The following is a 275,205-nucleotide window of genomic DNA, read 5'->3' as shown; positions in this document are numbered from 1 at the left end:
GTGTGAGACTGGGGGGCTAGGGGCGGGGCCCGGGACCATGAGGGGTGGGGCAGGGGGATGGAGCAGGGGGCGAGGGGGGACCTGTGGATGATGCTGTGGGGTCTGGGGACCTTGGGGTGGGGGGTCGGGGGGCTGGGGGGGGCGTCTGGGGAAGGGATCTGGGGACTGTGAAGTGGGGGCCGGGGTGGGGCCTGGGGGCTGTGGGATGGGGGCTGGAAAGGGGTCTGGGGGTTGTGGGGTGGGGGTGGGGGGCCAGGGCCAGAGGTCTGGGGACCAAGGGGTGGGGGCAGGGCGGGGCCCGAGTCTGGGGGCCGTGGGGTGGGGCTGGGGCCAGGGGCCAGGGTGGGGGGCTGAGCAGGGGCTGCTCGTCTCCCACTCCACTCATGCCAGGCCCTTGAGGGAAGGCACCCCAGAAGACGGACTGTGTGAGGTTGTGGTTTCTAGTCCGTGTGGATGAGCTCCTCAAACCTTGGAATTTAAGTGAGGAAACCCAGAAAGGCGTCCTTTGTGGTGTTAATAGATGACTTTTGGGTGCCCCCCCCCCCAGCCTGGGGAGCCCGCCCTGGGATTGGAGGGCTGGAGCTGCTCCAGCCCCGCCCCTGACCTCAGGGAGCCCAGGATCCCCTCAGTCCCCGCCCAGTTGGTGAGCCTCACCGGGTGCTGGGGGACACAGTGAAGCCCGCACCCCTTCCCTGCATGGCTCCCCGTGCGCATCGCCGTCGGCTCCTCCTGTGTTAGATCCTCCTGGGGCTGTCAGGAGTTCTGTGAGCGCTCTAGCAAATGAGCCAACCCCGCGGGGGGCACAGGAGCCCCTGACCTGCAGCTGGGTGGTTGGTGTGAAGCGCAGGTGACAAGGTGGACCTGCAGGTGGCCCCTGAAGTGGGAGCGTCCTTGGGACGGAGCCCTCAACCTGCGGCTCGGATGCCGCCTCCGCTCAAATGCCCTGTGAGAGTTGAGCTGAGTCGCAGGGCATCCTGCAGCGTCCCGAGCCCTGCCTGGAGGAGGGGCTCCCACCCCAACACCCACGACCCGGATTTGGGTTAGAACCCCACAAATGGTGAGCAAGGTAACTGCTCAACGCATAAGTAATTCTTAAAAAAATAATGTCTAATTTTATGAAGCTCAAAAACACAGAGCTGAAGTAATAGGCCCTAAGTCCAGAGAGAAGGATTACAATGATCTGAGTCCTCGTGTTATTTGCAAAGGTGTTCAGGGTGCCGGGGTGGCTCGGCCGGCTCAGCACCCGACTCTGGATCTTGGCTGGTCCTGGTGTCTGGGTGGTGAGGTGGAGCCGCGTGGGGCCTGCTGAGGGTTCTCTCTCCCTCTGTCCCTCCCCCCACTCATGCCCCCCTTCCTAAGTAAGTAAATAAATAAATAAAGGCCTTTGAAGCCGAATGATGATAGAAACGACATGTACGGAAAGTTGGGGGCTGTTCTGAAGCAACACTTTGAGGGGAATTTGTAGCCCGAAGACCTATATTAGATGCTGAAAGCTGAAGGTTACTGTCATAGCACCCGCTTGGGGAATCATTTTTGTTCGTAATAAACCCGAAGACGAAGGGAGGGGATGACAAGGACGAGAGCGGGAGCGAAGAGAGGCGAGCCGCTGGAGGGGCCCACCAGCCCGGGGGGGCGGGTGAGGGTCCTGCAGGAGGAGGCCCCCACCCCCGGGGCGCAGGGTCAAGAGGGGACCCAGCTGCAGACCCATCAGAAGCCCAAAGGGTGATAAGAGAATATTCTGAGCAATTTCTTTCCGATACATTTGAAAGCGTAGTAGAGGTGCTGCCCTCACAGTAGGCAACGCACTAGGAGAAGCGAGTGAAGAAGTGCAAAGCCTGCATGCGAGTGTGAGGAAGCGGGCACGAAGGCCCAGCTGGGGGTGAGGTGGTGGCGGCGGGGAGGGGGCATCCCTGGTCTGAGGGGCCTGCAGGGAGGGGCGCTGGAGGCGGGTGTGGGCGAGACACTGGACCCCGCAGGGGAGGAGCAGGATCAGGGGAGAGCGGGCTCTGGTCTGTCCCAGGGGAGGGAGAGGTAGACGGGTGCAGAGAGAAGCGGAGAAGCGGGCGTCGCCCTCCTTGTGCCAAGTCCGCGTCAGGGCCTGGTGTGCACGCAAACTCCACCTCCGCTGGCACTTCATTTTTTATTATTTTTAAAAGATTTTATATATTTATTCACGAGAGACACAGAGAGGCAGAGAAACAGGAGACAGGGAGAAGCAGGCTCCATGCAGGGAGCCCAACACAGCAGGACTCAATCCGACCCCAGGATCACGCCTGGGCTGAAGGGCATTAAATCACTGGGTCACCCGGCTTGCCCCGTGGCACTTTAAAACCAACACGCCGGGTGGCTCACGGTTGGCGTCTGCCTTCAGGCCCGGGCGTGACCCGGGGTCCCGGATCGAGCTGCGGCCCGAGCCTCTCTCCTCTGCCTGTGCCTCTGCGTCTCTCTGGCGTCTCACACAATAAAATAACACATCTTAAAAACAAAACCACCCGGAGGCCGCGGTAACGATCTTGTCGACTGGGTCTCACTCTGTGCTTTGCTTCCAGTCCCACGGGACACGACTCGTGTCCCGCCAGTACTCCATTACCTGCAGAACCACAGCAGCCAGGCACCTCATATACATCTGGAGGGGGGCCGGCACTCACATATCCTCCCAGGGGTCCTGCGGGCCGTTAGGATGCCCCAACATCACCGCCCTCTGCCTCAGGCCAGCCCTGGCCGGTCACTCTGTGACGCCCTGTCCCCACTGAGCTCCGCCCGCTGTGTCCCCCCGCCCCAGGAGCCCCCCCACTCCAACTGTCTCTGGGAGCCTGGCGGCTCACTGCCCCCCGGCATCTGCACCCCGAGCCTGGACCACAGCCTAGTAGCCTTGTCCCCGCTCCCTGTCCCGCCCGCTCCGCCCACTGCACTGTCCTCCCCTGGTCCGCCAGCCGCCCCACCGCCTTGGCACATTCTGGGCAAGCAGGTTGCTCTGCACACCCTCCCAGCACGGTCTGGTGGGGCTCCCTTTCCGGGACCCCCTCAGCTGCCGGGGAGTAGATCCCATGCGCATGCTGGGGTTTTGGGGTGGCCCCTGAGGGGGGACTGACCCCGACACCAACCCTTGACGCAGGACACATGGTGACTCTAGAGAGACTCAGAGCTGAGGGTGGGGTGATGCCAGGGATGTCCGGCAGCCACGGGCGGGGTCTGTGGGATTGACGGGGGTCAGGGCCGGGACCAGCCGTGTGACCTAGCCACACCTCTGTCCTGGTGACGTTTCGGGCCCCAGGGTGACCCCGGAGGTCCCAGGTGGGACCTGAGAGCACAGCCTCCCTCTCCAGGGCAGGTGGGCCCCTGCAGCCCCCTGGGTGCCCACCTGCCACCCCACCGGCCTCGGGGCTCAGCCTGGTCCCCCTCCTCCAGGGAGCCTGGGGGTGGGTCCCGTCTCTGCTCTGGCTCTCGGGCACCATCCCCAGGCCATGTCCCCTCGTCCCCTCCGGGGGAGCCGCCCTCCTCCACCGCGACTCCACCCCTCCTCTTTCTGTCCTGCCACCTGCTGCCCCCAAGCCCATCCCGTCTGCCTGGGAGCTGAAGGGGTGCCTTTTGGAGGGACTGGGGTGGAGTCTGTGAGCTGCCTCCCCTCTGAGGGTCGGGGCCCCTGAGCTGGGAAGGTTCTGGGGGGAGAAGAGGTGGGCACGGCCGGTAGCAGAGGAACGCCAGGCCCCCAGAGGTCACAGGCCGCGGCACCGTCCGGAGCCCTGAACCCCAGGGCCTCCTGGCGACGGAGACGGGGGTGTGGCTGGTGGGGTGCGGCGCCCTGCCTCCTCCCGACTCCCCTTCCTGGGCAGGGTCCAGATGGTGTTCCCAGAGAGCCATACTGCGTCCAGCAACACCGCCTCTGCCTTCCTGGGACAGCTGGGGACGCCTGCGCCCTGCGGCTGGTCTGAGCAGGTGCCAGGCTGCCCCCGCTCCCGGGACGCCCAGGGGTGCCTGAAAGCCCACCCTCCCTTCCTGGGGGGGGCCCTGCTCTCCCGTCTTCTGAGGTTTGGGGGGAGGGGTCTGAACTGCATGGTCCTAAGATCCCAGATGCGTAAATGGAAGTTTCTAGAAGAGTAAGTCGCAGAGTCCGTGACTGTGACTTCTTTACTCTTTGTCCCCAGGGGCCCCCAGGACCTGGCGGCTCGGGGCGGTGGGGGGGAGACCCTTGGGGCAGGCGAGGGCTGGCTGGGTGGGAGGGAAGGTTCTGGAGCCGCACAGCTGGGAGGCTGACGCGAGCAGTGACTATCTCGGCTTCCGGCTCCGCTAGAGCCTTATTTGGAGGCAGTTCCGAGTGGGGCAGTGACTGGCACATTCCTGAGCTATTCAGAGACACCTTCCCCTCCGGCTTATTTTTAGATCCTGAAAAATACTTGGGAGCCCGCGGCTCCCACGCCTCAAGAGGCTGCAGGCCCCCAGACCACCTTCCCCTCCGGCTTATTTTTAGATCCTGAAAAATACTTGGGGAGCCCGCGGCTCCCCACGCCTCAAGAGGCTGCAGGCCCCCAGACTGCTGGCCCTGGAGGGATGTCGGTCACCCTGTCCTGCCGCCGCAGTGCCAGGGGAGAAACCGAGACCCAGGGGGCGGGGCCGGCCCTGGCCAAGGCCTTCTGCCCCCAGCCAGCCCCTCTGTGGGCCCCTCCGTGGGCTTGGAGCAGCCCGGCCAGTCCACGGGCCCCCGGTGCAGGGAGAGGCACACGGAGGGGGGAGACCCCAACTCCCCAGCGGGGCTGAGAGCTCCCTTGGCCACCGCAGCAGGTGGCGGCGGAGCCATAACACAGGGGGAGGCCGGTGCGGCCTGGCGCTCCCCCGGCCTGGGGGTGAAGACGCCTCAGGTTGAGGAGCTCAGACCCCTAGAGGAGCCAGGACCCCGGGTTTCACAGCTTTAGAGCCGGCAGCCCGCTAAGCTCCCAGGACAGTGGGGTGGCCAGCAGGCTGGCGGGTGGCCTCCCGGCTCCGTCCGTGGGATCCCGGCCGCCTGGTCACCTCAGGGCAGCCGAATAGGTACCTCTGTCCCCAGACACGGCTCCAGGGTCAGCAGGGGGACCCAGGGAACTGGGGGTGGGGCAGCGGGGCAGCAAGGGCCCTCTCAGCTGGTGGAAGGTTCTAGAACAAGTCCCGGAGCATGAGGCACCCTGTGGATTGGCTTCTCTGTGGAGGTGGGCGCCCCGTGGGATGTGGGGCCTGGGAGGTGATGGGTCCTTCGTCCCGAATGAGGCCAGGAGAGGCGGAGGACGCTGCGGCGCGGCCCCACCGGGTGCCGTTGGGGGAGGTAAGCCCGAGGACCGTCTGCTGCCGGGCCGGGAGCCGCCCACGCTGCGGCAGCCAGAGGCTGGTCGGGAAGAGGGGCTTCCTGAGAGGTGGTGGTGAAGGCTTTTCCAGGAAGGGTGCCCACCTGCCTCCGCGCAGGGGTTCAGGGACCGCTGGCTGCCTGCCCCTCCTGGCCCTGCCCCCGGGGGACTCAGGCCCAGTCCTCATCCTCCTGTGCCCTCCTTTCCACCCCTGTCCATCCGCCCTCCAGGTGCTCCTCCCTTCCTCGGTGGGCGTGGGGACAGGTGGCCTGGTCACGTCCCCCTTGGCCTCCCGGAGCCCCGCCGACGGCACTGACATCGCCCCCCTCCATCAGCACCCCGAGCTCCGAGCCCCGGCTCCAGCCATGAAACCCTCCTCACAGCTTTGGTTGCATGCGCTCCTGCCGCCACGGTGACCCCTGCACGGTCGCCCCATCCTTGGGGCACGGTGGTACCGCAGGCGGCAGGGGAGGGTGGCCCAGGAGGATGGCACATGTAGGGGCAATGAGGACACAGAGGTCCAGGGAAAGAAGTGGCTGGTGGAGGGAACAGCAGGGGGAGGCCCAGGGTGCCCTGAGGGGCGCGCCAGGGATTAGGGCCTGGGAGCAGGACTCACCACCTGGGACGCCCACCCCCCGCAGCATCACTCTCGCCCCCGAGTCTCCGTTTCCTCATCAGGACCAGGTCCAGTGCCCAGAGCACTGCAGTGTGAACAGCAGGATGACCGGGGGGTGGGGCACTTCGAGAGCAGCTCCCAACACCTGCTGGCCTCCGGCCCGAAGCCCTGCCCGCACGGGGCCCCGCAGAAGGGGGGTGCACGCTGACCCACGCTAGGCTGAATTGGGGGGAACCTCCCTGACAGGTTCCTGCACTCGGGGCGAGCGGGAGGAGTCACCGTGCAGGTGGCCGAGGGGCGTTGGGCGCCGTGAAGGAGGGGCCCCTGGGGGACAGAGGCCGCGGCCTCTCCTGGAAAGACACAGCCCTCTCGGAGGGACCGAGGGACTGAGGGTGGAGGGCAGCCGGAGCCTGCTGGCGGCTGACTGTGACCCCCACCCCGACCCCGCCATCCCTGTGGCAGCAGGTGGCTTGGGTCCACCTTGGTTTTTGGGTTCCTTTCAGGGTTTTATGTTGTTGCAGATGTGAGCAGGGGGTCAGGTCACTGGCCAGATCCTGCCCGGGTCACTCCACAAGGCCAGTGGTGAGCCCTGTGCAAGGAGGGGAGGGGCTGGGGGAGGGGTCAGGACTTTCTGCACCTGCACCCTGTTCCCAGGGGCCTTCCAGCCTCCTTCCTCATCTCTGGGGAATGAGGGGCCGGCACAGGCCCCCCTGTCGCCTGCACCCTCCTGAGGGCCAGGCTTGGAGTCTAGGCTTGAATGAGCCTCAGCTGCTCCCAAATCTCACCCAGGAAAGTGGGCTTTAGAAGTGTCCAGGCCCACGGCTGCGAGGCGGGCTCCGGGGTCCCCGTGGGCCGTGCCCCCCTGCTGTCCGCTCCACGTCCCGCACCCAAGCCTGCTCACCAGGGGCCCCAATCCAATCCCCAGGTGGTGGGGACCAGTGGTGGGCCGGGCGCCGCGGGAACCCGTGCGGGCAGCCCCCCCCCTTTTCAGTGGTCTTGGCATTTGTCTCCATCTTGAAGGGCGTGGGAGGGAGGGAGGGGCCGTAACCTCCGGGCGGGCACCGGGGCGTGCAAACAGCCCACCTGCACACCCCTCCTCGGCCTGGACCTCTGGCATCCCACCTGCTGGGGAGGAGCCTGGCTCACCGCCCCGCCCCCTGGCAGCGCCCGGGCTCCAGCACGGGCTCAGGCTGCCCCCTGCTGGCAACGCAGAGGAGAGGCAGGACCCTGCATTTCCGCTCACCAGCGGGCGGTGGGGGGCGCATCTCAGAAACCGGGCGAGCTGTGGGCCAGGGGCCCGGCGGGAAGGGGGGAGGCAGGGCAGGGTGGAGAGGGGCGCATGGCTCTGGGCGTGTCCACGTCTGCCCCTCACACCTGCCCTGGGGCCACGGGGGACGAGCCTGACGCAGATGGCGGGGCTCCTGGCAGGGTCCTGGTGGGGTCCTGGCGGGTCCTGGTGGGGTCCTGACGGGTCCTGGTGGGGTCCTGGACACACCAAGGCCAGCTGGAAGGAGGCCCCTCCCTCCCTCTGGCGCAGACTGCTCTTCCAGCAACAGCTCAGGGCACGGACAAGTCGCACGCCAACCCTGTGGGCCTGTGGCGGGGGAGCGAAGGAGCCCGGGGTCCCCTTCGGAGCCCCCACAGCACCCTAGGGCCACAGGACTGCGGGGCCCGGGGCCCAGGCCCACACATCAGGGCTCCCGACCCCAGAGAGGGCACGGCGGGGTGCAGCGCAGGCACCCACCAGGCTTCCCCAGCCCCGCCAACCCTGGGAGAAGGACCGCTCAGCTCCAGCCACCCCAGCTGGCCGGGGCCGGGGCCTGCAGGAGGCGCACAGAGGAAGGACGCACAGACGGGACCTGGGTTTTTAATTCTTTTTATTGAAGAAAAGAAAAGGAGAGAAAAAATAGATTCCCCACCCCTGCTTCTTCCCGGAGTGGGCTTCTAGTCCTGCCCCTGGGGTCGGCACAGGTGGGAGAGAGGGCTGTGCTCTCCACCTGGGTCTGGGGAGGGGCCCCGGGCCCTGGAAGTGGGGGCGCTGGCTGCTTCCCAGGGGGTTGGGGTGTCTAAAAAATGGTGCCAGGCCAGCTGGGCCAAGCAGGCTGGTCCTCTGCTGCGGCAGCTCGGGCAGGCAGACCGGGGGTGCTGGCCGCCCCCGGCCCGGCCACTGTCCGCCCGCCCGCCCGCCGGCGCTGCGCTCGGGGAGGGCAGAGTCTGCGGCACCCTTGGGCCTCTGGAGCCCTGGGCCCACCCGGGCCGCCGGTGCCTCCTGTCCCGTCTGGCTCTGGTCCCAGCACTGCGGGCGCTCCCGGGCCGCCGTCCGAGCGCCCTGAGGCCGGGACGCGGGCCTGGCCCGCAGCCCGAGAGCATGTCTGTGCCCGTCCTGTGGCGGGGGCAGGCGGAGCAGCATCCCTCCTCGTGGCCCGGTGCGTGGCCGCCGCCCACCTGCTCAGACCTCAGTCTGGAGGTCGATGATGTCCTGGCCCACCAGCGGGATCGTGGCGCCCGACTTCTCCCACTCCACGCTCCGCAGCTCCAGTGGGGACGGTGGCAGCGGCTCCAGTTCCTTCTTCACCCACGCAGGCGTCCCGTGGGCTTTCCGGAGGCTCTCCCACGGCCGCTTGTTGGGTGTCTGCTGCTTTTCTGGCTGCTGGCCAGTGGGCGGGGGACGGAGGGAGGCCGCGAGGGAGGCCACAGAGCAAAATCAGGCGGGGAGCGGGGAGACAATGCAGACGAGGATCAGAACAGAGAGGGAGGGGCCTGGGGGGGCAGGGAGACCCCCAGGGCCAGGCAGGAGCAGGGCGACCCGCTGTGGGTCGGCATCGGGGGGGACGGCCTGCAGTGAAGGCGCTGCCCCGCACCCCCCCTTGGCCGTCGCCTTCCTGGGAGGCAGCCTGACCTGCGCCAGCGCACAGCCTACCCCTCCCGCCGGGCCCCTCCAGGGTCTAGCCTGGGCCGGGTCAGGGTCAGGCCGGCCTTCAAGAAAGGTCGAAGAAGAGAATGCACACGAGGGTGGGAGGAGGAAGGGCTGGAGAGGACCCCCCAAGGGCTCCCCCTGAGCCCCCCGCCCACCGCAAAGGCCCGCCCTGCCCCCCAGACCTTGCTGTCGGGGCCTAGCGCCTCCTTGTCCTTCTCCGAGTGCTGCAGCTTGCGGTTCAGGTCCTGGAACATGTCCTGGTGCCGCTTCCGCGTGTGCATGATTTTCTGCGTGGCGGGAGGGGCGGCGAAGCCTGAGTCGGGAAGGGAGCTGCCCCGCTGGTGGGGGTCTCCTCCCCAGCCCCTCCCTTCCCCCTCGGGGAGGGGGTTCCCGGCACCCCTGGCCCTGCTGTTGCGGGGAGGGCACACCAGGACCCACCTCGAAGTCCAGTTCCGCGTACCGAGATTTCCGCCGCTGTGGGGAGAAGGGTTTGTGTGCATTTGCAAGTGGCTCCCTACAGCCTCCTGGGCCACAGGTCTAGGCCTCTCCTTGCCCGGGGGGCGGGGGGGGACACCAGGGACCCCCGCCTCACTCCACACCTAGTCTTGGGGCCTTGGCCAAGCCCTGGGGGACATGCCTCCCTGAAGCTGCGGCTCTCAGAGCCCAGGCCCCTTGCAGGCCACCCTCTACCCTAGATGGTGGGTCCCTGGCGTTAGGCTCCGGCGGGACAGGGTCGGCCGGAGCGGGGCCGGAAATAGGAGCCCGGGGCCCTGGGCAGTGGTGACAGTCACGGGGGGCTCCGTTCCTCATGAGAACCTAGGGCTTGGGTATTCCAGGTCCAGGTCGGGGGGACGGAGGAGCCTGCAGAAGAAGCTTCCTCACCCTCTGTCCCAGCTTGGGGGAGCCCGACTGTCCCCAGGGCCACCTCCTGCCTCTAGGCTGTGCCAGCGCTGGGCAAGGGTATGTGGCCTAGCCCGCCCGGGACATGCTCCTGGGGACCAGGAGAGTTGGACGGCTGGGGACCCACAGAGACAGGGAACCGGGGCGGGGGAGGCGGAGCATGGCCTGGGGACAGGGGTCCCTGAGGGCACAAGGCATTGCTCCCCACAATCCCATCTCTGAGCCCCGTGTGGCACAGATCGAGTGGAGCTTAGGGTCACTTCTAGGCTTCAGGTTGGTCTAAGGATGGACCTGCTGCCCTGACCCCCCAGCCACGGAAGGGGCCAGGGGCAGCGTGGGGAGCAGCGTCCTGGGGGAGCCCCTCCAGCAGCCAGCTCCCCCAGCAGAGGCTGGTCCTCCTTCTCATCAGGGACTCCTTCCCGCAGCGGGGAGCCAGGACGCCCCCAGCCTTCCCAGGCCTGGACTTGCCAACGCCGTCCCAAACCAACAGGGCCCCCTGCCCCCGGGGGGGCCCCAGGCTGCCCTCACCTCCAGGGAGCTCACGGACAAGGTGGAGACATTCTCGTTCCTGGTCCCGGTCCCCGAGCTGGGCCCTGGGTGGGCAGCAGGCTCCCCGGGCTCCGCCAGGCTGGGGGGCGCTGGCTCCAGGGTGGGGGGCGGGGGCGGGGGCGGTGGGGGAGGCGGGGGCTGGGCAGGGGGCGCCTCCGGGGGTGCCCCGCCCGGGGGCTGGCGGGTGGGCGGGCTGCGGGCGGGCAGGCCCGGGTCAGGTGCCATGTTGAGGTGGATGAGGCGGGTCTGGGGCATCTGGTCGATGTGGATGCTGTGCTTGGGCTCCTCCGGGGGCTTGGGCCGCAGCGTGGCCGTGGCCGTCGGCAGGATTACGTAGCTGGTGTCCAGGGCCTTCTCCTGGGCCCGGCTCAGCTCCGAGTCCAGCTTCTTGAAGATGTCCCCGTCGCCGGCAAAGGAGGACTTGGGTGCCCTGTCTTTCTTGAGGGTCAGCGAGTGGTTGGGGAAGTCAGGCAGGGGGCCGCCCGGGCAGCGGGGCGAGCCGTGCAGGCGCAGCTTGGACACGTTGGCCGGCAGGCTGTTGAAGTTGGTGGGGGGCGCCTTGGCGTGGGCGAGCTTCAGCTTCTCCTCCTCGGGCAGCGACGGCCGCTTGAGCGTGCCCGTGATGGTGGCCGTGCGGCACGCTGCGATGTCCTTGTTCAGAACTGTGGGTGGGAGGCGAGGGGGTCAGGGAGGCCTCGGCGGGACCCGGCCAGTCCCGATTGGGCCCCCGGCAGGCCACCGCCCCGGCCGCAGACAGCGGGGACCCACCGCGTGGGGCTCGGTGCTGCGGCAGCGGGGCTTCCTTTGCCTTTTCTAACAAGGCTGGAACACGGGGTGCTCCTGTCTGCCCCCGCAGATAAGAGGACGAATGACCGCCACTCACACGCTGCACACTGCCCTTCCCAGCAGCTGGGGGCCCTGATGGCCCGGAGCCAGCCCACGCTCCCTGCAAGTGCAAGGACGCGGCTCCTCGCCGTGGGCGGGACGGCCTGCCCCTGGGGCGCAGGGCCCTGGACGCCTGGCACCCCGCCCTGTGCAGCTGCAGCGGCCCCCGCTTGCCCACCACCCGCCTCACTCCTACCAGTCAATTCGGCCTCACTGGACTGTGGGGAGCACACAGCTGCCAGGCCCGGCTGCGCCCCCTCGTTGCCTTCCACAGGCACCTGCTGTGACCGCGAGCCCTCTCCTCACCGCTGGGGGGACGGGCACCCAGCCACGCCCTTGCCCAGCACCCGAACACCAGCACAGCCACCCCGCGGGCACACGCCCCACGGCACACACACCACAGCACACCCCCCACCAAGCACACACCCCATGGCATACACCCCCGAGCACACGCGCCCCCCCAGCGCATGCCCCACGGGCACACCCCCGAGCGGTCACTCTCCAGTCCCTGACCCTGTCCCTCCTCTGACGGCTACGGGCTGAGCTTCGCCCCCCCCCCCCCGACACTGACCTGCGCCCAGGTCTGCAGCCCGCCCCCACTCCGGGTGGCCGGCCGGGGACCCCCCACCTTCCCTTCCCCAGGCTCTCCCACTGAGCTCTCTCCATCCACCCAAGAGTGGGAAGCCCCAAGGACCCTGTAGTGCACTTCCCCTGCCTAAACCCAGCCACGGGGAGACTCTTGGCCCCCCATGCAGAGCCCTCAGGCCCCTGGCCCCCAGCTGGCGTGCCCCCCCCCCCCCGGCCCCCACAACGCCTGCCTGTGAGGCCTCCTCCTCAGCAACCCCCGCCCCACCCCCAGCCACTAGCTGCTTGAGAGGCCGCAGGCCCGGCTGGGCCAGATTACAGGGAAGAAGTTACCCAGTACCACCACTCTGGGCCGCCGCCTCCAGAGGCCCTCGCGTCTTGGGGTCACCCCTCAGGAAGTTGCCTGGACTGTGTAAGACCAAGATGGGAGATGGGAGACCATCCTGTCCGGCTCCCATTCACCCCAACCAGAGGTGCTCTCCTCCAGGAAGCCCTCCTGGGTCCACCTGGCAGCAGCTGACACTCCCAACCTGGGCTGTCCCTACAGAAGATGCTCCCCAAATATCTGACAGATGCAGGGCAGCGTGGCCAGCTGATTCCCCGGCTCCGGGAGACCGCCTGGAACTGCCTCACGCACAGGCTCACGGAACCACGACCCCCGACGGGCTTCCTGTCATCAGGCAATTGGGTCCCATCTCCACCTGCTTCCAGGAAACCCGGCGCCAGCCTAGGATTCAGGGTCCGTCCTCCCTGCTCTGCCCCCACCCTCTCTGCCGTCCCTCCCTTTCCCGGCACTTCCACGGGTGGCTGGGGACAAGGACACGCAGACGACACAGCACAGGGCCCCAGGGAGGGCAGGCCCCCTCCTCAGTGCAGGGCCGTGGCAGGCACAGCAAGACGCGGACAGATGAGTGGACAGACACACAGAGAAAAGGAAAACAAGCAAGTGGACCCAGGCCAGGGCCACCTGTCGCTCTCACCTGGCAGTCGCTCACCTGATCTACAGGCCAGATCCACATCCTTCTCAAAGTCCGTCTGCAAGAGAGAGGCGGGGCGGGGTGAGGGCCCGTGAGGGGCGGGCAGGGCCGGGCGGGGGCTGACCTGGAAGGGGTGTGTGCGTGCACGCTACTAGGGCTCAGGGGGCCGAGCTCAGGTGGCCGGGGGCTCCTTCGTTCAAGGGAACCCTGGCCGGCGGCCCCACCCCTTGTGCTCTCGTCGTACGTGTGCACACACGTGTGCGTGCACGTAAGCTCCTTCCAGGGCGTTTGTGGGTTAGCTGGGAGGCCGGAGTCTGGTCCCACTGCTGCTCCCTCACGCTCCTGCCCCCCGGCCCAATTCCCCCGCCCCAGGCCCCAGGACCCCAGTACAGGGAGCTCTCTGCTCTGTCCCTCACATCACCTCAGCCGGGCAGGGCACACACAGGGTCTCAGGCCAGAGCCCTGTGCTGCCCGGGCCGCCCCCTGCTGGCGTCACCTGCTGTCCTCCCCACGGCCTCGGGGACGAGGAAACGGAGGCCAGAGGGGCAGTACGGGGTTCAGACACGGATGCCCGGTGCCAGGCCAGCTGTCCCTCGAGCAGTGGCTGAGGTCCCTGCCAGAGCACCTGCCCTGTCCCAGCCTAGGATTGGGGGCAGGCGTGTGGGCAGGGGCACGTGGGCAAGGCCGGCCCCTCCTCAGAGAGCCCGTGGGTGGGGGAACCCGCAGGCCGGGAGGGCTGGGTCCTCATCTCAAGCCTCATCCGCCTGCACTGGCAGAGGTTGGCGGGTGGGAAGACTCAAAGTCTGAGGTCAGAGGTCAGAGGTCAGGCCAGGAGCAGTGCCTGGGGGTCTAGGACCCCTGCCCTGGCCCCTGAGGATCCAAGTAGCCTCCCCAGGTCTGCCGGCCGGCGTCTGCCGAGGCCCTGCCTGTGATCCAGTGATGCTCACAACCACTAGGCTCCCTGAGGAGCCCCGAGAACGAGCCCCTCCTGCCTGCCAGGCTCACTGCATGCCAGGGGGCAGCCGGCGGGCGACAGTGCCGAGAATTCACCCAGGGCGCTCCCCGGACATGGACAGGAGGCCTGATGGTGGGGGTGGGGGTCTGGGAGGCCTCCCTGGAGGTGGCATCTTAGCAGACCCCTGTGAGGTGGGCAGCAGGGGGGGAGGGCGTGCAGTGCCCAGGGCTGAGCGGCCTGCGTGATGCTGGAGGCCCAAGGGGACCTGGCCGGGGACAGGGCCACGGCAGGGTGGAGGGTGGTGGACGCCCCGGAGGAGGGAGGCTGAGTGGGGCCAAGTCCCATCCTGGCCAGGCTGCAGGGCGGTGAGGGGGCACGGGAGGTGCAGAGACTGGGGGCGGCAGCAGCCAAGGCCCCCAGAGGCTGGCAGCTGGCCAGAGGGCACTGTGGTCCCGGGAGCGGGGACGCGCCGATGCCAGCCCAGCCAGACTACTGCCATCTGAGTGCTGCCCCCCAGAGCCCGGGCCGGGATGTCACCTTGGTGAGCCTCAGTGTCCCCAGCCTCAGACTGGGCTCGCAGCTCTTCCCCAGGGGCTGCTGGCGCCTAGAGCAGCTCTGAGCCCTACCATGAGCTGGGCATGGCCGTTCTGGAAGGAGCCCCCCGAGTCCCCGTTGCCCTCCTCCTGGCGGTCCACCACGCGGCACTTCACGGCGTCCTGGACCTGGGGAGAGAGGAGAGCGGTGCACAGCAGCCCCAGGCGGCGTGCGTCCTGGCGGGGGGGCGGGGGCGAGCACGGGGTGGCGTCCCTGCGTCCCTGTGAGGGCCCTGCGCGCCCAGGCCCAGCCTCCCGTCCCCTCCGACGTTCTCTCCGTGGCCTCTGTGGCCATGGAAGTTCAGAATCCTGGGGGCTCCCACCCCCTGGGAACGTGCTGCAGCCCTGCCGACTGGAGTCTGATAGTGAAGACCGCCGTCAGGCTGCACAGGGCCCTGGAGTCCCCCAGCACCTGGGGGTGGGATGGCATGTGAGGGCACCCTCGTAGAGGGGGTCTCAGCCCTGATGGCCATGGGCTCGAGGATGGGAGTGATGGTGGTTCCGTGCCAGTGGCCACCAAGCAGGGGGCACAGGGCCTGTGGTGGAGGGGTGCAGGGGTGCAGCTGGTCGGTGTGAGCCAGGAGCAAAGCCCCCGCCTCCCTGGACACCGGGTGGGATGGGGTGGGGGAGGGCAGCAGGGGGGCAGCGTCCGCCCTCAAGGAGCTGACCCTTCACGGCCACGATGTGCACAAAGGGTAAGTGAAGGCACAGGGGCAGTGAGAGCATGGAGGGCTTCCGGGGGGAGGAGGGTGCGTCGGCGTTCCCGGCTCCCAGACTTGTGGGCCTGGGCCCCTCACTGCAGCCGCACAGCTGGTCAGGGGCCACTGACGCCCGCCCAGGCCCTGGGCCTCCTCGCGCAGGTGCGGCTCCCTCCCGGCTGACCCGCCTGGTGGACACCTAGGTCCCTCCCGGTGCCCAGGGGACACGCGCCGCTGTCCAGCCCACCACAGAGCAGGAAGAGCGGTCTCCCGGAGCGCCTCGTGGCCCCTCCTCCAGGAAGCCCATCCGGCCAGCCTGCCCCTCTGCTCCCCGGGAGACCCCGACCACCGCCTTCCTAGCCCACCTGCCAGATGTTCCACGCCCACGGCACTGGCCGGCGGCTGCATCGCCTCTGCCCCCCACCCACCCCAGCCTGTCTTCCTCAGCGTGGCCCCGAAGCCCTCCCTGCAGAGGCCCAAGGACGGAGGCCCCGTCCCCACGGTCCCCTGGTGGCGCAGCTCCTCAGCACAGACCCCACACGTGGGCCCTGCAGGGTTGCCAACGGCTGGTGGGCACCCCGGACCCTCCTGGGACTCCCCGAGCGGCCCTGCTGCAGACATCCCCGCCCCCCAGCCCGCGGCCCTGATCAGCGTCTTCCCCGGCACCTCCCATTCTGGGCCAGGTGAGCCTGTTTCTAGGAGGTTCCGAGGGGCAGGGGAGGTCATTGCACGCTTCTGCCCACCCGCTCCCACCCCTTCAGCCTCCGTGGCTGTCCTGGTCCTGTCCAGCCTCACGACGGCCCCTCTTCCGTCCACGTCAAGATGCACGTTTGCCCACACTGCGGCTCCCCCCCCCCCCCAGATGGAGCCCCTTCACGGTGGCTGCGGGGCAGGCGGGGCAGGGGGAAGGGCCTGTCTTGCTCCCTCCCGGGGCCCCGAGGACCCAGGACGCGAGTCTCTGCTGTCCTCAGGGCTGCTGGAGTGTCCCGTGGCTCTCAGTCCTGAAGGCCCCGGGGGGGACAGAGCCCGCCTCCGGGTCTGAGCCAGCAAGGGGTGCAGGGGGGCATTCTGGGGAAGAAGGCTCAGCAGGGAGCCGTGCTCCCCACCTCCCCGCCTCCCTGGCCTGTGGGCGCGGCCCCGCCTTCCAGAGAGGTGAGGCCGGAGCCGAGCCCCCCGCCCCCCGCGGAGGGCTGGGGGCGGGCGCCCACCTCTCTGCGCAGGATGCAGTGCACCATCACTATGACGAAGCCCTCCAGCGAGTCGAAGACGGCGAACAGGATCTGGAAGAGGGCGGAGCGGCGGTCGGTGACAGCGAGCACAGCTGACATCCAGGTGAGCGCCAGCAGCGGCAGCACCACGCAGGAGCTCCACAGCGAGGCCCTGGGGACAGCGCGCCCCGTCAGGGCTGCCCCGCCCGCCCCTCCCCTCCCCTCCTCCCCCGCCTCCAGCCCCTCTGGGAGCAGCCCTCTGCCCCAACCCGCCCCGCCCCGCGGCCTGAGCCAGGTCCGGGGGCTGCGCGCAGCATGAGGGGCGCCCCCTGGGAGACCCGGGTCCCTCACATCCAGGAGGCCCCAGGAGGGGAGGCCCACTGGAGGCAGGAGCTGGGGCTGAGGCCGAGGCCGCTGCAGGTTCCAGCTCCCGGGGGTCCTCAGGCTGCCCCCCAGGGTGCAGGGCCCCAACTACAAGGTGGCCACGGAGGGGGCGCTTGGCCAGCCCTCTGAGCTCTGGACTGAGAAGCAGGGAGCTGCTCCGGGAGGAGAGACGACACACAGACACACAGACACACAGACGGGGCCAGACAGCGAGGGTGGGGGGCAGAGACGAGACCAGAGACCCACAGGCTCCTCACCCTCGGGGCGGCCCCTGCCCTCTGCGAGCCGGCACCTCCGGGCACTACCGGGCACCACTGCGGCCGCTCTGTGCCCGTCTGCCCCCGACAGGTGCACCGCAGGGGTGTGGGAAACGCGCCTGACCCCCACCCCCCATCCCCCACCATCGTGACTTCCAGGGCTCTGCTCCGTGGGCAGGTGGCCAGGGGTGGGGGCCAAAGTCGGGACCACCCGCTCCCCCCCTTACAGGACACCCCTTGCCAAAAGGATGAGCAGAGCGGGTGCGGCAGGAGAAGTGGGGGGTGGGCAGGGGCAGCAGCGGGGAGCTGGGGGCACGGGGGCTGGAAGACCCGAATGGAGTCCAACCTGGAGAGGGACCCCAGATCCGCAGGACCTCGGCCAGGGGGCAGGGGCTCTCCCCAGCGCCCTCTCTGTCCTGGGTGGTGGGCACACAGGAGACAGGCCCGCCTCCCCCTCCGTCCCCCTCCACCCCCTCCATCCCCCTCTGTCCCCTCCTCGCCCTTCACCCCACCCCCTCCCCGTTCCAGGACCCAGCGCCCCATCCGGGCCCCAGCCCCGAGTCGTCCCCAGGACTGCTCCCTGGCCAGCTGTCTGAGGCTCAAGCCGGAGCCACGCATTGCCTCGAAGCCTTCAAACCTCTCGTCTCCTGGCTAGCAGCCCCCTCCCCTTCCCTCCCCTCCAGGGTGGGTGACCCGCCCAGGCCAACCCTGGGTGCTGGGGGGCGAGCTGCGCGCAGGCCCCAGCCGGAGTACGGGCGCCCAGACCTGCCCCCGTGCCCGGTGCCGAGCCCGAAGACGTGGGCTCTCCATGGCTCCGTGCACTGCCCGGCTGTCCTCTGTCTGCCCGGCTCTGAACCCACGCGTCTCCCCCACGGCGGGTGGGGCTCCCTCATGCTCCCCTCCCCTCCAGAGCAGACCCAGGAGGGCAGGGCACAGCCCCCCCAGGGAAGTCTTCCTGCTGCGCCTCATCTCCCTGGGGCCTGAGGTTTGCACCTACGGCCGGAGGCAGGCGGCGGGCAGGTGGCCGGGGCTTGGGGACCTGAAGTCCTCGAATTCCTGCAGCCCAGGCCCCGCGGGGTGGTGCAGAGGCCCCGTGGACGTGGCTGCGCTGGTGCAGGCCAGGTGATGGTGAGGAGGAGAGGCGCTGGCAGGAGGCCCCCCAGAAAGTCCGATGCCCGGCGGTGGTGCAGGGCCACGAGCCGGGATCCGGGTGGGGAGGGCCTCGGCCTCCAGCCTGCCCCGTGACCTCTCAGGGACCGTCCCCCACGGCTCTGGTGACGGCCCGTCTACGGCAGAGGCTGGCGAGAAGCAAACTGCGCATTCCCAGGGCCTCGGGCCTCCCATAGGTTCCTGCCTCTATGGCCCATCCTGCCTTGAACCTGAAGCCGGCACAGCGCAGGGGTGTCCACACACCACACACGCTCACACGTGGGCCCGTGCACACCCATGAGCTCACACGTGCACACAGAGTGCGTCCCCGCCCCCAGCACCACCGCACGCCGGTGACCGCCCAGCGGAGCATGTTGTCACGCTGCCCCGTCTGTCCGGGCGGCACCTGCCGGCGGGTTGGCCTCGTCCCAGGCCCTGGAGGGCGGGGAGGGGCGGGCTAGGGGATGACCCAGCGGGCAGGGGACACAATAGCACAGAAAAAGCTTCAAACACACACCATGTGCTGCCCCCTCCAGGGAGTGAGGGCCGGGCTGCACGTGCTGCGGGTCTGAGTGTGCGGGTGTGGGTGTGCATGTGCATGTGGGGAGCCTGGCTCTGTGCACGGCCACATGGTCGCATGCAGGGGTGCTAGGGGGCCAGGGAGCCCGCTGCACACCCAGGAAGGGGCCCCGGGAGGCAGCGGCCACATGGACACCCCGGCTCTAGCATCTGCCTGACGGCTCCGACCCACCGTGCCAGCCACTCACGCAGCCTGGACCTGGGTCCACTGGGCGTAAAACCGGGAGCAGGACAAGGGGGCCTCCTCGAGGGCTATGGTAGGAGCAAGTGAAACAGCGCCCGGCTCGTGCGGCTCCACGGCTCTGACCTGGTGCGCGGCCCCAGAACGCGAGTGAGTGACCTTGGGTCGCAGGGGTGGGGGCGGGGCTCCCCGGGGACCATGCCCCGGGAGTGGGGCACCCCGGCCCTCAGACGGCAAGGCCAGCCTCTGAGCCGCCGCGGGCACACCAGGGTCGCACACCTCCTCGGAAGCAGCGCAGGCTCTGACCGTGACTACAAACCACAAAGGACCCAGGGGACAGCGTCCTGACGTGACGGTAGCAGGAGGAGGACGAGGGAGACGGACACAGACACAGAGACCCAGGACGGGCACAGGAGGGCAGACGCCAGCCAGGGCACGGCAGAGGGGAGGAGGGGAGGGCTCAGAGGGCCGGGCAGGATGACAGGAGGGCTCGGTCTCCACCTACGTGGGCCCCGTCCAGGACCTCAGGGCCCCCTGTCCCAGCCACACACGGCCTTCGCCCTCCAGCAGCGCCATGTGCCCTCTGGCCATGCGCCGCCCTCTCGGGTCAGCCTCCCCGGCAGTGGGAACACCCCACCTGTCCCCGGATTATCCTCCCTGGCCAGGTCACACCCTCGCTTGGGGTCACCGGACCCCGCAGCAGGGAAGGGGCAGGCCAGGGGCTCCCTCCCACCAGCCCCGTGGTCCCTGCTGGGGGCTTCCCTGTCTCTGAGGACCTGCCACAGGCCAGACGGAGAAACTGAGGCGCAGGGCGAGGCCGGGGCTGGCCGTGAGCCTACGCGGACCTCTGCACCCCAGTCTTCCCGCCTGCTCTGGGGCCTGGCGGGGAGGGGGTGGGCTCTGGGTCCTTCGACTCAGGGCAGGTGAGGCCCTCGGCGGGCCCAGCCCTACCCTGCCCGCTCCTTCAGCTTCTTGTCCGTGATGCCATCTTTGGACACGAGCTTGTTGAACACCAGGATCCCGATGACCATGTTCACCTGCCAGGCAGAGAGGCACAGGGCGTGGGGCGCGGTACAGCCCGCGGGGCTCGGGGCGCCGGGCTCCAGGTCCTCACCGGGCCCCGCGGTGCTCCCGCCCACAGCACGGGGACTGGGACCCCACTCCCCAGGCGGGGAGGCGAGGCTCCAGGGGGCAGGGAGAGCCACCGGGACCGGCTGCCCGGCCCCTCAGCACCCTCTCCTGGGCCTGGCCAGCTGCCCCAGAGCCCCCGCTGGTAGTGGGGTTCTCCTGCCACAAGAGCCCACCCAGGGTGGGGTGCTCCAGTCCAAGCCCCCACGTGACCCTCCCACACGGCCTGCTCCACGAGGACTCACGGCAGGGTGCACACGGGGGGCCAGGAGGAGCCAGCTGGGGCCCAGAGGCTGATGCGGGGGGCTCTCCCCTTGGGCTGGGGCCCGGGGTGGTCTGCACTGAACGGCCCATGACCACGGAGGTCAGCAGCAGAGGTCAGAGGTCAGGCTGCCCCCGCCACGCACCCCCAGGGTGCCCACCTGCTCCAACCCCAGAGAGACCTCAGGGGATCCAGCTGCCGTCCGCACCCAGGCCTACCCTGCGGTCTTCCCAGCCCCTCACTCCTTACATCCCTCCTGCCACAGGGAGCTCACCCCTCACTAGGGCCTGACCTGAGGGCAGTCTCGGGGACATCTCCCTGTCCTGGCTCTACCCGGGCCACGCTGCCCCTGCGCCCTCCGCCACAGCATCCTTCCCGACCCCTCCTGCTGGGCACCCGCGCCCTAGGAAGTGCCTCTTGGTATTCAAGTCCCGCAAGCAATCACCCCGCGAGGGCCCAGCTGCGCGACCTTGGGGTTCCTCTCTCCTCCTCTCCTGGGTGGGGAGGCTGTTTCTTTGCTCCCTGAATGCCCTCCCTGGGGCTCCCAGGCTGCAGGGGCGGCCTGACGGAGGTGTGAGGCCTGGCCCCAGCCCCCTGGGACCCAGGGGAACCCGGAGGCCGACTCCCCGCAGCCCCGCCGCCCACACTGCGCCAGTCGGACCCTGCCTTCCATCCTCGTGCACACGGAACGTTCCCGGGCACGTTCCCAGGCTCGGGCACCCGCGCTGGCAGGCCTGACCGGGGTGGAGGCGTCTTTCCTGGGTGACCTCATTTTCTGACAAGGCCAGGGCAGAGAGGGAGGGGACAGCAGCCGGCGCTGCCCCTCCCACAGCGGGCTCCGCGCGGTCTTTACCTGGGTGTCCCCATGTTACTGCAGGGGCCCCGGGGGGGGGGGGGCAGATCAGGACAGTGCACCTGGGAGGGGATGCGGGGGAGGGGGCTCCTGCCTCGCCATCTGGGCCTCCCTGCCTCCCGGGCCGCCTGTCTTTACAATGGGAGCTGGCCTGGCCTCTGAAGTGCCGCATTGACATGCAGGGCACGGAGGCCTCTCCCTTCGAGGAATAAAGGAGGCTGCTGCCCAACGCCTCCGCGCCCCCAGCCGGCACCCCGTGCCCATGCCCAGGCCCCAAGTGCTGCGGCCCTGCCTGGGGGGGCAGGAGAGCATGGCCCCCCTGCCATGCCCAGCTCCCCCTGCCCGGCCCTAACTTGGGGACGACAATCCTGGGGACCACCTGGCCCCGCTCCGCATCCCCCAGAGGCATAAGGGAAGGCAGAGTGAGGAGGAGCTGCTTCCTTCTCTGGAGGGGACAGCGGGGGCAGCAAGGGACAAGCCCTGGCCCCCGGCCTCAGGCTCTGCTGGCGGCTCTGCTCGTCACCCAGGCCTAGCAGGCACTCCCCGCTGCCCACTCGACCCCCACCCGTCACTCACCCTGCGAACCCACACGGATCTCCCTCCCGGCCGGTACGCAGCCAGTGCCCGATAAGCACACAAGCTGTGCTCAGGGGAACAAAGGCCAGCGCCGCAGCCCAGTCTCTGCACCCCTGTACCCTGAGGGCAGGTCGGGTGCGAGGTGACCCTGAGGGTGATGGGTCCCGCCCCAGGCCCCAGCCTGGACCACGGGGAGGGGTCAGTACCAGCACAACAGCCGCGGCCGGTCCCACGAAGGCATACAGCAGTCCCCCCTCCAGGGAGAGCCAGCAGCTGGGGAGGGAGACAGGCTGGTCAGTGGCCAGACGGGACGTCCCCCCCCAGGAAGGCGCAGCAGGAGCTCGGTGGTCAGCAGGGCCTCCTGCACGCTGCACATCCGCTCCGGCCTCCAGGCCCTCAGGAGCCCCCGGCCCGGTCTGCGGAGTGACAAGTGGGCACACGGCGGCCGCCCAGGTGGCCCAGGCGGCCCAGGAGAGGGTGTCCTGACCGCCCCGGGCTGGCCCCAACTCTCCTCCTAGACCCTCCCCACTTCACACACAGACTCTTCTTCCTGACCGATGCCACAATCCCGGGTCGGGTCCCTGACCTGCCCACTCACCCCGGGCCCCATGTCCTGGGCACCCAGTCCTCGGCTCGCACGTCTGGCCCCTCCTCATGCCACACGGGGTCACCGGCCCCACGCTTCCCCAAATCTCCTGGACCCCACAGGAACCCTGGGCCAGTGAAGACACCGCCTCCTTCCCGGGGCATTTCCTCCACCCTACACTGTCTGAACTCCTCTTCGGCCTTCAGAACCCCTAGTCTTTCCCCGTTCCAGCCCTGACCCCCTCAGCTCTGTGGCCGTGTCCACCGTTACCTCCAGGCACTCACCCTACTGGGAGTTCCAGTAACTGGATCCTCACCCATGTCCACTGCCCCTGCTGCCCAGCCACGGCCTGCCCCCCAACCCTGGGGCTCCACAGGGCGCCAGCCTGCCCAGCCTGTCTCAGGCCTCCCCTTGCCTCTGGCTCCCCAATTCTTCCCCGTGCCTGAGGCCGCAGAACCCTCCAGGCCTGGTTCCTCTCCCTCCACCCTGGAAGCCACATGGCTTAGGATAACCCCAAGCTTCCTGGCTTGGCGTTCAAGGCCCCCGGACATGCCTGGCCCAGCTGACCCCTCAGGGCCTCACTGGCTTCACCTGTGAAACAGGCCCCTTACCACCCGCCTTGCCCTCCTCGGGGCCACATGGCCCCCAGGTCACCGTTGTCATACAGGGGTGGACACTCTGGTGCAGAGAGGGCACTGAGGCTAACAACCTGTCCATGGACACCTGAGAGGGGGTGAGAAGCTCTGCTGGCCCTGTGCCTCTGTCTCCATCCTGCTGCCCACCTGCTGCCTGCGAGGAGCCGGCCGCTCCGGCCCTGGGGCCCCCGCCCTCCCAGCCTCGGCTCTGTCCTCTGATTCGGGCACCAGCCAGCTGTCACCTCTAGGGCAGTGGGAGGGTCTGGGGGAGCCGAGCGGCCTCCACCCCATCCCCACCCCGCCCCGACTCACTAGTTCATGGTGCTGTACCCTTTGGCCTTGGTGAATCCCACAGAAATGGCCACGACCAGCGCAGGGAGCCCTGGGGGAGGAGCAGAAAGAAAGCGCGTCGGTGCCCGGTGCCCGCTGTCCAGCTCCGGCCGCCCGCCGCCTTCTCCCGGCCCCGCGGGTGGGCCGAGGTGGGGGCAGAGCTGCCAGCCCCTGAGCATGAGAGAGGGGACGGGGGAGGGGGGACCCGGGGAGGGCCCATGGGCCTGGGGGCCTGGCGGCAGGTCAGCACACCAAACGCAGGACGCCGTGCCGTGCTCGAATTTCAGATAAAAAAGAGACCATTTTTATTGTGTGTCCCAAACGTTGAGCGGGGCACGCTTAAAAATAACTCATTATCTGAAATTTAAATAGAACTTGGCTTCACATTTTATCTGGCAACGTTAGGGAGGCTGGGGGGAGGGGAGGGGAGGGGCCACAGGGGGTAGGGGAAGGGCCTCAAGGGGGTGGGGGACCACAAAGGGGGAGGGGAGGAGCCTCAAGGGGGTGGGAGGCCACAAAGGGGGAAGGGAGGTGCCTCAAGGGAGATGGGGGGCCACAAGGGGGGAGGGGCCTCAAGGGAGATGGGGGCCACAAAGGGGGAGGGGAGGAGCATCAAGGGAGATGGGGGCCATAAAGGGGGAGGGGAGGAGCCTCAAGGGGGTGGGAGGCCACAAAGGGGGAAGGGAGGGGCCTCAAGGGAGATGGGGGCCACAAGGGGGGAGGGGAGGGGCCTCAAGGGAGATGGGGGCCACAAAGGGGGAGGGGAGGAGCCTCAAGGGGGAGGGGGGCCACAAAGGGGGAGGGGAGGGGCCTCAAGGAGGAGGGGGGCCATAAGGGGGCAGAGGAGGGGGGCACAGGGACAGGGGAGGACGAAGGGGCAGGGACAAGCAGGCCCAGGACAATGGGCAGAGGGGTGGGGTGGGGAGGTGGCCCACCGCCCGCCTGCCCGCGCTGCTCACCCCAGCCCAGGCAGAGAAAGCGCTTGCGGATGAGGCGGTTCCTGAGGCGGCCGGTCACGGCCATGTAGGACTGCCAGGCCTCGGTGAGCACCCAGCAGAAGGACGACAGGAAGAAGAAGTGCAGGAAGGCAGCCACCAGCGTGCACACCACCTGGGCAGGGCGGGCGGGCAGGTGGGAGGCTCAGGGGGCAGGTGCCCGCTAACCGTTCCCACGCCTGCCCCGAGGGAGGGGCCCGCTGCGGCCGGGAGGCGCCAGGCCCAGGGTCCCTGGGGCTCAGGCCAGCACTGAAGGCCTGAGCTGAAGGCTCACCTGGTCCACTGCCTCGAGCTGGCCTGTTGAGCACCCAGGCTCCCTGTGCTCCCAGGGGCTGTGTGGCCCCCTCCGCCAGGGACAGAGGCCCCCCTGCCCCGCCTTCCTCAGCCATTGGGAGACACGGCACCTGCTCATAGGAGCCCGTCTGCTCAGCAGGTGGTGAACTCGACACCCGGGGAGGGCAGGTCGCCCCCAAGGCCACATGGCAGGGCAGACAAGGGGACACAGCCTGGGCCAGTCCAGCTGGAGACTGCAGACACCAGGGCCCCGTGCCCTGGCCAGCTGGAGAGCGAGGACTCCATGTGACTCCAGCACTCCCCGCCCTAAGCTTTCCTGGGATCCTTTTGGGGTCATCCCCCCCACCCCGTCCTGCACGGGAGGGCACAGACCGTATACCTTATTGCGGGTCTGGGTCTGCCCGATGAGGATGAGGGCGTTGGAGGAGATGATGGACAAGCAAAAGTTGATGAGGATGACAGAGCGCTCCGAGCGGATGTACCTACGGGAGAGAGCAGGCTCATCCTCACAGGAACCCGGATCCTGCGGCCATATCAACACTACGGCACTACCTCCTCCCCGGACACGGTGCTGCTACCACCACTGTCACCTCCACCATCGCCATCTCCTCACCACCATCGCCTCCACCGTCACCATTGCCATCAACACCACCAACACCACACCCAGCACTGCCATCGCCTCCACCATCACCATCGCCTCCACCATCACCATTGTCACCATCACCACCATCATCACCATCACCATCACCACTATCTCCTCCACCATCACCATCACCACCAACACCACACAAAGCACCACCACCATTGCCTCCACCATCACCATCGTCACCATCCATCACTACACCTCCTCCACCATCATCACCATCACTATCACTACCTCCATCACCACCACCACCACCACACCCAGCACCACCACCATCACCTCCACCATCACCATCGTCACCACCACCACCACCACCATCGCCTCCACCATCACCATCGTCACCATCACCACACCTCCTCCACCATCACCCCCACCCCCACCCCCACCCCCACTTCCGCTCTACCACATATGATTCTGGCACACAGATGCCAGGGAAGGCCACGGGAACCACTGGCACAGCTGCCCGCTCCTGCTAGGGAGGGCTCATCCTTAGAATTGCTTCTTCTTTTTGTGCAAGATCCCCTCTTGTGTTTGGATCCTGGGGACACAGCTCATTTCCGGGGTCTCACTGTCTGGGGGCTCCTGGTTCCACCCCAGCTGTCCCCCTGCAGCCCTTCCCACCCTGTGCGATCCTGGCTCTGAGGCAGGAAGACAAAGCGTTCTGAGGCTGGGCTGCAGAGCCCACGCCCGCAGCGGCTCAGCCACATCCTGGCTGTGTGACACCGGGCAAGTGGCCCAGCCCCTCTGTGCCTCGGTCTCCCATCCGCGAGACGGCCGGAGGGGAGAGCGCCTGCCGCTCAGGGCTGTGGCTGAGATCGCAGGAGCAGGAGGCAGGAGGCAGGAGGCGTTAGCCGCCATCACCTCTGCTGCCCGTTTCCCAGTGGCCTTGGGGGCTGCGACCCAGGCGGGGGGTGAGCACAGGGTCCAGGGCTGCACCTTAGGAGCCATGACATGGCCTGATGTGCCTGGGCGGGTCACTGTCCCTCTGTGGGTCCCCATTTCCTCGTGGGGACCGCGGGGGTGGGGTCCTGACTGCCGCTAACAGGGGCAGTGACGCGGCCAGCAGAGCTGGGGAAGGAGGTGCTCTGCAAACCATGGGCAGAGCCCTCAGAGCTGCAGCAGGCGGGGCTGGAGGGGCCAGGCCAGCGGGCTAACAGGCCAGGGGGGCTTCGGGACAGCGGTCCCCTCCCGCCTGGCTAGGAGGGGCCCTGGTGCAGGCTGAACCCACGTGGTTCAGTGGTTCAGGGTCAGCTCCTGCCCTCGGGCAGGATGAGGAGGGGGCCCGGGGAGCACAGGCCGCCCTTCCCCATTGACCCATTGATCTCTCCCTGTGGGCCTCACGAAGACAGACAGGCAGCTGCGGGGTGGGTGACCTTGACTCAGACTCCCTGTCCTATACTTCTGTTCAGCGGGGCTTGAAGCAGGGCGCTGGGTGGGGAGGAGAGACCCCCCCCCCCGCCGCAGGCACACACCTGCCCTCACACACCCGAGCCTACCCTGCTGCGCGGGGGGCTCCACCTGCCGTACGGGCCCCCACCCCAGGACCAGGGACCGCCGGGGGTGCCCAGGGGCCCTGGGAGGAGGCCCTGTGCCTGGGGGAGGGGGGTGGGGGGCAAGGGTGCGAGCAGAAGTTCTCACCCTGGAACATGACCCTGGGCTCAGAGAAGCCTGGGGCCTTGCACATCCACATGGTGGGACACAGAACTGGGGGCTCCGAGGTCCCAGGGCTGGGTGCTTGGCTGGGGGGTGGGCTGCCGGGCATCAGCCAGGAGTGCACTGGGAGGTAGGAGGACGCGTGGCCGCCCCATGCGCTCGTGGGGGTGGGTGGAGCAGAAGGGTGCCCCCAACCAGCACATCAGTGTCATCTGGTGGGGGGGAGCGGGCAGGGGGGCTAGCGGGAGGGAGGGGACTGAGGACAGAGGGTAACGGCGGAGGAGGGGAGGGGGTGGGCAGGGGAAATTGGGGCAGCCGTGACTTCCAGGGGGTGGGGGGGGTGGCGCTTTTGACCCGGAAGGGGGCTCCGCACCAGCCCACCGCCGCGGCGCTCTCACAGAGAAGGGACGAGCCCTGACCCCAGCCACCTCGCGCCTGGGACCCACTGGGGCCCCCACCCCGGGCCCCTGCCCACACGCTCGGGCCCCACCTCCACACGGAGACGTAGATGATGATCAGCATGAGCAGGGTGAGGGAAGACACGCCGCAGCCCACGATGAGCGTCACGGACGGCACGATCACCTTCTCCATGTTCTGAGGAGTCCAGGGCGGAGAGTGTGGAGTGAGGGGCCGGGCAGGTGCGGACCGAGGCCCCGGGCGGCGGGCCCCAGCTCACTCCGTGCGGCCCAGATGCTGGGCGATGCCGGCCCCGAGCCTTCCCTCTCCACCTCCAGCACCCCCACGTGTGCCCCCTGCGCCCTGGGCCCCTGGTCTGGGCTGTCCCCAGTGAGTTCTCGTCCCTGGCTGGGGGGGGTCTGTCCTCCACCATCACAGCCACCTGCCAGGCCTGGCGATGAAGGCTCTGCCCATGCTTCACAGACTCCCCCATTCCAGAGGGGCACACAGACAGATCCCGGGGGCCCTGGGCCCTCACGACAGCCCCCCCAGGCTGCGTGCCCCGGAACAGCAGCCGAGAGCGGAACAGCAGGCTTCCTGGCCGGGCCTCGGCACCAGCTGCATCCCAGCAGCATCCGAGGACAGCGTCCAGCCTCCGCTGCCTCACCCGTCCCACCCCCAACACCTGCCGCCCCACACCCCACCAGGCGCGCCTGCCCACACTCCTCTCCCCATCCCTCTGGCTCTGCGAGGCCCACTGCTCTGCACTCCCACACCCCTCCAGGCCCAGTTCCCACGGCGCTGCTCCAAGCCTCAGCCAGAGAAGTCTGTAAAATGCCACCAGAGGTCACATCGCCCTGCCTGGGGACCCCTGCCTGTCCAACCCCATCATTGCCTGGATGCTCCAAGAGCCCCGGGGCCTGGGCTGCCCCCTTCTCCCTCTACCTCATGACACTGTCTCTCATCGTGGGCCCTCCCCGTTCCCACCAGCCAGTCCCTCTGCCCAGGACACCCTCCCTAGCCGCCACGTGGTGCCCTTCGAGGGGCCTTGGGCTGCACGACGGGCCCGCTGCCCCCCACGTGCCACCCCGAGTGCCCGGCTGGTCCCCACTTCTGTGTGCTTCCCGCGCTCACCCTCGTGTCACTGCCTGACCCGCGCGCTCCACACCGAGGGCCCCTGGGCCCCTGGGTCCCCTCCTGCAGCAGGCAGGGCACGCCGGCACACGGTGCTGCGCATGGCAGGTGGCCAGCGGGTATTTGTGGAGGACTGAGCGGGGCTCCTCCGCGTGAGGAAGCCCCTCCCCAGCCTGCTGCCTCTGGGCTTGAGGAGGCAGCGTCCTGGGGGACAGGGGGTTCTCGGGGGCTCCCCACCCTCAAGGGACCACTCCTGTCCCTGCTCAAGTCTGCCGCGGCCAACACCCTTCGGAGCAGCTCCGCGGCCCCTGCAGATCCCGGGGGCTGTCCACGCAGCCTGTTCACCTCCCTGGCTCCCCGGCCCAGCCTTCTGGCCCCGGGCTGGCACCTTTGGCGTCCCGCGTGCCCCTAAGGGGGTGCTCCCCGAGGGGAGGTGCGGTGCCTGCCCTGTGCTGTGCCCTGCACCCGCCTGCAGGCCGCTCCGGGGCCTGGACTGCCCCACCCCGCCCTGGAAACACCACCTCCTGCCCCCCAGGCCCTGCGGGTGTCGCTCAGGCCCAGCCTGGGGGGTGACTGCCCGGTGTCCTTGGGCCGCCCGGACACCCCGCCCCTGTGCAGGCTGGACAAACGGACAAGGGAAGCCAGGCTCCGGGAAGAGGCACACGTCGGCCAAGGTCAGCTGAGCGGTCAGCGGTCCCGGGGGCGGCTCCAGCACAGGGGCCCCCGGCCGCGGCCTGCACCCTTGAACTTGCCGGCAACCTCGAAACCCGGCTGGCACGCGTGTCACGGGTGGCCAAGCAAGTGGCTCGCACCCGCTCCATGGCTGGCCCTGGCCCCGACCTCCGTGGCCACCTGCCTCCGTCCGCCCTCATTAGGCCTGGCAGCCACACGCCTGCCAGCTTGCCCACCTGCCCGCCCACTCTCCTCCTCTCCACCTGGCTCATCTGTCACTCCCGACAGCCCCGGCCTCGCGGCTTCTAGGTGATGCGGGGAGGGAGGAAGGGCTGAACGAGCGGACGGGGGTGTCAACATCTCTAGCTCTTGTTGGAGGGTTGGTGTGGAGACTTCCAGGGCAAGACATCAGCCCCAACCCAAGCGGAAAGAGAGAGAAGACAGAAGCCAGCCGGCCTCCTGCCGGAGACCGGGTCCCTGGCCAAGTGCGGAGCCACCCCAGGGCCTTTGCACATGCTGCTCTCGCTGCCCAGCGCTCTTCCTCTGACCTTCACGTGGCTGGCTCTTCTCTCACTGAAGAGGCCCCCAGCCCGCAGCGGCCCCCCCGAGTGTGCAATCTGAAGCAGCCCCTCATCCTGACGCTCGCCAGATACCGCCCCCCACACCCAGGGAGTCTCCCTTTGGCTGTCCACACGGTCATCGCGCTTTCTTCCACAGAGCCCCCTGGGTTCAATCTCCTTAACCCTCTGCCCGTCTGACCCACCTCCACGCACACGTCCCTCCCTCAGCACCGTCTCTGCTGCCCTGCTCCTGCTCCACGGCTCCCACGCAAGCCAGCCCCGGCCCACTGAGGCTGGGGTCCAGCCGCATGCCGAGCCGGGACCCGGAGCAGCTGGGCACACGCCCCGGCACATCGCGGCGACCCTGGGCAGCGGCACCGACCGTGCTTCACGGGGCCAGCGAGTGCTGTGCTGCGTGTGGTGCTGCGACACCTCCCGGGTTTGGTCCCTGCTGTGGCTCAGAGGCTCGGGCTTCGCCCCCTCACAGACGTGACTCAGCTGCGGAGACGTGACTCCTCCGCCCCCCACGGTCAGCTCACTCCCGCGGTGCTGGTGGCAGAGGGGGGCCCCCCCCAGCTTCTCTGCCCCCAACTGCGACCTCGGCCTCCTGGCTCCTGGGGCGCGACCGCAGCACCCCCCTCCACCAACTCTCGGCCCCTGTGCTGGCTCCGACCTCCTGCAGCCACCCCGTACCCCAGGATCCCCGGGTCCCACGTGCTCGGACCCAAATCCCCACCCTCCCCAGCCGGGGCGGCACCCCATCTCGCCCCAGGCCTGGCCACCACCTGCCGGTGGGGTTATCCTGCCCTCACCGCCACTGGGACCCCTCCAAGGCCCAGTCCCACCACCGTTCCCTGCTATCCCCCCCTGCCACCCCACTCCCCGCTGCCTTCGGGATGCGGCTCCACTGTCCCTGGCCTTCCGGCAGTGCCCGCGCCCCTGCCCTGCCCTCAGAGCCCCACCTGTCTCCTGCCCTCCTCACCTCCACTGGCGTGACCATCCGTCCTCTCCACGAAGCTCAGCTGGTGAACTCCTATTCACCCCTCAGGACCCCGCTCCACACCTCCTCCTCATGCCGCCCCCAGGGAGGGAAGGAAGCTGCGGCTGTGCCCCCAGAGCATCTGTCCCCGCGGCCTGGGCTTCGCAGGCCTGTGCGGACACATGTCTGTCTTCCCCGTCACACCCCGTGCTCCTCTAGGGTAGGACTGAGGTCTGGCACAGGCCCCGGCCCAGCCCCTCATGAGTGTTAGTGCAGACGACGGGCTGCATGACAGCTACGTCCCCCTCATGCCCCTCCCACCCAGCGCCTCTGGGTCAGCTGTCCCTGGGGCCAGAGCGGGCCGGGACAGGAGCTCCCAGGGCAGGGGACAGAGCCCACCCTGGCCCCCCTGGCACTCAGGCTCCGAGCTCATGCCCGCGCCCACGGCGGGGTCCTACCATCAGGCAGGGCCCCCGGCTACACCGTCTCATGGACCAGGAGCCCAAGGCCCACGGCGGCGGGGCAGCTGGCCCTCAGCCCCTTGGCCACGGGGTGACCCTGGGCACCGCGCGCTGCTCTACTGCAGCCTCAGCTCCCTTGGGGCATGGGTGGGCCCCGACACACGCTGACACCAGGGGTCCCCAACCACAGCTGCCAACCCCCTGCCAAACAGAACTGCCAGCTCCCACAGACCGGCGGAGCCCTCACCCGCCCACCCCGGCACAGGGGCCCAAACGCTTGGCCCTGGCGGCTGCGGGCGCAGGCCAGCCTTCCAGAGAGGCCCTGGGCCCCAAGCCTCCCGCTCCCGGTCTCACCAGCATCGGTCGGCCTCCCCCTCACCGAAGCCGGCCTCCGTGCCAGAGCTTACCCGGGGCTCGGGCCCCGGCCGTGGACGGCACTGCCTGCAGCCTGCGCTGGCCCCTCGGGTGGCCCACCCCGCAGAGCCACCCCGAGGGACACACGACCGCTCTGTCCTACAGGGGAGGGGGCAGGAGGCTGGAGTTGCTGGGTGTAAGGGACAAGCCTGCGTTTTGACACTAACCCTACACCGGGACACTCCCCTGTCCGGTCCTTCCTCCTCCCGCTCCGAGGGATGAGCGGCCACCTAGGGACCGAGGCTGGGCCCTGCCCTGCTTGCTCTGGCCTCGTAGGGACTCAGGAAGCCCCCAGCCCCACTGGAGGCTCCCCTGTGCACAAGAAGCCTGCTGCTTTAGCACCGCCGGCCACCTACGCAGAGAGCCGCCTCTTACAGGGAGCCCCCAGGATGGCCTTGCTGCTGCCTTCAGGCTCTCCCTCAGAACCAACACCACCAACACGCTGTCGCAGGGACAGCAGGATGAGGAGAGGGCACCGAGGTCAGGGCCGAGAGCACAGACCCCCATCCAGCCAGACTTGCCCCGAGACCTTGAGCAAGGCACCCTCCTCTGGCCTCAGTCTCCCTGCCCGCCAAGGGGAGGTTTAAGTAGCAATGACCTCTAAGGTCCTGTGGAGCTCTGCCCCCACGGGGGACCCTGGCTGACGACCTGCCCTCCCTCCCCCTGTCCCGCTGGACAAAGGGGCTGTGGGCAGGATGTTCTCAGGCCTGGAGCCATCTTCCACGACAAACCCAGGGTTCCCTGAAGGCACAGCTGTGCTGCCCCCTTTGATGACAGCACCTGCCCCGAACGCCCAGGAGAGCCACGTCCCCCTCCCCGGTCCGGGCTCCGCATGTGCTGCTCAATGATCCTTGCACCCGGGCCTGGCTCAGGGTCTCAGTGGGCGAAAACCCTGGCCTCTTCCCTCCTCGGGGGCCTTGGGGGCTGGAGGGGGCTCCCCAGGACAGCCCATCAGCCCCCGTGGGCCAGCCCAGCACCCAGGGCCCCAGCCAGGGAGCTGGCCCCAGATGCCGTCACCATAGAAACCAGCAGCCCCCACAAGAATCTCGGGAACAGAAAGGAGGCCCCTGAGATGATGGGGCCCTCCCCGGCAGGGCTGTGGGCCTGGGCCAGATCCAGCCTCCCTCAGCCCCCCTCAGCCCCCCCCAGGATCCTGACCTGGGGTCACAGCCGCCTCCGAAGACCAGAGTCCACTGAGGAGGGTGGGGAAGGTCTCCCACAAGGTGGCAGCTCCTTCCTCTCCCTCTGCCCGGCAGGCCAGAGCCTGGTCCCCCAGCCGGGGGCGCAGCACCCACCAAGTGCCGCGCTGTGCCAGCTCCGCCGGGCCAAGCCCTCCCCGGCCCCAAAAGCCTGGGCCTGGCCTGCCGGCTCCCCTGAGACCGGCGCCCTCCGAGGTCCCAGGCTCCCAAGGAGAGTGGGGGAGACTCGCGTCGGTCCCGGGGAGGGGGAAGGGGGGAGGGGGGCAGGGGGCGGGGGTGCCCGGCCCCTCATCGCCAGCCGCTGCCAAGTCCCCGCTGCCCCCGCCTGCCCCTCCCCTGCCCCTGCGCCCCCCCTGCCCCTCCCGGCGTGGGGCCAGGCCACGGGCGACAGGCGGGCGGGGGGGCCGGGCGGGTGGGTCCTGGGTCCCGGGTCCGGGTCCGTCCCCCTCCCCCCGCGCCGCCCTCGCCGGAAGCGCCCGCCCCTCCCCCTCCCCTCCCCGCCCCCCCCCCCGCCCCCGCGTCCCGGCCGGGGTCTCACCGCGTCGGCGCTGAGCTGGGCTAAGATGGCGAAGGTGGAGAGCCGGTCACAGAGGCAGCGCGTCCGGAGGGCGTCGAGGGGCACCGTGCGGCAGCCGCGCCACGACCAGGGCCCGAGCTGCGGGGGGGCGGGGGCGGACGGCCTGGGGGCGGGACACACGGGGCGGGCGGGGGACAGCGCGGCGTGAGCGGCGGCGGCGGCGGCCCGGCCCTGCGCCCCCCGCGCCCCCCGCGCCCCGCGCCCCCCGCGCGCCCCGCGCGCCCCGCGCCCCGCGCCCCATGGCCGCCGCCGGCCCGCGGAGCGCGTCTCGGGAGCCCGCGGAGCGAGCCCTGGCCCCGCGCCCGCCCCGCCCCCTCCCCCGCCGAGCCCGAGCCCGAGCCCGAGCCCGAGCCCGAGCCCGAGCCCGAGCCCGAGCGAGCCCAGGAGCCCGCGGGCGGGGCGGGCGGGGGCGCGCCGGGAGGGGCCGGAGCCCCGAGCCCCGAGCCCCGAGCCCCGAGCCCCGAGCCCGAGCCCCGCGGTGACCTTGGGGCCGCCCCGCCCCGCCCCGCCCCGCAGCCACCCGAGGCCCACCCACGGGGCGCCCCTCCACTTCCACGGGGCCGGGGCGGGCACCCCGGGGCACCCCCCAGCCAGGCCAGCCCGCCCGCCCAGGAACTCGGGGGTGTCGGGCCACCCACAGCGGCCGGCCCGGGCAGGCTCACCCGCTGGCCCGGCCGCCCGGGGTCCAGGAGGGCGCCCCTGGGTAGGCGCAGATGGAAGGCCCGCAGGTCAGGACCCGCACCCGCACCCGCACCCGCAGGCCTCCTGGAACCAGGCCGCAGCCGGCGCCTGCTCCCAGGACGCGGGGGAAATCAAGGGGCGCTGCAGCCAGGGGCTGCCCGGGGCCTGCCCTACACTCCCCTGCAGCTTCAGGGCCTCTCAGCGCCAGCACCACGGAGCTGTCCAGGGCCTCAGCCGGACTGTCCCCACCCGGGCCCTTCGGGGTGCCTGCAGGCGGGGGGGGGGCCCAGCTCCCTGCCCAGTGCGCTCCCCAGGGGAGCCCCGACCCGGCGCACAGACACAGACCCGGACAGGGCCGCGCCGCTCAACCCTTGGGTTTGCAAACGGCCAGCCATGGTCACCCCGCCCCCCCCCCCCCGCCCACCCTGTCACCTCAGGAAGTTACCTATCCTCACCCCTAGCTCCAGTTTCCTGAGCTCTAAAATGGGGAGGACAGTCCAGAGGACGCAGTGGGCGCACCCCCGCGAGGCGCCCGGCACAGCGCTTGCGTGTCTGTGTGCGCCTGCAGGAGGGTTTAGGATCACCAGCCGCTGGGATCTGAGAGCCCCACGGTGGTTCTGTTCAATTGGAGATGTTACACAATCCCCTTCTGAGCTTCAGGCCCCCGGGGAGAAGGGATGTATTCCAGGCCGAGCCTTGCTCTGATTCCCCTCTCTCGGGGGGGCAGGGGGGACAGACCTGCCCCTTCCTACAGAGGAGGACCCGCCCGAGGGGCTAGCCCAGTTCCCAGGGGCCGTACGGCAGAGTTTGAAGGCCCGGAGCTAGCCCCAGGCTCTGTGGGGTGCATGGGGTTCCATGGCCCTGGAGGCACCCCCAAGCCCGCGCTCCAGCCCGTGTGCCCTGTCTCCGGGGTCTCCGGAGTACAGTGAGAAGACAGGGAATCCCTCTCACAGGCTCTGTGGCCTGAGCCCAAAGGGCCCAGGATTGGGGAGCTCAAAGCTCATCCATTTTAGGGGCCTTCCTTAAAACAAATGCAAAGTAGCCAAGGGCCACAGAGGGGCACAGGGTACAGCCAAAGTCAAAGCCTAGCAAGGCCCCGGCAGAGGCCCTCCTCCTCCTCTTCCCTCCTCCGGGGAAGGAAAGAACACTGACCACCAAGCAGAAGCAGGACCTGGACAATGGAAGGGATGCAAAGGGACTGCGGGGTCCCGGAGACCCCAGAGCTCCCAGGGACACCCAGGCCCAGCCTGGGCCTCCCCTTGTCCTTGGTCAGAGGTTTAGCAGGGCCTCGCTGGGCTGCCCTGGCGCTGCCCCCTCATGCTCTTCCCTCGCCCCCCAGCCCTGCTGCCGCCCACTGTGCCCCTGCCCGGCCCCCGCTGCATGTGAGGCCGCAGCCCTGCCTGCCCGAGCCACTGACCGCACGCCGCGCCAGCCAGCACAGCACAGGCCAGCAGACGCCAAACACCGCCCGCTCCGGGGAGGAGTCCTGCAGGCCGCTGCTGTCTGCAGGCAGGGCACCCCTCTCTTAGCTGCCCACCGGCCCAGGGCGTCAGCCCCGCCGCTGCTCCTGAGAACAGGAGTTCGTGGCCAGCCAGGCCTGGGTTCAAATCACAGCTGTGCTTCTCAGGATGCAGGCAGGGACACTGCCTCCGCTCTCCTCCTTTGAACGAAGCTGCAGCGGGGGGGTGGTGGTGGCATCCGGAACCCAGCTGTCCGGCTGGGGAGGACAGGGAGGGGACGGCACCCCGAGGCCCGGGCTGAGGGGAGCCGGGCTGGCTGGGGCCAGCAGCCTGGCAGGTTCCCAGCCTGTGCTGGCGGGTCTGCAGGGCGCCAGGCTGAGCGCTGCAGGCCACCTCCTGGGACAATGCCAGCGCAGGCTGGTGGCTGGCCCTGCGGGGCTCCCGACGAGGACGCTAATCAGCTTATCGGCCTCCCAGAGGAGGGGTCGGGCAAGGGGCCGCTGCCCACGTTGCCCGCCCTGCAGCCTCAGGCCTGAAGGGCACAGGGAAGCATCGCCCCGTTCCCCAGGTCCCAAGAACCGGCTGCGGGGGTGGGCAGGCAGCTGGGGCCGCTCTGGCAGGTGCCCAGACCTGCACGGCGGGTGTGGGGGCGCGTCGCGACCCGGGTGGGGACTGCAGTGCGGGAGCCCTGGGCTCCCCTGTCCCTGACTCCTGCTCGCTAGGGCCCAGCAGACCTCCAGGCCTGTGTCGGGGAGCGTGGTCGGGCCTGGCACACAGCCCGGCCACCCCCTCCTTGCTCCTCCCACACCTCAGTCACCGGCTTCCTGTGCCTTTTATCACTGAAGCTCTGCAACAGCCCCTGCGCCCCCCGCGTAGGTGCAGCCCCCCTAGGTCAGCACGCTGCTCAGAGCCGGTGCTCTCACTCAGGGCTACGCGGCAGGCGGCAGCAGGGCCAGGACGACAAGTTTTACCCATGTGACACCCGCTCCAGGCACCACTGTGAACCGCTGGATTCTGAAGACGGACCTCGAATGACCCTCCCCTTGAGGGTAACCTGACACCCAGAGCAGAGAGGGGCACCTGCCCCAGCTGCCCGCCCCAGGCCCGGAAGAGAGCTCCGCCAAGGCAGGGTGCTCAGGTGGTTAGCCCAGCAAGATAGGCGGGTAGGCGGTCCCTGACCCCATCTTCAGCACCCGTGACCTGGGAAAGGCCAGGGAATCTGTCCTCCTTTCAGCAAAACCTCCAGGACGCATCCCCTGACACCCCGACGCCTGGAAGTCCTTCCCATATCTGACTGAAATCCTTCCTGCTCCGGAGACACCTGCTCCCATCTCCACACCACAGGCAGGTCACTCCCTCTCGCACACGACAACGGCATTGGGAGACCATTCGCTGCCTCCTGTCTGAGCTTCAGAAACGTGGAGTATCTGGGTCATGGAGCCAACCCCCCACCTCCCAGAGCCCAGGCCGCGGGAATCTGGGTCAGTGACACCTGCTCCTCCTCCCCTCCAGGTCCAGGGCGAGGGAAGGAGCTGGGCCGTGGCAGCTCCCAGGGCCAGGAGGGCAGGGGGACCCAGCGGTCAGAGCGGGAGCCCCTCCCTGCCTGAGCTCCCCCCCACCCAGGCCCTTCAGACCAGGGTTCCCAGGGCAGAGCCATGCCTCCCCCCTCAGGGCACCTGACGTGCTGGAGGCCAGGCTGGTCCTGCCTCCGCGGCCTCCGTGGCCACGGCCAGCTCCCGGGTCCCGCAGAGAGGCCACCCTGACCCACAGCCTCTGTATCTGGGGTCCCTGCTCACGGCCTCAGGGTCCCCTCCCGCACTGTCCTCTGGGAGGGCAGGCCCAGGCCCAGCGCGCTCGCCTTGCTGCTGGCACAGCCCTGGGGGCACCAGCCAGGACCTGGCAGCCAGCCCCTCCGCCCTCCAAACCTCCGCTGCCCCACGCTCCCCCCCACACCGGCCCGCAGGCCCCACCTGCCTCCTTGCATGAGGCCCTGGGGGTCTGACCGCTGCCCCGCTCCATGGCACTACCCTGGGGGGACCCCAGGGGCCAGTGGCTGCTGCCCCCCTGGTCTCACCGGTCGGCCCCGCAGCCCAGGGCCACCGCTGCACCGGGCCAGCCATGCTGTCCTCTGCCCAAACCTCCCACGGCCCCCTCCTCGCTGAGGGGCCCGTCCACCCCCTGATCGGACCGCAACACTCTGCCCTTCAGGGGCTCCCCTGTGGCCGCGTTCAGGCTGCAGGCCCGGCTCCCGGCACAAGCCCCCGCCTAGTCCCACACTGAGCATGCAGCGTGGGGCCATCGCCTTGCCCCCGCGTCCCCGCGTCCCCGCATCCCCACTCAGGGAGGAGAGGCCGCTGCCATGAGCCTGGTCCCAGCTTGGCTCCTCTCCAGGGTGCGTCCGAGACCCTGGGGGGAGGCTCGCCCGGGGCCCCCCCTGCCTCCTGGCCGGTCCCGGCCTAACAAGGAGGGACGGGGCAGCAAGGCCTGCTCCCCGCTTGGGCAGATCCCATCCTGGTCCCTGGGAGCTGAGCCGCCTTCCCCGTGAAGCGGGCCCCAATCCTCAGCCAGCACGCCGTCAGGGAGACGCAGGGACACGGCGCCCAGGGGCCTGGCACGCTCACGGTACAAGAGGGGAGGGGGACACGGAGGGCGTGCTGAGAGCCGCCCCCCGCGTCCACGTCCACCCACCGAACCAGGGCATTTGCCGCATTCATGCCTCCTGCCGGCCCACGACTCGGGTCTATTACGAGACTATAACCGTCAGGGTCTCCTGGGGTTTGATGGGCTAATTCACACTGGAGTGTGAATGACTCATAGGTAGCCTCCCACACAACAGAAAAAAGCTGGAGTGGGCACAGCACACCCCACAGGGGACGCGGCAGTGGGCAGGGGCTTCCAGAAGCGCCTCGAGGCCTTTCAGCCTGGCCTCCACTTGTGCTTCCCGCGCCAAGCACCCGAGGCCTGGGCCCTGCTAAGTGGAGCTTCATCCATCAGAAGGCCCACCTCCCGCCTCTGCCACTGACCTCGGAGCCACAGGTCGGGGCCTGTGCTCGGTCTCCTCCCCCAGGGAGCCTGCCTGGATGGCCCGTGAATTCCTGAGCGCTGCACCTGACCCTCCATCTGGTCCTGGCCTGCTTCCGTGCCGGGACCCCTCCCTGGGGTCCTACCTCACCCGGCAGCGCCTCAAGACTCCCACCCCCAGGCCCCGCTGGACCTGCCTGCGCACGCCAGCCCAGTCGGAACCAGCGGCGACCCAGCACGCAGGCGCCATCTCCGTCAGGCCTTGATCCTGGCCGGTGCCTCTGACCGCACGCCCTCCCGTCCCCCCGTCCCCCGGCTGACTCTGCTGGTCCTTCGGGGTTGCCCAGGGCCCCTGCCATGCTGGGGAGAGCCCACGGGCTCAGGTCTGGGGGCGGGACCTGTGGTCCTGAGGGACCCCGATGTCTGTGCCCCGTGGACCTGGGCACGGATGCCCGACCTGGGTCTCGCTGAGCAAGCTGCCGGGTGAGCCCTGGGCCCCTGAGGCCTGTGTTCCTGCCCAGGGCCCCCCTCCTTGCCCGCCACTCTTTGCCCCCACCTGGGCCCCCCTTCTTCACCCCCACCCAGTGACCCCTCCTCACCCCCACCTGGGCCCCCCTCCTGCCCCCACCCGCGCACCAGCCACCCTGCGATTCACGGCTTCAGCCGCAGGCCCGTCCCCACCTGGAAACCTGGCTGGCCCTGTGGTGTGGCTCTGTTCTCTCCCCCTCCACCCGCCCTGGGCAGACGGTCGCCTGGACAGGGTGGGACCCCGGGCTCCCCAGCCCTGCAAGGAGGTGACCTGGCCTGAGAGGGCCGGGTCCTGCTGACCCTGCTGCCCCTCCTGACCCTCCCAGCTCAGAGACCTGCACCCTGGGATCCCGCCTGAGCCTGTCACCTCCCACGCCCTCACGCTCCAACCACGGGGGTGCTCCCTTGCCCACCCGGAGGCCCCTCCCCGGCCAGCCTCTGCCGGGCCCCGTGCTGAGTGTCCCCAAACCTGCCCACTGTGGCGGCCGGCCCAGCCTCGCCACCTCCCAGATTGCCGCGGCCTCGCCAGCCTCCCTCCCCTCTCCCCTCGCCCTTCTTCTCAGTCTGGGTGACATCTGACCCTGTCCGCCTCACCGCCTGGGCCACGGGCGTGTCCTGGTTCTCACGGGGAGGGGCCTGCAGGTCCCCTGGGAGCTCAGCCATCCCCGCGCTGCCCTCAGTGCCACCACCATCTCCACCCACACAGCTACCCCCAAAACCACCAAGGTCAACACAGTCGCTACCGTCGACGCCCCCAATACCGCATTCGCTGCCATCACTGCCACCCTCGCCACCGCCACCGCCACGATGTGATCGGCAACACCACCGTCATCGCCACGTTGCCGCCACACTACTCCGTCACCATCACGGCCGCTCTCAGAAGCACCCTCAGCCGCACATCCATGCTCGGTCACAGGACTGCCGCCACTGCCGTCACCACTCAGTCACACTGTCACCGTCACTGTCCACACGGCTCCTGCCATCGCCACCGTCCACTCCGTCACGGCGCCAACACCACCATCACTACCACCACTGCCCCACGCTCGCTGTGCCGCCACGGTCACCGGCATCACCGCCACATCCGTCACAGCCTAACGGTGGCTGCATCACCGCCTCGGAACCAGCACCGTGACCGTCGCCGAGATTCACGCTGGCTGCCAACCCTGCTACCAGCTCTCACCAGCGAGGCTTCCTCGGCGCCTGCCGCATCCGGGCCACTGTGTAGACGGAACCCATCTTGTCAGAGGCCCCACCATCCCTGTCTGTGCATGACGGCATGCGGGTGGCCTGCCATACCTTCCCCGCGCCCGTCACGCCCCCACCGTCCAGGCGTCTCGCAGTTCACCTGGTGATCGGTGACCTCCAGGTCATCCCACTTCCTGCTTCCAGGGGCCTCTGCACTGAGGCCGAGGGAGGAGGTACAGCCACGGTCCCCGCGGCCTCACTGACACCCCCGGGAGTCCCTCGGTGTCTGGCGTCAGCGACTTACAGGTGGGCGGCACTGGCCCCGGGGCCACAGCGGGGGTGCGGGGCCGCCCGGGGCGCGGGGTGAAGACCGGGTGGCCTCAGAGCGAGCAGTCGCACAGCCCGGGAGAGCGAGGCCAGTGCCCTCGGGAGGAGGATGCCCGCGCGCCTGCAAGTCCAGCCCGGGGACCCCTGCCTCAGCCCCTTTGCCCGAGCCGCTCTTGGACCCACAGGGCCTCCACTGCCCGCCCCCGGGTGGGCTCCCACTGGGCACCAGGAAGCCCCCTCCGCGGCCCTCTCCACGCCGGCAGGTGCCTCCCCACTGGGCACAGTGTGTGCCCAGGAGGGGTCTCCCCGCAGGCTTCCCGGAGGAGGGGCGAGGAAGCTGCCTATGGGCCGAGCATTTCCTGCTCCACGGCCTGTACTTGACATGCAGCAGCCCCATTTGACACATGTGGAAACTGAGTCCCAAGGAGATGAAGGGTGCGCCCCCAATAACCCCACTGGTCAGGAGTGGGACCGAGACTCGAGGCCAGGCCCACTGCAGGTGGGACCCCTGCGCCCCCCACCTGCCCAGCTACAGCACAGGGCAGGCCCGGGGCAGCCCCTCTAGACACAGGGGTGTGGCTTCAGAGAGGCCCTGAGCGGTGACACTGCTAGGACAGTGCGGGCAGGGGGCCGGGGCCCAAGGGGTGGGCCTGGGAGGCGGCAGGACGGGGCCAGGCCGTCCCTGCAGGAACAGAGGTGAGCACAGCCCGGGGCAGCGGGCAGCCCCCAGTGCTGACCCCTCCTCCTGGGGCCCAGGGCTCCTGGGAGCCCTCTCCGCGTTGCCGGGCACCAGTATGAGTGCAGACTTGGGGCGCGGTGCCCCCGGGGGGGCAGACAATGGGTTAACAGAACCCCTGCGGGGGGGGCACCCTAAAGCAGCTCTGCTGGCCAGGCCCAGGCCCCTCCCAGAGTGCCCTGCTGTGTCCCCCTGCACTCCGGGGCACACCCCCCGTCACTTCCCGGTGCTGCCCAGCATCCTAGTGCCCAGCACTGGGGTCCCTGTGGGTTTACCTCCTCCTCCCTGAGGGCAGCTCTGGCCTCCCCTCCCCGAGCCAGAGCCCAGCACAGGCTGGTGCTGCAGGGTCTGTGGGGTGGGGGTGCTGCTGGGGGGCCAGGGGTGCTGATGGCAACGGCCCCGCCCGGCCCCGAGCCCCTCGTCCAAGGCCTCTGGCCACTCAGCCACATGACCAGGGACAACAGAGTGGACTCAATTTGTCCCCCCCCACTGGCAGGCATGCCCTGACACCAAGCCCCAGGGCCCACTCTGGCGGATCTGTGAGCTCAGGGGCCTCCCCTCCCTGACTGGCCACCCGGCCCGTCACCCTCGAGTCTCTGTGGACGCTCCGCTCACAGGGCCAGATCCCCAGCCACAGGACAGACGCAGGGGCAGCCAGTCACGGCTGGACACAGAGCGGAGGGAGGCTCGTGTGCCCTGACGCTCCGTCTAGGAAAGGCCCCCACCCCAAGATGTGCCCTCCACAGCAGCACGCCCAGGCCTGGTGCACATCTGACCCCCCCAACGGGGCCAGACTCCACCCCGATCCTCTGCCAAAGCTCCCTCTCCGACAGGCCTCGCCGTGTCCATCACAGGCCAGGAGCAAGTGGCTGCTTTTTCTAGCAGAACAAGAGGAAAGCGGGGAGAGGGGCAGGGCAGGGTGGGCGGCTGGGGCCAGTCCCGCTCTTCACCACGGCCTGGGGAGCGTGGTGGGGGCCGGGGGCTGGGTGACACCCTCGCAGACTGGGTGGTGGTGGGCCCTCATTTGGTCCAGTGTACAGTCAAGGAAACTGAGGCCAGGGCTTGCCCGTCCAGTGTGAGCAGAGCCAGGGATTCCCGAGCTGGAGCGAGGAGCCGTCCTGACCAGCCGAGTGTGGCTTGAGGACCCAACAGACCCTGGCCCTTGGGACACAGGCCCAAGCAGGCACCCCAGGGGGACAACTCGAAGCCATGTCCAGGGCAGGCTCAGCTTCTTTGGCCTCTGCCCTCCCCGGGGGCCACTGACCTGTATGTGAGGGCGCAGAGGGGGTGGGCTCATCCTGGTGGACATCCTGCTGGGCAGGTGGCATGGGGACACCCTGATGGCAGGACACTGCCACCAAGGTCACACCACACTGGGTGCTAGGTTCGGGTGAGATGTGCTTAGGCACTGAGTGGGTAAATCCCCAGCCCCCGAGGATGGGAACGCGGTCCCAGTGGGGCCCATTCCAGCGGCCTTGTCACCTCCCGTGGGTTCACTGTGTGTCTCCATCAGCGGAAGCGCGTGGACAGTGGATGGGACCCAGGCCCTGCCCCGGGAGGGGCACACAGGAGGACACATGGCCTCCTGGCTAGCTGGCGTCAGAGCTGGGCAGTAGTGGATGGGAGCGTGGGTGTAGGATCGCGGCCGGGACGGGAATGTGGGTGTAGGATCGTGGCCGAGAAGGCCTCCGGGCCAGGTGGTGACTGGGGCTGCAGCACAACTGGGCGCAGGGGCCACACAGGGCCAACAGGCTAATTGTCCCGCTGCCCTGAGGATGATGGCAGCCGGGGGGCCACGGGGTGGTGGGCAGTGGCTGGGGGCGCCGGGCTGTCAGCCAGGGAGCGGTGGGGGGTGCCCACGGCCCCACCCCGGGTTCAGAGCACGGCAGCCGTCGCGGGCCATGACCTTGTGGCCTTGTCTGTGCCCTCCAGCTCCCAGCCCTGCGAGGAGACAGGCGGGTGGGCTCAGCAGCCCCTGCAGGAGAGGGCAGGTCCCCTGGGGGCTCTGGCACCACCTTGCCCCCAAGGGCAAAGCCTCAGAGCAGGGGTAGGGGCTGCGGAGGGGGTGGTCTCCTGTCCCCTCCCCCTCCCTTCCGCCCTCCTCCGTCCCCAGCAGAAACCAGCCTTCCTGGGAGACTCAGCTGGGAAGCAGCCCACAGGGACCTAGGACCCTGCCAACTCTCCCTTCCGCTCCCCTCCCCTCGGCCTGCTCCTCGCTGCCCTCTCCAAGGAAACCAAGGGTGGGGGCGAGGCTCTTAAAGGGACCGGGCACAAGGGCAGGGGCCCGCGGAGGGGCCGGCCGGGGTCTGCAGCAGGGACCTGAGGGCGACCCCGCTGGCCGCTCGGCATCCTGGGCCGGTCTCCCTGCACACGGGGGGGGGAGGGGGGGGGGAATCTGCAGAGCCCGGCGGGGTCAGGCTGCAAGGAGGGAGCCCCACGGAGTGTGCAGGCCGCCACCCTCTCCACCAGCCCAGCGTCCGCCCGGCAGGGTGTCGGGGCCCAGAGCCACCAGTAAGGGAAGCCCCCACCCGGCGCCCCGACCCTGCCCCTCCCGGCCCTCACAGGCCTGGCCCCCAGCAGACACCCCCGAGCGCCGGCTGGGCAGGAGGAGCACTGCGGGGAGTGCCTGCCCCCCGCCTGCTCACCACACGGGCCCGGCGGCCCTACGTGCCGGCCGCAGAGCGGACGGTCCGGTCCCGGATCCCACCAGCTCCGACTTTCATGCTCTAACTGAGCAGCTGCCTGAGGGGGAGGCCAGGAGCCGGCTTCTCAGGACCACGGGACCGAGGCCCGGGATGTGCTCTGGGCCCTCATCAGCTCTGTCACCCATCCTCCACGCGTCCTCCCGTCCTCCTGAACGGCTGGGAGCTTGGCAGGGACCCCCCACCCGCCAGCACTCCCACTCCCCCCTCACTGCCAGGGCCAGGCTGCCGGAGGCTGCGGGGGAGGGGTGCCGAGCCATGCTGTCAGCTGGGGTTCCGGAGCCCGAGATCCGGGTCTTTGGCTGGGAGGGGGGCACCCGCCACATAACTTGGGCTTCCGGGGCAGGGGGCTCCAGGGAGCTGTCAGGGCCCAGTGTTTACAGAGATGTCAAGTGTGGGTGTCAAGGCTCTGTGTGGAAATGTGTGTGTATAACTGGGGGCGAGGCAGGTGGAGGGTCTGTGCTGTGGGTGGAAGCCTCTGACTCATTTTTTTCTAAGATGAGCATGTCACATGGTCAACTGTCGCAAGTATCTACAAGAGGAGGTGGCCCTGCAAGCATATGACACACGTATGACATATGTGAACACACACAACGGGTTCCAGATGAGACACACAGTCAGGGTCCAGAGTATGACCAGGGTCAAGGTTCAGACTGTGACCAGGGTCAGGGCCCAGATTGTGACCAGGGTCAGGGATCAAAGAGTGACCAGGGTTAGGGCTCAGTGTGTGATCAGGGTCAGGGTCAGTGTGTGACCAGGGCCCAATAGTGACCAGGGTCAGGGATCAGAGAGTGACTGGGATTAGGGCTCAGAGAGTAACCGGAACCAGGGCCCAGAGCATGACCAGGGTCAGGGCCCAGAGTGTGACCGGAATCAGGGCCCAGAGAGTGACTGGGTCCAGGGCCCAGAAAGTCACCAGGACCAGGGCCCAGAGTGTGACCGGGGTTAGGGTTCAGGGTGTGACCAGGGTCAGGGCTGAGAGTGTGACCGGGTCAGGGCCCAGTGTGACCAGGATCAGGGCTCAGTGTGTGACCAGGGTCAGGGGTCAGTGGTGACCAGGGTCAGGGCCCAGAGTGAACAAGGTCAGGGCTGAAAGTGTGACCATGGTCAGGGCTCAGGTTGTGAATGGGACCAGGGCCCAGAGTGTGACCAGGGTCAGGGATCAGAGTATAACCAGGGTTAGGGCTCAGTGTGTGATTAGGGTCAGGGTCAGTATGTGACCAGGGTCCAGATAGTGACCAGGGTTGGGGATCAGAGAGTGACCAGGATTAGGGCCCAGAGAGTGACCAAGACCAGGGCTCAGAGTGTGACCAGGATCAGGGCTCAGTGTGCGACCAGGGTCAGGGCTCAGTGTGTGACCAGGGTCTGGGCTCAGGGTGTGACCTGGGTCAGGGGTTAGGGCTGAGAGTGTGACCAGGGTCAGGGGTCAGTGGTGACCAGGGTCAGGGCTGAGAGCATGACCAGGGTCAGGGCCCAGAGTGTGACCAGGTCAGGGGTCAGAGAGTGATCAGGGTTAGGGCTCAGGGTGTGATTAGGGTCAGGGTCAGTGTGTGACCAGGGTCAGGGCTCAGAGAGTGACCAGGACCAGGGCCCTATTGTGACCAGGGTCAGGGATCAGAGAGTGACCAGGGTAGGGCTCAGAATGTGACCAGGACCAGGGCCCTATTGTGACCAGGGTCAGGGATCAGAGAGTGACCAGGGTAGGGCTCAGAATGTGACCAGGATCAGGGCCCAGAGTGTGACCAAGGTCAGGGCTCAGGGAGTGACCAGGGTCAAGGTTATGTGTGATTAGGGTTAGGTTCAGCTTGTGACTGGGGCCAGAGAGTGACCAGGGTCAGGGCTCGGTGTTTGATGAAGGTCGGGGCTTGTGTGACCAAGGTTAGGGCTACAAGGCTCAGAGTGTAACTAGGGGCAGGGTTCAGGATTCAGTGTGTGACCAGGATCAAAGCTCAGTATTTGATGAAGGTCAGGGGTCAGCATCTGACCCGGGTCAGGGCTCAGAGAGTGACGAGGGTCTGGGCTTAGAATGACCAAGGGCAGGGCTCAGTGTGTGAGGGGTCAGGCTCAGGGCTCAGAAAGTGATGAGAGTCAGGGCTCAGGGTGTGACCAGGGTCAGGGCTCAGAGAGTGACCACAGTAAGTGCTCAGAGTATCCAAAGTCAAGGCTCACCAGGGCTCATTATGTGACCAGGGGTCAGGGCTCAAGTGACCAAGGTCAGGCCCAGAGTGACCAAGGTCAGGGCTCAGCAGGTGACTTGCGTGAAGGCTAAGTCTGTTATCAGGACAGGGCTCAGTTAGGGATCACGTCATGGAAGGAAAATCACTATTTCTCATCAGATGGCCACTGGCTCCCTGTCCCCAAGCCCCCCAATCCTGAACATGTGCGACACTCTTTCTCATGCCGCCCTGCACACACAGGTCCATGCCAGCAGACTCAGTTCCTAGGTCACAGCTGGAAGCCGACTTGGGGCCCTTGCCCTGGACCCTATGTCAGGTCATCTAGGAACCCCTGGGCTCCTCTGAGCCCACGCATGGGATGAGGAGCACCCCAGCTGGCCATGGAAGGGGAAGGTGCCCAGCGCAGACCAGGGGTGGGGTGTGCGGGGGTGGAGCCAGCCCTCTCCAGCACAGCCCCCCTCCCCCGTGGGTCCCAGGCTGCCCAGTCCTGGGTCAGATGCTGAGTCACAGGCCCCTCCAGGAGGCTCGGCTTTCTCAGAGGTGACAGACGCAGTGCAGCCGGGCTCCCAGGGCCACGCCCAGGACCAGACGGGGAGCTCGTGTGCGAACGCTGACTGGGGCACACCTCAAACGTGGCACAGCTACTGGCACCTCCCTTCTGTCCTCGGGGCCTGGGCCCCCAGGCTCAGAAACCTTCACAATGCCAGGCATCCGGGGTGACCGGGGGCGGGTGGGCCTCGCCGGGACAGTGCGCAGGCTCCCACACCCGAGAGAGGAAGGGCAGGTGGAGCTCAGGGCCAGAGGTGGCCCCAGGATGGGAGGCTGATGCCCCCAGAGGGCGCGTCCGTCCCCGGCCACACGGGGCTCCGGGGACGGTGGCCTGGCCGCACTCTGGGCTGGCCAGAGCTCCCACAGCCCGCGGCCCAGGGATGCCAAGGGGGATGAATCCCACGTCTCTGGAAGGCAGTTTGCTTCCAAGAGCCTGGGAGCGTCCTGGGACCGGACGTCAAGGGGACCACGGCAACGTGGTGCGGCTGTGGGAGCCAGGACGCTGGTGCCGGTCAGGAGAGTGGGAGGCCCCTCCAGTAGGCACGAACCGTGTGGCCCGGGGGCTGCAGCAGCCTTTGAACCTCCCCCCCTGGGGAGGGGATGGAGGCCGCGGCGAAGGGCTGGACCGATGGACCGGAGGCCACTGCGCAACCTGCCGCCTGGGAACGCAAAGCTCTGAGGGCCGGCTGGGGCGCTGTGAGCGAGGGCCTGCTTTCTTGCTTTTTCTTTCATCTTTCTGTTCAGACGCCCCATTTTACACCAAGGGGTTGTGCCGCTCGGAAAACCCAGAGAAAAGCACAGGACAATGACCGTAGCCGCGGGCCCCTTGCCGGGGCTGCAGGCCGCCAGCCCTCCCCCAGGCCCTACCTCACACCCCAGGCCCGGAGCAGGACAGGCCCGCCGAACCTGCCGACCGGCCCCGCAGGGCCTCGGCACAGGGCCCTGGTACCACCCGCCCCTTTCCAGAATGCTGGTCTCCAGACACTCACATGCACGGTGCGACGTCAGGCCTTTGCTCAAACCTTATCTCCTCAGAGGGGCTCCCACGAACCTGCTTTAAAAGGGACTTCACCCCACCTGCCACCAGATCCATCTGGTCCCACTTCTTGGCAAGTGGCATGACCTGACAGTTTCATAGGAGCCTATAGGTTCCTGCTTTACTGCCCCTCCTCACTGGACAGGACAAGGTTGAGGATAAAACCTGATAGACAAGTGCCTTGTCTGTGGTTGGTAATCCCTGGAGGATGGATGGGTGGATGGAGGTGGTGGATGGATAGTTGGGGATGGATGGGGGTGAGGGATGGGTACATGGATGGGGACGGATGGATGGATGGGGTGGATGGATGGGGTAGATGGATGGATGGGGTGGATGCATGATGGATGGATGGATGGATGGATGGGTGGATGGGTGGATGGGTGGATGGGTGGGTGGGTGGATGGATGATGGATGGGTAGATGGGGCAAATGGATGGATGGATGGGGTGGATAGACGGGTGGATGGATGGATGGATGGATGGATGGGTAGATGATGATCTCATTCCAACAACTTCCAGAGTTCCTATACCGCAGCCTACAACTGGCCCCATCCCGCCTGTTCCCCAGCCACCTGCTCTTCCAGCCACACCTCACATTCCACCTGTCCCGTCCAAGTTCCACATTTTGGCTCAAGGTGTGCTTCCATCTCAATCCCCCCCTCCGCCAGGCACACCAGTCCCCCTGCAAGGTCAGCCGCTGTGGGAGCCCTCCTGAACCCCCAGGACACACACTCAACACTGCACTGCCCAGACCACAAGGGTGCTGCAAGGACCCCCAGGCCGGGGCCAGACTATGCAGACTCACACTTCCAGCCAGCCCGGGGAAGGGGTGCCGGGAGGCGTACGGGATGCTGACGCCTGCACTGAGAGAGACGGGTTGTGACAGGGATGCCCACCCGCCTGGCCCCCCGACCCCTGCAGTGGGGAAGGCCTAGCTCCCACCAGGCTCACCTGACCCACCAGGATCCAGCGCCAACCTCTTTCCCGCCCTATGTCCCCCAATTCTGACCCTCCTCTGGAGGCTGCTCCCACTTTGGGGCCTTTACACAACTCTTTCCTGGGAAGGGTGGGAGGCGGGCTGGGTGGGCTTCAAGTGGCCTCAGAGCCGGAGCTGGGCAGGGAGGCAGCGTGTGAGACACGGATGGAAGGGAGGACATGGCCTCGAGTCCGACTCTGTCGCCCTCCCCTGTGGGCCAGCCTCCCCCGAGCCCACCCTGGAGGCCAGAGGCCACGAAGTCCGCGGGAACTTACACATCTGACTCGTCCCACAGGATACAGGTCTGGTTGGTGGTGCCCTGGGAGAGAGCGGGGAGGAGTCAGGGTCACAGGGCCACCCCACCGGCCCGCGCGAGGGTCACTGCCAGGGGCCACCCACAGGCGTGCTAGGTGGACATTCTGACTCTGCTGTGGCCCCCGGAGATGGGGTCTGAGGAGGAGGAAACGGGCCCAGGGTGGCCAAGGAACGGGCCCCTTGAGGTCCCCAGCTGCGTGGCCTCGAGGAGCCCCCGACCCCTCCCTGAGTGGGGCTGGAGCCCACGACTCTCCACCAAGCCTGCCGCTCACACGTGAGGGGGAGCCCAGGCACAGAGAGGGACGGCAACTTGCCCAGGGCCACACGGTGGGAAGGAGCAGGACCAGTTCCTGCCACGACCCTGGCCTGGGGTTCGGGGCCTGGCGCCCTCTGTCCCGGCTGGGTGACGGCCTGGGCTCCCAGCTTGGCCTCCTGGCCGTCAGCTGCTCCAAGGGCACGTGCACCCCGGCTCCGGTGAGCGGTGGGAGCCCCAGGGAGCAGGGCTTGGCGGGGCTGTGCGGCCGGGGCAGACTCCCGTCAGGAGGGGCCACAGCGCCGGTGCGGCTGCAGACGCGGGTTGAGGTTGGCCTCCCACGTCGCCCGGCCGTGAGCCAAACCTCCCCGAGCCTGTCTCAGGGACACGAGCTAACGGGACACCCCAGGCGGCCGTGGGACCGGGTGGCATCAGGGGCAGGAATCAAGCCCGCACAGCCGCACACGGAGGGCACTCACGTTGTACACGTGGGCAAACTCAATCTCCAAGGGCGTGAGCAGGGAGCGGGGCGGGGGCTTCACGGTCACGGAGATGACCTTGGAGTTGAGCACGGTCGTGTTCCTGGGGCAGAGCCGGCAGGTCGTGTCAGGGCCGCGTAGGGGTTCCCCTGGTCCTGGTCCCCCTCCAGGCCCTGACCCTAGCCCCGGCGCCAACCCTGACCCTGACCCTGACCCCGACACCGACCCCGGCCCCGACCCTGACCTCGACCCCAGCCCTGGCCCTAACCCCAACCCTGACCTCGACCCCAGCCCCAGCCCCAGCCCTGATCCTGACTCTGACCCCAACACCGAGCCCGGCCCCGACCCTGACCCCAGCCCTGGCCTCGCCCTGACCCCAGCCTAGTTCCCGACCCTAACTCTGACCTTGACCCTGACCCCGACACCGACCCCAGCCCCGACCCTGACCTCGACCCTGACCTCGACCCCAGCCCCGGCCCTGATCCTGACTCTGACCCCAACACCGACCTTGGCCCGGACCTAGACCCTGACCCCAACACTGACCCCGGCTCTGACCCTGACCCCAGCCCTGGCCTCACCCCAGCCTACTTCCCGACCCTAACCCTGACCCTGACCCCGGCCCTGACCCTGACCCCGACCCCAGCCCCTGACTTCAACCCCAACCCTGACCTTGACCCCGGCCCTGACCCCAACCCTGACCTCGACCCCGGCCCTGACCCTAACACCAACCCCAGCCTCGAGCCCGGCCCTGGCCCCTCCCGCAGGCCCCCGTGCACCCCGTCTCCCGCCGCCTCCCACCTCTGCAGGGCCAGGAAGCTGCCCAGGTTCCTGTAGAGCACGGTGCCCACCACGAACACAGACGAGTCGTCCGCCTCTGGAAGAGGGCACTGCCGTCAGCCTCTCCCGCCGCCTCAGCCGCGGCCTTGCTCCAGCAAGGGAAGCACACAGCCCGGGGGGGGGCTCCTGGGTCACGTCCGCCCCCGTCACGCACACAGCACAGCCGTCAGAGCTGGCATCGCTACCTGGGGCCCCCGAAGTGACCCCCGGGGGCCGGGCAGGGTGCGCTTCTCTTCTTTGGAGCCAGCGTTGGCTCCCGTGTGCTTCCGGGTGGACCCCTTCCCTCCCCGCGGTGACCGGGCCTGTTGGTGCACTCGGCAAAGGCTGCCCAGGAGCCTCCCAAAGCCGGAAGGGCAGGGAGGGCTTCCTGGAGGAGGGGGTGACCTCAGGAACACTGAGAAGAAATGAGTGCAGCGCTGGCCCTTGAGGCCGCAGGTCGGACTCCAGAAGGAAGCCCTTGGGTGCTGGGCCCTCAGACCCCAGGGCCTGAGTCTCCCGCAGGGGCCCCTCACCTGCCAGCCCCGTGGAGAAGACGCTCTTGGACACGGTGACCCTGTCCTCCGGCACCTTGGCCCAGTCGCCCGTGGCCCGCCAGCCCTTCATGGGGAAGCTGATGTCTGTGGCTCCGCTGGCTGGGAGCTTATGGATGCTAAGGACTGGGGCAGAGGGGGCGGCCCAGAGACAGCAGGGACAGACAGACAGACACACAGACAGCCGTTGAGCAACCGGAGCCTCGGTCCCGGGGCCTCACCTCTCACAGGGGCCAGCCCGGCCACTGTGAAGACCCAGGCCGTCCCCCACAGGGCCGCAGGTGGCTTCTGCACTCCGGTCCCTGTCCCCTGGGCCCCCTTCCTCCCCGGGCTGCTGGAGCCCAGGCCCCGCCTCACAGGGCATCCCCGGGCTCTAGCGCAGGATGGGGGGGGGGGCTCCCGCTATCTCCCTGGCCCCCTCCCCCGGCCTACCCATGTCCCTTCTCCCAGCACCCCGTGGCCTGCCCTCGTAGGTGTCGGGGGACCACAGCCTCCCCGGAGGTGCCCAGCTACCCCTGGCCTTCGCCCACCTTCTGCCCCGACAAAAGCCCACCCCAGCCAGTTCCCACCTCATCCCTGCCTTTGCTGTCACGGGGCCCCCTGCCCGTGCACCCTTGCCCCTCCGTGACCCTGTGGGGCCCACTCCGGGGACCAGGGCACCTTCCCCACAGGAGACCTAGGACAGAGATGGGGCCCAGTGGATGGGATATGGGCCTGTGGGCCGCGTCGGTGTGTGGACCTATGGGGCGTGTGGGTACACGAAGTGTGCGTGGACGTGAAGGGGGGTGTGGGTGTGGGGTATGTAGAGGATGTGAGGCAAGGGCATGCGGGTGTGTAGGCATATGGGGGCGGGGTGTGGGTGGGATGTGGGCTGACGACCGGTGAATACGTTAGCTGCAGGTGTCTGGCAGGATAGGCCGGGTGGTTGACCTCCCAGGCCCCGGGGCATTTGGAGCTGTCTGTGTCCCCAGGGGCGAGCACTGGTCGCTGTCCCGTCTGAGAGACTGGAGGGTGCGTCTACACTGGGTAGAGCCAGAGACCCTCTGACGAGACCCTTGGGGTTGGAGGCACAGAAGGGCCGGCTGCACGGTCCCGAGCAGCGAGGACACTGGGGGTGCAAGTAGGGGCTGGCTCTGGCCCAGGACTCGGGCTGAGACACCCCACAGTCCTCCTGTGGGGTCCCGATGGGCCGTGGTCATCATGGAGCAGGGGCCGCGTCTGCATGAGGCCGTGAGGAGAGCCGTGGAGGGTGTCTAGCCGCTGCCTGTTCCCGTGGATGAGGAAACTGAGGCAGGAGGGCAGCCCAGGGCTGAGGAGAGGGCCGGGCGGGGGCTCACCCAGGTTGTCTGTGACCTGGTACGCGTCCCGCAGGTCTTTCATGCGGAAGCCGATGACGCCCACGAAGTCCTCCACCAGCCGGAAGAGCTCCTTGGCGTTGGGACCCATCTGGGGACGGGGTGGGGGTAGGGCAGGGAGCCTCAGAGCCGTGGGGACCGCAGAGTGAACTGAGGGTGTCATCGAAGGCCCCTGCACCCGGCCTGGGACACGGCCTCCCAGCTTCTGCTCCTGCACCTGCGGCCCCCCCATCCAGGGTCCTGACACCCATCCCTGGGCACTGAGGAGCTCCGGACCCACCCTGGGAACCAGGCTTGGACCTCAGAGTGTCTGCTGACATTTTGTGGAGCACAACCTTGAGCCCTGAGGGGCTGCTGTGCTCGTGGGCAGGGGCCCAGCCTGGAAACAAGGGTGGGGTCTCTGTGTATCCCCAGTCCTTACACTGACTGCTGTCCCGGGGTCAGGAATGGTGGCAGGTTCCAGGTCAGTCCAGGAGGAAGGGGGGCTGACCATGTCCCCGTGACTGACACGTGCCACGTCGCCAACACCTCTGCCCACTCCTGCCCCTGAGCCCACTGAGCTCTGGTGGGTGGGGAGCCAGAAGCCCAAAGTCACACCAGCTCAGAGGTCCCGCTGGGGTTCGAGCCCTGGGCCCCCCCAGGCTGGCCTGGGCCCCAGGGAGGAAACAGACATGCCTGTGCCCGCCCTGCTGCTCTGACCACGGGGCCCAGACTGGTGTCCATACCAGCTGGGCCTCCTCCCACTTGTCCCGGTTCTCTTCTGCCAGCAGGTTGCTGATAATCTGTACAAAGTTCTAGAAAGAAGAGGAAGAAAGGCCAGTAAGCAGAGGAGGCAGCAGAATTAGGGCTCAGTGTGCGACCAGGGTCAGGGCTCTGAGGCTGGAGCCAGGGACCCCCATTCCCCTTCCCAGGCGCCCTCCCGGGGCTGCCCCCTGGGAGCCCACCTGCGCGTCCCCAGGGGTGGGGCTGTAGTACGCCCTCCGGAAGATCTCAGTCATGTTCCTCAAGACATCGATGGTGGAGAGGAGGTCCCCACTGTAGCTGGTCCCGTCCTGGGAGATCTCCACCAGCGTCTGGATGACCTCGGAGACCCCCTCCCCGGGCAGCCCACGCTGAGCCTTCGCCAGGTGCTCCCGGGTCTGGGGGAGACGGAGGGGGTTGGGTGCCACGATTCTGCAGGACACGTACCCCCAGGCTTGGGCCTCCTGCAGCCCCCGGCCAGGGGCCATAGCTGACTCGTGCCCACAGGCCGTGCCATGGGACACCAGCCACAGGGCTGGGTCTGTGGCTAAAGGGCAGTGGTGGGTGCCGGGCAGGGCGGGACACCCCAGAGCCTGCTCTCACCATCATCTGGATGTTCCGATAGTCGATGGAGACACAGCGGATGTAGGTGGGGGGCTCCCAGTAGGCGATGCCTTCCTCGTCCAGCTCACAGCGCCGCAGGATGAGGCCTGGGGAGACCGCGGGCCACGTCTGCCTCCAGCGCGGGAATCCCACTCCCCGATCCTAGACTCCAGCCCCTCCAGCCCCCAGCGTGCCCAGGGGCCTTCCCTGGTTCTTTCCTTCCACACGTTTAGCGGCAGCTCCTGTGGGTCAGCTGCTGGGCCAGGGACACAGGACCCGACTGCGTGGAGGGGGAGGCCTCGGCCAAGTTGGGGGCCTCTCCCGCAGCCCCTCTGGACACAGAGGCCCTGCAGAGCCAACAGCCTGGGCCCTGCCCAGCTCCACCCGCAGAACAGCGGGGGCCTCAGCTGGCCTGGGTGTCCTGGGACACTGACGGGCACTGGGCGTCAGCTGGGGCACGGAACATCCTCCCAGGGAGCAGCCACCAGGGGAGCGGGCACAGCTGCACACACACACGACAGTGATGACCACAAGGAGCTGCCACTCGACAGGAGCCACCGGGTGGGAACGGGCACCCGTTCCATATCGTGGACCAGGATCACAGGGAGGGACGATCCGGTCACATGTGCAGGCAAAAGGCTGGAGGTCACGCCATCACGTGACCCGTGTTTTCTTTGCTTCTCTGGATTTGCAAGGTGCTCCCAGGAATGTGCAAACAAACGGGGGTGGGGCTCGGATACACCCCCCACCACTCTCCCCGACCTGCGTGTACTGCCCCACCCTTTCCTTCGGACACCCCGTCGGGAGAGCCCCCAATGCCCTCCTTTTGCAGAGTGAAAATGGAGGCTCAGAGAGATCGAGCCCCTTCCTGAACGTCACACAGTAAACCAAGGTACACAAAGCGCTGGCATCCCCTCAATCAGGGGGACAAAGAAGACCCAGCCCTTCCCCTAGGAGCACATCCTGCTTCTCCACAGCCCCCCAAAACCCTCCGCAGGGTGCATGGGGATTAAGGCTGCTGGCACTCAGAGTCAGCTCCCCCCTCAGGGCCACCAAGCCCAGGGCAAGTGCACTAACTTCCTTGTGAGTCAGTTTCCCTCCTATAACTGGACATCCCACGCAACGGGCTCTGTGCAGAAGCTGGCTCTTGGTGAGCGCTCGGACACCGTGAGTGGCTGGCCGCGTGGGTCCCGGCCGTGCTGCCCTGGCTTCAGCGGCATGAGCTGACCGCTCTTTGGGGCCGGGCCCGGAGGGCATCTCGGTGCCTCCCTGTGAGGATGGGACGGGAGCCCATGCCACCTGCCTCCCCCCCAGCCCTCACCTGTGGCATTGCGGGGACACCGGACTGCGGCCACCTCTCCTGCTGGAGTCTCCTTCCAGACCACTGTGCCAAAGTTGTCCTCATCACAGATCTCGTGGGGCTCTGTGGGGGGCCAGAGGCAGCAGGTGCGGCAGGGTATGGGAAGGGGGGCCGTGAGCTGGGGGCAGGCTCGAGGGCCCTCTGGGAAACCCGCTGTCCCGAGGCAGAGCCATTCCCAGCCAGGCTAAGCCCCAGGCCCGCCCAGCAGCTCAGAGCCCTGGGGACAGGACAGAGGACACTCACCGGGACACCGCTGGGCGCTGCACTGCCGATACTCGTCCTGTGGGCCCTGGCAGGCTGCTCCCCCGAAGAAGGGACCGGAGCACACACGTTCCCGGCGCTGTGTGCCGCCCCCGCACGTGACACTGCAGCCGCCCCACGACGCCCAGGCCTGCCACTTCCCATCCACTGCGGGGTGCGGCCAGGCACGGACAGGTCCGGGAGCCACAGGATGAAGAGACACAGCAGGCCAGCCCAGCAGGGGGATGGAGCAGCAGGGAGCCATGAGGAGAGAAGAAATGGAGAGCGGGGAGCAGAACCAGAGCTCAGCTCGGTGCAAAGAAAACCAGTGCCTCCCGGGCTGGGTCCCTGCGACCACCCCGGTTTTCCCACTGACACACCCCCCATGCCCGCCGGGTCCTCCACCCACAGGCCCCGGGGCATGCTCCTGACCTGGGCACTGCTGGAGGAAGCAGTCTCGAGTCTCCACCCAGTGGCCCTGGCATTCGGCGCCCCCATAGGAAGGCCCGTTGCACTCCCGGGTGCGCTGCTGCCGGCCCTGGGAGCAGCTGGCGGAGCACGTGCTCCAGCTTGACCACTCATTCCAATTTCCATCCACTGCCCGGCCCGGGGGAGAAAGGGGACGGGAAGCCAGCGTGAATACCCAGGGCCTCACGCCCAGCCTGGGCCATAGGTGTGAAGGCCTCCGGGGGCCCAGCAGCCCACCACACGGGCCGGGCCACAGGCGAGCCCCGGGATCTCGCCACCCAACACCGCGACGGGGACAGGAGCCTGGGTCACCAGTGTGGATGCCCCAGGGGCCCTGCCACACCACCATGAGGCCCAGGATGTGGGTACGACCACTGGGGGCAGCTCCCCCACACCCATGACCCATGAGTGAGAAGGCCCGAGGGTCCCGGACCTCTAGGCACCCCAGCAAGTCGGCCCTGGACTCCTGGGGCCCTTCCCCTCTCCTTCCTTCGCCTGTGCATCCCCTGGGCCAGCTCCCTCCCTCTCACCTACCAGGACACAAGGCGATGTTGCAAAACTTAGTTTGCTTCTCAGGGCCCTCACAGGGGTTGCCTCCAAACTGGGGGGGCCTGCAGGTGCGCGTGCGGTCTCGGAAGCCACGGCCGCAGGTGCTGGAGCAGAGGCTCCAAGGTGACCACTCATCCCAGGCACCGTGCACTGCAGAGGGGACCGGGGAGCGTGGCTGGGCTCAGCAACCCTGGGAGGCTGCCCCCCCCACCCCCCTGCCCTGCCCCCTCACCTGGACACACAGCCGAGTTATTGCACAGCCGCTGCTCACGCAGGGGCCCGCTGCACTGCGTGCTGTAGGACGAGGACACGCAGAAGCGGGTGCGGGTCTGCCAGCCTTCGCCGCAGGTGCTGGAGCACACACTCCACGGGGACCACTCCTCGGCCGCGGGGTCACCTGCGGGTGCAGACCGACAGCATTGCTGGCCTGCCTCTGTGCTCACAGCCCCCGATGAGGGCTGCCTGCCACCAGGCTCCTAAGCTCCAGGGGTTCGAACCCGGGCTGATCTGCGGGACTTGCCATTTCCCCTACAAGGCTGAGAGGGCCCTTGGGTGACCTTGTGCCGCCGTTGGGTCCCTGGGGTCTAGCCCCACACAGGGCCCTCGCCTCGCACCAATCCCTAAACAGTCTGCTTGGAGACAGGCGCCTGGCACCTCAGAGGTTGATCTAATGCTAAGTCATTAAGGTTATTACGTAGAATCAGCAGCAATTAATACAACGATATTTACCCAAAGACCTCGTCCCCTGAAACCAACCTTCCCCTGTAGTGTTCTAGGACAATCGGGGGCAGGTCCCCCCTGCCCACCCCCGCTCACCTGTCTGTGGGGACGGGAACCCAAAGTGCTGCAGCTCATCGCCCAGCTCCTCGCGCCGCCGGGCGTCTGTGGACCGCAGGGACTGGCTCCGGGAGCTGGTGCGGCCGGCGGCTGTGGGACGGGCTCGGGTCAGCGTCCAGGCCGCTGCCTGCAGCAGCTCCCTGGAATTCTGGAGGGGCGCTCTGGGCCCTGTGTCCCTCAGTCCCCGGCCAGAGCGGGGCCAGGCGGCCGACCCGGGCCATGCGGCCCCACTGGACAGCTGGGAGACCCAGAACGGGGCCACTCTGGCCTGATGCCAGCCCCCTGCAGGTCACCTCGTGCCTCCCCCCACCCCCGGGCCCCTTCCTGCTCTCCTCCGCCTGAGTCCACAGGCACGGCCCACAGGACGGCTCCTCTCAGTGGCAGCTGCCCTCTCCTGCTCAGCCACCCACCAGCGCTCCGGCCTCCCAAGCCTGGCCTCCCGACACCCCAGAGCCCTCCTCAGGTTCTTGAGAGCCGCTGCTCTTCCCAGGAAGGTTCGTGGGGGAATAAACCACCTGAAGGATGACAGTCTCATTACAACTTGTTTTAAAATTATGGAAGCGGCTAAAATATGCATAAGGACGTTAAAGCCTTATTAGAGAAATTCATTCTGGAGTCAGGTTCAGGCCGAGGCCAGCAGGTCTGGCCAGGGCTCCCCGCGGGGGGTTGGAAGGGGCAAACCCACAATGGGCCCTAGTGAGCCCCCCAGGATGCCCAACCCGGCAGGGGAGGGGAAAGCTTAACCCCGGGCGGGACGGGGCGGGGCGGGTTCCACCCTCCTCCTGGGTCCGACCTCACCTACCCGCCCTCGGCCACCTGGACCTGGCCTCGCCCCGCCCCTGGCCCCGCCCCGCAGCAGGCTCCCCTCCCACCTGACCCTGCCCTCGAGGCTTCCCGCCTACCCGGTCCCACCCCAGCCCCGCCCAGGGCTCCGCCCTCCCCTGTGGCACCGCCCCCTCCCCTCCCCCGCCCCGGGCTCCTCCCATGTGGCCCCGCCCCTGGCTCCTCCCTCCCCTGTGGCCCCTCCCCTCCTTGGCCCCGCCCTGGGCCTCCTCCCTCCCCTGTGCCCCCGCCCCCACCCCGCCTTGCCCCCGCCCTGGGCTCCTCCCTCCCCTGTGGCCCCGCCCCCACCCCGCCTTGGCCCCGCCCTGGGCCCCCTCCCTCCCCTGTGACCCCGCCCCCACCCGCCTTGGCCCCGCCCTGGGCTCCTCCCTCCTCTGTGGCCCCGCCCCCTTGGCCCCGCCCGGGCCCCTCCCTCTCCATTGGCCCCGCCCCTCCCGTCCTTGGCTCCGCCCCTGTGGCCCCGCCCCGGCCCCCTCCGTCCTCCCGGCGCCCCCCCACCTTCCCGCCCGTGCCCCGCGCACTCACGGCCGCAGGCCTTGCGGTTGCACAGGCGGCCCTCCTCCAGCACCCCCTCGCAGCCGCCCTCGGCGCCGGGAGCCGGCAGGCAGGTGCGCGTCCGCGTCTGCAGGCCTCCCCCGCAGTCCCGCGTGCACTCGCCCCACAGGGACCACAGCTTCCAGCCTCCTGGGAGGAATCAGAGGGCGGGGCTCAGGGCCAGGGGCGGGCCAAAGGGCGGGGGTCTTTCAGGGACTGACCCGGGGGAGTCTCCCCGGCAGGGACTTAGGGCGCAGGTCCCGCCCCCGCCAGCCCTCCCGGGAGACCGCCACGCACGCTCGGGAGGGCGCACTGGGAGACGAGTGCAGGCCTGGACAGGTCCGCAGAGGCCGGCAGGGCCAGGAGGGGCAGAGGTGCTGGGGCAGGGCCTGCCTTGGGGGCCTGGTGCCTACCCCACTCCTCCCGGGTGTCCCACCAGGTGCCAGGCCACGATGCTCTCCAGCTGTGGAGGCCCTCTACGGGGACCTGTGCCAAGATCTCTACTGGCTTTGAACCCCGGGGCCCCAGTGAAGGGGCTGGACCCAGAGCTGGAACCCCAGGGGTGTCCAGAGTGAATGAATGAAGGGAAGACAGCCCCGCTGCCGCGGCATGGCTGCCTCTCGGAAGTCTGTGGGGTAGGCACCAGGGCAGGGGCCCTCACTCCTGAACACAGCCGCAGCCCCTGGGGGACCCCTCCCCGTGGTCCCCCGTCCAGTGTTCTCTGAGTCCCCCGCCTCCTGGCCACGATTCCCTCACTGCACGCAGGGACGCCACTGGAGACCAAGGCTCCACACCTGGTGGCCGCACTGGGGTCGAAGGCCCCCACACCCCTCCATCCACCTCTTTCAGGTCCTGAAATGAGTCTCCTCCATCCGGGTCCTGTCGCCCCCCCCCCCCCCAATGCAGACCTAATATCCCTGAGGGTCTGAGCCCCTGGGTGGCCCGAGTCCACACAGGGCACTGAGGGGCCGCCGAGGGGCCAGTCACAGGGAGGCTGTGCATCCTGGGCCGGAGTGTGGGGGCCGCATCCATGGGCTGGGGAAGGCAGCTTCTGTCCCAAGGCCGTGCTCAAGGGGCCCGGGCCACTCTGCTGCCTGGGCTTTGGCCGCTGCCATCCGTGTGTCCTGGGGGTCACCGGGGCCCCTACGCTCCCATGAAGCAGGATGGGAACACACTTCACCGAGCACCTGCTCTGGGCAAGCACCCCGACCTCGCTCCCACTTACGAGGTGGCCAGGAAACAGTGGGGTGCATCGCCCAGGCCCAGCACTGGAACCTGCCCTGGGCTCGCCCGAGGCTGAAGCAGGCAGCGGTGCAGGCCAAGGGCAGGTCACCCCTGGCCTGTCGGCAGGACCCCGGGTGCCTCTCGGAGTTTGGCTTTTGTCTGTGGCGTGGGGAAGTAAGCCCCACCACATGGGGAATGAGGGCTGCGGAGACCCCCGAGGGTACCCAGAACCGGCGCTGAGCCCAAAGGCCAGGATCACGTGGCGCCCCCACCCCACCCCCGCCATGGGATGGTCAAGTCCCTCCCGCCTGGCCCCTGCCTCTCATCTGAGGACCGGGGAGCTACTGCCCATACTGATGGTGTGAAGATAAACGGCAAGAAGGGGTTCGGAGATGATGGGTGTGGGCAGTCAGTGGGGTCAGGGCGGCCCCCAGAGCACCCACTCTGATTTGTCAGGGGCGCGGTGTCCAGGTGACTCCTGTCCGGCCCCCATCTAATCTGCGGATGGCCCCGTGGGAGGGCCAGTGCCCCCCATTGCCTGCAGGCCTGTGCTGGGAAGCCACCAGCAGGGGGAGCCAGGGGCGGGCACAGGGGAGGCTTGGCGGCAGGCGGCACCCACCCTGGGCCGGGGGGAGGGGGCAGGGCACCTCTGCCAAGGACACACGGTGCCCCCCCTCCCAGTGGGCTGGTGCCAGGCGGACGGGGCGGCAGGTCGGCAGGGAACCCGCGGAGGGGCTGGCTCGGACCTCAGTGGCCGCCCCTCTGGGTGGGCTCGGACCCTGCTCTCAGGGCGCCCAGATGTGCTGTGGGGCCTGGGAAGGGCCTGCCAGGGCCACACGGGGTGGAGCAGGGCTGCATTTTGCGTGGTTCTTCGCTCTGGGGGGGTCTGGTTTGAGCCCCTCCTGTGCCTCAGTCAGACGCCCTCATGGGTCACTCTGTTCCCACAAGAGACACCTTGTGGCTCCCCCGTTCATAGGAGAAGACCAAGGCCCACTGAAATGGGGTGCCCGTGCCCCCCGGCTCGGAACAGGCCAAAGGGGAAGGGACCCAGGATGTCGGACCCTCCAGGAAGGGCTGCTCCTCCCCCAGCCACCAAGGCCAGCTCCCCCAGGGGACGCCCTGTGCAGGGGAACCCCGTCCCTGCCCCGCCCCCACCAGAGGGGGGCCTACTCTGGGACAGGTGCTCAGCACAAGGAGCCTTGAATCCCAGCCCGCCCAGACAGCCACTTTCACCCCATTTACAGCAGAGGAAACTGAGACTCACAGAGCGGTGGTCAGGACGGCCAGGGGCTGGGGCGAGGCCCCCCTGAGGGTCTGCCTGAGGAGCAGGAGCCCCGGAGGTGCACGAGCCAGGCTCTCTAGGGCTGAGCGGGACCATACACATGGATGATCCCACAGAAATGCCACTTCATCCTAAACCACCAACATCCCATAAGGACTCCAGAGAGGCGGCTGGGTGCAGGAGCATGGGAGCAGACCGGGGGGCCCCGGGAGAGGGGTGGGGAGCCCCTGCTGTGGCCTCCACAGGCACACGGGCCAGGCCAGGTGGGCGGCTAGGGCAGGTGGCAGACTTCGGGCCTGGACCCCAGGGGCAGGAGGGGGGGCAGGTGCAGATGGGGAGACCGTTACCTCCCGCCGACAAGGAGGAGCGAGCGCCCCGTTACAAGCCCCCCTCCAGGGGAGAGCTGCCTGCCAGGACTGCCCACAAGCCCCAGCCGGGGCTCCAGGCCCCACTGGTGTCGCCCGCGGAGGCCGTCCCAGCTCGTCACGCGGACCCGGAGGGCCCGAGGGGGCCGGAGTCCAGGGAGGCGGGCCGGAGACGGGTCGGGGGGCACGTCCCGCCAGTCCTTCCTGGCTGCCCCAGCCCAGCCCCCACAAGGAAGCCTGAGTGACGTGGAAGCTGGCGGTGGGTGGGAGAGAGGGTGTCCAAGCCAGGCTAATTGGAGGATGCCACTCGGTTCCCATGGCAACTGCTGCAGAGCTCAGAGTTTCAGGATAGACTCAGGTTAGGCCTCAGCTGCCAGCACACCCACTATTTCAGGGCTGGTTACCTTGGTGACCCAGGTGGTGGGGGGGTGAGGAGGAGGGGGCGAGGCAGGAGAGGCTGGGGAGTGGGGCCACGGGCCCAGAGGACGGGCTGGCCCCCGGGGGCGGGTCTCGCCCTGCACCAGGATCCTCGGGATCCTCGTGAGACTCAGCTGGGGCCCGGGCGCGGGATCCCTGCTCCCCTCACGCCCCGAGGCCGGGTCCCCGTCACACACTGTCCCCAACCTTGGCCGCGCTCAGGCCACTGACCCACACTCAGGGGATGCTATTCTTGTTACTGTTTTTATTTTTAACGTGTGTCCCCGCACACGGCTGCCACCGGCTAGATGGATCGCCCCGAGCGGAGGGGTACCCCGGGAAGCGCCCCGGGCCTCGGTGCCCAGCAGGCTTCCCGGGGCAGCGGACAGTGGGCCCGGCTGGGGGGCCGGCCCTCCGGGCGGAAAGAAGCGCATTCTTTCCCGCACTCAATGCCCCTCTGTCTCGGCGCCTCATTTCCATCTCATTAACGGATGAATGGAGCCGATTAATGGCCGCTGGGGGCGAGGGCCCCTTCCCGCCCGGCGCCCCCGCCTGGAGGCTGTGCTGCCCCCAGTCTGCGCCACCAGCCCCCACCCGGCTCCCCGCTGCCTGCGGGCTCCCTGCAGAGGAGGAGGGCCGCGCACTTCCCGGCGCCTCCGGCAGAGGTCTCCCCAGCCCCGCAGGTGGGGGCGGCCCCGGTCCTCGTGTCCTCGTGTCCTCGCCACCGGATCCCCAGGGACCCGCGGCAGGTCCAGCACCCCCAAGAACACCCCTGCCCCCCCAAGCTGGGCCTGTCTAGAGGCCCCCAGGCTCCTCCTCTCCCACCTTCTCAGGGATGTGCCAAGGGGGACGCTGGGGACAAGTCGGCTCCCTGATGCCCCCCCAACCCTACGCCTGTCCACAGACCCTCACCCCATGGCCCTGCACGCGCTGGTCCTCCACCGGGGCCCACGGCTCCCGCTCTCAGGCCCGGGGGGCCAGCGGCCCACTCAGCCGCAGCAGGTGCCGTGGGACCCGCTGCCCGCAGGCCCCGTCTCGGGTAGGACAGGGAGGACAGGGACAGCTCTTGCAAGCGCCCGCGCTAGCGGCTCCATCTCCGTCAGCTTCACGCAGACCCGAGGACCGGGTCGTCCGGTCCCCTCTTCACAAAAGGGAAACGAGGCTGACCTAGGTGGCTGGCTTGGCCTCATCTGCGGGGCTACACGCTTTCTTGCTGCTGCTCATCCTCGTCAGGCAGGTATTTCCCGCCCTGGGAAGGGTGTCCTGCCCCAGCTCTGCCCTTTGGTGACCTGGACGCATCGTTTCCCCACCTTGGGCCTCAGTGGTTCCACTGACATCCCTCCTCACCGTCTTTCCCGGATGTGGAGCCCAAACAGTGCCATAGTGTGTGTGCTGCAGCCCTGGCCGCTGGGCGGAGGGAGCGTAGGGCGCACTCTGACCTGCGTGGGAATTGCCCTGAGGCTTCCACGTGCGCATCATTTTCATGGGGTCACATCCTGCTATTTTCTCTGGGATGGGCATTGTCTACAATGAGCCCGAAACCTTGTTTTCTGGATTTTTATAATCGAGTCCTTGTACAAAAAGAGCAGCATCCCAGGCCGGGATGATAAGCCTAAGTCCCTGGCAGGAAGGCTCTGACACCCTCCTACGCCCCCTCCCATTCCCCGTCACCCCCAAACTCCAGAGGCACGGCTCTTCCACCTGAATTCCCATCTTCCCTCCACATTCCAAGCCCAGCCTCTGTCTGGGTCCCGTGGACTCCAGAGAGGGGCTCCGGCCACTTCCTCCTGAGGGAAGTTGGGGGAAGGCCTCCGAAGCCCTGCAGGGGCCTGTGTGTCAGGCAGGGGCACCCCGCGGAGTGGGGACCATCCTGCAGCCAGGGCTGCGCCTCGGGCAGGGCTGGCTCCTCGCCCCACATCACCGCCTTGTCCCCCTGGAGGCCACTCCCGCTGCGGCCCTGCACCCCCACCCATGCAGGCACGTGATGCCAGCGGCACACGCACACACCAGGACACGGACACACGCGGGGACACGCGCGCACACTCGCTTGCTCCCGGCCCCCTGGATGCGGCTTTTTCATTATCTTATGTGTCGCTTCTGCAATAAAATTCTTTAATTAAAACATGAATATTTAAAACAACCCTTGAGAGAAATGGCCCCGTCTCACCAGAGGCAGAAAAACGCAGAGACACTGTGGGAAAGAGGGGGATAAGACGCAGGAGCTGGCCCTAAGAGACCCCACAAGACCCCGAGAGACCCCAAGAGAACCCGAGAGAGCCCACGAGACCCTGAGAGACCCCAAGAGAGCCCGAGAGACCCCAAGAGACCCCGAGAGAGCCCCGAGGGGCCCCGAGAGACCCCCGAGAGACCCCAAGAGGGCCCGAGAGAACCCATGAGACCCCGAGAGACCCCAAGAGAGCCCGAGAGACCCCAAGAGAGCCCTAAGAGACCTCAAGAGACCCCGTGAGACCCCAAGGGAGCCTGAGAGACCCCACGAGACCCTGCAAGACCCCGAGAGACCCCAAGAGAGCCCGAGAGACCCTGAGAGAGCCCGGAGAGGTCCAGCCAGGCGGCCAGGCAGGCAGGCAGGGGACAGCTGCTGTGGCCTGAGGAGTGCTCGCTGGGTCGGAGGCGTGACGCGGCCATGTGGCGCTTGGACAGGCCGGGCAGGGGGAGGGCCGAAAGTGGGCCACGGGCTGGCCAGGCCTCCTGCTCACTCCCGGCTCCGCCACGCGCGGCCTTCCCGGGTGCAGATGGAGGGACGTGCAGGCCCCAGCCTCCCCCGGCCGGCGTGAGGGGGCGAAGCTCCCGGGGCACCTGGCTCCGCGACGAGCTCTGGGGTCTGCAGGTGCCTGCCAGGCTCGGCCACGTGTCTCCTGACGGTCCACGTGCCACCCGCACGCGTGCACACGAGAGCAAGCTTCCCGGCAGAGCTTGTCCTGGGAGACGCCCGCAGCCAGACCCCCAGGGAGCAGGGCCAGCTCCGCTGGCGGCCCGCCCCCCGCCGGCTGTGTGACCCGGGCTGTGGCCCCAACCTCTCCGTGCCTTGCCCCAGCGCACAGGCACTCATCCAGGGCCCGCTGCGGGCCAGGCGCGGGCGGGGGGCGACGTCGGGGAGCAGGGCAGGAGCTCTGCCCGGGGGTGCTTACAGCCCAGCAGAGACACAGCAGGGCACGGACCCAACAAAATCGGGAAATTATCCGCGTGTTCACGGGTGATACGTGCAGCGTACGGGGGTGCAGAGCGGGACTCGGACTGCTGCCATGTCACACAGCGCGGTCAGAATTGGTTGAGAAGGTGGTGTCTGAGCAAGGACCTGAGAGAGGGAGCCCTGCGGTATCTGGGGAAGAGTGTTCCGGGCAGCAGCTGGTGCAAAGGCCCTGGGGCAGGAGGGCTCGGGGACCCCTCCCAGGGGCTGCATTCATTCATATGCGCTGCTTCAGACACAGAGAAAGCCCTCGGGACGTGGCTGCTGTCAAAACTACTAGGATCACTTCACTCCCAAGGTCCCAGAAGCATCTGGGCCTTCTGGGTGCAGGGACGTGAACTGAGCTGTGGGCTGCGTCTGGGCCGGGTGACCGCGGGCTGGCCGGCCTTGCCCAGGGCAGGTGACCCCCTCTGCACGGCGGCCAGGCCCAGCCCACACACCCCACAACTGTCCTCCCACCGACCGCCAGCCCCGGCCACGGGCCCCGTTGCTGCTGCATTGTGCCTGAGGCGCTGAAGTTGGCCCTGCCCAGAGCCCTGGTCAGAACACGCATGCCTGAACATGTGTACGTGCCACGGGTGCTCGCTTGCACACGCTCACGCTCCAGCACACTGTACACACACTGTACTGCACACGTGCACATGCACACACCAGCTGCGCATGCGTATGTAACCTGCACGCACACGCACATGTGCAGGCTCAATATCCTGCACGCACATGCCACGCAATATCCTGAATGGCCTTGCACGCATGTACACGCCATGCACACGCAAGCACGCACCGATGCGAGGCACACGCAAGCACACAGACACGAATTCACCTGTGTGCACACACCGGTATCCAGGGATGCACAAATATGCAGCATGCACACGACACAGGCCCTCACCCACGCACTGCACAGGGCACACGTACTTGCACACGTGCACACATGTGGGTGAACGCAAGTGCACTCACACACCCCTTCCCGTCCCCTTCTGAGCACCACCGCCAACAGGCCCTGCGTTGGGATCCCCGTGCGAGGAGCCCTGCAGGCCCAGCCCCGTGCCGGGTGCCCTCGTCCTGCCGCCGCCTCCCCGCCCGGCCCGCTGGCTCCCACCTGACCACCAACACAGGCTGTGCGATGTCATCGCTGCCGTTGTTTTTGCTTAGAATCACTTCCACGTGGTCTTTATCCCTCACGCAATCAAGGAAAGATTGTTCTTGCTCTTTCCCTTTTAAAGATAAGGGCCCGAGGGGCCGACGGAGCGGCTGGGACTGGGCCAGGGCTCCCCGCGAGGGCAGGTCAGGCTGACCTGGTCCTGTCCTGCTGCTGCAGACCCAGAGCGCTCCGCTCCAAGGATGGTCCACCTGGGGGACCCCTGGGCATCCCACACTGAAGCCCCACTCTGACCTCTGGATCTTCCTCCCGGCTCCTGGCTAGAATTGGGGGTGGCCTAGCCAGCTCCTCCCCCGTGTCCCGCATGCCCCCCAGCCCTCCTCCTCCCGCTCGCCCGGCCAGCTTCAGCTCCCTCCTGGCCGCTGTCCCGTCCCCAGGTCCCCTCTGAGCCCCCGTGCCCTTCTGCATTGACAGTCCAGGGACCCTCAGCGCCTGTCAATCACTCCTCTGCTTAGAGGCCCAGGATGCAGTACGGAGCAGCTCGCACGGGACCTGGGGCCTCGAACCCGATGTCCCTCACTCGACGTCCCTCATCGCAGACAAAGAAACCAGGGCCCAGGGGTGAATGACCTCTGGGGAGTGACAGAGCAAGACTAAAGGGCCACGCCAGGGCCGCCCGCCCTGCTCCGTCCTCCTACCTGACCTCCCACACCAGCCACTGCCCCGCGCTCGGCTCCTCCTCGTCCCCTGGGACCACTTCCATCCTGCACGCCTGGGAAGCTGCCCAGCCAAGGTCACGGTGACCTGCATCTTGCCCAGCCCAAAGGTCAGCACTCCCAGCCCCACACCTAGCAGCCAGGGGGACACCGGGACCTCCAATGTCCCCCGGGCACTTCTGCGGGTCTCCCACTTGCCCCCCCTTTCCCCTGCTCCTCTCCAGCCACACGCACAGCTTCCCGGAGGCTCCGGGACCTACAGCCCAGGCCCATGACTGCGGCGTGTCCAGCTGGCTTCCTCTCTAACCCCTTGGGGCTTCTTTTCTGCCTTTAAAGACTTTGTTCTGAGCAGTCCATTGACCTCATTGGCTGAGAGCCCTGGACAATGTCACCTGGCCCCACAGGTGGGCAACCAGGCCCGGCCCCAGGATGCCCGGCGCCTGTACTCCCTGCCGGCCTTGCACATCGCTCAACGGTCGGAGAAGAGCCGAGCCCGGCTGCACTGCCCCCCACCCCCGGCTCCGGCCCAGCTCCAGCCTCCCAATTCTCCCATGAAACCCCAGGGTGCCTCCACCCCAAGCCCACCGAGCCCTGCTGATGCCCCGTCCCCCCAGCCGTGTTCTCCTGCACGGGCTCCCCGCTCCCCAAGAAGAAGCCAAAGTGCCCCGAAGGCAGACAACCGACCACACAAGACCCCCAGCCCCTCGACTGGGACACCCGGCACATGTCCACCTCTGGCCTCTGCCCTGCCGTTGCCCAGGCCGGCAACGCCCTTGACGCCCCTGGGGCTCCCTGCACCCCTCCCAGAATCGTGCACACGGCCCCTTGGTCCAGGTGACCCCCGACCTCCAGGTGAAACAGCAGCCGAGCCCACCGGGGACCTTGCCCTGCGTTGTTTCCCGAGGTGCCCTCCGTCCCGCTCTCAGCACCTTCCTCTCCCCCCCAGAAGGCAGCCTGGGACATGGGGCTCTGGCGCTGCCTTTCATTGAGCGTCCCCAGTGCCCAGAACACCTCGCAGGCGCTCGGTGACCAGCTGCCGGACACGCGATTGCTGCGGCCGAACCACACGCAGCCCCCAAATTCCCGCTCCGACCACATCTCCAAACTGCGGGCTCGGGCTCGCTTCTCCTCTGCGTCCCAGAGGCCCGCACACCCCGCCACGGCCCACGGCAGCCCGCTGCCCCCTAGCACGTCTGCCTGAAAGATGGAGGGAATTCCCCAGCCGGGAATTAAGACTCGGTGGTCCTGGGAGAAGTCCATCGTCCATTCCTTCGCTCCCGGGCACCAGGCACATGGCCCTGGGGCCTCAGCGCACCTGCTCACAGCAACCTTATCTGTGCATTTGGCTTCCCTGGGGGCAGGTGACCGACCAGCCCCGCAGAGATGACCCCTGCCACCCGCCCTCCGCCCCAAGAGCCAGCCAGGGGTCCTCTCCCAGCGGTCACTCACCTGCTGCGCCATCCCCGCCCCGGTCCTGGGTCAGGCTGGTGAGGCAGTTCTCGGGGCCACCAGCCACGCCGTCCCTCAGGCAGACGTCCCCTCGGGGGGCCAGGGAGCCAGAGGCGGGGTCGCCAGTGTCCCCGCCCAGGCAGGCACAGGGGGTCTGCATGATGCCGCAGGGGTGTGAGCTGCGGCTGCCCGCCAGACAGGCGTCCAGCCAGCGGCACAGCATCTGGCAGGCGGCCCGGCTGGGGTTGCGGTTGCCCACGACCAGGTACTCCACGGAGAAGTCGTCGCTGGGGCCCGGGGACCCCCCCTGCAGCCGGGCGCCTCGGTCGGGGGGCGGCTGCTGGCGCAGCATCTGCAGGAACTGCTTGCCGGCCTGCAGGAAGGCCAGGGGCGCTGAGGGGTCACAGAGCTGCAGCACCTCATCGAAGCTTTCCACGCCCAGGTAGGTGCGCGTGGACTCCAGGAAGGAGTCGAACTGGTAGGTGCGGACGCGGCCGGGGCCGCCGCAAGGTGCGGGCGCCTTGGCCACTTTCATGTAGAGCGTGTAGCGCCGGGGGTCGGGGTTGCGCAGGGTCCAGGAGCAGCGGGAGGCGTTGGCGGGGAACACGGCGGCGGCAGAGAAGTAGCCGAAGAACTTGCCCTGCACCAGCGTGGCGCACTGCTCGGCCCCGGGCCCCGCGTCCGCCCCCACGGCCGCCCGCGCCCGGCGCCCCAGCAGCAGCAGCAGCAGCAGCAGCGGCGGGCAGAGGATCCGGAGGGGGCCCGGGGCGGCGGCCTGGCCCCTCATCCTAGCTCGCGGGGCCGCCGGGGTTCCGCGGGCTGGGCAGGCAGGCGCGGGCCAGGCCTTGACATGCCAGGGTCCGGCGACGGCAGGGCCGGGCGGGGGGCAGGAGCCGGGGGCGGGGGCTCCGAGCGGGGGCAGGAGGAGGGCAAAACTTCGACCTCGAGGGCGGCTGTGGCTCCTAACGTGCAGGGTCCCGACGCCGGCCTGCGGCCTCCAGCAACAGCTGCAAGAAGAGCAGAGGGGGGCGGTGTGAGCCCCTGGGAGACCGGGACGCGGGGCCCGCTGGGGGCTGCCCACTGCCCACCCTGGGCTTCGGGGGGGCATGGGCCCTGGCGTCGCTCCCAGGCACCTGCTCCGTCCACCTGTCTGCCCCCCGCCGGTGTGTCCACCTGCAGGAGCAGGGGCAGGGGCAGGGGCGGGGGCCCTCCTCCTCCGGCCAGGCCTGAGCAGGGAGTGGTGGGCAGAACCGGCCCAAGGGCCAGAGCTGTGGGGACCTGCTCTGGACCCATCGGGCTGAGCAGCCTGGCGTGGCTCCCGCGGCTCTGGGCCTGCCTGTTCCTGTACAGCTGCCGTTTGCCTGTGGGGCCCCTGTGGCTCCCTCTGGCTCTTCAGTGGCCCTGGCTCTCTCCTGGGCCATCTCCCTCATGGGCCTTCATCCTCTCTGCCCTTCCTCCTCCTCCTCATCCCCAGTCTTCCAGGGAAGCATCCACAGGGGAAGGGAAGGGGGGGCACGGAGGGGAGAGGTCACTGTGTCCGTCCCCTGGGGGCAGGAGCGCCCAGCCCTCCCCGGTGCCTCCTCACTGCAGGAGCAGCTCGGGCCGTGGCCGCGGCTGTGACACTGTGTACGGGTCACGGCCGCATCTCAGGGCCTCCCTCCCTTCTTCCTGCCCTGGGGCCCAGTGGCCCCGGGGCCCTGCAGCTCCGGGCAGGGAGGGCTGGGGACCGAGTCACCCAGGCCACATACGTCCAGGCTTCAGCCAACACCCTTGCCTCACCCCTTCTCTGCCAGGCCGGCTCTGTGACCGCCCGACTACATGATGGGGAGACCAAGGCTAAGTGACTTGCAGAAGTGACAGTGAGGGGTAGGAGAACCCACCCTGGGACCTTGTGCCTCAGTGGCCCGGGATCCCCTCCCTGCCCTGGGAGAGGGTGCTGGCCTGGCGCTGGGGGAACGGAAGGCAGTCCCCGCCCACTTGCAGGGGCACCACGTGGAGCCACCCTGGGTGGCGCCCCTCCTGGACTGGTCACCACGTGGACCCTGGCAAGTTCCTCCTGGCCCAGGCCTCAGCTTCCCCAAGGCCCTGGCTGGGCCAGCTGTCTGCCCACGCCGCAGCTGAGCTGTGGCTGAGGAAGAGCCGCAGCCGGGCCCCAGGCGGCCTGGTCTGCCCTCTGCTGACCTTGCCCACGCCGGCCGCCTGCCCACGGGGACCCACTGCTTCCTGCTGCCCAGGCCCAGCTGGCCGGCGTCCTCCCTGCACGGGCTGTCAGCGGAGCGGGGAGTCGGGCGCAGACGGCCTTGGGCTCTGAGCACTCCAGGCTGGGGCGGCCTGGACGCGGGCTGCCCCCTCCTGGCCCCGTGGCCTCGGCAAGTCCCTCACTGGCCGGCCTCACTTCCCCATCTGTGAAATGGAGGGTGAAGCCCCACTCTCTCAGCAAGAGGGTAAGAGCTACACCTGGGGGTTCAGGCAGGAGGAGACTCTGCAGGGGAGGAGGTGGGAGGGGGCTCTGGCTCCCCAGGTAGCTGGGCCAAGCCCGGTCCTCTGGGGGCCCTTCAGCAGCAGAAAGAGGCACCCTGAGAGAAGAATTGCAGGCGTCTTATTCTGGCCCCTCTGGGCAGAGCTGGGTGATGCACTGGGCCCTTACCTCTGGGAAGCCCCTGGTCCCCCCTCGCCTCTGGACCACACGGGGCCAACCCTGGATGTGGGTGTAGCAGAGCCCGCCTGCCCTGGCCACCTGCCCCCACATTATGGGGCCGGAGAGGCCACGGCCAGGGTCCTACAGCCAACCCCAGACTTGGGAGGTCCCCTGAGGTCTTGCTGCAGAGAGATGGCAGCGTGTCCCCAAACAACCTCACCTGAGCCTCAGCCCCCGGGGCCCCTGGGGCCCCCTGCGGCCCAGGCCAAGAGCTCTTGTGGCCATCCCTGGAAGATGGCCAGTCCCAGAGGGTGTTGGCCGAGCCCAGCAGAAACTGACCCAGCCGAGGGTCCACTGAGCCCCACCCATGTCTGCCCACCTGGCCGTGCCCCATCACTGACCCCCGTGAAATGACCCTCCTCGCCCCAGCCCCTGGCAGCCCATCCCATAGCCTTCCACGGAGGGGGGCGGGTCTAGAGGGCCAGGAGCAGGTGCAGGAGGTGGCACGTGCTAGGCACGGGGTCCTCTAGGGCCTCCACCTTCCCACGTGGAAGAAGAGATGCCCAGCCATGCAGTGCTAGGGACGAGAGCACAGCCTCTGTGCCCCACACCCCAAGGATTCGGCGGGCCTGGCTTGGCGGGGACATTCTGTGGAGCTCTGTCCCGCGCCAGCCGCAAGTGCAGGGGTCCTTGTGATGGTTCCATTTTGCAGATGTGGCATATGTGGGGCCACAGAGGAGCCGTGCGCCTTGTGGGGGTTTGTAGGGCCTGGTGCCCGAGCCAGGATCCAAGCCCCAGTCTGGCAGGCGGAGCTGCTGCCCTCCGCATGGCCCAGCCCCGCCCCAGGCAGGTGGAACCCGACCTAACCTGATGCCTGTCCCAGAGCCCGCAGGAGCCAGGCCACGCTAAGGTCCTCTTGGCATCCCCACCACCAGCCCTTGTTGTCCCTGGCTCACCCCACTCTTGGAGCACCTGTCGGGGTGAGGCCCACCTACGGGGTCCTGCACATCAGGAAAGAGGTGGCAGGGAGGGTGAGAAGCTGGGCAGCACCCCAATCAGAAGTGCCCCTAGAAGGGCTGCCCTGCAGTCCGCAGCGGGGAGGGGGCCCCGGGGAAGGTAAGGGAGGCATGCTGGGGCCGGCGGGGGTGGCGGAGAGTGCTGGGGAGATAGGAGAGGAGCCCCAGGGGCCGTCTGGCTGCAGGACGTGGGGGGCAGGGGTGTCTGGCCTGGACACTGCGGGGGGCGTGCAGGGGTGAGGGTGCAATAGAGCTGAGAGCCCCCTGGGGCAGCCGTTCTGGGCTGAGCCTTCCCAGACTCCTGGGGCCTGATGACAGGGATCTCCAGCAGCGCACCTCGGAGCTCTGGGTTCACCGCAAGGGCCACCTGGGAGCCAGGGTCAGGAGGGAAGTGGGGCCCAGGTCACCTCCCAGCACCCTGGCGCCCTCTGGAACATCTCTGACTCAAGCTGCTCCACGCGCTGGGCATTGGGCAAGGCTCTGCTGCCCAGAAGGCTGTCTCAGCTGCGAGTCTGAGCAGCGCAGCCCCGGCCGGCCTGGCTTCCTCTGGCTGCGTCCAGGGCAGACTGTCACTGTGGGCGGCTCCTGCGCCTGCACCCGCCACTGACCACCCACCCTCTACCTCCCCGGCCTCCCTTCATCCCCAGGAACTGCCCACCTGCTGTCCTCTAACGAGAGCTTGGATACCTGGCCCCGCGAGCCCTCTTGCACTGGGGCAGCCCCAGCAGGCAGAGCCGGGCAGGCCGGGGGCATATGGCCACAGGGGACAGCGAGTCGAGTCTGTCCCAGGCCAGGGCAATTGGTGCGGAGACAGGGTGGGGCGTACGGGGGTGGTCCTGACCCACCTGGCACTCGGGGGGGGGGTCCTGGGGGGGCACAGAGTCTGGGGGGGGTCCTAGGATGAGTGGGGACAGGGCCTGATGCGGGCGTCATTCTGGGGTCCCTGTGACCACCGGGGGCAGTGCGGGCAAGGAGAGCGAGGAGGTGGCCTGCACGGGATCTGGGTTGGGGGGGCAGCGTCAGACACGGGCGGGCTTCCGGGGTGGACAAGCAAGCGATGGGCGGCGGGGGCCTCACCGAGAGGGGGGGCAGGCTTGCACATGCATATGGGCGTGTGTGAATGTGTGCCTATGCATCAGTATACGCCTGTGTGCCGGCATGTGTGCACACGTGTGCACATGCATGAGAGCACAGGTGTGTCAGTGCACGTGAGCACATGGGTCTGTGGATTCGTGTGTGTACGTGTACACCTGTGCCTGTGCACCCATGCACACATGTAGTGTGCGTGTGCAAGGTCTCACGGCGGGGGATAGCCCGGCTCCCGCAGCACCTGCCCTGTGGCGCCCGGGGCGGGCTCAGGGCCCTGCCCTCGGCCACATCCTGTCCCGGGATGTCCCCTGGGTGTCGGAGCTCTCCGAGCCTGCTGCCCATGGCGAGGCACCCGAGGAGGCTCTGGTCTGCCCCGGGTGCTCGGCCCTGTGTGGCCACGGGTGCACCTTGGCACGCGCGCTTGCAGGGCAGCTGCCCCCACAGGCCACCCGTCTGGTCTTTGGCTCCCCAGAGGCTGGGTCACTGGCGCTTTTGGTGCCTGCTGCCCGTCTCAGGCTCCCGAGGATGGTGGCAGTCAGCAGCCCTGAGCCTCTTCGGTCCCCACCTCTCCCCATCAGCTTCATAGGGCCCGACTGCCTTGGCTGCCGGGACTTCCTCCCCAGGTCCAGCCCCTGCCCCCTTCCGGCCAGCTTCGGCCTGCACCTGCTGCCAAGCCTCCCACAGCCTGCGGGGTGGCCTCAGGGCGAGGGCAAGGGAGTGCCGAGCCAGGTCACAGGGTAGAGGCCCCGGGCAGGAGGCCGTGACACCCAGGGAACCGGCCATGCTGGGCGGGGACAGGACGCTGGGAGGCGGGGGGAGAAGGACGGTGTCCCCAGGCTGGAGCAGTGACCACAGGCCGGGACGGGCCCAAGGTGGGAGCCAGGGCGGGCAGTGAGGGGGGAGCAGAATCAGGCCCACCCCGAGGCTCACAGGGCCACCGTCAGCCGCCGGGCACTGCGCCCGCCCTCCACACCGTCCCAGGTGTAGCCACGCACGTGCAGGCCACCTGGGCCCCTGCCCCAACGGCAGAAGACCCGGGTGCCTCGGTTTCCCCACCGTGCGAGGGCCTGGGCTGGACGCTGCCCCCTCAGGCTCCATGGTCCTCCAGCCTCCCTTGGGTCCATGCGACCATCCTCCCCAGGCTGGGCACCCTCCCCCCAGGCCCACCTCAGGCCCGGCCTCCGAATCCCTCCCCACCCACCCCAGGCCGCCAATGGCGTCCCCAGATGCCAGCCACAAAAGGCACTCTGTTGTCCTGGCCGGCCCCCTGAACAGTGCCTGCCTGTGTGTCCTGGGAAGAGGCTGCACTGGGGGAGGGGCGGGGTGGACACCCCTCAGCACTGAGGATAGCCCAGGGGCTGGCTGGCGGGCAGGCCGGGAGAGCGGGCCCGAGAGGCCGTCCGGGGACGCGCAGCCGCCTCCACCCGCGCCGCCAGGCCCCCCAGCCCTCCTGGGCCGCGGCCGGTCAGGCAGCCGGGTCTCGGGGTGGCAGCGGCCGCGCCGGCGGGGCGGGTGGGGGCGCTGCCGTGGGTGCAGGACAGCCCAGGCCCAGGAGGGGCCAGGAGGGCCCAGGCAGGCCTCTCCGCGTGAGCACGGAAGCAGGTCGGGCGTGAGAACTTAGCCCCCACGCCACAGCCGCCACCTGCTCCTCCCAGCCTGTGCGAACCAGTTCCCGGCGAAGCAGCCCACCGACCTGCGGGGTATCCCCAGGCTGCCCCGAGAAGCGCCCAGGCCCAGGCCCCGAGAGGCCCGCAATCACTCTTGCCTGCCGCACCCCCGCAATCCTCCTTCCCTTGTCCGCCCACCTGGGCACAGGGGTCGTGGGGGCAACTGCGCAAGAGAGGAAGCGAGGAAGCCCCCCCCACCCGAAGGTCCACTGCTGGGAGGGGCACATCCTGTGCTGGCTCTGCTCCAGGACACCCCACACCGACCCCGACCTGAGCCCCCCGAGGAGGGCAGGGGGACTCAGAGCTATCACCCCACATCCCACCCCACCGCCCCAGGTCCCTGGGCCCAGAGCCAGCGGCTGGCTCTCGGACGGGCCTCGCCACACCTCCTCTTGCCCCGAATCCCATCGCCCCAACCACCTGCAGGCCTCGAGGACACTCAGAGCACCCAGGCTCCTGGCTGTGCTGCCATTCGGCCCCCCGCTGCCTCGCTGCCCGTGCCTCGTGCCCTTCCTGGGGACACCCACGCGTCCTTTGGGGCACGGGGAAGGGGCCTGCCCCAGGAAGCCGTATCTGAGCCTGCTGGGCTCTCCCGGAAGCGGATGTGTCCTGCCCCCCTACGCATGCACGCGCCCAGTGCCCATGCACACATGCACATGCATGCACTTGTACGTGCATGCACACCCAGGACCAGCATGCACCGTGAATGCAAACACGTGCACGCAGACAGGCTCTCCTGGAGGGAAGCCTAAGTGGGGACGAGGACAGCATCTGTCCCAGGGGCGAGAGGCTCCCCAGGGGGGTGGGGGCTCTCATGAGGAGGGGGTTGCTGTGATTCTGAGTGTGACCTGCATCGCTGTGCTCTCTCCTGTCTGTGTCCGCCTGCTCTGTGCCCAGAGTGAGCCCCTGTACCCCGAGACAGACGGAGGCTCACACCCCACACCAGGATCTGTGCTCCCGGGGTTCCTGGAAGGATGGGCTTATCCAAGGTCACCTGCCCAAGGTCGCGTGGGGAGGGCCGGGGGCAGCAGAAAGCTGGGAAGAGGTGGTCAGGAAGGGGTCCGGGGGCTGCCCCGGGTGGAATGTGCTGAGGCCCTGGGGGCACCCCGGGTGGGCCTGGCTGGGGGGCGATGGAGGGCTCCAGACAGCTCGTGGAAGGGATGAGTAGAGACGGGCACTTAGCCTGGAACTGCTTCACGGACCCCAGGCCCTCTGGCTCCCAAAGCCCCTGGCCTCCCCCAGCAGACCCCCTGGGTGCAGCAAGGCTGACCCCCCTGGGAGGTGCAGGGCAGGCGTCCCTGTGCTTGGAGGTGCAAAAGTTCCCCCAGATGGAGGCTGCAGCAGGGGTCCCGACCGCCACCCCAGCGGTGACCTCTGCCCTCTGAGGACAGACAGACAGAGCGGGGTGGGGCTCAAGGCCACAACCGCCACCCTTGCCCCCCAGCTCCGGATGGAGACAGGAACACGCTGACCTGGCACCCCAGAGCGGGACCGGGGGCCCACGGATGGACAAGCGGGGTGCTGGGCAGCGTGTGTGGGTGTGAGACCTGCGTGCATGCATGTGTGCCGCAGTGTGAGGGAGCGTGTGTCCAGGACAAGCGTGTGTGGTGAGGGAGTGCATGCACTTGCAGGACGAGTGTGTCACCAGCATACAAGTGTGCCGGTGTGTGCGTGCACAGGGGCGGGTGTGCGAGTGCGCCTGTTCTGGGAGAGGAAGGCTCCCGGAGGCACCACCTGCGAGGTCGGGCTCGTCCAGGCCCGGCTGGGAGCAGGGGCAGCGGGCAGCAGAGGGCACGCTTTCCGGCCGGCTGATTCCCTTGCCCGTCTTGCGTCCCCCAGGGCCTGGATGTCACCCCAGCCGGCTCAGGTCCTCCCGAGCCCTGCCCTCGACAGCCCCAACCACTGAGTGCCCCTCAAAGCTCTGGGCACTCTGGGGCGTGGGGCAGCGGGGCTCCCGGCCCTGAGTCACGGAGCCTTGGAGAAGCGGCTGCTCCAAAGTCACCTTGGCAAGCAGGAGGGAGGTCAGGGCCATCGCTCCCCTGCAGGCTCAGGGCTTAACGGGGGCTGCGGGGAGCACAGCCTTCAGGGCGTGGGTGCTCCCTCCTCCCCCCATCCAGGTGGGGGTCCGTGACGAGGCCAGGCCACCCCCGGGGAGCCCTCCAGGGCTCCAAGGCCTCTGCCGGCCAGTCCTCAACGTCTCCTCCTCAGGGACCCTTGGCTCACGTCTCAGCCAAGAGTCTGCACCCCAAAACTGGCAGCCAGCCTCCCAGGGCTGCCCGGGCTGGGGCCCAACCCTGGCGCCGGCCCTGGAGGCCCTGTGGCTTCTGGTGGTGCTGGGGCCTCAGAAGTGCACGGGCAGGAAGACAGGCGGGGGGACCAGCACACACACCAGAGGTGCCCAAGGTGACAGTGTGGGGTGGGGGTGAGCCGGGTGCCCACTGGGTACACTGAACCCTTCCACTTGCCTGAACCCTTTACAGCACACAGGCGCGGTTGTCTTTTGGAGGCACGGAGCATTCTGGAAAGTCAGGGAGTCATGGGCAGGGTCATAGGGTCACAGGGGCAGGAGGACCTGGGGTTTGGGAGTGGGGTGGACTCCCTTGGGCCCCAGCCCCTGGCACTTCCTCCTTGGTTAATAGGGACGGGTTCACGTGAAGAGGAGGGGGGCAGGGGAGGTGAGGGCGGGGCAGACACAGGCTCCCCCCTCCCGGGCCTGGTGCTTTGTCCGTGAGCCGTGGGCTGTGCCCCAGCCGAGGCCCGGTGTGGGGGGAGGCCGCGTGGGGTCCAGAGTGGGAACAGCGGGAGATCTGAGCCCAGCTGCACCTGCAGGTCCCGGGGCTGCCCGCGGGGGGTGGGGGGGGGAGGCTCATGATCTGCCCCCCTCAGCCCTGCAGCCGAGCAGAGCTCACCCTGGGATGTGCACACACACCGTGGGGCCCAGATGCTGGCAGCGGTGGTCCCTGCTCCTTTATGGAACCTGCACTGCATTGTGGGGCTGCTCCTGCTGCTGGCGGCGTGGGGCGTCATGGGTGGGTCGGGGTGAATGTGGTCTGCAGGGCAGGTGTGGGCACCGCAGCCCTGTCACTAGGTGTGTGCTCTGCCTCCTGTGACCCTGCTGCCCACAGGGCACCCCCCACCGCTTTGGCAAGTCCTTGAGGCCAAATCACCGCCCGGTTCAGGATCCCCTCATTCCCCCCCAGCTCCCAGGAAGCAGCCCAAAGCCTCCAGGGCTGAGGTCGGGTCCCACGCCCCCTGAAGCCCCTGCCTGCAATTTATCCTCCTTTGACCGGTTCCAAAGGCCTGCCACAGGGCCTTTGCATGGCTGTTCCCTCCCCTTCGGGATTACCCACGCGCCCCTTCGTGGGTCCTAGGAAGCTCTGTGGGAGCCCCGCAGCTGGGCCCCCCGAGGCCCTCTGTCCTCCACCCCCGCAGCTGACTCAGAGCCTCTGTGTCCCCTCTTCCCACCGCCTTCACTCTGGGGGGTGGGGGTGCGGCCATGCCCCCCGCGGCCCTCACCGCACCCCCTGCACCCCCGGGGCCAGTGTGCAGCTGGGCACCTCCGCGTCGGTGCAGGTGCGCGGCCGAGCCCTCCGGCGCAGCGGCGGGGCGGGAGGGGCTCGAGGCCGGACAACCGCGGAGGGGGGGGCGCGGGGTCCACGGGTCAGCGGGCCCGGGCCCGGCCAAGGCCTTGGGCCGCTCCCCCCGCGCCCCCCGCGGCCATCCGCACGCCTGCACACCCCCGCGGCCGGCGTGCGTGCCACACGCGCACACACACGCCCGCTCGGCCGGGCAGGCGCCCCGGGGCACGGGCCGGCGGGGGGCGGGGCGGCCGGGGCTGCCCAGGATGGGGCGGGCGCGGGCGGGCGCGGGGAGACGGAAGGGGCGGGCAGCGGCGGGGGCGCGGGCGCCCTCTCCCGGCCGTCGGGGGCAGCGCGCCGCCCTCCGCCGCCGCCACCGCAGCCCCGCGCCGGCCGCCGGCCCCAGCCCCAGGGGTCCCCGGGGGGCGGGCTCGGGTCCCCGGGGCCGCTCCGGGAGGCGGGGCCGGGCCGGGCGGGCCGCGGCGGGGGGGGCGAGGGCGCCTCGCGGGGCTGCCCGCGTTCGGCGCTCGCGGGGCCTGCGGGGCCGCCTCCGGCCGGGCCTGGCTGCCGCGCCCGCAGCGCCCAGCCGCCCGGGGACCCGGCCGGACGCCGCACACCCCGCTGGCTGCGGGCTGGGCATGCTGGGTCGCGGCCCGGGCGCCGAGGGCCTGGGCCGGAGGGGCTCCGCCAGCCCGAGCCGCGCTCCCATTGCACCGACGCGGCCACCGAGGCCCGGGGGCGGCCGGAGCCTGCGGACCAGGGAAGGGACATGGAGGGCTCGGCGACGTGGCGGGGTCCCTGCCGGCCCGGGGTCCGCGGGGGGCGGCGAGAGGCCGAGGCCGACGGATCGCCTTGTCTCCGCCCCCGCGCGGGAGCGCGGCGGGGACAGGCGCCCTTCTCCGCGATCCGATGCGGCGAACCCCGCGCTCGAGACCCCCGCGCCGTGCCCGTCCGCGGAGCCGCGCGCCGCCGGGGCGCATCCCCGCCGGCCTAGGGCTCGGCCCCCGGCGCCCCGGGCTCCGGGGCTCCCGGGCCGCCCCCGCCCCCCAGATCCAGGCGCAACAAGTCGGCGAGCAGCGCCGAGGAGCAGCGAGCGAGCCGGGGAGGCAGGCGCGGGGCTGGGCGCGGGGCGCCCCGGGATCCCCGAATGCGCGCAACGTCCGCCTCCAGGGACCGGGCGCGGCGGCGGGTGCTCGGGTGACTCGGCGGGCGGCCCGCATCCCCTCCCCGGGCTGCGACTCCGCCGGGGCGCGGGCGCGCCCAGGAGCCCCCGCCCCCTCCTTCGCGGCTTGACCTTGCCCGGGTGCTCGAAGCCGGACCCCGCGGCACCCCGCGCCCGGGCGCAGAGTTTCTCTGTCGCCTGCGGCCGCGGAGGGAGCGGCTCCCACCCTCGACCTCCCCGTTTGCCTCCTGGGCTGCGGGGGTCGTCGGGGAGCGGGAGGCTTCAGGGTTGGAGAGGACGCCATGGCCGCGTCTCCAGACCCCAAGCACCATAGACCGACCACCTCCTGGATACGAAAGGGGACCCCAGCCTCCGGTTCCCCCGCTCCGCCGCCCGCGCGGCCGCTGCTCCGAGGGGGCGTGTGTTCGTGTCTGTGGGGGAGGGCACCGAGGGTCTCCTTGGGTCCCCAGGGTGGGGTGGGAGCGCAGACCTCGGAGCCACCTCCCCGACACATACGCTAGGAGGCTCCTCCGGGGCGGGGGTGCGCCCCCCCTGCCCACCCACGCGCCTTCACGCCTTTCAACTCCTCCCGAGTTGCCGCTGAGGAATCCCTGCCCCAGACCCGGGGGAATGGGACGTGATGGGGAGCGCGGAGCCGAAGGGTGCCGAGGAGAGGTGGGTTAGGGCTCGCATGTCCCAGCCTGGGGCCTGGCGCCGCGAGAAACTTGGAAGCCCCAAATCAAAGTGGGAAGGGGAAGGTGCCCGGCGGCTGGGGCCTGGCCGCAGGCTGGCACTCCCCGGAGCCGCCCGGGAAGTGACCCAGCAGGAGCCTCCGAGGCTCGGCGCAGGGACTGGGGCTCTGAGCCGCAGCCTCCGACCAGCCCTCCGGGCCGCTACCCCCTCCCCGGCAGGCCCGAGGCACGCTCTGCCCTGCCCGGGGGGCCACGGCGGGGAGAGGGCGCGCGGCAGGGCCCAGGGCCCCCAGCCTCCCCGGGAGGGAGACGATGCTCATTCCTCGAGGCAGCTACGCGCGGCTCCCAGAGAGCGCAGCGGCGGCGGAGGGCCGGCGGCCTCGGCTGGTGGGGACGGGGACCCAGGAGCGCCCGGCGCCTGGCCTCCCTGCTCCGCGCGGAGAGGGCGCAGGGCCGACCCAAAGTTCGGAGCGGCTTATCCGCGCGGCCTGTCCGAGCGAGTGGGAAAGAAGAGGAGATCGGAAGGAGCCAGGTCGCTGGTGTGGTGTGTGGGGGTGGTTGGGGGGTGGGGGGCGCTAGGGTGGCCCTCCGTGGATTCCGGGGAAAGAGAACCTCCGGGGGTTCGCCAAAGCCACTGCCGCGTCTATGGGTGAGGGCTGAGAGGGGGCGACGCGGCGGCTCGTGCCGCCCAGGGGCTCTGCGTGGGGGGAGGACACCTCTGGACCCTACAATGTCTGTAGGGGGCTGTGAGTGCGGCGAAGGGAAGGGGGACACACCGGGGTGTCTCTCCTCAACCTACCTGGGTCTGTGTGTGCCTGTGGGGGTCACATCTGGGCTTCCAAGACCCCTGCCAGCCTCTGTGTGTGTTGGGGACAGCCCGGGAACGCCTTCTCCAGCCTGGCCTGGGTCTGTGCATGTGATGGGGAGGGGGTGCCTTCCCCAGCCCTGCCTGCCAGCCTGGCCAGGCTGCGTGTGCGCGGGGGGAGGTGAGCAGCGCCGAGGAGCCTCTCCCGCGGCCAGGGGGGCCCCCTCCTCAACCCGCCGGATGCGGGCGCCCGGAGACCTGCCGGATTCCGGGGCTGCCGCCGGCAGAGAAGGCAGGGGGCTGGGGGGGGGGTCCAAACTCCCGAGCTCCGAGCGCAAACCTCGGAGCTGCGAAGCCCCAAACGGCGAAGTTAGAAGTCCGGGCGGCCGCCCCTCCCCCGCCCCCTCCCGCCCTCGCTGCGCCCCGCCGTCGCGCCCCCAGCCCCCCGCGCCCGGCCGAGCCCTCCTTACCTTCCCCGGCAGCCGCGGCCCCGCCGGCCGACACTTGATCCGGCGAGTTGCAAATCCCCGGGAGCGCCCCGCGTCCCCGGCGGCCGAGCCGGGCGCCCGACCCGAGGGGGGGCTCCTCCTGCCGCCGCCGCCCCCGGCCCGCTCCAGGCCTAGCCGGGCGCACCCCGGGGGCCCCGCCGGCGCGCGCAGGCCCCCTCCCCCCCGGCCGGGGGCTCCGGATGCCCGGGCTGCGGGCGATGCGGGGCGCGCGGGCCCGGGCCCGGCCAGGACGCGGCGCGGCCGCCTGTGCTCCCGGCTCGCCGGCTCCGCGCTCGCTCCGCCGGGGCCGCCGCCAACGCCGCGCCCGCCGCCGCCGCCTGCGCCCGCCGCTCCCTCTCCGGCCGCCGCCGCTCCGCTCCTCTCGCCTGCCCCGCTCTTCTCGCCTTTTTTCCCCTTCCTGAGGGGGGGGCGAGCCGAGCCGAGCCGGGGGCGGGGCGGCGAGGGGAGGAGGAGGAGGAGGCCGAGGACGGGGAGAAGGAGGAGGAGAGAGGCGAGCTGCTTCCCCCCACCGGGCTGCCGGCGCTCCCCAATCTCTCGCTCTCTGAAACTGGATCCCGAATCGGGAGCCAGAGACTGCATTACGGATTACATCAGGCTTTATAGAGCTTCCAGATCACACATTAGAGGGGAGCGCGAGCGGGGGGCGGGGTGTGGGGGAGGGGACAGAGATAAGGGGGGGGTACGGATAAAATGCATAGGCGCGCACACCGAGGAAAGCCCAGCTCCTGCCCCATGCTGCAGGAAAGCCAAGAGTTGGGTCTCTGCTCTGTGCCTCTTCCAGGAGCCGAGGAGTGGCTGCCCACTGGCTGGTTGGTGGGTGGATGGATGGATGAATGAGTGGATGGATGGATGGATGGATGGACGGGTGGGTGGATGGATGGATGGATGGATGTTTGGAGGGAGGGAGGGAGAATGGATGGATGGATGGATGGATAGGCGAAGGGGGAGGATGGATGGATGGGTGGAGGGAGAATGGATGGGTAGGTAGATGGATGGATGGGTGGAGGGATGGATGGAGGATGGATGCATGGGGGATGGATGGATGGACAGAGGACAGATGGATGGACGGATGATGGATGGACAGATGGATGGATGGATGGACAGAGGACAGATGGATAACAAGGAAGTTGTAGGGGGTGGTACATAGAGAATAGAGGCGCATGGGAGGATGGGACAGGTGGAAGGATGGGTGAGGTAAGTGATGTAGACGAAGGGGGTATGCGGGAGGGTGGACGGATGGACCTGAAGCCCGGAGAGGTGGGTGGGATGCTGAGTGGGGCGGTGGAGGGTGGATGGATGGACGGAGGAAAGAGGCCAGAGAGGACGGACAGGGTAGACGGAAGCAGATGAACGGCACGTGAGCCGAGGGCTGAAGAGATGGTGGCCTGCGGGCGGGGAAGGAGGATGCGCGGACATGTGGATGAGAGCGATGGCAAAAAAGTGAGTTATGGGCAGGAGGGAGAGTCGGAGGCACAGACTCTGGACCCCATCCAAGAGGATCAGAGCGGGGGAGGGGGAGGGCCGACGCCTGCTGTCCAGGCTGGTTTTGTCCAGTCTTTCCTCCGGGGACTCCTGAGAAACACTGAGGGAGGGGCTTACGGGAAGAGCCAAAAGGAGATGAGTTTGAAAGTAGAGGTGGAGCGCACATCACCCCGTGTGGCTGTCCTCATTGTGCCACTCCCTTCTCGTCCCCCATCCATCCTCCTTTGATGTGGTGACAGTGAGGACAACCCTGTTCCACATCTGGATTTTGTTTTCCGTAGACTGGTGGCCACAGCCCCTTCGCCGCTTTACCCCCCATCGTAAAGTGTCCATAATCCCTCTTCTTCTGCTGAGACCTTTAGCCAGACGCCCACAGGGGGCCTCTCGAGAATCAGATCCCGAGTCTTGGAGGAGTGACCTCAGGGAAATTACTTCAGGGTTCTTCTCCACCAGTAGCATCCTAGTAGAGGATGTGCCCCTTTTGCACAACTTGTGGTCTGCTCCGAACGCGAGGCCCTCTCTGCCGCTGCCTGAATACCCAACACATTGTACGCTGACCGTCTCAGCAGGCCGCTTACGCCTCGCTCTTCAAGCCCAACATCGGGTCCAACTGTCTGCTTTTCTCAGCCGACTCAGCAGGGGGCTCCATCCGGGTATCACTGCTGTCACCATCACACATCAATACACCGTCCTCGTCACCATTCTCAACCTGCAGGTCAATGTGCGCCCCTCCTCTGTTGTCCCCGTGGCCGGCACCACCCGCCTTGACCAGGGCCACAGTGTCGCCATCGCAGCCAACCCCGTCACTGGTCATGGTCAGCACCCTCACCGCAGTACCAGCCCTGGAGGGGGGGGGGGCGTGGGACAACGTAAGGCTAGCCCCCGTCTTGCTGCTCATATCAGCAGGTGGAGCGGGGTCCAGGCCAGCCCCCGTCGCACGGCCAGCCTGAGGCCTCAAGCTCTAGGGGTGTCCTGAGGGCCCAGTGAGCCGGGCCACGGAGGCAGAGACCGCGAGGCCGCCGACAGCCTCCCCAGGACAACCTCCCGGCACCCTCAGGCTTCCTTCTCCCCTGACGGACACAGCCTCCCTCCGCAGGTCTCTGAACTGGGGGAAGAGATGGAGGCGGTGCCAGGGTGAGGGCTGCCTCCGCGCCCCCTGCTCCGGCCCGCCCTCCCTGCCCACCCCAGGGCCCTCTCTGCGCGGCGGCCTGGCCGTCCCCTCGCACTAGCGGCCCGTGGCCACCAGGGGGCTCTGATATGCAGCGGCGCCGTGGTGCTGGCAGCTCTGAGTCAGGATTTTGGGGCTGCTTCCCCACCGGCCCTTCTCCCGCTGCGGGGAGGGGGCGGCCCTCCCCACTCCGCCACGCCTCCTCCTCCGCTGGCCGCTGCGGGTTCCCAGGGTGGCCCGGTGTCCCCTCAGCCCGGGCTACGCCGCCGGGCCGGGCCTTCCCTCTCCTTGCCTCGGGACTCCTTGCTTCCCTCCCTGACCTGCCCCTTGTAGAAAATTGCCCTCTTGTCCCAGTTCCTGGGCCACAGTCCAGATAGTTGCCCCACCCCAGCGGGAGGCAGAGAGGCCCTGAACCCCCTCTGCCTCTCCCCAAGGAGGAAGAAGAGTCAGCTTGGTGCCTGCAGATCAGATGCAGGTCATTCTGCCCATTGCACACCGCCGCCCCCCCCCCCAGCTCTCAGCTGGATGACCTGAAATAAAGAGACTCACCTTCACCCCACTGCAGCCTCGGTTTCCCTGTTGGCGCATGGCTGTCCTGACTGTTTGGTGGGAAGGTTTCTTACCGCCCAGATGCTCTCAGGTTCCGGACCTCTGAACCCATGGCCTCCTTTCCAGAGATCTGCTACCAACTTATATCCAGCACCCTGCTACCTTGACCTTTGACCCTCACCACTCACACCAAAACTGGAGGCCTGGCCATGGCATGAAGACACCCAGGATGGGCTCAGTATGGCAGGTTGAAATTGATGGTCCTCTGTGGGGCCAACCTTATTCAGCTGGAAACTAGGTTCTGGAACCTCCTTATTCAACCCAGAGGCAGTACGACATTTGGTATCTTAAAGCCTTTTTCACGGTCATTCATAATCCCTGACCACAGCCACTGATGCAGCCAGGACTTCTAGATGACTCTGAGCACATTGATCACTGACTCCAGTCACACACTAGGCCCTGACCCTGGTCACACCATGAGTCCTAACCATGGTCACACCCTGAGTCCTGACCCTGGTCACACTCTGAGCCCTGACACTGGTCACTCTCTGAGCCCCGACACTAGTCGTACTCTGAGCCTTGATCCTGGTCACACCTTGACCCCTGACCCAGGTCACACTCTGAGCCCTGACCCTGGTCACACTCTGAGCCTTGATCCTGGTCACACCTTGACCTCTGACCCTGGTCACACCCTGAGCCCTGATCCTGGTCACACCCTGAGCCCTGATCCTGATCGCACACTGAGGCATGATCCTGATCGCACACTGAGCCATGATCCTGGTCACACTCTGAGCCCTGATCCTGGTCACACCCTGAGCCCTGACCCTGGTCACACTCTGAGCCTTGACCCTGGTCAAACACTTAGCCCTGATCCTAATCACACTCTGAGCCCTGATTCTGGTCACATTTTGAGCCTTGACCCTGCTCATACCCTGATCTCTGACCCTGGTCACACCCTGACCTCTGACCCTGGTCACACTCTGAGCCCTGACCCTGGTCACACCCTGAGCCCTGATCCTGGTCACACCCTGAGCCCTGATCCTGATCGCACACTGAGCCATGATCCTGGGCACGCTCTGAGCCTGTTTCCATGGCAGGTTTACACAGCCAGCTCTTTAGTTGCTAGGCTGGATAAAAACTCTAAGGCATCCCTGAGGAAAGGCAAACAGGAATGTTCCAGGGGCTAGGAGGACCCCAGGTTGGAGCAACAGAAACACATCCTAAAGTCCTGCTGATTTCCACGCATTTTCATGTAAGACTGTTCCATTCTCAGAGGGAGAAGTGAGGGCTCGGGAAGGGGTCATTTGAGGTCGTGCTGGGAGTTGGGGTGGTCTAGAACCAGGCTCGCTGGCTCTGGCCCATGGTCTCCCCGCCCTGCCTTCAGGGGCAGAGGTGGAGTGAGGGGGCCTTTCCCAGGGTCTTCAAGGGCCACTTGGTGCAGGGGAGGGGGGCACCGCACAGCATTTCCAGCCCGGGCATCCCAGGGTCCTCTCCGACTCCTCAGTGAACTTTGCCAGCCTGAGGCAGAGGGTGAGGGGTGGGGGCTGAGCGTGGTGAGTAATTAGCTGATTCACACTCACGATAATTAATTGTGGATGCAACAAGCCACAATTAGCCTCCCAGTCAGGACAGACAGAGCCTGCAGCGCCACTCAGCAGAAATGAGGCCCCGCCCGGTGCCCTCGGGCACCCCCACCCCTTCCCACCTCCAGCTCCGCCTCCAATCCTTCCAGTAGGGCAAAATGGAGAAAGAGCTGGGGAGAAAGGACGGGGAGTGCAGAGGCTCCCAGCTCCCCCGGGACGCAGGGACGCACGGGTTCTGAAGTATGGGGCTTGGGGCGCCTCCTCCTCCAGGAAGCCCTCACCTCCCTGCCCGCAGGCCAGGCCCCTTCAGGGCACCGACAAGCCCTCCTGGGGGCCTTCCCTGGCGCCCCTGCCCACGGGCCCGTCCTCTCACCTGGGCCCAGAGGAGGACAGTGACAGACCCTGCACTAGAGCGAGATGGTGTCCCGGGCCGGGTCTGGACACACAAGGAGTGTGGGCCGAGCCCCCAGGCAGGGCCCCCAGGCCAGAGGGTGCCAAGGGACGGTCAATCCTTGGGGCTAGCGAGCACACCCCATGGCTCCCGGCCCTGCCGCAGCGGGACTGCGGGGCTGCTCAGTACCTCTCCCCTCCCGGCAGTGACTCCAGGCAGGGCTGGGGCGTCCTGGGGGTGATACGGTCGCCGTGGCTGAGGGCACAGGGTGGTACCCCGACTGCTCCTTTTCCTAGCTGTGGGAGCCCTGGTCACACTCTGAGCCCTGACCCCGGCTCTGTGCCGGCTTCGGCTGCGAGCTGGGGGTGATAATGGTGCCCTCCCACGGGGTCTCTGCGAGGATTCAGTGAGCACCTCGCTCAACGCCACCTGCTCCAAGGCAGAGCACCCCCTCCCATTGCCTGGGGCCCTGCTCTGGCCCCACTGCCGCCCCCTGCACCGACTCAGCCCAGCCCACTGGACGGGGCCCCGCTTGCAGCCCCTGTGGGTCGGCAGGGTGACTGCGCCCCCTCCATGCCGCAGGAAGGTTCCAGGGCCCTGGTGTGTGTGCGCTCAGCACGGGCCTGGCCCCGTGTCCACCCCGGGCGGGCGGGCTGGCCATGGGGTCCTCGGGCCGGCGGGGCAGGAACATGGGGGGGCCCTCACCCCTCCAGGGGGTGTCCTTGCCCCTCGCAAGCTCGTCACACACCTGACCCCAAGCGCTCCTGCTGCAGCCTCGTCCCGGGCCCTGCGTCTGACCGTCTCTCTGTCTGTGCAAGGCCTGCCCAACCCGGCGATCCTCCCCTCGCGGCCCAGGCTGCTTCGGGGGAAGCCCTGCGGAGACTGCGGCCCCTTCCACTGGGCACAGCGCTGGCTCCCGCGGCTGGTGCTAAACCCATGGGCGCTCGGAAGCGAGACACGCTCGTCCCAAGTGGGCCCGTGGGCCGGGAGAGAGCAGCTGGTGAGGGGCAGAGGTGAGGGGTGAAGGGTGGGGAGCAGGGTGCTCAGGCCTGGGAGGGCAGCGTGGTTCCTCTGTGCTCCACAGAAGGGCTCAGAGGGGTGAGGGCTCCGGCCAAAGCCGTCAGCGGGTCCCCGTTGGGCCGGACCTGGCGCAGCGCACAGGAGCGGAGGACACTTGGGACCAAGTCGTCGGAGACTGTCCACACCCGGCCCCAGGAGAGCTGTCCGGGCCGCAGACGTGGGGCCCGGCCCCTGGGACCCCCCCGCCCCCTGGTCCCCTGGCCAGGGTGCTGCTGCTGGGTCCTCCGCCTTCTCCTGAGAAGTGGGCGGGAGGGGGGAGCCGTGGGTGAGCCTGTGCAAGCCGAGTGGCCCCCGCGCCGCCAGGCCCGGCCCGTGCTGCCCTGCCCGGAGGAGGAGGCCGGGTGGCTTCGGGCTATTTTCAACCATGGCTCTCACAGCTCTCAGTGAGAAGCAGGCGCGAATGGCGGGTTTTCCTAACACCCGGGGGTTGGGCGGAGGAGATGCAGGTCAGGGGGGGCGGGCACCAGCCCGATGCTGCTGGGGGCAGGAGGGGAACCCCTGGGCCATCGAGGCCCCTCAAATGCCAAAGCCTGGCTGTCCATCTCCCTGGCACTTGCTCGGCCGCCCTGCTCCCGGAAGAGACTGGTCCCAGACACCCCGAGGCAGGTGTCCTTCCAAAGCTGGAAACCCGCAGCTCAGAGGGGATGTGACCTGCGCAAGGTCGCCCCGCGAGGGGCAAGGACCGCCCCAAGGCCTTCACTCCAACCAGGGTGGGGCCCGGGCCAAAGACTTGCTCTGTATAGGGGGTCCTCGAGAGACCGACAGGTAGAAAGGGAAGGAGAGGGAGTGGCCCCGGGCCAGGAACCTCCCTGGACCCGTCCCCAGCACTGTTTGCAGTGCTCCCCACAGCCTCCTGACAGCCCTGGCCTGGTCACACGATGGCCCAGATCCCTCATCACACACTGAGCCCTAGTCTTGATCCCAGGCTGATCCTGATCCCTCATCACAGACTGAGCCCTGACTCTGAGCATGTACTGAGCCCTGGTCTTGATCCCAGGCTAATCCTGATCCCTCATCACAGACTGAACCCTGACTCTGAGCATGTACTGAGCCCTGGTCTTGATCTCAGGCTGATTCTGATCTCTGATCACAGACTGAGCCCTGACTCTGAGCATGTGCTCATCTCTCATTGCTGGCTGAGCCCTGATCTTGGGCATATACTGATCACTGATCCATAATCAAAGATCAAGTCCTGACTCTCTAACACCTGGTCACTTGGATAAGCATCACCTGCAGTCATTGGACCCATTTTCCTCAAGCGCACCCTGAGTGCTGGGCCCCTGCCCACACCAGGCCCCCTCACCCCCACCTCTCATGGTCCTGGTTCCTAAAGCAGAGGCTGGGTGGACTTTAGGGCCTGATCACACAGCTGCCCTCCGGGCCATCTCTCTGGGCTTAGCAAGCCCAGGGAACACAGGATACCAAGCAAGCTCTGGGAAACTTTCGGTGGTGGGAGATTAAGCATTTAATAAATAGCACAGTGAGAACCAGAACACTCAGAGGGATCCGGGAGCCGAAGGGAGGGGAGGCCGGAGGTGGCCATGCTGACTCTGCTCTCCATCGGCCACACTCTGCACACAGCATGCTCCAAGCAGCTCGGACAGCTCAGATCTCTTGGGGGCAGGCCAAGGTCTCCCCCAGCCAGCCTTGCCGCCCACCCAACCCCCCACCAAGATGGCATTCTCCCACATATTCACAGCTCTGCACACTCAGCATAAGGACCCCAGACACAACCTGTGCATCCACATGGGTCCTCCCCAAGCCTCAGGCCCCAGTGTCCCATACCCGTGGCCCTGGCGGGAGAGCTCACTGTCTCCAGCTGTCCCTGGTGGGGGGTCTGATCGGGCCACCCCAGGACACAGCTCAGCCCAGGAGGCGGGTGGACAGACATACTGATCCTGATTCCTGATCGCAGAGAGAGCCCTGACTCTGAGCCCAGAGGGCATAGATACACAACTGCACACCTGGGTTTCTCCAAGGGTGGCCTTGGACACCTAGAGGTCTGTGGGGTTGACACCCTGGGGGCCGGTCCCTGAGTCCTTGGAGCCCAGAAGTCTGAGATCCACCTGGGGCGGAATAGGGGCGGGGCCTGGGTCAGAAGCCTGACTCCCACTCTGTGCACTGAGCTCCCGGGCCACCCCACCTGTCTGCCCTGTCCCCTGCAGGGCCTCAGCCCAGGCTGTCCTGTGTGCTGGATGGGCTCCCTCAGTGCACTCACGACGCTGACAATGACCTGCCCCCCCAACCAACGCCCCCATTAGGTCCCAGTGCCCCCTCCCCCAGCTTATCATGTGACTGGTTACAGCCGATGGAGTGCCTGCCCATGGGCCCGGGTCCTTAGAGGCCTCCAGACTGGCTCCATACCTCCCCCTGCTTGATAAAGATGACAACCCACGAGATCTGGGGCTGGCGGGCTCCAGATAGAGGGGCCTGGGTCCCAGTTGACTGTGTGGTGGAGACTCTCCGGCCACCAGTCTGTGGTGCCCCTTGTTACGGCACCTGAGCCCACCCAATGGACACAGAGCCCCGAGGAGGGGGAAGGAGACAGAACATGCGCCTTGGGGGGCAGCAGCATGAGCAGCAAGTGCACCTGCGTGAGTGTGTGTTTGTGCAAGTGCGTGTGTGGACCTGTGCATGGGCCACAGGACCCACGGCACCCGGAGGGGAGGACGGAGCCCCCCACAGCCCGCCCCTCCCTCACCCTCACAGAGCGGACCCTAGGCCCTAATGTCAGGTTCCAGAAAGGATACAGGCCCTGCAGGCAGCCTCAGGACAGTCAGCGCCTCCCAAGCAGATTCACATTTCTCAGACGGAGAGCAAGGTGGGATCTGATGCGGATCCCACCACAGGTGACTGTGGGATGGCTCCCCTGTCCCCATGACTGTGGGATGGCTCCCCTGTCCCCTAGATGGGGCACTAGGGTTTCCGAGGCATCAGGATCTCTCTTGCAGCCCAGCACACGGACAGCGCTGGCCCAGGGCTGGTGACAGCCTCCATCAGGCCTCCTCCATCTGGTTAGGGTATCACCATGGTGACCATCGGGGGGGCCCCCTTGGGGCTCAGGTGAGGACAGGGGTGGGGGGGCGGGGAGTAGCTTTGGCTTGTCTACTGTGTGGGCCACAGCGGGCAGGGTGCCGGCGTGGAGCCCAGGGCCTGGGCCTGGGGGCGCACAGCAAACTTGACCCCCGCATGACAGAGCTGGTGGCCACCTTGCAGGCGGCGGGGAGGCCCCTGGCACCTCCCTCCGCGGGATGAGCCCCAGGGTGCAGCCCTCCCCCCCCCCCCCCCCCCGCAGGAGGCACCCCTGCCTAGGGGAGGGGCAAAGGACACAGATGGGACCTGACAGCCCTGAAGCACGGCGGGGGGCCAGGCCCCTCCTCACCTGGGCCTTGATAGTTCTGTTTTTTTCTGCAGGTTTAATGACAGTCGTAGCAAACACCAGGGCTGCTGAGGTGGACTCTGGCCCCGACGCTGCGCTCACTGGCGGGGGCAGGGATCCTCCTGAAGGCAGGCATGACCCCCCGACCTCCATGGGCTTCGAAGCCTTAAGTGACTCTCCACTTCCTGCCAAAGAAGCCCCGACCCAAGCGGGGTCCACCCGACTGTCCCTCCTGCCGCATCCCTGCCCACCCCTCCCCCTGCCCTTCCCTGTCTGAGCCGGGCTCTCACTCCCTCTCCTGAGTCCCTTCCCGATGTGCCCTCTGTCTGGGGCATCTCCCTCTCCCTTTGGACCATGTCACCTTTGAGGAGGACTCCCGCCTTTCCCTGAGGGGAGGGTGACTTGCAGTCTCAGTGTCCCCACATCCGCCTGCACACTGAATCACTGTCGTAGGGGGTGGGACTGGGGGGTCATCTCTTGTTTGTCCTCGAAGCCCAACCGCCATTGAGGGAGACCCAATCCAGAGCCTGTGCAGGTGCCCAGGGAAAGTTGGAGGAAGGGAGGAGGGGAGGGAGTGGCCTGGGCACACAGGGGACAGCCACGGGCATCCCAGACAATGAAGGACGCCTGCATCTCTGTGAAGACATGCTGATGTGTTGTGGAGCTGAGGCTCGGCGAGTTCTCAGGGCAGCGCTGGCGCCTCTGCGCCTTCCCTCCTCTGCCTCGCCCAGGCTCCCCCAGCCTCGCCCACCTCCACGTTCTGAACCAGAGGGCAGCCCACCCCACACCAGGTGGGGGTCTTCCAAAGGGACAGAGGGAGTTGGATGTTCATTTGTGTTTGCATTCCACCAGTCAAAGGTGGAGCCAATCTTGCAGCTCCTGGGGTTGGTTCCTGGGACTGGGTGCTTCCAAGACCTGGCAGTGGGTGCTGCTGAGATGGGGGGGAGACAGGAGCATGACTGGGACTGGACTTTACATGGTGATGATCATAACGCATAACATTTGCTCAGCACTTTCAAATTTACCTGACACCTTCAAATGTCTCCAATTATTTCACTGTCAAAACAGCATTGAAAAGTAGAGAGGTCAGGGAGCTTAATTTCCTTCTTAAAGATGGGGAAACTGAGGCTCAGAAATAGCAAGTCCGTTGTGCAAGGTCACACAAGAGGCAAGCCACCTGGCAAGGACCTGAGACCTGCCAATCCTCACTGCTCTTCTCTACCACCTGCCTGCCTCCACTTGACTTATACGGTCCTCTGCCCAGAACCTTGGGGGGGCGGGGAGATGGTAGTGATGGTGGTGATGGTGGAGATGGTGGTGGTGGAGGTGATGGCAGTGATGCTGCTGGTGGTGGAGGTAGTGAAGATGATGATGGTGGTGATGGTGATGGTGGAAGTGGTGGAGATGGAGGAGGTGATGGTGGTGATGCTGGTGGTGGTGGAGGTGGTGAAGATGATGGTGGTGGAGGTGGTGGTGATGGTGATGGTGGAGATGGTGATGGTGGAGGTGGTGGAGATGGAGGAGGTGATGGCGGTGATGGTGATGGTGGTGGTGGTGGAAATGGTGATGGTGGTGCTGATAAAGACAATGGTGATTTTTGGGATGTTGAAGAGCGTGGGTCTGCCTGGCTTGGAAGACTCAGGGAGCCAAAAACAAGAATCTGTGCCCCCCCCCGCCCCAAAACCCCTGGAGCCAGTGGCTGGTTTATTTAATGCTTGTCTGTTTGCTTGTGGTGAGTCCGCTGGCTCCTTTTCCAGTCTGCAGCTCCGGGCGTGGGGGTCCCCTCTCAGTCTGTCCCTACACCCTCTTCTCCCAGGCAGCCCTTTCCGGCATGGTGTCCCATGCTCAGGCGGGGTGGCCTGTGGGAGAGAGGCGTGCCTGTACCCCACACCTGCTGAGGGCAGGGCCGAGGGGCTCCCTTACATGGCCACCGTCTGGTGAACGGAGGCCTAAGTGAGTCCAGATGCGGAGATTCGGGAAGACAAGGGGAAGACTCCCTAGACCCCAGAGAACCCTCCAGGGCTCTGCAGGCCCCTTCCCCACCCCTGCCTGCCCGCCCCCCCCCCGCATCCCCCCCTACCCCCCGTCCCAGGGCCAGGCAGGCATCTGCTGCTGCCCCCTGGCTGCCCCCGTGCTAGCCTGGATCTGCAGGGCCTGCAGGGCTCCTTGTGTCCCATGTTCACACTGTCTCAGTTCTGGGGTGTGTCTGCATGTGCACATGCAGTCACACGCACTCACCTACACTCACGACTGGGCACACAGGGCCAGCTCACACAGCCAAGCAGAGTGGACCAGTCCGAGCATCTGTTCCCTTGACCCAGGACCCTGCTCCCCCTGCTGGGCCCCACGCGGCCTCTAACGGCGCCTGAGCTTCTGCAGGGCCCCGGATGGGCGGCACCCAGCTGGCACGTACAGCTCTGTGCATCTGCGTCCTCGCTCTGTGTAATCCCCCATCGGGGATAGGCCACGGTGGCTCGTCCATTCTTGGGTCCTGACTCCGTTCCCGGATCCTCCAGGTGTCGCCTACATGGAGGAGGCGCTGTCTTGACCTTGAGCAGTGGCTGGCATGTGCAGGCAAGGTGCGCGTGCTCTCTCCACACCAAGCCGCACAAGTCGTCCTCTCGCGACCTCGTAGGTGCGTGGGGGGTCTTCTAGGGCGTGCTCCTGGCAGCAGATGCGCATAGGTCAGAGGGCAGGGCAGGCGCACCTGCTATGTGGCTGCCACTAGGCTTGACCGTGTAGCTGGTCTGGCCTGGTGGGCGAGGATGAGTCTCTTGTCACTGCCTGGTGTCTGTCCTCGTCCCTTGGGTAGTCCCATTGGCCTTGGAGGCTGAGGGGAAAGGGACAGGATGGGACAGATCAGCACAAAGAACTGGCAAGGCTGGCAGACATGCTGGGCCGAGCCTCTGGGGTGGCGGAGGGTCTGGGTGCAGCCTGAGTTCAGGTCTCCCCCAGGGGCTGCTGTGGGAGTGGCCGCCAAGCCCAGAGGAGACACCCGGAGGCCTGGGCGCTTGGCCCCACTCCCGCCGTCTCCAGCCCTAAGCACACAGCTTTCCTGAGGCCAGGACCCCATCCCCCCGCACACCTCACTTCTCAGTCCCCAGATCCCGAATCTCCTCCCCGCCAGCCAGACACACTGACTGAGTGGATGCGTGGACGAATGGACGGGTGAGTGAGCAAAGCAGGTGGACGTCCCTGGGAGGCAGGGTGCTCAGTAATTCGGGGATGTCAGGTCCCTTCCAGTCAACGGGCTACAGGAGATGGTCGGGGGAGCACAGGCCTGGCCAGGGGCACAGAGTGGGGCTCTTGCTTCCATCCTGGCCTGCACCCTTGTCCTGGGAGGCCGGTGACAGGCCAGGTGCAGCCCTCACCCCTTGCCCCCGGCCCACCCGTGAGCTTGTGGCGGGAACTCAGTGGGCAGGTGGCGGCGGGCCCTCATCCCTTCACGGGCTGGCGGCCCTCCCTCACCCCGCTGGCCTCTGGAGGGAGGAGGGTGTGGGGGAACCAGGCTCCGGTGGAGCCAGGAGCCTCCTGTGGGCTTCCGGGCTTGGGTGGGCTCCCTCCAGGAAAGGCCTGCCTCCCGGGGCGCCCCCCGCACAGCCGCGGTGGGACGGCGGGAGGCTGGTGCGCCTGGTGGCCTGGAGTGTGACTCAGCCGGAGCGGCGTGCCAGTGAGTGGCGGAATGTTGCCTGCCAGATTAAATTAGGCGCCTCAAAATTAAAAATACATATTTATTTTAACCGGTCGGGGTGTTCGGAGAGAGATGAAAGGGAGGGGAGATGAAATATTACAAATTAGATAATTAAGGCAGCAGCGAGGAGCGCGCGCCGGAATGGGAACCAGGAGGGTGAATCGCGAATTCCCCGCGCCGTGCCAATTTAGAGGAGAAAAAAGAGTGAGACGCGGAGACAAAAAATAAATAAACAGGCAACAAAAACCAAAGCCAGCCAGCCGAGAGGGTTCCATTAGTGTTGGTTCAGGGAATTAGCGGAGGGGAACGGCTGCCAGTGAGCGGGCCCGGGGCCGGGGGGTCCGGGAGGGCGAGGGGTGGGCGGCCAGGCCACCGCGGTGTCGCGGAGATGCCAGGCCACGGTACAGCTGCTGGGGAGGCGCTGCTGGCCGCCCGGGGCCCGCGTCCCCGGAGCCCCGCTGCTGATGTGACAACAACGAGGACATCGCCCATGGTGCTGGCGCTGGCACGGGTGGGACGCCGGGTAGCAAGAGGACGGCATGGCGTCCGGAAGCCGGTGATGGCGCTGCTGGCGGTGCAGGTGGCATGTGGGGGCCGGAGGGTGCTGGGGTCAGGCCGGGGCCCTCCACTGGGTGGGGCAGCCTCAGACCCCAGCGTGGCCCCTAAAAGCCCCGGAGCCTCGGGCCCATCACAGCTCTGCTGTTGTCTGTGTTCCTTGAGGTCACTCCTGCAGCCTAGTCCCCGAGGGCCCGAGGGGGCGGGGTGGGGTACCGTGTGGCTGGCGGCGCTGGGGGACCGGCGTTAATGCAGAGGAGAAGACCTCGTGCTGGGCTGAGCTCCCCATGTGCAGCTCCCCCAGCCCCCAGCCAGGCCCCGCTTCCTGGGTGGGGCGCAGGGAGAAGGGGCCCAGGGCTTGCCCCCCACGGGTGTCTACAGAGCCATCTCACTGGGGGGGTAAGGAGGTGATGGCTGTATGCCCCCAGAATCACACCCTGCATTCCCCTGGCGCCCAGGGCGGGCCAGGTGAGCCATGTGGGTCACAAATGGGGTCATGGCGGGGAGCCTGTCCCTCCTGGGCTGACCTCCTTAATGCCCACGGCCGCCGGCGCCCTACTGGCCCCATATTTAGACGGCGTGAACAGCTGCTCCCCAAACCCTGAGAAGGGGGGGAGGCTGTTTCCCAACACGTAAAAGGAGGAAAGACGCAAGGCCGTCTCCCCCACCCTTCCCCCTCCCTGGCTCCAAGGGAGTCACATGACAGGCCCTGGGCGCGCAGCTGATGGATGGTGCTGGAGACGCGCCCTCACCCGGCTCCTAGGGGCTGGACCCACCGAGGTCAAGGGCACAGCCTGGGTTTCCTGCCCGGGGAGATGCTTGGCTCACAGAAGCTCCTCCCCCTGCTCACTGCAGCTGAGGGTCCCGGGGACCTGGGGAGCGGCCCCCTGCTGTGTCCTGGGCCTGGGATGGGGACGGGGTGGACACATCAGAGTGCCCCCAGGTCTTTGACGTGCCGACCGCCACCTCCGAAGCCTCATGTAGAAGTCTGGGGGAGCATTAGGGCAAGCTGGGGCGGGGCCCTCTCGACCGGGGGCTCCCTGGGGTTCCCACTGGCCCGGGTGCCCTGCTGCCATCCTGAGCGCCAGGGCGGACGGGGGCGCCCGTTATGCGGATGGGTCGTCTGCTCCGAGGCTCCGTCCTGAGCTGGGGCAGCGCCGGGAGTGTTGGAGCCCAGAGCTGAGTCCAGGCCTCAGCCACTGGGGGCCGCAGGGTCCGTGGGGGGCACCCCTCAGGTCTGGCTGGGCCCCCTGCTCACCGAGTGCCTCAGTCACTGCTGAATCAGCAGGGAGAGCAGACATGTTGGCGTGTGCACCCCCGTGTGCCCCCCAGGGGTGCGTGGGCGTGCACGTGTGCAAGCATGTACACACACAAAGTACATGCAGATGTGTGCATGCCCACTCACACCACACACGGGTGCGTGGGTGTGCACCCCACCCTCGTGCTTGGGCGCAGCCCCGTGTACACGTGCACAGCCCAAACCTGCCCGGTTTGTGCACACGGACACGTGTAAACACACCCGGTGTGTGCAGACCTCAGGGTGAGTGTGCGTGCAGGCCTGACACGCGTGTGTGGCGGAGGGGAATGGCGCGGCGAACCCCTCGGGCCTTGAAAGATGTGGGTGGTGTGAGAAATGAAACCTCCCAGGCTGCATGAAGGTCAGGCTGTGCCTTTCGCAGCTCCCAGGAAGGTGCGAGGTGCTACCTGCGAATTTTAAATTGGGCCAAACGGACGCACGCGTGCTGGACTCGGCAGCCGGGGCGGCGGCTCCTCCTGCTGCGGGAGGGTGGCAGGCTCCGACCCGGCCCTCCAGGGCTCCTCCTCCTCCAGGAAGCCTTCTGTGGGTTCCCAAGGCTCCCTTCCGGCTTCTCTCCTCACACAGAAAGACTGAGCCTCCCTCACAGCACACGTCTCCTCCGTCCTATCTTTCTGGAAGCTTCACTGGCCTGTGGCTGAAAACGCAACCCAAGCTGGCTTAAACCACACGGCGGATGGGTCGGCTGACGTAAAAGGGAAGTCTGAGCTTTGCAGGCTTCAGGTCCAGGGTGATCAGGGTGCCAGCTCCCCACACAGTCTGTTGGCCAGAACTCAGATCACGCTGCAAGGCAGGCTGGGAGGTGAGGTGTTTATTTGGGCCCCTTCTCATCCAGCAAGACACCCAGGCTCCCAGTCCTGAAGGACAAGGGGCCTCAGCCGTGGGGCCTGGGCCAAATGGCTAGAGACGCTGCCTGCTGGGAATGTTGGGACATCCCGACATGGGGCTGGCCGTGTGGGCTCAGCCGGCAGCCAGGACTCTGTGTCCCTAGGCAAGCGGAATGGCGCCTTGCCCCAGGAGCTGTAGCTGGGGTGGGGGTGACTGTGGTCCCCCCTGGTCAACCACACGCTGGAGGGGACACAAGCCCCAGGCCGGGCAGGGGTAGCAAGGGGCACAGGAGATGCCAGACAGATGCTGAGGGAGGGTTTTCTTCGGATGCTTTGGGCAGGCAGGGGGCAGGACGGGCCAAGGCAGGGAGGACCCCCGGCTGGCGGGGGGCAGCCCACCCGGGGCCTGACCGCAGTGCACCCCAGAGGTGACGGTCCAGCTGCGGAGGGGCTGGTCTGCGTCCGGAGGGGGGAGCGGCACGCTCCTGTGCCGACCTGGCATCCGCGGGCTGGAGCGGCATGTGAGCAGCAGGGACGGCTGGAAGCAGAGGAAAGGAAAGCCCAGCGGGAAGGGGGAGGCGTCCGCTCTCTGTGTCCTGAGTCCTCCGGGTCGCTGCTTGAGCCAGACTGCAGGGACTCTCTGCGACCTCCCCGTGGGCACCAGCGCCCGTTCCAGACTCCAGGACGCCAGAGCGAAAATGGGGTGACACACCAGTGACGCGAGGGCTGCCTCGGATTACGGCCGTCCTTCCTGGTCACGGGCTGACACCGCCCGTCCCCAGTCCCGCTGGGCGGCTCCGCGCACCGTCGGGGTTTTACAGCCACGTTCGGTGGGTCGGGCCGTGGAGTGTGCCGCGCTGCCTGCCCCAGAGCCTGAGCTCCCCTCCCCCGGGCGCGGCCCCCGGGGTGCCTGCCTGTGTCCACATGGGAGGAGAAGGCAAATGGGGTGCCCGGCGCTGGCCGGCGGGTGGCCTTCTGAGAACTCCCAGCCCCAAGGTGGAGACCCAAAGAGGCCCCAAGAAGCTCCGGGAACGTGGGTGAGCTGAGCGCCCCAGGGGAGGGGCAGGGCAGGGAGGGCGGAGGGCGGGTGATGGAGGTGTCCCGGGGGGCCAGGTGTGGGGCGCCTGCCGGCCCTGCACCCAGAACCTCAGCAGCCACCCCGGCCCGCACCCCCTGCGCAGGGAGCCCTGCCGCCTGGCCCTCGCCGCCCCGTCCCCCGCTGACTCCCTGCCTCCTCGACCCCGTTCCGGGCGGCCTGCCCCCGCACCATCGCACGGCCCCTTCTCACCCCCGCTGGGGCCGACACCCCTGGGAGCTGTGGGCACACCTCTGCCGGCCCGGGCGGTCTGTGCTCTCCACGGCCGCCCGCGCAGCCGCCCGCTCCGCTCTCCCCCTCGGCAGCCCACGTCCAGGCGAGTCGGGAGCGATGGGGCGGGGACGGGCCCGTCCTCCACCGCAGGGCTCTTAGCCCCCCACCTTCCTCGGGCCTCGGTCTCCCTGGGTCCAGGGCTGCAGGTTCCAGAAGACTCCGCCCAGGGGCTGCAGGTTCCAGAAGACTCTGCCCAGGGGACTGGGGCGAGGGGCAGGGGAGTGGGGTGGGGGTCAGGGGGGCGGGGAGGGCAGCGGGCCAGCGGTGGGATCCGAGGACGGGACCTCTCGGGTCAGCCACCGGCCACCTGGTTCCTGCCACCAGAGAGGTGTCTGTGCTGTCCTTGCCGCCTCGGGGCTGGATGGCAGGCGTGGTGCAGGGAGGGCCGCGCAGGGTGCAGCTGACCAGTGTCCCCTCCACCACCGGTGACACGCTGTTGGGGCTGGACGCTCCCCGAGTGGTGCCCGAGCCTGGCCCTGCTTTCCAGCCTCCGTGCCCGCCCCCTGCGCGGGGCTGACCCGGCTTCCCCTGGGGTCCTGCTTGCTGGCTGCCCGGGTCAGCTGACGGATGGGCCACCCCGCCCCTTCCCCAGAGACAGGGACCCCAGCACTACTCCCTGGAGCCAGGGCGGAGGTGGGCTGTGATGGCCGGAAATGACCTTCCAGGACACGGCAGCTGATTTCCCAGACTCCTTGAGGCCCGTATAGCCCTGAGCCACATCCCCTGCTCATTATGCACCCGCTGCCGCCCCACAGCTCCCCTCGGCCGCCCCACCTGCAAGGTGTCTCTCACGTCACAGAGTGCCTCCTGGCCAGGCCGGGCAAGAAAACCCAATAACCCCCGCCAGCTCCAGGGAGGAGACTGCTTCAGGCCTAGGTGGATCCAGGAGCTCGTGTGGCACCCTGCGCACCCCATCTTGCTCCTCAGCTCTCAGACAAGGTCCTGTCTGTGGTGCAAACACTGGCGCCTTCCAAATGTGCATCTGCTATGGAGCAGCCTCAGCAGAAGAGGGGCAGAGAAGGTGGGAAGGGCCCGGCCGGGACAGGGGAGCGTCAGGAATGGGGTCCTGGCACAACGGGGCCCACAGGACAGGCGTTCAGCCCCCGAGACTGAGATTAACATGCTGGAAATACACCGGGAAAACTGATGGGGACACCTCCTGTCAGGGGCGAGCGGGTGAGGCCGGTGGAGGGACAGCCTGCACTGGGTGCCGGGTCCCGGGGGCCTTGGGTGGCGCCACAGGAGTGGGAGGCCCTGAAGAGCTGCCCCGACCGGGACAAGGGCGTGGGCCTCTGCAGCACCTGTCAGCTGGTCCGGGGTGGCGGCTGCCCTGAGGGTGGTGGGCAAGTCCTCCAGTCCCCACACCCCACACAGGGAGGCTGGAGGTTGACAGGCGGCCCCCAAGTGGCGGGGAGCAGCCTGCATTGGCCTGAAGGGGGGTCGGGGGTCCATAGGCCCGGGACTGGGAAACGGGACGGGCTTGATGGGGAAGCACTTGCTTCTGAGACTCCCCCACCTCTGGCAGGGAGCTGAGGAGGCAGGGCTCCCATGGAGGGGAAGAGGGAGCCGGGGAGGAAGCCGCCCTCCCTGGAGCACCTAGGCAGGGACAGCTTCGGCAGCGAGGGGCCCAGGCTTCCTGTCTGGGGATGCCCTGCCTCGGCTGTGGGTGAAGCACTCAGGGCAGCCTCGGGAAGGATCCAGACCACGGATGCCTGCTGGGGTCCATTCCCCCGTGGGACCTGAGCATGGGTCCTGCCTGCGGATGCGGACTGTAGGCACCTCCTACCTCGGGGACCAGGCTGAGCCTTACCCCTGGTCACGCCCTGAGCCCTGACCCTAGTCCCACTCTGAGCCCTGACCCTGGTCACACCCTGAGTCCTGACCCTGGTCACACTCTGAGCCCTGATCCTGGTCACGCCCTGAGCCCTTACCCCGGTCCCACTCTGAGCCCTGACCCTGGTCACACCCTGAGTCCTGACCCTGGTCACACTCTGAGCCCTGATCCTGGTCACACCTTGAGTCCTGATCCTGATCACACCCTGAACCCTGATCCTGGTCACACCCTGAGCCCTGACCCTGGTCACACCCTGAGCCCTGACCCTAGGCTCACACCCTGAGCCCTGATCCTGGTCACACTCTGAGCCCTGACCCTGGTCACACCCTGAGCTCTGATCCTGGTCACACTCTGAGCCCTGACCCTTGGTCATACCCTGAGCTCTGACCCCGGTCCCACTCTGAGCCCTGACCCTGGTCACACCCTGAGCCCTGATCCTGGTCATACTCTGAGCCCTGACCCTGGTCACACCCTGAGCTCTGATCCTGGTCACACTCTGAGCCCTGACCCTTGGTCATACCCTGAGCCCTGACCCCGGTCCCACTCTGAGCCCTGACCCTGGTCACACACTGAGCCCTGACCCTGGTCACACCCTGAGCCCTGATCCTGGTCACACCCTGAGTCCTGATCCTGATCACACCCTGAACCCTGATCCTGGTCACACTCTGAGCCCTGACCCTGGTCACACCCTGAGCCCTGACCTTGGTCACACCCTGGGCCCGGACCCTGGTCACTCTCTGGGCCCTGGCCCTGGTCCGTTGCTGACCCAGACTCAGGTCCAGGCTGAGGCCCTACCTCATTGGACCTCCACTGACCTGGCTTTGGCCTCAGGAGGCCTGGGTGGGAGAAGCAGAGGGCTTCCAGCTGGGCATATGGATCCACTGACGTCCAGCAACAGGTCCATGTATCATCTGGGCCCCTTGCCCCATCCCTGTCTGTCCCCTCCAGGCCTGTCTCCAGCAGGAGAGGTGGAGCCCTCACTGCCCCGCACTCCATGGAGCCTCCTGAGATCGCCCTCGCTCTATCTGGATCCCCATCAAGCCCTCTAAACACAACAGTGATCACCAGACACAGGCAACGTGCCCAACACCTCCCACCCCGGCACCGCCCATGGTCGCCCGAGGAGGCCGGTGAGCCGTACCCCCACAGGGCCAGGGACCCAGGGCAGAGGGACAGATGCATGAGGTTCCTGGGGACAGAGCCCACCTCCCCTCCCAGCTGGGACAGCCTGCGTTCCCCTTTCTACTCGGTTACGGTACAAAGTACAAATAGCTGTGTGCCAGGCTCTATACACGTTACATCCACATGGTTGGTCTCAGGGACCCATTTCCCCAGGAGGACCTGAGGCCCAGAGAGGGGAAATGACTTGCTCGAGTCACACACAAGGAAGAGCAAGAGCCAGGTCTGAACCAGGACCAACCCCTGGTTCCTCTAGCAGCCACATCTCACTCCATGCTCACCTCCGTCCGGCCTAGATCACCAAGATCACCTTTTTCTTGGCTCCACGACCCCCGAGGGGCCACAGACGCCGTCCATCCTGGTGCCAGGCCCCTCCAATCACTTAGGCACCGTGAGGTTGGGGGGTGACAGAGCCCGGGGCCCGTCAGCCCCAGAGCAGGAGCCCACGGTGGGGCCTCCAGCCCCCTTGCTCACCTGTCCCTCAGAGCCTGTAGCCCGGACCCCAAGCGGCAGAGAAGGGACTGTGGGGGGCTGTGGCTCAGAGGGCATCGTCGGAGTGTGGGGAGCATTGAGGACCCAGGGGAAGGGGAGAGACCGTGTGGCCAGTGCAGCGGCCCGGCCCTGAGGACCCGCTGCGCATCACAGCCGGGCGGGGAGATCACCGCATGGGCCAGGAGGCCGCATCCTTCCTCTGGCCTCAGTTTCCCCCGGAATAGTCCAGACCACCTCCCGAGCCCCACAGCTCAGCGCCCCCAGGCCATCATTCACTCAGCAAACACGATGGGAAGCTGCAAACAAGTGGCTTCTGGTGTGTGTGGGGCAGATGGTGCCATCAGCGCCCCGAGAGGCAGGCTTGGAGGAGGCCCCACACCAGGCCCAGGTTAGGAAGGCTTCCTGGGGGAAGGCCAAGTGTGTGGGCAGGATGCCTCCAAGGATGGACGACTCTCCCTTCCTGGCAGAGGAGCCCGTGGGGTAGGGACGGGGTGGAGGCAGAGCTGGGACGGCACAGCCCCGTTGGGTGCGGGGTGGCACCTGGAAGGGCCTGGAACGTCCGCCCGGTGGTCAGGGAACTCGGACGTGATCGTAGTGTGACTGGTGGCCCAGCGGGGCATCAGGCGGGTGGTCCCCCCCCAGTCGGAGCAGGGGCCAAGGCCAGGGGCAGGGGCTACCTTCCCGCCCCCTGCGGACCCCATGGGCACCCCGGGAGGGGGCCCCGCGGGCGCCTCTCGCCTCCACACAGCGCTCAGCTCGGCAGCTCGCTCGTGGGGAGGGAGCCCTGGAAGTACAAAGTGTTGTGATTTTGCAAAACGCTGTTCTCTGTGTTTTTACCTTCGCTCATTAGCATCTCATTACCATGCTTCCCCGCAGGAGCGGTGGGGGAGGGGGGCTGGGGTGCGTAGCACACACTGAAGCCAGTTCTGACTCGGTGAAGGTGCGGGTGCACCTGGAAGGGGCGGGGCGCCCCCATCTGCCCTGGTGGGGTGGGCGTCTGGGAGAGACTGCCAGCAGGAGGAGGATGCAAATTCCTTCAGCATCCAGGACTCGTGCTGGTCCTGCCTGACAAGCTCCTACTCATCCTTCAGCACCCGGCCCAACATCCCCTCCCGGGTACACCCTTCTCGCACTCTGGATTTCGAATAACCTACTGTTTCCTCATACCTTCTAGCAACACACTCGTGGCCCAGTGGGTGGTTCTTCGCTCCCACTGTCCCCGTCGCCGTCCCCGCCGCCCCCGCCACCCCCTCCGCTCCTGAGGGCACTGTCTGCACGTCCTTGGGCTAGCGCCTGGCACCCACTGACACATCGATGACAAGTCAGACACGCCATGGGCTCACGGGCGCCAGAGGCTCCCAGGGGGCCAGACCCCGGGGTTGAGCACCTCCGACGGCGTTGCTGGCGTGACCCGCTCAGGCCCCCTGTCACCGCCACAGAGCCAGGACCATCATGCTCTGTGCCGCCCACACGTGTCAGGGGGTTGAGGCTCGGGGCGGGTGTCTGACGTGCCGACCCCCTGGCAGCCACGCCCTACAAGCAGGGGTCAAGCCGCGCCCCCTGGGGAGGGCGCCACAGGGCTGGCGGGAGGCTGGGGCTGCTGGATGGCCGTGGCCTTGGGGAGCCCGGAGGTGGGGGAAGGAAGATGTTCCTGCGCGTCCCTGAACAGACGCTCGTTACCAAAGGAATAATGTGCCGCGTTCACAGAGTGCCTCGGAGGGCTCTAAGCGGGGCGTGCTCGGAGGGCTCTAAGTGGGGTGTGGGCTGCAGGTAGGTTCATTCTGCTGTGAGGACCCCCGGGGCCCTGGCTCTGCTCCTGGCTCACGGGAGGCCCACTCCAGGCTGCCCTTCCTGCCCTGCCCGGAGAGACCCCTCCGTGTGTGCCTCCCACAGGAGCCTGGAGGGGGGCACAGAGTGTGGGGTGACGGCGCCCCACGCAGGGTGGAGGGGGGCCCACCTCTGCCCTTCACACCCCTGCTGCCTACTTCTTTTGCTCCTGATTTTCAAGCCCTCACCCTGACTCTCTGAGACGGGAGGAGTCCCGCCCACCCAACTCCTGGGAAAGGGTGCTGGCCTGACCGACCATCCCCAAACCCCCACGGGCCACCTGGAGCTCAAGAGGATGGAAGCCTCTGTCTGCATCCTATAACCCAACCTGTGTGTGTCCCGAACTCAGTCACCTCCTAAGGAAGCCACCTGCCTGGTCCTCTGTCCTCCCGCGTGAGACCCGGAGAGCTGGGCCCTCTGTGGCCAGGGCACGCTGGACGTGCAGCAGGACGGGCCCAGGCAGCGGGAAGAGGTGCCCGGCTCTGCTCACCCTTCTGGGTCTGGGCCACCACAGTGCCAGGGACGCTGGGGGCATCGAGGCCACAGCCCCTCTTTGCCTCCCTTCCCACTCTCACCGCGAGTCGTCGCTGGCTGCCCGTGCGCCCAGCAAGGGTCCCCTGCTCACCACCCTGGGGCCGATCGCGCACACGGTGCAGGTGCAGGCACGAGGAGGCCGTGTGCCACATGGAGTGGCGGGACCCTCCCCACAGTCCGTGCTTGCCTCCTCGGCCCACGACCCCACCCTGCAGGGAGCGCCCAGCGGCGTGTGTCCCTCCTGCCTCGGCCGGGTTTCCCACCTGCAGGTGAGGAGCTGAAGAGGTGGCAGCACCAGGGGCTCTGAAGTCAGTGGTGGCTGCAGAGGTCAGGACGTGTCCACGGAGGGGTGTGGGACAGCCCCACAGGACACCGACAGGCTACTCAGGACACCCACCACCCCCTCCTGGAATCGCTACCTCTGGAGACTCCCATGTGTCCGCCTCCTTGTCGGGGGTCGGGTAGGGGGGGCCTTCCCTGACCCCAGCCCCCGTTGGGTCCCCAACGCCCCTGTTCTGCTCCTGTGCAGCCTCCACTCAGGTTCCCAGCGCACACCTGGGCCTGTCCAGTGTCAAGGTCCGCTCCTGACTAGGTGAGCCCATCCCCGGCCTCTTAGTAGGCCCGGGGGCCAGAGCGCGGCTGGGATGTTAGTCCCCAGGAGGAGGACACTGCTAGCCTCCTGAGCCACCGCAGGTGCCGAGGGACCCAGCTCCGGCCAGGGGGTGGGGATCTAGCAGGTGTCCTTCAACAGGCAGGCTGGGGCCAGAGGGTGCCGTGCGCTCTCCACGGTCCAGTTCTCCCTCCTGCTGCCTGCGACGCCGACGTGAGGCCACGCGGCAGCAGAAGACCCACCTGGAGGAGCAACCAGAGTCAAGGGACCTGGGGGCCCGGTGACTGGGAGGTCACCCACGCAGCCCCGCTGCCTATTTGGCCTTGGGGGTGTAGCGTTGGAAGTAAATACACACCGATCTTGTCTAAGCCAGTGTTATTGGGGTTTTCTGTCCTTAGCAACCAGATCTAATTGTATGGTATCCCCCGGGACCTCGCGGGTTGCCTACCAGTAGAAGCCAAGATCGTTGAGCGAGTAAATGATGATGAACACGGCAAGACTTGGCGAGACAGGAGAGCGGCCACTGCCAGGTGGCAAGGCTGGGACGCGGGTGTGGGCGGAGCGCGCTCCTTGGGGTGTGCAGGGGCCTCCTCCCTCAGGGATGGGGCATGAGCAGGCTCTGCGGTCTCCCGGGAGGGGCGGCAAACGCATCCTCGCAGGCGATGTAATTCACAAAGGTAACACTCGTGGATTTGCTTTTACTTTTTTTTTTTTTTTGGCACTGCTGCTTGGCGTCAAATACCTGGGAGGCTGTTACAAGTGTCATGCCGGGGTTGGTCCCCTAGGAGCCCAGGGCTGTGACAAGTATGGTCTCCCAGGGTTGGAGGCGTGGCACATGCCATGTGCTGGGCTCATGCCACCCCGGCCCAGCACCTGCCCCTCTTGCCCTGCTCCCTGCGCAGGGCCCCTCTTGCTGTGCTCCCAGATTCACCCAGTCCTCCACCCCGCTTGGCCCGTGTTACGGGGAGCACCACGGGAAAAGTGAGCCCTGCGGGTACAGCTCGCGTGCCCCCTCACACACTTGTCCCTGCTCCTTGAGTCCACGCCACACGCCAGGCCTCAGCCGTAAGCCGCCACGCAAGCGCAAATGTCTGGGCTGCCCCTCAAGAAGCTCCTCCTGCAGGAGGCAGGACACACACCTGAAGGGGTGACCCGGGCCATCCTGAGGGGCACAGGGGTCGCATCTGCTGGGAATGGTGCCCACAGCAGCAGGAAGGAAGGAGGCACCCCAGTGACAACAAGGCTGGGGTGCAGTTGGGGCAGAGGTTCTCCATCCTCAGCTTGGGACTCATCCCCTTGCACCTCGAGTGGCCACTGTCCCCATGTATTGCCTGCATTTTGGAGAGAGGATGAGGACAAGGAGAGCAGGACAGTCCGATCAGCTAGCCAACCGCGTCGTCCTTCTGAAGGGCCCCGAAGAGTGCTCCGCCTTCCGCCATCATCCCCCCGACGGGACAGTCATGTGGCCGGCCCTGGCTGCCCATGAGGCTGGGCACGTTCCCGCCCTAACCCAAACCGGAGCTCAGTCAGTAGGGGACAGTGGGACCCCGGGCCACAGGGAGCCTCGGGCTCACGGGACTTGATGGAGAGCAGACGGGGGCCACAGGAGCAGGGTGGGCGTGCCGACTGTGCCGCCTGGGCAGGGGCCAGGCTCCAGAGCATGGAGAGCGGGGGAGGGAGGCTCACAGCAGACCCCTGCCGACACTGACCGGGGAGCCAGCGCCACCCTGGAGCCGCCCTGTTGTGTCTCATGTCAGAACAAGCATTTCCAGGGACAAGGTAGCGGGGCTGCCTTGAGGTTCCTTCTGCAGACCCTCCAACCATCTCCAACCTTGATGTCCACCCCCTTGCTGAGGCCTAAAGATCCAACCTGGGGGGCTTCCAGCTAAGGACACGCGGACCCCTGCTCTCAGGGAAGAGCCCTCCCTGTGGGAGCCAACGCCCGCCACTCATTCTGCTGGCGGCTGAGACCCGTCAGGGCACGGGCCTGGCAACCCAGGGGCGCCAGCGTCCAGCTGTCGGGCAGGCGTCTGTCCCGGGAGATTTCCACCCCGAAGCCCCCGAGCTGTGGTCAGCAGTCACCGACGCCGCCTCTGCAGGACCAGACCTGGCTTCCTTTGCACCCCAGCGGCCGGGGGCAGCGGGCCAAGCCCTGTCCAAATCCTGGCTTCTCTGTGGAAGGGGCACATGCCCCAAGGCCATGGTCAGTACTCGAGGCCAAGAGCCTGGGCCAGCCCCGCACAGGGTCCTCTGAGCAAACGCACACTGGCCAGCCCGTGCCCTGCGCTCCCCACCTGCCCGCGCAGGTGCCCCCTGCTCTCGTCCACGCCCTCGTCCTGCGCTCACGCGAGCTGGTCCTGCGCGCACCTCCGCCCAGGGCCCGTGTGCACAGCCTGTCTCATGCACACGGCGCTCACCCCTGCGCACGAGCTCCCGGGCTCCCAGCGCCCGGCACCTCCCGCCAAGCCCCGGGCACGCGGTGTCTAGGGCACGTTGGTGGTCACCTCCTCCCACATGCCCGTCCCCGCCAGCCTCGGCTCCACGAGGGGAGACCGCGGGCCTGTCATCTCTCGGGGCTGGGGGGGCGCACTCCCCGGGGTCCCCGGGGCAGCCCTTGATCGACGCCCGCCAGGAGCGCCACTCTGGGAAACTTTGTGGCCCAGCCGGCCGCCGTCCCCGGCCGCTTCGGGTCGTCCGCGCGGGGCTGTCTGGGACTTGTAGTCCTCGGGCGCACGTCGTCCTGCGCGCGGCGCGGCTCGGGTGGCCATTGGCTGGCGCGAGGCGCCGGGGCCGATGGGACGGAGGCGGGGGGGCGACCTCGCGGCGTCAGCCCGGGGGCGGGAGGGGCGTCACGTGACGTTTGGGTCCCGGCTCCGCCCCCTGCACCGCCCCTGCCGCCGGGAGCCCGCGGAGCGCGCCCGCCAGCCACCCCGGCCCAGGTGAGGCGGCGCGGCCGGGCCGGCGGGGACAGGTGGATGCGGCCGGGAGGGCGCGCGGCCCGGGGGCGGGGCGGGGCGGGGGGCACGCGGGGCGCGGCGCGGCGCGGCGAGGGGGGACCTCCGCGGGTGGGGCCGACCCGGGAGGGGCGGGGCCTGGAGGGGGCGTGGCCTCCGGAGGGCGTGGCCGCCGCCTGGGGGCGGGGCGGGCGGCGGGCCGGGGGTGCCCTGGCTCCGCCCCCCGGGACGCGGGTGCGGGGGACCCACCTGAGGGCGCATGCGCTCCGCCCTGAGGCCTCGGGTCCCACTTGTGGGGTGCACGGGGCGGCGGGGAGCCCTGCGCCCTCGAGGCCGCCGCGTCCGCGCTCTTCTGGCCTCGTCCGCGTTTGCACCCGTGCTGAGCGGCCGCGGAGCTTGCAGGTGACCCTACGTGCCCCGGCCCCGTGGGGGGCTCGCGGCCCCCTGCTCCCGGGCCCGGCTCCGCGTGCGCCGTCCAGCGTGGTCAGGTATGGAGCGCCGCCCCATCGCAGGCGGTTCTGGGTCCGCCGCCGTCCCAGCTCCCCTGGCTCCCCTGCGCCCTCGCGTCCAGCCCTTCCCCCGGGGCCGGGGCCGGGGTCACCTGTTGCGGGCACTTGCAGCCGCTCGTGGGGACTGCCTTCTCTGGCCCCACTTTTGCGTCCGGCCCTGGCCGGCGCTGCACCTCTGTGGCGTGTGGGGTCCCGGGGAGGCAGGCGCCGGGAGTGGTCTTCAGCGTACCCCCCAGGGACACAGAGTTGGGGTGAGGATGCTGATGCAGCCCGTGCAGAGGTACCCAGCCTGTCCTGCGTCAGGTCCCCGGTAGAAACCTGCTGCGGCACATGCCTGCCCGGGGCAGTACAGGGTCAGGAGCCAAAGTGTGCTTGCAGGTGGCGGTAGGAGGCGGACAAATCCAAGGAGGCTTCCTGGAATCAGTGGAGCTTCAGCTGGGCCACCTCCGCACCTGTTCTCTGTTGGCCTGGCTGCCCTGACGGCATCCAGGCAAGTTGCTGTGCAGGTGAGGTCTGGTGCTCCCAGGCTCCCGGGCAGGCAGGCATCCTTAAGTCTCCTTCCCCAGCGGCCTGCTGCCTGCAGGGTGAGGGTCAGGTCTGGCTCCTGCATGTCCCTCCAGCCACGTCTTCCACGACTTGCTTCATGCCGTCGTCGTGTCAGAGGCCTTGTCTCTTGCACATCCCACGTCTCTCTTCATCAGCACAACAGCTAGGTCCTCTTGTTGTAATGGCCCTGTGTTCCGATGTGTCTTTTGGAACCTCTCCGTCCCTGTCCCTTGCCTCCCCTGCTTGAGTTTCACCCACATGCCTGTGGCCCTAGCGCCCGTGCCTTAGCTTGCCTTCTGTGATCATCCCGCACGTGACCGCGCAGGGCCCTCCGTCTTGGTCATCCCTGTACCTTGGGTGCCCAGCCCAGAGTCTAGAGAGCAGGTTTCCATGAAGGAGTAGGCGGTCGCTGTGAGACAGCAAAGAGAACACGGTGAGAGACGCATTGGGGCAGGCGGTTTGCTCAGGATGTGGGGAAGCTCGAAGCTGGGAGGTGGGATTTACCTTCCAGTTGGGGAGAGAAGACTCCAACTGTGACCAGGTGTGCCCTGAGCCACTAACGGCAAGGGCTAGATGCGTGCCTCGGGGTCCCAGAGCAGGAGGTCTTCCTAGGGTGTGGGATTTGAGCCGGGCCAGGTAGCACGGCGGGTGGGCATCCTGGGGATGGTGGTGCTCATCATACCTGCCGCACTCAGATGGCACTTTGGGTGCCAGGCTCTGGTTCTCAGCCGTGAGGCCCAGGGGCTCAGCTCATCCTTACAGGGAGCCCAGGTCAAGGGCCTGTCATCACCCCTGTGGTACAGGTGAAGAGACAGGTGCAGAAGAGGGAGCTTGTCCCCAAGTCGCTTCACTGCCAAGTCCTGAGAGATCATCCGTTCAGCCTTGGACACATGGTTGCTTTCAAGACTTGGGCATTTTGTCGCTCTGGCTCCTGTTTGTGGTGGGCGGGGAGCTGGTGATCGTTAGCATCTGGTTTGTGTGGTGTCCGTCTGACACTCACTCGGGCTCCGGAGGTGGGCCTCCTCCTGGATGCAGCGTTCTCTGCCGTGGCGCCCCTGCGCTGCCTGGCTCCCAGGTGGCCGCGCCTCTGTGCCACGTTCCGCCCTAAAGGGAACGGGAGCCCAAAGGGAGAGGAGCACACAGCGGGAGCCGGGGCCCCCACACGGCCGCCGGGGCCCCCACATGGCCGCACCTCTGCTTGGTCGCATGGATTCTTGCCTGTGCTCTGCGCCCTGCCTGACCACCTGTACCCCTTTTGGGTGCGTGAGGCGGGTGACGGGAATTACGGTTCCTGGTTCTGGGTGACGAATGTGGGGCTCAGAGGGGCCTCCTCCTGCACCCGAGCAGGGCCACTGTGCACTGCCACCCCCCCCCCCTGCCCCGGGGAGCCACGTGTCTGAACGCATGTCTGTGGCCCAGGCCGGAGCCAGGCAGTGCAGGTGGCTGTGCGCCGAGGGAGTGAGGTTGGATGGAGCTGACCTGAAGCGCGTTCTTACTGCACCACGCTGCCTGTCAGCGCCAGGGGAACCTCTTGTAGGAAAGGAGCTAGTTGTCTGCGCTGCTTCCTGGAGAAGGCAGGACTCGCCAGGGAGCCAGACCTGGTACCTGGCAGGTGCCCAAGCTGGCGGAGGCCACAGGGCCGGGGATGCCTCCTGGGGGCCTTTGGTTCAGTGCGCTCTCTGCGCTCCAGTCCTCAGATGCCCGCTGCAGCTGTGGAATTGTCCCCGTCAGCCTGAAGCCTGGTGAGGGGTAGGACGGCTGTGGGGTAAAGGTGACTGCACACTTGGCTTTAGACCACACCAGATGGAGCCCTGCCCTGTCTTTGGGTTCTGTGTGGGCTAGAGGGGGCCCCAGTAGGACTTGGGCTGGTTCGTGGGCTGCCTGGGTCCGTGTACGCAGGGACGCTGTGCTGGGCCAGGGGCCAGGTGCACAGGATCCTTGCACGCCCCGCCGCGGACTGTGCTCACGGCTGCCGCGTGAGGTGTGCAGCGTCCTGAAGGATTCTCAAAGGGCAGGCCTTGCACAGAGGTCAGGATGGGCGGTGAGCACGGGGGGCTGCCCCGAGTGTGTTCCTCGAGTCATCAGGGAGGCTCCCGTGTGCGCAGGACTGAGGTCACAGTGAGTGGTCAGCAGGGGGGTAGGGAGGGGCTCCCACTGTGGGTGGGAAGGGAGGGTGTGGGTGCGTATCTGGGAAGGGGTCCTGGGTGCTGGTGAGAGGGCTGAGCTGAATCTTGAAAACTGTGCATCAGCTGTGGCAGGGGGGTAATATGGAGTGGAAAGGAGGGGTTCCAGATGGGGGGACCTGAGGGACGGCCCAGCAGTTGCAGGGGTCCCCCCGGGTCAGTGTGACTGGGGCCCGGCTGGGAGGGCCTGGGAGGCTGATGGCCCGGGGTGCGGGGAGCCATGCTGAGGGTCACTGGGGGAGGACTAGGGAGGTGGGGGCCAGGGCCTGTGGGGGAGGCTGCCTCAGGCAGTGAGAGGCCTGCGCCCGGCCCGGGTCCCTGGGGTCTGGATCTCTTGGCCCCTTGGCGCAGTATCGTGTGGCTGGGTCCGTGGTGGCAGCAGTGCTGCGAGTCCCCACAGCAGAGCGAGTGCTGGCTGGGGACACCTGGGGCTTTCCAAGGACTGGGGTGGCAGGATGCTCCCGCTTTGGGAGAGAGAGCACCCTGCCTGAGGTGGACGCGGGAGGGCGGAGCCAGGTAGTCAGGATGACCCCACGAGCACCCAGCCTGGAGCTCTGGCCCAGCAAACCTTTATTATTGTCTTTAACTGGATCGATGGAAATGGTCTTATTTTCTGCCTCTGATTTCACCCGAGAGGGGGACGGGGCCCCGACTGCGTTGGCATCCTTTTGTGGGAACAGTGGCGTCCTGCAGACGTGGCCATGCAGCGTCTCCCCTGTGGCATCCTGAGTGATGGCGCTCATTAGCACGTCCCCAGCCTGCCCGTCTGGTCCTGCAGCCACTGGGCGGGGGCACCGGGCCCTCGGAGGGGCGGACACTGAAGCCAGGGGAGGGGTATCGGAGGGCGCGGGGAGGGCTCTGGGGTCAGAGGGTGCCCGAGAGGCAGCAGGGCCCCCTTTCGTGTGACCTTCGGGCTGGCCCCTGCTTTGGAGGATTTGCTCTGCCTGCCGACCAGGGCGTGGTGCAGGCTGCTATGGAGTAGGAGTGGTGGGAACTCGGGACAACTGGCCATTGTCACCGCAGCAGGGAGCGCTGCTGTGTGCCCGGCTGCTGCCGCGTTCCTTACGTCCTCACATCACACTCCCCGGGGCGGGTGGCTCATCCAGAGGCACAGGCCCGTAAGCGACCCATCAGGATTTGAACCCAGCCTGCTGGCTGCAGGGCCCGCCCACCCCTGAGCTGGCCCCCCTGTCCCACATTCCTGCCCTGCTGTTCCGAGGGGGGCCGACCCAGAGGGAGGCGCTTCGGTCCTGGCGGAGGCCCTGTGGTTAGAGGACAGTGTTAACGTTGCTGTGGTTGCGCGGAGAAAGACTCTGTCCTGGGCCTCTCCCCCGAATTGAGCTGCTGTCTAGCTCATTCCAAAGGAGAGCGGGGCTCTGAGAGCTTTGGGGACTTGGGACTCAGGGTATCAAAGTGCAGGACCGCCCACGGAACCTGGAGGCCAGGGAGCGCTGGACAGAAGGGGCTAGAATGAGCTCGCCGTGTGGCAGGAATCAGCGTTCTCAGGGCTTCAGGGCCTGGTGCCACTCTCGTCCGCGTGTTCACGTCTGTCCTCCTGTCTCCCCAGCCAGACCCTGGGTGTGGGCCGAGGGGTGCAGACTGGACCTGGTGTTTGGGGGCGCGGGGTGGTGGTGAAGGAGGAGGGTGGGCTGGCAGCTGGGGCAGATGGGGGGAGTGAAGGGCCAGTGGGGGGGGCACCAGGGGCCTGGGCAGAGCCAGCAGGGAGGAGGCAGGGGTGCAAACCTCCCTCCGGACCCAGCGACCTCTGGCCTCTGGCCGCCCTCCACTGAGATCCTGATTCATTCCAGCCACGTATTTGGAAAGGGGCCGTGTCTAAGCAGGTGGCCCAGCCCGGGTCTTCCCCTGCATTAGCATCACACAGCCGGGGCCTCCTTCCTGGGCTGGCTGCTGCTCCCCGCAGGCTCTTCGAGGCCGCTAATGAGGTCTGACCCCGCCCTCATCCCCGTCTCCCACAGGGAAGGTGCTAATGAGTGTGCTGGGGGTAGGGGTGAGGGGGGCAGTTAGGGCTGTGGTGGAGACAGGGGTCTAGAAAATCTTGGGTTGCAGGGTGGGGCTGGTCTGCAGCCCCCGACCCCCCTTCTCTGTTCCCCCTCAGGGTCGTGGCTCTTCCTGGTGCTTGTGGCACGGGCGTGGCCCTCTTCTGCTGAGAAGCCTGGGGCGCCTCCCCTCCCTTGGCTTTGGCGGCTCCTGGCCTGTGACCTGCTCACCTTTCCAGCCTGTGGTCGGCTGCCGAGCCCACCGTCGGGTGTCTGCCTGTGTGCGGGCGATGGCAGGTGCCAGCCTCACCCGGTGACCTCCTCCAGGTGTTGGAGCTCGGCCGAGTGCTGCCCTCTGGAAGCCTGCCTGTCCTGCCTCTGCTGCTTGCTTGAGCCCTTGGGGAGGGCAGGGCACGGGGAGAGGGGGGCTGCCTGGCTGGTTCCTCGCTGCGTCGGTGTTGGGCGCCCTGCACACTGCCCCGCAGTGTCTCTCCTGTGTCTCTCCTGTCTCCATGGCCCCAGGATGGGAAGCGCACGTGGTGGGTGCAGAGTTAACAGTGTGCAAGCGGGACCTCGCAGTTGGAAGGAGCTGTTAGGCAGCCGCAGTGCTGGTAGGGAGCTGCGAGGGGCTGAAAATGTGGGTGGGCCAGCCGTGAGCAGGTGCTTCGCGTGCTGCAAGAGCAGGAGACCACTGCTTGGGAGACTCACGGCTGCTGGGTGGGCTTCCAGAGCCGGGTAGCCCGGCCGCTGTGAGCAGACCAGCGTCGGGCAGGTGGGTGGCACGTGGGGAGTGCTGCCTCGACCCTGAGGGGCGTTGCTGCCTCGACCCTGAGGGGCATCGCTGCCACCTCGAGCTCCACGCGTGGGGTTTTAGAGCCGTTGAGCCGAGCAGGGCCGCGGGCCGGTCCTTTCTCTCCGACTGCGGGAGGTGACTGTGTCTTCCCGGGCCAGGAGCAAGCTCAGCAGAGCTGGGAGTGGAACCCGGTGTGGCCGGCCGTGAAATCCGGGCGCCGGGGAGGCTGGACCGTGGGGAGCTGTCCGAGCAGCAGCCTTGAGCTTGCTCATGGGGACCGGGATGGGGCTCTCGTCACCGATGTGGACCCCTTCCGTTTCCCAGAACAGCTCTGATGTCGTGTTTCACCTGCGCCTCGTGAGTGTTGTATTTGAGGAAGGGATCCTATAACCAGCCGTGGGTTTTAAAAAATAAAAATAAAAAAAAAATTCATTCATTTGAGCGCGTGCGCGAGCACAAGCAGGGAAGAGACTCGGAGGGAGAGGGAGCAGCAGACTCTGCTGAGCAGGGAGCTGGACTTGGGGCTCGATCCCAGGACCCTGGGATCATGGCCTGAGCTGAAGGCAGACTCCTAACGAACTGCCGCCCAGGTGTCGTCCCCGCGTGGTTCTGACGCTGGTACAGCCGTCGTTTCACACACTGGCGAGCCGGGCCGGAGCTGGCCTGCGCTGTGGGCTGCGGCCCTGCGTCCTCTGGTCTGACGGTATGTTGGGGCGCATTGCCCGCCTCTGCTGCCCCGCGGGAGGGGTTGGAGGCCATCGCAGGGCAGGCCCCACGGCAGCGGCGGGGTTCAGTCCGTGGGGCGGGAGGGCAGGTTGGCAGGGCTGAGGCTGGACAGCCAGGTGTACTCCCGGATGCCACAGGCGGGGTGGCGGTCCTGGGGGTCCAGGCTAGGTCTTGCCGCCGTAACAGGTGTGCCCCAAGTGTCGGGAGCCTGGGGCAACATACCTCCACTCGTGTCCTCCAGGGATCGGCCGGACTTGCTCAGGGCCGTCGGGAGTCCCGGGCTGCGGAGGGCCACGTCGGGAGAGTGTCAGAGGGGACGAACCCTGGGGTCTTGTCCTGGGAACCAAGTGCGGGGCTCAGAAGGCAGCCGGCTCGCTTCTGTTCACAGCTCGTTGGGCAGGAGTCGTCCCAGGGCGCCCCTCCAGGGGCCGGAGCGCAGTGCCGCCCCGCTACCCGAGGGAGGCCTATGCTCAGGCCGCCTGGCCAGGCAACCGTGGGCCTTTGGAGGGCCGCCCTTCATCCCTGGGCTGCCCCCCTCTTCCTCCTGGGATTCCCCCGTGTGCCGGGAGGTCGGGGCCCCGGGTGGCTCACCTGCCTTCTGGGCTCACGTTCCAGGAGGCAGGTGCTCGGGAAAGCGGACTGGGTTGAGTGTGGCCTCTGCTCAGTGACGTTGTGCGTGGAGATGGACCGCCTGGGGTCGTTTTGTACCATTCAGTTTTTTATTCCGTGACGGTGGTATGTTGCCCTGCCGCTGTCAGAGATCATTCTGAGCCCCCGTGTACCCTCCCCGTGACCGGGGTGCAGTCCCCATAGTTTCCATCACCCAGGGGACCCCTCACACCCCGGCCTGCTGCCCCCTGCCCCTTAACTCCTGGCGCCTGCTAGCCTGTCCCCCTGCTGTAACGTCATCTCTAGAATGTCACATGGACGGAACCCTGTGGCACGTCACGTCTGGGCACTGGCTTCGTCCTTCGGCGTGGCTCCTGGAGATTTCCCAGGGTCGCCACGCATACCGATAGCTTCTTTCTCTTTATTCCTGAGCCCTGTTCCGCGGTGTGGACGGACCACGGTGGAACTTACCCAGTGTCCTTGCGGCCTAGTGCTTTGAGGGGTTCATGTTGTTTGAGGGTAAAAACACGGGAAGTGTGCAGCTGGAAGTGACAGGCCCCCCCCCCCCCCCCCCGCCCCAGCTGGCCCGTCCCCAGCTCCACAGGTGACGCGACTGTTGGTGTCTTATGCATGTGTGTGCCAGGTGTGTGTGAACACCAGTGTTGGCCAGACACAAATTGTAGACTTTTATAGGTTTCCTGTGTCTTGAGCAAGTCACGTGATAACACGCGTGTGCCCTAGTTTGTATTTTGCCCCCCACTCAGTCAAATGTCCTGGGAGTCTTCCTGCATCGGTACAGAGAGCGTCTCCTTTTCTCTTCGACGGCCGTGGAATAGGTCACGTGGGGATGTGCAGGATCCATCCGGTGGTCCTGTGCTGATGGCAGGTTGGTGGCTTTCAGTCTCGGTCCGTCACAGAGCGAGCAGCCTGGAGCGTGTGTCACGTACCCGTGTAAGCGTCCGGCGTGCGTAGGTTGAGTGCTGTGAGCGCGGGTGCTGGCCCGAGGAGACACGCGCCCAAGTGCCTGCCTACGGAGGTGCGCGCGGTGGTCCCCCCGGGGGGGCTGAGGCGCCCGGCACCCCCCCACCCGTGCCGGCGGAGCTCACGCTTCCCATAGGGACGCATCTGGATTCCCTTTATTAGGAGTGAGTTTGGTATCTTTTTATATATCAAAGTGTCATTTGTATTTTCTTTGTGAACTTTCTGTTCCTTTGTTCATTTTTTACGGACGGCGTTGTTGATCTTTTTCCTGCGGATCATGGAAATTAGCTCTTTGAGTGTCAGATGAATTAGGTCATTTGCCTTCTGCTTTGGTTATTGTTTGTGCTTTGCCACGTGGAAGCTCTTGTGTAGTTGGATTCATCAACCTTTCTCTCCTGGTTGTGGAGCTTGAGTTGCAGGGAACAAGGGTTGCTTTTCCTCACGTTAAAAAAGATCCCGTGTTGTCTTCCGCTGTTCACTACTGTACTTGTAGAGCTTTCCCTCACGCGTCTCTTACCGTGATGTGTGGCGTGAGGTAGGGGTCTGGCTCTTGCCCCGTGTTTTACCAGTAGTCCTGTCCAAGCGCCGACATGATCAATCCCCCCCCGCCCCGTTTTAAGTTCTAGCTTAATCATGTTGTACATTCCCTTCTGTATTCAGATTTTTGTAAATGTATTTTTTTTTTTTATGATAAGAACGCTCGGCATGAGGTCTACTGCCTTAAGTCAAAGTGTACAGTACGGCGTTGCCGACTGGAGGTGCAGTGTTGTGTAGCACGTGTCTTGACCTGGTTCATGTCGCTTGACTGAAGCTTGATGCCCACTGATGAGCAGCTCCCCGCGTCCCCCTCCCCTCAGCCCCTGCCGCCATGCCACTCTTGACCCTATTTTAGATGAGTCACGTCACTGGTCGTGCAGTGTGTGTGTCCTTCTGTGACTGGCTTATTTCACTGAGCATATGCCCTCAAGGCTCACCCATGTTGTGGCACAAGTTGCAGGATTTCCTTCCTTTTAGAGGCCGAATAATATTCCGTGGCGTGGAGGTGCCACGTTGTTTTTGTCCATTCACCCGTTGATGGACATTTAGGTTGTTTCTGGATCTTTGGTTGTTTCTGGAGCAGTTGTAGCTCTTGTGACTGATGCTGCAGTGAGCAGAGGAATGCTACGATCTCTTTGAGATCCTGATTTCAGTTCTTTTGGATAAATACTGAGAAGTGGGGTTGCTGGATCATATGGTAGCTCTATTTTTAATTTTTTGAGGAACTTCCTTACTGTTTTGCATAATGGCCGTGCCATTTTGCATTAGCAGCATGCAAAGGTTCCAATTTCTCCACATCCTTTCCAATGCTTGTTAGGTTTTTTTTTTTTTTTTTTTTTTTTTTTTTTTTTTTTTTTTTTTTGTAATTGTCATGCAGACAGATGTGAGGCGGTATCTCATATTGGTTTTGGTTTGCATTTCCCCGATGATTAGTGATGTTGAACATTTTCCCCATATACTTGTGGACCATTTGTCTCTTGGAGAAATGTCTGTTCGAGTCCTCAGCCTTTTTTATAATTGTGTTATATTATTATTATTTACCATTGTAGCAGTTCCTTTTATGTTTTGGAGGTAGATCCCTTACCACATCTGTGGTTTGCACACATTTCCTCCCGTTCCTTACGAGCCTTTCGCTCTGGCGATTGTTTCCTTGGCTTTGCAAAAGGCTTTTGGTTTGATGTCGTTTTTGTTGTCTTGTGCTGCATAAAGTCATTGCCAAGGCCAACGTCAGAGTCTTCTCCCTGAGGTTTTCTTCTAGGAGTTTTACAGTTTGGGTCTTGCAAACATTTGGGTATTTTATTTTGAGTTGATCTTGTGCACGGTGTAAGATTGGCTCCAATTTCATTATTTCCATGTGCATCTTCGGTTGTCCCAGCACCATTTGCTGAAGAGGCTGTCCTCTCCCCCTATGTGTTTGTGGCACCCCCGTTGAAGATGAGTTGACCGTCTATGTGCGGGTTTACTCCTGGGATCTCTGTTCTGTTGTGTTGGTCTGTATGTCAGTCTTCACTCCAGTAGCGTATGGTTTTAATTATGGTAGTTTTATGCTATATTTTGAAGTCAAGATGTGTGATGCCTCCAACTATTTTGTTCTTTCTTGAGACTGACTATATTTGTTCTCTATAAGCTGTTCCCATCGCCTCTGAGCAGTTGTAGCCACTATTTTAATTATTAACCCCTTAGATGATGTTTTTACTAAAACATCTCAAAGAACTTATTGCTTGTTTTGTCGTAATTTGGGGGGGACTATTCTAGATTGTTTATCCTTACCTATGGACTTTGAATTAGCTAGTCTATTCTTTACCCAGTTCTTCCACCAAATACATATACACATACTTAGAACCCCCAGACCGGATTGGTTTTGGGTTGCAATTGTGTGAAAGCTGTCCCTTGACAGGGGAGAGGCGACATCCCTGTGATCCGAGACTTCTGTTCAAGCCAGGGTTCATCTTCCCACTCGTTTTGGTCCCTTTTGCGTTCTTCTCCAGTATTGCCACACTTTCTTTGTTGCTGGGAAGTTTTGGCTTTCCAAGTGTTCCTGTGAGGGGTCTTGCCTGTCCTCTGTCTCGTGAGCGTGTGCCGAAACTGCTGGTTGCCGTGTAGCACTCTGTCCCCCTCTGCCTTACTGAGTTGCCTTGTTCGGTTGGTTCTTGTGGGCTCCCCAGGCCTCCCGTGGTAGCCAGCAGTGACACTGAACCTTCCCCTTCCAGGTTTTATACTCCAGGTTCTGCGTCTTACGCAGTTGTGTGGGCTGGTTCCCTCCGTGGAGCGGTGACTCACCGTGGTTGCAGTGGGCGCCTGTTGGGTGCTGCTCTTGCTGTTTTCTCATCAAGCAGGTGCGCCTTTTGGGCCGGGATACATATATTTCATGTGCCCGCAAGAACCTGTCCTTCCTCTTGTTGAGTGTTTTATTTTTTTAAAGCAAAAATCACTGCTGCAATTAGTTCCCTTTTGAAAAATCTTCTGTGAGGGGTGACTCAGTAGGTTAATCGTCTGACTCCTGATGACAGCTCATGTCTTGATCTCAGGGTTGTGAGTTCGAGCCCCGTGTTGGGATCCATGCTGGGTGTGGATCCTACTAAAAAAAAAAAAAATCATCTGTGGGATGATCCTAGGACTTCTCTTGGATACACAAATATGAGGCCTTCTACTGATGGAGTTGCTGATGGTGAGGTATTTTTGGATTCCTTGAATGTACTTCATGTGGTCTGATTGGAATTCTTGTAAGGGGCTGCCGGACACTTGTAGCTCATGTTTTTTATTTTAATTTTTAAAAAATATTTTTATTTTAGAGAGAGAGAGAGAGAGAGAGACACCAAGTGCCCATGCATGGGCAGGGGTGCAGGTGGAGGGAGAGGGAGAGGCAGGCTCCTGGTTGAGCAGGGAGCCCAACACAGGACTTGATCCCACTGGGATCATGACCTGAGTTGAGGGCAGATGCTTTACTGATGGAGCCCACCCCGCTGGCACCCTGTTGCTCTTGTTTAATTTAGCGCCTGTGTTTTGCTCTTTACGAGTGAGGTTGAGCTGTAATTTTTTTCTGGTGTGTGTGTACCTTTTCACCTTTTCCAGGGTTTGAGATCAGGGCTACACTTGCTTCATAGAAGTAACTTAGAAATCTTCTATGTTCCAAGAACCATTTTCCCCCTTTATTTGCAGAAATTCAGCCATGTCTTTCTCTACTCAGTTTTGATGTTCTTTGCACTGGTTGCTTTTACAAAAGAACAGTTTTACAGCACTGCATTCCTGGTCTTTATTATTTTTTTTTAAAGATTTTATTTATTTATTCATGAGAGACACACACAGAGAGAGAGAGAGAGGCCGAGACACAGGCAGAGGGAGAAGCAGGCTCCATGCAGGGAGCCCCATGTGGGACTCAATCCCAGGACCCTGGGGTCATGCCCTGGGCTGAAGGCAGGCGCTCAGCCCTGAGCCACCCGGGCACTCTGAATTCCTGATCTCTAAAAGGCTGGTAGAGTTCCTCTGGGGGAACTCTGGGGCCTGGTGCTTTTATGTTAGTTTGCTTTGTTTTTGTTTTGAGGAAAAGACATTTTACATTTTTACATTTTCTCTTTTGGGTCAGTTTTATAAATTATATTTCCCTAGAAAAATATTGGCGTCATCCAGGTTGTCAGATTTATTCACATAGACTTGGGTAAAGCCATCTCTTAGGATCTTCTGATTTCCTTGGTTTCTGTGGTTAGTTTCTTATCTGCCCCCTTGCTGCTCCGCTGGGTTGACTATTACAGCTGACCCGGGAACAAAGTGGGGCCTGGGGCGCTGACACCCGGCACCGTTGAACATCTGTTTGTAGCCTGAGCCTCCCCGGAAACTTGTAATAACGGCCTCCTGTTGACGGGAACCCCAACTGAAAACATGCAAGATAGTGTGTTTTGTACGTTTGTATCGTATGCCGTACCCTTACAATAAAGTAACCTAGAGAAAAGTAGATGTTATTAAGAAAGACACAAGGTGGGCAGCCCGGGTGGCTCAGCGGTTTAGTGCTGCCTTCGGCCAGGGTGTGATCCTGGGGACCTGGGATCGGGTCCCACGTCGGGCTCCCTGCATGGAGCCTGTTTCTCCCTCTGCCTGTGTCTCTGCCTCTCTCTCTCTGGGTCTCTCAGGAATAAATAAATAAAATCTTAAAAAAAAAAAAAAGAACTTAAGCCAAATTTACAGCAATCAGAATAGTCAAGGTTCGTGCCAAGAGCACATCCTTTTACTCGGAACCTGTTCGCATGTTCTAGCCTTTTGTTCTAGGGACTCATCTGTCCTGGGGATTCCTGGGTGGCCCAGCAGTTTAGCATCTGCCTTCAGCTCAGGGCATGATCCCAGGGTCCCGGGATCGAGTCCCATGTCGGGCTCCCTGCATGGAGCCTGCTTCTCTCTCTGCCTGGGCCTCTGCCTCTCTCTCTCTCTCTCTCTCTCTCTCTCTCTTTCTGAGTCTCTCAGGAATAAATAAATAAAATCTTAAAAAAAAAAAGACACAAGGAAGAGAATATATATCTCTAGGGCTTTACTGTAAAAATCTGTGTATAAGTGGATCTGTGAAGTTCAACCTGTGTTGGTCAAGGGTCAACTCTAGTTCTTATCTTATTGCTTGTATTTGTCTTCAAAGAGCTAACCTTTGGATGTATTTTTAAAATTCATTTTCCTGTTTTTCTGCTTTTTTTAAAAAAAGATTTAATGCATTTACTTGAGAAGGCATGGATGAGTGTGGGTGAGTGGGGGGAGGGGCAGAGGGAGAGGGAGAAGCCGACTTCCTGCTGAGAGGGCAGCGGGACCAGGGGCTCTATCCCAGGACCCCAGGATCATGACCTGGGCCCAAGGCAGCTGCTTTCCTGACTGGGCCACCCAGGCGTCCCTGTCTTTCTGGTTTTTAACTCATCACTTTTTTTTTTTTTTTTTTAAAGATTTTATGTATTTATTCAGAAAAGACACAGCTTGAGAGAGGCAGAGACACAGGCAGAGGGAGAAGCAGGCTCCAGGTAGGGAGCCTGATGTGGGACTCGATCCCAGGACCCCGGGGTCACGCCCTGGACCAAAGGCAGGCCCTAAACCACTGAGGCACCCAGGGATCCCCAACTCATCACTTTTGCTTACAGTTGACCTTCTGCTTTCTCTTAGTTCATCCTTTTTCCTAGGTGTATGATTTGTGTGCTTGATTCGTTTGTTCATGTTCTTTTCCAAAAAGTGTTTCATATTTAAGAGCTTTTTCGTACATTCCGAGTGGATATGTTTTCTACAACATTGCTGTCTGGAAGTTCTGTAGTTTTGGTTTGTATTTTCGTTTTTGGTCTAAGGATGCTTTAGGAGCAAGTTTTAAAATTTCCAAGTGAAGTGTCTTTGGATTTATTAGTTTTGTTACTCTGGTCGTCCCAGTTGCATTTTGATCAGAGAAAATGGACTGTTCTCTCTCGGGCTTCCCGGGTTTTATGTGGTTTTCCCTGTGGCCCTAACGTGGAGCCAGTTTTCATCACTGCCTCACAGGTGCCGGAAAAGAAGATCTGTGTTCCACCTTGGAGGTACGGGAGTTGACGTGTGATTCCATCAGTCATGTCGTTTGGGTCACACGTGCCCCTACTTCCTGTCTGCGTGCTCTGCCATGGGTACGTTTCCGTGTTTCTCCTTGTGTCCTCCTGTGAACGTTGGTGGCCGTGGGACCTGATGCGTAGCTGTTCAAAACTATTTTATTTTTTTTCGGAATTGCACTTGTTGGTATCACGAAGCGCCCTCCTTTGTCTCCTTCCTACGCTGTCTGCTGTAGGGTCATGACGAGGGGTGCTTTCTCTCGTTGGCATTTGCTTGGTGGCCTTTCCCATCCTTTTATGCCTGACCCTTTGAAATGACCTCGGATGTGTGTCTGATGTGCCACACGAAGTTGGATTTCGCTTTGTGATCCAATCTGAGAATCTTTTTATTTTTAAAATCTCACTAGAGAAGGTAAAGTGATTTACAAGAGTGGGCGAGTCAGATGCATTTGATTTTAGTCCTGTCATGTTTTGTGTGTTGTGTCTTTGACATCTTTTACTATCTGGCATGTTTTCTTTTTCATTAAAATTTTTTTTTTTTTATCATTCTGATATCTAGGAGAGTCTGCCTCTGTCTTCAGTGTTAACCTCTGTAAGGCTGCCTCACGTAATGGCCTCAGCACTCGGGGTCCGTGGCGACCACTCCTGTGCCGGGCACAGCACCTCCCCCTGCCCCGGCCCCGGAGAGCCTCTGAGCCCTGACACCCGTGCGTGCGTTCTGGTGCTTGGCGGAAAGGGAGCTCGCAGGTGTCACTAGGGCTGTTGGTCCCTGAAAGGTTTCACCTTGGGTTATGTGGGGGGGCCCAGAGTGATTGTTGGGGCCCTTCAAAGCGAGCACTTTCTCCAGCAGAAGTGAGAGAGATTCCAAGGGTGGGGAGGCTGTGAGGCGCGGGGCTGTGTGTGAGGACCCAGAGCTCGGCAGGAGCCTGCGAGTCGGGGTCAGCTGCTCCGCTGCGCCGTGGCCCTGTGGCCCTCGGCGGCCCTCAGCGCGGCCAGCCCTGTCTCCTGGCCACCTCGTGCTCCCCCGCTTGTATTTTGTCACGGAGATGGCGGCCGTACATTGCAGGCTCTGACCCGCAGTTGTTACTGGGCAGGCCTCTGGCTGCTTGTTCCGTCTCCCTCCTCCTCTCCCCTCCCCCCCTCCTCCCCTCTCCCCTCCTCCTCTGCTTCCCTGCTCCCCTCTCCCCTTCTCTCCTGCTCCCCCCTCCCGCTCCCTGCTTCCCTGCTCCCCTCCTCCCCACTGCTCCCCCTCTTCTTCTCCCCTCCTCCCCTTTTCCCTCCTCCCCTACTTCCTTGCCCCCCTCCCCTCTGTTCTGCTCCCCTCCTCCTTCCCTCCTCCCCTGCTTGCTGCCCCCCTTGCCCCTCCTCCCCTCCCCCATTTCCTTGCTTCCCCCTCCCCTGCTCCCCTCTCCCTCCCTCCTCCCCTCCCCCCATTTCCCTGCTCCCCCTCCTCTTCTCCCCTCCCCTTTCCTCTTCCCCTGCTTCCCTGCCCCCCCCCCATTCTGCTCCCCTCCTCCCCTCCCTCCTGCCCCCTCTTCGCCTCCCTACTCCGTCCTGTGTTCACCAGTCCAGTTGCTTCTCCAGACTCAGGCATGTTATCTGCATCCCATCAGTCCAGTCCCACGTTTGTCTCACATCTGCAGGGAAGGGTGCGAATCGCTCCGGGCCCTTTCCATCACGTTCCATCACGTTGCTCTGTCCCCTGTCGGCCACAGACACCGCTGCTGCCTGTGTCCCGACTGGACCTCAGAGCCCCAGGCCTGCAGGTTTGCTCCGCTCTGCCAGTGCTTTCCCGTCTTTCTCTTCACCTCCAGCTGTCATTTCTCATTTCTGTCCTTTGTGATTTTGGAATACTGCTGGCTCAAGGTTCTCTCTTTCTGGGTTCTCGCAACTCTGCCTCGAGGACTTCCCATGTGGGGATGACTGCTTGTTACTTTGGAGCGTCGGGCACACTGCTTTCGCCGGGCTCCATGGGGCGTGGGTGCCCCTCACCTCTCGGCGGGTGCCACTGCTCCCTTCTGTGTCCCTCACCCCCTCGCCCCCGTGTCCCTGTGTCCATGCTGAGCCAGTCTTCTCTCTCTGTCCTTTTTCAGAAACTTAAAATCTTTTATTTTTTAATTGTAGTAAACTACACATAACATGAGGTTTACCATTGTAATCATTTTTTAAAAAGGATTCTACTTACTTGAGAGAGCGTGTGCACGTGTGTGCCTTCATGTCTTGAGCAGGGCGGGGAGCAGAAGCGGCGGGAGAGGGAAGGGGAGAGACTCTGAAGCAGATTCCACGCCGAGCGAGGAGCCTGACGCGGGGCTCGATCCCGTGACCCTGAGATCATGACCTGAGCTGAAACCCAGAGCTGGGTGTTTGACTGACGGAGCAGTCCTGACGCCCCAGCATAACCATTTTTAAGTGTGTAATTCTGTGGCATTAAGCATGTTTATGTTGTCAGGCCAGCATCACCACCATCCTTCTTCAGAACTTTCCCATCTTCCCAAGCTGACGCTCTGGCCTCATTGCTCGCCAGCTCCCGGGCCCGACCCCACCATCTGCTTCTGTCGCAGACTCTCATGCCTCCAGGGACCTTGCAGGAGTGAAATCATACGGTGCTGGGGTGCTGGTCCTTCTGTCTGGCTGTTCTCATTTAGCGTAACGTCCTCACGGTTCATCCGTGCGGTAGCGGGCATCAGAATGTCCGTCCTGCCCAGGCCGAACGATATCCCAGCGTGGACGGACCACATTTCACTTGTCCATCCAGCTGTCCATACATGCTGGAGTCTCTTCCACCTGCTGGCCACGGTCACTGTCGCTGCTCTGAACGTGGTTGTGCCGACATCTCTTCCAGGCCCTTCCTTCTATTCCTTTGGGTATTTGCGCAAAGCGGAGTTGCTGGGTCATATGGGAATGCCGTTTTTACTTTTGGCGAGGAAATTCCACGGAGTTGTCCACAGTGGCCGCACCAGTTTGCATCCCCATCAGCAGCACACAAGGGTTCCTGCTTCTCCATATCCTTGCCAATACTTGTTTTCTGGGGAGTTTTTGGCAGGAGCCGTCCTGCTGGGTGCAAGGAGGTGCGTTGTGGTTGGGTCCGCGCTTCCTTGAGGATGAGAGATGGGCAGCATGTGCTCATGTGTCTGCCGGCCATTGGCGCATCTTCTCTGAGCCAGTGTGTGTTCGAGTCCTCTGCCCACGTGTGGTAGGACTCTGTGTTCTTTCCGTCGTTGAGTCTCGGGAACTTTCTATTCTCGATATTAGCTCCTTATCAGATATACCTTGCAGACACTTGCTCCCATTCCACGGGTTGTCTTTTCACTCTGTTGAGAGTGTGTTTGACGCATGAAAGTCTCTAATTTTTTTGAAAGATTTTATTTATTTATTCATAAGAGATGCAAATAGAGGGAGAAGCAGGCCCCATGCAGGAACTCAATGTGGGACTCTATCCCAGGACCCCGGGGTCACTCCCTGAGCCAAAGGCAGATGCTCAACCACTGAGCCACCCAGGTGTCCCAACAGTCTTTAATTTTGATGACGTCTAGCTCATCTATTTTTTCTTTTCTTTTCTTTTTTCTTTTTTTTTTATACTTTTTCTTTTCTTGCCTGTGTTTTTGGTGGCAGACCTGAACAACCACAGCCAGTGCCATGAAGCTGCTGCTCTATGTTTCTTTTTTTTTTTTTCTTAAAGATTTATTTATTTATTTATTCATGATAGACATAGAAAGAGAGAGGCAGAGACACAGGCAGAGGGAGAAGCAGGCTCCATGCTGGAAGCCCGAAGCGGGACTCGATCCTGGGACTCTGGGATCACGCCCTGGGCCCTGGGCCAAAGGCAGATGCTAAACCGCTGAGCCCCCCAGGGATCCCCTGCTCTATGTTTCTCTTTAGAATTTTATAATTTTAGCTCCTACATGTAGGTCTTTGATCTCTTTCTGCATTACTTCTCTGTAAGGTGATAGGTAATAAGCATCCACCTTCGCTTTTCTGCACGTGGATGCCCAGTGTCCCCACATCATTTGTTGGAGAGACCGCCCTTTCCCTGCTGAGTGGTCCTGGGACCCTGGTTAGAATCATTCGGCCATATACGTAGGGTCTGTATCTGGGCTCCCTGTTCTGCGCCGCTGGTCCGTGTGTCCGTCTTTATGTCTTGATGGTCGTAGCTTTGAATAGGTTTTAAAATCAGGCAGTGTGATACCTCCAGCTGTGTTCTTTTTCAGCATTATTTTGGCTATTGAGAGTTTATTGTTTGTTTTGAAACGAGTTGGTTTTTTCCTGGCTCTGCTCTTTGTAAGAGTTCTCAGAGACGTGGGGTGTGGGGACCTGGAAGTGGGCAGCCTCCGGGGGCTCCCCCTCCACTGCTGCCATAGAGGCAGCGGCTGCCCCGCAGAGAGAGCTGCCCTGCCTTGGTGAGAGGTACAGCTGTCCCGCAGGTGGCTCGCTGTTGTTGCAGCCCAGCTGACCTCTCTGGGGGCCGCTGACACCTGCCCTGCTTGTTGAGCTCTCTCTCGGTGGTTCAAGGTCCTCCTGTAGCACTTAGGGAACGGGCTGCGGCTGACGTGCTCCGAGACGTGCCTCTGGTCCCCTCACCACCCGTGAACCTCTCCATGCTTCCTCCTGTGAGGGGCCTGCCCCGTTTCACCTGCTCTCTGTAGCCTGTACCTGAGTTTTGGGGCCTGCAAATGGTATTTGTTTCCTACTTTCACTGAATATGAAGTGTGAGCTTTTACATTTTTTGTTTGATTATTTTTGGGGGGTCATTCTCCTCATCACCTAAGTGCGATTTCTGGAGGGAAGTAGGAAGCACTATGCTCGGTCTGTTTCCTTGTGTCCAGTACTCTGGAAGTGTGAGAGGGGCAGCAGGATGCCCGCTCTGGTGAGGACCCGTCCATGCCCCGGCTCCCTCCCGCTGGGATGGCGGGCATGCAGGCTGAGCCCCGGGCAGGGGGACAGGATGGCCCAGGGCATGGCATGGGGCTGTTGCGTCCAGCACCACGGACAGCTCTGGGTGTCCCCGCGGGAGCCTCTGACCCTGGTGGGGCCTCCTCCCTGCAGACCCCGGGGGCCAGCGGCCGGAGGTGCAGGGCTGTCCTGGTGTCTGAGCCACTGGCATGGCGCTTGTTACCAGCAGGTGGGGCTTGGGCAGGACGCAGACCCTCTTAGGTGGGCAGGAGGCCCCTCTTAGGCGGGTCTGCATTTTCATGCTGTGGTGAAGGGTGGAGGCTTTGGGAGCCTGGCTGGTGCCTGCTGCCTGCCCCACCCCGGCCACCCTGCCACCCTGGCTGGGGGGCACACCTCTGTGATTTACCTCTGCCATCTGTAAGAAGGGGGACCCCACTCCCCCCTGCCACCTTCCCTGAGACCTTGCTGCAGCTCTTGCCCCCATCTGGTAGCAAGGGTCTTCCCCTCAGCCAGTAACCTGCTGGCGTTCCTCCCGTTAAAACAACAGAGAAGCTGCTAGTAGCCTCCCATCGCTGAGCGTCACGTCACCCCGCTGCAAGGGAGCAGAGGTGCTCGTGGTCTGGCTGGTGGCCCTGCGGCTGGTGGCTCATGGGAGGACAGGACGCTGCTGCTGTGGGTGATGGCAGGTTCCCTGGTGGGGTCGTCTTGCCGCTGGTGCTCCTGGCGGGGCGGTGTGATAGGATGGTGAGATTGGGGGCTGTGTGATGTGCCTGCCTGGGGAAGGCGCTGGGTCCTGTGTCTCCTCTGCTCCCCTGCGTGGGCCTTCCTCGCAGCGCCCCCGGCGCCCTGTTTCCTCCCTCCCATGGCGCGCCCTCGGCATGGAGGTGTGTGCCTCGCCCCCTTGCCCTGTGCCCCGGGGGCTCAGCAGCGCCCTCAGGCAACCCCTCCATGCCTGGCCCCGCTCGAAGGGGTCCTGGGGCTCTGCGTGTTGAATGCTGTTTGTGGTGCCTGTGGCCGTCCTCCCCTCGCTGGCCTCTGCGCAGAGAGCGGACATGTGACACCCAGGCATGGCTCGAGCTCCAGCTGGACGTCCGGTCTGTCCCATAGCTGCGGCCCAGCACGGGCCTTGGCAGGACACGGACCTGGGCTGGATCCCCCCTCTGTCTCTGACTGGGCTTCCTGGACAGGTTCCTGCCTCTCTGAGTCTGTTTCCCCTCTGAAGAGTGACAGTAAAGGTTCCTTTGCTCTGGGTCCGAGGCTCAAATGGTGACCAGGTGGGCTGTGCCCAGGCACACAGGGCCACAGTACCCCCCTCCAGGCCTGTCCCTGCTGCCCACGCCCACCCCCGCCAGAAGTCTCTGGGTCCGAGTGTGGATGGGGCCGCCCCCACCCGCCGACCCAGGCGGACTTCCTGCCCCTCTGCCGCCCCCATCCTGGGAGAGGGCTCGGCGCATGGAGCAGGCAGCAGGGCGGTAGGCAGTGCCAGGCCGGAAGGGGGCCTCCTGTGGCCTTCCCGGGGAGCAGGGGGTGCGGGGGGGCTCGGCAGGTGGGGAGAGGGGCGTGCGCGGCTGCCGTCCTGAGTGCCCAGGCTCATTCTCGAGCCTGCTTCCCCGTGGCCCGTTCTGGGCGCTGTGCCGTGAGGTGCCCGGGGTGCCTGGCTGGCACCGTGCGTGGCGTGGAGTCCAAGTTGCTATAACAACACCTCCAGCTGGGCCTCCTCTGCCTCTGGCTCTGGCGCACCGGCGCGTGGGGCCGAGCATCTGGCCCAGGTGCGCGTGAGCGTGAGGCAGAAGTGGTCGGGGTGGTGACCTGAGGGCGGGCGTGGGTGCACACCTGGCTCCGTGGTCAGGTGCATCTCAGGGAGGCGAGGGGTGCGCCCAGGTCGCCTGCGGGCGGGGCCGGGCCTCAGCCTGCTGCCAGCCCTCCCGCTGAAGCAAACGGGAAGATCGGTCGTGCGCACCCGCTCCTCTGTGTGGCGTCCCCTGGGGAGCGGGTCTGAGTTCTGCTTCCCCCCACCCGAGGTGGCCGCGAACCACAGAACAGGGGGCCCGGCGTCGGTCTCCAGCGGCCGCTCTGGCCACACGTCGGGCCCAGTGGCCTGGCGCTCCTGGCACATCCTACCCCCTGGGCCTCCACACACGGTCGCATGTGCCCGGGGCCTGGGAGGTGGCCGTGCCTGCCTCTGGGCATGTCTGCGAAGGTCTTGTCTGGCCTGTCCGTGCTGTCACTGGAAAAGCCACACGGAGGAAAAGCTCCTGCCCTCCGCCCCCTGCCCGCCACCTCGGCCCCTCGGAGGGCGCAGCGTCTCCGAAGCGGAGGCCGCATTGGGCTTGGGAAGGACAAGGCGGGGGGGCCGGGGCCTGGTGGGGAGTCGCTCCCTCCGTGCCGGCATCCGCACCCAGCACCTGGCTCTGGGCGTTAGTCGCCCATCCGCAGACGTTGGCGGGCTGAGCGGGGGGCTGGCGGTGCGGAGATGCCAGAGGGGGGCCCCAGCCTTGGCCGCCCGGCTGTGGGGCTGGCTGGGGGGCGGGCAGCCGGGGAGATCCCCCGTGGGGCGGCAGGTATTTGCCCAGAGCTCCTGGAGGGGGGCCGGGGGGGCAGGCAGGCTTCCCGGGGTGGGTGCAGACGGGAGCCTCCTTCTGGCTCCAGTTCTCCTGTGTGGGGAGAGGGAGGAGGCTCTTGGGACAGGGGAGGAGCACTGCACCCTCGCTCATCTGAGCACCAGCCGTGTCAGGTGTGTCGGGGCACCTCCACAGGTGTGGTGGTCTGGGCCGATCGGGTGTGCCGACTGGGCGTCTTGGGGCCCTGAGGGGCCTCAGCAGCCTGTACCCCGGGGTTGGCGGCAGAGACCAGTCTGCCTGGAGGTAAGGCTGTGGGGGGCCCCTGGGATGGGGAGGGGCCCTGCTGCCGTCCTGCGGGGGGCCCCCGGGGTGGGGGGCCCTGCTGCCGACTTGTGCGGGGCCCCTGGGGTGGGGGGCCCTGGTGCTGACCTGTGTGGGGCCCCCGGGGTGGGGAGCCCTGGTGCCGACGTGTGCAGGGCCCCTGGGGTAGGGGGCCCTGGTGCTGATGTGTGCGGGGCCCCCGAGGTGGGGAGCCCTGCTGCTGATCTTGGTGTCGCCTCCCTTCGTCCGTGCTCCTCTTCATCTGGCTGCAGTGCCCTGGGGGTGTCGAGAGGCCCTTGGGGGCCGAGGCCATGGGGGTTGAAGGTACCTGTGGCACCTTGGTCTGACCCTGAGAGCCACATTGGGAGATGCGGGGTCAGGGCTCACTGTGCGCCCCAGCCAGGCTCGCGTGCTGATGGAATCCGGGGTCAGCCTGGGTGCCTCCTGGGCCAGGCTGCGGCTGGGGTGACGTCCCCCCAGGGACAGGGTTGGCCCATAGCGTCCTCCCCCAAGAAGCAGAGATGGGGGGGCATTTGCACAGGCAGGTGGGTGGGACCAGGGACCGGATTTGTCACTCGCTGTGCAGGCAGGAGCCCCCGGGCGGGCTGCGCAGTGTGGGGTGCCCTGGGCCCCGCGGGTGTACCGAGGTGCTCGCCGCGTGCCTGCTGCTCCCTTCCTGAGGACCTGAGGACACATCGGTGGACACAGCCCCTGGCAGCCTGCACGACCCCCCAGGACCCCCAGGTCTCCTGTGGGCCTCGTGCGAGCCCGGGAGCGCTGATGTGTTTGCTCGGTGAGGTCAGGGTGCTCCGCTACTTGTCATGACTTCTCTGCCTGGCAGACACTCGGGGAGCCCCAGGGGCTCACTCCGCAGTGCCCGGGGGGCCGGGTCCCGAGTGCGGTTCATCTGCCCACAGCCGTCTCTGACCTGCCGCCCGGCCACGGCCCTCGGTGTGGTCTTGTGATCACTTTAATGTTTGAGGGCCCCGCGGGGCTCCCGTGTCCCGTGGCTGGGTCGCGTGGGCGCACCCGACGAGCAGCGTCCCGGGGCTGTGGTTCCGGGACATCTCTGTGACTCAGGTAGGCAGCCCGGCCCGCAGCAGCCCCCCACTCCTCCCCCTGCGGCCCCAGGCCACGGCCTGTCTGGACGTTTCGTGCACACGGAGTCGGCCGCGCGTGGCCCTCCGGGGTGGCCCCCTCCCTCAGTGGCGGCCACAGCCTGTGTCGGGGCGTCTTCTGGGGTGACGCTCAGCAGGTGGGTCTGTGCCCTGCAGCCTTGTCTGCGACAGGTGGTGTGGAGCTGAGGCACCCGGCACGCACACACCTCCCGCATCTGGCTCGGGGCGTTTTGACGGCCGTGTTCACCCCTGCACGCACGGGGCGCCCCTGCGGTTGCTCACAGGTCATGTGTCTTCCTTGTGTGTCCACAGCATCCCTGCTCTCATTCACGCTACCTTCCAGTGTGTTCAGAAACCAGTCTGTAGGAGCGTTTTGTGTACGGACCGTAGCAGCCTTTGGGTCTGTGTCTCTACGATACTGGTTGTCTTCTAATCTGGCCTGTGTTGCATTTTAATTTTACAAAAGGCTTCTTCTTTTTTCTTTCTTCTTTCTTCTTTTTCTTCTTCTTCTTTTTCTTCTTCTTCTTCTTTCTTCTTCTTCTTCTTTCTTTTTTTTTTTTTTAAATGTAACGCGCTGCCACATCTGTTTTCTTGGGTGTGTGCTTAATGTTGCTTTGGTATTTGGGAGATACTTCCTTTTGGGTTATGCTTTACTGTTTTATTATTAATTTACTTTTGAAATCCTCAACCCTTTCACCTATCTGGATTGTTTTGTTCCGATTGCTGAAGTGAGGAACTGGCCTGGTGTTTTCCAGGGGCTTGTAGGCCTGTCGGGGCACTGGGTGGTGGGTGGGCCGGGGTGGGCTCTGGGAGGGGAGGCTCCTTCCTTGGTGCCTGTGTGAGCTCAGGTGAGTGCATGTGGCTGGGGGGGGGGTGCGCAGTGAAGCACGTTTCTCCTTGAACTCTGTCTTCCACTGCACCCCTGCCCAGCCCTGGTCCTGGCGGGGTGCCTGCTGCAGCTGCTTCCCGAGGGGAGGTGGGCTTTCTGCCGTGGGTCTCGGAGATGGGTTTGTGCATTCTTTGTTTCCCCAGAGGCTTTTTTTTTTTTTTTAATATGTTATTTATTCATGAGAGACACACAGAGAGAGGCAGAGACATAGGCAGAGGGAGAAGCAGGCTCCCTGCAGGCAGCCCTATGCGAGACTCGATCCCGGGACCCCAGGATCACACCCTGGGCTGAAGGCGGCGCTAAACCGCTGGGCTACCCAGGCTGCCCGTCCCCAGAGGCTTGTTACCCCCATGCTGTGGCCCTGGGTGTGCGGGCCCACTTGTCCTTGACTTGTCCCTCACCTCACCTGCTCCAAGGCACAGGGCCCACAGGGGCTCAGGGCTCCCTGCAGGGGAACACAGGGTTCCTTGTGGCCCCACCGGGGAGCAGGGCCACTCTCTCTCCTACTCCCTCCTGGGTGGCCCTGCAGGAGACAGTGTGCACGGATTCGGGGAGGAGTGGCCGTGCGGTGGCCCCAGGGCTGGTCAGAGGCACAGGGGACACCTGCAGCTTCCTCACGCCCTGGCCTGTAAAGGAGGAGCAGGTCACGAGCCTCCCACCAGGGTCCCCTCGTCCTTCCTTCCTTCCTCCACACTGTTCTTCCTTGGTTGCTGTCTGGGCGGAGGCCTGGTAGGGACCGAGCCGCCTCCCCCATGTCAGGACCCCAGCGCGTGGCTGCTGTGCCCGTGGTGTGGACTGGTGGGTGCAACGGTGCCTTTCAGCCTGAAAGGCTTGACTTGTTCGTTAAGGATCGGGGCTTTGAGAGACTGTGCCTTGTGCACCATACTAACTGGACAGTGGGCTTGACCAGGAGACGCGTCCAGGGCTGCCCAGGGGGCTGGCCCTGCGGCCGGCTGCGACCAGGCCTGCCTGGCAAGCCTGAGGAACAGAGGAAGCTGGTGCCAACCCCGGGCCCGTCCCGCCTGGGCGCCCACCATGTCCTCTACCAGCCTGCCTTCGTCTTTCCCACAGGGACTAGGGATGAGGGCGGACAGGCCTACTGCTGCCAGTGCTGCCTTGCGGTGTAGTCATTTCCCTGTCCCCCAACCCTACCCCCGGGGCACAGGGTGGGCCAGGTTCCAGGGCAGCGGCTGGAGGGTTAACCCTGTCTTCCTGGGGTGCCTGGATGCAGGGTGGGTGCCCAGAGCCCCGAGAGGTGCATTGCAGCAGGAAGAGCAGGGCCTGGGGCAGGGGGCCCTGCTCTGGTGGGAGGCCATCCTGTGCAGGGCCGTGGAGGCGTGGGGTTCCTGAATCCCGGCCTCGTCTCTCCTCCAGCCCGCTGCCTCCCTGGGGGAAGGGGACCGGGAGTCTGGTGTTAGGGCACCTGCCCTGTGGGTTCTTTCCGGCATGGATTTGTGGGCTGCAGCAGTGGGGGGGCGTTGCAAGCCACAGCGGCTTTTCTGGGCCCCCGAGGGCGGGGTGCTGAGGCCCCTGGTCCCCTCTCCGTCGGGCCTCTCTCTGCCCTACCAGCACCTCTTTCCCATTTCAAACTGTTTCCATTTGCGAGAATTCTCCAGGGACCTCAGTTCGAGGATTTCCCACTTCTGAAGTGATGAGCTCAGAAGCCGCGTCCCGAGTGAGCGGGCTGTAGGTTTTCCACGGTTCCTGGATTTGCTCCTCTGGCTGCCCTCTCATCTCACGGGGCGGGGCGGGCGTGTTGTGCTGCAGGGGTGCTGAGTCCTGCCCCCGCCCTGCCCTCCCCGCCCCTCTCTGCCTGCAGGGGTCACCGGGGGTCACTGTGCAGAGGCCCAGGCGTGGGCTCAGCTCCCCTGTCCTGCTCTGGAGCCCCAGCCTTGGGGGCGGGGCTCACTCGTCACTCCTCACTCCAGCCCTGGGCACCTAGGCCCTCCCTGCCCCGCCCCCCCTCCGCACTCCTCCCCACCCCTCCCCACCCAGCCCCTCCCCACTCAGACCCCCCTCCAGCCCCTCCCCCAGCCCCTCCCCCAGCCCCTCCCCACCCCACCCCACCCCTCCTTGTTCTGGCCTCCCCGCCCCAGCCTTCCTTGGCCCTGCTGCACATCCCTGGCCTGGCCTGAGGCAGATCCTTCCTGGCAGAAGGGCCTGGTGGTGGGGTGACCTCGCAGAGCACTGGGGCCAGCCCTCCTCTACTGCGTGGTGGTCTCGGGGTCTCCTGCAGTCTGGGTACCCCGCCTTTCAGCACCCCAGGCTCCTCCAGCAGCCCTAGGGCAGGTCCTGGGGGTGTGGCCCAAGCACAGCCCTGGCGGGAGCTCTGAGGCCTACCCTCACCTCCCCCTGGTGGGCGGCAGTGGCTGGATCGTCCTCACTCTGTGGTGGTGACTTGGACCAATTGGGAGTGGGGTGGGGTGTTGGGGTGAGTCCAGGTTGTCACTGCCGTCCCCCTGCCTCCCTCCTGGGTGGGGGTTGGCCCAGCCTCCCGTGTGCTGAAGCCGTGCTGGGCGTTGGGCTCCTGGGGCACTGCCCTGTGACAGGGTTGCGGTGGCCTGAGCAGCCCCTGTGGCCACTTCCAAGACCAGCTGGTGGTCTTCCTGGGGAGCTGGTCCTGGGGCCTGCCCTCCCCTCTCTTTTCTTTCTGTGGCACCACAGCAGAGTACCCAGGTGCTCCCAGAGAGGCCCAGCGTCTCTGCGGACAGGGGAGGGAGGTAGGTGGGGGTCGGCGTGGCCAGGTGGCCTGGAGGAGCAGAGAAGGGGATGGGAGCAGGGGTCGGAGGACAAGCCGCTGGGCCTTGGTGAGTATCCATGTGGCAGGAACAGCGGGGACGTGGCCAGAGCCCTGGCCGCAGTCCCAGGACACGCCGAGGCCTGTGCACGGAGGCCCTGAGCTCCCTGGGTGGCCCTGGCACTTCGGGCCGCACCTGCTCTTTGGGCCCTGCCGAGGCTGGGCGCCCGGCCTGGGGGCAGTCATCCTTTCACCCCATTGGGATTTTGCGTCCTGTTGGGAATCTTCCCTGTGCACGGTTACAGGAGTTCACCTTTTGGAGCGCCTAATTTTCCCAGGCACTTTGCTCTTGGCCCACACAGCCCGACGCATTTGGAATGTGTTCTTTGTATCGTGGTAGGCCTGGCCCCTCTGTCGCCCGCACCGCTCACCAGATGTCCCAGCCCCAGTTATCACGCACCGAACGTCCATATGTACCTGGGTCTGTTTTTAGACTTTCTTATTCAATTGGTTTATGTTTTCGCGCAGAGTTTTAATTGTAGACACTTGCTGGCATTAATTGAGATATAATTCATGTGCCCTGAAGTTCGCCCTTCTTTTGGGAATGGATGGTTCAGTGGTTTTCCATCTGTTCACGGAGCTGTGTGTCCATCATCATCCTCTTTTTTTTTTTTTTTTTTTAAGACTTTACTTATTTATTCATGAGAGGCACAGAGAGAGAGAGGCAGAGACACAGGCAGAGGGAGGAGCAGGCTCCATGCAGGGAGCCTGATGCAGGACTCGATTCCAGGACCCTGGGATCACGGCCTGGACCATAGGCAGATGCTCAACCACTGAGCCACCCAGGCGTCCCCATCATCATCCTCTAATTCCAGAAACCGCACAGTCTGAGCGGTCTGTCCCCGGGCCCCTGTGCCTCCGGCTCTGGCTGCCTCCTCTCTCCCTTCTTTTCCTGTGGATGTGCTTATTCTGGACATTTCTGAGAAGTGGCATCAGGCACGTGTGGTTTCTGAGTCGGATCCTTTCAGTTGGCGGGATGTGCTCCTGACCCATGTGCGTCGGAGCCTGCGCCAGCACCGCCTGCCCTGGGACGTCGCACATCTGGGGAGGGGGTCCTTTCTGTGGGTGTGCTTGCTCTCCCACGCGACCTGCCCGCCAGCCTGCCGAGCCCCTGGGCTGCCGCCGGTGTCTGCGTCAGGTGGAAGATGCACGTCCTCATGAGATCGGGCTGTCCTCCCTGCGAGCCAGGGACATCTTTCCGTGGGAGCAGTTCTTCCTTCCTTCTTCCTGGAGCCTTGTCAAGTTTCCTCTGAGCGATGCTTCCCGGGGGCTGTTCACGTGCCTGGAAGTTTGTTCCTAGGTGTGCTGCCGTCGCTGTCCTGAGTGGGGTTTCTTGGCTGCCCCGGCCTCTAGCTGGGCCTGCGTGTGGCGGCCGCGGCTCTCTGGCTGGCAGGGTCGCCCCCGGCTGCTCTGCCCTCGTCTCTGGACCCGCAGCGTCACGTTCGGCTTCTGCGTGGGTGCCTGCCGTCGTGCCGGTGACAGAGAGGGCCCGTCGCGCCCGGCTCTGGTCTCCCGATGGCCCCTGCCTGCCGTGGAGCTGCTCCGGCCGCTGCCTCCAGAGCGCGCTGCATGGTGCCGGGTGTGGGGCGCCTGTGCCTGCCCCTGGACCTTGTAGCTAAGGGCTGTTGACTTCGTCATCTCCAGAAAGTTCTCCGGCTGGCGTCCGCGGGTGGCCTGTGAGCCTTTCCCTGTGGTCCATTTGGCCAGTGGGTTTCCTAACGTTGAATACGCTTTGCTTTCCTAAAAAAATAAACAGCTGGGGCTCTGAATCGTGTTCTTCAGGATTCTGCTTAGTGTCTCTGCGTCGGCGCAGAACTGGATGGCCGTGTGCGTGGACCGTGTTTCCCAGGTTCCTGGCACCGAGGCTGTACACGCTTCGCCAGGACCCGGGCGGGCCCCCGGCACCGTCTGCGCCCTGGGATGACTGCGGAGCGTCGGAGATGCAGCGGGATCCCCGCGTGCCGTCTGGCCGTGGCACTGCTGTGGGGGTGGCTTTACGGTCACCGTTGCTATTTCTTCTCTCCGAGTTGGCCTGTTCTGACTGCCTCCGATGGGTCACTTGTGGTAACTCCACTCTGCTGAGACGAACCCCTTTCCATCTGGGCTTTTACAGCTTCCTTGGGTAGAGACTGGCAAGTGGGGCCTTAGGATCCCTTAACCTTAGTTCTGGTTCAGGGACGATTCTTCCCTTTTAATTTTTCATGCACGTGTGCTTCCTCCCTCTTTCCTCTGGGCGGTTAGCTGCCGGGCTGTCTTCTTCGTGGGTCTGTTTTAGAAAACAGGATTTTGCTTCATGAATTAGGTCTGTTGCTTTTCTGTCTGTGCCATGTTAATATTTTTATTTATGTTTTTTTTTTTCCTTTGGATACATTTGGATTCTTCTATTGCTTTTCCTAAAAAAGCAATCAGTCATCATATCAGTCAAAATATCTCGGGCTGCGAATAACAAAATCAAACCGAGGTTGGCTTAAGTGCTATGGAGAGAGCTCCCGGACAGGTTCAGCAAGGGGACTGCATTCCCGCATGGTCCCCGTCCCCGTGGCCTCCCCTGCGTGCCAGCAGCTTCGGCTCAGGGGGGTTTTCGTGACAACACGGCCACGGAGGCTCCCAACCCAGGGGACACCGTTCTGGGGGCTCCTCCCTCCGCCCTCAGCGCCCGCAGGGCAGGCGTTCAATAAGCATCTCTCAGGATTCCGTGCTCTGTGCCTTTTTCTAGACTTCTCAGCTGAGAATTTAGTTTGCTTTCACCTTTTTTCATAGAATGTTTAGTGTTATGAATTTTCCTCTGATCGCTGCTTTAAATGTATCTTATCAACGTTCTTATGCAGTGTTTTCACTGTTTGGGTTCTTTTTTTAGAAATTTCTTAATTTTAGCTTTGTTTTCAATTTTTTTTCTTTTCTCTAAGAGTTATTTAACAGAGTATGTTTAAAATGGGAGGGCTGCCTTGGTTTTAGGAAGCATTTGAAATATACGTGCCTGTGCCGCTGCCGGAGCCTTCATGCCTGCGGTCTCAGGTGCATGGCCCCGGCCCCGGCGCGTGTCTTTGCTCACGTGCACTTTGCTTTCTGATGTGATGCTTTTAGTTCTCAGTACACAGATCCTGTACTTTTCTTACAGATTTACTTGTAGGATATAAAAAAAATCTCCAATGAGTTTTAATTTTATTTTTAACTTAATATTTTTGGATGTGACAATTCTAGATTTAAAGAGTCACCAGGTTAACAGACATCGTGTGCGCCCCACGGCGCCCTCCCCCCCAGGGCTTCATCTTTCCGGGTGTCTGCGTGTGTGGCACACACACGCATGTTTCCTCCGGGACAGCTTGAGCGTGAGCTGCAGGCATGGTGCTCCCTGGTCCTCGGATACATGCTCTCTGCTGCAGGCGGGGCACGGTGACCCCGGTGAGGACACTACCTCAGAGGCGACCCTCTCGTCTAAGGGTCGTGTTTGTGTTCTCAGGGCGGAGCTTGTGAGTGGCTGTGCGGGGGCAAAACTGGAAGTAATGAACGTGCATGCACAGCCATGTACGCAGTGATGTCTGTGGGCACACGTCGTGTCTGTGCTGTGCACCTGCTGAAAATTGAATGCACATGGGTGACTCCCAGCTCCAGTTGGGTGGTGCTCTCGGGGCAGAGGTGGTGCTGGGGTGAGGGACGGGTGAGTGACAGGTGGCCTCTCCCTACGAGGCGTGTGGTCTGGCAGGGAGGACCCGCGCGGGGTGGATGGACCTGAGGCTGGTGCCTGCTGCCGAGAGCACACCCGGGCAGTGGGGGAGGCGGCGGGAGCAGCTGTAGCCCCGGTGGGTCGGCGGCCTGCCCCTGGATCCCGCCTGAGTCTGCGATTTGGAAGAAGTGACCTCCACTTTGTGAGTTTAGTTTTCTCATCTCCAAATAGGGGCTCGAGTTAGATCAGGGAGTGGCTGGCACAGGTGTTGCCCTCCCGTGAACCCGTGGTATCCATCCGTCCTCGTGCTGGGCCCCCCGTGACTCCAAACACGTCCCAGAATCCCTCCACGTGACAGTCCTGGGCTGGTGCCAGGCGTGACTGCACTCAGGGCCAGGTCCGCTGGGTAGCCTGGTCTTGTGATGCGGTGCCCTTCATCCAGGGTCTCCAAGCTGGTTTGGCTTTCCTGGCACCCCGTGAGGGCACACTGGTGTGGCTGAGGCGTTGTGATGGGCCTGTGGGTAGCAGCCTAGGGAGCGAAGTGCAGGTCCACACGGCGGCAGTCCCCCGTGACGGCTCTGGCGTGGGCCGACTCGTGGTGTCCGCATGGCCCTCCTGTCAGCAGGCAGCCCGGGTGGCTCAGCCTCCACCTGGAACAGTGTGGTGGGACTGCGTGTCACTGTGGGCTCCAGCCTTGGCCCCGGGGGCTGCGTTGTGGTCTCTGAGCCACGCAGCCCTGGCCTCCTGGGACTGGCAGCTGGGCTCGGGGGGAGCAGCCCACGGGGCGGAGCGGGCCTGGTGTGTGACCTGGGGAGCCGGTGGTGGCTCACGGTGGGAGGATCGGGCGGTGGGGGAGGCCCCAGCCAACTTTCCCTCTGGAGCCCCTACCCGTGCTTTTCTTCCACGCAGCCCTGCCTCCTTCCAGAAGCCTCCCCACCCCCACTGCTGACAGTCGCACGTGAACAAAGGGCATCGAAGAGTGCTCTCTGCATTGGGCACTTTCCTGGGCATGACCTGGGTCCTGTCGCGCTGCCCCGAGCCCACGCTGCTTGTTGTGGTTCAGTGACGTGGAGACAAAGGACGGGTACAGAGCAGTGCAGTGACCCCGTGGTCAGGGCTGTGAGCCTTATTTCGCAGTCCCTCAGCCTTGGCCTGGCAGTGTGGCCAGAGAAGGAAGGGCTCACCGTGTGTCCAGGGAGGGGACCCGGCCACCGAGGATGTGCCACAGCCCGACGCCTGCCTGGGTCCCAGGATGGTGTGTGGGCACTGGCATAGTCCTGCCTTGAAAGCTGGATTAACCAGGGTTGTGGTTGTGCAGGGGTGGGGAAGAAGGGTGAGGCGGGTGGTGGGGTGAGCCCTGGGGTTGGTGCGGGGTAGAGAGGAGGGAGGGCTCTGGCAGAGGACAGCACCCCAGGCAGAGTGCTGGCCGAGGGCCAGGTCCCCGGGCTGTCAGGGTGAGGCCGGTGCTCGGGACTTGGAGGTCCTCACGATGGCGCACCAGCCCCCCGCCTCCCCTTCGTCCGTGCAGCGGCAGCTCGGGGCCCCCTTCACCGTGCAGGTCGCAGGTCCTCTGAGCGAAGACCCCAAGGTGGACTGATTCATTCCTCATCCTGGTCCGCCGAGGGCCAGACCCCAATGGGCAGGACCTGCTTTCCATCCTTGGGGTCCCCTTCAGCTTGAGGGGAGCAGGCCTGTCCTAGGGCATCCCCGTCTGGCAAATGCTGTTCCATGTCTGCTGCTAGGAAGGCCGGCCGTGGCCTCGGGAATTCACCGCCTCTCCGAGCCCTGGGCCGACGGAAGCAAGCTGCCCGCGGAGTCGTGTCCTGCCCGAAGCCCGGCCGGCCAGACCTGCCCGCCTCAGCCCTGGCACCGGCCCTGGAGTCGGGGTCATTGGACCCCAGCCTGGAGCTGTATCCGGGTGCTGCCTCCTGACCAGGGTCCGGTGGCGTCCTGCTGTCCGTCTGTTCCCCTCTCCTGGGCCAAGGGGCTTTGTCCCCGGGGGCAGGGCTGCGTGGCCGGGGCGTTCCCTGGCACCTCTGCTTCCTCTGCCACCCTTGGAGCAGGATTCAGGCCGTGCAAGGGACAGATGGCTCCCTTCAGGCTGCTGGCAGGGGGCGGAGGGGCGGCGGCCGGGGAGGGCCTGGCGCCGGCTGGGGGGCAGGAGGCCGGAGGCGGCTGGCAGCCCTGGCTCAGGGGGTGGCCTCCTCGGGAGCAGAGACGTCGCTCCCGTGGCCTCTGTCCCAAGGCTCTGAGGTCGTCCAGGGCCGTCCCTGCGCCCCCTGCCCATCCACATCCGCCCCGCCCTCCAGCCTGCCTGCCCTCCCAGCTGCCGGTGGCCTCGGTGGCCTCTGTCCAGCTGCTCCGTCCACCTGTCCTCGCCCATTGAGGAGTCGGGCCGTGAGCCGCTGCGGGTGGGTGAGCAGGAGCGGCGTCGGGGGAGCCGATGGCACGGCCTGGGCACGGGGCGCCCCTCGCTGCTGCCGCTGACAGGGGGTGCCTGCTGGCTGCCAGGTCCCTCAGGGGCTCAGGGCCCAGGGCGGCAGGTAGAGGGCACGCGCTGGCATTTTGTGCTTCTGGTCCTCGGGCTGGGGCGCCCCTCTGTGGCTCCGGCGGTGGGACGGCCTTCGCCACAGTCGACGCGTGGTCCAGGGCACTGCAGGCCGAGGTCGCAAGTGAGATGAGGTGGCGGGCGGGGGTCTTTCTCTTCCTGCCTCTGCAGCCTGGCTCTCACTGCCCGTCCCTCGCCCCGGCACGGCTCAGGGCCGCCTGGTGGCTGCTGTGGCCCCTCGCTGGTGCTGTTGGCTCAGCGCCCTCCCTGCGCTGTGCGTGTGGACATTCCTTGGGCTAGGAGGGTCGTGGGTGCTGCCCACCCAGCGCCCGTCACTGCCTGTGGTCCGCCTGCCCCCCAGAGCTGCCCCTGTCCCTCTCTCCGCAAACCCCGTCGGCCAGCTCCTCCCTGCTCCTGCCCAGACCCCGCTTGAGCTGCTTCTTCTGGGGAGCAGAGCGTCCTGTTGGGGCCCTCGTCACGGGACATTGTGGCTGACTCCTGACGAACCTCCACGTCCCCGAGGCCGGGACCAGGCTCGCCTGTTTCCAAGGGACGCGGTGCCCAGTGCCCTGTGGGTGCACAGGGTGTGTCTGCGGAGTTGGGCCTAATCCTCCCGTGAGCCAGCCTGGGGTCCTTGTGGCCCTCCCAGGATGCTCGGTGGCCCTGGGGCTGCCCTCCCAGCCTCTGGGGAGAACGCCGGGTCCCTGCCCGGGTCGTCTGCTCAGGGCACACACCCCCACAGCCCGCTGCTGTTTCCAGACTCTTCTTTCTGGATGGTGACGTCATTGGCATCTTACAGATGAAGCTGTGATATTTAAGTTTGGAGGATCAGCGAGCCCTTGGTGGTTGAGACGTAGCAGTTGCCTGTCCCTCCTCTCCCCACAGTTAGCTCTCTGACCCTGCGGGTCTCGGGACAGCCTGTCTCTGCTCTTGGTGACCTGCTCGTCACTGCCGCTGTGAGCTGTTCAGCAGTTGGACATTAGTGACTTGCAAGATGAGGATTGGCGTGTGCTTTAAGGTGTGTGCTTGCACACACACACGTATGCACACATGTGCACGCATGCGTACACATGCACAAACGCACACGTGCACACGCACGCGCACACATGCACATTCCCCCCCACTGGCTGCCTCCTACCCGCAGGTACACGGGGACTCTGCCGACTGCCCTGCTGCTGAGGCTGAACCCCGCTGTGAACCGGGATGGTCCCCATTTTCCGCTCAGCGTGTTTCCCTGGGGCCTGGTTGTGCCCTGATGCCACGGTCTTCCCTCTTCCCCGAGGAAGTCTCTCTGGAAACTTCTGCGCGCCCCCCCACCCACCCCTGCCCCCGGGGTCCTTCATCTTGCTCCTCCTGTTTTCCTGGATTATCGGTGCTGGATGGAGCGCGGCCTGGCATCCTCTCCCAGGAAGGGCAGTGACGGGTCCCATGTGGGTCTGGAAGCGTCTTCTGCACCTGTGCGGGGCCACCGTGTCTTCGGGTTCTTCTTGGTGGCCCGTGCGTCCCGCAGGGCAGGCCCGTGTGGCTGTGCTGCACAGTGCCCGCTCGGTGACCTTGTCCAGGTGGCGCATCCCCTTGCCTTGGTTTCCTCTCCCGACTGCTGTCCCCCGGGTGTGGGAGCGGGGCCGGTCCTGGCCTCCAGTCCTCTTGGTCTTTCCTCCTGCTTCCTGGGTGGCATCCCTGACACCATGAGCACCCTTCCTCTGAGCTCTGCTGTCCTGCGCCCACTGTGCCCTCTGAGGCCTTGCTGTGCTCCTGTCTCTGGGGGTGGTGGCGAGGGGCCGGGTGGCCTGGGTTCGCCTTCGGGGAGGCCGTTCAGTGAGATCGTGGGCACTGGCTGGCCCTGCCGAATCCACACCCTTCTCTGCTGCCAGCCACGTGGCCTGTGGCGCCTTACCCCTCTGTGCCTCGCATCCTTGTCTGCCAGGGAGGCAGCGGTGGGGCCTCCTTACAGGTCTTGGTGAGAGTGGCACCCCGAGCCTGTATAAGGTATGCAGGGAGGTGTGGGTGCGTGCCGGGGGTCCTGGGCAGCAGCATGCTTCCTGCTTTACGCTGTTCTTCCCCAGTGCTCTGCTCTGCACCATGACCCCGAGTGTCCTGGGCTCCGTCTTCCACCTCTCCTGTGTTCCCAGGTGCAGCCCAAGGCTGGCGGGCTGGCGAGCATGCAGGTGCCTCACTTGCACTGAGACCTGCTCTCCTCCAGGCCGGCGGGCACCCCTGGCTCCTCTCTCCCTGCCAGCTGTCTCTGCCCTCCCCCCGCCCCCCCGCCTGTCCATCTCCCCTCTGGGAGCGTCCAGAAAGTGAAGGGAAGTCCTGCAGGGACCTGCCAGGCAGCCGGGATCTGAGGCCTGGGACCCATGAAACAGGAAAACGTGATTTCCCCAGGGACCCTGAGTCCCTGTCAGGGTCCCCAGGCCCCCCCCCTCCCCCCACCGCCGACAGCCAGCCTGTGTGGGGCCTGAGTTTGTCTGTGTCCGGACCAGCATCGTGTCACAGCTGGCCCCGGGAGCAGGGGTGGGAACTGGCGTGTGTGCCGAGCCCCCCGAGAGATTCACCAAGAGTCAAACGCGAGCACTCGTCGCTCTCAACTGTTTTGTTTGGGAAAATGCAGCTCTGTTTCATAAAGATGTGTTACTTATCTAACAGTGGATTTCCTGTTATTTTACAATAAATTCATTAAGTGTATTTTAAAACTTCATTTTGATTTTGAATGCAGGAAACCTTGGTAGATGTGATGCCCCTAAATCAAAGCTCTGGGTACCTCCTGGCCGTGGACGGGCCCTGGGTGGCCAACAGCCTGGGCACGGCAGGGGCAGGGCGCGGCCGGGCAGCAAGCTCCGCAGCCCCCGCTGACCCCCGGAGCGTGGGCCTGCTTCTCGCCCCCGGTGAGCCCACGTGGGGCCCAGATCTGCCCTCACTTAGGCTTTCGTAGGTCGCGAAGCGCTGCGTGCCCAGCCTGGCCCATTCGGAGCGCCCAACGAGCTGTGCCAGCGTCATTGGGAAGTGGCAAATGTGGCAGACGCTGGACGAGTCTCTGCATGCACATGTGCAGACACCCAGAAAGCTGGTGACACTGGGCGCCCCGGGGAGCGGTTGTCAGGCTGGAGATGTCTCCACCGCCTTCCTGGAGCTGCGGTTCCCGGAGGAGCAGATCGGGCGGGCGGGACGGCGGGTGTCACACTCGTGCAGGCGGTTGTGTTCTGAGCGCCAGCTGTCACCGTGCGTGTCACCCACTCGGCACAGCAGGCCCGGGAGGCGGATCCTCGCGTTACCCTGGTTTTGTACATGAGGATGCTGAGGTCAGGGACGGTCAGTGTCTTGTCCTAGCAGCAGGTGCTGCGTGTGCCCCCAGCCTCCCCCAGCCGTCCTGCCGCCCCCTGTGGCTCAGACGCCTGAGCTGGAGCTGGAGATGTGGCAGGTGCACAAGCCCTTGGGCTCTCTGTGCGGCAGGGGTGGGCGGATTCCGCAGAGAATGGTGGGACCCCCGCGGCCTTTGAGAGGGGTCCTCGCGGGGTGAGCTGATGTGTAGCATCTGTCCCCATGTGGGATGGTGGGAGGCACTTTGAAGGGGCTCCGTGGGGCCACTGCCTTGGGGGTGGGGGCGTGGGGCCGCCTGGGGTGAGGGCGGGCGGGTGGGTGGGCAGGGGCCTGAGTGCACCCCGAATCTGGGCGCTGACGCCTCTCCTCCCTCCCGACCTGGTTTTTGTCTCTTCCAGCTCTGTGGGAAGGCAGAGGCCCTGCTCTCTGTGAGAAGATGTCCTACGGATCCATCGCTGGCAGTGGTGGCCTGGGGAGCCATGGTCCTTTCGGGGGATCTTCCAGACAAGGCTATCAGCCCCTAGGTAATGACAGAGGCTCACAGCGTTGGGGGTGGGGCGGGGGTGGCAGTAGACGGGCCTCTGCTGTCGGGATGATGGCAGGCGTGGGCGGTTCTGTGTGACCAACGCTGCCTGTGGCCTCGGGTGAGTGACACTGGACCTGCCTGGGGTGGGGTGGCTGGCGTTGGCCTGGGTCAGCAGCAGGAGGGGCTGCCCTGCCGTTGGGGGCGGCCTGGGGTCTACGGTCATCCCGGCACCAAGCTGGTCTGCAGGTGCCGGGGGCCCTTGGCCAGCGGCAGAGTGGAGGGATGCTCCGGCGCGGCACGGGTGTCGTTCTTGCTATACAGAGAAGGAAACTGAGGCTGGCCAGGCCTTCCAAGGCGCCTCCCCTTCCCCAGCACCGCCTCCCCCGAGGCCTGTGTCTCGGGCTTCCTTGCTGACCTTTCTTTCTGGTTTTGCTTACACACGTCTGCATCCCCACGCGGAACCTTGCACAACTTTGGAACTGTGGGATTTTACCCTGCCCTTTGCTGGTTCTGCCCCAAGTCCCTGATGCCACCAATGCCGCGCCCTCGTTTCCCTGTTCACCAGTGCCTTCTGCATGGGAGGGCCAGGGAGCGTAGCTGTTGGGGCCCGTGGCCTGGCAGCGGGAGGAGAGCTGTCGGCTCTGGGCTGCCATGCAGGTGAGGCGTGTGCTGGTGCCAGCCGCTGCCCTCGGCGCCCCGGCCTCGTCTGCCTGAGAGCTGGTGGGGGCGGGTGGTGGGCGTCTGCAGTCGGGGCGGGCCGTACTCTGCTGGTTCTCATTTACATTTCTCTGGTGACTGATGGGATGTACCCATTTCTCCTCAGCCAACTCTCCCCTGGAGTTTGCCCTCCTCTTACTGATTTGCAAGGTTTCCTTCTGGAACGTTGTTCTGTGCATCTTCATCCACTTTGGGCCTCCTTTTCGGTGCGGTGCCTGCTGGGGAGTGCGGGTGCTTAGCCAGTGGAGTTTGAGTTGTGGCTGGCTCGAGCACGCTGGTGTCTGATGCGGGGTTTGGGTTTCTGTGTGATGAGTCCTATCACAGGATGATACTGGCGTTGCACCTGCTCTCTCTCTCTCTCTCTCTTTTTAAAGATTTATTCACGAGACACACACAGAGAGAGGCAGAGACACACGCAGAGGGAGAAGCAGGCTCCCTGTGGGGAGCCCGATGCAAGATTTGATCCCAGGACCCTGGGGTCACACCCTGAGCCAAAGGCAGATGCTCAACCCCCAAGCCCCCCAGGTGCCCTGCACCTGCTCTGAAGCTGATATGACTGTTGTTCAGGTGTAAGTCTTCCCATCACCTGGTCTGATCACTGTTTACGGGGCGCGGAGAGGGCGGAGCTGCAATGCTCTGTTTCTCTCTTGAACCACGGGTTGTCCTGGCGTCCCCGTCCCACAGACCTGCGGAGCCAGAGCTCGGTGATGAATAATGTTTCCATGTAGGTTCTTTTGGTCAATATTTCTCTTCCTGTGCAAAACTCCCCCATAATTTTCAGAGTTACAATTTTTGGTATTTTTCACGGCAAGTTGCTCCACTTGTTTTCCCTCAGAAATGTCTTGGGTGTTTCTGGCACTTTGTTCTTGAACATAAATTTTAGGATCCCCTCATCAGGCTCGGGGTTTTGGCTGGAGCTGCCATGCATCTGCTGCATTAATGTGGCGAGATCTGGCATTTTATCGTCCGTGGGCTCCCAGTCCATCAGCTTGTGTGTCTCTTTCTGTCCCTCGGATCTTCTTTCATGTTTTGCAGTAAAGTTGTATAACTCTCATTATAAAGGTCTTACGTATTTCTTATTTGTTCTAACAAAAACAAAAACACACGTGTTTTGTTATCATAAGAGATAGCACTCTGAATATTGCACTTTCAGATCTTTGTTGCTGATACACCTACTTGACAATTGGATTTTTTGAAAAAACACAGTCGAGAGATTTTTATTTAATTTTTAAATACTTTACTTTCACACTTTCTGAATAGGGACCATTTCAAACATAGAAAAGTAGACACAAAAAAAGTAATGAGCCCCCGCGCTGCCCAGGCCACTTCATCGGGTGCCCGCTTGTGGCACATCCAGCCCCTTGGGCTGCCTGTATGTCATTCTGTGGCGAGTACCACAGCGCATCTCCTGTGTTGATGCATCCCTGTGCCTCTGCAAGGGGGGGACTGTGCACATCACCGGAGCACTGCTGGAGTGCCTGGTCAGGTGCGCCCTGGCATCGCTGACCGCTTGGTGGCTCCTCGCAAAGCAGGGCCCTGGGAAAACCCACGTGCTGCAGTTGACTCAGCTCAGCTGACTCAGCTCAGGCCCCTCAAGTCTCTCTGAAGCTCCAGATTCTCCTCCATCGTTCTGTTTTTTTTTTTTTTTTTTTTCCCCCTTGAAGTTTATTTTTTGAAGAGACCACATTTTCCCCGTGGAGTGTAATAGGTTTTTGTCCACTGACTTTATATTGTGCCATTTTGTTGAACTCATTCTATTACTGTAATTATTAGTAGAATCTGAACTTTTCTGTTTAGATGGCATCATTTGTAAATAGGGACTTTTTTTCTTTCTTTCCCAATGCGTCCATTCTTCTTCCCACCTTCCTGAGCTGGTTGAGCCCCTGTGATGCTGAGTGACATGGTGACATGGTGTTTATATCCCGTGTGAGTTTTTGGAAGAATAGGACTACACGTTCCTCAGGTGTTTCTGGGATTTTGCTGCAGAACCGTCTAAGCCTAGTGTTTCCTTCATGGAGCACTTTTTGACAAGCAGTTCACTTCTCCAGGCATAGAAACCTTCCAGGCTCTCTGTTTCCTCTTGGGTCAGTTTTGCTGTGTTGTTCTTAGTTTCACCAGGATGTTTGGATTTACTGAAATAAAATGTAGCCAGTAGCTGCCGGTTGTTGATGGGGCCGCACTGTGGTGTGGCAGAGGGCCTGGCTGGGGCCTTCACACGCTCCATCCGCTCTGCTCTGCCCCTGCCCAACCACAGCCGCCGTGAAGGCTGAGGGCTGTGCAGGTTTACCATTGTGGTGGCTGCTGTTCTATGAATGGTCACAGTATCTGAATCACATTCCCTTTTGTATTCCTAATAGAGTTTGTCTGTACCTCCCCTATTATCTTCTTTTATAATTAGTCTTGACTGAGGCTTGGCACTTTGATATTTATTTATTTATTTATTTATTTATTTATTTATTTATTTATTTATAAAATTTTATTTATTCATGAGAGAGAGAGAGAGAGAGAGAGAGAGGCAGAGCCACAGGCAGAGGGAGAAGCAGGCTCCATGCAGGGAACCTGATGTGGGACTCGATCTCGGGTCTCCAGGATCACTCCCTGGGCTGAAGGCGGTGCTAAACTGCTGAGCCACCTGGGCTGCCCTGTTTGTCACTTTTATAAGGTTCCCTGAAGAACTGACTTCTGACTTTCTTTTTTTTTTTTAAATTTTTATTTATTTATGATAGTCACAGAGAGAGAGAGAGAGAAAGAGAGAGAGAGAGAGAAAGAGGCAGAGACATAGGCAGAGGGAGAAGCAGGCTCCATGCACTGGGAGCCTGATGTGGGATTCGATCCCGGGTCTCCAGGATCGCGCCCTGGGCCAAAGGCAGGCGCCAAACTCCTGCGCCACCCAGGGATCCCGACTTCTGACTTTCTTGATACCTTCTACTATATGATTGATTTGTATTCTTGACTTTCATTATTTTCTTTTTCTTTTTTAAATATTTTATTTATTTATTCATGAGAGACACACAGAGAGAGGCAGAGACACAGGCAGAGGGAGAAGCAGGCTCCCTGCGGGGAGCCCGATGCGGGACTCGATCCCAGGACCCCGGGTCACACCCTGAGCCCAAGGCAGACACTCAACCACAGAGCCACCCAGGTGCCCCACTTTTATTTTTTTCCTTCTCTCTTTGAGTTGATGCTGTTATTTTTCTAATTCCTAAGTTGGATGTTTATTTCATTCGTATTGTTTTTATTCTTTTGTAGTAAAAACATTGAGATTGTAAGTGTTCAGACGGTCACTGCATTGGTTGAGTGTCAGGCATTCAGAAGCGTGTGGTATTTTAAAATTAAAGTTCAGTTGTGTTTTCTTATTTCCATTATGATTTCTTCTTTGACTCAAGATTTATTTTTTATTCCCTCAGGGTTTATTTAGAACTATAGTTCATTGTTTCCAAACATATGTATTCTTACCTACTTGTCTCTTAAAAATGATGTCTACTTAATTACAATTTTGTCAGGAAAGGACTTGCATTGTCCTGGTTTGTTGACCGTTGCTGAGGCCAGCTGCTGCTGGTTTCTCACCCCCTCCTCTGCGGGGTGACCTGGACAGGCTCCCAGGGAGGGGCTGGCACACCGGGCAGGATGGCAGGGCCGGGCAGAGATCTGGGCCTGTGCAGGAGCGGCTGCTGTCATCCGGGACCCGCTGCGCCCAACCACTGTGGGGTACTTGCCACCCTGGAGGTAATTATGTGTAGCTTAGGGCAACCTCTTTGTGGTAGGATCGCAGCAGGAACACAGCAGAAAGCCAACTGGTAGATTATTAATACATAAAGAACTCCCATAAATCAAAGGAAGACCTCCGAACCTCATACCAGGGGCCGGCGCTGGGAGGAGGCGGGAGGGACGGCCTGCTCACGGTGTCGGGAGGGCCCGAGCCTTGCTGGTGCCCCGAGGGAGGTCGGGGTGGTGGCAGTAGGCCCGTGCTCCCGGACCCACTGCCTTCCCTCTGGGGCCCTGCCCTCCCTGGGCTGTGGGAAGCTGCGAGGCTGCGGACGGAGAGACAGAGGCTGTCCCCACGTGGCTGAGGCAGGCGGCCGGGGAGGCGTAGCCCAGATGGGCCATCACACGGGCATCAGCGTCAGCTCTTGGAGATCGCTGGTGACCTCCACACACGTCCGATGTGGTGACAGGTGCACGGCGTGCAGGAAACAAGGCTGTGTCCAGAGTCTTCCAGTTGTGCAAGGCCCCCAGCCCCGTGGTAACGGCTTTCGCTTCCGACGCTGCGGCTGCAGACCTTTATCATTTCTTTATAATTGTTGCATTTGAACTTTTCTCCATAATTATGTGTATTCTAATAATCAGAAACAAACAATAGTTGCCTCAGGCCCCCCTCAGAGTTCAAGTGATTTTGGAGGGCAGACCAGACCAGCCCCTCCACGGGGGTCTGGAGGAGGAGAGGTCGTCCTGGAGGAGGAGGTGGGCAGGGGCTGGACTTGGTGACCTGATGCCGGCTTGGGGGTCATCAGGTAGTGGTGTGGGCAGTGACGTGGGCTGCCAGCTGGGTCCCCTGGTCTCCCCGGGTGTCCTGCCCCCACACGAGGGGCTCTGGGGGCTCCACAGCAGATGGTGACCCAGGTACCTGGGTAGCTGTGCCTGTTCCTTACCCTCATCTGGGTGAGTGGCTGGGCCCGGGGGACGTGTGTCTGCAAGGGAGCCCAGCGCAGGTGTCTTGGGGAAGGGCCAGTCCCAATGCTCCCCACCAAGTCGTCCGGGAGGAGGGGGAGTGACAGGATGTGCCTTGGTGGGAGATGGTCCCTGTTGTGGAGGCTCGTGGTCAGACTTCAGACCCACAGAGATGCCTGGATGTGGGGCGTCGGCCCTGGCTGCCTAGAGACCGTGCTGGGACTGTCCAGGGCCATGTCTGTCCCCCCGGATGGCTAGGACAGTTCTTAGTCTGAGGCAGAAGCCCACTTTGCTGCCGTTGTCCGTGGCGTGGGAACCTCCGTCCCCAGAATAAGCGAGGCTGCTGCCCCGCCCATCCCCCTCCATCCTGCCTGGAGTGGGGAGGCTCTGTGTGTGAGGGGTGGAGCCCCCAGGTCTGGCTGGGAGCCCCATGGGCTGCCTACACGCTTTGGGTCTTTGCTGCCTGGAGGCAGGAGGATGGCTGAGATGGCCTTCTGAGGCCCCTCCCACTCCACAGTGCGGCCCTTCTGTCCCTGTCATGCTGGGCTGTGGTCCCCCGCAGAGGGACACAGAGCATGGGCTGGACAGGGGCCCTTTGCTGTCCCTCCTCTGGGTCATGTGAGTCGGAGGCCTTTCCCGGGAAGGAGCTGCCCTCCGGGAGCCCCATGCTGGCACGGGCCTTGGACAGGCCATGTCCTTGGGTTTCGGGGTGGCTGTGGGTGTGTCACCTCCTAGAGCGCGCTCCCTGGAAACTGCCCTTCCAGAGAGCTCCAGAGAGAACAGGGTCATGCCACAGCCCCAGGGCTCTGGCATGTACCCCCCTCACTGACTCAGGTGCCGGGGATTCAAAGGCACGTCTTTGAGGGGCCGTAAGGTGTTTGACCGATTCTGGCAAAACGTGTCCGGCAAGTGTCTGAATAAATGGGAATAATCGAGGAGAAAAATCAAGTGTCCTCCCCGGGGGCCCAACCCCGTGCCGGGGCCTGTGGGGCCCAGGTATTGGGAGGAGGCCGCACAGCTGCCCGCACTGCTGCTACTTGGCTCTGCAGCCGAGCGTCAGAAAGGGCCGGTTTTTATTTTTATTTTCATTCCCGATGCGGCGTGGAACAATGGCTTAATGAGCAGAGTGATTCCTTGCTTGGCTGCTGTGGTGATTTTGAATTGTCATAAACATCCAGCATCCCTCAGGCCATACTGTCCTTTTTTACACGTTTTCTGTCGCCGACAGGTAACAGCCATCAGAGCCCTCACCTGGTCCGTGGGCCACACCTGAAGGCTCCACTCTAGGGGATTTCATCCTTGTTTGGGGTCACCTTTTAGAATAGTTGTGGTTTAAAGAAAGATCTGGAACACATACAATTCTGAACTTGGCGCTGGTCTTCAGCAAAAGCGGCTGTTGCAGAGGGTGTGGCAGTCTGGGAGGGCTTCTTGGAGGAAGTGGGCCTGAGTGGAGCTTCTTGGCATGGATGCTTGGAGGGCTGAGGGCACCTGCTGTCCTGCCTGGGGGCCTTGCTCTGCGGGCAGCGCCCTGAGCCACTCTGTGGGCAGGCTGGGTGTAACTGTGACTGTCCCTTGCTGTCTGTAGAGTGCGCTAAATGTTGGACCGAGTACGGAATCCGCCATTTCCCCTGCCCGTCGCCAGAGAGCAGCCCACGGGACCCCTGTGTGGGCGAGGACGGGGAAGGTGATCTGGGGTCGGCGGGCACGCCCAGAGGCCCGAGGGCCAGGAAGCGAGGTACTTCCGCTCGGGTGCTGGGTCTGGGAGCCCTGGTGAGGGGGGGCCAGCAGGCGGGGTTGGGGGCGAGCTGCCGCAGGATTCCAGTTGGTCTACACCCTCCACCTCATTCCCCTCCCAAGGACGGCAGAAGGCGTTGGGGCGGGGCCAGTGGCAGGAGGGGTGTCGAGTGATGACTGTGCGTGTCAGGGCCCCGTGGGCTCCCCCGTGGGCTCCGGGGGTGAGGCTGGGTGGTCCCCATAGGGGGGCTGGTGAGGGAGCCTCAGGGTGCTTGGCGCTGGGCCTCTGTAGAGCCAGCCTTCCGGGTGATGGGGCGACGGGAGGGCTGAGTGCTCCCCAGGGGCTCACACGGCTGCCCTCAGGGCGCGCAGGGCTGGGGGCTCTCCCCTCCGTCTGGGAAGCCTGTGGTCTGACGGGGCGGCTGCCCCTCATGCCCCGACAGAGGCCCCTGCACCCCGGCAGCACAGGCTGGCTGGTGACAAAGCTTCAAGTGCCATCGGCCCAGGGACTTGGCTGTTTGCCTGCCCAGCCAGGGGCCCTGTGACCTGAAGACTGGGAGGCCGCGGGGGCTCGGGGGGCAGGGGTGGGAGGTACACACCAGGCCCTCGGGCCCTGCCCGCCCTCTTGCCCCTGCCCCTGCCCTCTGAGTGCTGGGCTCTCGCGTGGGGCAGGGACGCCGGGGTTCTCGGCCGGGACGGTGGAGCATTTCGATGAGGAAGCTGCCCCTGGGGGTGGGGTGTCTGGGAGCAGCCCAGTGCCTTCTCCAGTGGACATTGCTTTGCTCCAGATGGTGGCAGCTGGGCAGGGCCGGCCGTGGCCCTCTGGGGAGATGGGCGCCATAGCCGGCCGCGAAGTGCCTTGCGGATGGTGCCACTTCGGGCAGCGTTGTGGCCAGGACGTGTCCCCAGGCCCTTGGACACTCAGCAGGGAGGGGGCGGTGGCTGGAGCAGGTGGTGGTGTCCTGAAGTCGAAGCCACAGAGGAGGTGCCCGGGAGCCGCTGCCACCGCTGCCACCCCACTGGTCCAGGGCCTTCAACACCCACCTTTTGGTGCCTTTCCAGGGCCAGGGGTCGCCGTCGAAGGCCGTGGGACGCCGGAGCCCGCCTCACCGCCTGCTGCCGGCCCGAGGAAGGACTCCGCCGGCGGGGCCCACAGCCGGCTGGCGGGGCCCGGTGCCACGCGTGCCAAGAAGAGGAAGCCCAACTTCTGCCCGCAGGAGACGGAGGTGCTGGTGTCCAAGGTCAGCAAGCACCACCAGCTGCTGTTCGGCAGCGGGCTGCTGAGGGCCGAGCCCGCCCGCAGGTACCGCGTGTGGAGCCGCATCCTGCAGGCCGTGAATGCCCTGGGCTACTGCCGCCGAGACGTCGGGGACCTCAAGCACAAGTGGCGGGACCTGCGCGCCGTGGTGCGGCGCAAGCTGGGTGACCTCCGCTGCGTGGGTCCTGGTCCCGGCGCACCCCCAGCCCTGGCCCTCACCCCTGTGGAGCGGGCTGTGGCCCAGACCTTCTCCTGCCGGGCCCCATCCCCTGAGGGTGTCGACCCGGAGCCGCCCCGAGGTGAGTTCCTGGTCCTGGCTGGCAGCATCAGAGCCCCACTGTGGCCTAGGCCCCGTCGTCCCTCTGCCCCAGACAGCCCCTGCCGTGGCTGCCTCCTCTTCCCACTGCCAGGGGGTCGGGGGGGGTTCCTGCTCCTTCATGCCCGCACCTGCCGGGCCGCACAGGGACCGCTTGCTAAGAATCCAGGCGTTCAGGTGAGCGTGCGCCCCTGCCGCTTTGTCCCTGCCCTCCCGTGCCGGGCTGTGGAGTGGGGAGCTGTGCACCAAGTCGTGGCTCTGCTCTCAAGGTCGTCTGCTTCCTGCCTCTGGACCTTGATCTACAGGAAGAAACACAGGGGTCCTGTGTAAACGCATCTGAAATATGAGGTTTTCGAGATAGCGCTTGCTGCGTGTTATCCGAGACGGCCTGCTGCTTCCCTTGCCCTGTGCATCCCGCGCTCTTACCCTGGCTGTTAGATAAGTGCTCCTCCTGACCTCCTGATTTACGACCTGGGTGGGAGAGCCGCGGTTGGAGCCCAGGCCCTGTTGCTGGTTTAACATCCAGAACAGGCCTCGGTCCCGGATGGGCCAGCCCTTCTGCGTCGGGTCACCTCGAGCTCACGTGGGCCTTCCCCACGCTGTTGCCCAGGGGACTGTTGCTCTGCGGGGTATGACTTCTCGTTGGACACGGTGGGCGAGGGGCCGGGGGCCTGATGTCTGGGTGCTGTGCTGGGAGCTTGGTGGGGCGGGTCCCACATAGGGGCACGATTAGCCGCTCTGTGGCCCGAAGCAGCCTCGGCATCTTCAAGTTGCCACCCGGGGAGGGAGCCTTCACGTCGCAGGCTCCTGGCTGTTCCTTGTCCCCAACCCGCCTGCAGTGGGGTCATCCCCCTGAAATGCAGGGCTGCCCCCATCTCCCCCTGTACCCAGCCCTTCCCTGGCTGCTCCTCCAGTGCCCTCAGCATGGGCCCTGGCCCGGGAGCCTGCATTCAGGCCAGACCCCCCCCAGCCCCACAACCTCCTCTTGCCCTGTCCTCTGGGCACCCTCAGTGGCCTGCTGCTGGGGAAGGAGGAGGCCCCGGATGCCGCAGTGCATTATCCCCGTGCTGTCACCTTTTCCTTTCTCTGTCTCATGCTCATGTGGTTCAGGGTCCCCTGACGCCCCTGGGCCAGAGGTCCAGCCTGGGTGGGTAACCGAGGGAGGCCCATGGAGCACCCTGTACACTGAGCTCCGTGGCTTAGGTCTGCTCTTAGAGTGGCTGAATTCTGAGTGATTGCTCCAGGCCACAGAGGTGGTCCTGGGGCTGGATGCGGGGTCCCCACATGATCCTGCTCCAGCTATACTCTGGGACTCCGGGTTTCTCCCATGAGGTGCACCAAGTGTGGCTCTCTGTATTTTGGAGCTCTGACGTGTGCACCAGGCTCAGAAGGGGGCCCTGGGGACTGGTCCCTCAGCTCTGTTCTCTCTCCGTCCCTCAGCTGGAAGTGAGCAGGGCTTGTGGGGGTGGGAGGCAGGTGGGCCAGCAGCGACCCAGAGGTGAGAAGTGCAAGGTCCCCCTGGGGAGGTGACTGTGAGGGGGGTTTATGCCCTGGCCACAGGGCTTTATCTTGTCCTTTGCTGCTGGCGGCTGTTGAGCATGCTTGGTTGGACCTGTCCTCGCTGGGGTCAGTCTGCATGGGGCGTGCACATCCCCACGTCCTGTATGGGGAAGTGGCCAGTGCTGTCCAGGGAATGGGCTGCTGCGGTCATGCCCAGCCTCCCAGTAGCTTATGAGGAGACGCTGCTGTCATCCCCTTGGCAGCAGCGCCAGTGCCCTGGGGCACTGGGTTTGGCCCGGGCCTGTGTGCTCTGGGCGGGAGAGGTCCCCTGACTCCCTTGCTCGCCCTGTGTCCGGGGCGCTGTATTGCTGCTAAGCTTCATCCTGCCTGGCCCGAGTCGACACCCCAGTCCTTCCTCTCTCGGCCGCTCAGGCTGCTGAGCCCGCCGTCTGGCCAGCCCACCTGGTGGGGCAGTGGGGGCGATGTCAGTTCCCGGGGGGTCTCTCTCTGCCCCTGCCCCTCCCCCTCCTGCACTCCTGGTGGGACCACTGCAGCAGCTGCTCTGGGCCCTGGGGCAGTGAGGGTAGGTGGCTGGAGCAGGCGCGGAGCTGGGCCCCATGGCTGACAGAGGGCATTGCCAAGTGTGCGTTGGCAGCCTCAGGTCCCCTTCCTGCAGTGGGCAGATAAGGCTGTGCACCTGCGCAGAGATGCCTCGCGGAGCCGGAGTGCCCCATTGTCTCTGCTCACGGTGGAAGCAGAGGGGCGGGGACGAGGACCCCCGGAGAAAAGCGAGAGAAGTTCTGCTGATTTGACTTTATTCTATTCAACTGAATGAGTTAAGTCATTCAGGAGGCGTGAAGAAGAGTCTAAAGGGTTTTCTTTGTGCTTTCTGGGGTGTGTGTCCTGGAGGACTGGGGAATGGGGTGCCTTCCCCGGACTCCTTCAAGGAGTGTTGCTTTGCTCAGCAGGTGTTTCTGGTACGTGTAGTTGTGTGTGGGAAAGGATGGCAGGGCCTGGCAGGAGGGTGGGAGTCCAGGAGCTGGAAGAAGGGCTGTGTGGGGGCCGTGGGCAGAGGGAGGGCAGCTGGGCTAAGCGGGGGCGAGTGCTCGGGCCTCACCCCCTTGCTGGGGCCTGGGACATGGCTCACGGAGGTGAACTTATGAGCGATACAGCGAATCCACGAGTGGTTTGGTGAGGGGGCCCAGGCCGCGCCCCGGCCCGAGGCAGCCGCAGTTAGCTCTGTGTCGCCGTGGGGTAGGCCTCCGGACTCCCAGGCACGTGGACCCCCATGTGGAGGACTGGCCGTGTGTCAGGGGTCGGGTGGCGTGTCTTCCCGTGGCTCAAGAGTGCACATTTCACGGTTTGTGTCTCGTCCGCCCTGGTGGATGGCATCTGGTTGCCCGCTTTTGGCTGAGTGAAGGTCCTGTGAACATTTGGGTAAAATCTTTGCGTGGGCTGATGTTGTCACTCTTCGGGGGGTTGGATAGATATATGTAACTTTCTTGGAAACTACCTAACTGGTTTCCAAAGTGCCTGTCGTCCTCCCACAGGAGCCGAGGGCTTGCGCACACCCTGCCTCCCGTAGCCACTCGCTCTTGCGGTTGATTTGATTTTAGCTGTCCCGTGGCGGTGGGGATCCTGGCTGGCGATGCCGTGTGCTTGCGGGCCGCGTGTGGCCTCTGCTGTGGTCGGCGTCCACACCAGGTGGTGGGCCGGCCCCTGTGGCTCCCACCCATCCCCACCTGGGTTCCGGGCTGTCCGCACAGCTGTGCCGCAGACCTCTCCTGTCAGGCTCTGCGCTGCCTTGTCTTTTCTCGATGGGGTCTTTTTGAAGCTTTTTAGGTTTCGATGTTATCAATGTTTTGTTTTGGGGTTTCTCCTTGTATCCCACCTAAAGAGTTCTTGCCTACTACGAATTTCCAGAATTACTGTTATTTGAAGTTTTTTTTTTTTTTTTTTTTTTTTTTTTAGGTTTTATTCACATGAGAGAGAGAGAATGAGCAGGGGGTGGGGGGACAGAGGGAGAGAGAGAAGCAGGCTCTCCACTGGGGAGAGGGACCCCAATGTGGGGCTCGATCCCAGGACCCAGAGGTCATGACCTGAGCTGAAGGCAGACACTTCACTGATGGAGCCCCCCAGGTGCCCTTGTTTTTTGAAGTTTCATAGTTTTACATTTTACATTTAAGTGTCTGATCCACGTGGAGTTGGTTTGAGCTCTGTTAATTTGGGGTCGGGGTGCAGCAGATATGCAGTTGTTCATCACCGTTGGTTGAAAACACTGAACCACCTGGATGCTTCTGTCTAAAGCCTGGTGGATGCATTTATTGGGAGGTGGACTTGTTCCCGGCCACCTGGGTCTCTGCTTACACAACGACGAGCCACCTTGACAATCCCAGCTGTAAAGTAGGTCTTGAAGCGAGTTGGTTATTATGTCCTCCTCCTGTGTTTTCTGAGAGAATTTGTGTAGCACTGATATTATTCTTCCTGTAAACATTGGCAGAGTTCACCAAGCAGCCTCTGAGCTGGCATTTTCATCATGGGAAGATTTGAAACTACAGTTTCTTTATTTTTTATTTTTAAAGATTTTATTTATTTATTCATGAGAGACACAGGGAGAGAGAGAGGCCGAGACACAGGCAGAGACAGAGGCAGGCTCCATGCAGGGAGCCCGACGTGGGACTCGATCCTGGGACCCCAGCATCAAGCCCTGGGCGGAAGGTGGCGCTGAACCACTGGGCCACCTGGACTGCCCAACAGTTTCTTTAATGTTGCTGTTTGTTCAAAGGTGTTATGTGTTACATTGTTACGTGTTGAGGGTTACATGTTACAGTGTCACAGGCTACATGTTACAGTGTCGCTGCCCAGGCCTCTGCTGCTTCTCCTAGGAGCTTTGATCTGTCTGTTTTCAAGGAACTCACCCATTTCATCAGAGCTGTGAAGTCTGTTGCCGTGAAATCGTGTGCGCCATTACTCAGTATTGTTTGGAAGCCCGCACATTCGGCGGTGAGACCGGCTCTTTCATTTCTGACATTGCTAATTTGTGTTCCTCTGTTTCATACTTGACTAGTCTGACTGTATGTTTTTCAATTTTATTGATTGTTTCAGAGAACTAGATTTTGATTTCATTAATCTTCTCTATTTATCCAATGTCGAGTTAATTGATTTTTGCTCATCTTTATTATTTCCTTCCTTTCCCTCGCTCTGGGGTTAATTTGCTTTTCTTAGATCGTTGACTTGAGAACTTTCTTCTTCCCTCATGTAAGTGTTTATTGCTATACCTTTTCCTGTGTGCGTCGCTTTATTTAAACAATTTTGTATAGGTTATGTTTTTGTTTCATTCATTCAGAAGTATTTTCTGGTTACCTTTGTAATATTCTCTTTGACCAGTGGTTGTTTAGGAGCATGTGTAACAGTTCAGATAATTCTTTCTGTTTCCAGATAATCTTTTTGTTGCTAACTTCTAGCTTAATTCTGTTGTGGTCAGAGAATCTTTCATATTAATTGCAGCTGTTACAAACATTTGGAGACTTGCTGTATTCTGTGAAACACAGTGGATCCTGGTGCGTGTACTGTGTGCTTTTGACAAGCATGTGTATCGGCTCTTGTTGGGGGGAGCGTCCTATAAATGTCACTCAGGTCAGGGTGATTGATGGTGGTGTTCAAGTCTTGGTATCTTCGCTGGTTTTCTGTCTGCTGCTCTGTTTACTGCTGGGAGGGGGTGTTGCTGACTCTCGATGTGGTTTGTTTCTCCTTCCACTTCCATCAGTCCCTGCTCCATACATTCTCGAGCTGTGGTATTAGGAGCGTGCATGTTTAGGGCCGCTTTGTCACCGTAAACCTGTTCATCTTATCTCGGCTTACCTGCGTTGTTCTGAAATCTCAAATGTTGCTGTAGCCTCTCCAGCTTTCTTATGACAACGGCTTACATGACGTATTTTCCAGCCCTTGGATTTACATGCTGTGTCTGGTTTTACGTAAGAAGTGCTTTTCTCATAGTCCGTGTACGTGGAGTTTGCTTTGGACCCCTGTCACCGTCTCTGCCTTGACTGGAACGGTGGCAGGGGTACCGTCCACGAGAGCTGTGGTGGTGACAGCTTCAGGCACCTGCGCCCTGCAGTGTGGCAGCCGTGGCCGCACGTGGCCTGTGCTGGGGCCTCAGGTTTAGGCCACGTGTCGTCAGCACAAATGCCAGTGTGCTCAGATTTAAGTTTCCCATCTTGTCGTTTGCCGTCTGTATTTCCCTGTCGTTCTTTTCCTTTCTTTCCTCCTTCATTTTTTTTTTTTTTGGAGTAATTGAGTATTATCATTCCATTTGCCTCCGTTCTTGGCTTATCAGTGATACCTGCTTGTTTTGTGTCTTAGTAGATGCTTTCAAGCCTCTGACATACATCTGAGCTGCCGCCAGCCTGCCTTCAGGTCCTGTTCTGTCACCTGGCCTGTGACGCAGCTGACTCCCGCTTCCCCTTTGTGACTGTGCATCACTGCTGGCCGCGCCTCGTTACTGCTTTCACTTTAATAATCGATGGTCCCTGAGATAAATACAAAATGAGACAAGGTGTCTTTATTTGCCGTTACACCTGCCCTCCCAGGCTCTGGCTTCCCATGTAGAGCCACATTTCCTTTTATTGTTTTTTTCTGACCTGACAAGCTTCTTTGAATGCTTCTTGGGGTGCACAGCTGGTGGGGGCAGAGTCAGCTTCTTTGTCTAAAATAAATCTTTGAAAAAAAATAAATCTTTGTTTTTCTTCTGTTCTTGAAATATATTTCCACTGGGTATAAAATTCTGGTTGAAGGTTTTTTTTTTTTTCCCTTTCTCTTGGCACTTCGCAGACGTCACTGTGGCATGTCTGGGCCTGGCTTCCACAGCTCCTACGGAAGGCGCGGTGTCCCTCGTGGTTCCTTCCATGGGGGCACATGCTCCTCTGGCTGCTTCAAAAGTGTCCTCTTCACAGGCTTCCTGCAGTTCTGAAAACCATGTCTTAGGCTCTTAATTTTAATATTTGTTCTGCTTGGGACTTAATGAAATTCTTTTTTTTTTTTTTTCTTAATGAAATTCTTAATGGAGCTCTCAGTTTTTAATTGCATAAAATTTGGATACTTTTGGTCCTTTTTTCTTGAAATTCTCTTCATTCCTGTCCTGTGGCTCCATGTGTGCCAGGTCGCTGGGTGTCGCCCAGAGGCCCCCAAGCTTTGCTCAGATGCATTCCCCTTTGCCCGGCAGCACGGCACCTGTGGCTGATCCCACACAGTGGAAGCGTGCTGTGGATGTCTCCCTTTGGGTCCTCTCTGTCCTTACCCAGTAGGCGCACCCCTTTATGTCCTTCAGCACTTTTGTAGCTTCAGCGAACGCTTTTCTCCCCTTGTTATGTCCTTTCTGTTGTTTCTGGGTTTGATTTTATGTTGGCTGTTTTTTTTTTTTTTTTACGGTTGGGGTCTTGTGTCCTGCTTCTTCACACGTCCAGTAAGTTTTCATCGTGAATTTTGAGTGCTTTGGTGCTGGGTTTGGTTGTTTTACCTGGTTGTTTTACCTGAGGAGGTTTAGACTTTGTCCCAGGGCAGTAAGCTTGTGTGTGGGTCACTGTGATCTTCTAGGGCTTGTGTTAAAAATCGTTCAGGGCACCTCTGAGTAGCTGCTGCCTGGAGACTCACCGCCCCCACTCCTGAGGCGCGGCACTGTGTGGTCACCGCTGGATGCTGTGGGTGCTTGCTCCACTCCTGTCCCCCTCCCATGTGACTTCCACGGCTCATACTGACCCTGGGGGGAAGGAGGTGGCCCCCGTTCCCTGGGCCGAGGGGCATCTCTCCCCATGCAGACACAGATGTGTATGGCCAAAAACCAGGGGATTGGGGCAGCGTCCTCGAGCTCCTGGAGCCCCTTCTGCCTCATGGTCTCACCTCTGGCTCCTGCCCCCAGGGAGCTGCTGCACCTGCCAGGCCCCCGGGGTCCACCTCTGGCCCCAGCGACCCCCGGGGCCTCTCCAGTCTGCCCACCTAGCTCTGCAGTCTGGACTTGTTCCTAGGAAACAGCCTGGGGGGTCCTCTCCTGGGGCCTCCGGGGCTGCACCGGCTCGTCCATGATCAGAGCATTGTTTCCCATGTTTCTTGGTGTTTTCACTGTTCTCAGGGGAGGGTGCTCCTGGGCCCTGCTCCCTTACGACAGGCACTCTGCTTTGTTATTCCAGGAGAGGTTGGCTTATTTTTTTAGTTTTAATTTCTGTTTTCTGTTGGCTGGCACATGCCCCTGACCTGAGAGTCCCCCTGCAGGACCCACAGCTGACCCGCTGCTGACCCAGTGACCTCTTCTGTCTTCCTTCTGTTTCTCCTCTGCCTCCTGTGCTGCTGGCCACCCCTCCCTCCCCATCACACCCACAGGACATCTGGTGTCCTCCCTCTCCCTCTGCTCGTGCGAGTTCAGCCTCCTACAGCCTGGCCACCTATTTCCCCATGTCCTCCCACCCTTGCCCTGCGTTGGTCCCCTGGGCTGGGTGTAGAGGCCCTGCTGTGCTCCCGTGGTCACCTGTCACTGCCTGCCCTGTCTGAAGGGCACACACAGTCCAGGTGAGCCTGTACCCCTGGCCACCCCCATCCCCGGCAGCCCCAGCAGCGTGTTTGTGGACGTGGGCAACTGTCAGGTCTCCAGAAACTCCTCTGTACCGATGTGTCCTTGTTGTAGTAAAGAAGAGGTTAAGCTGCCCCCACAGCGACTTGGAGCCTCTGTCTCCCTCTGCAGTGGCCAGGGCAGCTCTGCTCCACGGGGCCCTCCCTGGGGTGGGGGCTCCCCTCAGCTGTGCCCTTCCCAGGTGGTGCCCCCAGGTCGGATATCAAGCCGCAGGGCATCCCAGCAGGGAAGAGAGGTGAGATGCAGCCCCAGGCTCACAGCTTCCTTGTAAGAGCACCAGAGGGAGAGAGGGAAGCTCTCACTGCTGTGGGGTAGGGGGGTGTTCGGTGTGGGTGGGATTCCATCCTGAGGTCCCTCTGGCTGCCGGGGCGTGTCTGAGCCGCATGGTCAGGTGTGAGGACCAAGGAGAGACTGGCTTTTAGGGAGACAGGCCTCAGCGGGCATTTGGCATTCCCGGGTATTGCCACCCCTGAGGTGGGAGCCCCCACGGCCTCCCCCAGACCTCTGGATGGTGGGTTTACTGTCCTTGCTGCTGGGCTGGGACATTTGTACCCCCCCAAAAACCCCGGGGATCTGCAGTAGCTCCCAAGGCAGCCGGCTGACAGCTGCCCCACACCCCGTCCTGCCTCGGTTTCCACACCTGCCCACGATATGTCCCGTGTGCATCAAACCCCATGGGGGCAGGTGTCATAGGCAGCTACCCCTGCTGCTATCACCAGGTGGGCACACCCACACAGGCTGCTTTCAAGCACCTGCCCACTTTGGCTGGCCCCCTGGCCCCCCAGTTCATAGGGGGCCTACTCTCCCTGAGGGCTCTGCACAGCCTGGCGCTGGAACAGGGCCTGGGGAGCTGCATCTGTGTCTCTCCCACTGAGACCGTCAGCCGCCCTGCCCTGCGGGATGTGGCTCTTCACCTTTGTACAGGCTGCCGTCCTGGCCCCACCCCTGCCCTTTTCTGGGCCCCCACTGCCTCCACGTCTCTGAGCTCGGCTGCCTCACCCCTGGACTGGGGACAGAATGTCTCGGAGCCAATAAGCCAGTGTCATCTGGAAAGATGCACAGCCCACGGGGTCAGGAGTAGACAGGGTGCTGGTGGGTGCCAGGGCTTGGCATGGCCACTGGAGGGCTGGCCGGTGGGGGGGAGCCGGTGGACGGGCTTCGGGAAAGGTCCAGAGGCTTGGAGAAGGGACGGTGGATGGTGTCTGCCCCCGTGTAATGGCTTCTGGAATCATCTACACATGGACTTGGAGAATAGGATAGATTCTTGGAGCCAAGTACTTCCTCCTCTCCCTTTCTTTTTTTATTTTATTTTTTATTTTATTTTATTTATTTATTCATGAGAGATACACAGAGAGAGAGGCAGAGACACAGGCAGAGGGAGGAGCAGGCTCCATGCAGGGAGCCCGATGTGGGACTCGATCCCGGGTCTCCAGGATCGCACCCTGGGCCGAAGGTGGCGCTAAACTGCTGAGCCACCCGGGCTGTCCCCTCCTCTCGCTTTCTAATGAGGCAAGAGGCCAGGAGCCAGTGCCGAGCCCCTACGTGTGTGTGTGTGTGTGTGTGTGTGTGTGTCCTGTAGAAAAACTCACACTGGGCTCCTTGTTACAGGGGCGAGGGCTGCGAGGCTGCCCAGCCCGGGGTGGGGGCCCAGAGGCCACAGCTCCCCACTCCCATCCGGGCTGCTGCCCCCTCCACCTCTGTGTTTCGTCAGAGTGCACCTCCTGACCCTTATCATCACAGACACATCCCTGTTGATTGCTGGACGACCTGCCCAGGTCTGGCCCATCCAGGCTGAGGCACCAGCTGGCCTGGGGCCGGGGGTGGGCAGTGTAGACATGCATGTGAGTCCTTCCTCTTGGCGGCCTCGTTGTGGGAAGGGGCCTGTGTGTTCTGTTGGTGTCCAGTGACACCCCTTGCACATTCTGAGAATGAAGCCACCGTGAGCGTCTTACACCAGCTTCTTATAGGCCTGTTCAGACCTTGCGCAGTGGCCACAGTGTGTGACCTTCTTGGCCCTCCAGCGGTTGGTGGTATCCACACAACGTTCAGTAGAGTTTTTAAATTGAGTGAAAATCTGCACACGTAAAATTCACCATGTTATCCATCTTAAAATGCACACTTCAGTGGTTTTTAGTATCTGCAACAGTGTGTGCAGCCACCACTGAATAATCCAGAACATTCTGTTAGAGGTCATCCCATTCCCTGGCCACACGGATCTGCTCTCTATTCCTGTGGGTCTGGACCCTGCGTGTCTGTGGGACCCCATGGCACGAGGCCCCTGCCCGCTTCCTTCACTGCAGGTTTTAGAGGTTTAGCTGTGTCGTCTGTGACCGCCTGTTCCTGGGCGCGGCCGAGCACACTCATTGCCGGCATGGATCCCACTTCAGCATCAGTTGCTGGGTGTTGGGTGGTTTCTGTTCTGTGACCTGTGAATATGTAGTGACTGTGCATGTGTGTATGCAGTGCTCACATGGGCCTGGGTCCTTGTTTCTCTCGAGTGCGCCCAGCCCGGAGGCACAGAGGTGCTGGGCCCGCCGGCACCCCAGGGTAGGCTCATCCTGGGGCCACCCCCATGCTTTCTTCCCTCTCCTGTGGCTCTGAGTGTCCCGGGGCGGGCTGGGCATTCATCCCTGATGTTCTGGGTGACCCCGGGCGAGGACGGTGTGACTGCCTGGGGCAGGCAGCTCTGTGACCGTGTGTGTTCCCCTCTCCTGTCTCCCAGCCACGCAGGCGGACCCAAGTGACCTCCAGGAGCTGTTCCAGCAGACGTCAGCCAGCGTCTTCCAAATCAATTCCAGCGGTGAGTCTGTGCCAGGCCCGGTGTCACCCCCACTGGACCCGGCCGTCTCAAGCCACTGACATTGCAGGCGGTCAAGGTGACACGGGGTGGTGGGCGTGCCTGCGGCCTTCCCCTGACTTGGCCACCTGCAGCCCAGGCCCTGCTATCTGTCCCAGGAGAGCACGGGCTGAGCGCTGTGGTCTCAGGGCAGGGCGGGGCAGGCCCGTGTGTCCCTGCTCACTGGCGGCTGTTGCACTTGCATGCCCCGCGCAATCTGGACAAACTCCCGCCGGGAAGGGGTGCTTCACCCGGGCAGCACGGACTGACAGGGCGCTGGGGCTGGGATCAGGAGCGAGATGCACACCTCTCAGGGCTGTCAGGCCTCATCCTCAGCTCCTGCAGATTTGGGGTCGTGGGGTGGCTCGCCTCACGCAACCTGGGCACAAGTGTTGGTGTTTCCCCTGATCCCTGAGCTTTGCCAGGTCAGTAGGAGAAAAGCACCCTCTCCAGACCGCGGGTGAGGCCCTTAGGGGTGGCTCCTGAGAGCTGGGCCTGGCCTGAATGGCTGGGGAGAGGGCCCTGCTGGCGGGGGGGCTCTGCTGGGTGTGATGATGGGGTGTGGGGCAGGGCTGGGCCATGACAGCAGCAGTCCTGGCTCTTGCAGCCCACGGTCACTGAATAGGCTCCCTGGCCTTGGCCCCATGCCCTTGGGCTCCCTGGTCTGCCTCTGCTGAGGGTGGGGGTGCCCCCTGGAGGCGGGATCACTTGGTGGAGGTCCTTCTCCTTACACCTGTCCCTTTCTCTTGGCAGTGAGCTCCTTGGAGCAGAGCCTCCGGTCCTTGGGGACACCGAGTGACACGCAGGAGCTGAGGGAGAGCCTGTGAGTGTGTGATCATGTGCGTGCCCATGGGTGTGCACAGGTGCACCAGCACCCACTTGCATGCCTGCCTGTGCACATACCAGCCCAACACCTGCCTCGACCACACACACGCCCCACATACCTGAGAGCTGGCCCAGTTTGTACTTGGAGTCTTAGGCTGAGCTCGCACCTGGGCGCCACCCTCCATGGGGCACACAGGTGTGCCTGCACCCACGCCATGTGGAAGCCCAGGTGTGCCAGCCACACCTGTACACACACACATGCATGCAGGGTGCACTCAGGTGGCAGGCATGCATCTGCTTGTATGTTTTTGTATGTTGGCCCACATGTGTGTCACGCACCAGAGCTCACTGATGGGGCCCACACACTTGTGAACACACCTGTGGACAAACTGTGTGACACACACAGCGGACACACAGACTAGCTTGGAATGGGGCTTCATGATTTTGATTGTGCCCCTATGGGATCCTGTTGGGCTTTCCTTTTGAGGTTGCCTAGAGGCCTGCCCTGGGTTGGATTGGGTGAAGCAGCCAACCTAGGATGAGGTGGTGCTCCTCAAAGAGCAGCTTCTCGGGTGCTGGGTCGCTGGGGACGGAGAAAGGTGATCTCTGCAGGGGGCTGGCCTGGCAGGCATGGGGCAGGGGGCAGCTTCGTTCATGGCCTGCCACCCTGGGCCTGGTGACACTTCCTGAGAATACCACGTGTTGCCTGCATGGGTGTGGGCATGGAGTGGGCAGGGGGCTCTGAGGAGGAGCTGGAGACCTGCACTTAAGCCCTTGTTCCCTTTGCCACCGCCTTGCCAGGGGACCCCGGGTTGATGATGATGGAGCCTGAGCATCCTGCCTGGGAGAGACGATAGTGTGGGGTGGTGGATCAGACGTGCCCTGAGGAGTGTGGGCTGTGGCCAAGACCACCTGTCTCTTCTTGGTATTGACGTCGGCCATAGTCCCTCTCCATCTGTTTATCCATCACCCTGTCCATCTGTGTGTGCACCCATCCACTCACCCAGCTACCATCCATACTTCTCACCCACATGCCCACCCACCCACATGTTCATTCCCCCATCCACCCACCCACTCACCCACCCACACGCATTCATTCCCCACCCATACACCCACCCACCTGTCCATCTGCCCACCCACTACCTACCTACCCCTTTACCTCTCCAGCCATCACTTACCCACTCACCCACTCACCCACCCACACGCGTTCATTCCCCACCCGTACACCCACCAACCCGTCCATCTGCCCACCCACTACCTACCCCTCTACCTGTCCAGCCATCACCTACCCACCTGGCTACCCACTCATGGGTTGCTTCACCCATCCATGTACTCACCCAGCTAGTCATCTGTCCACCTTTCCTCCTGTCCATCCCTACAGGCTCACTGGGACCGCTTCTGCCGAGTTGGGGTGGGGGCGGTCCAGAGCTTAAGGCAACTGAGGGCCCTTTGCAGATTTTATGTGAAGTCCTGTTTTTAATTATTCCTTTTATTTCTTTTTTAAAAATAACATATTGTTTTCTGATTGTGGAAGTAGCATATGCTCATTATAGGAAATGTGACCACACAGGATGTCTGAGGAGGCACTGTTAACATTTCGGTATTTCCTGCCAGCCTCTTCTCGAGTCCTTACGCATTTTGCAGAATTGGATTTTGGTGAATAATGTTCCGGATCCCGCATTTTACCATTAGGATTCTGGGGGCGGGGGGAGGTGGAGTATGCCCTTATTACACACTAAAAACACGCTCTCCAGAGCTGCAGAGGACACTGTGGAATCTGGGTAATTATTGAGCTGAGACTCTGAGCCACATCTTCTGACTCTTCCCGTTTCTTAGTATTAGGACCACCGAGATTCCCAGGAACAGAGCTGCGGTTGATCCTTCTTTTCATGCCTGTTTCCAGGTTGGGTCCCCGGAGCGGTGTCCCCTGGGTCGCGCGGATGGCCTTGTCCGGGCCCGGCCCCGGAGCGTGTTTCCTGGGCCGCCTTGCCCAGTTGGCCGAAGGCTGCGGTCGCCTGCGTGGGTGTGGAGGGGAGAGCTGGCTCCTGCACCCTCCCTGCCGGGCACAGGGCGCGGCCGCTGCCCCCACTGCTGCCCCCTGGACCTCAGCTCTCAGATGCAGGATCTCTGGCTTTAGTGCCTCCTGCCTGCCCGGAACCGGAACTGCATTCCCACCAGGGCTCCTCCGCACCCCGCGTCCTACCCCATCTCACAGCTCACCAGGCTGCAGGCCTGGAGCCTCCCGGGACCCCACGGCTGGGATTTGTGCATCTTGTGGACCGTTGGGATTTTTAAATGACTGAGGCCGACTAAGCTGCCAGCTCCGTGTTTTCTCCATGTTGACAGTCAGTGGCTTTTTTATTTTGCAAAGTAAGGACTAAAAAAAGTATGCTACCGTGTATTATTGCTCTCGTCTTATAGAAGGTAGAGGACGTTGCGGTAGGACAGAAGCATGAGGGCTCTGATCTCGGGAGAGAGGATGCTCCTTCAAGGTGATAGATCGAGCGACCTGAGAACCTCACAGACTGGAGCCTGGTTTTTCAATCACCTTGCACGAGACACGCGTGGGCTTTGCCATTTCTGTCAGGACCATGAGGGGACCCTGCCTTGGGCACAGCGTCATAGGCTCCCGGGTCTCTCTCCCCGCGCAGCGAAGCTCAGTGGCAGCGGGAACCTTGTGTGTCCCGTGGGTGTCACCTGGTCCACCGCTGAAGGGATGGATGGGCGTTCCAGGAGCGCCGCATGACAAGTCTGCCTGTGGCTGGGGCCCCTCAGCCCTGGGACTCCGCTGTGGGACAGCCCTGGCTCTGGCCTGCAGGGCCCCGGGCATGGCTTCGGGCTGGTGGGCTGAGCCTGCCGCTGGCTGTAGTTGGCCTGTGCTCACGGCAGGCGGGGAGGCTCTGGGGCTGACGGGGAGAGCCCCCCGCCTCCTCTGGCGGGTGTGGGGCTGGACCCCCTGCTGCTCACGGTGGGCTTGGGCCCTGTGTGGTCCAAGTGCAGACGGGCCCTCCCCCATGTGGCTCTCACGTTGGCATCTGTGAAGGGGCCTGTGGGCTCCGGCCTCACTGAGGCATGGGGGGGCCTGGGGTGCGGCGGGCTGGGTGCCCCAAACCAGGGTCAGTGTACCTTGAGGGGCAGGGGCAGAGGCGAGCCGGTGGCCCTGCCCAGGGCGTGCCCACCTCCCACCTCTCACTTCCCCACCCTCGTACAGGGCATCTGTTCCTCCAGCGGCCGCCTAATGCCACCGTCCTCCGAGCTGCCCCTCAGCTCCCTCCACCAGGGGCACCCTGACTGCTGCGTCCCCCTCCTGGAAACAGACAGCACCGAGGATGGTGTTTGGGTGCACGTCTGGAGGCCCGTGAGGCAGGCGGCCCCTAGGGGTGAGCTGGCCACTCTGTCCAGCGCGGCCTGCTGCTTCTACTACAGAGCCCGCCCCTCAGCATGCCCCCCAAGCCCCAGGGGGCCTCCCCACCCTTCCCTCCTTCCTTCCCGGCACCCCACTGCCTGGAGCCCGGTGCCTGGGCCGGCTCGGCCCCAGAGCCGTGTGCTGACAGGTTGTGCACCTGTGCAGGTGTGGTCACCGCCTGGCTGTGTGACATGCTGTGGAACTTGGGTGTCCTGATCTTTGACACACGGACCCACACCCTTTTGGGGGTGTCCTGTCGGAAGGAGGGAGCGAGGGCGGCTATGCCTGGTGCTGGGCTCATTCCTGCAGAGATCCCATCAGACCTGGCTGCAGCCAGAGGATGGCCGGAGCAGGGGTGTGGGTGGAGGGAGCCGCAGTGGGGAGTAGAGGGTGGCCTCAGAGGGTGGCAGTGCTTCCTGGGGAGTGGGGTGGCCGCTCTGCTGCAGTCCCCACAGCTCCAAGGGCCCCCGCATTGCTGGAGAGCACAGGGGCCGTGCCTGGGGGGCCCGGGCCAGAGAGGGAGCAGAGCCTGGACGGGAGCCTGTGTGGCGGTGCTCGCTGGTACGCTGGGTGTGCTGTGGGGCCTGTGCCTGGACATGAGTGTGCGTGGAGGGAGGAGCGGAGGGGGTTTGGAGCCCGGACCCGCCCTTGGGGCCGTGGCAGTGCCTCCTTGCCATGGTACACGGCCCCCCCATCACAGGTGTGCGGGGCCACGTTTGACTGTGGAGGCCTGGCCCCGTCCCGGAGCTGCCTGGGCGCCCCTATTCTCGCCCTAGCCCCGACAGTCCCCTCTGTCCCCCTGTTCTGTCAGTCTGGTGAGTCTTGTTCATAGAGGAGGCTTCCACCCTGGAGAGCGGAGGTGACCGCCCTGTGTCCCGCTCCCAGTGTGTGACCGAGGGGACGGTCTCCCCGGGGCTTTCTGACCGGTCATGTCAGGTTTGTGGGGGACTACAGGCGTATCTTCCTCCTCCACGGGTGTAGTTGAGGTGGTCCCGAGTGGGGGTGTGAGGGGTGACTGCTCGGCTTGCCCACTGCTGCCCAGGGTGCAGGGCCTCGGCCCCAGCGGGTGGGGGTAGGGCCCGGGGGTCTCCTGGCTGCGAGTGTGGCCTCCTCTCGGCCGAGATTCCTGCATCAGGATCGGCTCCAAGGGGGTCAGGGAGGCCTTGATCAGCTCATCCAGCGCCGCACGGGCCTGTGGCTCCCTGGGGGCTTTGTGCTCATGGCCCAGTGCTCCTCCCACCGAGGAGCTCCTGAGCCACTGGAGCTGCTCATTCCCCTGTCATGACTGCACGTGGCACGGGGCGCGATTTGCTTCAGAGCTGGGGTTGGGGGAACGTGCTTCCGTCCACGGTTGCAAGTCATCTGCGGTGCCATCGGCCCATCACCTGGGCTGGCCTGAGACCTGCTGCTGCCTCCTCGGTGCCGCCTCTGGGGCCCGGAGCCTCACTGACCAAGTCAGAAAGCAGGCGGGGAGGGAGGCTCTCCTGGGGCCGTGGAGCGAGAGCAGAGCCGTGTGGGACTGCTTACCGGTGGGGGCGGGGGGCGGGTGGACGTGCCGTGCGCCTGTTCTCCTGGGCCTGGGGACGCTGTCAGGAGTTGGATGTGGTGTGCAGCCCCGTCTCTCGGGGAGCGCCGACAGCAGCCCCGGGGCCGACTCCAGGCCTCAGGGGAGTGAGCGCTGCGGAGCTGGTGTGCCAGCTTGGCAGGTGCAGTGAGAGGAGGCTTGTGTTGGCTCCAGGATGTCTGGGACGCAGCTGGGAACACTGGGGGTGGGGTGGCTCTGCAGCTGGGGCTGGAGCATCTGGAAGCGTCTTCGCTCACGGTCAGCAGACTGTCGCTGAACCCGGCTGGGCTGTCCCTGCAGCGGCTGCCCAGGTCTGGCGTGTGGCTCGGGCTCCCCTGTGGCGCGGTGGCCTCACGGGTGCTGAACCTCGTCAGCTCAGGGCGAAGTGCTCTGGCTAAGGAGGTGGAAATGAGCCTGTCCAACTCCAGGACGGGGGGCCTGACTCCACCTCCCGTGGGAGCGCCGTCTACAAACGCAGCCACCACTCTCCTCCAACTGCCATCAGCTGCAAAGCAGCAGTGGACGTGGGTGTTGGAGGAACCCAAAGAGGGGCCTGCCCCCCACTGATGTGTCAGGGAGGTGGGCACAGGCCAGACCACATGGGCCTTGCAGGTCTGGCAGATGGCTTGGACTTTATTTCCAAAGCAGTGGGAAGCCAGTGGAAGGTTCTAGAAGGCAGTGTCATGATGAAGATTCTAGAGGGCTGTGAGGACTTGTTGGAGGAGCAGGCAGTCACTGTGGGTGGAGGGAACTGAAGGAGATGCAGGGGGGATTGCTGTGCGGGGCCTGGACAGCTGTCCTCTCGGCCTGGTGGGTCACAGCTGTGCTCTGGCCTGGCTGGGACCCCCCCGACCCCGACCCCAAGCAGCCGGGACTCTTGAGGCACCCTGATGGCCATGCAGCTGTGAAGAGCTGCAGTGCCGGGGGATAGCCTCGCCCCCACCTATGGGACCGGGTAAGGGCAGGCCTGGGTGCTTGCCTCGAGGGCTCGGGGGTCGGCCAGCACCTGCCGGGCGGACAGCTGGGCCTGTAAAGCTCGAGCAGTCTCCTCCGGGTTTCCCAGAACCTGTTCAAGGACCCTGCTCTGGGACAGCAGAGCCACCTCCGGCCCAGCCCTCTTCCCCCCCAGCCTTCCAAGGCTTTTGGATTTCCTCAGGACAGGTGACACAGAAGGGATCTTTGAATGTATGTAGGAAGCGGGACGCCTGGGTGGCTCAGGGGTTGAGTGTCTCCCTTCGGCTCAGGACATGACCCCAGGGTCCTGGGATCAAGTCCCACATTGGGCTCCCTACATGGAGCCTGCGTCTCCCTGTGCTTGTGTCTCTGCCTTTCTCTTCGTGTCTCATGAATAATAAGTAAAATCTTAAAAAAAAAAAAAACACCTATGTAGGAAGGACAGGGAAAGGTAGAAGGGGACCAAATGTTGGGTTTGGCACAAAGGAAGGTATGGGTGATCGTGGGAGGACACAGGGCGCATCATGTCGCCCCATGTCGTGGCCTGGACCTGCCCTGCGCTCCTCGGTGTGGCCGAGTCATGTTCCATTGAGTGGATGTGCCCCGCGGTGGCTTGATGCTCACATCCCTCCAAGTCTGTAGGTGGAAACCTAATGCGAGGGGTCGGTGTTAGGAGGTGGGGCCTCGGGAAGGGCAGTAGGACATGAGGGTGCGGCCCTCACCCATGGGGTGAGCGCCCTCGTCAGAGGTCCCCGTCCACCCTGTGAGGGCGTCCCCGGGAGAGGCCGTATCTGCACCAGACCGTGGTCCTCGTCAGACGGAATCAGCCGCGCCCTGGTCCTAGACTTCCAGAACCCGGCCTACGAGAACACCTGTGTGCTGCGTGTCGGGTGTCCGGCCCGTGGTATTTGTGGTAGCAGCCCGAGCGGGCCAAGGCATGCTGTTCGTCAGCGGACGGGGCCTCGGATTGGGTCTTCGAGGTTGCTGTGAGGAAGGCTGCCGTGGGCACTGTGCAGACCTAGGTGTGGGGCTGCTCGGCTTCACTGTGTTTAACGTTGAGGAGCTGCCAGACGTTTCCGCAACGGCCGCACCGTTTCACCTTCCCGCCAGCAGCGCGTCCTCACCGACGCCAGTTACGTGTCTGTGACTGTAGCCACCTGCTGGATCGAGGGCTCTCTCGCTGGGATCTGATTTGCACATCCTGATAACGACAGGCATGTTTTCACGGGCATATTGACCATTTGTACACCTTTGAAGGCATGTCTGTTTGGATCCTTTGCCCATTTTTGAATTGGGTTGTCTTTTTTTTTTTTTTTTAAAGATTTTATTTATTTATTCGTGAGAGACAGAGAGAGAGGCAGAGGGAGCAGCAGGCTCCATGCAGGGAGCCCGATGTGGGACTTGATCCCGGGTCTCCAGGATCACGCCCTGTGCTGAAGGCAGGCGCTAAACCACTGAGCCACCCAGGTTTTTTTGTCTTTTTATTGTTGAGATCCTCCCTCCTTCTAGAAGCTTCTTTCAGCCTGTGCAGCCTGTGCTCTCCTGGGCTTTTGCCGTCCCTGGTGTGGGTCATGCGTCGTCACTCTCCTTTGCTGGCTCCTCCTCGTGGTTCCAGCCTGTTTCCTTCTCTTGTTTCCTTCCCATGCTGGGGGGCCCACACCCGGGCGTTCCTGTGGCCAGTGCACGGTCCACTGCACAGGGGCGGCTGGTGGCCGTGGGTGCCCCTCACCTTCACCCGGCCTGGCCCTCCTGCTCAACCGTGTCTCCTCCCCGCTCTGCTCCTCCACATTAGCTCCTGGGCCTGAACCTGCAGGCCCTCTAACCGCTGATTGCCCGCCCTGGCCACGCTTTGTGTGCGATGCTGCCCTCTCACGTACTCCTCACCCTGCCTCCTGACCCCCGTCAGTGGGGCGGCTCCCCTCCTGCAGACTTGCCTGGCCACCTGCACCTGGGGGGCACCTGGTCTTGCCGGTGCCTGCTGTGAGTCCCAGCCTGCGGGCGCTGGAGGTCCCCTGAGCCCCTGGGAGTGCGGCATGGGGTAGGCGTCCAGGCTGATTTTGTTTTTAGCACGATTACCCAGTTAGCCCAGCACGGTTTGTTGAAAGGATTATCTCTTACCTGTTGAATACCTCAGTACCATTTCCAAAAATGACTTGAGTGTGTGTGTGTGTGTGTGTGTGTGTGCGTGTGTGTGTGTGGCTCTGTTTGGGTTCTGTTTCATTGGTCTGCGTGTCTGTGTGGCGGCACCGTGTTGTCCTAATCACCGAGCTTCTGTGGTAAGTCCTGGCACCACTGGTGGACGTCTGCAGGTTTATTCGTCTCTTCTTCAGATGGTTTTGGATCCTTCTGGTGCTTTGTATTTCAATATAAGTTTTACAATAGCTTATCAATTTCTGTTGTTTTCTATATTGTGTTTTAATTTTAATTGCGATTCCATTGAATCCATAGACCAACTTCAAGAGAATCGGCCTCCTAATGATCTTGAGTTTTCCAACCTGTGAATATGGTCAGAATTTCTCTGATTTGACATTCTTCTCTTCCTTTTCAGCAGTTCTGTATAGGTTTAGTATGCAGGCCTTGCATATATGTTGTTCAGTTTGTTGTTACCAATTTTTATTACACAAATTATTAAATTTCAGTTTGCAGGTGTCGGCTGTAGGTACGCAGAAACATACCTGGTTTTGTACATCACCTTGTGTTTTGGGATTCTGTTAGCTTTTCTTTATCCAGTAGGACAAGTTCTCTTCCTTGTTCTAGTTTCCTAGAGGTTTTATAATGACTAGGTGTCAAGTTTATCATACGCTTTTTCTGTGTAACTCAAGATGGTTTTCTCCTTTTAAAATTTATCCTGTTGATATGATAATTTCATTCATTCCTTTTTGAGTATTAAGCCACCCTGCATTCCTGAGATGAAATTCTCTTAGTCATGATCCGTTATTCCTTTCATGGGGGTAGGGGGGGAACCCATCGGTCAGGGCCAGGCAGCCAGGGCCATAGGAAATCTGGAAATGGGCTGACTCCATGCTACTGGGTTTTTTTTTTATTTAAAGATCTTATTTATTTATTCATGAGAGACACAGAGAGAGGCAGAGACACAGGCAGAGGGAGAAGCAGGCTCCCTGTGGGGAGCCCGGTGCAGGATTCGATCCTGGGACCCCAGGACCATGCCCTGGGCTGAAGGCAGATGCTCAACTGCTGAGCCACTCAGGTGTCCCACATGCTGCTCGTTTTAATAAAGAGCCCCATAGAGCCCCACTCACAGCATGACAGGGTGTCTGGTGCAGACACGAGGAATGAGAGCCGTAGACGCCATGAGTGCAGCCCTGGGAGGCGAAGCAGGGCTCACCAGCTCACAGCACAGAAGACAGAAGGCTAACATCTTAGTGGCTGCCTCCAAAGCCAGCACGTCAGTCACAAAGGACGCAGAGTGAGCATACAGACGTAGTAAAGTTCATTAACAAATAAAACATAACAGAAACCAGTAATAGAAACAAAAAAAGAATAAGAGAGAGACCAAGATTCCAGATCCAACATGACAAGACTGATTAGGAAATATTATGAATCTATTATGACAACAAACTGATATTTCAGAACTAAGATGAACCAGAAAAATTTCTTGAAACACACGAATTCTCAAACTGACTCCAGAAGAAAGGGAAAGCCTGAGTAGCTCTCTGTGTCGATCTGAGGGCTTCCATACATCCTTACAGATGGTCCCACAAACGCCCAGGAACACATGGCTGCACCGTCAGGTATTTGGACAGAGGTTGTAGCAGCACCATGCGTGCCCCCAGGACACAGACCAGGCGCTCAGCTTTCCTAGGTCAGTGCTATGCTGATGCAAAAACCTGAACAAAAACTGCAAGAAAAGATAGTGCACATTGCTCGTAAACAGAGTAGCAAAAATCCTTAACAAAACATGAGGACATTGGCTCTCATGATCCCTGAAAGGGATGGTCTCCACATGCTGCGCTGTGTCCTAGCTGGAGGCTCCGCAAGGCTGTGGGCGCAGCAGGGCGGGGTGAGGGCACTTGGTGACGAGTTCCCTGTGGGAGGTTGGTGGTGATAGAGCAGAAGTAGAAAGGGCAGTTGGAGTAGGGGCGAGTGGGGTGCGGGTGTGCTCCCCCGGGGGAGGTGGCCTCCGCGACTCAGGCCCTTGGCCCCTGCCTCGTCCCTCCAGTGTCCTGTGTCCAGGCAGCTGTTCCTGGTCACAAACCCTGGGCCTGGCTGCCCGTTCCCATCCTCGGTGGCGGCAGAGGTAGCAGTGGGGCACAGGCAGGGAGGTCACAGGCAGGGAGGTCTGTCCAGCTCGGTGAGAACAGGGGGACCATGTGACACGAATGGGGACCATGCTTCCACTGGAACACGCCGCAGCACCAGAGAGCTCTGGGGTTTGGAGAAGGTGGCCCGACTCCCATGCAGGACGCCCCAGCTACGGGGTGCCATTGGGTGTGATGCAGCGCTGGGCGTCGGGGCGGCCGGGAGTCTGGTCGGGGCAAGCAGGAGCAGTGGGCGAGAGGCGGCCCGCATCTGGGTCAGTGTCTGGGTGTCGTGTGGCTCTCAGGAAGGAGAGGAGAGAGGCTTTGGGAAGGGCGGCCCCAGGACTTTTGGCCGGAAGGACTAGAGGGTGGGAGTTGCTGGGGGTGAGCCCGCGGTGCAGCCGGCTGGGGGGGCGCAGGGCCGGTTTTGGCATGTGGAGTTTGAGACGCCCCCTGGACAGCCAGCTGGAGGTGCCCAGCGGGCTGTGGGGGGCTGGGCGAGCCGAGGCCCAGGCGAGGGTGTCTGTGGGACGGTGACGCACACGAGATGTCAGGCCAGGAGGTGAGCACGGGGAGAGGCCTGAGCTCCAGGCTCAGACACAGGCGGTCAGGGGGGCCTACGCAGGGAGGGCCCCAGGCAGGTGGCCCCTCAGGCAGGTGGCCCCACGCGGGGAGGGCTCCAGGAGGGCAGAGTATGCCCGCCTCCACGGGGTGGGTGGGAGCGTGGGGGCCGAGGGAGGAGGTGAAGCCCAGGGGACGGGAGGCTCCGTGGTGGCCCCCGTGTGAGTGGATCTGAGGGGAAACCACACGTTCTGCAGTTTGCCGTAACCTGTTGGAGGGCTGGTGGTGCTCAGACGCCTCCCAGGCTGGCCTAGGGGCTCCTTCCCATCCCGCGGCCCCCACCCTTCCCCACGGACAGCCCCCGCACCCCGACTCCATGCCACTCCCTCTGTGAGGCCCAGGGCAGGTGTCAGGCACCCAGGCCCAGGTCAGATGGTGCCCCCACCCCCAGCCCTGCCACACGGGCCCCGCAAGGAGCAAGGGGGGCATCAGGCTGCAGCTGGAAGGGTCAGGAGGGCTCTTCTGTGGTGTCTGCTGGGCCCGAGGGCAGGGTTTGCCCACCGCAGGTGTTACCCCTTCCCCAGGGAGCCCGGGGGTGGGGAGCAGGGGTCAACTGCAAGCAGGTGAGGAGCTGGTCTTCTCAGTTCCTTCAAGGTCACGCACAGAACCATAAGCTGGGATCTGGGGAGACCCTGGGCTCGGCCTCCAGCGTTTTTGGGTCTGGAGGTGGGGGTGTCATCGCAGCCCCTGGAGGCCGTCCCGCTCCCGCAGCTTGCCGACCCTGCTGACCCCAAGGGGGGCCTTTCCCCAGGGAAGGCTCATGGCAGGGCCTCCTCAGAGGGGCAGGCACTGACCCCCAGACCAGAGGGCCTGCGTGGTGGGGGTGCCGCGGCTGCACGGGGCGGGGGTCCTGACTGGGGCACCTCACCTGTGTCGTTCTCTCCCTCCTTCCTCGCCCCTGTCGCTGCCCTGCTTCTCTGCTCCCTGCTACCTTGTCTGTCTGTGGGTGTGTCTGTCCCTCTGGGCCTCCGATCCTCATCTCCCATGGCTCTGGTTCTTCCCTTCCCGTTTCCCCCTCCCCACGTGGTCCCCTGCCCCCTACCCCCGCCACCCTCTGCCGCCCCCACCCCGCATCTGCCACGACTTCCCCTGCCCGTGGCCCGTGGCCGACCCCTCCACCTGTCCCCACCCTGTCCCGCTCGCTGTCTTCTCTCTCCCGCCTCCACCCTGCCCGCCTCAGGCACGCGGCGCAGCAGGAGACCAACAAGACCGTCGCGGCCAGCACCGGCGCCGTGAAGCAGATGACGGAGCTCCTGCGGGGCTGCTCCCGGGTATGTGGTCCTGGAGGCGGTGGGGGGCAGGAGGGTGGGGCCCGGGGAGGTCGTTGGGCCCAGGGTGCCCGCGCTGCCTGGGTTTGGCCGGTGAGCTGCACAGGCGGCGCTCGATGTGCGAGCTGGGCGCCCACTGTATGCTGGGCGCTGCCGTGGTGTCCTGGCCGGGTCGTCTGAACAGACACACACCCTTCCCCCTCCCTCACCTCCGTGCCCCCCACCCTGTCACTGCGGCACTGCCGTCCTCGCCCATCATCATAGACATAATCGCCGTGGGCACAGTTGCCACCATACTCGGTGCCACAGCTCCCTTCAAGGCCCTGATCCTCATCCCATCACCTTGTGCCCTCCCCCACTGCGGCCCCTCCACATCCTCTTCACTCTTGGCCTCTTACTTCCCTCCACCCCCCTTTGCTAGGTCAGCACATCCCCATCTTTGTTATCCATGCCCTATCCCGTTCTCCAGAGGTTGGGGGGCACGTGTCACAAAATAGATACTCTCAGCCCCTCAGCTATCCTGCGCCAGGGGCCGTGTTCATGGTGCCCAGGGCGCCTTCCCGCTATATCAGCAGACTTGGGTGCCTGCCCAGCCTGGGACGCTGGAGTCTGGCCTCTGCAGACAGAGGTTGGGCCGTGGTGTGGAAGGTGCACAAGAGCTTCCGGTGATATGTCCAAGAAGCTGACGCTGCTGCCACCCGAGGACCGCGGCGGTCCGCTAAGTGAGAGAGGCCAGTGCAGAAGCCGCATGCTGTATGGCCTGGTTCGTGTGAAGTGTCCAGAAAACGCAGGCCTGTGCCGACAGCAGGGGTCGGGGCTTGCGTGGCTGGGAGAAGAGCTGGGACGAGCCACGGGGGCCCCGAGGAATGACTGGGGTGATGGAAATGCTCTGAAGCCAGCTGGCGGTCACGGCTGCACAACTAGCAGTTATGAACCGTGAAGTCAGAATCGTGCGTTCTACTTAGGAAAGTTAGGGTGCACTCTAGTAAACAAGTAGGCCCAGCTCCAGAGGCTGAATTATGTTTCGATTATTGGAATATGCCAGAAGGAGCATCGAGGAGCAGGGGTCTGCTGTCCATGACGGGTGGAGGTGTGCCTGCCAGCCCTGGGACGGGCACCGCGCTTTACTCTGTGCACGGTTCAACCACGGCCTTTGGTCATTCAGGACGACACGCAAGTGCCTGGTCCCGGACGCTGCTGGAAATGGCTGTGGCCCTTCGACGGAGGAAGAAGCACACCCAGCAGCAGCGTCTACACGGCTTTCTCGGTCCTGGCACTGGTGTGCGGCTTCTCCCTTGTGGCTTTGCTCTTTGCCCTTGGCCTCTGTGGGCTCCACCCATTTGTTTGTTGACTCTTCTGAGAGCTTGTCTCCGGCCCCTCCCACCCCTCCCACCTCTGTGCACATTGGGCGCTCCTGGCCATCCTTCAGCAGGTGCCCTGCCTGAAGCCTTGCAGCCAGGGAGGAATCTCGGCTAGATTGCAGCTCTGAGTTGTTTGGGTCCACCGTCCACGCGGTCACCTGCATGCACCACGACGGCTGAGAACCAGTGCTTGAGTTCCTTGGGGGTTGACTGACAGGGATCGCTTTTAGCTTAATGTGTCCTTCCTTTTGTCCCCACCCATTACCCACCTGTCTGTCCGCCCATCCGCCCACCTAAGAACCCAGCAGACACTTATTCTGTGTGAGATGCTGGGGGAGGACACAGATGAGGTCCCCTGGGAGGTCTCCCCCTTCCGAGGTAGGACAGTCTGCCCAGGAGGGGCTGGAATTGCTGACTGCTCCTGCAGAGAAGAGACTGTGCAGTCACATGGGGCTGCTGCTGGATCACACGGCCGGAGGGCACTGAGAGATCCTGAGCCCTCAGCACTGCCCTGGGGCACGCATGTGCCACTCACAGGGGCCTCCCCTGGATGCTAACCAGGCTCTACCAAGCTGCAGTCACACGGGGACTGTGAGGCCCCACTGCCACCAAGTGCCCCTGAAAAGTGACCTTGAGAGAGCTGGTGCCCCTGCACCGTGGCCAGGCTGTAGTGCAGCTGTAGCTGTTGTGTGGGGGCTTGCGTGGCGGTGTTGGCGGTTGGTGGTAGAGGGGCGAGCCCCAAGCCCAGGGGCTGAGTTCCTGTTGGAGGTCGACAGAAGGCCCCCCCCCCCCGGCAGGGGCGGGCTGTCTGTGACTTGAGATGCAGGGTCCCAGAGGCAGACGGGGCCCTCCTGGGAGGTCAGGGGGGTGGGGAGGGTGCCGGGGCAGGAGCCCACAGGGGAGGAGCAGGAGCCCACGTCTTTGTCATGGTGCAAGGGCACTGGGCATTGGTGTGGCTTTGTGCTGGTGCTCGCGGAGAGACATGACGGTTGGGGGTCTGGGCGGCTCACACAAACCCCAGCAGGCAGTGCCTGGTTTCAGGGCTCACTTGTCCGTTCCCTGGCTTGGCAGTATGTCCTGAGCATGCGCTCTGTGCCAGGTGTCATTCTGGGCACTGGGGTGCATTGGCAAACGAGACGTGAAGTCCTGTTTTGGTGGAAGGGTGGAGGCTGTGTGTGTTGCTGAGTGCCAGGCAGTAGAGGGAGGTTGGGTGAGCACACTTCTGATGCTGTGATTAGCTGCAGGGCCCTGGGGTCAGCGGCCTGGCTCCACCACCTGTGTGGCCGTGAATGGGCCACTTAGAACTCGGGCTGAGGCCTCCTGAGCTGTCAGGTAGAAATCATAACTCTTGTCACCTGAGTGAGTCATTGTGGGGACCAGACAGACATGTGTGTGGTGCTCCATGGCTGGTGTTGAGGACGTGTGTGGGATCGGGTGGAGGGGGTGGGGTGTCTACAGCGGGCTTGCGGAGCCAGCAGCCCGTGCTGGTGTGTGATGCTGTGAGCTGTTGGGGAAGAAGGAGACGGGGATGAGCCAGTTCTGACAGCAGAGCAGTGATGGCGGTGTGAGGCTGAGATGGACAGGAGGGGGCGAGCGCAGCCAGTGCCCTGAGGAGGGGGGTACGAGAAGCACTCTGGGGATGGAGGAGGCCACGGGGCAGGAAAGGCCTTAGCTGCCTTCATAGCCCATGTTCTCTCTTTGCAGCAGGAGTGTCTGCAGCTGGACCGCCTGAAAACCCAGCTCTCAGATGCCATTCAGCGCTATGGCGTGGTACAGAAGGTGAGGCCCCCCAGGGGGTGGTGGTGGACCAGCTGGGTGGGCCTCGGGCCCATGGGCTCCCACTCTGGGTTGGCCTAGTGTGGCTCCATCCCCCAGAGCAGAGGAGGGGCCCAGCCTGTGGACGTTCGGTAGTTACCAGGAGCCACAACCTCCGACCCTGTGTAGTGAAGGAGATTTACCTTCGGGTGCTGCCTGGGAGGCATCTGGCGGGTGGGAAGACCGGGCGTCCCCTGTTCTGACAGGTGAGGACACTGAGACCCAGGGCTTCAATGTGGGAGGGGGACATCCACCCGATTGTCGGCAGAGCCCAGCCCGGCACCCAGCCTTCCTGAGGCCCAGGGCAGCTCCATCCTGTCACGGAGCCGAAGGTGTGCTCTGCTGCCGGCCATTGTCCCCTCCTTGGTGCTCATCTGACCCCTTCTTCTCTCCTCCCCACCTTTTCTGTTCTTCCTATTACAGAAAATTGCAGAAAAGTCCAGAGCACTGCTTCCCACGGCCCAGCGGGGTGGCAAACAGCAGGTGGGTGCTGAGTGACAACTGTGTCCGTGCGCGTCAGGTGATGGCACCACATCCAGGGCCCTCTCTGCTCAGGGCAGAGCCTGTGGAGGCCCCGGCCAAGGGGGTCTGACGTGATGAAGAGCCTTTATGAAACTGGCATTTTGACCTTAGTTCTCTGGCACAGGCCCAGCACGGAGTACCAGGTGCTGACAGTTCCGCTTGCTCTGCGGGACCATCTTGTACCCGACTGGCCCTCCTGGGGGTGGAAACCGGCCCTCCTGGGAGTCCGCCTGGAGTCCTAGAGGAACGGGGAGACAGTGTCTGATGGTGTAACAGCTGAGAATTTTCCAAGAACTCCTGTGATAAACAGGATAAATTTACCCTGACTTGTATCATCATAAAATTTCAAAAACCAAAGACAAAGATGAAAGCCCAAGACAAGAAGTCACGTTATTTTTTGTGGAGCGACAAGACTTATGCCCAACTTCTGAGGTGGAAGCTGGGGGACGACCAGGAGGCATCTTTAAAGCACTGAGAGAAAGAAATTGCTCACGTGGAATTCTACATCCAGTGAAAATACTTTTCAGAACAAAGGTAGAACAAAAACATCTTTAGGGAAACATAAGCTGTGGGAACTTATCACTGACGAATTCTGACAGTAGCAGAGGGAAGGTGGTCCCAGGTGGATGTGCAGCAGCAGGAAGGGGAGGCACGTCCTGGAAACAACTGACACGTGGACTCATCTGAGCTCATCTTGGCTGTTGAGTAATGCTCTCTACCTGTGGGGCTTCGACGCAGAGCAAGTGGAAGAGCTTGCGAGCGGTAGCCCGGGAGGAGTGAGCTGTGTGAAATCATGCAGTGTCTGCATCCTAGAGATGCAGTAGGAGCCCCAGCCTGTGGCAGCTGGCAGTAAACCAGAGGGGCATCTTGTGTTATGCGGGTGATGCTAAAGGACAACACAAGAACATGAAATACAAAGTAAGCTAAAGGAGTATATGAAATGATAAAACAAGCCTGACTGATTTGAAAGAAAGCCAAAAAATAAAAAAATAAAAAAATAAAAAAACAGGAAACAAGTTGTAAGACGGTAGATTCATACCAAATTTGTTTATAACTCTATTAGAATGGCCTGGCCCCTCTGATGATGGGGCACAGATTTTCAGACTTGGTTAAATATAAATCCAGAAAAGGAGGGATCCCTGGGTGGTGCAGCGGTTTGGCGCCTGCCTTTGGCCCAGGGCGCGATCCTGGAGACCCGGGATCGAATCCCACGTCGGGCTCCCGGTGCATGGAGCCTGCTTCTCCCTCTGCCTGTGTCTCTGCCTCTCTCTCTCTCTCTTTCTCTCTCTGTGTGACTATCATAAATAAATAAAAATTAAAAAAAAAAATCCAGAAAAGTGTGAGAGTTAGAGGATGGAGAAAGATACACCGTGAAGCCACAATGCAAAGGCGACTGGTGCCCCGTGCCTGTGTGAGGGTAAGCGACTCTCTTCCTGCACACATGGGCGCGCCTGAGAGGACAGCATGGCCATTCAGATGTAGGACACAGTTCTATATCTGTGCCGAATAACATAGCTTCAAAAACGTAGGACAAAACTGATAGTAATAAAAAGAAAAACAGTAAATCCACAGTCACGGGTGGAGATGTAACACAGCTCCAGAAATGACTGATGAAGGAAACAGGAAAGCTCAGTGAGGATCTAGACGACTCAGCCGGTGCGATTAGTGAGCACACTCCTACCAGGAGTCGCTTACGACACAGTAACCAAGCGCAGGAGAGTGTGCGTTCCCGCCAGGTGCACAACGCGTGCTGGACCTTGAACCAAGCTCCGCAGATTCCAGAGGGTTGACGTGACCCCGAGTACATTCTCGGATCGGCGTGATGAAATTCATCTATGATAACAAAAAGGCAATTTCCAAGGTTGGGAATGAAAAGAATACAATTTGAAGGAACCTGTGAGTCAGAGAAGAAATCACAGTGGAAATGAAACTATCGTGAAGTGAACAACAAAGAAAATGCTACAAATCCAGGCTTGGATGCAGCTACAGCAGAGCTCCAAATGCTTTCTTCAGAAAGAAGAAAGTGTGAAAATCACAGAGCTAATTCTCAATCTCAGGAAGCTAGAAAAGCAACAACAAACTAAATTCTAAGAAAATACATAGGAAAAAGCAGAAATCAGTGTAATATATAAGAGATGTGTATTGGACAAATCCAACAAAGTCAAAATTTGTCTTCGTTTTAGAAGGATTAAAAAATCCCCCAAGATTAGTTTTGATACAGAGAGAACGTACAAATTACTAGGATTGAGAATGACAATGACTAGATCATGGATGCTACACACCAGGAAAAATAGAAGCATGAAGATACTATGATAGAATTTATGTCAGTAAATTTGACAGTGTAGGTGAAATATATATATATATATATTTTTTTTGTTTTAGAAAAAATGTAAGTTACCAAGACATACAGAAAATCTGGACAGGCACCTGGGTGGCTCAGCAGTTGAGTGTCTTCCTTCGGCTCAGGGTGTGACCCTGGAGTCCCTGGATTGAGTCCCGCATCAGGGTCCCTGCAGGGAGTCTGCTTCTCCCTCTGCCTGTGTCTCTGCCTCTCTCTCTGTGTCTTTCATGAATAAATACATAAAATCTCTTAAAAAAAAAAAAGTCTGGAAAGTCCAGTATTTATTATAGAAATGATAAAATCAATAATTAAATAATTGGCATTGTTAGAAATCTTAGCAAGAAAACTTCAGACCTAGATGATTTTTAAAAAGATTTTATTTATTTATTTATGAGAGACACACAGACATAGGCAGAGGGAGAAGCAGGCTCCCTGCGTGGAGCTCGATGTGGGACTCGATCCCAGGACCCCAGGATCACGACCTGAGCTGAAGGCAGACGCTCCACTACTGAGCTGCCCAGATGTCCCCAGACCTAGAAGATTTTATTGGTGAATTCTTTCAAACACTTGAGGAATAAATGTTAACAGTTTGTACAAACTCTTAAATAAAATTTAAAAAGGGACCACATCCCAACTTGCTTTACGAGGCCAGCAAACCGTGATGCCAAATTCTTACAAGGGTGTCACCAAAAGGAAAGGAGTGCGTTCTCTTGTGAGCATAGGAGCAAAAAACGTAACCAGACCACTCACAGGCTGGATCTAGCAATATGTAGAAGGGTCACACGTGGTTACAAAGCAGGGCTTGTTCCGGGGGCGCACGGCTGCTTTACATTCAGAAATAACCCACCTGAGCTGCCACGTTCCTAGAGTAAGAACATCCACTCCATCATCTCAATAAAGCAAGAAGAAGAGCACTTGGTAAAATCCAATGCCCACCGAGGGCTCTCAGCAAGCTGGTGCGTAGGAATGCCTCTCATCTGATGATGGGCGTCTTCGAAAGCCTTGCAGTCGGCCCCACACGTACTGCTGAGCTGTTGGAAGCCTAGCTCCCGAGACTGAGGACGAGACTCGGTGTCTGGTCCTTCTCTTCCTCGCATGCGGGAGGGCGCGTCCAGGGCACTGTGACCGGGGACAGAAGTCAGAGGTGTGGGAATTAGGGAGGAAGAGGCCGCATCAGAGACAGCACCGCTGCGTTATTGGAAAGGGCGAATGAGTCTGCAGATAAACTCCAGGCTCACAGTGATTGTAACGGGCCGTATACGAGGAAACACCGTGTGCGCCCGCGGAGGACAGCGCGCAGATGAAATCCAAAAAGCGATGCCCAGCATCCAGGCTCAGAGGAAGCCTTCCAACAGCTGTTTGAGCAAGGGCGCCGCCGTGCCGTGGGGATGGAGGGTCTGTTCCGGGCTTGACGTTGCACTGGCCAGGGTTTGAACTGGGAAAGAGGACCCCGTTGAGAAAATGGCAAGTCCAAGTCCAAATACTCCTACTTTTGCATCTCGGAATCACCAGGGAAACAGCGCATTCAGTCCCCGCAGAGACGAGCCAGCAAGATCAGCTCCGCGGGGGGCATGGTCCCCTGTGGCCAGCGGGTCCCTCCTGGTGGTTGACGCAGGGCCATCGGCTTGCGCACATCCCTCTTGCACCGCAGCAGAGGGTCCCCGTCCCCTCCCCTCAGAGACAGGCGCAGCACTGGGCTTGGCCAGGTGCCATGTGACCGCCCGATGCTGTAGCAGAACAAAGGAGTCTGCGCTGGGTCGGAAACAGGGAAAGACGTTGTCATACGTGGCAGCAAGCCTGGCACAGCTGCGAAGCCTCTGCCTCTTGGTGAGAAAGTGCTCCAGGCCGTGGCTGAGAGGGGCCAGGAGGACAGTACGTGCACAGGATGGCCATCGCCAGCAGGTCCTTTACCGTAACCTACCCCACGCACAAGAAGCACTTCAGCTGGATCGTGGACCTACACGTGAAAGATAAGGCAATGAAGCTTCTAGAAGAGGCCATGGGAGTCTGTCTTCACATCTTTTTGGTGAGCAGACATTTCTTACGTGGAAGAAAAAGTACCAAGTGTAAAGAAGATTAGCTTGACTTCCTTAGGTTAACACACTCTTAACTAAGTGAGGGTAAAGGGAACCCGCAGTGTGACACGTGTTTACGTACGCGTGTCTGGAAGGGACTGATGTCCGTATTAGGTAAACATCTCTCACAAATCAACAAAAAGACTACTCATTTCAAAAACATAAAAAGGCAAAAGCCTTAGGCACGTCTTAGGGGGGGCCCATGTGGCCGGAAAGTGCAGGAGTGTGTGCTCAGTAGGTGTCACCGGAAGCAGGCCAGGTGAGCCCATGATGCCTGGTCACTACACATCCCCCTGCGCCCACAGAGCACTAAAAGCAGCAGACTCGTGGCAGGATACCCAGTGCTGGGAGGATGCGGGGCACCTGGAAGCCTGTGCACGCCCCATGGGAGTGCAAGTGGGTGCCTCCCCTCTGGACACTGAAACTCTTCCCGGATTCACATGTTCTCTCTCCCGTGACCTTGCAGTCCCCGCCCCCTGAAGGGCACGGCCGGTGGAGATGCACATGTGTGTTCACCCGAAATCCCACAGAAGGACGCTCGTAGCCACTGACACGCAGCAGCACAGCGCTGGGAAGGCAGCCAGCCCGCGGTGCCGCGGCCAGATCATTTGTGCTGGTTTCACGCACGGAGCCTGTAGCGCCACAAAGAGCCAGCTGTCACCAGCAAGGCCCACCGGCGTGATCTCGGAGTGTGGAATCAACGAAACCAGAGAGGACAGAGGTCCAAACCAGGCCAACACAACGGGCAGTGTTAGGAGCCAGACGGTGTTTTCCGTGGCTGGGGGCAGCGTGATGGCCGGGGGGCTTGAGGGGCGCGTTTGGGGTCCTGGCAGCATTCTGTGTTGTGCCCGGAAGTCTTTCCTTTGTAAGAATTGAGACCCATGCACTTGTGATTTGTGCATTGGACTGCAGACGTGTCGTATCTCAGTAAATTTTTTTAAAAAGGAAGAAAACAGTTAGTAGTGTTTCTGAGAAATTATAAAAGATTAGATGATTTCCAGGAATTTTGCAAACTGTAAACAGTACGATGACATATTACCCTATTCAGCACAGGGATTGCTGTGGTACTGACCTCGCAGACTTTGGGGCTGCTGTCTGCAGGCTGGCGGGCCTGGCGGCAGTGAGGGGCGCCCCCTGCCACCCACTCCCACCTGAGCCGAGCGCAGGCCGTGGCCGTGAACAGGTCAGCCCTCCCGAGTCGGCCCTCAGGGCCGTGGCCTGCGGCAGCCTCCCCCAGGTCCACAGTCCGTCTCAGACCCCGTCAGGCCCAGCCAGCGGGCAGTGCCAGGTGTGTCTGCACTGGCTCCTCCCCTCGCTGGGGACGGTCGGCAGTCTGCGCTGCAATCAGCCGGCTCGGCGTGGGTTTCCACCAGAGCTCCGCGTGTTCGCGGCCACAGCGGGAAGGACGTGCTTCATCTTCATGTGTTAGCTGGAAATGCGTCATGCTTCCCTGTGGGAGCAGGGTGGGTGGGTGAGCCCCTGGTTCTGGGCGCTGGTGCTATTATTTCATATGGGTGTCAGGGGAACGATCACCGTGGTCATGCCAGTTCTGACATTCTGGGCTCTGCCGGGTGTCCAGAAACTTCCATCAGCTAACAAACATTTATTACTTGGAGAAATTGATGACTGGCCTCGGGCTGCTAAACAGGAGTGGTTTTCCCAAGCCTGTGACTGGCTCGCACCCTGACCCCTGCCCCTCCACCGGGGTCATGGAGATTCCTGTGCGGAGCCCGGGGTCGGAGTGCGCGAGAAAGTGGCCCGTTTCCCAGAGCCCCCGAGAACCCGGGGAGCCTGCTGCGCATCCTCCCGCCTCGGCTCTTCTCACGGGAAACCGCTCTCAGCTCCACGGCCCGGCAGTCACGTTGGTTTGTGGGTTTCTTCCGTACAGAGCGGGATCCAAACCATCAGCCCTGGAGGGAGGAGAAAGCCGTCTTTGTTGGCGGCCTCTCGAGCTGGAAAACCATCACACGGCTGTCCCCTCCGCGCTGGCCCCAGCGCCTTGCCAGCAAATCCTTAATCCCCAAATTGGGCCTTTGTGAGGAGAACAAAGGGGCGCTTTCTGATCCTTTCAGGAGATCAGGTGTCCATGCCATTTCTCGTTGCCCTGACTTGTCATGAGCCGGGCCGCTCGGGGAGGGCTGGCCCATACCTGTGCAGGTGAGGGTGTGCAGGCTCCCTTGGCCGTCAGCCGCCGGGTCACTTCCACAGAGCCCCAGACTCCAGGGAAGGTTACACGTAATGTCCTGTGATGCTCCCGTCGCCCAGCGTATCTGACCGCTCTGCTGATTGGTCTCTCCAAGTCGTTGTGGCTTTTCCAGTTCCTTCTGCCACCCTGTCACCCAAGGCAAGCCCCGAAATCTTGTCGAGCCCCTCCTACGTGTGTCTGGGCAAGGGGCCAGGATGGAAACACAGGGCTGGACATCCGTCATGCTCCTCCCTCTGCAGGCTCCACTCCGTGGAGTGGCCTTCTTGCACTTCTGTCCTGGGGTGCACAGACGAGGGGCCCTCGAGCAGCTCTCACCATGGGGATTGTCAGGTGTACCTGAGAGGCTTCCCGAATGCCTCCAACCCAGTGGAGTGGCTGGCTTTGTGACCTGGGACAGGCCCCTGGGGCGGTGGTACCCATGCTGCTCTTGGGGGGGGGTGCCAGCATCTGTCCCGCAGCTCACCCACACCGAGGGCAGCATAGTCCCTCACGGCTTCCTGTCGTGCTCCCGTGGGCACGTCATCTTCATGTGCACCTGCTGAGACAGTGAGGTGGTGTCCTGTTCACTCCTTGCCCTGACTCTGGGGCGGGGATGTCAGCCCCGTTCTGTGGGGGTGGGGACTGGGGAGAGGAGAAACTAGGGAACTGCCAGGGAGGCACAGCCAACGAGGATTGTGCCCTGGGTCTTGTCGTCTGGGCCGAGGTGCGAGTGGTTAGCAAGGACCCCCACAGGGTCCCTTTTGGCAAGAGCGAGTGTGTGTGTGGTGCCTGGCTGGGAGGCAGGACAGGCAGACTAGTGCAGTGGTGTGGTGAGGGCCTGGGGACGTGGGGCCGCTGTCCCATCCTGCAGATGAGGACACTGAGGCCCTGAGAGCGCGGTGTGGGCCAGAAGCTGTGGCTCGGCTCTGTGCCAGCCGCTCCTGCTGCTGTCCGCTGGGCACCGCTCACTTCCTCCCGCCCACACCAGGAAGGGGAGGTGGTAATTGCCACCTTGGACCAGTATCGCTTGTCAACAGATTTTTTAGATCTTTTATTTTATGTTCATCTATTCACGTATTTATTTCTGTAAAGGCCTCTGCCGACTCTGGGGGAAGAGGTTCCACCCATGGTAGTGTGCTTGGGGGCAGAGCATTGGCTTTGGAAGGAGAACTGGGTCCATGGGGGCCTCACCATTCCCCCTGGGGGGCCCGTAGCGCCGTCCTCTGGACCTGAGCGTGAGTATGCCCACCTTAGAGGACGCCAGGGGCGCTGCACAGGCACCCGGCCTCCCACATTGCCCCTGCCGTGGCCACTGCTGGTGGTGCTCCCGTGGCCACTGGGCCTCCTGCAGGCCTTCGTCAGAACTGTGCGAGTTGTTGTTTGTGTGCTGTGGTTTCTGTGCCCAGCCAAGTCCATCTGTCCCTTTGCCATCTGTCCGCAGTATCTCAGGCCTGGCGCGGGGAGGCCAGCGTGTGTCCTGAGCGCCCGTGGGTCTGTGGGAGAGGTGGTGGTCTCCCTGCTGCCGAGGCCAGCTGAAGGCTGCCCGGTGGGCCATGCTGGGCCGGCACATGGCCACCTGCCACGTGGCCCTGAGTGGCACAGGGGGGTAAGAAGGTGGCCTTGTCACAAAGGGAAGGGACAGAGCAGGCAGGTGGTCACCTCAGAGGCCTCCTTCCGGGCTGACCAGCGTGGAGTGTCCTGGAGACGTGGAGCCTGCAGAGGGAGTCTGCATGATGGATGTCCAGCCCTGTGTTTCTATCCTGGCCCCTTGCCCAGACACACGTAGGAGGGGCTCGACAAGATTTCGGGGCTTGCCTTGGGTGACAGGGTGGCAGCTGTACCTGCCGTCTGTCCCTGTGCCGGTGCGCTCTCTGGGCAGGAGGAGGGTGCTGTGGGCAGAAGAGGAGCCCAGGAGGCCTGGTGAGGCTGGGGGTGGAGTCAGCCGGGGGCGGGGCCAGATGGGGCAGAGTCGGCCGGGGGCGGGGCCAGACGGGGGCGGAGCCAGCGGGGGCGGAGCCAGCCGGGGGCGGGGCCAGATGGGGCGGAGCCAGCCGAGGGCAGAGTCAGTTGTGGGTAGAGTCAGATGGGGCTGGAGTCAACCGTGTGGTCAGCTGGGGCAGAGTCAGGCAGGGGCGGGGTCAGCTGGGAGAGTTTGCTGTTAGGTGGGGGCGGAGTCATCTGGGGGTGGGGTCGGCCAGGGGCGGAGTCAGCTGAGGGGGCGCCCAGCTCCAGCCAGGGTCTGTTCAGCGGGGCCCACCTCCCCAGGCTCCCGCGCACCCCGGCACCCGTGCAGGGTCCTCTCCACGTCCAGCCCTGGAGCCCCTCTGTGTTGGAATTGGGGCCTGGAGCCCCAGATTCTCGTCCTGCCTGTTCCCGGGCTCTTGGCTTCAGTGTCCTTGTCTGTAAAATGGGCTCAGCGCTCCTTCGCAGAGCGCTCGGAGTGTCAGAGACCCCCGGCTCCAAGGAGCTGTGACAGAGTGCAGGGTCGCTGGGTGGCTCTGCCCATCCTCCAGCCTTTTGTGTTGTCCTTTGATTTCCTTCTCCTACACATGCACACGTACACACATACACACACGTATGACATCCCTGCACCCACACGCCCCACCCCTGACCTGAAGCAGAGCTCGATGGACTTGGGGGTGCGTGTGAGCCTTTGCCTGGCTTTCTGATGGGGTCAGGGGTTGAGGCGGGCACATGGTCATCTTTGCTGTGGCACATTTTCTGCATGAAGCCACCGCTCTGGAGTGGGGCCCGTTCCCACTTCCTGCACCCCTTCAGCTGTGGGGTATCCGGAGTCGAGACAGAGCCCCACAGGCATCCCTGCTCTCTCTCAGGACCTGACACCTGACTCCCAGGGGAGGACATTGCCTCTCCTGTACTCAGTGTCCTATCAGAAAGCAAATAGTTAAGTGAAGGGAAAAGCCTCATTTTATTGAATTCCAGGATTTGGTAAATTAAAGCAATCAGTACAGAATGGAGTGACGTAAAGCCCTCTGGCTCCTCTTCCCCGGGGCCCGGTCTCAGCGAAGGCGTGTGCAGGACACGCAGTCCCAGGTGGTGACTGTGCCCTGCCGTGTGGGAGGCCAGGCCTCCACCTCACGCCCCTGCCTGGCAGCTAGACCCCGGCTGTGACCTGAACGGGCTCTTGGCGGGCTCACAGCCCCTGTGAGAAGCTGCATTTGTGTCCATGCGTGAAGGGGTGTTTCTCGGGTGTTGGCAAGGGCAGGGAACACGAGGAGCCGTCCTCCAGCAGGGCTGTGGGGGGGCCTACCGAGTGTGCCCCAAAGCCCGGCCTGGGATGGCCCGGGGTGGGCACGGGGCATCTGCCTGACCTGACCCTGATCCCTGCAGCAGGCCTGCGAGCATATCCCCTGCCCCCTGCAGCAGGGCAATGGCCCTGTGGTCGCGGCCCCCCGTCAGGGCTGCAGAACCTGGACTGTAGGTCCACACCCCTCCCGAGAGCTCTGAGTAGGGGGCGTGCAGAGCCCTGGAGGCCCCTGAGGCCTCGACAGGGAGCTGCCTGCCGTGAGCCGGGGGAGAAGCTGTGCCCTGGGCTGGGTGGCAGCAGGGCGCACCGGGGCTAACTGCTCTCTCTGTTGCCAGCAGAGTCCCCGGGGCCCTTTTGCTGAGCTGCCTGATGATGAGAAGATCTTTAATGGGGGTGACGGCATGTGGCAGGGCCAGGAGCAGGCGCTGCTCCCGGAGATCACCGAGGAGGACCTGGAGGCCATTCGGCTGCGTGAGGAGGCCATCCTGCAGATTGAGGTGAGGACCTGGCCTGGCCGGTGTGGGGGGTGTGATTGTGTGTGTGACTGTGCCAGTGGCCCTCGTCCCTGCATGCTGGAAATGCACTGAGAACACGGGGGATGCGGCTCTGCCAACAGTGGGGCCCGAGCCTCCTGAGGCCCTGCGAGTGGCCGTGGGTCCATTCTTCCCCCTGGGTCTCCTCATCTGCCCCTGGAAGTTGGAGCTGCTTCCAGGGGTGAGTTTCTGGACACATGTCAGAAAACAGCTTCTTGTAGAAAAACAGGAACCCGGGCAAGTTGGTAAAGTGAGTCACCAGCTCAGGACCTTGTGCTGTGTTTGTTGTCCCACCCTGAAAAGAGGTGGATGCCCCCACCCCCGCCCAGGGAGGCGGGGTTCAACCCCTTACCTCTGAGGCCCCCACCCCACCTCGCCCACTGCTTCCAAGAAGCCCCCTCTTCGCACCTTCCTGTTCCTCCTGGCAGGAGGCAGCGTGCGACACGGGCTGCTCACTGTGCTGGGAACGCGCATCTGCGGCCCTCCCCGTTGGCTCGGCAAGACCGGCTTCCCACAGCCGCTGAGGAAGGGGTAGCGCATGGTCGCCCCTGAGGACGCGGGGTGCCAGGGTCCCAGGAGGCAGGAGGGGGGGCTGCTCCTCTCTCTTTGGCTCGAGAACTGAGGTCCCTGTAGGAAGGGCTGGGGAGACCCCTGGCACAGTCTGTGGATGCTGTGGAGAAGGGGCAGAGATTGGGAGGCCAGGCGGGCGGGAGTGGGTGCCACGCTCGAGGAAGGTGCCGGGGAGCTGATGCCACCCACCCAGTGCTGGCCCCAGGGCCGTGAGGACGTGGGCGGGGTGGGGGCTGACCCTGGGCGAGGCCAGGAGCCCCTGAGCAGGGGGCCCCCAGAGGGCGGAGCTGTAGGCTGAGCTCAGGTGGCACCTCAGCATCCTGCTGGCCGGGCCCTGGGGAGACCCCACTGTGTGGATCACGGCGGCCCCCAGGACGGGGTTCAGGGGAGCCCCTTGTGTGAGTGGGTCCTGGGCAGAGGGTGGGCTTTACCGGGGTGATTGCCCCGTCAGCCAGGATGGAGGAGCCCGGGGCTCTAGGCCCCCCAGGACCTGGGGTAGTGTGGGACCCCCCCCCCCAGATCCAGCCAGTCCCGTCTGCAGCCCTCAGAGCCCAGGGTCAGCAGGGGGACTGCCATGGCCAGCCTCATGGGGAGCAGCTGGGAGCTTGTGTCCCTCTGTGTGGCACGAGGGTGACATGGATGTGCCCCCCGCCGCCTCTCTCCCCCTTGTCCCTCCCAATTCCAGGCCCCCTCCCCCGGCCCTGGGGGCCGGCCTGTTACTGCCCGACCGACCGTCAGGCCTGATGCCCAGGGCCCTCTGTGGCTTGCCTGGCGGATGACGTGTTGAATGAACCTGTGCAGCTGGCCACAGTAGCTGTTGTCCCCAGAGACAGAGACCTGGGTCCTGCACCCCATCTGCACTGCCCTCTGCTGCCCGGGGGAGGACCCACAGGCAGCCTCTCATCCTCCCCTGGCTTCCACGGTCCCCATGTGGGCAGTTGCCCATGGCCACCAGGGCCTTCAGCTGCTGCCCCTGGGCGCCCTGTCCAGGCGGCTCTCTGGCTGCTGGCCCGGCCCTGGGCCCTCTCCCCAGCAGTGTGGCCGTCCAGGGCTGGGATGGGGGCCCGGAGCCCCTCACCCCTTGCTTCTGTCTGGCTCTGCTGCTTCCGCGGCTCCTGCAGGGCTGCCTGGTCCTGGGGTCCGGGTGCCCTGCCCCACCCGGCTCACCCTGCCCCCCTCACCGTGCCCCTCTGCTCAGCCCAGCTTCAACCCGGTCAGCCCTGCTCCATCCCGCTCAGTGCTGTCTGGTCTCACTCAACCTTGCAGCACCCTGCCCCACTTATTCCCCACCCTTCAGCCCTGCTCCACTCCACCCAGCTCAGCCCCACCCCACTCCCCCCTGCTCAGCCCGATTCAGCCCCCCTCAGCCCTGCTCCTCCCCGCTCTGCTCTGCAAGCCAGGGCTCTTACACACAGGCCTTAGCACAGCTGCCCTGGGGCCTGGACTCAGCTGTGCTCTGCCCTGATCCCTGACCCCTGACCCCTGGCCTCCTGGGCCTGGACCTTCCCAGCCCGGCTCCTCCATCCCATCACCAGGTACTAGCAGCGTGGTGTGGGGCAGTCCCAGGCCCTCCGTGGGGGTACCAGCCCTTCCCATCAGGCCCCCGGGTGTGTGGAGCCTTGGAATGCAGGGCCACGCTGTCCGGCCAGCCTGAGACACCCCCGCCCCACTCGCTCCCCCACATAGCCTGCAGGTTGGGCCGGTGGCATAGTGTGGAGCCCAAGGGTCTCTTTCTCTTGTTTCCATGAGGAGACTAGAGTTGGGGGCGGGGAACACCTGTGTGCGGGTGGAGCTCTGGGGACACCCAGCGTGGAGAGCTGTGCCTGGCTGTTGGGTAGCTGCTTACTGCCCGGGGGACGGCCGTGCTCGGCCTGGGGGCTCTGGACAGCCCTGCAGCGGGACCTGCAGAGGGAGCCATGCCAGCCCAGGCACACACACACAGGCAGGACGCGGTCACCCCTTCCTGAGGGGGGTGGCCACACTCTGGGGCCCATGTGGCCTGAGCTGGTGGCTCCCGGGCCGGGGGCCTCGGGGGGCTGTGCTGGGCCAAGGTGAGCAGCGTACATGCAGTACGTGCAGGATCGGGGTCGGTGGATGGGTCCCTGCGACGGGGCATGGAGGGGGTTTTGGGGCACAGCCCCTTCCACCAAGCTAGCTCCTGGCCACCCGGGCTGCAGGCGAAGAGGCCCCTCACTTCTTTTCCCGGGGGACTGGGCTATCTCAGGAAGGTGGCTTGTCTGTTGTCCTCATAGCTGTGGCCAAGACCACCCGTGGTCGTGTGGCCTGTCACTACCAGAGCCGCCGGTCAGGCAGGAAGAGCAGCCTCGCTGTGGCGGTGGGCAGGCTGGCGCCTGGAGGGTGGTGGGGGCAGGAGGTGGAGGCTGGAGAGGCCACTGTGGGTGTAGCGGAGGCTTCCTTGACCCCTTGAGGGGAGGGGTGGCTGGCCTCGGGTGGCTCTTGGTCGCAGAGGGGAGGGGGAAGCCTGGTGGGGTCATTGCCCGGCCACGGGAGCGCCAAGGGGTTCCTTCTGGAAGCTTCGGTGTGTCTGTAAGACGGGGCAAGGACACCAAGCTCTGAGGCTGAGGGAACAGGAAGGACCTTTGTCAGCCGGCCCGTGCCAGTGTGCTGCGGTGAACCACCTGGCAGGGGCCTCACCTGGGCAGAGCCAGAGCAGGCAGGGGTGGGGGGGCAGGGCACACCCCCAGCCCTGTCTCCGGGCAGGACTTTCCTGTCCAGCTTCTCTGCGTGGAGGGTCCACGGTGCTTCTGTGACCTAGCCTTGGAGGTCACGCGGCCTCCCCTCGGCCCTGCTGGTTAAGCGGCTGCGGAGGCCTGTCCCGCCTCCCTTGGCAGAGGCGCCAGGGTCCTTGTTGGGAGTAGCGTGGCAGGCGTGTTGGGGTGGCTCCCAGCCCCCCGGTGCCATTTCGCGGGCCGTACACCCTCCCCCGGTCCCTTCCCGCCAGCTGCCCTGGCACGTGCCTGCCTAGAACCTGTTCCTCCAGACACTCGAGCGACTTCAGGACTCCTCTTGACCTTCGGGTCGTGACTCAGTGGGCCCATCAGACATTCCAGCCGCCTGTGTGTTACATGTGACATGTTGAGTGATGGACCACGTTGTCGGTTTTTCTCTTCACGAGAGCGAAGCCCCGTGGAGGCAGGATGCTTGCCTGTCCTAGTCCCCGCAGGTTCCTGGCACCACAGACGACATGCGACACTCGCTGGGCACTCGACAGCTCTTCATCGAACAAACAAACGGACTAGTGGAAGGGTGAAGGATGGGTGGTGGGAGACGGAGGGGGGTGGACGGAAGACTGGATGCCTGGGGGTGCAGGGAGGGACGTGCGTGGTGTCCGCGCGGGGGCCGGTGGATGGATGGCTGGTGGGTGGAGGGATGAATAAGTTTGGCGTGTTGGGGCTCCTAGCGGATCTGTGACTTAATAAGAGGGCTGTGTCGCCTTTATTTATATGCATCATCAGCCCTCACAGAAGCCTGCGACAGTGAGCGCTCCTGTGCTCCAGTTTTATCAGAGCCGATGCGGAGGCTTGGAGAAGCCGCGTCACTTGGCCCGGCCATGCGGCTCGTGTGGCAGGGACCGGGCCCAGGCTGCAGGACGGAGGAGCGGGGCTGTGCCCGCGGTGCCACCCCCATCCCTGCCTCTCCCTCGGCCTCTCCCAGACGGGAAGGGTGCAGGCGGCCACCGGAGTGTGGCGTCCAGAGCGGGTGTGAAAGGAAGGAGGCAGCCTCTGCGGCCCTGCTTGTCTCACCCCTGCAGCCCTGGTCTACCTTACCCCTACGGCCCTGCTCCGCCTGCCCGTGCCACCCCGCTCTGCCTCACCCCTGCGGCCCTGCTCTGCCTCACTCCTGCGGCCCTGCTCCGCCTGCCCATGCTGCCCTGCTCTATCTCACCCTGTGGCCCTGCTCTGCCTCACCCCTGCAGCCCCACTCTACCTTGCCCCTATAGGCCCCACCTTGCCTCACCCACAGCCACTTACTTAATCCTGGTTGAGCCTGGCTCTTCCTGTCTGGGGGTAGGGCAGCACCTCGCCTCCCAGGGGCCCGGGGAGGTCGAATGAGACAGGCAGGCGCCCCTAGGCATTGCCAGCAGGTAGCAGGCCCCCGTCTGGCCGACTGAGCTGGAGCCCAGGTCGTGTACCCACTCCCGGCCCGGGCCACCCACCAGGCCCGACTGCCGAGTCTGCACTGGGCTCCCCTGCCCGGCCCCCCTCACCCGATCTCACCTCGAGGGCTGCGCACCCTGCTCCCCTCCCTGGTGGAGCGCTGTATCACCTGACCCAGCACATTAGCTGCTCTGTTGCCATGGCGGCCTGGCAGGCCCAGGAGGGGCGAGGCTGGGGCTGGGTGGGGGGACAGGGGGGCCTCCCGGCTGGCGGACCCCAAGGCCCAGCTACCTTCCCTGAGGTCGGCCCTGCGCAGCCAGACCTGGGGCGCGGGGCGTTGACGTAGCAGATGACTAAAATATGTGACTAGATGAGTGAAATTTGGCGTTCCGTTAACTGGAACAGTCGTGTTTATAGGTGGATGATTGCCAAGATCCTAATTATAAGAAGAGATTGTGTAATAGAAAAAGTGCGGCGGTGTTTTATTTCTTTCGGTTCCTAGGAGTGAGGGGGGCACACAGGTGCACGCGAGCGCACATGCACACGCATCGCGGTTTTACCGTGTCCCGTGCAGGGCTGTTAGTCTGCGGTGCCAGTAGAAGGAGAGAAAGAAGATTCCGTGAGAGCTTTTAATGAGCTCTAGTTTTAGAAGCAATCAGGAAAATAATTGCATGATTTAAACATTTACTAAGTTGAGGTGTTTTGAGTTTCTCTCTGTCGCCCACTCTCCCGCTTTCTGGGGCCCACGCCTGGCGCGAGGCTCCCGGCGCCTGCCGCCCTCACGCGCCGCAGCTGGTGCCGCTGCCCTCCCTCCCCGGGGGTGCCGTCCTGGGGCGGCTGCGGGGGCTTCTGGGCGGGCCTGCCCTCCCTCAGGCTTGTGACCAGCCTGGCTCCGAGCCCCCCGCCCTGGTGAGGACCAGGCTTCTGGCTGAACGGGGCTTGCACCCAGGCTCCTGGGGGAACCCGCATCTCCAGCGTACCCCCCCAGGCGTGCCCGGGAGCTGGGCCTCGTGTGCCCTTGGCGTCCTCCTCTAGGGGCCGAGGCCCGGGTGCCCAGGTGCCCAGCACAGTGACTGGAGGGCCATTGCCCACACCAGTGGTTCCCGTTTGCGTGAAGGAGGCTGCCCGCCCACGCCTCCCCCGCGCTGGGGCCCTGTCTGGGCGGATGGGCAGCTCCGTCCCCAGAGCCTGCCTACTGTCGCTGCCCCATCCATTCTGCAGACGGCCTGGATGCTGGGATGAGAGAGACGCAAACCCCTCGCCCCCAGGAAGTCCCGGCACCTGGGAGCCGTCATGCAGGAGGCGCAAACCCCAGGCACAGCTGGGTGGAGAAGACCCGTCCCAGGAGCACGGCCTCGCGGCTTGTCCGTGGACTTCCAGGAGGCTGCTGCCTGGGGTCTGGAAGGGCTCAGCAGCCCCTCCCCATAGTCCTCTGTCCTGTTTCCCTCCTGAGGGGGGGCCCCACGTGTGTCCCCCTGAGGCGTCCCTGTCCTCTCAGCCCTCCCCCCTGGAGGGGCCGACTGAAGCACACGGGTACCCTGGGACTGCCTCTCATCCTTCATTCCTCCCCAGCATGGCTCAGTTATGTTTTTTGAGCAAGGAGAGCCTTTATCCACAAAGATTGTCACAATAGAGGATGCCTTGCCAAGAGGAGAATGCTGGGACTGTGGGATGTGCGGGAGCTGGGGAAGCAGGGTCCCGTCCCTGTGTATAGGGCAGAGGGGTGGGTGAGGGCTCTCTGGGTCAGGGGGTGTCCAGGCCTGGGGAGGGAGAAGCCGAGCCCAACGTTGGTTGCCAGGCCTTGGACCGGACGTCAGCTCGCCTCGTTCGAGGCACAGAGTGCAATGCGGGGCTGTGTCTGGCCTTTTCCTGGATGAACAGTGGGGTGTCCTTGAGTCCATCCCTGCTGGGGAGAGGGTCTCAGTCACATGGAGGAGGGGTTTTCTGCAGAAAGCACTTTCCAGAATACCAGAGGGGGGCCAGGTTGTTTGTGTCCCTGTGTCCAGGAGCCCTGCCCGAGCTTCTGTTCAAGACGAATGACGTTTATGGGTCGCTGACCGAGAGGGTCATGGGTCTAGGGATGAAGCAGGGGCTCGGGACCGTCTGCTGGGGACGAGGGCCGGCCTGGCCTTGCTCCTGCGGCATCAGCCGGAGTCCCTGCTCGGAGGCAGGGTCCGAGTGTTGGGCGTTGTGAGAAGAGGGAGGCCTGGTGTAAAGAAGTGTGTCTGTGCCAGGAGACTGGACGGCCAAGAGGCCGGGAGGGGGAAGCCCCCTGGTGTGCAGCCCTGTGGTGCAGGGCCCCGGGGGCTCGGCCCAGGGTGGGTCACCCGCGTCAGCTCCCCGTCCTCTGCGCACCGGGGGCTCCAGAGTTGGAGCACAGGTGCCCGGCTGTGCATGTCTGCGCCTGCTGGCGGGCCAGGCTATCCCTGTTCCAGGTTGCCTGTCTGCTGGGCCAGCCGGGGTGGACAGGAAGCCTTCCACCCCCGCTCCGCCCCGGGCAGAGCCCCAGGTGGGGGCCTGGCAGGTGTCACAGTGTGTGGGCGATGGCAGGGACCTGGCTGAGCCAGGGACGGCTCCTGGCAGCGTCCTGGGGACAGCTCGCCACAGAAACCCTGTGGCAGAGACTTTGTGAAGCCGGCTGGCAGCAACGGCTCATATGTTTGCAGCGAGTTGGAAAACTGCCTTGACCGCAGCATCTCTCAGGAGGCCTCCCCCGAAGTCCGGAACGTGAGCCGGCCTGGGGACACCGTGTTCCGTCCTGGCTGTCCCAGGTTATGGGGGTCAGTGCCTTGGCAGACGGGGAAGAGCCAGCACACCCGCGGTGTGTACGGTGGGCGCCTCCACCCCGGCAGGCAGCTGGGGGTACCGGGACCCCTGCTCAGCAGCACCTCTCCCCGCCCTGTCCTTCTCTGAGGCTGTGTCCCTGTGGGCAGCACCACACCAGCCAGGCCCCTGCTGCCCCTGCCCGAGGGAAGAGATCCAGCGCTCGCCGCTGAACCACACCCCTGCCCTTGGGAGAGTCTTACTCTCTCAGTGACTCGGTTTCCCTGTCTGCCCTGTCTGCAAAGTGGGGGTACCAGCAGGTGTGCTCACACACAATACAGGGAGACCAAGTTACCTTAGAAAGGCTCCTAAGAGTCCCTGAGTCCAAGGGCACCAGGGCCAGGTGCGCGGACCCCAGACCCGCCTCATGTGAGAGAGGCCTGGGTGACCAAGGTCGGGGTTGGGTGTGGCTGGCCTGTGCCCGGCCGCTGCCAAGGTCGGGGCGGAGCTTGGAAATCTGGGTGGTGAGGCGGTCTGACCCAGGCCCTGCTGAGCCTGCAGCCTTTACCGTGTGACCTTTAGGCGGGAGCCTAGGCCTGGCCTCCCTGGCCGGTGGCTTCACTCCGGGAGGGTTGTGGTGACAGGGATTCCAGAAATGGGCCCAGGCCCTGGGCCACCCCGCACCCACCCCTGGGCTGCAGTCCTCCAGGGCCGAGACCCACGGGCTCCGTGCTGGCCGCCACCTGCCCAGCCCCGGGCCCTGTTTGTGCAGAGTGGCCGTCTGCCCTGCGCCGTGGTTAAGGCCGTAATTGAATTGCAATTGATAGAACACGTAGGTTTAAGATCATGCTAATTGCTTCATTTCCCAGAACACTCCTAAAAAGAAAATGAATTTCCCTGTAATACTGTGCAGTGAGGGAAATGACCCTTGTTGAAATCGGTCCAGGTTCCAGAACGAGCTGCAGAGCGGGTGGGCCAGGGCGGGGTTCACACTCCCTGCCTCCCCCACCCCTCGCACTGGCCCGAAGGAAGCTTCCCTGACTTGGGCTCAACCCTGGCCGTGTGCCAGGCTCCCAGGGGAAGCTTTGGTTTTGCTCACGTGATGGGTGAGGAAATCTGGCCCGAGGTGAACGGTCTTGTCCAGGGTTACCTGGCTGGCCAGTGGAGGAGCTGTCCCTCGCAGGGTGGCATTTGGGGAAGGGGTGGCCTTAGGGGCAGCGGACATAGGTGCCAGTCCCAGCCCTCCTTCTGCCAGAGGCCCTGGAGCTCACAGACGCCCTGGAGTGTCCACAACCTTTCCTGTAGATGGGTGTCGTGACCTGGACTCGGGTGCTGCCAAGCATGATGGCCGTGTGTGGCGTGTAGCATTGCCCCAGGTGTGTGGCGTGTGAATGTTGTGGCCGCGTCCCTCAGGAGCATCACTGCTACTTTGCTGGCCAATGGAGTTAAGAAAGTTGGACAGCATGGAAGATGCTAGACTTGCTTAAGTGGGCACCCTAGATCCCCTTGGTCCAAATCTCTACTCCTTACCCTGTTCACTAGCTTCATGAAGCCGCTCAGTCTTTCCACGGCAGTGGGACTACTCTCCACGCACCATCCATCCATCCACAGTCTATCCCTCCACCTACCCATCCATTCATTCCTTATCCATCTGTTCACCATCTATCCACTCATCCATCAGTTCACTCCTTCACTCTCCATGCATCCACCCATCTATCCACTTGCCCATCCATCCATCCACCATCCATTAATCTAGTATCCATCCACCCATCTCTTCGTCCACCTGTCCATCCATCCATCCACCATCCGTCTGTCCATGCACCTACCCATCCATCCATCAATCCATCTACCCATCTACTATCTATTCATCCATCTACCCATCCACTATCCATCGATCCATCATCCATTAATCTAGTATCCACCTATTTATCTATCCACGCACCATCCATCTATCCATGCATTTACTCATCTATCCATCCACCCACCCATCCATCCATCCACCATTCATCTTTTCATCCATCCACCCATCCACTATCCACCATCCATCTGTCCATCTGTCCACCCACTCATCCATCCCGCTCCTTCAGGATTTATTGAGCAGCACCTGCATGCTGGCTGGTGCCAAGTGCTGGGTGTACAGAGAGAGAAAGGTACCATCCTTCAGTCAAGGGCGACAAAGCAAGGACGGGGAACAAGGTGTCTGTAGGACTGACGGGTGCAGACACTGTGGGCAGCATTGCCTGCAGCCCTCCAGGGCCCGACCCTGGGTCCTCTGTATCCAGTGAGGGATCTTCCAGCCCAGAGAGCTTGTGGTTTGGCCTCAGGGTCAGGAAAGAGTATTCAGATCGAGCCGTGTCTCTGACTTGGGGGGTGACCCAGGGCTGTTGCTGGATCTTAGCTTTCATTTAGCACTCCCTGAGGGCTGTGCCCTTGACCTCTGCACCTAATGGCCATCCTCTTGTTTCCACAGAGTGACTTGTTGGATGTAAACCAGATCATCAAGGACTTGGCCTCCATGGTGTCAGAGCAAGGCGATGCCATCGGTGGGTACCTGTGCTGCCCTCTAAACCACCTGCCCACAGACACTTGCCCTTTCCCCCAGGTGTGGGCAGGGCTGCCTCCCAGGTGAACGACACCCAGGGGGTTTGAGGTCTGAGCATGTGTTGCCCTCCCTCCTCGTGTCCCCAGGTCTCCTCAGCTCCTCAGGCAAGGCTGTGGTTGGGGAGGCTCATGCAGGAGGGTGGCCCGCCCATTCTGCTCATTGAAGAGTCTGGGCCTCCATGCTTCCCCCTGGGTCTTCCTCCCACTCAAGGACTCCCCAGGGTGAGGACAGGCTGTCCTGGGTGGGGGTGGGGTGGGGAGGGGGTTGAGGCTGGGGGTTGAGCAGATTCCCCAGCAGAGAGTGCTGCAGATGTGGAGCCCAGAGCCACCTTGGAGCCGGCCACTTCTCAGGAAACGGGTGTGGTAGGGACAAGGCTGTGCCAGGGGCGGGCCCGTGTCCCCTCCACGTGAGTGTTCCTTTCACATGAGGACCTCAGCCCCGTCCAGCCTGGCCTCTCCCCGCGAGATGGCCATGTGGTTCTCCCTGCTACTGGCCCGAGTACCTGGGAGCCCTGAGTGGGTGGGCCCAGAAGCGTGGGACTGACTCCTGGCACCCAGAGCCGCTGGCAGCACCGTCAGCTCCCAGCCAGGGTTCTGAGGTCTATGTGTCCTGCTCCCCACAGGGCAGCCCGGCCGTCCCCCTGGCTGTGCTGCACCCCCAGGAGATGGGGGCCTGGGCGGGAGGGAGCGCTGCCCCCTGCGGCTGCTGTCCAGCAGGCTGACCTGTGCTCTTTCCAGAACCTGGGCTGCATGCAGGGCTGTGCTCGGTGGCTGCCCCAACAGGCTCTCGTGTTGCTCGCCGCAGGCCCCGCCTGGGATCCACAGCCTCCCACCCCGTACCCCTGTCGTCGGCCTCAGCATGGCTGCCGCAGCCACTCCCACCTCTGGCCGCTGTCTCCGGGCGGGTGTGCAAGTGTTCTGTCCACTGCAGACATCACCCAGACGGTCGCTCCGTCCCAGTGACAGACTGATCGGGAGGGGCCATCTCCAGGGGAGGGGGAGAGGGACAGGCGAGGGCTGACTCGTGGCCGTGGGGTCAGGGCCTGGGGACCCTGGGGCACCAGGAGAGAAGCAGCGGAGACCTCGGGACCCCACCGCGTGCTAACGTGGGTGATCCTGCCGTGACAGATGAGGGGCAGGGGCCCGTGTGCCCCTCTGCAGGGACAGTGGAGGCCACGAGCCTGGCGGTGCTCTGTTCCCCGGCCCGTCAGCTGGCCTCTGCTTGCTCCCTCAGCCTCCGGTGCCTTTCCAGGGTCCAGCAGCAGCAAGGCCCCGTGCCGGCCGAGCTCCAGCCCAGAGCCAGCCGTGGCGGCCCTGCTGCCCGGGCTGGGCTGTGTGCCCCCGCGGCCAGGCCCCCACTGCCGCACCAAGACGCGCAAGCCCAACTTCAGCCCCCAGGAGACGGAGGTGCTGGTGCAGAGGGTGACACGCCACTACCCGCTGCTGTTCGGGGCGCTGCGGGGCACGCCCTCCCGGAAGCACCGCGTGTGGAACAAGATCCTGCAGGCGGTGAACGCGCTGGGCTACTGCCGGAGGGACCTGGGTGACCTCAAGCACAAGTGGCGGGACCTGCGTGGGGCCGTGCGCAAGAAACTGGCGGAGCGCCCACGGGCCCCCGGCCTCGTCCTTACCCCTGTGGAGCGCATGGTGGCCGAGACCTTCTCAGCCCCAGCTCCCCTAGGCGAGGGCCGGGCCGCCGAGCCCCTGCCAAGTAAGTGGGCCCCCCAGGCCTGCCCCGTGCCAGGGTTCAGGGAACGGCCCCAAGGAGCAGGACCCTCGGGGAGGGCAGGGGGCTGGTGGGGATGACCGCCACCACGTGGTGCCTCTCTGCTTCTAGATGGGGAAGGAGCCGGGGGTCGGAGGGGCCTGCTGCCCCGGGGAGCAGGGGAGCGGGGGCTCAGGCTCAGCCTCGTCCTGACCCCAAGCTGGGAGCCCTTCTGGGGGTGCCCTCACCCTGACACAGCACGGCCAAGGGCCTCCAGAGGCTCGGGGAGCAGAAGATGAGGGGCCGGCTCCCCTCCCTGTCGCCAACCCCATGTGGGGGAGGGGACCACCCTGACCCCTTCCTGTGCTCTCATCATCGTGGGGGCTCTTCTCCCCCAGACCAGGGGCCTCCAGTGGCTCTCAGCTTCCCAGGGCACGCTGACCCCCCCCTCTGAGCTCATGCGTCCACTGACAGGGTCCTCTTTTGCTGGAAGTTTCTGTGCCTGGTGAGGAAGGCTTAGGGTGCTTGGTGGGGTCTCTCTGCCGCACGCAGCCACCTCCAGCCTCAGGGTGGTGCTGGCTTGGACTCCTGGTGCCACCTCCCTCCGTGCCTCCTCCTGCCGCCCCTCCTCCTCAAGACGCCTCTGAACATCCTGGTCAATCTGCACGAAGTGGCTGCGCCCCCTTGACTCCGCAAAGATGGACTCTCGGCTTCCCGGGGAGCTGCTGGAAGCACCGTGGGGACGAAGCCCGGAGCGGGACCAGCCCCCTCCTGAAGGCTGCAGAGTGGACAACAGGACTCAGACCTGAGGGCCAGTCAGGGACCTCAGATGCCCCGGCAGATGGCTACGGCAAGCTTCTAGCTTCTAGTGTGCTGGGTGGGAGATGCACACAGGCGCTGCCCTTCCCTGGGGGCTGGCCTGGGTCACGGGCCTGGGAGATGCCTGGGTCAGGGCCGGCCTGCCAGCCCAGGGGAGGCCACACTGTCCTGCAGGCAGAGCAAGGCCTGGTTTTGGGGTGCTGCAGGGTAGGGTGTGCACACCTGCGGGGGCTGGCAGTGGGTGGCGCTGTGTGCCTAGGCCCACTCCACGAGTCCCCAGCCCTGGAGCAGGGCAGGAACCTGCTTATGCCCTGCTGGGCCGGGCGCCCCCTTCCCTAGACCCTGCAGTGCCCCCGGGCTCACCTCCATCAGGGCAGCCAACTGCCTGGTCCCTTCGTGCCCTGGGCTCCTCCTGGGGGCGTCCCTCCTGGGCCAGTGGATTGTCACCCAGTGACGCAGTGAGAGGGAGTGGCCTGGGGCCGCACCTCTGTGGCAGGGCTGAGACAAGGGGGGGTGGCCTGAAACTATTCCTGCGGGACCTACCGGTCCCCCAGTCTGGGCAGTGCTGGCCAGGGGCTTGGCTAGGGTCACGGCCGCAGGGGTGAGGCTAGCCAGAGTCGTGGGGGCCTCTGTGGGGGTTGTGCGTTGGGGTGCATCCTCCCTGCCCCGCTCTCTGAACGCTTGGGGCGGGTGCTGAAGGTGGTTCTGTGCGGCCGCCAGAGGCTGGGCCTGGAGTCTCCCAGCCGAGGTCCTGCAGGGCAGCTCCCGCTGAGCAGCTCCCACGTGGGGACTGGGGGTGAGCCGAGGGCACCCAAGATCTGCCCCTGACTGACCTGGCATCTTCAAGATGAAGCGCCGGGTTGCCGCGTGCCCACTTGGCAGCCCTGGGGGCTCAGGAGGAGGGAGCTGGCTGGGGGGGGACCCTCTCTGCACCGTGGCCCCAGGGTGGAACCGCGTCTGAGGGGGGGCTTTGGCTGTGGCGTCACATGCGGCTCCAGGCCGTGCATGGGGGTGAGCGTTGCCTCGGAGCTGGGCTCACGGCAACCCCAGGGCCTGTGGTCGGTGCTTTGAGGAGCTGAGAGCAGCCCAGGCTCTGGCTAGTTGCCGGGCCGAGGAAGGCCCGGCCAAGAGCGTGGCCCTCAGCCCTGCGCCCGGGCCCCGCCGTCTCCCAGTGCGTGGAGGCAGCTGCTTTGTCCTGTGTGCCCGTCTTTCCTCGACGGGGGCAGGACAGGGGTGCTGCTGCCCACGGCCCGGGGCTGCACAATGGCTCCGGCGCCTGACTAGGGGCCCGGGGGGCTGCTGGGGGGCGAGCCCTGCACCTCTCCTTCCAGCGGGGCCGCTCCAGGAGGGGCTGGGCTCCGGTGCGGAGAGGAAACCACAGTGAAGACAAGCCCGGGGGCCACCCACCAGGCGGCGGTGCCTGCTTCCTCCAGACCTTCTCGGCCCCGGCCTTTCGGGCTGCCGGCTCACCAGGGGTGCCCGGGTTGTGGTGCTCCAGGGGGGATGCAGGATGTGAATCCAACTGCTTCTGCCTCTGGAGTCCTAACAGAATTTGTGAGTTTGGAGTCTGGTCCCCTTTTCCTTGAAGGAGGGGCTCTGCGTTTGCAGCAGCCGCAGTGAGAGCAGCTGGTCTGCAGACAGAGCGCCTCTCGCTGGGGTCACATGCCTCCCTCTGTCGCTACCAGGATCCCTGGTGGTGGAAGAGAAAACAGTGTAGACACGTCCTTCATCTGGATTCAAACCCAGGTCCCTCTGTGCGCTAATGTCACAGTCCTAAACCATCGCTCTGGGTGTCCCTGCAGCCTGGCCTTGTGTTCCTAGGTCTGGTTGTGAATTTGGTGCGTGTTTTCATGATGCTGCCCTTTTACTGCCGCGTGGCTGAGTGGAATTCTCTGGTCTCCTGGGGCTGCTCTGAGCCCCGTGAGGGCGGCTCAGGTGTGCCGCTGGTGTGACTTGCCAGGGCCTCATTGACACCCCACAAGCCCCGTGCCCGAAGCCCCACATTGAAGTCGGAACCGGTCAGTCGCTGTCCAGAGGCCTCGGGCCAGCGCGTGCCCCCCAACCCCCTGCACCTTTGTTCACTGACCCAGAGAGGGCAGGCCTCTGTCTGGCTGGCTTCTGCCTTCTCCTGACTGGGCTGCCCCTGCCGCCCGGGGCACCTCCTGACGGCTCTGGTGGCCAGTGCCCACAGCAGCCCGGTGGCCCAGTGCCCGAGCCCTGCAGCTTCTGCCTCTCGGGAGGCTGGATTCCTCACCTGGCCTCCAGTGAAGCCAGTGTGGGGCCTATGACCACCAAGGGGGCAGCGGCCATCCAACCCCTCAGGCCTCTGCGCCTGGGCTCCCTGGGGCTCGTCCTTGGGGTGTCCTCAGGGTCTCCACTCTGTAATTCCTTCTATTGTCTTGATTTGCAGAGAGTATTGAAGCCAGCCTTGAGGCTGCGTCCTCGCACACAGAGGCGGCCAGCGAGCTCCTGGCTGGAGCCAGCCGGCACCAAGTAAGTCAGTAAGAGGGGACAGCCCGGCTGGCCCGCGGCCCCCTCGGTCCCGTCTCCCTGGGAGCCCAGGCCCTGCCCTATACTTGGGAGGGGCGTCCCCACAGGACCTTCTCTGAGCCCAGGTGGACTGGTGTGGGGGAGGGGAGAGTTAGGACGATGGGCTCTGCACCTAGGATGCTGTGCACCGCTGCCGGTTGTCTAATTCTGGTTATTGGCTTCCTTACTCAGTTCCCAGCAAATATACCTTCTCCCAGCCCACCCCTGATACACATATGCCTGAGTGTCCATTCTCATTGCATCAGTATTACCTAAACTCCCATGCTCAGATCAGATTCTAGCAAAGAAGGGCAAGGAAGCCCAACATTTGGTGGTGGGCGGCCAGGGCCTTTGTCCAGCTGGCCTCATGGGAGCTGGAGGTCCAGAGCATGAGCAGGACCCACTTGGGGAATCTCCCTGCTATGGGCGCTGGGCACAGCCATGGTTACTCAGGAGCTCACTTGCCAAGCTGCCCGTCCTGAAGGCTCTGTGGCCTCTCCCTTCTTCCCAGAAGGGCAGCTGGGTCTGGCAGTGTCTGTCACCTTCCTCTGACCCTCCTCTTGACCATCCTGCACCTGCACCAGCTGCCTAGGCCCCTGTGTGGCTCGGGTCTGCCTCTGGCCTGGCCCTGGGCTGGAGGCTGGGATGGGCCCTCCCTACCTGGAGCCATCAGAACTTGGCTTGGGACAGTTGGCTGGCTCAGAGGGAGAGCAAATATCAGGCCTTTATTTGCTTGCGGATGCAGCCTAGAGCCGCCTGGGGTCTGATGGCTGGGCCTCCAGGCTGCCATGCTGCCACCGTGTGAGCAGCCCATCAGGCCAGGTAGGCTTAGGTCTTGGTCTGGCTGGGTGGGGGGTGGGCATCCATCCACTCACTCCTCACTCACTCACTGGCCCTCTGCTCCATGCTGGGCTCTGATCGGCAGAGACGGACACTGTAGAGCTCATCACCCCACGAGTGGGCATCTCAGGGGTACGGTGGGATGGACGGTCCAGTCCAGTGAGCAGAGGGCCCTGGCCAGTGGGGCAGGAAGATTTCCTGGGAGAGCGCATGCTCCATCCTGGAGGCCAGGTAGTCATCCTGGAGGAAAGGACAGCGTGTGCAGAGGCCGAAGGAGGAGCCACACAGGCGAGCTCGTAGGCTGCAGTATGACCACTGTGTGGGGACCGTGGGGGGCCGCAGGGCAGAGGGCTCCAGGAGAAGGTGGGTAGATGATGTCCTCATTCCCTGGGGTCTCTGGGAAGTCAGAGCTCTGTTGGCTTCCCCTCTTCTCCATCCACGGCCACCAGAGTGAGAAGGCGGGATGACTGAGGGTCAGCTGCACACAAGACCTGGTAAATGCTGCACCAGGAGAGGCAGACTGATGCCAACTTGGTGCTCACTGCTGGGCTCACAGCCCCGCCACCTTGCAGCACACCAAGGGCAGCCAGGCCCTCCACCTGGGACCTCTCCACCAGGCTTGGTCCTTCCGAGGCCTCCCGGAGTGGAAGCTACAGGTTGCAAATGACAAGCAAGCAGACATGCCCGAAGCTCAGGGCCGGCCTCTCTCTGATGGGAACTCTTCCAAGTGGCGGAGCCTATCAGGTGCCCTCGACAGCTGCATCGTGAGAGGGAAGCAACAAGCCAGCAGGATAGCTTCCTCCATGAATACCTGGGGCCACCGGGGCAGAAGGATCAGCAGATGCCAGGACCACAGGAGGAAGATGTGACAGTGAGGAGGAGGAGCAGCAGAAGGAGGTGGAGGCGGCATGGATGGCCACCTGTGTCCATGGACACCTCATCAGGCTCAGACCCCCATCCCTGTCCTATTCCCAGGGAGCTCATTGGACCCTGCCATCTGGGGTGATCCTGTCACTACCCCATTTCCATTGCAAAGCAGTAACCTCTGTGCCATAGGTGAGGTGAGTGAGGCTCAGACCCAGGAGGCACAGCCCAGGGTTGCTGCCACATAGGAATGTTGTCCCACTCATCTCCACTGGCATGTTGAGAAGTGTCCAGAAAGACAGGACATGGCACAGCCCCACATTTCAGGTCCAGGTTTTCCCTGGGAAGGTTGCTGCACCCTGACAAGAGGAGGGTTAGACATCCCTATGGCCTGAATTGGGGATTGGAGGTCCAGAGAAGAGAAGGGTTTCCCAAAGCTGCACAGCTCTCAGGAAGCAGAGCTGGCTTTGGAGCCTAAGCTCTAGAATTTCATGTCCAGGGCTTTTTCTGGGGAAGCTCTGCTTCATGTATACTCTCTCATTTTTCAAACACCTACTTGCTGGAGAAGTGGACCCAGAGATCAGTGGATGGGTGCCTAGATGGAGATGCATGAATAAATAGATGGGTGGATGGATGGATGGATGGATGGTTAGGTGGGTGGACAGAAGTATGGATGGTAGACAGAGGTGTAGGTAAATGGCTGGGTGAATGGAGGATGATGGATGGAGGATGGTGGATGGATGGATAGATGGACAGAGGTGTGGATAAATGGATGGGTGGGTGGGTGGATGGGTGAGTGGACAGATATGTAGTTAAATAGATGGGTGGCTGGAGATGGGAGGGATGGTGATGGGTGGGTGGATGAAGCTATGGGTAGATGGATGGGTGGGTGAGGATGAATGATGGACATATGGAGAGATGCACAGAGGCATGAGTAAATGGGTGGGCAGTTGGATGATGGATTGATGAACAGAGGCATGAGTAAATGGATGGATAGATGGATGGAGAATGGGTGGACAGAACCATGGGTAAATGGGTGGGTCAATGGAGGATCAATGATGGATGGGTGGATGAATCGATGGTAGACAGATGGGTGGACAGAGGTGTGGGTAAATGGGTGGGTGGGTGGAGGATGGATGATGGATGGATGGGTGGATAGAGGTATGAGTAAATGGGTAGGTGGATGGAGGATGGATGGACAGAGGCATGAGTAGATGGATGGGTGGATGGATGGATAGATGGATGATGGATGGGTGGATAGAGGCATGGGTAGATGGATGGTGGATGGGTGGATGGACAGATGAATATAAGGAAAGAATGAAAGGAAGGAAGAAGATGGATGATGAAGAAACTGAAGGGCGAGTAGGTGAGTGGGTGGTATGTGTAGGTGAACAGATGGGCAGACGGGATGGTGGCTAGACAACAGCCAGCTAGGTGGATGTGTAGACAAATGGCAGTGTGGGGGCTGGGCACTGAGGCTTTGCAGTTGCCGGGCTGAGGTTTGGACCTCAGTGTTACTGGAGGAAGACTCCCCCTGCGAGTCCTAATTGCTCCCTCGAGTGGGTGCTGCTGCCCACCTCAGAAGGGACCGGGAGGCCTAAGTGCTCCGTGTGCAGAGGTCCCCCCTCCGTCACCTCTCCCTCCCTCTGACGTATTGCCCCGGTCATGGCTGCTGGAGGCTGACGTTTCCTGTCTCCCTCCACCAGCGGACGAGGAGGATGAGGCCCCCAGCTGCCTGTGGCTACCCCTGCGGACCCTGGATGGGCCGAGCCTGCCTGAACCCGACCCCCTGGACCTCCGAGGAACTATCGCTGCGCCTACCTCCTCACCCTCCCCACCGGCCTCCCCAGCCTCCCCAGCCTCAGCGCCACCTGCGGCTGCGTTCCCGGGGGCCCTTGGGCCCTCCCCGCCCTCCGCTGCACCAGCCCCGCCCCCTGGGAGGCCCGCAGGGGAGGCCACCGAGTTTGAACAGCGGCTGCTGGACTCCCATCGGCGACAGGGTGCCCTGCTCTCCCACTGGTCCCAGCAGCAGAGCGCACTGATGGCTCAGCAGAACCTGCTGCTGCAGAGGCTGGCAGAGCAGAGCCAGCGGCTGGCTGACGGCGTGGAGGCCCTCAACCGGACCCTCGAGAAGCTGGTGGGGGCCTGCCCGGCACAGGGAACCTCGCCCACGGCCCCGGAGGGCACCCTGCCTGGCGGAGCGGCCCGTGGGTCCACCAGAGGCTCCCAGGACAGCCCCCAGGGCTCCCACCCAGGCCTGGAGGTCTTCTCAGGGATGATCCTCAAGGTGGAGGACGAGGTCTAGGGTCTGGCCCCCAGAAGGCCGCACACAGTGGGGACTCCAGCCCTTCTGAGAGCTGGGCCCAGGGACAGCCTGGCAGGGCTAGAGCCTCGACAGAACCAGTGAGGACAAAGGACACTCATGACGTTGTCCCTGGGGCTCAACGATGTGCCAGGAAAGGCCTCGGAGCCAATCTGCAGGTCCTGGGCAGAGGTCTGCTCAGGGACCTCATGGCTGGAGGGGGCAGAGGGGCACGAGTGGAGCCCCTGCTGCCATCCTGCGTGCTCACCAGCTGTAGTGAGCCCCTTGGAGGACAGGGCCGGCACCTCCCTGCAGCCACAGGGCCGCTAGAGCGTCCCCAGACCTGGAAGGGTGGCTCAGCTGGGTGTCACGAAGGCCCCCGGGGACCCGGAGTGCCCACCGGAAGCCTTCTCCTCCTGGATGTGTGGACTCTGCGGGCTGGGTCCTGCACTTTTCTTCATTCTGCCAAGGGAACCACGTCCTGCAGGCCTGGAGTCCTTTCTGCCCAGTTAGAGCTGTGGCTTGATAGACACGCATATGCGTATGTGTTACTGGGTACTGTATGGGGTGGGGTGCTGTTTTGTACCTACTGATTTTTCCTGCAAAAAAGTATTTTTCCTATATAAGCATAAAATAATGAAAAAGGCAGTAAAGGTAGTGATGATGCTCACCAACAAATGAGACGGAGCCCAGTCCTGATCTCGGGTGGGCTGCACCCTTGTGCTCAGCCCCGGTGGGGAGCCCAGAGCGCTAGCTGGGTTTCCAGATCGGCCCCATCCGTTACCCACTGTGCCCCTGCTGGGTCCCTCAGGGAGCTGGTGCACACCCCTGGCCCACGCACACAGGGAGGCTGTGGGGCCAACAGGAGAGGGCAGGGGTCCCCACACCGCAGGGCCTCGCTGGTCCTGGGCCCCGTGCCCTCTGCCCGCCTCCCCTTTACCTCCTCCTGACCGTCGTGGCTAGAAGCCTCCCAGAGTGTGAAGTATTGGTGTGGGCTGGGCGGTGTGCTGGTTCCAGGGCTCCTGTGGAAGCCCCAGCCCTGGGGAGGGCCAGGACTGGTGTTACTGGCACACGGGCAGGACCCTGCTCTGGTTGTCCATTTTCACTGTGGGCCGGCAGCATGCCGGTAGCCTTGTCTACGGAAGAAAGCCTGGGCTCTTCAGCCGTCATCCAGCGGCTCCCTGGGATGTGGCCCCGGGCGCCCTCCCAGCCTCCTCTCTGTGGGTGCAAGTGGTGCCTTTTGCTGTCCCTGCAACCTCACGCAGATGGCCCCGCCCTGGGAAGCCTTCCTACTACGCGGCAAACCTTGGATCCCTGCATGCCTTCTCTGAGCCTCCCCTAACCTTCGTGCCGCGTGGACGGGATGCACCCTTCTGTCCTCTATGTGCACTACAGATTGACATCTACCTCCCTACTTGCAACAGACACTGCTTCCTCCTGTTGCAGGCTGATGCCTTCTCCAGTCTCAGACTGAGCCCTGACCCTGGTCACACCCTGGGCCCTGACCTTGGTCACACCCTGGGCCCTGACCCCAGTTACTCTCTGGGCTCTGGCCCCGGTCACATTCTGAGCCCTGACCCTGGTCACACCCTGAGCCCTGACCCCGGTCACACCCTGGGCCCTGACCCCGGTCCCTCTCTGAGCCCTGATCCTGGTCACACTCTGGATCCTGACCCTGGTCACACTCTGAGCCCTGACCCCAGTCACACCCTGGGCCCTGACCGCAGTCCCTCTCTGAGCCCTGATCCTGGTCACACTCTGGATCCTGACCCTGGTCACACTCTGAGCCCTGACCCCAGTCACACCCTGGGCCCTGACCGCAGTCACTCTCTGAGCCCTGATCCTGGTCACACTCTGGATCCTGACCCTGGTCACACTCTGAGCCCTGACCCCAGTCACACCCTGGGCCCTGACCGCAGTCCCTCTCTGAGCCCTGATCCTGGTCACACTCTGGATCCTGACCCTGGTCACACTCTGAGCCCTGACCCCAGTCACACCCTGGGCCCTGACCGCGGTCACTCTCTGAGCCCTGATCCTGGTCACACTCTGGATCCTGACCCTGGTCACACTCTGAGCCCTGACCCCAGTCACTCTCTGAGCCCTGACCCCAGTCACTCTCTGGGCCCTGACACCGGTCACACTCTGGATCCTGACCCTGGACACACTCTGAGCCCTGACCCCGGTCACACCCTGGGCCCTGACCCCGGTCACTCTCTGAGCCCTGACCCCGGTCACACCCTGGGCCCTGGCCCTAGTTATTCCCATAATACCTCTCTGAGACCCCATTGGGCCTGGCCCCGTACTATGTGTGGAAGGTGCATATGTAAGCAAGGCAGACCAGAAGCCTCTCCTTCCGGAGCTCGTGGTCTGCTGTAGGAAACAATGCTAAGCTAGTAAATACTCCCTGGGTAATGGTTTCTGTGTGTAAGTTAAAACTAGATTTAGCTGTATTTGACAAAACACCCAGGTGGCACATTTTAGAGAAAACAGGCATTGTGACTTTTACTTGGAAGGTATCTGAGCTTGGTGATCCAGCACAGCAAGGTGGCTCTTCGGTCCCTGCGGACTCGCATGGCTTGCTGGTCCCTACTCCGTCACGGTGCTCACGCGCCAGGATGGCTGCAGGACTCCTACCACGGCACTCACGTTCCAAGTAGCAGGATGAAGAGGAGGGATTAGGAAGGCACGTCCACTCCCTTTGAGGATGCTTCTGCGTGCACCACATTCCGTTGGCTGGCCTGGGACCCAACGGTAGGACCCAGTGCCCCCAGAGGCTGGGGAGGCTGTGCTGAAGAAGGCATGTTGGCAGATGTCGGTGAGGCCCGGAGAACAGGTGGGGGAGGGACTGGCAGGGAATCTGGGCTGAGGTTGGGGACCAGCAGCCTTCACCCCTGCTGTGGACTCAGGAGTCGGGGCCTGAGAGGTGACGCCTCCAGGTCCATCTGCCTCCATGGCCCTCATGCGCACTTCAGCCTCTGTGGCTGGACCCTGTGCTGCAGACAGGGCCACGGATGAGCGTGATGGGACAGCGGGTGCCTGCCCGCAGGCCGTGGGCCAGGTGCACGGGGAGGCCGGGCAACGCCTCAGGGAGAACGGAGGCCCCAGCTGGCCTTGAGGGCGGGGGCGCTCCTGCATGGAGGGGCCCCAGTGGTCCTGAGGTGCCCTCCTCACACCTGGGCTGGAAGCTGCCGGTCTTGGGTATGTGCTAGGGTAGCCCGAAGAGCCTCTAGGAGGGTTAGCCAGGAGCCAGCCAGAGCCAGAGTGTCCTGGGGAGGAAGGTCTTCGGGAGCGCGCACAGGCAGCGGGAGGACGGCCAGCCCCTTGCCCTGCGATGAGGCTGCAGCTCCCCGGCCGCCAGCCTCAGAGCCCGCCCTGCTCGGACACTGTCCCCGGGCAGCGCAGACTCTGAACGCAAGGGAGCAGGTGGGTGGTGAAGTCAGGGCTGGGGTCTCGTACCAGGTGCCCGTGGGCCCAGCAGGGGGGTGCCCTGGAGCACGGGCGTCCCTGTGGAGGGAAGGGGCCAGGACAGGGCTCGGAGGACCCTGCGTGGGAGGTGGAGTCGGGGCGGCGACAGAAGGAAGGAGCTGCCCTGCGGAGGAGGGGAGCCGCGAAGGCTGCAGTGACAGATGCCAGCGGAGGCTTCCAGAAGGACCCGAGGGGGCTGAGAGGAAATGGTCCTGATTTGGGGCGTCTAGAAGGTGACAGTTGGCACCAGGGGGATGTTGCTGTGACAGTCTGTGGCTTGACTGCAGGGCCTCGGTGGTATGTTCCAGAGGCCCGAGTGGTGAGGATGGTGTTCACTGGAGCTGCTGCAGCCCTGGTACAGATGGCAAGCCTGAGAGTCTGGGGTGCATCGAGGGGTGACGTCCAGGGCAGGCCCGGAGCCCGGTCTCAGGACTGCAGCTTCATGCCCGGTCCCTGCCTGGCGCTGCCGCACCAAGTGAGCCTCGTGCATCCCCCGGAGGAGCCGCGGGACCTGCGGGCAGTTGGGCAGATCCGCTCTGGGAGGGTGGCTTAGACAGTCCCTGCGGCCCTCCTGCTATGTACGGACCAGATTAACGTGTAAACCCACGGTTTAAAATGTTTTGTTGCTTTGCAAAGAAACCAAGGATCTGGTCTTGTTCCCTATCCGCCATCACCTCCCCTGCTGCCCTCCTGGAAAGTGCTGGTTTCAGAAGCCAGTTCAGGGCTCATCTGAGATCCCAGAGATGCAAAGGCCCTTTGTGCAGGGAAGGGGCCAGTCGGGCCTTTGGGCTGCCCACTGCACGAGGGGCCCATGTGACCCCACAGTCCAAGACCACTCATATGTGACGGGACCACAGAGCAGAAAGCCGAGGAAGCAGGAGCAGGTGCAGAGGTAACAACGGAGGCCCTGTTAGTGGGCCCCACTGTGTGCCCAGGTCCACACGCTGTGTCCTCGCCCCCGGGCCCCCGAGGGTGACTGTGCTTGGAGCCGGGTCCTGGTGGAGGTGATTAGGGCAGAGGAGGTCCCGGGGGCCCTCATCCAGTCGGCCGATGTCCTCGCAAGGAGGGGAGAGCGGGACACAGACGTGTACCAGGGAACGACCACGTGAGGACACGGGGAGGGGACGCCGTCCACCCGCCAGGACGGGGGCCTCGGGGGTGTAGCCCACCCACGTGTCCCAGACTTGCAGCCGCCAGGGCCGGGAGGAAACCCGTTTCTGCTGTCTCAGGTGCCCAGCCTGGGTTCACTGAGGCGCCGAGCTGGCTGACACAGCCCCGGAGGGATTGCAGCTACTGGAATTAGACTTGTAAGTACGTAGGTCCTGAGAAATATTTTAAAATAAGAAATCACAAAAGTGAACAATAAGAAGAGATTCTCAAAAGTGACCAAGTGGGTCTGAAAAAGATCACCTCTAACTTTTAGACACAAAATGCTGTGTGGACGGCCGTGCATCAGGGCGTCTGGTCACAGAGGAGGTGGCAAACACTGGAGGGACACCAGAGTGCAGCACGGGCTGAGCCGGTGGAGATGAACGGTGGAATGGGGCCCACTGGGGCCCAGGAGGCCAGAGTCTGGCACAGGCCAGGCAGGTGCAGGGGGCGCAGGGACACCGCACAGCAGAAATGCGACAACTACTCTGCCGGCCACGTGTGGAGACGCTGTGGAGCACCACGGTCGGCACGGAGGGGATCTTGACCCACGTCAACCACAGGGGAAAGGGGAGCCCGGTGAGGCCTTATCTGCGAAGTGTTCCAAAAATAACCATGGGCGTAGAGTCTCATTTCCAACAAAACCACCCATCAAGGACAAAGACAAGTGCAGGTGCTTCCATGCCAGTGGGAACATGGCGGGCTCACCGGCAAGAGGCTTCCCCTAGTGGAACATCTGAAGGATGGAGGAGGTGACGCTGGAGGGAAGATCTGTAACACAAGGACAGAGAGCCAAGAAATCAGTAAATACGTAGGCAACTCTCAACTAAGGACTGTGTGAAATAATAAAGTTATTTTTTAATAAAGTAATGGTTATGACAATGGCATCTAACTTTTGTGGGGTTAAATTGTTAGACCCCACAACCAGACGAGGATAATATATTAGTTGAGAAAAGTTGCTAGAATATTCTCATCTCATATTGTTTGCAGGGAAGTTAAATATGGATTAATTTTAGCTTCTGTTAGGAATTATATATGGTAAAAACTCAAGGGCTCCTTCATCAAAATTTAAAACGTACGCTGTGCAAAAGACAGGCTACTCACTAGAGAGCAAATATTTGCAAGTCACATATTTGACAGAGGACTTGTATCCTGTACATGTAAAGAGTTCTCTAAATTCAACAGTAGGAAAAACACTTCAGTGAGAAAACGGGCAAAAGATTTGAGCAGATGCTCACCAAAGAAGATTTACGACGGCCCCGTGAGCACCTGAGAAGACGGTCAGCACCCTGGGTGCTCAAGAAATGCAAAGTAAAACTGTAACGACGTTTTGCTGTGCACCTGCCCCAGAGGCCGGAGGGGGAGACCCATGGACCTGGGGGGCATGGGCTGTCCGTGCTTCCCCCACGGGATGGCCACACTGAAAACCAGTTTGGTAGTTTCTTAAGTATGTTGCCCAACAGCTGCACACCTGGCGTGTGAGTCACCGCACACACAATGTTGTCAGAGCCGCGGCACTGTGGCAGGACAGGCGCCATGGTGGCCAGGGTGCGGCTGCAGAGGGCCCACCGGGCAGTGGTGTGCAAGTCTTGGTGGCACTGGCTGGAGGACGTGGCTGGATCACCCGGGGTTGGCCGTGTACACAAGGATCCAGTGAGATCTGAGGTGAGGGTCACCTCTGGACCAGGAGTGTTAGGGTGTCTAACTTCCAAACCGGTAAAAATGGAATGAGAACGCAATGAAGCAAACACAAATTCTTACTGAACAAAAAAGGAAAAAGGAAAAAAAAAGAGGTGACAAAACTAACGTGGAAGGAAAAACATACAGCGAGTGGAAAAGCGGGCAATCATGCCCATAAGCACACCTCTGCACATGGGGGCAGCGCCCACTGGATGCAGGTAAATCGTCTGATTGCAGGAAAATGATCTCTTTGCCATTGACAAGAGGACAAGGATCAGGTGAAGACACACCGACAGCCTGGCACGAAGTCCGCACCCGCGGTGCAGGGGGCAGAGCTGCTTACAGACGGAATGGACGTCAGGACACATGTTCGTCAATATTAGTAAAATAAGAACGAATTAGATGTGGTGAAGAGTTACTCTGTGACAGGTGGCACTCGTCGTGAAGATGAGAACCCTAACCTGTAAACACCTGGTAAAAAAGGTCGAGATGAGGTGCAGCACGACTGTCCCTCCCCGAGGAGCCCGACGTCGTGGGGAGGCCCCAGCGGGCGCTCGGGGGGACCGGGGCTTAGGGAAGAGAGGACGCTGGGCCTCCCCGGCTCTCAGGACCCTGACACTGCGCCCAGGGACGTGCACGGCATTAGACCACAAGTGAGATGCACAAAGTCTGTTGAGACTTCAGAGAGTCAGTAATGCATGAAACATGCGATTTTTAGAAAATGCAGTTTAGAGAAATGCGATTGTTGATGTAAGCAGTAAAAATAAATAAGTGTTTTTGTATGTTTGGAAATTTCAAAAGACTCCTAAATAACTCAGAGGTCAAAGAAGCCATCAGCGGGTGTGCGAGTTACCGGATGTGTGAAGACATGATTGAATAATAACAAAACACGGCACGTCAGACTCGGGGTGGGGGGGGACCTTCAAGCCCGAGATGCTTCTGTCGCCAAGTCCGCAGGCTGCAGGCCGGGGGTTACTGCACAAAGGTGCCGCAGGGACAAGCAGCCAACCCAGAGAAGCTGGAAGGGAGGAGCCGGACACAGGCCGCGCCCCGTCGTCGCAGAGTCTCCTCGATGCCAGAAGTGGTCCCTGGGGAGACCTCGCAAGTGGACGAGCCACTAGTGAGGTTGGTCCCGGAGTGGGGAGGGGGGAGGCCAAGGGTGGAGACTCAGGGGACAAGCGGACGGGCTCCTGGAGAAGCACAGCCGGCCCAGAGCGCCTGGCGGGGAGCACCCAGCCCTCGCGGCCTCTTAAGTGTGCTCCCCGCCCCTCCGCCCCCAGACCGCAAGGAAGAGGCCCGGCCTCTACAGACGTTTCCAGAGAGCAGAGGAGGGGAGTTGCCAGCGTTGTGATGCTCAGAGCCGGCCGGTGGCCACGGAGCTCAATGGCCTGCCCATCCCAGGACGGCAGGTGGCCGGGGCCGGGGACAGCATCAGGTGTCCCCGCGGTGTCGCCGCCTGCCTTCCCGGAGCCCGAGGGGCAGGAGGACACACGCGTGTGCACGCTCGGGCTGTGTGCTGGTAAAAGTGACCGCGCTGCGGGACACTGAGTCGCCCTTTCGGCCTTTGCCCGGCGCTCTCCCCTGCCGCCCCTGCCGCCTGGCCACCTCCCCGCCACACACGCAGTGTCCCTCAGAGGACAGTCCCGATTCCTGCCCCCGGGCCCACGCCCCGTTCTCTGCCAAGTAGGACGCAAGCTCCACGGGCAGGGCTCCCTCCGCACCCCTGCCTGGTGCCTAGGATGGTGCCCAGTGCCCTATGAATGTGCTCCTGGGAGTCCCTGCACCCCCGGAACTGGGGAGGGTGGGACTCCGCGGGTCCCCCGGAGGGGAGGGAGGCCTGAGGAGCTAAAGCCGGTCCTGCAAAGGGCAGGGCTAGTGGCCTGCAGACCGCAGGGAGGGCAGGAGACCCTCGGGGCTGAGGGCCCAGCCCAGCCCAGCTGCCCCTTACTCTCCCTCCCCCCTCCCTCCTCCTCCCTCCCCTGCACTTCCCCTCCCTCCTATCCTCCTCCTTCTCCCTCCCTCCTCTATCCTCCTCCCTCCCTCCCCTGCACTTCCCCTCCCTCCTGTCCTCCTATCCCTCCCTCCCTCCTGTCTTCCTCCCCTTCCCTCCTCCCTCCCTCCTCTCTTCCTCTTCCTTCAGAAGTCAGTTGAGCTTCACAGGTGCTCAGGTTCTGGGGTAGTTTTCTCATGACCGCGACTTGCCCTTTTCCATTCTCTTCTCTGTAAAATTAGGGGTTGGGGTTGGTCAGAATCTCAGATGTGCTCGCTGGGTGCCTGGCAGCGTCAGGGGCCAGGTTCAAGCTGCCCAGGCCCGAGTCATCCCGGAGCCCTGGCCAAGGGAGAGGGAGCCCTGAGCCCTGGCCGAGGGAGAGGGAGCGAGCCTCCCGAAGGCCCCGGGGAGAGGGGGGATTCGCAGGCTGGAGCCACCCGATGCTCCTGAAGGCCGCTGCCTCTGGACCACCCTGACTCAGCCCCAGGGCGCCCGGGAGGCTTTGGGGTCATCTGGGCCCCTTCTCGGTCATCTGGGCGGCGGGTGTGTTAACCAGGGAGCCTGGGGGGGGCCCACTGCTCACCACCCCCACCCTACCCCCCGCCCACCCTCCCGGCCTGCTGAGCCTGCTGCGGGGGGAGGGGGGGCGTTGGGGGGGTGGCCAGTGTTGGGGGCAGGGAGGGGCAGCTGCCTTTCCATCTGGCGGCTGAGCGGGTCAAATAGCAGCAAGTGGATTCAGTCGAGGCCTGAGTGTGTGACACCCCTGGGCGCGGAGAACACGGGACAATCTCATTTTCGTGATCAGATTGTTATAGATTCTCTCCTCCATCTGCTGAGAGATGTAAATGTGGATTGTTCTGGGTGCCGTGGGGGACAGCCGTGGGGGCGGGGGGACCCTGTGTGCACTTGGGTCTCAGGCCGGGGCCCCAGAGCCTTGCCCTTCCCCCTGCGCGGCTCCAGGCCCCTCCAGCCCCCCAGGTCCCCCCCAGCCCCCATCTGAATGAGTGCCCAGCAGAAAGATAACCCTGGGCGGAGATTTTTTTTTAAATAAATTTATTTTTTTATTGGTGTTCAATTTGCCAACATACAGAATAGCACCCAGTGCTCATCCCGTCAAGTGGCCCCCTCAGTGCCCGTCACCCAATCACCCCCACCCCCCACCCACCTCCCTTTCTACCACCCCTAGTTCGTTTTCCAGAGTTAAGAGTCTTTCATGTTCTGTCTCCCTTTCTGATATTTCCCACTCATTTTTTCTCCTTTCCCTTTTATTCCCTTTCACTATTTTTTATATTCCCCAAATGAATGAGACTATGTAATGGGCGGAGATTTAAATCAGTCTGCTCCGTGTGGAGTAAGTGCGGGGTGACAGCAGGGGACCTCCTCCCGCCTGAGGGGAGCCAGTGGGAGGGGTGGACAGGGCCAGGGAGCCCAGCAGCGGTGGGGGTGCTTTCCCTGCACGCCGTCCATCTCCGGCCCTGGAGCCCCCGCGTCACACATGGCCCTGACTAGGCCCCTGCAGCCCGTGCAGGGCGTGCAGCCCCACCTCCCTGCCCCACGGTGCCCTTGGCTCCTCGGGGCAGAGGCAGGTCAGGCAGGCCTGAGTCCAGGCTGGCATGGCCGTAGCCCAGCTTCATCATGACTGGGGGGCCCCGCTCCTCTGAGCCCGCCGGGCCGCGCCTGGGGTGTCGGGGACACGGAGGGCCATGCCTGGTCTCCGGGCTGGCAGTGGGGGCGTCCTCGGATCGGGGCACACGGGGCCTGGGGTCAGGCTGGGCCGCTCGGGGCTGCTTGGCTGGAGTGAGGTCCCGCAGGGGCGCCCCCAAGGCTGAGGAGGAGAGGTCCCTCCCAGGCAGAGGCCGCGTTCCCCGCCTTGATCCTGAGGGAGTGCAGAGTGGGCGTGGAGCCCCTTGAGCTGACCCCTCACCCTGGGCTCCGGGAGGCCAGCAGGGCGCCGGCAAACAGGCTGGGGGGCGCGGCTGGGGGCGGCCCAGCCACCGTGCTCCTGTCTGATGGGCCAGGGACAGGGGTGCCCTTGCGGCCCAGAGGGAACATGCGGCCAGACAGGGATAGAGGGTAAATCAGCCTGGCTCCCATCGCTTGGGAAAGGCCTCCCAATGGAGGGCACTGGGACTGCTTCGAGAGGCCAGGAAGATCTCAGAGCTAGAAAGGCCTGGCCCCCAGGGTGCGGGGCCCCCCGCGTGCGGTCCTCATAGAGCCCCCGGAGGGAAGACGCAGCCACTCCATTGCACAGGTGAGGAATCTGAGGCCTTAGAGGTAGAGATGTCCAAGGTACAGGAAACACTCGAGGAGCATCTGCTCACAGCCCGGGGGCACAGGCACAGGCATGCCCGGGGGGGTGGTGAGCTTGGGTGCACAGGCATGGTGCACGTGTTGCATGTGCGTGCGTGTGCACCTGAGCACTTGCTTGCCTACTGGGGCGGTGTTAGGAGCACACAGGTGGAATTGGTTCATTTTCTGGACGTGGCGCCAGCCAAGTGGGCACAAGGGCTTTTCCGGGGGGCAGCTGGCTCTGCCGCTAGCAGAGGAGGGCTGCAAGGGATGTAGGAGCTGGGCATGGGGCCCGAGGATGAGCGGCATGCCTAGGCCCCGACCTCCAGCCTCTGAGCTGTGCACCCACCTCCAAGGGAGGAAGGGGCGTCGGGCTGCACCTCACGATAGCCAGACAGACCCTCGTCCAGGCGGGTCTCCAGAAAGGCCCAGACCCTGTTCACAAGTGCTCTGGAGCCATGTCGGGGGGCCGGCCCCCAGGGCCCTTTCTAGCCCATCTTCTGCCCGACAGCTTTGATTCCCAGACTGAGCTTTGGAGAGCTGTGCCAGCAGGTCCAGAGCATTCCTGAGCCCCGGCCAAAGGACAGGCAGATGGAGGGAGGGGGCTGGACGATGGTGGCCTGGAGGACGGAGAGACCCCCAGAGGCTCTCGGGGGGAGGCAGCCGGCTGCAGCCTGCCTCTGGAGGCAGCACCTGGCATCCTGCCCAGCCCAGGTGTTTAGATGCATTAGGCCCGCTGTCGAGGATGCTGCAGGCTCACAAAGCACCTGCCACGCAAGGTGGTCCCGCTCAGCCTCACCCCTGCAGGAGAACTCAGCAGCTCCCCTGAACCCACCCTCGCACGGTCCAACTTCGCATGCTTCGGCTGGGAGGGCCGCGGGAACACCTAGCTCCTCTCCAGGGAGGAGGTTCCCGATCTAAGGTCACCCCCTAAGTGGGGAATTGCCTCCTTCGGAGGGGTGACGAGGGGACGTCACCCCACAGCGGGGTGATTGGGGGTGGTGCGCGCGTGGGAAGGTCCCATTCAAGATGGAAACAATGCAGTTTTTAAGTGATGGGGAATCTGGGCTTATTTTCAGCAGCTGTATGCAAATTACATGCAAATGAACCTATTTCCCTTCCAGTACCTGTGGCCCAGAGCAACCGTGTTCTGGAGGACCAGAGGCAGCCCAGCATCTTGTCTCGTTCACAGCAAGAATCCCCTTCTGCAAAAGCTGTACTGAGTAGGGGCAGCTGCTGCCGTTTATTTAACAGATGAGGACGGCCCCTGGGGGCAGACAGTTCTAGCCCTAGCTCTGTGACTCCGTGTGTGTGACCTTGAGCACATCGCTTTGTCTCTGCTTCTTGTTTTCCTTTTCTGTAAAATACGTATCAGTAATGCCTCAGAGGGCTGCACGTGAAGCACTTAGCACAGTGACTTGTCCTGGTGACGGTGGTGGTGGTGGTGGTGATGGTGGTGCTGATGGTGGTGTTGGTGTTGAGGATGGTGTTGGTGTTGAGGTTGGTGATGGTGGTGGTGGTGGTGATAATGAGTCTACTAAACCAGGCATGGTACAAATCACTGGGAAAATGGAGGAAAGAAGACATCTGTCTTTGAGATGCTCATATCTTATTCAGAGGCCCCCCAGCCCCCACCTCATGTAGGGCCATCATCTCAACCTGTGTCCCTACCCTCTAAGCACTGTTGGCCTCGATCCCTAAGAGCCCCACTATTCAGCCTCCGTCCACTGTCACCTCTCCTGTCAGTGGGGACAGTGGCTGGTCTTTTCCAGAGCCCCTGCCATGTCAAGAGGACCCCCTGCCCAGGCAGGAGGGCAGCACAGGGGAGGCTGAGATGTGGTCCTGGCTCTGGAAGTGCCCCCACTCTTGGCCACATGGCCTAGCATGCAGGCCCACACTGTGATCTGTCCTCCACTTGGGCTGCAGCCCTGCTGGGTCTATACCTTTCTCTGAACGTCAGAAACCCACCCCCCCGTCTTCATCTTAGGGACCTGCCTTCCAACTGGCCTCCAGCTCCCCGAGGGAGGGCACAGTCCTGCCCCTCTCTGCCATTCTGGGGGTCGGCCCAAGGCTGAGTGCAGAATGAGGGTGCAGGCCTTCTCAGAGCTTCCCATGGGGCGGTGCCGGCTGTTGGAGGGCCTGGGGCACCAAGCTACCACAGCAGGAGCTCCTGGAGGGTAGCCCGGCCCCTTATCCCCAACTCTTGGGCCCAGTGCCCTCCACAGGGGATTGCTGTCTCCCCATTTTATAGATGGAACTGGAAGTTGAGAAAGGCTGAAATCATGCACCTGGCAAGTGGTGGGCAGAATTTGAATTGGGGTCTCTGAAGGCCGGGCTCTCCTGGGTCCCTCGGAACTCCCGATGGAGCCAGCCGGGCAGGAGAGGACCGGTCTTCTATATGCTGCCGGGAGGGGCCGGAGGAGCATGGCCACGGAGAAGGAGTGCAGACGGCCCCATGGGGCAGCCCCCCGCCCAGCCGCCGTGCACAGACCGGGCTCCTGAGCTTTCTGGAGGCTCAAGGGATATCCGTCTGTTTGTGGCCTCGAGCTGGTGGGGCAGTGTGGAGCGGGGTGGGGGCTGGACGGGCAGGGGCCCATGGGGGCCTGGTTGGCCAGTGAGGCGGAGGCGAGGTGGAGGAGGGGCGGGGGCCTCTGTGCCAGGCCGGGTGCGTCCAGCTGGCCGAGCCCTGCCTTCTGCAGACAGACGCAGGTTTGGTTTCATTGAAACACCTCAGCCTGCCAGGCCTGCGGGACCCGGGCCCACGGCGCTGCGGCGCTTTGTGCCAACAAAGGAGGGAGAGGAGACACAGAATTGTCCTTTGCTCAGCAAAGAGCCAGGAATATCTGCATGAAATCATTCCCGTCTTCTGGAAATGGCTGGGCTCTTCCCATGCAACCTTGGGTCCAAAGGGGCTGGGGTGGGGCAGGACCCGGGACCCCGCCATGTCCCGCCTCCCGCCAGTCCAGTCACTGAGCAAGGTCACCCCCAGCCTCAGCTGGGCGGGTGCCCGGTGTGCGACTTCAGAGCCCCTCCTGTGACTGAGTCTGCCCCCCCCATGAGCAGGGCCCACCCAGTCCGGTCTCCCTAACCTCCCACACCCCAGGGAGGAGGTGCATCTGGTCTGAGGCCACTGTGTGAGCGACTGGGGGGGCCCAGGGCGGGGGGAGGGGGCGTGTGCAGCTCTGCACCCCTCCTACGGGGCGGGGCGGGACCTGATGGCCAGTGAGCCTGTCCCCGGTGGCTCAGCCGAGCTTCACACCTGGGCTGGGCGGGAGGCGCAGGAGGCCGCGTGCCCCTCCTGCAGGTGAAGCAGCTGAGGAGCAGGGAAGTAGGGGACCTGCCCCATGCACAGAGGAGCAGGGTGGGGACTTGGTGCCAGGTCACCCCAGGCCTGCCTCCAAACCATTGTGTACAGGAGTGACAGGGCAGGGACACGGCCCAGTGTCCCCACGAGCTCTCGGTGGGGAGGAAGCAAAGCTTGGACATGGCCTGTGGCCTGAGTCCCGGCCGAGTTAGTTACTTGCGGCGAGACGTTGATGAAACCACGTGCAGTGTCTGAGCCGTCCTTCCGCGTCTGGACGTGGCTCTGTCCCAGGCCTGGGGGACGTTAGGTGACACCACTGCCTGTGGGGAGCTCAGCACACGCAGGTGCCCCTTCTTGCAGCGAACACCGCTGCTGCCCGCAGGTCAGGGCGCGCAGGGGCCCCTGGGAGCACAGGCCCAGAGAGGCCGGGCGGCGGCCGCGCGCTGCAGCGCATCGTGAATGTGCCCCCAGGACGGCGAAGCAGTGTGTCTGTTTACCTCCCGACAGCAGGAAGGGAGGACAACAAAATTAAACTAAATAAACCGCCCAGACATCCCACGAGCCGTCGGCGTGCGTGCCCTGCAGGTGGAACGCGGAGCCAGGCGCCGAGGAGGCGCCGAGGGACGTGAGCTGCTCCCCTAAGGAGCCAGGGGCACGTGTCCGGGCAGGTGCGCTCCGGGGCCTGCCTGGCACTCGCAGGGGGCAGGGGGGTGGCATCGCCCCTGTACGGACGGCCGTGGGCTGTGCCCCAGCTGGACGCACCGTGGCCGCCGGGGCTGCATGGGGCCCACCCGTGGGGTGTGCGGGGGCGTGTGCGGGCGAGCCCGTGCCCCTCCTCGTCCCTCAACATCCGGGAGGACCAGCTCTCCTGTGGCGATCGCAGCTCTTAGGGGTCTGGCATCCCCGCTTCGGCCGCAGCTGGTGGAGGCACAGCTGGCAGAGAAACCCCGGAGCAGGTATCACGGGTGAGGTGCCCGTGAACAGGGGGTCGGACCCACCAGAGGCGGGGGTGGGACGCCTGCAGCTGATGACAGGTGTCTGGGCGCCCCCAGCCCCTCCGTGTGTGGTGCGCGGGCCACAGCGTTCGCGTCCTGTGCGTGGGCTCCGGTCCATCAGGTGGGGCCGCCAGCCCTCGGTGGCCAGGCGCCGACCCGGGCCTGGGGGGACGCGCCCCTCAGAGGGGGGCAGTGAGGGAGGCTGGGGCTCCGCCCTTCCCCACAGGAGCCCTGCCCGAGGTGGCCGTCCAGTCTGGCTCTGCCTGCCTTGCCTGAGTCCCCGGGCTGCCCGGACCGTGTCCCCCGCCCGGGTCCGCAGCTGCTTCTGGAGCAACAACGGGCTCATTAACGATGCCGTCAGCACACAGATGAAAGGCTCTCCAGGAAAGCCGCGCTCCCGGGACTGTGAGGCCCTCGGCTCCCCGAACCCCCCACCCCGGGCTCCTCCTGCCTCCCCCTCTGCCTGCACCCCTGCTGCCCCACGGGGCCCACGGCCGGGTTCACTCTGCACAGCGGGCTGCTGGGGGTGCTGCTCCCGTGCTGGGACCCTGGGACCCCGCCTGGCCGGCAGCCCCTCTTAGAGGGGCCAGGGCGGAGGTTGAGCCTCACGAAAGCTGTGCGAGCGTCTGCGTGGACCAGGCGAGTGACCCTCCTGCTCCCGCACCTCCACCAGGAGCCCATCCTGCCGCCCGTGGCGGGGAGCAGAGGCCAGTGGGCGTCTGGGACAGCAGCCAACACCCCCATCCCCACATCGCTCCTCCGTCTCGGCCGTGCCCCCCGCACCCCTGGCTCTCATCCTGTCCTCCCCTCCTGGCCTCTGCCAAGCCCTGCCCACCGTGGAGGTCTGGGAAAGCATCACCCGCGCCTCTGTCCCCCAGACTTGGTGCTGCAGGAGGAGCTGTCTGCCCACGGGGGGCTCCGTCGCGCCCCGTCCCCCAGCTGACCTCGGCGACCCCAGGTCTGGACACCCTGCTCTGTCCGCTTGCCCCAGCTCCCCGACGGGCTCAGCCCACTGCCACCAACCCTAGGTGTCCAGGATTTCCTTTGCTGGGCTCCAGACAGCACGTCTCGGCTGCCTCCCCCTCCCCCCCGGGAAGGTGTCAGCACAGCTGCGTCCTTGCGTGCCCTTCCCAGTGTCGGCCTCAGTTTCCACCTCAGGCCCCTGGAGCAGCCGCCTCCGCTGCCGTCCCTCCTTCCCGCCCCTTGGAGCCCGGGCTCCGTGGACGTATCTGGTCGAGGATGGACGCCCGTGCGGGGCGGGCAGGAGGAGCCGCGGTGTGAGCGCCGTCCGGCCGCAGCGGCTCCCGGCACCCACGGGCACAGGTGCGCGGCTCGTGGAGGCTCGGCGGGCGGACGGATGGGCGCGTGTTGCGGCCACTCGGGCAGCGGACCTGGCGACATGCCCGCTCACCCTGTGCCCACAGCCCCCAGGCAGGTAGCGGGTGCTCCCGGGAAGGCAGCAGGGCTTGGGAAGAGGAGTCGAGTCGCCCGGCAGGAGGAGGGATTCAGACGCAAGCGGCCTCTGCCTCGTGTAGACAGCATCTCCCCGAATCCTCAGCGGGCCCCGGGGGTGGCCCAGGCTGCATGTGAACACGGCCAAGGTGCAGCGAGGCTACAGGCCTGTCCCCCAAGTCTCACCTGCCTGCAGCCCTGAGAGCGGGGGGCGCTCGTGCCGGGGCATCGGGCTCGTAGGCAGCGTCACCGGACGACGAGAACCATGGATTTAGGGCGTTGGGATCTCAGAGCAGCAGAAGCTTAGACGCACGTCCAGGGACGGGGAGGCTCGCTGCGGCGACGGCGGCGACATACGGGGGAAGCCCGGACAGGTCTCAGTGTCGTCATTTTACGGTCTTTCTTCAGCATGTGACTGGTGCTGACACCCCGTCGCTCACGTGGCAGGTTCATGCGGGTGTCACACAAGAGCTTGCGCTGAGCGCCTCCTCGCCTGACACCCTGCTTTGCGGCCGCGCGGCCGAGGAGCTTGCCCCGTCCTGCCCTCCGCTCTCGCCTCCACACGCGCTTCCCCAAAGTTTGCATTCGTGATTCCGCTTTTCCATACTTTATAATAAACTTTTGTATTATTTTAAACAGACGGTGTTGGTACAGTGTGTTGATGGCCACGTGATGGATTGTCTCCTTTTGCTTATTTTTAGCTGCATAAACACGAAGCCGTACCACGTGTGTTCTTCCAAGACGTGCCTTTGACACTGAACTCTGTTTCCAAGACTCGTCCACGAGCTTGTGCGTAGCTGTGTGTCCTGTTTCTGTGCATAGAACTACCTGGTGTGGCTGTGATCGAATTTATTGTCCTCTTCTCCTCCCGAGGGGACGTAGCGCGTCCCCAGCTCTTTGGTCAGAGGCACAGCTGCCCCGAGACTGTGTCTGCCTCGCGGGGAGCAGGGCTTCTCTGGGTCAGTGCAGGGGGCCGGGATCACAGGCTCCCCGGGTGAGCGCTGTGTGGACGGCTCAGCTCTCTGGGTCAGTGCTGTGTGGACGGCTCAGCTCCCCGGGTGGGCGCCGTGTGGATGGCCCACTCCCTGGGTCAGGCTGTGTGGATGGCCCACTCCCCAGGTTGGTGCTGTGTGAACGGCCCGCTCCCCGGGTCAGGCTGTGTGGACGGCCCGCTCCCCGGGTCAGGCTGTGTGGACAGCCCGCTCCCCAGGTCAGTGCTGTGTGGACGGCCCACTCCCTAGGCGGGTGGCTGGTTTCCCAGGTGGCTGCCGGTCGTCCGTTCTCGCGGTGACGCAAGAGCGCTGCCTATCTGCTATTTGACATTGTCAGATTCTTTGATTTTTGCCAATGTGGTGGGTGTGAAATAGTATCTAATTGTGGTCCTCATTTGCATTTCCCTGATCACTAACGAGGCTGGAATATTTCATATGTTTATGTTTGTGTTTCCTTTGCTGTGAAAAGTCTGTTCATGCCTTTTGCCCATTTAAAAAATTGGATTGTTTGTTTTTTCCCTTCTTAATGGTTTCTGGAATGTACACACACATATGGGGCGTGTGCGCTCTGTGTAGACGCGAGTGCTTCGTGGGTCTGCCCCCGGTGCCACCCGGGCCAGCAGCGGTGGCGGCTTCCCCTTGCCCACCCCTGCACGGCCTCGCGCGCCCTCCTGGACTCCCCGTGTCCCGAGTCCCAGCCATATTCCCCTTCTTTTGCCTCTGAGGACCCTGCAGCTTTGCGGTTCTCTTTCCCCCTCGGGATGCACGCTCGCCCCGCCCCGCACCTCTGTCTGCGTCGGTACCCGCACCTCGCGGCCTCCGCCTGGGCACCGACGCTCCGCTCAGGGCTGCTGTCTGCCGGCCTCGCCTCGCCCCGGCTGTTTCTCCCGGCTCTTCGCTCTCGCGCGTGTTTTAGGATCACCGCGCTGGGTTCCATGGGTAACCCTGTGGGCGGCGTCCTGGGCTCCAGATAACTTGGGGAGCGCTGGCATCGTCAGGACGCCGGGCCTCGGGTCCCAAACATCCCCTGATGCTGTTAAATACATTTACACGCCGGTTCCCTCCACACGTAGCTCTCATGTCTATGCAGAGGTTTCTCCCTAAATGTGTGTTTCTGCCTGTTTCCGTGCGTGGCACACGTGCCCCCTGCGTGCCCCCCGCGGCTGGCCCCCACAGGCCTGCGTGAGCCGTACACCGAGTGCTTGGTCTCGGCGTTCCTGGGACACCGCTCAGACTCTGGGATTCCTTTGCAGATTGTCCTGAGCTGCGGGGGATACACTCGCGTGTCTGTCCTGCGTGGTGTCAGGACGCCGCCTCCCTCCTGGGCCCGGTGGGCAGGGAGCTGTGACGGGGCACTCCTGGCACCCCCTCGCTCGGGGAGCGCAGCGCATTTGTTCTCCATCCTCTTGTCCGGCTGAGGACATTTGCTCAGAGGGGTTTTGGGTGGCCGTTTGGGTTAAATCCTGGACGGACGTTCAGTGTCCTCACATACGCCTTTGGTCCGTAGGGACGGTCCTTCAGCATCCTGCTTGTTCGGGGTGACGGACACGCATGGATTTCTGGCACTGACCCACTCCTGCGTCTCGGGGCAGAGGCCACGTGGCCGGAGCAAATACCAGTGACACTAACTCAGTGTCGCATTACAATGTAGTGTGGCCATGCTTTTGGGTTTTTTTTTTTTTTTTTTTTAGATTTTATTTGTTCATGAGAGACACGGAGAGAGAGAGAGGCAGAGACATGGGCAGAGGGAGAAGCAGGCTCCATGCAGGGAGCCCGATGCGGGACTCGATCCTGGGACTCCAGGATCACGACCTGGGCTGAAGGCGGCACTAAACTGCTGAGCCACCCGGGCGCCCCAGTGGTCACGTCTCGTTCAGGGTCTGTTCCCCGCCGTTCCTGATCTTGTCCGGTTTGGGGCTGGGTTTTTCAGCCCACGGGACGGGTCTTCTCGGCCATGTGTTGCAGGCTCACAGCCCCTGGAAGCCCACGCAGGTCCCCTCTGGGACTTGAGTTCGGGTTTGGTGAATGAGGTCTTTCCAGGGTCCCTGGGTCCGGCTGCGGCGGCGCAGGAGTGCCCCGCCACCGACCGGCCTCTGCTCTGCCTCACCCTACACCCACTCACCCCCACTGCTTGCCCACCCACTCCCCGCCCCATGTGTCTTGGCCGCCGTGTCCGTGGCCACGTGTTCGGTGCCCGCTGGTTCCGCGTTGTGGGTGGTACTTTCCCCTTCCCTCCTCTCCCCTGCTTCTGGCTTCCATGGCCCCGGCGCCCCAGCCCTGCCGCTCCTGTAACCCCATCTGCAGCCCGTGCCTTGGGATGCCACGTGTCTCCATCGTTGCTCAGCTTAACACGCGCTCTCTGGGTGACGTTTCCTTCGACCCAGGAGTTACTAGGAAGTGAGTAGTCGTAAAATGTCTACACGCAGGGGATTTCAAATGTGCTTTTTTTTTTTTAAATGATCTTCCAAGGGTTGCATTGTGTTCAGAGAATTGCTTTCATGCGGTGCTGCTTCTTTGAGCGTGCTGAAGACTCACCTTTCTGCGTAGAGAACCCCCCCAGCCCCCGGTGTGCCCGGGGTCCCCTGGGTCCTCGCGGCCTTGAGCCGCCCGACCCCGCTCAGGCCGAGAGACAAGCCCTCCCCGGGGGTCTGTGAGTGTGTGTTTTCTGTGTTCTGTGCCTGTGAGTTTTAGGCTTCGTGCGAGTAGCGCTGCTGCCTCATCTTGGTAAAGCGGGGCTTCGGGCCTCAGCGGCCCCTGGCCGTCCGCATGGCGTCGGGGGGCCGTGCCCGGGCCAGCTTTCTCGGGACTCGTGTTTCCACGACGTGGTTTTCCGTCCTCTCCCCGTCAGTATTTCTGTGCCCCCGGTGCTCCCGAGACGTCTGTCTCAGTAGCTGGATTTAAAAAACCTGCTGCGACCGCCCTGCCTTTGTGCCAGCGGGTTCGATCCATTCTTGATGTATTAGCGCAAGTTCCCCCGTCTTCTCTTCTGTGGGTTTTTTTTTTTTTTTTTGCTTGTTGGTTTTTTTAAACATCTTACTTATTTGTTAGAGAGAGTGTGTGCATGTGAGGAAGAGCCCAAGCGGGGGAGCAGCGGGCAGAGGCCGAGGAGAAGCAGGCTCCCCGCCCCCCCCAGCAGGGAGATTCCATCCCAGGACCCCAGGGTCATGACCTGAGCTGCCAGGCGACCACTCCCCCCCCCCCCGCCCCCGTCATCTTCTGATTGCTATGTCTTCATTTTTGTTTTTGCAAAAACCTTTTAGTAAGCTGTAGGGTACAGAAACGTCGCAGGGAGGAGCAGGCACCGGGTGCCTTCGGCCACGCTCCCCGGTGCTCGCTGCTGCTTTCCGGCCCCAGGATGGGTCAGCGGGCGTGGGGTGCCCGGCGCAGCAAGCCCACCCTCATGGAGCGTCCCCGTCCGAGCACAGGCCCTCCCGGGGCAGAGCTCCCCGTCCTCCCGGGACCCCCGACGCGGCCCTCGTGGCCTGCAGAGCTCGGGCTGACCTGCTTGGCTGGGTCGTCCGCCCCACGGCCTCACCCGCCGGCTCCGTCTTCAGAAATTACGTCCTTCGCTTCTGAAAGTTCATTTCTTTTTTAGATGCGTGTGTCGTTCTCTCGGCCTCTGCACCACGTCGCTGTTGAGCCATCGGGCGTCCGTCGCGCTCACGTTCTCGGTGTCCCACCTCACGGAGGTGCGTTGCTTGTTGCTGATGATGTTTGCGCATCCGAGCCTCAGCCTCCCTCGGCATTGGGAGACTCTCCCCCAGGCAGCACTTAATTCTGCTCCCAGGGGCCGGGGCCGGGGCGTGGGTGAGCGGCCCTAGGGTCTGGCTTCCCTGCCCCTGCCGAGGGTGGGCCGAGGGTGGGCCGAGGGTGGCACCGTCCAGGAGGCGGTGGTCCTGGGGTCCCTGCCCAGCCCACTCCCTGGACTCCCTGACCACCTCTCAGGCCTTGCCTCTGAGGCCTGTGCCCCCCGGAGTGCTCCTCGCTGGGTCCTGCAGAGGACACTGGGCGGGACCCGTCCGCAGTGGATGGGGGCGCGCTGGCGTGACCTCGGGACTCTGGGAGAGGGAGCACAGCTGTGGAAGCCTGCAGGCCACCTCCTGGGAGGGGGCACCAGGGTGACACTGTGTTTAGGAAGGTTAGATGTCACCCCCCACAGACACTGGAGTTCACGTTGGGTCTTGGTGTGTTCACCCCAAATGCTGTAATTCTGACTGTGACCCGCGGGCTTCGGGACGGGACAGCATTGTTTGGGGTCGGGAGCTCTCCTCCCCTGCAGCCCCGGGAGGTGGGCGCTCGGCCCATTCTAGGAGGGGACACTGAGGCACAGGGAGGCAGAGGGCCCGGGACAGCTCGTAAGTGGTGAGGTCGGTGCGTGAGTCAGGGGCGTCTGCCCCAGCGCTGTGTCTCAACAGCAGACCCATCCCTGCCCCGGGGAGTGGCATCCCGGGGGTCACCCTGGAGGAGGCGCTGGGGGCAGCAGGCTCGGTGCCCACCCCGCGCAGCGTCCCCAGGCATCTCCCTGCACTTACGTCCCTGGGCTCTCCCGTGGGCAGGGGTCCCCAGGGCGAGGGCCAGGCTGTGGGGTCTCCAGAAACTCAGCACGCGGTGCAGGGGCTGGGCTGGGACCGGCCAGCGTGCTCCTGCCTCGGGGCCTTTGCCCTGGCTGTTCCCTCTGCCCAGAGGCGCTGGACTCCGGGGTCCCCGCAGGGAGCCCCAGCCCGAGGCCTTTTCATCCCCGCCTCCCACCGCCCGGCCTCCGCCCCTGCACACGTGGTCTTCCGTCCACCGCGGTTTCACCTGCACGCCTCCGTCCGGGGAAGCGTGTCCTGTGTTGCCTGTCCGTGCCCGACCCCTGCGTCCTGCCATGACCTCCCCGTGCCCGCACGCGCCCCCGTCCTAGAGGCTGGGGGCTGGTGCAGCCAGCCTGGATTCAGCTCACGAGAGCGCAGAGCTGGGGGGACAGTGCCACCCCTGGAGTGGCACGGGCAGGTCAGCGCCCCTGGAGGTGGGGTGGGCCCTCCACACAGGGTGGCGCCTGCCCCGTCTGCAGGGAGGCCGGGTCAGGAGGGGTGGGGAGCTTGCCTGGTTCACCCAGCGAGTTGGGACCACCTCCGGGGCCATGGCACACTCACAAATGCCCGTGAGGACGGGGAAGAGCTGGGGAGGGGCCTGGCCACCCTGGGTCACCCTGTCCTGTGGGAGAGGGGTCCACTCGGGTAGGCAGTGTGGTGCCCCGACTCCTGCGGCTGGCCTGCCCAGCCTCAGCCTGGCCTTGACCCCGGAGCTCTGGCCGACCCACTGTCTCCCCTTCCCACCTGCCCTCATCTGTCCCTGACCCACGCTTGACCTGCCCTGGCCCCCACACCCGACCCGCCCTCGGCCCACCCTGGGCACTCCCTGCCTTCCCCACTCCCCCCGGCCCCGCCCCGCTGTCCTGGCAGGGGCCAGGGGCGGAGGTCCTGGGGTGGCCACAGGTGCTGTGGGAGGGCAGGGCCGCTGGAAAGCGGGGCTCCGGGGAGCACAGGTGGCTTGCGGGGCCGGGCGGCAGGTGGGACCCTGTCTCTGAGCTCAGCGTATTTGCCTGGACGCCCCCAGCTGGACGGGTACTCAGGGCAGAGCTCAGCTCCCGAGGGGGAAGGAGGCGGGAGGCAGAGGGAGTGGAGCTGGGGAGGCCTGGGGGGCACAGCAGTTCCCACGAAGGGGCAGGGGTGACGGGGCCCAGGAGGGACGAGAGGGCGTCCTCCCCAGAGGAGAGGCGGGCGGGCACTGGGGGGGTAGTGGGTGGGATCCCCGCAGGTTGGGCTCCCTGGGGACGTGCAGACCCAGGCCCAGGGCGCAGGGCAGGGGGCACGGGGAGGTGGGCAGCCAATCATCACGCAGACCCACCCGCACCCCAACTCTGACGCTTGCTGGAGTGTGACCCCGTGGGCACTGCCGGGTCCCCGCGTGTGGGTCGCCATGCCCTCGCTGCCCAGAGACAGAGGCCCCCTCGGGGTCGCACGGGGGCTCCTGGGTGCCAGAGCAGCGGTCTCGGGCCACCGGCCCCTGGATTTCAGGGATGAGTTTATGGGCCAGGAGGAGAGCGTGAATGTACAGCGTGGAGTCAGCAGGGACCAGAGGCGGCACCTCCCGTCGGCTGCGGTGCTTGCCCACGGGACGCCGGGCTTGGGGGAGCCAGGGGCAGACGAGGCCGGCGAGGGCACGGCTGGTATGCATGAAGGGGGACGGGGACGCACGCCCTCAGGACAGTCAGCGAGACCCTTGCTGGAGACCGCGTGAGACCCGCGGGAGGTGAGGGTGGGCTGTGCCGGTGTCTGGGGACAAGCGCCCCAGGCTGTGTGAACAGTGTGTGCAAAGGTCCCGAGGCCCTGAGGCCTCCCTCCTGCTGACCGCTGCTCAGAGCACACCAGCCCTGCCCCTCATTCCAGGGATGCTGGGGACCCTCCGCCTCAGGGCCTTTGCACGTGCTGCCCTCCCGCCTGGACAGTTCTCACAGGCCCGCGGCTCCCTCCCTCTCTGCCTTCAGGTCTGGGCCAGACCATCAGCTGTGTGATGCTGCGGACGACCGACCCGGACCCCGGCTCCTTTTTTTTCCGAGTCTGTGTCACCACCCTGTACCCTGCGCACTTTCCCTGGGAGCCTGCTTCTCACCCGGCTCAGCTTACTCGGGTGCCCCCTCCAGGGCGGGGGTCTTCCTCCCCTGCTGACTGTCCGGCCCTATGACGGTGCCCGGTGCACGTAGGTGACGCATGCGTACTAGTCACTGGCCTGGGAGCTGCGGGAGGAGCTGCGGGAGGAGCTCCGGGCATGAGGGGTGTCAGCGTGGCTCTGCCCGCGGGGGCGGCTCTGGGGCTCTCTGGGCGGGACAGGCCATCTGTCCGGGACCACGGGGGCACCCGTGTGGAGGCTGGGGGCTGGGGAGCAGGGTGTCTGCGGGGCCCTCGCTGGTTCCCACGGGGTCCCAGAGCCCCCAGCAGCGGGGAGTCAGGGCCCGGGGCACAGGGACGGGGCGGGGGTGCAGTAAACCTGAGACTCAGCGCAGACGCCAGAGCGTGCGGTCAGGCCCGGGGCCTGGGGGCTGGTCCTCCACACGGGCTCCTGGGGCCCGAATCTAGACACCCCGCCCGCTCTCCCCGGGGGCCCCGCAGCCAGTGCAGCTGCAGGAGGGGGGTAGGGGCTCCCCGGGGCTCCCCTGCACAGCCTGTTGTCTCCATTAGAGGCTCCTTGTGCCCAAAACACAAAAGCAAAGATCCCACACGACGTAAGGTCCCCGTAATCCCACCTCCGAGAAACACGGTGCTGCTGGTGTCACAACGTGCTGTGTCTCCAGGGAACCCATCCTCCTGCGCGTGTGCGCGTGTGCGCGTGTCCCTGGCCCGGTCACCCCCTACCCCGGGCCCTCACGCTTCCTTCCAGGGGCCTCCTCCTGGAGGCCCGCCCGGCAGCATCCCCCCCACCCCCCGTCCCAACGCTGCAGGGGCTGCCCCGTGGCTGGGCCCAGTCAGGGGTCTTGGGCTGCCTGCATGGCCTGGGGCTGGGCTGTGTGTGCCCATCCCCCAGGTAACCCCAAGTGGCGTTGCTGGGCCGGGGGAGCCTGTCCGGGGCCTTCCACCTCGTGCTGGTCCCCCCGGCGGACCCTTCCGGACGTGCTGGAGCTGCCGCCGGGGCCAGACCGAGCCCGTGGCCATCAGGGGTGCCCCCGGGGTGAAAGCGTGGGCTGAGTTTGCTCACTGGCAGGACCTTCCGTTCGAGGGACTGACCCTGGTCGGGTACCTGCCTCGGGTCTGGCGCCCTGGCCGCCCTCTGTCCCCACCAGTGACCCTGCCTGGTGTGCCTGGCCGGCACCAGCCACAGGCTCGGAGGGGACAAGCCGCCCGGTCACTGGGGACAGGGGGTGGGGATCCTTCCTCCCCCCCACCCCCAGGCGCAGGACGGCTGCCCTGGGGTTGGGACCTGAGCAGGTGGAGAAGGGGGTGGGGTGGGTGAGGCAGCAGGAGCAGCAGATGCTAAGGCCCTGAGGCCAGGGCTCGGGGCGTATTTAGGGAAGAGGAGGCAGGCTGGCGAGGCCCTGCAGGAGGCCAGGAGTGTGCAAGCGGGGCTTTCCCCAGGGGGCCAGAGGGTGGGGGGGTGAGGAGAGCAAGAGTGAGGCCTGCCCCCCCCCCATGCAGGTCAGCACCTCGGCCATGATTGGCCGTTCCAGGCGCCCTTCCAGGTCCTTCCTCCTCCCCTACCTTGTGAGAGCGGGTTCGCAGGTGAGGAAACTGAGGAGCGAGCCAGGCTGCCCCCACTCCAGCCCTCCAGGTCCCGGGCCCCGGGGGAGCGAGCTCCTTACCTGACCTCAGAACCCCAGAGCCAGCTCCCACTTGTGCCTCGGACGCTGACCTCCACCTGCCTCCTCAAGCCCCCACCCCTGCACTTGTCTGTCCCCTGGGGATGGGCCCCAGGGTGAGGAGGTGCTCGGGGGTCAGAGCCACCAGCTCTCGGTGTCTCCCCATGCCATCATGTCTTGGGTGGTTGCCCTGGAGCACTGCCCCCACCCTTGGAGCACCGTCCCAGGGAGGGTGCCCCTCAGAGCCCTGTTGTGGTTCGGGTGCCCCTCTCAGCGCCCTCCTGAACCCCATCATGGGGCGGGTGCCCCTCGGAGCCCTGTCGTGGGGCCGGTGCCCTTGTGCCCTGTCCTCAGGACACAGAATTCATAAATCAAGTCATGATTCTGTATTTTTCCCCAGCAAAATGTGCCCATTTCAATAATTACAGCATTTGTGATCCACTTAGAAAACATGGTATTTTTAACGTGAACACTTAAGAAACAATCCGTTCCACACCCATCTATCCAAATGGCTCCGATTTTGAATAATTCTTTTGAAATGGAGTCTAAATATATACAAATAGATGTTTCTGAAATGTCATGTATTCTGAATATATTTGCATGGGAAGCGGCTTCTGAGGAGTGGGGTGGGGGCTGGGCAGCCTGGGGGCAGAATGAGGGTGCTGGTGGGGTCGGGGGACTGAGCGCCTGGCTGAGGGAGGACACAGAGCCGCGTGGCCCAGGAGTCCCACGTGCAGGTGTCAGCCCGGCTCCCTCCCCGGGAGCCCCTGGGCATCCTCACGGGGACCACTGGGACCAGCCCCCAAGGTCCTGGGTGCCAGCAGGGGTCCCCGCACACGGGGCAGGGGGTTGCCCTTGGGCCCACTGAGTCTGAGGCCAGCACCTAATGCCCACGTGCCCATCACCCCCTCATCTATCAAGCCCTCCCTCCTTTCTCTTTGCTCCCTCTTTGCTCCCCGATGAGCCCTGGCTGCTGGAGACAGGTTTCCAGGACCCCGACCCCTGAGCCCTCTGGACGGCTGTAGCGCGGGGCAGCAGAGCCCGGGGTGAGGCCCCGCCTCGGGTCTAGGGCACCGAGGCCTCCAGCTGCCTGGGCCCCTCTAGTGAGCACCCACTGCATGCAGACCCCATTGGGCTGGGGCTCCCAGCCACCTGCAGCAGGGGCCTGTCCTGGAGCTCAGGGCTGAGGGGACGGCGTGGAGAGAGAGGCACAGGCTGGGTCCAGGCGGGCCTCCCCCTTCAGAGAAGCCATGAGAGCAGTTGTTGCATGAGGCTCGGTGGGAGGGGGTGACTGCCCAAGACAGCTTCCGGGGGCAGGTGGCAGGTGAAGAGCCAGCACCCGGGGCAACGCCCGGCCCTGTCCCTTGGAGGGAGAACAAGGTGCAGGACCTGTGCCCGTGCCCTGCCCACGAGGGTAGTGGGGGCCCTGCCCGCGGGCTTGAGGGCCGATGGTCATGCAGCAGCTCCATGGGCAAGTCCCCTCCATCCCTCAGTGGGTGTCTGGGCAGGCGAGGTGTGCAGCGTCACTGCGGGGCCTTGGTTGTCACTAGGTCACCGCCTGGCCCTGCCTGCCGAGCCGTGACCTTTCTGGTCCCCAGGCCCTGCTCCGGGTGCTGGGCGGGCAGCTGGGAGGTGGCCAGAGCACCAGCCCGTCCTGACCTCCCGGCCCCGAGCTGCCCTAAACCCACGTGCCCCACTCTCGCCTGACTGGTGCCCCACGGCGCGGTTGGGGTGGGGGTGGGGTGGTTGGGACGTGGCTCCAGTCCTGTGGGCAGCCACCCCGCCAGCACCCACCTTGTGCGCAGCAACAGGTGCAGGGGGCGGGGCCCGGAGGGCTCAGGGCGGGGCCTGGAGGGCTGGGGCGGGGCTTGGAGAGCTGGGGGAACCACCATCCCTGGCTGCCCCCCACTGCCAGGCCTTCCCCCCCAGACTGTCCCCTGGGCATCCTCCTTGGTCTCTGACAATCGTGCTGGTCACCCCGACTTCCCTTCGTTTCCTGCACAGACTCTGGTTCTTTGAGTTTTGTTGCTTTGTGTTCTGTCCTTTGTGATGAAGATGCTGCCCCCTGCGTGGGGTCCCTACATCCTGCCGGGTCTAAGTCTGGGGCGGTAAAATGCTGCTTGGAAGGGTGTGTGTGCAGGTGTGAGCCCTTGACCTCTACTGGGGGTGCAGCGGCCGGGGGTGCATGGGGGCCTTGAAGAAAGCTCTCCCGGGTCCTGGGCTGCCCTGGGGGACCCTACTGCTGGCTACCCTGCCTCTACTCTGACCCCAGCTCTGGCTCCTCCCCGCCTCCCTCCACTGGGCCTGGAGTCCCAGAAAATTGTGGGGGTGGAAGCCTCAGGTCCTTAAGCACCCCCCCCCACCCCCGCCCCACTCCTGAGGCTGGGAGGAGCTAGGCCCTCCCCCTGACCACACCACACCCCTCCACAGGCCTGGCGCCCCTCCCCAGCTCGGCGGGCTGCCTCCCCCACCCCAGCCTGCCGCCTCACACTCCCTGTGCTGGGGGTACACCCCGTACCCTCCTTTTAGTGGAGAGAGTGGCAGCTGGGTGCGTGCCTGCTGGACTGATGGCCCCGCATCTGTCGTTCTTCAGGGTGCACACGGAGCCCGCAGAGGCCAGAGGGTGGTGGTAGGGCCCCCGGTGGGCACGGGGTGCCCTCCGCTCGGCCCTTGCCTTTCCACTCAGCTCTGCCCAGTTGGGGAAGCGGTGGCCATGGCCTCCCAGTGTCCTGGTGGGAGGAAGGGGCGGGCCGGCAGCCACGGGAGCAGGGGCCGCGGAGGGCATCCTGGAGGCGGCGGCAGTGCTAGGGGTGGGTTTCGGGGCGTGAGTGTGAGGGCGCGCCAGGCAGAAGGAGGAGCAGGGGTGCCCGGCCCTGGGGCCTGGGACGGAGGGTAGCCCTTCCCCAGCCCACATCCGTTCTGCCCTCCTGCAGGGAGCCCACCGCCTGTCCCCACCCCACTAATTGGGCCCCAGTCAAGAGCCTCATGCCGGTTAATCCCGCCATCAGCCCGGGGTCTGTCATTTAAGAGTGATTAATCGGGGCGGCTCTGGGGGCGGCGAGGACCAGTACCCAGAGCAGAAGTGTGGGGGGAAGGTAGGCAGATGCAGCCGTTGACCCCACCAGGGGCGGCGGGGCTGGGACCCCTGTTCCCTGTGGGGTCTGCTCCCTGCCCTTTCCTTCCTGCCCCCTCCCTGGGGGGGACCAACGCTGGGGCCTGGATAGTTCGGGCCCCAGAACAGCCCCGCCCAGTTCTGCGTGCTGGGGAGACGCCCTCAGCCACCTCAAGCCCTCGTGCCCCGCACGGCAGCCGCCCTGTCCCAGTGTCACCGTGAGCGGGGAGGGCGGCTGTGTTTGCCCAGTAAGGGCAAACCCCACGGCCTCACGTGGTCAGCGTGAGGTGCCCAGCACCATCCCCCCCAGGATGCAGGCCGGCAGCCATCAGGACGGGGCCCCACTGTGTCTTGGGAGCCCCCCCCATCACCGGAGGCCTCATGACAACTGCATGGGCATGGGACCTGGGTAGGGGCCTGGGGGGCTCCAGCCCCGCTCCCCGAGAGTGACCGTGGCCCCTTGCTGCTGGGCCTCGCCCTCTGTCCCCAGACCCTGGGACCCGCGGGCGTCCAGGGCGGCCAGGGCTTTGGGCAAGCCGGTGGACAGAAGTCAGCTCCGCTCTGGCAAAGGGCGCCCCGGGCTGGGCCGGACGAGGCCGAGATTCGGTGCCACCCCTGAGCTCCGTCCAGAGGCCAGCGTGCAGGCTCCCCGGGAGCCGGACGGGGCTGGAATCAGTTAATGACCACAGGCGGGGCCGCGCCCAGTGTTTCCTGTCCCCCATCGGGAGGTGAATCCAGATCCAAGGTCAGTGCCCGGCAGGCCGGCTCCTTGTGAGGCCCTGAGGGAGAGCCCGGTCCGAGCCTGTCCCCTTGGCTAGTGGACAGACAGCCGTCCCCACGTCCACACGGCGGCCCCCCGGCACACCTGCGCCCGCGTGTCCCGTCTTCCAAAGACACTGGTCAAGGCAGACCAGCGCCCCCCCTCCGCAGGAGCTCACTAACAGGGTCTCCTCCATAAAGGCCGCGCGTCCCCAAATACAGTCCCACCCCGGGCTCCTGGGGGCTGGGACTTCAGCCTATGAATCTGGGGACGCACTTCAGCCCATGTCACATTTCCTAGGTCACTGCTGCCAACACTCCCCCTCTGACCACTAGGACCGGGCAGGGCCCGCCGTGTGGGTCATGAGGGCTTGAGGTGGCCAACAGTGTCTCCCCAGCCTGGAGAACAGGGGCTCATGGGGGGCTGTTTTGGGCCCCAACCATCCACCCCCTGGCAGCCCCACTGCCTCTCGAAACAGCCCCAGTCCGGTGCTCCCAGGCTTGTGTGGCCCCGGCCCGTCCCCTCTCGGCGGCAGTGCTACTCCCTGGGAAAGCCCACGCCTCCCCGAGGAAGGCTGTCCCTGCTTTACCAGGTCCCCGCGGAGTGTGCCCTGCCCCGCCCTCTGCCCCTCCTCCTGCTGCTGGGTGCTGATGAGGGGTGGTCTGCTGCTCCTGGACAGCACCCCTCCCCCCGCCCAGGCAGGAGCGGGGCCTTTGCACGTGGCTACCCACCTGCAGGGGAGGCAGCAGGTGCAGGGGTGGGGCTGTGCCTCCTGCCGGCTGGGTCCGCTGAGCTCCCCATCAAAGGGCTGCCTCCGCCCCCACCATATGTCCTGGGTGCGCCTCTGGGGGCCCCTGGCGCCTGCCTGTCAGCGCCCCGCCCACCGCTTCCCCTTGAAGTCCGGGGAGGGAGGCCCAGCGGTGTCTTGCTGGAAGGGCAGCTCGGTGGAGGCCGAGGGTTGGTTTGGAGGGTCCCAGGGGATCGCGTGTCACCCCCCACCCACCCCCGGTTCCTCTCCAGCTGATCCCTGCTGCTTCTTCACCCAAGCCTGGTCCCTGCGGATGCCCCTGGGCTCCCAGTTCCCCGCCGGTGTGAGGTGCAGCAGGGAAGGTAGACGTGGAAGGACGGGCCTGAGTGCAGGTCACATCTAAGGAGGCACTTGGCCGCCGTCCAGCACAAGGCCACTGTCATGGTCCAGGAGGGTGACCTGGGCCCAGGCAGGGGAGGCGTGGACGCTGCCCTGGCAGACGGTGAGTGTGAGGCCGGACTCTGTGTGGGCCGCACAGATGGGATGGCCAGGCCCTGGGGCCTCGGGGAGGTCAGCGCCATGCCCGGGCCACGCCTGAGCCCTGCTGCTGTGCTCGTAGGGTGCGTTGCCTCCCCCGGGGCGCCCGGAGCCACGCGGGGGGCTGGTGAGGAAGCATGTAGCTGGTCCTGGGCCTAAGCTTCCTTCAGGGTGTGTGCAGAGGGTCAGGCCTACTACCTGAGGGCACATCTGTGACGTCAGCCGCTCTGCAAGGGCCGGCTGCATCGCTGGGCTCCAGGTTCGAATCTGGACCCCACAGCTCACAAGCTGGCTGCCTTGGGCCGGTTACTTCACTCTCTGAGCCATCCGCCGACCAGGGCGTCGACAGGACCCACCCTGTGAGCGAAGGCTCAGGAAAGGGCAGCTGCCCTGCGGATGAGGACGCGGCTTGTGTGTGTGCACCAAGGACGCACACCAGGGTCCTTGGCCAGGCCTGGCCCGGGCGCCGCCCTGGGCGCTGAGCTGCTCCTTGGCGCAGATGCCCTTGCCCTGCTAGCAGGCTGTGGGTTCCACTGCCCTCCCACCCCCAGCTGGGAGCAACTGGAGGTGTGTTTCTCATTCACCCTGGGCCTCCCGGCCCCCCCGCCCCCTCCCGCACGCAGCTGGCGCGTGACCCATGACAACAGCTGGGGCAGGGAGACCTGAGACCCGAGCCTCAGAGCTGTAGGCACCACGTTGGAAGCCCTGGGGAGGCCACGTAACCCCTCTGGCCCGGTGTCCTGACCTAGGCCCCAGGGTAGTAATACTGCCCTTGGGGCTGGGAAGCAGAGTTATTCAAATGGTGGCTGATATATAGAAATATAGATATATTTTAGATTTTATTTATTTATTCATGAGAGAGACACAGAGAGAGGCAGAGACCCAGGCAGAGGGAGAAGCAAGCTCCCCGTGGGGAGCCCGATGTGGGACTCGATCCCGGGTCCCCGGGGTCACACCCTGAGCCAAAGGCAGACGCTCAGCCCCTGAGCCACCCAGGGGCCCCGACGGTGGCTGATCTTCAAGCTGGTGTGTGGATCCCTTCCAAAGTGGAAGGACACTGAGGCAGCGCCAGGGGTCTGAACACCCATCCACCCCCAGCAGATCCCCGATGCCACCCTACAGTGGGACGGAATCCTCACTCCAAACCTCATCGTGAGCACCCCCTCCAAAAGCCAGGTTCAGCCCCACCTACTCCAAGAAGCCTCCCGACTCCCTCTGTCCCCGCCAATCCCCTCCCTCCCTCATGGCCTCACTGCCCCAATCCCCATAACCATTTTGAGAAAGTAGATGGTTAGAGGACGGGCGGGTGGGTGTATGTGCGCGTGGATGGGGCGTTGGCTACATGGATGGACAGATGGGCGGCTGGATGGATGGGTGGGGGGCTGGACGGGTGGATGGAGGGATGGGTAGGTGGGTAGGTGGAATAACGGATGGATAAATGAATGGGGAGCCCCAACATCCACCTGATGACCCAGATGGGCAACCCAGGGGACCCGCCCTTGACTCTCTGTTCCCTTTCCCTTGCATATTCAGTCACAGCACGTTCTGAGGATTGTCTCCTGGTCTTGGCCCTGTCTCCCCCGATCCTCCCTCCTCGGCCCCGGACTCCCGCCCTTGCACGGATCAGCTTTCCTCCTGGCCCTGTGCCTACCCACACCCCCGCATTTGCTTCCCAAGTGGCCTCCTCACTGCACTGTCTCCCTGCTTAAAATTCCTCGCTGTCTCTGTGCTGTCTCGGGCGCTGCCCAAACCCCTGTACAATCGCACCCATCCCATCTGTCTCCCCTGCTTCCCCACGCCCACCCGGCTCTGGCCACTTGGTGACTGACCAGCTTATTTTCAGTCCCATTTTGTCCTAGGTTCCCCCCTGCCCCTGCCTCCCACCTCCTGGCCTGCCCGAGGCGTCCCCACCCCACCTCCAGGGCCCAGACGAAGCCTCCTTTCTTCCAGAAGCCTCTGAACCCCCATCCACCCATGAATCCCCAGCACAGACCTATGTGTCTTCCTCTCCATGAGGTCTTAAGTGGTGGGCCCCACAACTTGTCAAACTGCTAATAACCAGAACGAGGGGCGCCTGGTGGCTCAGTCGGTTGAGCATCGGCTCTTGATTTTGGCTCTGGTCACGGTCTCGGGGTCGTGGGGTCGACTCCGTCCGCGTCTGACTCCGTGCTTGCTAGGGAGTCTGAGATTCTCCGTGTCTCTCTGCTCCTCCCCACGCTCCTGTGCTCCATCCGTCCCTCTCACTCGCTCTATCTCTCAAAAATAAGTAAATAATACTAAACAAAGAATAATAACTACAACAACATAGGAAGAGGAAGACGAGAGGACTATGGGTCTGGTGTTTGCCGGATCCCAGGCTCTGTACTTTCCAAGCTTTTGAACGTGCTCCTGAAGTCAGTGGCCTCATCCTCTACTTGCAGGAGAATCCGAGCTGCTGGTGGGGGGCGGGGGGCACCTGGGACGTCCAGGCCTCACTACCCTGGAGCTGGCCGTCCCGCTGGCCCTCCGGCGTCGCTCCCTTGTGCCTGGCTTTGGCTCTTGAGCGAGCACGTGTGCAGCTCCGGGGGAGCCCCGAGCCCCTGGCAGGCCTGCACCACGTGCCCCCGGGATGGGAGGCCGGGGTTCAGGGCACCGTGACAACTGCACTCTCTGTCTCTCAGCTCCAGAGACGCAAGATCAAGTGCCACGTCCTGTCGGCTGGAGTCACCGTCCTGCTGGTCATCATCCTCACCACTGCCACCTCCATCCGAAAGTAATGCCCCCGACGGTGAGTGCCCCGACTGCTCTGCGCCATCTGTCCCTCCACCTTCCCTCTCATCTGTCTGTCCATCCGTCCTCTTCGTGTCAGGCCTGGGCTTGGCCCCGGCAACCCAGCAGGGGACACAGCAGGTGGGGGCCCTCTTCCTGGAGCCCACAGCCAAAGGGGAGGTCCCGACTGGCGGCTCCCCGGACAGCCAGGAGCAGAGCGTGTTGGGTGGTGCAGCGGGCAGGTGCCAGGGCCCCGGGGCAGGGAACAGGGCCGCTGGTGGGGGGCGGGGGGGTGGACCGTGGGTGCCGAGCCCCTGCTGGGCCCCGGGCCCTGGGCAGGAGCCCGAGCGGACGGGAGCCGGACCCAGAGCCTGTGAAGCACCTGCAGTGGCCGAGCGGAGCTGCCGCGTGCGGAGCCCGTGTCTGTGTTCTCCAAGCTGTGGAGCAAAGGGACCTCAAACTTAGTGGCTGAAAACAGCAATCAACCTGGATTATCTCAGCCTCTGCGGGCCAGGAATTAGGAAGGGGCTCAGCTGGTTCTTCGGCTCAGCCCTCGTGTGGGTGCAGGCAGTGGGGCCGGGGCCGCACCACCCGAGGGCCTGATGGGGCCAGGGGAGCCAGCTGGAATCCGGCTGCCCCACAGAGGCCCGCAGGGCAAGGGGTCCCCGAGAGCCGGGCGCACCACACCTGGTCGCTCCTGCAGCATCCTACCACTGCCTCCGGGCCAGCCGCGGCGTGAGGGGCCCCCTCGCAGGGCGTGACCCGGGGTGGGAGGACCTAGGGGCCCCCGGGAGGCGGCTTCGGCCCCGGAGCGCTGCAGGGAGGGGTGTGTGGTGTGCGGACCGGACCAGCTCCCAGCCCTGTGCTGGGAGACCACAGGGCTGGGCAAGGGTCTCGGGGAGGGGCAAGCAGGCCCTGGGTGTTCCGTGCTCACTGTTCCCTGTGGTCCCCACCACGGCCCGTGACGGCCTCTGTGTGGGCAGCAGGTGAGCGCGGGCTGTAGGAGGCTCCGTGGAGTCACCTAGTCCAGAGCCCTTGGGCTCCTCCATCCAGACTTGTCTGGGAAGTGCTGCTTTCTGGACAAGAGCCACCCCAACCAGGCTGAGCCCCAAAGTGGGGGGTGCAGAGCCCTGGCAGCCCTGAGCCCTGTCCTTGGTGGCCAGCCTCTCCTTGGGTCACACTGTCCCTAAGGCTGGGCTGGGAGGTCACGGGGGTGGGGTGCTGAAGGGAGACACGTAGGCCGTCAGCCTGCAGCGTGTGCACCCTGCGTATCCATCACCTTGATGGTGCTCCCGGCACCCCGAGGGGGGCAGGTCCCACCCTGGGAGCGCCCCGTGCACCAACCCCACCCCGCTCGGCGTATCCATTGCTCCCCTCGCATCAGGCGGGACACACGGAAACCCCAGGTGGCCTGGCTTCACCGGGGTCCGTGCAGGTTCTGCATGGGGTCAGGGCTTGGATTCCTGGGTGGTGGGACGGCAGGCAGGGTCTGCTCTCCAGGTGAGGGTGGCAACTTGTCCCAAGTGGCAGGCCAGGTGGCGGGGCGGCAGGGGCACGGGCCTCTGAGCCCTGGGAAGGGCCGGGCCCCAGGCAGCTTCCCTGCCCGCCCTCGGGGCTGCCCCGATGGGACTGACCTTCATCCTCCGGGGCCCTTCTGGAGCCAGTGCTTCCTGCCCCCCACCCCGGTGGCCCCCAGCTGGGGCTCAGGAGCAGGGACAGAGGAGGCCTGGCAGGGCAGCACGACCATGAGGTCTGGAGGCCACCATGAGGTCTAGAGCCATGACCCTCATCTGTGTGGGGGAGTCTGCAGGGGCCACGCAGATGCGCCCAGAAGGAGGAAGGGGGCTCTGGGGCCAGCACGTGGGTCCCCGTGGTCTGGAGGACAGGGAGGGGCTGTAAGGGCCGGACCCTCCCCTTGCTCCTCCTCCGGGGCCGGGGTCTCTATGTCCCCCAGCAGCCCCTCTCTCGTCCTCCACATTTCCCAAGTCACCCCACGGCTGTGCACCCCGGGCCCTTCCCTGCGCCAGAGGGAGCCAAGGGCGGTGGCAGGCACCACGCAGGGAACATCCCCTCTGGCGCGCCCACCAGGCCGGTGGAGAGGCCCGGCACCCCACACGCTGCCTGCCTGTCGCAGCCGTCTGGGGACGGGGTCCCCCTGGGGACCTGGAGGCCGCCCTCGGCCCAGGCCCCAGAGAGACGGGGCTAGGGGGCTGCCCTCTTTCCCTCTCTGCCAAGCTGCTCTGAGGACAAAGGCAGCTAAATATAAACAGCAGTTTGAGGAAGGAAGAGGCTTGATTCAAATGCAGGGGGGATTATTTCCGCAGAGAAAAGCAGCCTCTGAGGGAGGAGCTCCTTCCCGGACTTGGAAGAAGCCGGTGACAGAGACAGTCAGGTGCACGTGGCCATTTCTGGGTGCCGGGTGAGACCGTGCCATTTGGCAGTTCCAAGCAGGCAAAGGAGCCCCTGGGTCGCGCCCACTCTCTGGGCCACCTCCGTGCACCATCACCCACCCCCGTGGCTGTGACCACCCCCACCCCCCAGGGGCTCAGCTATTCCCCCATTACAGGGGGCTTGCAAGTCTGCCTCCCACCTGGTCAGGATGTGGTGCTCACTCGCCTGCACAAGCCCGGTGCCAGGAGTCTCCCCTGTGGGGAAGGACTGTGTGTGGCCAGCCTCAGTCCCCCAGACTCCCTGGACTCAGTTTACAGGAAGCATGAAGGCTAGTCTGGGACTGAGTCAGGGCTCAGAGTGTGACAGGGTGCAGGGCTCAGTGTGTGACCAGAATCAGGGCTCAGAGTGTGACGGGGTCAGGGCTCAGTGTGTGACCAGGGTCAGGGCTCAGAGTGTGACAGGGTGCAGGGCTCAGTGTGTGACCAGGATCAGGGCTCAGAGTGTGACGGGGTCAGGGCTCAGAGTGTGACCAGGGTCAGGGCTCAGGGTGTGACCAGGGTCAGGGCTCAGAGTGTGACCAGGGTCAGGGCTCAGGGTGTGACCAGGGTCAGGGCTCAGAGTGTGACCAGGGTCAGGGCTCAGGGTGTGACCAGGGTCAGGGCTCAGAGTGTGACCAGGGTCAGGGCTCAGGGTGTGACCAGGGTCAGGGCTCAACATGTGACCAAGAACAGGGTTCAGCGTGTAGACAGTCTGTGGTCAGGGTCAGGCTTCGGGAGCCCTGGCCGGCACGGAGGACAACACAGTGGCAGGAGCCAGCATGCCCACCCTGTGTCGCGGTTGGCTCAGCATGTTGGGCTCAGAAGCTGAAGTTACAGTAACTCGTGTCCCCAGCTCTGCCCACAGCACCGCGGTGTCCGGAGGTGGACGCAGAGCCCAGCTGAGACTCCTTCGGGTCCAGGGGGCAGAGGGCGAGGGCCTGTGGCCCTCGCTCCCGGGGTGTGGCTGGCGCACCGCTGTCTAGATGGTGGCTGTGGAGCTTTGGAGAAGCAAGGGAGTCCTTGGGGCCAACCCCACCCCCCATTGTCCTTCTGGGTCGACCCAGGACCTTCTCCATGTCGGACTCCGGTCACTGTGGACTGTTCGTAGGTCCCTGTGTGGTCAGCAGGCCACCGCAGCCACGAAGCAGGGCTGGGTGGGTGAAGGGGGGGCCCGGAGCGCTGGCGGGTGCCTGTGCTGGGTCCCGGGCTCCCTGCTGGCCCACAGGCTGGGCTCCAAGGGATGGAAGATTATGGAACCGAATCCAGGCAACAATCAATGAAATGTTTTTCATGCGCACAAAAATTGAAGGGGCTAAATAGAGGCTTCTAGCAAATCGTATTTGTAATGTTTTCCAAAAGCCGTGGAGTACGGAGCTGAAGGCATTGATTTCCATGTGGGACGCGCGCGGGGGTGCAGAGGATTTTGTGTCCACGCTTGTCTGCAGTGCACACACACACGTGTGTGTTTTCACGTGTGCCTGTGTGTGTGGTCGGTGAGGACCCGTGACTGTCCGCTCCCCCTCCCAGAGGCTGGAATGTGACTAAGGGACCTGAGTGCATCACCCTGGGAGGGGGGACAGCTGTGTCTCCGTGTCCGCCTTCTGCAACCGGAGCGTGGGTCGGAGCCTCGCGGGGCCGCCTCACCGCGTCCTCTCCACAGCCCCGGCCAGATGCCACTGTGCGCCCATTTTTCAGACGGGGGCACTGACGCGGCCGGATGACGGGCCGTCCTGGGCGGGGGGCAGCACGGGGGATGATCCTTCCGGAGCTGGGACTGCTAGGGAAAGCCCTGCAGAGGTTAGGTGGCCGCCCCGTCACAGCCGGGAGCGCCAGAGCCAGGTTTCCCACTCGGTCTGTGTGACCCTGTCGTCCGACGGTCCGGCGTGTCCCCGGGGCCCGCGGATGCTTCCGTGGTGCCCATTACCTGAATGGTGGCACCTTCTGTCCCCAAAGTTCGGGGAAGGAGTCAGACGACCTGTCTGTGCTGAGCTGGTCGGTCGGAGGCCTGGGAGTCGGGTCACGGGGGCCTGGTGGCTTTGGGCCGCCCCGCTAGCCTCGCCCCAGCTGCAAGCAGGCCTGCGGGGTCCTGGGGCTCCTTGGGGTTTACCCTGGGAGCGTCTCCTCTGGGGCCTCCACCCGCCTCGCAGCTCCTGGTCAGAGGGCAGGTGCCACAGACCAGCGAGCAGGCCTGAGCTCTGCCTCAGTTTCCTCGCCTGTATGCCGGGGTCACACCTTCCGGGGACCCCTGTGGGCATCAGAGACGATGCCTGCTGGGCTCCTGCTGGGGGGGCGGCTGCCCTCAATGACACTGCTATGTCGCTGTCCCCATCGGCGCTGGCAGCGTTAATGGTGTGACCATGTGCCCGCTCTGGTTTATGGAGATGAGACGCAGCTGGCCTCACTCCGCCGCGCCCATGCGGCCCTCCAGCCAGCAGGGCCATGTCTCGTCCTCCCTGCTGCCCAGGCAGGGCACACGGGCACAGCTCAGAGCAGCCCAGACGTCGGGGATGTGTCCCTGTGATTCAGCAAATCCCCCAGCGCCTCCGCGTCGGCCAGCTGCTCCTGTGGTCAGATCCGGCACCGCCCCGAGCAGCTCAGAGCCTCGGGGACGGAGGCCTGTGAGGTGCCCAACGGCCAGGAGCAGAGTGGAAGCCATCAGAGGGGCGGCTCTGCCCGGAGGCCTTCCTGGAGGAGGTGGCTCGTGAAAGCCGAGTATTGAGAAGTGAGTACAGGCTCCTCTGTCAGGCAAGGAGGAGGGGAGTCCAGGCCCAGGGCCCAGCCCCGGCAAAGTGTGCACGCGCAGGGGGTGGCGCCCCGGGCACGAGCTGGCTGGGGCCGACTGTGTAGGGCCCTGAGTAGGAGACGAGTGGTGGGCGAACAGGCTGAGAGGCTGGAGGTGTCCGGGGCCGCTTGTTCGGAGCAGTTGTTCCCTAGCGGGCCCGAGGGAGCCATAGCAGTCCCCAGACGCCCACCGTTGCTGGGCACTGGCACAGTGGCTGGGCGCATGGCCACACGGGGAGGGCCGGACCCAAGCAGCCCCGGGAGAAAGGTGGAAAAGGCAGCAGGTGCGTGGGTGGCACGGGAGGCACTGATGGACAGGACGGAGAGGGGGTGGCACCGACACTGTCGCATCTTACCAGGTCCAGCCCGGGATCGGCGGCCGCAACAGCTGTCCCGTGGTGCCCGGGTGGCGCGGTGGGACGGTGGGACGGTGGGACACAGCTGGGGCCCCCGCTGTCCGCTTGGCCATCTTCCCCCCGCAGGTGGGGGCTGCACCCAAGGGGGGAGCTGGGGCAGAGGATGGGCTGGCCTGGGGCTGGGGGCGGGGCTGGGGCTGGTGTGGGGGGGCGGGCGTGGCTGAGGCAGGTGGGGGCGGGGCCGGCCTGGAACTGGGGCTGGTGGGCGTGGCTGGGGCTGGTGGGCGTGGCTTGTACTAGAACTGGGGCGGGGCGGTGGGCGGGGCTGGGGCTAGAGCTGGGGGCGGGGCTGGGTGGAGATGGGCGGGGCTGAGGCAGGTGGGGGCGGGGCCGGCCTGGAACTGGGGCTGGTGGGCGGGGCTGGGACTAGAGGTGGGGCGGGGCGGTGGGCGTGGCTGGGGCTGGGACTAGAACAGGGGTTGGGCGGTGGGCGGGGCTGGGACTAGAGCTGGGGGCGGGGCTGGGACTAGAGGTGGGGCGGGGCGGTGGGCGGGGCGGGGGCTGGTGGGCGGGGCTGGCGTCGCGGCCCAGTGCGAACCCGCTAGCGGCCTTCTAAGCTTGTGGCCGCGGGTAGGTGGTGCGTGGAGCCCCCGTTCCGTCCTCAGTGGGCTCGGGACGCTAAGACCTTGCCGTGCGGTGAGGCCTGGGTGCCTGGTCCTCCCGCTCCCCCCCATCTTGCTCTTGGCCTTCAGCTTTCCTCTCTGTAGTTGGCCCTACGTACCCATCTCAGACTGTGAGCAGTCCCCAGACTGGCCACTGAGCTGCCCGCACCTTGTACCCCCCAGAAACAGGGGTTTGAGTTCTGCTGATCCCTAAAAGCCAAGCCTGGATGACATCCCCCCGATCTGAGCCTGCAGGCCTGTGTCCCTGTGGCAGGGAAGGACGCACGAGGCCTGTGGGCCACTCTGCCCCACTCCTGGACAGAGGGTCGGTGCATCTCCCTGTCCCTGGAGCAGCCCCCTGCCACTGCCACCTCTCTCTGCCCCACCTCCCTCCATCCCCCAGCTCCTGTCGGCCTCAGATTTGGTGCCTAGGACTCCTGGCTCTGGGCCAATGCCCATCCAAGGGGGCCGTGCTGTCCCTGCAGGGGGCTGTCCCAGGGCTCTGGGCCCTCAGTGACTGGGGGGACGGGAGCCGGGGGCTTGTAGCCATATCTGATGGATGTTGGCTGAAGCTCTGAGGGCCTCATCCAGACCAGGAAGGTTAGGACCTAGCCTGACCCCCATGTCCCCCTCAGCCTTGGGGAGGATTCAGGGTCAGCCCTCCTGGCCATGCCAGCATTATTGTCCCTTACCCACTGGGGGGCAGGAGGCACGGGCTTGCACCCACCCCACCCCCGCCAGGACCCTCTGCTCTTCCCCAGGGATCACACAGCAGATGAGTGAGGGAGGAGCCCTGGAACTTCCCTGGGGAAGTGTGAGCCCCCTGCCCATGGCAGGGCACGGGGACACCCCACTTGAGGAAAGACCTTGTCTGTGAAGGTGGGACAACCCAGAGCTGGAGTCCCCACACTGCTCTCCCCACCTAAGCCACTGAACTCGGTGGCACGTCCGTGTCGGGTGGGACAGTCCCTCCCCCAAGGCTGGGCTGTAACGACAGGACGGGCCTGACCGTGGCCTCCAACACCAAGCAGAGGATGGGGCTCTGCCTTCAAGAGCCCCTTTAGATGCGGGGTTCAGGCCTCACCACCGGGAGGATGCGAGGAATGGGGCATCCCCAGCCAATGCCAACAGAAGAGGGTTTACTGAAGAGCGGGATGCTCTGGCGGGACCCGGCCAGAACCCCCGGGGCCAAGTCTGCCAGCCCTGGTGTGCGTGGGACACCCCTCCCCTTCTGCTGTCTCCCTGCTGCTCAAAGCAAGCAGTTTTGCTTCCGGGTGTGTCTCAGTAATTGCAATAATAAATTGAATAATTAAGCTAAATCCACAGATGAAGATTAAATATTAATTTCTAATAAGCTGTTTGGAGAGTGTCACCGGCAAGGAGCAGCAGAGTACCTACGGCCCCAGGTGTCCCCCTGCCAGGCCCCCAGGCCCCTCCCTCCCAGGGCAGGGTTGACCCACACCAGCCTCGGTGCAGGACGATAGGGCTGGCGTGGCAGCCGTGGGAGGTGGTGTCATACCCTGGTCATACTGTCTGGAGGCCAGCAGGCCCCGAGGCTGGCATCAGGCGCGTCAACAGGAGGAGGGTGCCAGCGGGATCTGGGCCTCCATCTCCTGGCAGCTGAGGTCCCCATCATCACGGGATGGTAGCCAGCGCCATTTGGCAGAGTGGTTTGTGGATGAGAAAATGACACATCTGAAGGACATTGACAGCGACCTGAGAGGTGGGGATGGTCCCCCTCAGGACCTGGGGAGCCAGGCCAGGGCTCTGTGTGGCACCTGTGCTCCAAGAAGCCTCTCAGTCACCAGGGTGCAGCCAGGGGAGCTCACGGGGTAGTCTGGCCCCAGTCAATCAAAAGGCAGTGCTCCAGGGAGGGCACTGAGTGTGACCTGGCCACACTCTGAGCTCCGATCTTGGTCACAGCCTGAGCCCTGACCCTGGTCACGTGATCACATGGTAAAGGTGATCCTGAACCTGACCCTCCTTTTAAGAAATGAGACAGCACAGACCATGAAAATTATGTTTGGTTGCAGCAAAGCGTTGCTGATGGTGGAGAAGGCAGGCAAGGTCAGGGTCACGTTTCAGGAGGTGGTGAATGCAGGTGAAGAGTCTCGTCTCAGTCCAGTGTCAGTGGGACCCTGGGAGTGTTGGGAGCCGGGCACGAGCGTGGGGCGTGTGGACCTGCTGGTCCCGTGACAGTGGCCCCCGTGGAGAGACTGGCACCGAGGGGAGTGGCCTGCTGGAAGGGGAGGCGCCGCGTGCCCAGGCACAGAGAGGGCTGGGTCCCCGGGATGGCCTGTGCTGGAAGCAGGCTCTGCGTTCGCGGTCACGGCTGGCCACCCTGGACCCCTGCCTCAGGCTCGATTCCACGAGGCCATTTGGCCTTCACCTGGGCCCAGCAGGCTGGCCGCCGTCACGCGGCCCCGGGGCTCAGTGACCGCTCCCTGACCCTGGGCGCGAGGTCGTGTGGTCGGGGCCAAGCAGCAGTGGGTACTGAGAGGCTCCAGGCAGAGCCTGCCCCAGGGACACCCCTGCCGTAGACCCCGGATTGGCCAAAATCAGGAGAAAGCCCAGTTAACTGTGAACAAATGATCTAGTGTGAGTACGTCCTGCGCGGTGCTTGGGACAGTCCGGCGCTGCTCCCGCCAGGTTGAGGCGGTGGCTGCGATGCCTGGCGACACTGGGCTGCCCCACCTGCCCCCAGGGCTCTCCTGGCAGTTGGTGTCCCAGGTACGTCACGAGGGGCGCGCTGCTCAGAGGCCCCTCCAGCTGGGGTGGGCTTGACGGGAGCCCAAGGCTTGAGCTGAGGGGCCAGGGCGCAGGGCTGAGGCGTGGCGGGGTGGGGGCAGGGTTCTGAGCTGAACTCCTCCCCCCCCTTCCTCTGTCCTGGAGGGTCCCGGCAAGTCAGAGCGTGGGTTCACCTGGGTCCCAGCGCCCCCTGCAGGGTGGCCCCCCCCCCCCGCCTCCCCCCGCCCCGCAGTCCTCTTTTTAGGAAAAATGAGAAAATTCAGGTGGAGGCCGGGCCCTCAGAGGATGCCAGCTGAGTGCTGTGTGTCGTACCCACTGGGGGCAGGGGTGGCCCCGGCCTGCCCTGGCGTCACCTGGGCCGGGAGCGAAGCTGGGCCTACAGGTTGGAGCCCAGAGCGCTGTGGGGCCTGGGGCCCAGGCGCCAGCAGGCAGAGCAAGGGTGTGGCCGCCGTGCGGGCCACCAGCCTGTGCGTGATCTGCCCCTGCGTGCCACCGGGCCAGAGAGCCTGGGGCCAGCTCCAGAGCTGGGACCACGCAGCCGGGCCCACACAGCCGGGCCACAGCCGAGGTGGGAGCTGGGCCCTGGCTTTCAGCCCTGCTGGGTCCACGGGCCCTGTGGGAGAAGCCACACTTCCCTTTGCTCGAAGGGCCTCCCTTCCCAAACCTTCCCGGAGGCCCGAGGCCGGGAGGGGAGGGGCGGGGCGGGGAGGGCCTGACCTGGTAGACATGGGGTCCCTGGGGCTCCCCCCACCCCTGGTGTGCACAGCAGTTCCCCGGCAGTGAAAGGGTGGACCGGGGAGGGCGGGAGGGCAGGCCCACGGGCCCAGGAGACCCAGGCTGGGGTCTGGGCAGCTGCTGGCCTCTCACAGCTTGTGTTCGCATCTGTGAACTGGAGACCGGTCACCCTGGCGAACCAGAAGCTGGCAGGTGCCCACGGGGGAGGGGGAGAGAGCAGGGGGGAGCCCGAGCGCCCCCCGCCCCCGCCGCCCCCGTAGCAGCCAGGCCACCTCCCTAGGGCCCGCCTGGGCCTCCCCCTGCCCAGCTGGCAGCTGATGGGAATGTTGTTCTGCAGGTTGATGCTCGGACCCAGGAGAGTGTCCCACCCGCTGCCTCCCACCAGTGCGCTGGCCCCGCCACAGCGACATCCGTGTCCTGTCCCAATAAACTGGCCCCCTCAGTTCGTCATGGTGCCGTTCTCCATCCATCGGGTTGGGGGCACCTTTCCAGCTCTGGGGCCCTGGAGATGGAGCCTGAGCCCTAACGGGGAGAGGCTGGGGCAGGGGTGTGTGAGTGTGTGAGGGTGAGTGTGTGGGTGTGAGGGTGCACGCGTGTCTGAGCGTGTGTGCCGGGTGGTTTGGGCACACGGGTGGGGTGGTCCAGGGCTGCCCCTCCCTCCAGCGCTGCCCCTCCCGAGGGGCTGCCCATTGCAGCCTTGCCCCCCCCAACAGGCCCCGGGCCTTCCTCCCTGAGGACCCGGCACCAGTCGTCCCAGGACCTGTGCCCCCTCTAGAAGCAGTGCCTGGGGCGCGGGGCCGGGGGGATGCAGCTCTGATGTCCCCACTGCCCCGAGAGATGGAAGCTTCTCTGTCTCCTGGCTCCCAGCCGAGAGATGGGGCGTGGAGATGGGGTCAGGGCGTGGGGGAGGCACCCCTAATAGGAGGGGCCTGGCCCCTGTGGAAAGGAGGCGACAAGCAGCAGCTCCTCTCACAGTGGGGAGTGGGTGCAGGGCGGGCAGGGACAGGCAGACGGAGGGCCCCAGGACCCAGCGCTGGGTCGGCCACACCCTCCCCCTGCAGAGCTCAGGGCCCCGTGGGGTGAGGAGCAGCTGCCTACAGGATGCCCAGGGTGGGGGGAGCTCGCCTGGGAGGTCCTTGCCCTTCTGGAAAGGCTGCAGGATGCTGCGGGTGCTCAGGGGTCCCCTCCTCCACCCCTCCCCCGCCCCTCCCCCGCCCCCCTGCTCTGTCCCCCTCCCCTTTGTTCTGCCCCCTGCCCCCCCACTCCTTCCCCAGCCCCAGTCCTCAACCCACGAGGGTCTAAAGCCTCCAGGATCCAGACCCCTTTGTTCTGAAGCCTGCTTCAGGGTCTCTGATTCTGGGAAGCTCTGCATTTCTCAGCTCCTTCTCCTCCCGGGGCCTGAGAAACGCAACAGCCACTGAGGTGTGGGCGGCAGCGGGGACAGATGGGAGGGGACAGACCCCCCCCCCCCCCCCGCCAGAATGGCGGCCGGCCACCTCCTCAGCTCTGCGCAGTGGCCGCGGGCCCCAGGGGTGTCGGGAGGAGGTGTCAGGAGCAAATTGAATTTTACACCTCCAGCTGCAGGTGTGAGGCGCTTGGTCATGGGGGCGGCGGTGCGGCCACGGCACCAGGGTCTGTGCCCACAGGCCGGCGGTTGCAGGCTGCACCCAGGATGCCCCCGGCAGGGAAAGCCCTGGGTTTGGGGCTGGAGGGGCCAGGGCATCACTGGTCCAGACCCTCCCACCCTGCTAGGAGTGGTGAACGGTACCAGCTGGGAGGCTGCACATTGAGGTCCCTGGGTGGGGGGTTGGCCCCAGTTTCCAGGTGAGGACAGGCTTGCTCGCTGGGTCTCCCTCTTGGCTGCGTGGCCTTGGAGAATGTGGGCGGAGGGCTGGCCACACTCCTGTGGGATGCACAGGGCTCAGGTCGCCCCTGCAGCTTGGTCAGCACTTCCGGGGGGCCCTGGGGGCAGCAGGTGTGCTGGGGTGAGGAGTTCAGGTGGGCGGCCCAGGAAGAGGGTGCTGACGCGGCTGCCACCAGCTGGCCGGGCTGGAGCCTCCAGCTCAGGAGCGAGGTGTCGGAGTGACCTTCGGCCCCCACTGTCTGGAGCGACGGGGACCATGTGGGCAGAGCCAGGCACAGCCAGGCCCCCCCAGGGGCAGGTCCGCCAGCAGGTGCGCAGCCAGCACAGCTCCGCGGGGACCCGTGAGCACAGCAGCGCCCCGGCCCCCGAGGGGGCCGCGTGGGAGGGGTTCCGCGGCTCAGGCTGTGCACCACCAACAGGTCTGACTCCACCGGCCTTTCCGCTGACGTGGGACCCGGGCCGACAGGCAGACAGCTGCGGATGGAGCCGGAACACCTTCCCTGTCCCGCAGGGGTGTGTCCGCGGCCCAGCGTCTGCTGGGGGGGGGGCGCTGAGTAGGAAACTGGTCCCCCACGGGGCCGTGGGGGGCTGGGGAGCACGGGGAGGGGCTCGGGAAGGAAGCCACTCCGCCGGTTCCTCCTACCTCGCTGCCCAAGGTAGTAGGAAGCATCCCCCGCCTGCCCGAGTCGAACAGGGACCAAACCTGCAGGTTGGCGGGTCTGGAGGGACGGGGCTGGATCACCCGAAGTGGGTGCTGGCCGTTGGGGACACCCTCCCGGGGCTCCTCACGGCGTGGCAGCCAGCCTGGGCAGGTGTCCCCAGGAGGAGGGCCGAAACCGCCTCCTTCTCCGCGACCCCGTGTCAGGAATCATGCGGCATCCCCTTCATGGGGCTCCCGGGCTGTCTGGTCCAACGGGAGGGCAAGGAGATGGCCCTCTGCTGGGGGGGTCAAGGTGACACGTTCCCTCTGTGTCAGCCCCAGCCGTCTGGAAGCTCCCCCTCGGTGCTGTGACTCCAGCCTAAGTCCCGAGGGCCTCGGGGTGCAGGGGTCCTGCCTGAAGGGGGCTGCGGCGTCTCCACCAGCGGCCACACTAACACTAGCCGCTCCGGGCTCGTCTGGGCTCCATCCGCCTCTGCCTTGCCCCTGGCGGTCAGGGCCGGTCACCTGGCCATGGATCACATGCCCCTGCCCCGACGGCCCTGGACAGGTGGCCGTCTCAGTCCCCACTGCAGCAGAGCCAGGGCCGCAACCACCAGCGGGAACAGTCCCCCCGTGGGCACGAACACGGGCAGTGCCCCTGGAGAAGTTGTGCTGTGGCGGAGAGTGCAAGGGTGAGGGCGCCACCTCCATGTGCCCTGACGCGGGAGGAGGAGCTCCAGCGCACAACCATCCTGCGCCATGGCACTCGCCCTGACGCCCGGGGTGCCTGCCGGGCCTCCGTGTGCTCAAGGCTGGTGGCTTAGGTGATGGGGAGACTGGGGGATCCCGGGAGCATCAGGCATTACTTTGCTTTTTAGGCTTTGGAAAGGGTTTCTTGGTTGGAACCTAAAGAAGTTTCCAGAGTCTCGGGCACAGAAGTTGAAGCGGTCACTTGTCCTCACTAGCTCAGAAGACCTCCATCAGTCTCTTTCAACTGTTGGGGCATCTGTCCAGCACCCATCTATCCATCCATCTGCCTGTCTACTCGCTCACCCAACCATCCCCCGTCCGTCCATCCATCCATCCATCCATCCCACTCCCCCACCCACCTATCCGTACCCCATCTGTCCAAGAGTCCCTCCCTCATCCATCCATCCCATTCCCCCACTCACCTATCCATCCATGCATCCATCCCACTCCCCCATCTACCTATCCATATCCCATCTGTCCATGAGTCCTTCTACCATCCATCCATCCCACTACCCCACTCACCTCTCCAAACCCCATATATCCATCCATCCATCTATCCATCCATCCATCTATCCATCCATCCATCCCACTCCCCCACCCACCTATCTATACCCCACCTGTCCATGAGTCCCTCCCTCATCCATCCATTCCATTCCCCCACTCACCTATCCATCCATCCATCCATCCATCCATCCATCCATCCATCCATCCATCCCACTCCCCCACTCACCCATCCATCCATCCATCCCACTCCCCCATCCACCTGTCTGTACCCCATCCAGCCATGTACCCCTCCACCATCCTTCCATCCCATCCCCCCATTGACCCATCCCCCATCCCACTCCTCCACCCACCTACCCATCCATCCATCCATCCATCCATCCACCCGACTCCCCCACTCACCCATCCATCCACCCCATTTCCCCACCCACCTATCCATCTATCCCACTCACCCACCCACCTATCCATACCCCATCTGTCCATGAGTCCCTCCCTCCCTCATCCATCCATCCCATTCCCCCACTCACCTATCCATCCATCCATCCATCCATCCATCCATCCATCCATCCATCCATCCACCCGACTCCCCCACTCATCCATCCATCCATCCATCCATCCATCCATCCATCCATCCATCCCACTCCCCCATCCACCTGTCTATACCCCATCCGGCCATGTACCCCTCCACCATTCATCCATCCCATCCCCCCACTCACCCACCCATCCACCCCATTCCCCCACCCACCTATCCATCCATCCCACTACCCCATCCACCTGTCCGTACCCCATCCATCCATGTGCCCCTGCACCATCCATCCGTCCACCCACCCACACGCCATCTGTTCATCCATCCATCCACTCATCCATCCATTTGTCCTCTCGACAGCTGCATGTCCTCCCACCTGGGCCGCTCTCAAAACAGTCGACCAGGACCCCCGCCTACTCCTGGGGTGGTGGCAGATTCATACTTGGAAACAGGGAAGCCACAGCTCGTTGTGAGAGGCGCAGTGGCTGTGCCCGGGAGCAGAGGTGCCACGGAGCTGATAGCCACGCGTCTCGGCTGGAGGCTGGGCTGGCGCCCGGAGGGGGTGACCCGCGAGCCGCAGGCAGGCGGGAACACGTGGCCCCATCCTGGCAGCGCGAGGGGCCCAGAGCCAACTTTGGGCCTGGAGTTCTCAGCTCTCCCTTTAACCAAATCCCTGCTCGCGTCCCCTGCGGGTTTCCAATTTAAATACCCAAATTGTTTACTCGCTGAAATCAATTGACAAGGGACCAGCTTGTATTTGCGATTCAATTGACTATGATACACTGTATTACAATTACAGCTCGAATGGATTTCTTTTTAATTTATTTTTCTCTTAACGTTCTCCTCCGTCAGTAATTCCGAGACTAATTGTCCTCGAGATCGTCCTCATCAACTGAAGAAGGGTAATGAATTGCTGTAGTTCACGGAGGCCGCAGCGCAGGAGCTGCCGCCTCGGGCTCTCCCTCCCTTCGTCCTCTCTTCCTTCAGGCCGCTGGGCCCTGTGATCCCCAGGAAGCCTGTCCCCCCCAGGAGCCTACCGTCACCCCCCACTGACCCTGACCCCACGGGTGTGGGGTAGGCCGCTGGGGTGCAGGTGGGAGCGCGGCCCTGCCCGGTGGGCTCCGGAGCCTGGCTCCCGGCTATCCCTGAACAGAGCTCTTCTCTCTGGGCCTCAGTTTCTGCATCTGCAAGGTGGGCCCGAGGTCGTGGGGGCCTGCAGCGGTGGTATTCTGTGAGCAGGGCCGCACGGGGTGCTGGACTGGCCTTCTGTGCCCCTCCATGCGGTCATGCCCGGGGACCCCTTCCTGCCCTGGTGCACAGCCGCCTGCCAGAGGCTCCTGTGCTCATCACCCTATGCGGTCACCTCCCACAGGACTGTCCGCCCTGGGGTCCCGGCCTGGTCACACCACCTCGGGGCACAGGTGGGCATCAGTGCTGGCCCTGCTTTCCAGATGAGACACAGACGGTCAGAGGCACCGGGCAGGGTGCAGGCTTGCCCAGTGCTGGCAGCCGGGAAGCCCTGGAGCTGAGGTTGGAACCCAGAGCGGGGTGGCTGTGCAGACGCCTCTCCAGCGGAGCCCCAGTGCCCCATCCCAGCGCGTCCTGTGGGAGGGGTGGAGACCCGGGCACCCAGACAGCCTGGTGGTGACCCTGCAGGCCGGGCTGCCAGGGAACCACAGGCTATGACCCCACGGCTGCTCCCAGAAACGTGCAACAAAAACTGTTCTCTGTGTGTGTGCATGTGTGTCTCTGTGTGTCTCTGTGTGCATGTGTGTGTGTGCACGTGTACATGTGTGCATGTGTGTGCATATGTGTCTGTGTGCACATGTGTCCATGTGTGTCTCTGTTCCCATGTGTCTGTGTCCATGTGTGTCTCTGTTCCCATGTGTCTGTGTGCATGTGTGTCTCTGTGTCCATGTTGTCCATGTGTGTCTCTGTGTGCACGTGTGTGCACATGTGTGATGAGGGCCATTCTCGAAGCCTTCAGGAGCGGCCTCCTGGTTCCATCCCGGCCCACGCCGAGGGACCTGGGCCAGTTCATGTCCCTATTGGGGCCTCAGTTTCTCGTTTGTGATGTGGGGTGTGGAGGAGGGACATCCGTGTGGCCCTTTATGGATGACCAGATGTGGTCTGACCCTGACACAAGTGTGAGACAAGCGGCCGGTCCCCCTCCGTTCCCCCTCCATCACCCCGCAGTGACAGAGAGGAAACAAGCCCCAGGGGCAGCGGCCGAGCCCGCGGGGGGTGGGGGGGTGGGGGGTGGGCGGGGGGGGCAGCGGGGGCGGGGTCTGGTCTCCGTACCGGTGCTGCCCCGACCCTGGCCCGTCCCGGGAGAGGAGCAGCTCCCTGGGGCTCCGAGCACATTTCTTTGGCAGCCCCAGGAATAGATGTGTCCATAAATTAGGTACCTGTGGAAGCACAGCCCGTAACTCCATCCTGCATTGCCTCTGCCTGAAAAATTCTTGCACGATGGGGATTTTTTTGCTATTTTGGGATATAGATCTTTGCAGCAGCCAAGATGCCATTATCGTTGTGTGTGCCAGGTCTGTGAAAAGGAGAATCAATAACGGGGGTGTGAGGAAGGGGAGGGGCCCGAGAGGGAGCTCCATGCGGAGCCCGGCACTGGGAGGTCAGCCCGACAAGCTTCCAGAAGGATCTGGGGGAGGGGAGGGCATCCACCTGCCTCCTCTGGCCTCACCTACGCCAGCGCCCCTGGGCTGGGCAGTGAGCTGAGCCCCTGGGCTGCAGCCGAGTGTGGGGCAGGCCCTGGGCCCGTCACTTCAGCTGCTCACGGGCACCCACGCGAGCCCGAGGACGCAGTGCCCACCCCCGTGCCCATTGCACCGGAGCCTAACGGTTAGTCTCCGCTCCTCGTCTCCGTGGGGAGGGAGCCTGGCCCTGGGCTCGCAGCCAGCTTGGCCCTTTCCTAGCTCTTCACCGGGGAAGTTGGTGTCTCAACCTCAGGTCCTCATCTGTCCCTGGAGTTCTGGGCAGACAGTAGGAAGTGGTTTAGGAGCCGTCGGCCCTTAGCTGCCCGCACCACCCGCGTGCCCTCGTGCCTGGGGGCTTGGCCTCGAGGGCCCGTCCTAGCGAGGTCAGAGCAGCAGGGCAGGGATGCCAGGGGACCTGAGCTGCCCCGCGGCCCACCTGCCCTGCAGGTCCCCCTTGAGATCACACCTCGGGCCTGGCTGCTGCTGGCCCACGCTGGGAGGGGCTCCCGCCAGCTGCAGTGCAACAAGATGCCAGGGAGCCCGAATTCAATTACGTGCCAGGTGTTATGTATGTGGTGCCCCACGAACGCATCGATCCCTCAGGGTGACAGACCGGTGATGAATCGGGCAATAGACCAGCTTGTAAATGAAATATATGAGATGGTGCAGGCAGCCTGGCTGGGTGCGGGTGGGAGGGGAGTGGGGCTCACGCCGCAGCCCGGGGGGGACTCCTTGGAGGCTGGGTGGCTGGGACATCAGCCGTTCACCCACCGTGGTCACTGCTGCTGGGCTGGCACCTGGGCCCCGGGGAGTGGGGAAAGCGCACCCACCCCCTGACGAGGGCTCCCTGTCCCCGGGCCTGGCCGAAGGCTGACCGGGGGGCCCTGCGAGGACCCTCACTCACACCCAGGAATCTGATGGCATCGTCATCCCACCCTGCGGGGGGAGCCCCGCTCAGAGGTTAAGCGACTGCCCTGTGTCACCCAGAGAAGGCCCAGACGACGGTTTCAAAACCAGACAGACTGACTCGCCCCAGTGCTTGGTCTGAATGACGTTGGCTTGAACACACCTCAGACTAGGACAGGGACCCTGCACGGAGGGTCAGCGGGGACACATCCAGGAGCGGAGCTTGGCTTTGCTTCAGGGCCTCACGCAGGAGCGGCAAAGGCTGGAGGTGCCCCGGGTCGGGTTGGTGGCTGGGCCTGGGAGGTGAGGTGGGCACTGCTCCCAACACTTGGGTGGCTACAGGGGCTCAGGAGCTGTCTCTCCACCACCCCCCCACCCCGCCGCTTCCCAGGCAAACTCGCTGAGGGCAGGGACCCTGCCGGAGACGTACAGAGCCAGCCAGTGCCCAGCACACGGGGCACTCAGGGAGGGGCCGAGAGCACGAGTCGTGGTGTCAGGGAGGTTCTCCAACCCCGGGATCAGGACACGTGTAGGTGGGAAACAGTGGTCAGGGCTCAGTAGGTGATGGGGGTCGGGGTTCAGCAGGTGATAGGGGTTGGAGGTCAGCAGGTGACCGGGGTCAGGGTTCAGCAGGTGATAGGGGTTGGGGCTCAGCAGGTGACCGGGGTCGGGGCTCAGAGCACATCGCTGAGACTGAGATGTCCAGGTCAGGTGAGAGGAAGTTGCCAGTGTCCTTAGGCCTTTTGCTCTCTTAGCCAAATATTTGACCCAGAAGCCTGAGAAATGCACAAAAAGTCCGGAACCCGCCCAGGCCCTCTGAGTCAAGGGCCCGGCACCCACCTGCCCTGCTGGGTGCCTCCGCCTCACGAGAGGCCCAGGCCCACGGGTGATGAGCGCTCTCGGGTGGGGCCGCCGTATCCCCGGCTGCGCCTCTCCACGGAGCTCCCCCAGCTTCTCAGTAATCGTTACGGGGTTCAATTACTGTATCTTCAATTGATATGAGCGATCTCGATGGTTCTTAATGTTCCGTATTAAATCTCCCGTGTAAAATATCTTTAATGTTCACATAAAACACCCAGCCATTGCTGGGGACGCAGCCACGAGGCCTTGACAGGAGCCCGGGGCCGTGCTGTGCGTGGGGGGAGGTGTCCCCGCCCCTGGGCCCCGTGTCAGCCGGGGCGGGAGTCCTCCCCAGATCCTGGGCGACAGAACTTGACAGTGAGAAGTCAGGTGGTAAGGAGATGTGGGGTTGAATGTCGCTTCTGCTAGTCAGTCTCATGTCCCCGTAAGTGTCCCCGGCAGCGCAGGTTTGCAGCAGCTCGTGGCCGCGGCCCCGGGTCCCGGCTCAAAAGCCCAGCTGGGGGTTCAGGGGCCAGCGTCCCCGGGTCGGCGGTGCCCCACTCTCCTGGCTTCTGGAGGCACCTGCGTCCCTTGGCTAGTGGCCACATCTCACGCTGACCTCCTGCCGCCTCCCTGAAAGGACACCTGTGATTCCGTTGGGGCACACCCAGGGGACCCAGGGTCCTCGCCCCATCAGGGCAGCTGCCATCACGACAGCAGGTGGTGAGGACGAGCAGGGGGCCACGCAGGCGCAGCACTCCGTCACCCAGACGGCCCTGCAGGTGGGGAGTGCACCCTCGGGTCACTGCCTTCCCCTCGAGTCGGGGAGTCGGGCGCCCGGGGTTCCCGTCATGCTTCCCCCCACTGTGGGGTACGGGGCCCACGGCCACTGGTTAAGAGCAACCTCCCTCCTGAAATCCTGGGGCCCTTTGTGACCTCAGGGCGGCATCCAGGAGCTCACCCGGGCCTCCAGGCTGTGGCCTTGACCCGGCTCCCCACGTGCTGCCCTGTCACCAGGGCATCCCCACAGCCCCTGCTGTCCCCCTGTGGCCGCGCACACACGGCGCTCCTTTGGCACACACGCCCCTCACGCCCGCTTCCTATAGGCAAACGCAGCTCTGCCGTCTCCTCCTCCGGGGTGCCCCCCCATTGCCTCCATCCTCTGAAGCTCCCCCCACCTGAGGACTCCCTGTGAGCTGCTGCCCTTGCCCATGGCCGGTCCCCCTGCCCGGAGCAGCTGTCCCACCTTTCCCAGGGGGGCTGCTCCCCGCGGGCGTGGGTGCTGCACAGCAGGGCGTCGAGCCCGTGCGACCACGTTATCTCACGTGTGACCGATGCTCCCTGTCACTCTCCTGTCTTCTTGCCATGCTCACAGGGTTTATGGCATCGGGAGGGAGAGGGAGAGAGCTGTGCACACCCACGGAGCCGTTGTTCTGACCACATTACAAAAAACAGGGTGGCTGAGTCCTGGGTAAGACAAGGCTCCAGGGAGCAGCCAGGGGACGGGGCGGACACGTGGAAGGGGGCGTCTGGGCTCCTCCAGAACCGCTCTGGGGGCCCCTCGTGCTCTGGGAAATGGGGGTTCAAGTCCAGGCCTCTGGCTCAGCAGCTGCCCGTGGGCAAACGGCCCCGTCCCCAGCGGCCTGGCCTCTCCGTCCTCCCTCCCCGAGGACAGGCCTGCCGCCTGCGTCACTGGAGCTGCGGCGGGGGCGGGGGGGGGGGCTGCAGCCACTCACGGGGCAGGAGCTGGGGGGTGAGGGCCAGGGGGGTAGGGGCCGCAGCCCCGCCATGTGGAGGTCACGACACGTGTCCGGGCCACGCGGCTGCTGGGAGAGGACCTGCACCCGCCCTCCCCACACCCACCCCCCTGGGCCGGGGCGCCGTGCTTCCTGCAGGCCGCGGGGGGGCCTCTGGCCTCACGGGGAGGGGAGCATGGCTCGTTCCCTGCCTCAGCCGGCCCATCCACCACGGCTCTGGTCGGGTCCCGGGGGCAGAGGCAGAGACAAACCAATGGGGCGTCATGGGCCTTGGAACGTTCCGGGCTAAGCGTCCATAAACCAGGAATAATCGATCTTCTCCAGGCTGCAAGTCACCCAGCAAAACACGACCACATTTATGGCTTCTCTGCCTGATAACCCGCTGTCCTGAGGTCAGCCGGGGGGACCGGGGGGATCTTGGCGTTTCCGGACCTGTGGAGTCAGCGGGGGGGGGGGTGCGCCCCGAGGCCCGGGGAGGCCCAGGCAGGTCTGCCCCGCTGGTGTCTGTGGGGTGGCGCTGGCCTGTCGGGGCCTTGGGCTCGCAGAGGGCGTGCTCCCCTGTCACCGACGGTGTGGCGGGACCCCACTGGGTCACTGCATCCCCAAAAAAGCCAGAACAAGAGAATGGTTGACAGAGGGCGATTTTCCCGCTTCCCCGACCCGCAGGCAGCTCCTGCAGCGGTGGCTGTGGGCTGTGGTTCCGTGGAGACCAGCGAGGGCATCTTTAGGGTGTGCAGACAGCGAGCCGGCCCCTGCTGGAGCCCCGACCCCGCAGGGCTGTCCCCGGTGCCCTCACTTCCACTTGTGGATCCATTCTTGGGGGGACGCATGCGGCTTGGACTTCTCCACCCACAGCCTCCAGCACTGAGCCCCGTTTCTCGGTCTGGGGGGGTCCCCTGCCAGCTGGGTCGGGTCTTGCCTGGACAGCACTTGCCGCCGGGAGGGGCGGGGGCTCCGATCGCGGTTGTTCCCGTCCCTAGCGGCCCGCTGCCCTGTGCACCCACACCTGTGACGCGCCCGACCCCACAGCGCCCCGGGCCACCCCCACCCCGGCAGCCTGGTCAGGACGGTTTGCCGGCTGTGCGGGGACGCTGGCCGGGCAGCCCTGGGACAGGCCAGGAGGCCAGGACTGGACACAGAGGCCCCAGCTCAGTACCCAGATGACCCACGGCCTCTCGTAGGCGGCAGGGCCACTCCCCACGGCCCCACGGCCCACCCCTGTGTTCAGCCGCCAGCTGCCCCCGCAGAGGCCCCACCCTTCCCCTCACCTGCCCCGTCCCTGAGCTGTCACACCCGTGCCCACCTGCTGCCACCCCCACCCTGGTCCCGGGTTCCCTGGGGGCCCCTGGCCTGTCCTTGCTCCCGCCCTGGCCTGTGCCACCCACGCTGGGCCTGGCACCCTGAGGAGCCTCTAACGGCGGCCACCCGGTGCCTGCAAGGGGCTGGGACTGGTCATCCAGGGGACCCGGGCACCGCAGGCTGCTGGCTTCGGCCACAGACACCGATGTCACACACCCTGGAGGCTGGCGTCTGGCATCAAGGTCCGTGGCCTTGTCTCTTCTTATGAGGACGCCAGGCAGAGGGGATGAGGCCCCACAGCCCGCACCCCTGTGAGGCCCGCCTCCAGGTGTGGCCACCTTCTGAGCTCCTGGGGGTGACGAGGTCGACGTCTGCATGTGAGGGGACCCAGCTCAGCCCCACGGGCCGCTTCTGTGCTTGAACCACCCCTGCCGCATCCTCCTGGGGGATTGGCCCGCAGCTCCCCTGGGGTACCCCTGAGGACGGGCAGCTCACCACCTGGCACATTCCTGGGGAGCAGTTTGGGGTTATGCCTGGGGCAGGTAGCAGAGCCGTGACCCGGGCACAGCCCTGTTGCCTCCGTGCCCCCGGGTCTCCCTGTTGGTGTCACAGGCTCTGCCGGGAGTCCTGTATTCTCAGCCCCAAGCTGCACGTGCGCCTACCAGCGCGCATCCCTGCCACCCCTGCGACCCCAGGTGCCATGTGGTAGCCTCACGGCACGGACACAGGCTGTCGTTCTTGTTCCTCCTGCAGACCCCCAGCTGGAGCTGAGGGGCCCGACCCCTTGCTTCGGGCAGGAGCCGTGGGTCCATCATTAAGTTACTCAACAAACCTCCACGGCCTCTCCCTGAGGCAGGCCCTTTCCGGGGTAGGGATCTCCCAGGGAATCAGACATGACCCCCAGGAAGGCTCTAAGAGGGGGGCGGCCTTCAGAGCAGGATTGGGGCCGGGGTGGGGCAAGGACCCCCCAAGGCCAGGGGCCTCCAAAGGGATAAGCCGAGCACAGGCTCACATCGGGCTCCCTCTGCTCCTTCAGAACCCAGCTGTCCCCAGCCTGTGGCCGGGCGGCAAGGTCGGCAGGACCCGGGGCACGTGGGGGGCTGATCCCCCTCCCCCTAGGCCAGTCGGTGCCTGCAGAACGGAGGCGGCCCCCCCGGGACTACGGGCCATCTGTCCACCCCACACTCGCTCCTGAGAGGCGTCCTTGCGCTCCCCTCCCCTCGCCGGCCGGGGGACCCGGGGCTCTGGCTTCCCTCCGGGCTGACTTCTCGGCCCTGACCCCTGACACGGGGGGCAGCCCAAAGGGACAGGTTGGCAGTGCAGCAAAGCCCTGGAAATGTAGTTAAACAAATCCTTGCAGAAAGCAGACGCCTCCCACGCCGCTCCCTCCCTCTGGCCTTCTCTAAATAGACCAAAACATGGTAATTTTATGAACAAATCAAGCCATGCATTATACATTTTTATGTTCTTAAGCTAACAAAGTGACTTTGAATCTATAAAAAGCACCAAAAATAAGTATTCCATTTATTTTTGCCTCCTGAATGGCCTCATGCATCGCCTTCCTCCTCGCAGCCCCGGTGGGCTCAGTCCTGCCCTCGCCCGACGGGACCCGGGCCGGCCCTGCCAGGTGACCCCGCGGCCCCTGGGGGCAGTCCTGGCGGGAGAGTCCCCAGCCTCGTCCCGAGGCCACGGAGACCGGGCCACCCTCCGGCCTCGGTCCCTGCCTCCCTATGTGGGTCTTCCCAGTCCCCCCACCCTGACGTGCACACGTCCGCGTCCCTGCCCAGCGGGCTCCTCACTTGCCCCCGCACCAGCTGGTGAACTCCTGCACGGCCGTCAGGATCCAGCTCGAGGGCCCGTCCCCCGTGAACGCTGTGGCCGGCGCGCTGACACCTTCCGTCGTCCCTTCCCAAAGCCAAAAGGGCTCCTGGGCTGTCGGAGTGGGAGCCCTCAGGGCTGGGACAAGGTGCAGAGGGACGGGGGGGGGGGGGGGGGGGGTTGGGGGGGGGGCGGGCGGGGTGGGAGTCAGCACAGGCACCGCAGAGGGAGACTCCCCGGGCGTGAGGGGCCGCCCTGGGTCACGGTGGACGAAGGGCCCACGCGGGGCTGGGAGCCCGGCCCGGGCAGCTCGGTGACCTAGCGAGGCCCTGCATCCTGCTGATGGGTTTTGCCCCCAGGAGCAGGTGCCATGGCCTGGAGCCCCACGCCGCCCCCACGCTGACCTGCAGCCCTGCCCTGGTCCTCCGGTCCTCTGGGCTGCCCTGGAGGAGGGGGCCCCCCAAAGGCCAGCTGCCCCCCTTCCTCCCCGCCAAGTGTGTGGCCGTGGGCCTCGGGTGCACACGGGAGCTGCAGCTGCGCGGCGGCGGTGGGGATCACCTGTGAGTGTGGGCCCCGCTCCAGGTGGCCACCGGCCCCGCCACAGGACATGCAGCTCTTGGCTCCCTCTGTTTCCTGCGTGAAGACGGAGCTGGTGGGATCACCAGGTGCCGCCAAGCCGGCAGCCGTGAGTCCCTCATGCCTGTGTCCCCGAGGGCTTTGACCTCCAGTGGGGAGGCATCCTGGCCAACGGGGGGCATGGGGACGACTGGCAGCGTCTGCAGGGGAGGCCAGGTGGGGCTGCGGCCTGCGTGCGGGGTTACCGGTGGGTCAGGAGGCTGCCGGCGATGCTGACGCCACGTGGGCCCCCAGCACCCTCCCCACCCAGGCCAGGTGCAGGGGTGGGGGGTGCAGGGGGCCCTCTGCTCAGACCGCGCCCCTTAGCCTGTGTGTGTGCATGTGTATGTTTGCACACGCGTGTGAGGCTGCGTGGCTGGGTACCCATGTGCATGTGTGTGAGTGGGGGGGTGCACCGTGTGAATACAGTTCCCGCACGTGTGAACGCGTGGTTCTCTTCCTTGCACCCCCACCCCTGGCTGCCGTCCGAGGGCCCACGTGAGAACACAGCTTCCTCTGTGGCCTCCGCGGGCCACCATGTCCCTCTGGGCGGCGGGAGGGCCCGGAGCCTGACCCCGCACCTCGGCCTCCCTGGAGGTGAGGCCTGGCCGCCTCTCCTGGAGCAGGGCTGGGGCTGCCTCGGGGTCGCGCTCCTGCTTCCCGGCCCCCGGGGGCCCTGTGTGGGGTTCGGGATGGGGACAGCCAGCAGGGCCCGCGCCACCCCACCCTGCTCTGTGGCCTCACTCAGGTGGGGCCGAGTTCTGCGGGGGCACCAGGAGCCCCAGCCAGGCCCCGCTTCTGCTGACCCTGCTCCGATGTCCCTGGTGCTCACAGCGGCGCGGCCAGCAGGACCTGGCGTCCAGCCCGCTGCACCCTGGGGCCCCGGGCTCCTTCTGGGAAGGAACCTTTGGCTCCCACGGGGCTGCACACACCCTGACCGTCCTTCCAGTCTGGCTGGGGCTCTCGCCCCCGATCCCCCGTCCCCGATGGCCTCTCCTCGTCCCCGGCCTGGCTGGCCCTCCGCCTTCCTCCTCCCTCCCACAGGGCCCCACAGACCCTCTGGCTGTTGGCCCCGAGCAGCCCCTCAGAGGAAGCGGCCGGTCCTGGAGGAGGGCTGCGGATCCTCAAGGGGGCTTCCCTCACGCCTGTGTCCCCGAGGGCTTAGAGCACAGACATGCGGGCCCAAGGCCGCTCCACTCCCAGGAGGACCAGGGGCCTTGCTCTGTTTGGGACCTGGGGGAGCCTCGTTCACCGGGGGGCGGTTTGCACGTGGAGGGGGGGCCATGGGGCCGTGCATGCTCCTCTCTGCCCCTGTCCTCTGGGCGCCTGGCCTCTCCTCGGGCAGCTGGGGTTTGTCCAGACTCCTCCTGCCAGGCGGGGGCACCAGAGACGCTCCAGGCCCCCGGGCAGCCTCGGGTCCCCAGCAGGGAGGTCCAGGCCCAAACCGGACCAAGCATTAGGCCCTTTGCCGTCCTCGTCTTTCTCGGGCACGTGCCCCCGGCGAGCCCCATGGGGTGATGGGCTGGCGCATGGCTGGGCATCCTGGGTCCTTTACCCGAACACCGGCCAGCACGCCACCTGCCGCCTCCTCTAACTGCGCATCGGCCTGGACCCGTGGTTGAATGAGTGACCGCGTGTTGTACTGAATCGGAGGTGCTGTGAAGGAAGGGGTGGGAGGGCAGGAGACCGCCCCCAGCTCTCCCTGCCCAACTTCGGCCAGGCCTTGCCTCCGCTCAGCCGGCTGCGCTCCAGGCCGCACGTCCTCCCTGGAGACGCCCTTGCAGCAGCCGAGGCGCCCCGGGATGGCCTGTTCCTGGTCCTCTGCCCCAACTCGGTAGGATTCTCCCCACAACTGATCTTACCCGCTAGCTTCCCCCCATGCACATGCAGGGGTGAGGTAACCAAGCAGCCCCTGCCCCCAACAGGCAGGGACCCCCGGCCACCCCGGAGAGCTGCACCCCGAGCCAGCAGGCAGGACAGGAGCCCGCGGAGGCCGGGCCAGGCAGCTGCCAGGAGCGGGGCGGCGGGGGCGAGGCGCCGAAGGACCTACCCGGGTCCAGCACAGTGTGGGCATCGGTGGGTGGGCCCCACCTCCCTCAGTGGCCCTGTGGGCTCGCACCCTAGTGTGATGATGGGGACCCCAGGGCCTGTGATTAATCCTGTGGTCGCTGCCCGTCCCCACTGCTCACGTGGGGACTCTGCTGTCCCTGGAGAAGCGGGACCACTGGAGCTCCCCTGCCCGGCCAGCCTGTGCCCCCAGAGGATCGCTGGACATCCCGGGGTTCAGGGGAGCACAGCTCTATCCCCCGTGAAGGGCTGTGGGTGCCCCTCGCCCCACCAGCTTGCTCTTAAGTGTCCTGTGTGCTGGCCCAGGCTGGTCCTGCTGCCCCAGGGACCAGGCCCCCTCGTCTGTGTGGCTCTGGGGCCTGCAGGAGCCACCATGGACCCGGGAGCCAACATGGACCTGTGGAATCGGAATCCGTGCAGTCTTGGGGTCCCCTGGATCAAGGGCACACAGCTTTTGGGAAGCTCCTCACCTTCCAGGGGCATATAGCACTGTGGGCAACTTTGAGTGGACAGTCAAAACTTGGGGTGCAGGGATGCCCAGAAGCTCCCTGCCCTGTACCCCAGGAGGAATTGTCCTATTCCTCTCTCTGGAGAATGTCCCAGTGATGGGTTCACCGGGGCCTGAGGGAAGGTGAACCCCACATCTTGCAGGGTCCAGGCCTCCAGGCAGTGGGGAGCCCAGCAGGGATTTGTGCTCTGCAGGCCTGGCTGCGGGGAGGCTCACCTCTCGCCCCGCCCCTCCTAGGCCTTCGTGATACTTCTCCACACCTCGGGCTCCTTTCCTCTGCCAGGATGGTGGGTGCGGGCACCCTTGCCCATCTGCACAGCGAGGATGCACCCCTGTCCGGGGTGAGCACAGCAGATCGTCACCACTTCGCATCCCTGTATCTGGAGACGCAGGGGGGCTCCCCCATGTTCATTCTCCCCGCCTGCCCTGGGGTGGTGATTCAAGCGACCCCTCTGAGAGTTAGTTATGTATCTGCCATGTACAGGCTCCGTGAGGGCGACCAGGGGGTGAGGACACAGATCTGCCACACAGAGCCCACACCATGAGGCCACGCAAGGAGGCAGGTGGTGACAGGCTGGGGTCCCAGGAAGGGGCCTCGGGAATTTGATGGAGGAGACAGACGGATGACCCTGCTTGGGTGGCTGGGCTCATACTTCCACCTGCCTCCTGAGGTCAGCCCTGCGGAGGGGGCAGTCACAGAAGAGGCCCTCGCTGGGGAGAGGATGGGGTGGGCTCCAGAAGGCCTGAGGGAGCTTTCAGCGGGGCCAGGGCACAGGGAGCGGGCAGGAGGGCAGGGGACAGGGGACAGATGCCCTTTAGCCTGCTCATGACTCCTGGCTCCTAGGTTTAGGAGAGGGTGGGGAAGGGCACTAAGGTAGAGATAGAGCAGCTTTGAGGTTAAGAAACCCTTGCTCTGCCATTACGAGCAATGGGCTTGAGCCCTGGTCCCCGCCCCCCTCCCCCTTTCCTTATCTGTAAGGAACAACGCCTTGGGGTGTTAGTTGCTCAGGACAGTGGGGAGGTGGCAGTGAGTGAGCCCCCTAGACTCTGGGGACAAAGCCTCCCCGCTCCTTCCTCTCCAGAGGGGAAAGCGGGTGGGGAGGCAGGCAAGCCTTCTGCTTGGAGCAGCAATGGCATTTCTCATCTGTTCATTCATTTGATCATTTATTCACTCATTAATTAATTTATTCAAATATCTTTACTGAACATCTTCTGGCTGCAGTGCTCTAGGTCCTGGGGATGCTCCCTCACTGGGAGGAGAAAGCCGCTGGCTACAATCAAGCTATCAGGGAGGTGCTGGGGGTACACCAATGCGGTTGGGGATGGCTGGCAGGAGCGGCCATGCCACCTGCAGTCTGATGTGGGCACACATGAGCTGAGTCCTGAATCCAGGTCTGTGGGGGTCTGGTGGGCCAGGCAGCAAGTTGGTGGGGCTCTGTCGGAACCCACAGGGGTGATGATGGTGATGGTGATGATGATGGTGATGGGGGTAATGATGGTGATAATGGTGGTGATGATGGTGATGGTGATGATGGTGATGATGATGATGATCGTGATGGTGGTAATGATGGTGATGATGGTGATGGGGATGATGGTGGTATTGGTGGTGATGTGTGTGGTGATGGTAGTGATGATGGTGGTGATGGTGATGACGGTGGTATTGGTGGTGGGGATGATGGTGATGATGGTGGTGGTGGGGATGATGGTGATGATGGTGATGATGGTGACGATGGGGATGATGATGGTGTTGGTGGTGGTGGGGATGATGGTGATGATGATGGTGATGGTGGTGATGATGGTGATGATGGTGATGGTGGGGATGATGGTGATGGTGGGGATGATGGTGATGGTGGGGATGATGGCGATGATGGCGATTATGGTGATGGTAGTGATGGTGGTGATGAGGATGATGGTGATGATGATGATCATGATGGTGCTAATGATGGTGATGATGGTGGTATTGGTGGTGGTGATGTGTGTGGTGATGGTAGTGATGATGGTGATGATGGTGATGGTGATGATGATGGTGATAGTGGTGATGATGGTGATGGTGGGGATGATGATGGTGATGATGGTGATGGTGGGGATGATGGTGATGATGGTGATGGTGGGGATGATGGTGATGGTGATGATGGTGATGGTGGGGATGATGATGGTGATGATGGTGATGGTGGGGATGATGGTGATGATGGTGATGATGGTGATGGTGCGAATGATGGTGATGATGGTGATGATGGTGATGGTGGGGATGATGGTGATGATGATGGTGATGGTGGTGATGATGGTGATGGTGGTGATGATGGTGATGGTGGTGATGGTGGGATGATGATGGTGATGATGGTGATGGTGGGGATGATGGTGATGGTGGGGATGATGGTGATGATGGTGATGATGGTGATGATGGTGATTATGGTGATGGTAGTGATGGTGGTGATGGTGATGAGGATGATGGTGATGATGATGGTGATGATGATGATCATGATGGTGCTAATGATGGTGATGATGGTGGTATTGGTGGTGGTGATGTGTGTGGTGATGGTAGTGATGATGGTGGTGATGGTGATGACGGTGGTATTGGTGGTGGGGATGATGGTGATAATGGTGACGGTGCGGATGATGGTGATGATGGTGATGATGGTGATGGTGGGGATGATGGTGATGATGGTGATGGTGCTGATGATGGTGATGATTGTGATGGTGATGGGGATGATGGTGCTGATGATCGTGATGGTGATGGTGATGGTGGTGATGCAGGGGATGGTAAAAGCTAACAGTTATTGTCCTTAAATAAGCGATGGCTCAAACACCACTATTTATTAACTCATCCAATTCTCACAGTGAGATGGATGCTATTGTCTACCCATATTTCAGATAAAGAGATTGAGGTGTGGCAAGGCACAGTCACTTGCTCAGGATCTCACGGCTGTTAGTGTTGGAGGCAGAGCGTGAACCTGAACCAGTGAACCTGACTTTGGGGTGCCTACTTTTGACCAAAACTTCTGCTGAAACACAGCCGACTCACTTGCCTACAGGCTTGCTCTCCCTGCCCACGCTGCCCTCATTGTTCCTGGGAATGGCTGGATTAATCTCTGTCAAGTTTGCACTTTCCCCCAAAGTTTGAATTAACCTCAACATTAATTTGCTGATCAAGCGCCTGCAGTAGGTCATACAACGTGAGCACCTGTGATATTCTAATGCATTTCCGAGGAAATTATTGTAATGCACTAAATGGGAGATTTAAAGGTTACTTGTTCCCCTGCAATCTATGAACTGTTTTATGAAAAAGTCATAACTGAAATAATTGAAGTGTCAGAAAGGAAAAAAAAAAAAAAAGCATGAGAAACCCAATCAACAATTCCCTTATCACTTACCCATCATCCTGATTTTATTTGGTATTTTGGCAACTCACCAATTCTAGGATATTGCTCTGGGCATAGGCAATGGGGAGGAGGGAGGAATCACAGAATGGCAAATGTCGCAGCTGGGAGCCTCAGTTATCTGTGCTAAGTGTCTGATTTTATCCAGGTAGTGGGTTCCACTGCCTTAGAGGTAGTCAAGCATCCCACGGGGAGCCTTCCAAACTAGGTGCTGTTGAGGGGATTAGTGCATTCTATGGTCGGTGGCCCAGGGGAGACCCAAGGTTCCTTCCGACCTGAGCTCCCAGGACTCTCAGCACTTAGGTCTGGTCCAGAGAAGCAAAGCAACTTCCCCAAGGCCACACAGCAGAGTCACAGCTGGAGTCTGGACATTGGAATGTCTAGTCCTGGCTCTTCCTGAGCTGGTCTCAGGGGAGGGGAGCTGGGAAGAGGGTTCGGCCTCGGGGTCAGATTTGGTGGGTTGGGGACAGACTGGAGACCCATCCTGATTCCTAGTTGGTTTGTGTGTGTGTCTGTTTAAGAGCTTTGAAGAGTTCTCTCTGCAATTCATGGGATGAATAATACATCGAAGGAACATTAAGTGGTGTCAAAGCCAGAAATGAGATTTGGCCAGGAGCCCAGACTCTATCAACAGCCTGGCTTGGCCTGGGGGGGCCCGGGGAGCCTGCCGGGGAACCAGGCCTGAGCAGGGCCCATCTGGCTGGGGGCCCGCCCTCCGAGCCAGCGTTACGGGGCCGTGTGACAGGCGGCCCCCGGCCGCTGCAGTGGTAGCTGGCTCTGCAGGGCCCTCTGGACTCTCAACTCTTCCCCACCGTGCC

The 275,205-nt window shown here is 64.0% G+C and overlaps 2 protein-coding genes across 20 annotated transcripts; one reads left to right on the top strand and one right to left on the bottom strand.

The window, feature by feature from the left end:
• Positions 1–7,788: 7,788 nt before the first annotated feature.
• ADGRB1 (adhesion G protein-coupled receptor B1) lies at positions 7,789–81,430 on the bottom strand. 6 transcript variants are annotated; one of them, XM_077847467.1, is made up of 31 exons: positions 81,287–81,430; positions 68,170–69,176; positions 58,404–58,562; positions 57,015–57,125; positions 56,431–56,595; positions 56,184–56,348; positions 55,614–55,778; positions 55,185–55,349; positions 54,903–55,004; positions 53,582–53,688; positions 53,182–53,376; positions 52,963–53,031; positions 52,220–52,328; positions 50,865–51,008; positions 50,314–50,389; positions 49,516–49,618; positions 48,744–48,787; positions 33,054–33,195; positions 27,191–27,294; positions 24,784–24,886; positions 24,075–24,225; positions 23,116–23,167; positions 21,771–21,837; positions 19,697–19,782; positions 16,196–16,367; positions 14,323–14,418; positions 12,745–12,799; positions 10,274–10,956; positions 9,284–9,319; positions 9,028–9,132; positions 7,789–8,578 (listed from the first exon to the last, which is right to left on the bottom strand). In XM_077847467.1, exons 2-31 carry the CDS (start codon positions 68,954–68,956, stop codon positions 8,378–8,380), a joined length of 4,719 nt encoding a protein of 1,572 aa, XP_077703593.1. In that variant the 5' UTR covers positions 68,957–69,176; positions 81,287–81,430; the 3' UTR covers positions 7,789–8,377. The 6 variants fall into 6 exon arrangements, with proteins under 6 accessions (XP_077703593.1, XP_077703589.1, XP_077703591.1 ...); XM_077847463.1 differs by having other exon boundaries at positions 23,098–23,167; positions 81,287–81,429; XM_077847465.1 differs by having other exon boundaries at positions 12,760–12,799; positions 23,098–23,167; positions 81,287–81,429.
• Positions 81,431–108,062: 26,632 nt separating this feature from the next.
• On the top strand, positions 108,063–254,656 carry TSNARE1 (t-SNARE domain containing 1). 14 transcript variants are annotated; one of them, XR_013351972.1, is made up of 16 exons: positions 108,063–108,129; positions 145,061–145,186; positions 152,159–152,308; positions 153,370–153,864; positions 164,723–164,800; positions 165,590–165,659; positions 177,646–177,736; positions 180,799–180,873; positions 181,333–181,392; positions 191,636–191,797; positions 201,755–201,827; positions 203,120–203,596; positions 206,820–206,902; positions 208,351–208,649; positions 208,754–208,839; positions 210,349–210,487. XR_013351972.1 is itself a non-coding variant. In XM_077847460.1 (15 exons), exons 2-14 carry the CDS (start codon positions 145,099–145,101, stop codon positions 244,503–244,505), a joined length of 1,998 nt encoding a protein of 665 aa, XP_077703586.1. In that variant the 5' UTR covers positions 108,063–108,129; positions 145,061–145,098; the 3' UTR covers positions 244,506–244,516; positions 254,546–254,656. The 14 variants fall into 14 exon arrangements, 11 of the variants coding, with proteins under 11 accessions (XP_077703586.1, XP_077703588.1, XP_077703585.1 ...); XR_013351973.1 differs by having other exon boundaries at positions 208,396–208,839; XR_013351971.1 differs by having other exon boundaries at positions 208,351–208,839.
• The last annotated feature ends 20,549 nt before the right edge of the window (positions 254,657–275,205 follow it).

Source organism: Canis aureus, chromosome 14, assembly GCF_053574225.1.
Source record: "Canis aureus isolate CA01 chromosome 14, VMU_Caureus_v.1.0, whole genome shotgun sequence".
NCBI classification, from domain to species: domain Eukaryota; kingdom Metazoa; phylum Chordata; class Mammalia; order Carnivora; family Canidae; genus Canis; species Canis aureus.
Note: the sequence above shows the minus strand (reverse complement) of the source record. Positions and strands in the feature narration are given on the sequence as shown.

Excerpts from the sequence above, each read along its gene's own strand:
- ADGRB1 (XM_077847463.1), bottom strand. The coding sequence starts at position 68,956 with ATGAGGGGCCAGGCCGCCGCCCCGGGCCCCCTCCGGATCCTCTGCCCG. Across the intron at positions 49,619-50,313 it reads AGCTTCCTGGCCCTGCAGAG|GAACACGACCGTGCTCAACT; the intron begins GTGGGAGGCGGC and ends GCTCTGCCCCAG. Across the intron at positions 8,579-9,027 it reads CGCTAGGCCCCGACAGCAAG|CAGCCAGAAAAGCAGCAGAC; the intron begins GTCTGGGGGGCA and ends CCCACTGGCCAG.
- TSNARE1 (XM_077847451.1), top strand. The coding sequence starts at position 145,099 with ATGTCCTACGGATCCATCGCTGGCAGTGGTGGCCTGGGGAGCCATGGT. Across the intron at positions 152,309-153,369 it reads CCCGAGGGCCAGGAAGCGAG|GGCCAGGGGTCGCCGTCGAA; the intron begins GTACTTCCGCTC and ends GTGCCTTTCCAG. Across the intron at positions 203,597-210,348 it reads GGCCGCCGAGCCCCTGCCAA|CGGACGAGGAGGATGAGGCC; the intron begins GTAAGTGGGCCC and ends TCCCTCCACCAG.